The sequence below is a fragment of the Lygodium microphyllum genome, chromosome 8, assembly GCF_053477565.2.
Source record: "Lygodium microphyllum isolate KBCC chromosome 8, Lygodium_microphyllum_v1.1.10, whole genome shotgun sequence".
Taxonomy (NCBI): Eukaryota; Viridiplantae; Streptophyta; class Polypodiopsida; order Schizaeales; family Lygodiaceae; genus Lygodium; species Lygodium microphyllum.
The window spans coordinates 136,955,544-137,243,901 of NC_141142.1; the positions used below are offsets into that span (position 1 = coordinate 136,955,544).

The 288,358-nt window shown below is 41.8% G+C and overlaps 2 protein-coding genes and 1 pseudogene across 17 annotated transcripts; 2 read left to right on the forward strand and 1 right to left on the reverse strand.

Moving 5' to 3' along the window:
* Positions 1-12,652: 12,652 nt before the first annotated feature.
* Positions 12,653-128,144, forward strand: LOC148032910 (pentatricopeptide repeat-containing protein At5g56310-like). 12 transcript variants are annotated; one of them, XM_087683603.1, is made up of 6 exons: positions 12,653-13,141; positions 81,021-81,094; positions 81,244-81,428; positions 97,184-97,259; positions 127,239-127,410; positions 127,561-128,144. In XM_087683603.1, the coding sequence occupies exons 4-6, from the start codon at positions 97,213-97,215 to the stop codon at positions 127,666-127,668; spliced, it is 327 nt and encodes a 108-aa protein (XP_087539729.1). In that variant the 5' UTR covers positions 12,653-13,141; positions 81,021-81,094; positions 81,244-81,428; positions 97,184-97,212; the 3' UTR covers positions 127,669-128,144. The 12 variants fall into 12 exon arrangements, 2 of the variants coding, with proteins under 2 accessions (XP_087539729.1, XP_087539728.1); XR_015691677.1 differs by lacking the exons at positions 127,239-127,410; positions 127,561-128,144 and adding an exon at positions 97,534-99,491; XR_015691683.1 differs by lacking the exons at positions 97,184-97,259; positions 127,239-127,410; positions 127,561-128,144 and adding an exon at positions 97,823-99,491.
* On the reverse strand, positions 40,971-42,397 carry LOC148032911 (uncharacterized; annotated as a pseudogene).
* Positions 128,145-246,772: 118,628 nt separating the features above from the next.
* On the forward strand, positions 246,773-275,764 carry LOC148032912 (pentatricopeptide repeat-containing protein At3g57430, chloroplastic-like). 5 transcript variants are annotated; one of them, XM_087683608.1, is made up of 3 exons: positions 246,773-246,968; positions 272,253-274,733; positions 274,911-275,764. In XM_087683608.1, exons 2-3 carry the CDS (start codon positions 272,343-272,345, stop codon positions 275,151-275,153), a joined length of 2,634 nt encoding a protein of 877 aa, XP_087539734.1. In that variant the 5' UTR covers positions 246,773-246,968; positions 272,253-272,342; the 3' UTR covers positions 275,154-275,764. The 5 variants fall into 5 exon arrangements, with proteins under 5 accessions (XP_087539734.1, XP_087539731.1, XP_087539732.1 ...); XM_087683605.1 differs by having other exon boundaries at positions 246,775-246,968; positions 272,253-275,764; XM_087683606.1 differs by lacking the exon at positions 246,773-246,968 and adding an exon at positions 247,153-247,338 and having other exon boundaries at positions 272,253-275,764.
* Positions 275,765-288,358: the final 12,594 nt, after the last annotated feature.

The window sequence follows — 288,358 nt, forward strand, 5'->3', positions numbered from 1 at the left end:
CTTTTAAAAAAGGTCTGTTGTAAAAATCAAAGGAAGTGTAAGCCTTGGAGTAATAAAATCAAAGGTTCCTTGTGGAAATCAAAGAAAGCGCTGAACTAACTTTGGGACTATGAATTGGATATATTGGATATGATGTGATTGGTATTGTATTTGATTGTACTTAATGTCTTAGCATGCAACAAATAAATGAGGAGAATATACTAAATGAAGGACCATTGGGGACTTCATAATAATTAGTCATGATCACCTTGTGGGGTACTAAATTAAGAACCATCTTGTGGGATGAATCACATCACCTTGTGGGGTGAATGAATAAGAGGTCTCTTGGTGAACCCTAGGGCAAGTGCCAAGTCTGTAGATGCATCCATGCCATAGGAAAAATACGAAGGTGTAGGGGAGCTTGGTAGGGCTATGAGAAATCCCATGTATTTTTGGATGAGAGTGCGATCATGAAACCACCTAACCTTGCAGTGCAAGGTTAGGTTTTAAAGCGAGTATTAAATGGAGTTGTGGAGAATAGGTTGCCACCCAAAGGCTCAGTTCAATATCTATTGCATCAACTTAAGGATATTATATGTTTAGGGGATGGTACATTATAACAAGCACGAGTGGGTGAACAGACATATCAAAAAGAAGATTTCAAGAGTGAGACTCGGTGATGGTGTATAGTTCTAAATTGAGAAAGTTTTGAGGAAAGTTAAATCTTTAGTATTTAGTCCCTTTCCATATAGTCAAAGATGTAGAACAAGGAACTTTTATCTTGGAAGACATGCATGGAGTTTTTATAAAGTTATCAATAGTTTCAAAGTGATAAAAGTAGGTCAATAGATCATTATTAATTTGGTGTTTTGAGGTCTATAAAAGTGGGGGACATCATGTTTGGAATAGATACTCATGCATGTAGCTATGTGAAACAACTAGTCAAAGTATACTCATATTTTATTATGCATGGTGGTAGTACCGCTTATTTTTATTTCTCTCCACTCAAAAGTCTAAATTATATAATATACCTCTCTACATTTGTGATGAACACTTGCCATGCAATAAAGAAGGTGCATACTTCTTGATGGCTGAGGTCATATGTGGAAGTTGTCACTTATGTTGCATAAAGTGGAGTGTGATGAAGAATCAACATTTATTTTGTGTTGGGTGCTAAGGGCACTTCATTAATTATTCCATATCTAGTTTGTAAGAGTGCCCGAGAATCTATTGTGGTATTGGATTTGGTGGAAGAAGGTACATGCCAATGGTTGACCAAAATCACTCTATAGGAATACACATCCCTTTTATGGTGTTAGTGGTAACAATATCTATAGATGGAGGCTTTAATATCTTTCAATAGCAGGATAGGTAGATTAGTGTAGATGTGAGATCCAAGTAAATAGGCAAAGTTTTATGTTTTCCTTTGAATGAGAATGCAAGGGTTTGGAACATATAACTATACTGATGCATGAGGAGTTTTGGTGAGCCATTTGGATCATGGCATGTCTATACTTAAAAAAATCATGATACAAGGAGGTTGCACATTTATTGGTTTATACAAATATTCATGTAATTGGTCAATGCCCATGCAAATGCAAATAATACATCTGGGATTTTGTGACATGTAGAAAATGTTGTTATTCCTAACTAGAAAAGAGCGATATTTGAAAAGTTGATGAAGTACTATGTGGAGCACCATCTAAGAACATGCATTCAAAGAGATGTGTTGGAATGATTTGGAAGCACTATACAAAAATGTCCAAGTGGTCTATTTACATGTCTCAAAGAAGTTGGCAGGGGTGATACAGTTGAAGTTTGATAAGGAAATCTATAGGATCACTAAGACACAAGAAAAGAAAGGTTGGTAGTATTCCAAACAATGATAATACAAGGATAACATTTGAGAAAGAGAAGATCGATGTATTTAGGGGAGATGAATATAACATGTTGGTTTATCAAGATTTGTTGTTAGTAGGATATGAAGCTCATTCTGCAATGCTAGTTTATGTGCAGCTATCTTCTTTCACTTTTTAGCACTCGTTTTTCCTATTATGGATCCATTAGTGATAGATGGTCCTTGAATATTGATGTTGGCCTTTTTGCTATAGGCTCATTGATGGTATTTATGGGTATCGTTGGTATCCTTTTCATGGATCATCTCCACTCCAAAGAGAGTGAATGTTATTGATGGGACTATGGGTGCTCTCATGCTAGCCTTCCACTTGGGATAGTTAGGATACATATGGATTATGCCACATTCAGGGCATCATTGATATGCTTGAGTATCTTTGGGTAGTTCCATTTCTACATGCATCACATCTAGGTCATCTACAATTCTAGCACTCAATGGAATCCTTAAATTGTATTGGACCTCTTCCTCTTTCTTGCCCTAGCATCGTGACACATATGGGTTGGTAATCCATAAAGATTGTGTTCCCATCCTCATTGTGTATGATGTACTAGTTGGTGTACTCCTCTTTTTTCTCCAAGCAAATTTCATGTTACATAATTGTGCACTACTATATTAAGTAGTGTGGTTTAGAAAACTACAAAGTAAAGATAAATCTTCTTTTTATTGTCAATGACAGATAGTAGCCTATTATAACCAACAAATATGCGTCATTAATTAATATTACATCAACTCAAAATAGATAAATCATTGCTCAAACCATTTCAGATATCATCCAAGAGCAATCAAGCATCAATATTCCATTACAGAGGGTTTATTGAAGCATAGACACATCAAATGCTTGCTGAATACAAAGTTTCCAGCATTCTATTTGATGTACATAGCCAATGGCTGAACTTAGGAAGCTCAACCCATTGCCAAGATGAAAGCCATCAATGCTTAGAGAGTGACCAATGCCTTTGCCAAGGTTGTCAATGTGTATATATGTAAAGAAGCTTGAAAACAATTGTTGTTCTTGCAACAGTAAACAGCCAGTTTGCACATATTTGTGCAAAATATCTCAAAATCCATAAAGAATTTGAAAAAACTTTCTTCTACAAACTTGTAGACCAGGTCAAAACAGATAGAAGTCAGCCGTTTCTCCAAAATCCATTTTTGCAGTAAGATATGGCTTCTACAAAAAACGGACTGCTGTAGGAACACACTGATTTGATGACGTGGCTGTTTTGCTCTAAATGCTGGCCTTAATGCACACAATCCACGGCCCCAATACAAGCCAATGAGCCCCCTTTGCAAGCCTCAATAGGCTCTATCAGGTGTAAACTCTAGAAACACTAATACATACCACATGAAGTGCAAGCTATGGTTGTCAATGAGCCTCTACAGGGTTCCTTCTCAAGCTGCAAGTCATAGTCACCTTCTAGCTTCCAAATCCTTCAAGTCTGAGCTCTTGTGTACCAAAAATCGAGCTAACCTGGCTCTGATACCATGTCAAAGTTTTAGAGGGAGAGAGAAAGACATAGACATTGGAAACCCACACAGAGAGTAGAGTACTCTCATGTTCTTCTCTTCATTATTCATAACTCATAGACTAAAGTCTAGTCACACACACTTAGTAGTCTAGTCTACTAACTGACTATGTCACTAACTATGGTTCAGTCTCCGATTCATTTATTGGACACACATAATAAATAACAACAAATATGGCTACGGCTATCAAGGTAGAGTTAGTGTCACTGATCATGAGCTTGAATCTCAACATATATGACCAATAGTCTCAAGCATACATATGATCAAATAGCATTCTTAGATGGCATGTAAGAATAGATTGCATTGACATTCAAAGCATATGCTTGTTGTTCACTATTTATGATAGAAAAGATCCTTCCAATGGCTGAGCAAAATGAACTCTAATTAATCCATACAGCATCCCTGAGTATTAATACATTATCCCAATATTGAATTTTTTGTGAATAAGTATCAATGAAGCGTAAATATTCAAATGCTTGCTATCTGAAAATGTGAATAGTAAGCCTGTCCACATATGATCATCAATGGCTAATGACTTCTTTCCAAAATGATGCCAAAGATGGAGACAAAAGTACTAAAAGGAGTACCTAATAGGTGTGCAAATACTAGGAAGAAGTGATGGAGCAAAATGGCTAATGGCCCCTAAATATATGCAAAAAATTATGGGTTGTTGTCTCAAGCCTTATCTTGCTTCTACTGACCCTCTTAAGTCACTTTGCATTGACAAAAGGAGGGTTTGAGCCAAGTGCTAGAGCAAAATGATTGATGTAGTAAGAGCAAGACATACTCCTAACAATATACCAAAACTTGCAAGCTACTGTTTGGGGCCTTCTCCTAGTAGTATTGACGCCTTTGGGCCACTTGACATTGACCAAAGGTCCTCTGGAAGATGAGGAATAAGTTGGGGAAGGTGGGGAGTGGATTTTTACCTCAAATGATTGAAGACATAGTTGCCATGAAAACTAGGATTAAAGCTCTTTTTCTCTGGCTAAAGTGGAATGGCTAAAGCTCCTCAAACCGCTTTGATACTAATTGAAAGGGTGAGTATGATTGAGAGAGAAGGGCACAAGTGAGAGCAAGAGTAAGACCTATGTGGGAACTTCCAATAGTCACAATGTGTGACCTACATTACCTTTATTATTCTATTATAGTGAAAAACAGGGAATAAAGATAACAGTGATGGGCGACCACCAGCTATAGTGTATAGGTGTGTGAACACTGAGTACAAGGCAAATACAGGTGGCTAGGTATAGGCAGCCTTTAGTCCCCAACGCTTGTAGCAAAACAAAAGCCAACTCATCAAATAAAGAAGCAAAACTCTGATAAGAATAGGAAAGACCATTGAGAACAGTTGCATAAGTGAATTGTTTGTGAAGAAACTATCTAGGGAGTCACCTTGGATAGTTTAAGGTCTTTGATCTTTGTGAAGAAACTATCTAGGGAGTCACATTTATCCATATGTTCACTCTATAAGTGCTTATGTAGACAAGAAAGAGTATCCCAAGTGTCATTGGCTATCTTATATGAGCAAATATGTGGGATCATGGTACATTTAATAGACAATGCAATCAAAGCATAAGCCTCTACATCTCTGCCATTCCATCAAATCTACTTAGGAGTAGGTGGTGGTGGTGCTCTAGGATTAAACTTGCAACATTCTCAACAACACCTACTTTTGGTGCTTATGTTGCACTTGTAGCTTCTAAAACACCACCAAGATGCCTTTGGATTCTATGTACAATGTTCAAAAGCCCCTTTGCAACTAATGCATGATACATTATATAGTCCCATAGCAGATGGATAGTTCCATCCAACTTATCCTTGTTAGCCAATATACATATCATTATTTTCGACCATGGCCATTGACTATACTCAATACAAAAATTACATGTATAGAGAAAAATATACACAAAACCAATATGTGCTATGTAACACTATATAAAGGAAAGCGTAAGGGCTCTTACCTATAGAATTAAGAACTTTAAAAAATTCTACATAAAAGGACAATAGAGCCTGCATAGTACTAGAAATGGTTCAAATGGAGGCCAAAACAAAACCCAAATAAAAAATCTAATGATGCTAAGTTCGTCAAATCTCATCCCAATCTATAGAATCAAGTAAAGGGTATTGATGACTCTACCTAATAGATCAAAGACCCACTCTAATTGTTGGATTTATGGTTACAAGAATGCACACACATAGCTTAGAGAAGAAGCAGCTTGAGAGAGCACAACTCAAAGTGTACTGAGAGGTATTAAAATATGCGGGATGTAGAGCATGGCAGATGCAGAAGCTATGGAGGTTGAAAGAGGAAAAAGAAACTCATGGAGACATTGAACCTAACAAGGACAAATTGTTACACAAGTGAATTAGGTTCCAAGATTGAGACTTGGACTCATAAACACAATCTTGTGTATTGACAGTGACATGACACTTTACTGGAAAGAAAAGAGTACTATCATTGCATTAGAAAAAGAGTGCAAGTACAATGCTTTATAGGAATTGAGTGGTGGTACTTTCTCCTACAGTGCATGTGGGATTCTAGTCCTGAGCCCTCACTGCTCCTCACAAAGGGACTAAAGTAGGTGTGATTGCAAATATATCTACACCCCTCCTCAATCACAACCAGAAGTACAAAGCGTATAGAGGCTTTAGTGAAAGCAATACCTGCAAAGTGTGGGCACATCATAAACATGGCAAAACTCTAAAGGCTGTCGCAAAAAGGCTACCACAAATATGATGGACATCCAGAGGTTGTAGCAGGGGCCTCACAAAGTGTAGAGAGGCTGTAGTACAAGGCTAATTGAGGAGTTTACAAGTTTATGTGTAAGGCATTAGGGCTAGGAAATGCAAAGCTAAAAAAGTCTATCTGAATAGAAGGACTGATGAGGTTTGTCCTTCTCGTGGTGGTCTTCTTCTTCTTCTTCTTCTTCTTCCTTTGTTCCATTTTCTCATTCTTCTTTGACGACAACTAGATAGGCCTTTTGGGACCTTTTTCTGTCATGGCATAACTTCTCAGTATGTCTAGTCCTTTTGCATAAGTCACAGAAGAGCTGATCCCTCTTGCCTTTGTACCTGTTGCCGACATATAATGCATGTTCATCTCTACAGGTGCTTGGTTCTTCCTTAGTTTTTAGCTTCTTTTCCTCCTCTAACAGTGATGCCTGGATATCAACAAGTTCAGGATTTGGCATGTTGATTAAATTTGTTGATACATTATTATATTCATGAGGCAAACTCTTAAGTAGAACACTGATGCAAACATCTTCTTCCATTTTAATGTTGATTTTTGCGAGTTGTGTTAGAAGTCCTTCCATGTAATTTAGATGCGTGGCAAGTGATGTGCCATACTTCATTTCAAGCTTGAAAAACTCAATCAATAGACCATACATTGATGATTTAGACTATGCACCAAACAAAGTGTCAAGTCTCTTCCATGTATCCTGCGAGGTCTCATAGTTATCCATATGGTGGATATAGCTGTCGTCTAGATCCAGTTTGATAATGGCCTGAGCCTTATCATCGTTCTTTTGCCAAGTGACATCAAGATCTGCATCACGAGGCTTCTTTTCTTTTCTAGTGGTAATGGCCTAGAGGCCCTTCTTCACCAGGATGAGTTTGATGCGGGTCTCCCAGGTGTAAACTCGACTCCTTTGAAGCAAGCAGTTGGAGAGTCTTTGCCCATGTTAGAATTGCAGGAACAACAGCAATTCAAGTTCAGACTTATCAGATTTGAGCAGTAGAAGAGTTGGTTGAGATGTGTCAAAAGACACAAGTGCTAAGAGCACTAAATGAGTGTCAATGGACACTATGTTTCTTCCTTGAGTCTTCCAAATCTGCAAAATCCTTCAAGTTCTTTCAAATCCAAATCTTCCCCTTCTTGAGTTGATGCTAGGACAATAGATCGGAGTGGCAGTGGGTTGTTCCAGTGGCAGAGGAGAGAAAATGATGAGATTTTTGAGCTTTAGTGAAGTTTGGCTATGGCTTCCTTGATTAGGGTTTTGACCCAGCCCTAGTTTTTTACTGATTGTGGGAGCTACTGTGGATCATTTTTAAAACTTTTTTAATCAAAATGAAGCTTGAATGATGGGCTATTAATGCCCTATGGTGGTTGTCAACATCGCGACCAGTAGCGACGGCTAATGATGGGTAGCATTGTGAACATGGACCACGAATTTCATCAATGCTGGGCTATGGACTGGCCAATGTCAAGGTGTCAGGTGATAGGACTCTTCTCCCTGAGCAAAGGCACACTTCTCTAGAAGGAAGCTTCCAAAGATACGAGCTCTATGATGAGATATGAAAGCTCCAAGTGCAGCAGGTCTTGTCTGGCTATGGAGGCCATAGAACAAAACCTGAGAAAATTGACAATGCTGAGTAGTGGATGAGGCAATCTCAAGTTCTAAGACGATACAGAGAAGCATCAGTAGTGGGGAAACACCTCTCTAGAAGGAAGCTTGGTAAGATTTGGCCTATGGAGTGAGATATAAGAGTTTCAATCTGATAGGGTGCTGCTGGCTATCACAGCCATGAAGGCAAGCTTAAAGGTGGAGACGGAAATCGAGTCCATAGACTTAGACTGAGCTGAGTAGAGATGGACCATAGGTGAAGATCTAATAAAATGAGCTAAGCCATGCTCAGCTGCGCTTTGATACCATGTTAAAATACGCGGGATCTAAAGCATGGCAGATGCAAAAGCTATGGAGGTTGAAAGAGGAAAAAGAAACTCATGAAGACATTGAACCTGACAAAGGACAAATTGTTACATAAGTGAATTAGGTTCCAAGATCGAGACTTGGACTCGTAAACACGATCTTGTGTATTGACAGTGACATGACACTTTACTAGAAAGAAAACAGTATTATCATTGCATTAGAAAAAGAGTGCAAGTACAATGCTTTATAGGAATTGAGTGGTGGTACTTTCTCCTATTGTGCATATGTGATTCTGGTCATGAGCCCTCACTGCTCCTCACAAAGGGACTAAAGTAGGTGTGATTGCAAATATTTCAACAAGAGGTATAAAGTATGCCCTAAAATTGAATAGGTATATACACAAGGTCGGGAGAAAAAAACTCCTAAAAAGAGAAAAAAGTGATTATGCAGTCCTAAGTTTGTTCATACATATCACTATCGAAATATGGTAACAAAAAAGGACCCAACCTTGTAGGATATCATACAATACTTACTCAACTACTTAGAGGTACAAAGTTTAGTGCATGTGCTTGCAAAACATACTAGAGATCCTAATTTCCCAAGGGAGTAGATCTCCTAGTCCTGAATGAACCCTAGATGCACTGATTATCAAAACTACTTCCATTCCCTTATAGTACAGAAGGTCATAGAGCTCATGAACCTAGAGATCAATTAGAACAAAACAAACAAGTTGGAGAGAGGTAGACACATGGGAGATGTTACTCAGGACCTGCACAAATCCTTGGATAGCTTTAATGTTGTGGCTAATTTTGAACTTATCAAAATGACCCAAGAAGCCATAGAACACAGGCTACAAACCTTAAAGGACCAAGGCAAAAGCACCCTTAGATTCTCTAATTTTTCTTCATCACAAATCTCTATTATATTGCATTCGGGTTTAATGTGAAACCTCCCACTATCTCCTAATATCTCTACCAAATCTATAGACCTACGTAAATATACCTACCAACCTACCAACAAACCCATGTATATACTCTAGTAAGCTGTTAATCTAATAGACTAACTAATCATGCAACCTAAACTTCATAACTTACTACCAAACCACATACAAATTTATGTCATGATTAGGTTACTTGGCCTACCATAAAAGAGTAATTGAAGTTTGCTTTGCTTTTCTTCATGTCACAATAAGTATTACTCTTTGTATTCCATTATTTATTCATGTTCACTTTTATTGATGGATTATTTGCTTGAGTGATTTGATATTTCATTTGACATTGCAAATGATAATATATGATGATAACAAGTTGTGAGATTGGATTATTATCACCATCTTTATTAATTTGATGATTGGGAGACTATTATTTTGATGATCTTGCATGTCACACAAGCAAGGCTCAAAGGATATTTCTTGCACTATTTAAGGATTAAAAGCATGTTGTGATGTAGAGAGTATGTAAAGTAAAATTAGAGCATCGGGCTCACTCCCATACAAGTTGCAAAATATATGTACATAAGGTCTATTATCCAATGTGTAAATTACAAGTTCCGTAAAATTATGCGTAAGTCTATGAATGTTGGGATAGACATGGACACTACATCTAAATACCTTGAATAAGCTATGAAGGCCTATGGACATTGCGATGAGTAAGGCAGGAGAGAAAATGGTCACAAGTGGATGCAATGGAACCTAGTATATTTAAAGTTCAAAAAACAAAAAGAAACTCATTCTTGGTTGTACAAACTTTAGAGAGCCTTCTTTTCTTGTCTTATTATCCTTCTTTCTAACTTCATAGTTTGTGTGTGTATATGTGAGCCTCCGAGAGTAAATTAAAGCATGAGAAAGTGAGAGTGAGGAAGAGAGAAACCACTATAATTATTCTTGATTTTTCTCTTCCCTTTCTCTTATTATTATTATTATTATTATTATTATTATTCTTCTTCTTCTTCTTCTTCTTCTTCTTCTTCTTCTTCTTCTTCATTCATAAAAGCAAGAAGTGACATATTAAGGATGAGTAGATGCAAGAGGAGCTTCCATTATTGATGCATATTGGATCAAGTAAGTATAAAGGCTTCACCTTTGGAAATTGGACTACAATGGAGTAGTGAGAATTTCTTACATCTCTTGTTTGCTTTCATTTATGGAAGAATGAGTGATGTAGGCAAAAGATAGAGAGCAAGAGTAAGAGAAAGAGCCATCTGTATGAGAGGTAGATGAGCTAAGAGTGAGTGAGTTCTTGAAAGGATAAATGTATTTTGTTAATATCCTAATATTAAGCTCACATAGCACACTTTTTTGGTTCCATTCCCAGAACCTATGGAAATCACTCTATATCCTAACTAGTTAAGGACTAGCAACTGGTCATTACTTGGAAAGATTGAGTTGTGATCTACTTTCCTTCCAAAAAGGGACAACTTGAAAACCCCATTCAACTAGAATAGGAAGGCCAAATTAGGAGGAACTTCTTGGATAGAATAGGCAAAGTAGGAAAGACTAGAGAGGAAAGGTAGTAGATCATGAACACACAAACTAATAGAAATTGTAAAAAATCGTAAAGATCTTTGTAACTTACATATGAGCATTTTTCTTGAGCTTTATTTTGGGTTTCTTGTGCATTAGATGCATTATGAGCTTATCAAAATATGGAAGAACCAATGAATTAGAGAATCGTACCTCTCGTGTGAGAAAAAAAGTTAATGACCTCTTGAAAGTGGCCTAAACTCATTCCATCATTGCTTAGCTCATTTCTATCTTTCCAATTGCAATGTATTGAGTGGTCTATTGGGACATATCCCATGGGTAGGTGGGCTTTAAATTGACTTAGTTCATAATATGATTTTGTTAGTCTTGAGAGTGACCTAGATTCAGTATATACTTACTTCATTCTACTTTCATATTTTCACTTCGGTATTTCTAGTGATCTATCAAGACACATCAAATGGCTAAACGGGCTTCAAAATGGGTTTTCACCTTAATATTATGATTTTGAACTATTAAGGATATGGATTTGAAAAGACTTGTTGCAAGCTCAAATATATCTTGAATGTACCTCATGAGTAGAGAATTAATAGATGGTTCCATGAAAATAAAAGCTAAGTGCATGATTGGGCATACATTGAGGTACTGTATTACATTGCATTAATGGTTGGATTGCTTTAATACTTGACTTAGAAGTTATTTCTTAAAGGTAGGAAGCTTCATGCTTGACATTTGCATGCATACAAAAGCTTACTTAGGGGCATGGAAATATTTCTAAATTGTTTTGAGCATCATACATACAATTTAAGCATTTATACAAGCTATAGGAAGCATTGTTGGGTTTAACATTGCACTTGCTTGCATTTAGAGCTCAAATATTGATTATCTTAAAGTGAAAATGTTCTTATGAAGCAACAATTTGGACCCCCTCAAGACCTTAAATGAAAACATACAAGGTTGGAATTGAGCTAGTACATAAAAGAATGGAATTTGATTGCATCTAGCTTGCATGGTTGGTCTTGGTAATTTTTCTTGGACCATTCAGAGACAAATCCAAATCACTTCCATGTATTAATCATGCCCTTTTGTAAGTGGTTGGACCCTTGGACGAAGCCAATTGTCCTATGCGAATGTTTATTTTAATGACAGTAAAGCCTTCCACAAACGAGACTTTCCTTTTTGTAAGTGGTTGGACCCTTGGACCTGCCTTTGCAATGTAGAGGACTACTAGGTTTGCATGGAGAACATGATTACTACTTGGTTATTAGAGGAGGGCAATCAACCACTTATCAAAAGACACTTCAAGTAAAGAGAAAAGAATGCCTTGAGGGTACTTTGAGAATGTCTTATTGAATCTTGACATATGCTATGGGAGAAGTTTGTTATGTTTTCTTTAATCTCAATGGTTGTGCTACCCTTATCTCAGTGATGAGCACACCTTTTTTTAATGCAATGCCAATTTTGGGCAGGTTGTTAGATACCCTCACAACACTCCATATAGCTAGAGCTTGAATTGACGAATCCATCCCTAGGAATGGAACTTGGCTTCTTACGCAACTCACACAAATGCCTCAATAACTACTCTAAATCAATAGCCATATTGTCAAGGAATACATCGACAATAGGTTTTAACATATCTAGTGTTGGCGATGGCATAAACATATAATTCATCAAACCAGAACACTTCAATCTGACTAAATTATCTTGGCCATTGCTAGATGCTTCAAAGATTTTTCTTATGGCATAAATTACTTTGACAAAGCTATCCCACGCACTACCAACACTTGATTTCTCAATGCAATTGGTCAACACACACAATACCTTGCAACTAGTCACTGCCTGAAACATAAGTTTGTGTCTTACTATAACACATCTCTTGATTCCCATGACCTTTGTTGGCACCAATCATTATCACAAGTTAAGTGCAAACCACTTTGAGCCAAAAGAAATTGAACTACTAGGGTGTTTTCCCTCTACTACTTGAATAAATGAAGCATAACGACAAACCATTGGAGACACTCTCTAGGGTCCTTGCTACCATTCTAGTACTAAAAGTCACTCTGGAGAAGAGAAATACACTCCTTATATGATGTTACAAGGACACTGAAGAGGATGTCTTGCCTTGCCCATTTCAGCCCAAGACATAGCAGCATGCCAAAGAAAAAGCCTTTTAGCTCCTTCGAAAGCTGCAGTTTTGGTTTTGAGAACCACTGCCTTAGTAGTTCTTCGATCACCGTGCGGCACTTGAGGACTCACTAGCAACATGTGAAGCCTAGAGAAAAGCTTTGTTGTGAGAGCAAGAAAAGGAAAGAGATGAAAAACAGACTTGGAGACGATTGATGCTGGAAGCTGGAGTTAGTGGTCTCTCTCTCTCGTAATGAGTGCAACGTGGACCTGATATGGCATTAACTTCAGAATACAAGCTTGCCCTTCAGTGCAATGACTTCGACATGGCCGAGATAGACCGCTATTTGAGGAAGGGTCAGCAACATCACAATGAAGCATCAGCAACATCACATGGTCGAGATAGACAGTAGCGTGCAAGGACCGATCAGTCCACCATCATTGTATCAGCATTCTTCTTCAGTTAGTGGAGTTTTTTTCATTCATCTTCTGCTTCCTCTCTTTTCTTCTCTCTTTGTTAGTGTTTCTTTTCCATTGTGCACTCTCACATGTTATCATACTAAGTGATTTCTTGCAAAAGAGCACGTTTTCGTTCCACAGGAGCAGTTTGGATTTTTGAAACACAGATTTTCAGCTTGTGTTTACAACTCATCCAGGTGGTCCATTGCCAATGTGCCGACCTTTTTGATAGTCAGGTGACACCCTCCAGGGCCCAAGCAGTAGCATTCAGGCATTAGGTGGCATCTATTTTTGTGTTTTACAGAAAACACAAATTTACATTTTATAGGTGACCTCTTCTTGGTACTGGGCATAGGTGACAACTCTTTGCTGTAGGCGACAGCTTTCTGTGTAGGTGACAACTTCTTGGTAGCAGGCAACAGCTGTTTCTTTGATAAACATAGATTACTAGGTGATTGTAGGATCAAAGATGTCTTACTAGTTCACTAGCTTTGATGACTGAGAGGATGAGCTTCTTTCCAGACACGCTTTTGAGCGGAGACGTGATTATGGTGATTATAGTCTACGAGAGGAGTCCCCCATTTGCACCCCTCCCCGTTCTATTCATCTTTCATAGAAGGCTCTGTCCTCATTGAAGATGCTGTCCTTGACACATAGAAACATGAAACGGGGAACGGGGATGGGGACGTCACACCTAGGGAACGGGGACGTGGGAATGGAAACGACATTTAAAAAATTAAAAATCATAAAAAAACTTAATATTTCACTCATAATCCATGTGGACTCTAGAGTGTTAAAACTTAAAACCAAGGTATATAATCCACAAGAACAAATCATTTTAAGTTTTAACTTTAAGATATCATGCATCATTCTAAAACTACTCATTAGAAATTGAATTGCAACTTACAAGGCTCAAGAGGTAAGCTATTCAATTATAAATAATAAAATGCATAATATATATGCCATAAATGATAAAACAATGAATAATGAACTAAACTTTAAAGTCTAAGCTGAAAGAACATGCCTATGGTCCCATTGCCAAAAAACTTAAAAGATTACAAATATGAAATTGAAGTCTAATCTTTGAAAGAACATGCTCATTGCCCCAAAAAAGACTACAAATATAAAGTCTAATCTCTAGACTGAAGCAAAATGCAGTATGCCAAAATAGCCCAAAGGGCAACTGCAAGACTCAAGTACAAATATAATATTGACATGGCACAACTGTCAACAGCCCAAGTGTCACACTGTCATCAATGATCATAAAATCATATACAATGTACATGTATCATGTATCATGAGGCTCATGATAAGTAAACTAAATTAAAGATCATGATCATGATCTGAGGTTGCTTTAACTACTCCTGAAGTTCTAGCCTCATCATCATGTGTACCATGAATTGTTGCATCTTCCTCAATATCAGTATGTGCCTCCTCTTCTTGCTACATCTCTCACTCTGTGAATGGATCAGACTTTGTTGTCATACTGTTACATAACATCCTCAAATTAGCACTAACGAATACTAGATTGTTTGCTCTCTCCACACTAAGACGGTTCCTCTTCTTTGAAGTAATGTGAGCGTATGTACTCCACAATTGCTCCAAACAAGAGGAGCTAACTGATTGACTCAAAATACGGATGGTTAGTTGTTGCAACTCAGGACCATGCGAACCATAGTCCTCCCACCACAAAGCTGCCCCGATCTTACAGCGATCCTCCTGTGCATCCCCACAACCAAAAGAACCCCGAAAGGTCCTACAACACGAAAGCCAATCTCTGATCTTTCGTCTAGTGCCATGATCAGGCACTAGACGAGACAATATAAGTCTCCATGCATCCATAACCTCAGTGTCATTCTCCCGACCCTTGCCCTGGAACTCAGGATCTACAACAAATGCAGTTGCATGCATGGGTGAGTTATAGGAGTTCTACCTCGTCACAAGTAAATGGCATATCTCCTCATACGCCTCATCATTTGGTGTCAACTCTTGCAACTTTTCATTTAGCCTATCCATAGCCTCATATACCTTGCTAATGCAAGGTTGTATAGCATCCATAACCCTCAATAAATGTACAATAGGTGATACCATAGCATCTATCCGCTTTACATCATCTCAAAAAGTGGAGTTATTTGCTTTCTCCAAGCATAAGATACCTATAGGAGTATCTGCCAATGTTGATGAGGTAAACTCATCACTAAGAAATAACTGCCTCAAGGCACCACTGCATTCTCTTAACTTGCCTAGCATCAAGAAGTTAAATGAAAATCTGGTATTAGAGTATTTTAAAAGTGTCTTCTTTGACCGCAAAGAGAAGTGATGACGAAGAAATTGGTGATTCAAAACAAAGCTAACCATTTGAGCTCCTTGCTCTATGACATGTGCAATCCATGATAGGTTATCAATATCCTTTAGTAGGTTGTTCAAGCAATGAGCCATACAATATGAAACTGTTACATGCGGATAATATCCTTGGATAATAGCACGTGCTGCCCTATTTGTGGGTTCTCTATTTGCAACAAATCCCACAACATGCTCTGGGCCAATAAGCTCAACACCTGTAACCCACTTTGCTGCAAGTACATCTGCTGACTTTCGTGTCCCCGATGCATCATGTGAAGATATGAAATACATTTTCCCACGAGAATAAGCAACCATACCATGAATGGATCGCTTGCGTGTATCACTCCAACCATCAATAATCAAGGAAACTCCATTTTTAGCCCACATGTCCTTTCTAGTCACTGCTGCTTGCTCAACAAGGCGCTTTTCCTTGTCGAGCAAAGTGGTGCGTAAGGTCTCTAATGATGGAGGTACATACGAAGGGCCATACTCACCAATCTTCTTGCACATTAATTTAAAATACTCTAACATGGCTGCACAAAATTGAATGTGGTTATGATAAAAAAAACGTGCCACTGATGTATCCATCTCTTCCTTTTTCTTGGGATCCCAACTAGCATCAAGTGTGCTCTGTCTACGTGCAACATGTGGCGCTGTTGATACCATCGTGGCATAACGGGACTTGGGGACCTTGAGGAGTACCATTTCACCCTCTTGAAAGTCAAGGGGTCTTCTTTTTGCATCAGCATGGAGCTTCATGTGCTCTTGAGCCCTTTTGAGGTTTACCTTGCATTGTTGAAGTAGAGCTTGCATGCGGTCCAGCTCTTCTTTTTCCAAGGGGTTGAGCTTTTCATTGAAGATTACGGTAGGAAGGGGCACCCGATAACCATACAATGCTTCGAAGGGAGAGACTCCAATGCTTGAATGAGTGGAGTTGTTGTAAGAAAATTCAGCCAAGTGTAGCCATACGTCCCAGGAATTCTGCACATCATAACAAAAATGTCGCAAATAAGTTTCAAGCCACTTATTGACTCTTTCGGTCTGGCTATCCGTTTGGGGATGATAGGCTGTAGACGGAGCCAATTTGGTCCCCATGGAGCTGAAAATGATCTGCCAAAATTGACTCATAAATTTGGTGTCCCGGTCATGTACTATGACTTGGGGCAAGCCATGCAACTTAAAAACATGCTCCATAAACTGAGTGGCAACTTGGGATGTTGTAAACTGGGATTTTGTAGGGATGAAATGGGCTGCTTTAGTGAGTCGGTCAACTACCACGTAAATGCTATCCCAACCCTTCTTGGTTGTAGGTAAACCAGTGATGAAATCCATGGTAATGTGGGTCCATTTTCCTTCGGGAATAGGTAGTGGCTGCAATAAGCTACCCGATTTAAGAGAGTTATCTTTATTTTGTTGGCAAGGCACACATCTAGACACAAAGTCTTTTATATCCCGCCATAGGCCTTTCCAATGGAAGCTTTTTGAAACTTGATCATATGTTTTGAAGAGCCCTAAGTGGCCAGCAATCGGTGAAGAGTGCATCTTTTCAAGGATCCTTTAGGTGAAGGGAGAGGCATGGGGAATCACAATACATCCATGGATTCAAATGAGGCCATTATGGAGCTGATATTGGGAATTATCATCCATGACACCTTGCTGTAATTTCTGGAAAAGAGGGCTGAATTCAACATCAAGCAAGTATGCCTCTTGGAGCTCTTCAATCCAATCATGGTGGAGTTTAGTGATGGATGAGACCTTGCATGCCCACATGCGAGAGAGTGCATCGGCCACTACATTGTCCTTGCCACGGGTGTGGGTAATCTCAAAGTCATAGTTTTGTAGTGTCGCCACCTATCTACGTTGTTTGGGAGTGAGGTTGGGTTGAGTCAAGAAATATTTGAGCACACGGTGGTCACTTTTCACCTTAAATCTGCTGCCATACAAGTAGTGATACCACTTTTTGATAGCATGAATGACTGCCAACATCTCTTGATCATAGACATGCAACTCTCTCTCTTTATCATTCAATTTTCGGCTCTCAAATGCTATTGCCCCGTGTTCTTGCAGCAAAACTGCACCAATACCCCGTCCACTAGCATCACACTGGATGGTAAAATCCTTTGAAAAATCGGGGCATACGAGGATGGGGGCTGAAGTAAGCAAGTCTTTCAGCTGCTGAAAACTGCGGGCAACCAATTCATCCCATAGGAAAGCCTCTTTTTTCAGCTTGTTTGTTAACGGGGCTGCAATTGTGGCATAATGGCGAATAAATCTCCTATAAAAGGAGGAGAGACCAAGAAAACCACGCAAGGAGGTAGTGGTAGTGGGGGTGGGCCACTCCCGGACACATTGCACTTTTTTAGGATCAGCTTGGATGCCTTTTTCAGTAACGATGTGTCCTAAGTACTCAACCTCTGTTTGCATAAAGACACACTTGCTTTCTTTGGCAAAGAGACGGTACTCTCTTAGTACATCAAAAATCTGCCTGACATGCTTCAAGTGCTCATGCATTGACTTGCTGTAAATAAGTATATCATCAAAGAATACCAACACAAACTGGAAAAGCCATGGCTGCAATATCTTGTTCATTAAGCTCTGAAATGTGGCGGGTGCATTTGTGAGCCCAAATGGCATGACAAGGAAATGGTACAAGCCACGGTCAGTCCGAAAGGCTGTTTTGACTTCATTACCAGCCCTCATTCTGATTTGGTGGTAACCGGATCGCAAATCAATCTTAGTGAAGTAGCGTGCACCCTTGAGTTCATCAAGCAAGTCATCAATTCTAGGGATGGGGTATCTATTTTTGACGGTGATCTTATTGAGATCACGGTAGTCATTTGACAACCGGAAAGATCCGTCCTTTTTCTTAACCAATAGGACCGGGGAGGCATAAGGGGAAGAGCTAGGCTCTATGAATCCCATCTCAGTGAGCTCCTTGACTTGCTTTGCTACTTCCTCTCTCTCACATTTAGAGAGTCTATATGGGGGTTTATTGATGGGCTTGGCATGGGGCTCCAAGTCAATTGGGTGATCCACCAATCTTTTAGGGGAAAGGCTGAAATAGGTCCTCATATTCAGCCAAAAGTGCTTTTAGTGCTGCATTTTGCTTCCCCAAGGTGTGTTGGTCATCATTATCCTTATGCAAATGCAAGACAAAGATTTGGGAGCGTTTCTTGAATTCCTTTTTGAGTTGTCTTGTTGTTATAAGCTGAAAATCTGCATTTTCTTTGATTCCCTCCAAGTGTACAAGCTGCCCATGCATTACAAACTCCATATACAGCTGAGAGAAGTCCATAGAGATTTTTCCCAACTGCTGAAGCCAATCACATCCCAATACAACATCCACGGGGCCCTGCTGTGTAATTTTCAGCCAGCATGAGAGAAACTTGTGTGCATACATGGGAGCTCACTTCCTCATTTCCATTGGCCACTTGAACCCGAAGGGGTTGCTGTAATTCAGTGGAAACACATGTTAAACAGCTAAGAGTTGATTTATTTACAAAGCGGTGTGTGCTGCCACTATCTATGAGGATGTCTACACTCTTGCCATCAATGTTACCATGCACCCGTAAGGTGTTCGGACTCCTAGAGCCGGTCCATGCATCCATGGAGATTGAGCAGGCTGATATGGCGGTGAATGAGGGGTACCAAGGGTCATTCCCAAGCATGTCATCAACGGGGCAGCCACCGGGGTCAAAAGGGAACCCGTCCGGTGAGTCATAAAACTGATCGGGATCAATATCCTCCTCATATTCAGCATTTTCAGCAAGTGTCATTATTTGAGAGCTGTCATGCATGTCCTCTTCCAGCTTGTCACCATCTTCCAGCACATATATGCTATTAAACTTGACAGTGGCGTTCTTAAAGGGGCATTTGGATGCATGATCAGTCGTGTACTTATCCCCGCATTTGAAACACAAGCCTTTGGCTTTTCTATCCTTGACAACTTCAGGAGGAATGAATTTTTGACTGTTGGGACTGAAGCCATTCCTGGCCTTATTTTCAGCATACTTTGGGTCACTTTTGGAGGGTGGTGCTATCCCAAAACTGCCATATTTCCTTTCAGCATTAAAAGTGGGGTAAGTAGGAATTTTGGGGCTGCCATTCCCTGCATTATTGCTGCGATAATTATTAGCATATGGGGGTTGCCTAATGGGGTATCTTTGCTGTCCTGCAATGGGCTGCGTGCTCTCATTGTGGCGGTACTTTCGACCATAGTGTTCGGCCAATTCTATGGCTGCAAATAGGGTGGCTGGTTTTTGAGCCATTACATCAGCTGAGAGATGCGCATCCAGCCCATAAATGTATTTATGCAATTTGGCCTCATCACTAACTGCCTCAACATACATGGATAGGTTCATAAACTGGTTGGTGTACTCCCTTACGGTGAGATTTCGCTGATCAAACTGATACCATTGCCTAGCCAAGTGTTCTTTTTCCACTGGGGAGACAAAAACTTGGATCATATGCATCTTGAACTCTTCCCAATCACAAAACTGCCGGTTTTCTCGTTGAACAAATCTCCACCATGTGTGGGCAAAACCTTCCAAGTGAAGGGAGGCAAAAATGATCTTTGCTTCATCGGTACGGGGGTAGATGAGAAAATAGGCTTCCAATTTAGAGGTCTATTCCTCTAGTTCAACTGGGGATGAGGATTGCCCATTGAATTTTATAAACACAATCTTGTCACGCAGCTCATTTGGGCCTGGTTGCCCATGAATGCCATGTGCTACATGCTGCCCATACATGCCTTGCTGTCCAAAATTCCCATGGGGGCCATGCTGTCCGTGCATTACATGAGGACCAAATTGCCCATTAGGACCTTGCTGTCCAAAATGTCCATGCTGCCCATTGCCATATGCATGCTGCCCATTGCCATGTGTATGCTGCCCATGCACTCCGTGCATTCCATGCTGCCCAAGGTTTGCATTGGAGCCATTTCCTTGAGTGTGCAAGTAGCTTTCGTTACAGGGGAGTTGGGGTGCCAATGATAGGCTGGAAGGATTTGTAACGGGGGAGGGAAGGAGGGGCTCATCATGTCGAGTGGAGGGCTCACCCGTCTCATAAGTGCTATGGAGAATGCCATGGGTACCACCAAGACCTTGTGGGCTGTGCCCAGTCTCCAAGGGGGAAGGGCGGTTAGCCTCACGGGGAGGGACATACTTCTTGGGTCAATCTGAGGGGGGGGCAATGGCGGGGATGAGGGCGCCTATGCGCTCTATGAGTAAGTCCATCTTGGCCATCATCTCGGAATGATGCTGATCTTGGCAGGTTTCCATCTCCCTGTGGCATTGCTCCATCTCTCGATGTCGTTCAGCATGACGGGTCTCATGTTGGCATAGGGTTTGGTTGAGCAGAGACAAGTGATCTATCTCGGGGGCACCTTCTTCAAACAAGTCTTCATGATTCTCCTGGGCTGAGCTAGGATCGTTCATTGAGGCACGGGAGTCCCTTATTTCACGCTGAAATTCCTCCTGGGCCTTTGCTTTACCCTTGTGGCCTGCTATCCCAAGTGCAGTCTACCAGACCCCTTGTTACAGAAATGATGATAACTTGAGCTAGGGAACTCCGATTGCCAAACTTTTTGATTCAAATGAAAGCCCTCGATCCCCTTTACGAGGCTATGTAAAAATATCTCTAACAGTAAATGATCAGGGCTTTGCTGTAATCACTTTTTGTGGACAGACTGTGTAGGATTGCTACCTGTCCCACAGTACCTTTGGGCACAAAATTGAGTGTACCTCCCAAACCGTAGGGCGGAATGGGGAGGTTTTTAGCTCAGATTGAAGGGGAAGATGCCCTCTTCCAATCAAGCTATAGAGCTGACGCTCAGTCACACGAGAAGGCTTTGCTGTAATCAGTTTTTCCGGGCTGACTGTGTAGGACTGCTGCCTGTCCCACAGTACCTCTGAGCACAAAACTGAGTGTATCTCCCAAACCGTAGGGCGGAATGGGAAGGTTTTTAGCTCAGATCGAAGGGGAAGATGCCCTCTTCGAATCAAGCTATAGAGCTCGCGCTTAGTCACACAAGAAGGCTTTGCTGTAATCAATTCTTGCGGGCTGACTGTGTAGGACTGGCTGTCTGCAATATCCTGCAAAGGCTCCCTCAAGGAGCATACTTTATCCCAATGGTGAGGGTCTTATCCCAGACATCCAGGGCCTCAATGGTGGCTCTCCCCATTAAGCCATACATTCTTTGCATCCATAGCTCATTGCTGAGAACAATTCCACACTGCATACCCTGCCCTTCTTACATTGCATCCACCATACATTACCAATGCATGTAGGGGTTTGTAGGCTCAAGTGATCAGGGTTCGGGCTATTCCATCAAATGTACCTGCACCTGCAATAATTCTTTAGGCTCCGGATCATCGGGAGGTGGGCAAAGTTCCCCCCGGGCCGGGTTGTGCACCCCTTCAGGGTCTTTGATGGCAAGGGGGGGTCATCCCTCTTTTGTCTTGCCACCTCACCTGGCATCGGGCTTTTCCTCACCCGGAATATACATGGCAGACATTTATTAATTAAACAACCAGCATGAGATGCATTTCAGAAATCAAAATTTTGGGCTTTTCATGAAGTGCATGGAATTGGAATGGGGAATAGGGATAGGGAGCTTACCGGCAGTGACTCACTACCTACTCACCGTTATACAATGGATATATTTTTTTTAAACTTCTTAGTTCAGCCAATTCACAAGAAGCCAAACGGGTTATGGGTAAGCAAAATATAATCACAATGAAGCTTCAGCACGAGAAAAATCCATTTCAGCACTATAAGATCAAAGGGAAATGACTGGTACTAATAATCAGCATGCATTCAAGGTCTGGGCCTCCTATTATCTACTTGGACTCATACATTCTCTCAAACAAATGGATGGGATTCAACAAGAGGCTTAAACGGAGAGAATGAGAGCCAAGAATCAGTTACCTTGAGTCTTTTGGAGAAGAAGGCAACTACTAATGCCACCTTAGTCCTTCATGAGAGCTCCATTTGATCCCGAATGCTCCATGGCTCCAAAATGGGTATGCTCCGTCAAGAAAGGGTAAAGTCAAGCTTGGGGCAGGATGGTTCATGACCTTCCCATGAAGAGTTCTTGCTGAAATTGAGGTCCTACTCCATAGTCATGGCTGCCCACAAGTGTATGCCTTCAAATCTTGCTTGTAATCTTCTTCTTGTTCTTCTTGATGGCTGAAATCTTTAGCAATATTGAAGAGGGACTCTTGGGGACCAAGGAGAGACCAAAATCTTTAGGATTTCTGAGCTTGATGCCAAGGTTCCATGGCTGCCATGGACTGCACCAGACCAGGGTTTCTTGAGTGCAAAAGGGGAGTCCAAGGGTTGAGGAAGATGTCTCTGATGCTACCCAAGAGAGTTGCCAAGGGCCAGGGCTGAAGCTAGGAAAGAGGGGAGGGCTGCCCTGCAGGCCAGGAAGCAGCCCGTTTTTTGCGTCGCAAATTTCGGGCTTCTCCTGGGGGGGCCACAAGCAGGGAAAACCAAGGGTGCTACTGCTCAATGTGCTGTTCCAACTGAGGGGGAGACCTTGGGACAAGCCAATCTTGCTGAGGAAGAGGAGGGGGAGCAAGATTTCTGAGTTTCTTGGGCTGGAGCTTCCATGGCAGCTTGGGGAGAAGAGGAGAGAGAAGGTCTTCTTGAAAAGTAACTGAGTTTTTGGCCTTCTCTAACTGTGCTACCCTCCTTTTTGCCCAAAACCCTAAAAAACTTGCATGAAAATTAGTGACGACTTGTCAAATTTGTCTGCCCGCCTCCAGATTTGTCCATGGTTCTTGGAAAAGCTCTAAGAAAGGCTGCCACAGTCTTCAAGAGGGCTGACAGCCTGCCTGAGTACTCCTGTGTACCTGTGAAAGAGATGTAACTAGAGCTTTCTAACTGTGGGAAACTGTGAGAGCCCTAAATCTATGGGGAAAGAGAAGAATCAAGGACAAAGCTCTGATACCACTTGTAATGAAGGAGACCTAACTGTCCTAACTAAGGGGAAAGAGAGAGAGAAGGACTGCAGAAGAAGAGGGAGAGAGAAAGAGGGAGAGGAGAGATAAATGCAAGAAGAAGAGAGAGAGAGGGAGAGAGGAAGAAGAAGAGGAAGCCATGGAAGCTTGAGAAGGTGAAAAGAGAGTTTCTTGATAATTTCTGTGGTGCCTCAAAATAGCCTCTTACACCTTATATACCTTCAGTGTGACTGGTATGTTCCCATGCCATATTCCCGTGATCCCCGTTCCTTACATCGGTTCGATGTCTTCTACACTAGCCTTATCACATCGAGAACCTGCAAGACACTTTTATGGGAGGAGCTTTTACCACTTGTCTTGGAGCAAGACGAGTGACTTAGAGAGGTTAGGGCCAGTGATTTTGGCTCCACCAAGGCATTTAGTCCAGGTATAGGTGGAGGGAAGAAGAAGAAGAAGACACAAGCTAAGGACAAAAAGTAGGAGAACAAGAAGGATGTGAAGAAGGAGAAGAAGCCTAAGTGCCCACATTATTGTGGGAAGGGTATTCATCTTGAGGAGAAATATTGGCAAAAGTATCCTCATTTGAAGCTAAAGGAGAAGGATTCGAAGGCTTCCCTGTCGATGATGACAGAGTCTCTCTTTGTGCATGTATTTGCTGAGGAGGATACAACTCTTGCTTTTTCCGCTCAGGAGAAGCCTTGGCTCCTTGATAGTGGGGCATCTTCTCACATGACCTACAGACAAATTCGCTTGAGGATTTAAGTGCTAGAGGTGGCACAATCACCATCGGTGAGAGCTCTACCGTTCCTGTTTGAGGAATGGGGACTATTTCTTTGTTGCCAGACAGGTAGTCTTTATCAGCCAAAGTTATCTATGTATCGGATTTAGGTTTTAACCTATTGTTTGTTTATGGTCTTACACGGCTTGGTATTTGCATGGTATTTGCGTAGAATGTGGTGACAGTGGAAGATGCTTGTACATGTGCAATTCTTTGGACAGGATTCAAAGAGGGTGGGCTTTACATGCTCACAGCCTTAGCGGCGAGGTCTTTCGACTAGCTTGGGTTGCTTTGGCATGCTCCTTATGGTCATCTCAATTTTAATGCTATATGACAGACTTCTTAGAAGAAAATGGTGGAGGGACTTCATGACTTCCCTTCTATTCACACTTTGTGCCCTAGCTATTTAAGGGGCAAGCCGCATCCGTACTCATCCCCAGGTTACCATTAGGAGGGCTTCTATCCTGCTTGAAATGGTTCACACTGACCTTTGTGGCCCTATGGGCATGGCCTCTCTTGAGAAGGCCAAGTATCTAATGCTGGTTATAGACGACTTCAGTTGTTATGTGTGGCCTTTTTTTTTGGAGTACAAGAGCGAGACGTGCTCCCATTTCTGCGAGTGAAAAGTGTTTGTGGAGACAAAGACTATTTCCGGAGTTCATTGCATATGAGCAGATCATGGCAGATAGTTTACTTCTAACCTCTTTTCTCGGTTTTACGAGGATCAGGACATTTGGGTGGAGTATACCTATCTAAAGACACCTTTGGAGAATGGTGTGGTGGAGAGTGCAAATCAGATCATGCTAGAGATGGCCCATTCGATGTTGGAGCATTGGGGTCTTCCTCACTCTCTTTGGGGTGAGGTGATGGCTACTCTGGTTTACATCCACAACCGTTCCCCAACTTCTATATTACAAGACATGACTCTCTATGAGGCTTTCTTTGGTCGAAAGCCTTTCGTATCTCACTTGTGTATCTTTGGATATGATGCATTTGTCCATGTGGACAAGAAGAAGAGGAAGACAAACCTTGACTCGAAGTCTAGGAAGCTCATCTTTGTGGGCTACAACACTACCACAAAGGATTATCAAGTCTACGACTCCAAGACACGAAAGCTTGATGTGAGCAAGGATGTGATCTTTGACGAGGCTTTAAGTCTCCTAGGATCCTATTGATGGTTCTATTCCAAATGATTCTTCATTATCGACCGAACCTCCCCCACCCTTAGTTCCTCTCCTTCCTTCCAAGTTTCTTCTAAGCATCCTTTCTTTATCTTCGGCTGCTCCCCCTCCTCCTCCACCTTCTATCCTAGCTTCCCTACCATCTTTGATAGATGTAACTACTACTTCTTCATTGCATACTTCCACCCCTTCGGCCTTCCTTTCAGAGTCTTGAAGCTTGATTTTATGGAGTGTAATTAGACTTGGGACTTGGTTTCACGTCCCTTGAAGTGAAAGGTGATAGGTGTGAAGTGGGCCTATAAGACCAAGTATCTTATAGATTGCTCCTTGGACAAGCACAAAGCTAGGCTTGTTGCTAAGGGTTTTGCTCAAAGGGCAGTTTTGGACTATTTTGAGATTTTTGCACTTGCAGCTAGGATGTCTACTATTTGGCTTCATTTAGCTCTTGCAATCCACTACTGTTGGCTTGTTTATCATATGGACGTAAAGTCTATCTTCTTGAATGGTATCCTTAAAGAGGAGATTTATGTTTCACAACCTCCTGATTTTCTTGTGTAGGGGAAGGAGGACCATGTCTACAAATTTTGGAAGGCTCTCTATGGCCTGAAGCAAGCTCCTCGTGCTTGGTACCAGAGGATCGATTGCTTCTTTCTACAGAGTGGCTTCCATCAATTGGCTCAACACCCCAGCATGTACTTCAAGGTTGAGGGTGACAGATGTTAGCAGATTTGTCAGCTAATGTGTGAGTTTGTGCATGTAGGGGCTGGCCACATTATTTAGGATATTTTAGGCATCTTTTATGGTCTTCATATTGGTCATATTTAGCATTTATTGCTGGCCGATCTGATCATTTTGAGGACATATTTTTGTCCTATTTATTCAGGCTCTTTCTCCTCAGTCAGTCAATCACTCATCATCACTTGTGGATCTTATGTTAGGGAGAGGAGCCAATGTTGGTGCCCATGCAACCAATGACTCATTGTTGTATGTGACTGTCTCGTGTTGGATATATGGATTCCATTTCCCGGGCATACATATGAGTTCTCATCTGTCTCGTGTTCTTCAATGTTCTTTCTTTCCCTTTCTCTTTTGTCTTGTGTTTGAGCAGTTTATTACAACATATATTTATGCTTCCATTATTACTCCACTTCTGACAACAGGTGTGTTTTGCTCGTCCTGCACATGGATGATTTTATCATTACAGGGAGCTCTAATCAGAAGGTTGATCATACTTGGGAGATTTTGCTATAGGAGTGTGACACAATTGATCTTGGGATCCTACATTTCTTCCTTGGCTTGGAGATCTATCAAATAGCATAGGGCATTTTCACTTTGCAGCACAGGTACATTTCCGAGCTTCGCTTGGAGTTTGGTATGGCTGATAATCGGCTTCTTTCTTGCCCCATGGACCTAGAGTCCAAGCTTTTAGCACTCGGAGCTTCCCTTACTGATGCCACCCCTTATAGGTGTCTTGTTGGCTCCCTTATCTAGCTTATTTACACTTAGTCGGATATTTCTTTTGTTGTGGCATTGTTGTCTTCTTTCATGAAGATTCCCACTCAAGAGAATTGGAGAGTGGCTTTGTGCATTCTTTGTTATTTACAGGGGACACGATCCTACGGGATCATGTATGGGAAGGGGATTATTCTCTCTAGTTTGAGTGATTTCGATTGGCAGGTGATGTGGATTCTAGACAACGGTCCACTACAAATTATGCCTTCTTCCTTGGCTTAGGAGTTATCTCGTGGAGCAGTAAGAAGTAGCCTATTGTGGCCCTTTTTTCTACAAAGGCAGAGTATCGTGCATTATGTTCTACAGCTATGGAGGCGGTTTGGCTTCATCGCATGTTGGCGGAGATTGGATTTTCTCAGCTTGGACGTACGGAGCTGTGTGTGGACAACTAGAGTGCTCTAGCTCTAGCAAAGAACCCTATATTTCATACTTGCATGAAGCACATCGAGGTTTAGTATCACTATGTTCGAGAGCGGATCGTGGATTCCAAGTTAGAGGTGGCCTATTGTCCCACGGAGGACAATGCAGCCGATCTCTTCATGAAGCTTTTGCCCCAAGCTTCTATGCTTCATCACATGAGGTTGTTGGGTCTTCAAATACTCCCAGGATCGGAGAGGGGGTGTTAGCATACCTATGTTAGTTATGCTAGTCTGTCATCTCCTGGTTGTGAGTTCTTGTCAGAGTTTGACGGAGATATAGTAGCTCTAGCAGTTTAGGTGCATTTTCTTTATTTGTTGTCTTCCTGTGTGCATTCTTAGGCCAATTACTACTTTCCATAGTTTGCTACCTACACTTGTTGGACATTGTCATTTGGGATTTTTTGGGGCCACCCCTATTTTTTTGGCATTTTATTCTTCAGTGACCAGCATTTATTGCTGATCGGCCAGCATTTATGGCCTCTCTTGGTATACGTCAGCTAGATTTGGGCATTTACGACTATTTACAGCCAATCCCCCTCACTTGGCAGACACACACTCTTTAGTCTTCAATCTTCGCTTTGCAAGTGCACACTTCGACACTCCGACTCTCTGTGCTTGGTGTTGCCATTGTCATCAACCTAATTTGGTGCCCTCACTGACACTTTGAGGTGTGTGCAAGGAACTGATCAGTCCACCATCATTGTATCAGCATTCTTCTTTAGTTAGTGCAGTTCTTTCTTCATCCTCTGTTTCCTTTCTTTCTCTCTCTCTACTTCTCTCAATGTTCATGTTTCTCTTCTGTTACGCACTCTCACTAAGGCCAACCTACTTTAGTTTAGGTTTAGGTTTGTCAGCAGAGGTTTTTATATAGCGGTCTTGACATCGAAAATTGAGGGGATTTGGATTTTGACTTCTGTGGTTGGATACTGAGGCAACTTGGTATAGGCCCTCCCATGATTGTTCTCCTTTTCCCACGACGGTGTTCTCACACATGAATGCCTAATATGGGTTGAGTTCTGCAACATGCCTCCCTTTTTGGTGGAAGAAGTTCCAATGATTGCTGGCACGCATGGCAAAGTTCTGTACACCCCTAGACCTACTACCACTTGGGGATTGCTCAAGTCTACTAACTTTGGATATTGAAGCAACTTGGTATAAGCCCTCCCATGATTGTTCTCCTTTTCCCATGACGGTGTTCTCACACATGAATGCCTAATATGGGTTGAGTTCTGCAACATGCCTCCCTAGTTGGTGGAAGAAGTTCCAATGATTGCCAACACGTATGGCAAAGTTCTGTACACCCCTAGACCTACTACCACTTGGGGATTGCTCAAGTCTACTAGTTGTGCCTGTGTCCTTTGGGACGAGAAACGAGCCACTAGAGTTCCTCCAGCTTCAAATCGATGGGGACATAGTTTTTTCGTACGGCAATCATACATCATACACGGATGGGTATGAAAGTATGATTGGAGTATGATTCGCACTTTGGGGCTGAATCATTTGTTGCCCTAATTTTAATTTTAAAAATAAATAAAACGTACCTAGATCTAGTATTCTATATCAATTGAGTAAGTAAGCTAACAAGGTGAATGAAAACTAGAATTCCATTGTTTCAATAACTTTGGTCTACTAGCAAGGCATCCAATGATCGAGACATAAAATTGATTTGCCAAAAAAAATTGAGATTCTCATTTCCAATTATTTGAGTCTAGACACAATTTAAACATTGATGGTTGCAGTCTACAAGTGAAAGAAATCCAAAAAAGGTGTAGAGTAGAAGCGGAAGCAAAGAGAGAGGGCAGGCACAATAGTCGAGGTGCTCAATAGTATTGAACTGAATAGTGCTGAACAATGAGATAGTGTGAGAATGAGTTGATGGATAGGTGTGTACCAGTGTGGTGCACACAAAGAATAAAAGAATGTATTTATACTTAGGGTACGGTACACTTACACACGCTAGGGTGAGTTCACGTGTGTGAAGTAATATATACATGGGAGATGCGTAAAGGGCCTTTACACCCAACAACCTCCCACTTAAAGGTCCTAAGCGAACCTTTAACCAACTCCCACAAGTCTAATGCAATGCTCATGTTGAGTCTTTGCAAGACTTTTAGTGAGAACATCTGCAGGGTTATCTTGTGATTTGATCTTAGTCAAGGTGACTAGACCATCATCTAGAATCTGTCTGATAAAATGATACCAAACATCAATATGTTTGGTATATGCATGAAACATGGCATTTTGAGCTAGGCATACAGTGCTCTGGCTATCACATCCAAGTACAGGTGTTTTGGTGGGCCGCCCAAAATCCTTGACCAAACGACCAAGCCAAAGAGCTTCGTTTGAAGCTTTAGTGGCTGAAATATATTGAGCCTCAGTGGTAGAGAGTGCTACTATTTTTTGCAATCTAGAGCACCAAGAAACTGCCCCACCAGTCAAGGTAAAGATGTACCCGCTAGTAGACTTACACTTATCCAAGTCACCTGCCATGTCTGCATCACAATACCCTTGTAGATCTAACATACCCTTGCCATAGCAAATACATTTTCTTTGTGTACCCTTAAGGTACCTTAAGATACATTTCACTACTTCCCAATGTGCTTTGCCAGGATTTGACACGAACCTGCTTACAACTCCCACTGCATAAGCAATGTCAAGTCTAGTGGTAACCATAGCATACACGAGTGAACCATAAGCTGAAGCATAAGGAACATCCTTCATATTATTGTTTGCCTTATCATCTTTTGGGCAATTTGCTTTGCTAAGCTTAAGATAAGGTGGAAAAGGTACACTAAGAGACTTAGCATCAGCCATAGAAAAACGATCAAGTACTTTGCCGATATACTTTCTTGTGAGAGAAATAAGAGCCGTTGCTCTCTATCTCGTGTTATTGGCATGCCCAAAATATGTTCAGCTGCACCCAAATCCTTCATGGAAAAGGCTGAATTCAGTTGTCTTTTCAATGCATTAATCTGACTTTTATGCTTACCAGCGATAAGCATATCATTCCCATAAATTAAGTATAATAAGGCTTCCATCATGAGCCTTCTTAATATGTAAGCAGTGATCTGCACTACTCCTTTTAAATCCATGTGAGAGCATGAAGGCATCAAACTTTTTATACCATTGTCTAGGATCCTGTTCCAAATCATACAAGCTTCTCTTAGGCTTACAAAATGCTCCTTTCCTTGTATAACAAAGCCTTCAGGCTGTTTTATGTACAACTCTTGAGTCTTCTTCCTCCAGATCACCATGCAAAAATGTACTTCTAACATCCATCTGATCAAGTTAAAGATCCATAGATGCTACAATGGCAAATAACACTCGAAGAGTGGTCATTTTAACAATATGAGAAAACACTTTTTGAAAATTAGTGCCCTCCTTTTGTGTATAGCCCTTAGCCACAAGTTTGGCTTTGTATTTGGGTTTGCCATCCACACATTTTATTTTATAGACCCATTTGTTAGGAATGGCTTTCCTATCCTTGGGCAATGTAACCAAATCCCAAGTATCATTCTGATACAATGACTTTATTTCTTCCTGCATAGCTAGCTCCCACTTTTTCTTTAATTCATATGATAAGGCCTCTTTATATGTAAGAGGCTCACCTTCATCTGTAAACCAAATTCAGTCCAAAGAATGATCAAATCTTCGTATAGGTCTTTTGACACGTATAGACCTTCTTATCCAATGATCTCTGTTATCAAGTAATGGATCCACATCCAAGGGAATGCCAATGACCTCATTGTTTGGCTATTGAACTGCATGTTCAGGTTGCTGTAATACAATTTCAGGTTGCTGTAATTCATTTTCAGCATGCTGATTTTGGTGCTTAAGTTGATGTTCAGCATTCCCTTGCTACCCATTTTCATCTGTCTTAATAATGATACGCTGATTGTCATAATCAATATCAAAAGGAACTGAATTTTCAGTGGTGGCTGATGGCTGCTCAAGTAACTGATCATACTGAAATTTAACTTTCTTTTTGTTGGTCATTAGATGCGACATTTTTCAGTAGCTTTGATTCATTAAATACCACATCCCAGATTCATTAAATACCACATCCCGGTTGCGTAGCACCTTTTTCATGCTTGGAACCCAAACTCTATAGCCCATTTCACTTTCATCTCCATAACCCATGAAGATATCTCTATGAGATTTCATGTCAAGTTTGGTTGTGCTATCAACAGATACATGTATATAGCATTCGCAGCCAAAGACCCTTAGGTGGTCATATGAAGTACGTTTGCCAGACCAAACCTCTTCAGGGATGTTACTTTCAAGTGCGTGATGTGGAGATCGGTTGCAAATATGCACCGCGGTTTTAAGTGCCTCTCCCCAAAATGATTGCGAGAGATTAGCGGTGGACAACATGCACCGAATCTCTCACATAATGTGCGATTCATTCACTTAGCCACACCATTAGATGATGGATTGTAAGGAGCTGTAAGCTCCCGTTTAATCCCATTGATATCACAAAACTTATTGAATTCTTTAGATACACACTCTCCCCCTTTATTTGTTCTTATGCATTTTAATTTTAAGCTCTTTTTAGCGCTAACCAACAATGCATAAAACTTTTTAACAACATTCAATGCTTCATTTTTTTGCTTAAGCAAGTAAACCCTAGCTTTCTAAAATGGTCATCAATAAAAGACACAGAATAACAGAAACCACTATGAGTTTTTATTGGCATGGTGCATACATTAGAATGGACTAAATCCAAGATACATGCCTTCCTAGAGGCTCCATGAGAGTATGGACTCTTTACATGTTTACCAAGAACACAATCATCACAAAATTCAAGCTTTGAGTTTTTCATATCAACTCTTCTTCCAAGTGAAGAAAGTGCTTGCAAATCCTTTTGGCTCATGTGTTCAAGACGCTTGTGCCATAACTCTATGTGTGACTGTACTTCAGCAGCTGTAACAAACCTTCCAGGAAGTGCCTTACAATAGAGATAATACAGAGTCCTCTTTTTACCACCTCTAGTGACTAGCATAGACCCTTTCTGTATTTTCCACATTCCACCACTAAAAGTAGTGAAGTAACCTTTGCTATCTAGCTGGCCAACAGAAAGCAAGCTCTTCTTGATGCCAGGTACATACCTAACATAATGAATAATCGAATCTTGACCATTTTCTAGAGCCAAGTGTATGGTGCCTATTCCTTCAATGTCACATGCATGACTTGCCAAGCTAGACTTTCCCAAGATTACCTTCTGCATAAGTAGAAAAACACTCCAGAGATGGAGTTATATGAAATGAAGCACCGTTGTCAACAATCCACAATTGTGACAAACCATCATGAGCTGACAACAAAGTATCTATCACATGTGTTTTAGCGATATGAGTATCTTTATCCTCTTCTATTTCCTCAATAAACACACTAGATACCACATTTACTTTTTCTGTCTCTTTAGGGGTAGAGTTGCCATCCTTGGCATTCTTTTTGCCTTTTGCATTAGCTTGCTTCTTGCGTTCTTGCTTCTTTTTAAAGTACTTGCAATCGGGCTTTTTATACGCTTTGTGACCACATTGATAACAAGTTACATCTTGCTGTTTTTCCTTGTTCTTGCTGGGATTTTTGTTTTTATTTGCAACATTAGAACTTTTTTTAGTTCTTCCTCTTACATTGTAGGCTGATCCACTGTTTTCCCCACTTGCCTTGCGTCTAATCTCTTCATTTAGAATAGAACCATGCACACCATCAAATGTCAAGTTGGGGTTATTGCTCAATGACACAACCAATACTTCCCATGAATTAGGCAAGGTCATAAGCAAGAAGATAGCCCTCAATTTAGGATTAAAAGCTGGCAAACCTGCATCCTGTAACTGACTCAAAATACCAGTGAAAGCATTCAAATGCTCTACGGCAGGCTTAGACTTATCAAGCTTCAAGTTGACCAGCTTCCGTATGAGATGTACCTGATTGACAGGAGTTGTATTCTCATAAGTAGCCTTGAGTTTCTCCCAAACTACATAGACAGTATCAAGCCCCTTTATATCAATCAAGATATCATTTGTGATGGCCATTTTTATATAAGTAATGGCATTTTTATTCATTTTAGCCCATTCCTTATCTGACAAAGCAATATGCTTATGTTCTGCTAAAGCATCATCACAATCATTTAGAAAAAGTATACCTTGCATACAATCTTTCCAAAGATCAAAACCATTGCCATCGAATTTACGAATCTCAAAGAGATTCTTTGTGTCAGATGTAGATGTACTGCCAGCCATCTTCAGCAATACACAACTACAATAAGGGGCTGAATGCTTTCAGCCAATAGCAAGGTTGCTGAATTGTAACAGCAAAGTACACACTCTTGTACTTCCAAGGTGTCCAAGAAGCAGATGTTTAGCTGCAATTTCAGTCTCAAGTACTGATTGCAACATATTCATGAATCAAATGTGATACATTTGCATTAAAGACATCTCCCACTTTAGTAATACATCACCATAATACCCAAATGATGTATTTACCACTGTTTCACTGCATAGTGAGTATTCAGCAATACATATACCAAGAGAAATTGCCATTTTTCAACATTTGAAGCATCCAAAGCTCAAAAAACTCCCACTTAGCAGTGAATTTGCTGCAAATTTCACTGTCCAGTCTCAAATCGACTCAAAATACATCACCAATGTGAAAAGCCCCAAAATTTTTGTTGTGAATCTGCTCTAATTGCATCAATACATCTTCCCGAGCATCAAGTACAGGTAAATGTTGCAGAAATTTCATGAATTCTGCAAAAGCCCCGATTTTTTGGGTCCAAGAGTGCACAAATTTTCTAGAAATTGGCTCAGCCAAGCGAAAATTTCACTTGAATCGGAAAATCCCCAAAATTTCCAAGACTCATGCACTCATTGTTTGCAATTTATAGTTCAAAAATCACCGAATCATGTGTCTGACACCAAATCTGGGAAAAGCCCCAAATTTTGAGAAATAGATTTACACAGATTTGTACGTTGTGCTTGTATGTGTGAACACCCGGTAGAGGGGAAAATAAAATGAAGTGAAAATTTCTCAATTTTTAAAGAAAATGGGCTGTTGACCTGTCCGTTTGACGGCCGTGCAGCCACGTCGCGTGCAGATCGTGGGACTTTCAGTTTGTCGCGTCGCCTTGCCGGACCTCGTCGATTGTTCGTTTCGACTGTTGTTGTCGCCCGGCACGCTATAAACCGTCGCCACATGCAGATTCGTCTGCCTACCACGCCGTGAGCTGATCGCGTACTGTCCGCTTGTTTGACCTTACGCTTGTTCACAGCGACTGTCGCCCGTTCGTCGACTGAGTTTGTCCCCTCTGGACCTGTTGCGAAGCTGGTCAGCCCGTCAGTCTGTCCACACGCACTTTCAACAGTACCGTTGCCTCTGCAGCTTGGCTTGATGACTATTTCTGATCACAACTAGTTCCTGTGCACCGATTGTGACTGTTTGTGAATTAATGGCTCTGATACCAGTCTGTAGAGTAGAAGCGGAAGCAGAGAGAGAGGGCATGCACAATAGTGGAGGTGGTCAATAGTACTGAACTGAACAATGCTGAACAGTGAGATAGTGTGAGAGTGAGTCGATGGATAGGTGTGTACCAGTGTGGTGCACACAAAGAATAAAAGAATGTATTTATACTTAGGGTACGGTACACTTACAAGTGGAAGAACAGTAAGAAAAAGCTTACTATTCAACTTTGGGGAAGATAATATCAGGGCTGAAGGCTGAACCGACCCGTTGAGCAGTCCATAAGCCCAGGGCAGGGAGAAGGCAGGTGACAGCAAGGTGATACTTTCATGGTGAAAATCATCAAGTGTTTGTATGCTTTTTGCCAACCAACAGCCTTTTAGGTAAAATTGTGATGTTATTTGTCTTTTCCAGCCGTTTAAAAAAAAAAACTATGTCAAACATAGTTACCTAGAACGGGGAATGGGAATAGGAATGGGACCTCCTGGAATGGGGGGAACGGCACATGACTTAAGTGCCCCTAATATGCCCTGCATGACCCAAATTGCCCCAAACAATGTCCCTCTAAAGGCCCCAATACCACTCAATGCTTGAAATTGACCCAAATGTCCCAAAATTGACTCAATTACCCCCATAGCTCGAAATTGCCTTGAATTGCCCCAATTATCCCAATTTCCCTTGAAATTAGACAATATAAATGGATGAATACCTTGGAATTGAGGATAGGCTGAAATTTGATTGTGATTTGCAAGAGTTGATAATGCATCAAATTTGAACTTTGCATGGACTCCTAATTAGCTTGTGGGTTGTCTTGACACTTTGAATCTTCAACCCGAGAGAGAGAGAGAGAGAGAGAGAGAGAGAGAGAGAGAGAGAGTATATTAACGTCTCTAAAAGGCCAATGTGGCCTATGAGACCAAAGCAATACATACAATGATGGTGTGTTTCTCATCTGGAACGAGAAAAGATGAAAAACATGCCTATAAGACTGAAAAAATGAAATAGTGTCCTATAAAAGGGAAACATGTCAATGATCTAAAAGTGAAAGTAGAAAAAGGAAAACTCTCCATCAATGAGATGTTTGTCTTCTAAGGAGGTGTATCTCTGCATGGCTGAGGCGTCTCGGCATTTGTCTCCTGTGGCGCTCAATGATGGCTTTAATTTGTCTGTGGTGTGGATGTCTAGGCCTTCGTCCGGGTGGACGTGGGCGTCTAGACCGGCTAAGTGCCACTGCTCTATCCAAAGGGACACCTACAGAAGATGAGGTCCAATGATGATGTACTCCTATAGGCTGTGTGGCAGTAGTAGTGGTATCTGCCATACTCTGTTGTGTATCAGTGAAAAAGTCAGTGACTGTTCTCTGTCTATGTGAGCCGAGCTGTGGGGGCCTTCTACTCCGTAGAATTGTTGCTTTGCGCCTCTGGAGCTCCAAGAGGAAGAATCCCAAGCATCTCTAATCCTCAAACTGCATGATCCGTCTCAGGGGTCCAAAACCCTCTCGAAACAGACAGTGGTATCTACCTTGTATATCATAATATACAGTGCATCGGCAGATGTAGTGTTCCTCTGTCTCTGGCTCTGTGTCGCATAGTGGGCATATGCGTTCCTCTGTCTGTATACCCTCCCATCTATCTGTCTCAATCCTTAGGTGGTGGGATGAGGTGCAGATCTGGCCAATAACTGTGCGTAGTCCATGAGGCTGCTGTGTGTCCATGTAATTGGGTCGGGTGATGAAACCATCCTCAGATACTTGAAGGAAGTGGGTCTGGTAGTGTGCCATCCTCGTGCCATGGAGAGAGAGAGACTAGTGTGTGCACATTAGGCAATGGAGATGGGTGAACATGTGGTAGAAGGAGTGTGACCCAAGCAAAAAGAAAAAATCGGAAAAAACATCAATTTTTGGTCAACAGGCCTGGAACGGCCGTTCCAAATTGGGAACGGCAGTGAACGTTCCCTGGCCGTTTCACCTCCTTGGAGGGTTTGGAACGCATACGGCCGTTCCTACAGGCCGCTAGAACAGCCGTTCCCTATTTCTATGATGTCAAGTATAAAACAAGATTTTATACTCTTGTTTTCATACATTTTTCAGATGTTTTCATGGAAAATTAGATGCGTCTGATAAAAACTATGAATGGGGATATGGAAGTGGTTCTCAACAGTAATTTTTCAGCATATCCTAGTGCTTGCTACCTATACAAAAGCAATGGTCACTTTGCTAGAGATTGTTCATCGAAGGCTGGAGACACTCCGGCTGCGCAGGTGGCTGAAGCTTTTAAAATCGAGGTAGATGGTGACAGCTAAGCCAGCAAGACCACTAGGCACGAGATGGAGGATCCCTCAAAGGAGGTCCATCAGAAAGAGCCCGCCCACGATAGGCACAAAGGGAAGGACCCAACTGAGAAACCATCACCTCAACAGACCAAAGTTCCCTTGCAGGCCAATAAGAATTAGAGTGAGCATGCAAGCAAAGTTGATAAGGAGAATGTCGACCCCAAGGCTAATGGTGGGAAGGCTAGCACCAAAAAGACTAGCAAGAGGAGGTTGATCAAACAACTGGCAAGGAACCCCTTGGTGGATTGGGATTACTTTACTCCCTTCAAAAATTATGAGTTGGTTGAACCATCTCCAATGTAGTGAGCAATCCGCACCATCAGCAAAATTGAAATTTTGCTCATGGAATGTCAGAGGTTGTGTGTCGGATGTTAAGAAGCAGCTTATATATAAGCTAATCAGAAGATACAATCCCCACATTATCGCTTTGCAAGAAATTAAGTTGGATATGGAAACTTGCTTTGCATTTGTGGTTCTTGGTTTTGAGACCTTGTATGATGTAGTACATAGGAGCAAAGGGGGCACAATGCTTCTAGTAAACAAAGAACTTAGCCCCACCTTGGCCTTCAGAATAGGCGATGGGACTGTAGTAGCAGCCTTGATTAGGGTTTGGCACGAGGAGTTCCTTATCTGCTCAACAGTGCCTCAATTGCTTTGTGGTGAGGGCCAAGCAGTGCTTTACTCTCCTGAATTTCTCATATAAGGTATTTGCTAAAACCTTGGCTGTGAGAATTAAGAAACTTTTCTCCAAAGTGATTTATCCCAAACAGTTTGGATTTATACATGGACTGATGATGCAGTATTAAATTTGATCTTATCAATGGATTATGCTATGAGCCACTAGTTAGATTTTGTGCTGATCAACATGGAGTGGGACAAAGCATATGACCGAGTCAGCTGGGAGTTTATATTAGTTGTGATGGTAGCCATGAAATTTGGGCCGGTCTATATCGGAATGGTGGCTACCCTTTTTAGTGGTGCTGTGCCTCCATTAATATCAATGGGGTGCTTTCATCCCCCTTCATAGATCCATTAGGCATGGATGTCCCTTGGCACCCCTCCTATTTGCCATGATAATAGACCCATTGCTCAAGAAGATCAACAAATGTATCTAGCATGGCTCCATAAAGGCTCTCCCTCTTCCCGACGGCTCCTAGTCAGTGGTTCAAATTTTTGCAAGTGATAATGCATTGATCGTGGTCGCTGAAGAGCCATCTATCAACAAACTACTACAGGTTTATTGTGACTTCTCTAATCTCTTGACCTCCAAAGTGAATCGAACTCTTTCTCATCTTGGAAAGAGCCCTCCAAGTGGATCATAGACATTGGGTTTAAGGTTTCATGCTAGGGGAGATAGTTAGATACCTAGGCACCCCGATAGGCATAGGGCTATAATGGTTTAGTTTTCCCTTCTCTTTTTCAGGGAAACTCACTATCACCAAAGCTATAATGCATCCAAAACTATTTACATAGCGGCATTACTACCCTTTAGCCACTCCTCTTGGTTGAAGGTGGAAAAGATTCTCAAAGACTTCATATGGTCCTACAGGGACAACAAGCTCCCGTTGGATGGAGCACTTTGATGGAGGACAGAGCCCTTGGAGGGGCTGGGCTGGAATCAATGGCTGGGAGAGTCCAAGTGCGTTGATGATGTCACACAGAAGGCTTTATGGTAGCCAACCTTGGATGATTATTATTTTCCTTTGGATCAATTTTGCTAAAGTACACGGAATTGTTTGGATTAACATTGATCGTTGGCACAACATCCTAGCTTGCTCGTATGCACAGATGAAGATACCTCAATTGGATGCAGCACAAGCTATGTTTTATATTTGCCATTTTTAATGTTATGGTTTCTATCCTTTCAATGCTTCATTTGAGTTGTTTTTAATATTATCGTTTTAATTCTTTAAATGTTATCATTTTACTATTTTGCTTTTCTTTTAATGTTATCATTTTAATGTTGTGCTTCTATTCATTGAGTTGATGGGGCTTCATCGCATGAGCCAATCCATAGGTGCATGATTTGTTTCAACTTCTAGAAGATCATGGGGAACTGCGGTCATTTCTCTCTACCATCTATTATGATAATGGCCTTGATTGGTTGCTTTGCTAAGAATGACCAGAACAAATTCTCTCTTTTTCTCTCTCTAAAAAAAAAACATGTCAATAGAACAAAAATAGGCATAACAATTTTAATAAATAGATTGTCACTTAGCCTCAGGATTGTGGTGACATCTCTTTTTTTTCTGTAAAAGTAATTGTATAAATTACAAAAAAGGTACAAGATTACATGATTATAAGATACAGGATGGCTCTAGGCCAATATGCATAAAATTTGAGACATCATAGTCAAAGTAACAAAGGAAGCAAAGTGATTGGAGAGGGGTAGAAGAAATTGCATCATGCCAAGCAAGCAAATCCTGTCTAGAGAGAATATCTGTTAACTCAATCAAGTCGAGCTGTCAATGAAGAAGTCCTTTTAAGCAGACTATATGACTCTACACTCTTGGTGAAGCATTAAAGATGAATGCATTCGTCATGGTCCATATATGCCAACGACCCCAGAAGCGTAAGAAAGGAAAGAGCACTTTCCTATCAGCCTGCAGGGGGTCCACAAACTTGGGATGTCTAAAGGCCGAGTCCTTTGGAAGCATGGATAGCCCAATCACTTGGAACCAAATGGCCGATAGTAGTGACCAAACCTTCTGTGCCACTAGGCAAGTAAGGAACCGAAGGTGAAGGCTCTAAAATCTCTCTCTTTCGTATCTATACTAGAGTGCACTTGCCAACAAATTTCAGTTATTAGTATACGAATAGACCTAGGATTGCCACTAATAGCTCTCTTTCCCTCTCAAATTGGAACTTGTATTTTAAGTTCAAACTTCTAAGCACCTAGGCTCTAAGCTTGCCCTCCTCCTCCCTTGATGATGTGGGATTTCACAGTCCATGTGTGCTGTCAACAACCATGGACAGTTATCACATGTTATTTTCTTGAAGATCATAGCTTGTAGTAGGGTAATACGAAGATTCAAAGTTCTTGGTGGCATGTTCTCAATGCAGATGTTTAGTCCTCTACATTTGCTTCGATACTTCTCATTCACTTGGTATGTTCATGGAAAATGGTGCTTTGCAAGGTACAATGGCACCCGGTCGAGGATAGATTGTCTACTAATTCTTTCTAGATGGCACTCGGCCGAGGATAGATTGTCTACTAATTCTTTCCAGATGGAAACTCTCGTAGTTTCTCGTCTGCTCTCATGGGAGGACAAATCAAAGGACAAACCTAATTTTAATCACATGGTTCTTTGGTCTCAGCGGGCTGATGCCACTCTCCTACCTTGATGCACGGTCATGTCTTTTCGCACAGTTAGGTGGGTTTCCTGGGTCCCTTGTGACTACTGTGCCCTTTGGGGCAAGGTCTCTAGACTTTTACAAGACTGCCAACTTTTTCTTGTCCTAGATTTTCCCTCTTCTTGGTAGGATTGGAAACTTGCCGGCCGCTTGAGTCTCCAATCTTCCTCAATTAATTAGATATACCACCTCATGAATCAAAGATCATTCATGGTTGACCATTAAAGGTAATGCACTTTGGGGATTGCACAAAACTAAAGTTTGGTGGAAGCTCACAATCATGGAAGGATGGCACAATAGGATATTGTTCAAATGCAAGGTATTCATTTGGCACATGTTGGTGGGGTGGTCTTCCTCTTGCTATTATGCTAGCTTGGGCATACAAAATTGTGGCCAAGCTTGAAGGAAAATTTTCAGTGACAGCTTGATCTTATTCAGCATATTGATACTTTGTCTGTAGAGGATTCAGTATCTTGGCGTTGGGCGGTCTCTTTAGTGAACTTGCCCTGATTTTGCACGCCTTGGTGTTCCTTTCATGTGTTGTTTGTAAAAGAAAGTTGAGTTTATGCACGATGGGGGAATGGCTCTATCCAATGTGACTCCATGGTGTGGCCTATAAGGTGTCTGGCGGGGTGGCTCTATCTCTGCTAGGCTGGTAGTGTCAGTGGGGTCAGCTCTGTAGAAGAAGTCTGTCACTGCTCTCTGTGTGTGTCCTTTTGGATGAGCTGGCCTCTTGTCTTGTAGTAGTGTAGTTCGGCACCTCTCGAGCTCCAGGAGGAAAAGACCTAGGCATCTCTGGTCCTCGTACTCCATGACGCAACGAAGAGGTCCAAATCCATCACGGAAGAGGCAATGGTACCGTCCTCGTATGTCATAGTATACAGTGCATCTGCATATGTAGTGCTCCTCCGTTTCAGGCTCTTGACCACAAAGCTGGCAAGTCCTATCCTCTACTAGGGTATTTGCCCATTTGCATGTGTCCATCTGAAGCCTTTGTGAGGAGGTGCGAATCTGTCCGATAGCAACCGGTACGCTATGGGAGAGATGGGTGTCCATATATGCTGGCCGAATAGTGAAACCATCTTCAGAGAGACATAATAAATGACTCCTGTAGAACTCCATCCTCGATCCTAGAGGGAGTGGTGGATGGATCCATGTCCTTGCTGTCTCAATCCTCAAGATATCAGCTTTGATCACCTGGTTTAGCTCTGATCGGCTGAGAGAAAGTGTAGGGGAGTCAAGGCTATAATCCAAAGGTGGTCAATATCCAAACCATGTAGGCTCATTCAAATAACCATATGTGAAAACCAACAGTTCTTCTCGCCTCTTGCGGCTAGTTGTTTAGATGAGGTTAGTGCCAATCTAGAGTATCTGTGGCATGGAAGTTCCCATAGTCTGTGCCAAAAGGTCACTGCCCTGAAGAGTGCCTCGGTAACTATAGGTGTTTCCCCTAGCTTTGCTCTGACAATGGGATGTGGGGTGGAGGGCTTACTCCTAATCATGCGTGCTATCATCATGATCAATGGCCTTTCCATGCTATCCCAACCATCATAATAATCCCTCTCTACTCCAATTTGATTAGTGAGTGGGCTAAGATGCCTATGGTACAAGCTGCAACCCCATACCTCTGCTCCATATAGTAATGTAGGTGTGACTAGGGTGTCAAACAACCAGAGTTTGGTGTGGGGCTCCTGGAACTGTATGTGAGCACATTGCCTCTCGAGTGTCCCTAGTGCTGCATATCCACGTGCCAGACGTGCCTCTGATGCTTCTCTCAACGAAAAACGTGGGCCAAAGAAGGTGACTCCCAAATAGACATATTCCCTCACATGCTCCAGTATGTCTCTCCCAAATGTGAACTGGTACATAGATCTAGTCACCCATGTTGCTGAAGTATTGAAAACCATGGTTTTGGTCTTTCCAAGGTTCACTATGAGGTCTTTGTCTCTACAGAAGATGTGCAAAGCGTCTAGATGGCACTGCAATCCCTCCGGTGAGTCTGAAATGAGAACAATATCATCTGCATACAGTAATATCGGTATCAGCACCCCTGCCAGGCTGGCTCCAGCTCCTCCTCCTCGGTCTATGTAATCAGACACTTCATCTATGTATAGACCAAATAATGTGGGTGAAAGTGGGCATCCTTGTTTCACTCCTATGGTATTGTCAATCCTCTTTGATAGCCCCCCAGGTGCTCGTACATGACGTGTCACTACCTCATATAATGCATAGACACCCCATCGTATACCCTCTGGTGCTCCAATGTCTTGGAATCTCTGCATGATGCGTGTACGAGGCATTGTATCAAAAGCTTTGCGAAAGTCTACAAAGCAATAATAGATCCTCTTGTCTCGGGCTTGACCCTCCTCAATAATGGCTCTAAGTGTGAGAATGTGGTCCAGCGTGGTATATCCTCGTTTGAAACCTGCCTGTCCTTGTGCTCTCTTGCCTTGCATTTCAGCCCATTCACTGAGTTCATGCTCCAATATAGATCCGTATATCTTGGCCAAAGCATGACCGATCATGATAGTCCTGTAGTTGCTAGAAATCAGGGGATCACCACTTCTAAATAGCGGGATTATAGTATTGTTTGACCAACTCATAGGGAAACCTTCACATACTGCTCTATTGAACATATGTGCTAATATGGGTGCTAATATGTCACAAGCATGTGAGAAATGTTCTGCTACTAGTCCATCCTCATCCTGTGCTCTCCCACTTTGTAATCTATAAATTGCATCTCTAACCATTTTCCATGTGAAGAAAGACCACTGTGTTGGCCTACAAGCTTGTGGGGGCTGCATAGGTGGCTATCTTGGTAGGTCATACAGTTGTCTCCCATAGTGAAGCCAAGCATCTGGTGATGTAATCTGTATGGGGGGTTGTCTTTCATGAAACATCTTCCATGCACTCTTGCTATCTTGCCCCAAAAATAGCTGATATATCTCTGCTTCTGCTTTCACTAAGTAGTCTCGTTTCTTCTTTCGCACAAGGCGTTTGAAGAACGCCTTTGCTTGGCGATGTGTCTGAGTGCCTAGCTCCACTTCTCTCTGTAAGCGAGCTCGGGTGACTCTACACTCATCATCATACCAGCTTTTGGGGAGCAGTAGATTGTGTGGGTCTACCTTGGGGCGAGGTGTGTGGGAATGCATGCCTGGCTGATCCATGTGTGGCCTCTGCTAAATCCCTTCTACATTCTTCCAACGATCTACTCAAATCCAAATCATGTAAATCGGTCTGCAGAGAACCACTGTAGATGTGTGAGGTGTCTTCTGTAAAGTAGTATTTGGGATGTCTAGGGAGGCATGGTGTTTCATGTTTCATATGTACACAAGAGAACACGAATGTCAAAATAGCATGATTTGCTGCTATGCCAATTGGTCTCTTAGATATCTTAAAGTTTTGGATGTTTGGTATCAATGTTGGTGAGCCCATCAAGTAGTCCACAGTACTTGCCTCTCCTTTGTGATTCCAGCATGTCAAATTGTCAGATCCTGGCCATTGTGGCAGACCATTAAAGATGGCTAGTCTGCGTGCACTTCCCAAAGTCAATAGGTGTGTCCCATAGGTACTCACTTCTTTATCCTGTGCTTTCCTGCATAGGCCTATTTCATCTATGTCGATCTCTTTGAACATGGCATTATCATGCATATAAAAGTCACTTTGTCTATCTCCAGTGCGTGCATTGAAATCACCTACTAATAATATGTCCCCAGTGCTAGTACATCTCATGATATCCTCATAAAGTACATCAAAGGGAGATCCATCACGTGTGGCATAGGTAGAATTTGCAAGAGGAAAGTAGCATATTGGGATGAATATAGCCGGTGGTCTTTCTGCATGTATCCTAATCCATAAATATCGTACATCATCATCTCTTTTCATTGCTGTACATGTACTATCCCTTTGAGGTCTTCCCGATATAGTATGGCCACACCTACAAAATCCCTAGTGCTTCCTGGTTTTCTAGCTGCTGGATGAAATGCACTTTCTTGGTGTAGAGAGAGAGAGAGAGAGAGAGAGAGAGAGAGAGAGAGAGAGAGAGAGAGAGAGAGAGAGAGAGAGAGAGAGAGAGAGAGAGAGAGAGAGAGAGAGAGAGAGAGAGAGAGAGAGAGAGAGAGAGAGAGAGAGAGAGAGAGAGAGAGAGAGAGCTCTCTGGTGCCCGTCGCCGTCTCCTGCAGGTCCGTCGACGTCGCCTGCAAGCCCGTCGCCTGCATCTGAAGGCCCGTTACCGTCGCCTGCATTTGGAGTCCCGTCGCCATCGCCTGTATGTGGAGGCCCGTGGCCGTTGTCTGGAGGCCCGTCGTCTGCCGTTGCCTAGACCTAGGCATGCCGTCACCTGCATCTGTGCCTTGCTGCAAAAAACCCTAATTCGATTGTTTTCGCCAACGAAAAGAAGCGACGATAGAGAGACAGAGCGAGAGCAAAAGAGGCAGGCGTGGACACTATTCCTACGCTGGCCCCTAGTGCCTGCCCGCGCGACCTGCACTCTGCTGACCTGGCCTGCCCCGTTTTTCATGTCCTGCATACTGCCTATCGTCAATTGTGCTGCGCCGCAGCGTGGATGCCCTGACCAGTGTATGGCAGATTTGCGAGGTTTAATCGGGTGGTGATACAACATGGCTGGTCTGGATATGGCCTTTATCGACCAAACGGGGGTAGCCCTTGGCCCGGATTCTGATATAGAGGAACCAGAGGATATGGTTCCTTGCACAGAGGAGATGCCTCCTGGTCCTGACGTCCAGCCTGCGGGCAAACGCACCAAGCATACTTCGGAAGAGACAATGGATCATCAGGAACGTTCTTATGCTCAGATTGCCTCTGATTCTGTGGATTTTTAGGATGTTGACTGGGAGCATTTGTTGGAGCTTGCAACACGCTGCTTGGCGATTATGTCCAACATAATCATAAAGCTTTTTCTGACTCGGGAGCTGAAGATGTTCTGGAAGCCACGGTGGACCCGAAAAATGTCTTGCGCTCATTTTCGGTGTTTTATGACTGTGCTGCTATACTCTTCTTCACTGGCAGGATCCCAGTGCTTTTCCATATTCGCCAGTGGCTGCACCATCTACTACAAGGGGAGTGTGTTGAGGAGATTTTTGTTGGGCCTCGAGGCTTCTATGAGGTGCTGTTGAAATCTGAGAAGCATCGTGTTGATCTCCTATCTAAACTGCCATTGTTTTTTGATCGCCATTTGGTCCATGTTGTGCCATGGCGCCCAATGGCAGATTTCCAGCGCCTGCTTCAACGTGAATGCCCGGTGTGGGTTGAAGTGGAAAATTGTCCGGCTGTCTATTGGCCACTGTTAAAGGATGCCATGGCCGTTGTGGGCACTGTTCTGGTCCCCCCGAGCCTAAGGGCCATGAATCGTAACCGTTTGTGTATGTTATGGGACACTGCTAGGAAAAGGCCTGCTTGGTTACGTCTTAATTGCTCTGGCATGCATCCTTTGCACTTTCATTTGAAATGGGGCAACTTTGTAGGCCATTGCTTTTCCTGTGGAAAATTTGGGCATTTTATGGCCGAATGCCCAGAGAAGCAACTGACTTCAGATGCTGAGCATGTTGTGCTGCCCATGGAAGATATGGTGCTTGATGCTCCGTTGCAGGATGCAACCCAGCCACCTAAAGTTTTGGATAAAGGTAAACAACACGTTTTGGGTTTGGATTCCCGTGGCAATGATTGGATAGATGTGCGTGCCAAAAAAGGTAAAAGGTTTGATGCTGGCCTGGCGGATACTGGGCCTAATGCTTCACAAGATTCCATGCGTACTTATATGCGCAGGAAAGAAATGGTGTCTTCAGAGCACAATGCTCATACTACGGTTTCCTTTGCTCCCCATAATCAGTCTACTAGGAAAGTATATACGGACGGTCCAAAGGGCCCACTTGCTAAGTTGGCTTTTGATACTAGAGGTAATGTGATTACTCCATGGGATCGTCGTTATCCCCATTCCATCCCCAAGACAGTGGATGGTCCATCTACCTCTAAAGCCGGCCGTTAGAACTCCTTTGCCGTGTTAGCTGATTTTTTGGATGAGGGAGTCCTTGACATTCTAGCAGAAAAGGTTAAATCGAGGCAAGCTGTGCCTCGTTCCTGATTTTCTTTTTGAATACACATGAAGATAGCCACGTGGAATGTGCGAGGCATTTGTTCTCGCCATAAGCAACATGCCATGTGGACTGTATTGCATGAGAATCAGTGGGATGTCTTGTGTGCTGTTGAGCACAAGAGTCACGGTGAAGCAGAAAAAGTTGTGGATTGCCATGGGTTTCGCTTGTTTTATGCAAGGACACATGCCATGCATTATTCTATTGTGCTTATGATTGTACATGAGAAATACTAGCCTGTTCTTATTAAAAATGATGTACATGGCCGTTTCATGGTGATTGAAGTTTTAGTTGAAGGAGAGATCTTATGGTTGCTGGGTCTCTATGCTCCGAATGACCCTCTATCCCGCTGGGATCTTCGGAATACTTTGCAGACCTCCTTGTCACTTGGCAGACGGGGTTTTTTGATGGGGCATTTTAATATGTGTGTTGATTCTTCACAGTCCACATCAGAGCATTCGGTGATGGACGCTCCGGAAAGTCGTGTGTGGAATGCGTTTGCTCTTGCTGTACTTAAGCAAAATCTTTGGTCTTGGCTACACCCTTCTTCTATAGGGTTTACTTTCCATTCTGCGCAGTATGCAACTACATGGTCACGGTTGGACCGCATGTATATCATGCAGGATGATGATTTTCTTCTTGAGATTGTGGAAATGAAAGTGTTGCAGCAATATGCCTTGTCAGATCATTTCCCTCTACAGCTTGAGATACTTGCTCAACCCATTGCACCTTTTAAGCAATTTCTGGATAGACTCCCTTTGTGTTTCAACTTGTCTTATTTGAAGCATTCAATCTTTCAGGACTATATGCAGCAATTGACTGATAGATTTTTATTGGACTTCGCCTCTGAGGGCAATGCTTCTTTTGAACGATTGCTCTCTAATGTGCAGCGGGTTGCTCTGCAGTATGGGATTCATCATGCCTCTCTTTGTTGGCACCGTCGACAAGCAGCGGAGGACTTATTGGCTTTGGTTCGTTCTCTGCTGGTGGACACTCCAGATGATGTATTTTTGCTGATCTTATTAAAGAGTTTGGCTGATCTTATTAAAGAGTTTCAGTTGAAATCTTATCAGCAGGCCAAATTCCAAAATTTGACTGAGAATTTGCAAGATAGTGGTTGTCGGACTCATAAGTTCTTTCGAGCTCTACATGCATCTCCTGCTCGAGAAAATATGACTAGACTCCAGGATCCAGAAGGTCGAATGGTCATTGATCCTCAGACTATTGTGAATATGTGCAGGAATTATTTTCTAGACCTTCTTGGTTCTTCTTCTTCACCTTCTGACCAAGTTACTCATGCATGCTCAGTTTTCTATGATCTGGTCCGCAATCAGGTTCCACTTGATATGCAAACTACTTTGGAGACAGATATCTTCTTGGTTCTTCTTCTTCACCTTCTGACTAAGTTACTCATGCACGCTCAGTTTTCTATGATCTGGTCCGCAATCAGGTTCCACTTGATATGCAAACTACTTTGGAGACAGATATTTGTGAGGCGGAGGTTATGGATGTTTTGTTACACCTGCCCAAGGATAAAAGTCCCGGTTGGGACGGTCTCACCAACGAATTCTTTGAGATTTTTGCTACCCAATTGGTGAAACCATTGACGACTATGTTTCAGCAGGTTTGGGAAACGGGGTTCATGCCTTCCTCATGGAAAGAAGGTCTTATTAAACTGCTTCCAAAAGTTCCTTCGCCGTCAATGTTGAAACATTGGAGACCAATTTCTTTGATGGGGTCGATGTATAAAATCTTCTCCAAAGTGATGGCGAATCGGCTCCACAAACATCTTCCGGCCATTGTGCATCCTCTTCAATATGGTTTCATTTAGGGCCGAAACATTCTGCATAATATCTTGAATGTGCAAATGGCCATTGACCATGCAAGGCACTCTAATCAGCAAGTGGTATTGATTCAATTGGATTTGGAAAATGCTTTTGATTATTTAGATTGGTCTTTCATTGTAGAACTTATATCTACTATGGGCTTTGGTACTTGGATGTCCCGCTTGATCTACACCATTAGTGCCGCGGCTTCTTCGCGAGTTATGCTGAATGGTGGTGTTACCGAGCCATTTGTCCTTGCACGCTCTGTGAGATAGGGTCGCCCTTTGAGTCCTCTCTTCTCTGCCCTTGTGACTCATCCGGTTCTTTCGATGTTATCTTCTATGGCAGCTTCTACTCAGTTGGCTGGATTGTCTCTTCCTTTTGGACAGCACTTCATTGCTCAATCTTTGGTTGATGACAGCTTTATGATTTTGCGTGTGGACAAGGACAATATTTCCAAAGCATTAGATGTTTGGACGCTCTTTGGTCATGCTTCTGGTCTTCAAATCAATGCTTTCAAATCAGCCATTCTCAGTTGTACGGAGTCCGATTTACAGTCATTGGGCTGGCAGGGACAAGTGGTTCCCCGTGGTTCCATTGTTAGGCATCTTGGGTATCCTTTGGGTGTTGATGTTCGGCCAAAGCAAATACTGGAGTGGATTTCACAGAAATTGGCAGCTAAGTTTCTGTATTGGAAGTCGCAGGCTTGGCCCTTCTGTGAGAGCAGAGGATCGAGATACAGCCAGATTCAGTAGACAGTGTGAGAGTGAGAGAGACAGAGTTGAAGCACGACACCCAAGAGAATAGACTGAATGAGTGTAATCTGAAAGTACAAAGTACAACCCTTAAACCTTAGGGTTGTAGGGGGGTGTTCACACTCGACACACACTAAGTGCCTAAATGTGTGTAACATAAGTACATAAGTACATACGATAATAAGACCATAAGTCTGGGGGAAAAAACCTCTCCTACCGAGAGTAAAAAGTGCCCCAGTGTCCTACTGATCACCGACACTCCCATATGAGCGTAGGCGTAAGTAAGGCGTGAGTAAAATACCCAACAAACTCCCCTGGAGTGAAGAGTGATCAAGAGTACAAGGATCATCCGCCACCAAAGGATATCAAATTTAAAGCATCGTGAAATGCTTCAAATTTGTCACGAGGAAGAGCTTTGGTGAAGATGTCTGCCACATTACTGGTGGTAGGACAATAGACAAGGCTGATATCACCTGCATGTAGCCTCTCTCTGACAAAGTGATAGTGAATCTCAATGTGTTTCGTGCGAGCATGAAACACTGGGTTCCGTGCCACTGCAATGGCACTCTGACTGTCAGTGAACAAAGGAGTAGGCTCAGTAATAGATACATCCAAATCAGCTAGCAAGCGTCTAAGCCATACGCATTCAACTGTGGTGGTGAAAGCTGCCTTGTATTCAGCTTCACATGACGATGTGGCAACAGTGGATTGTTTCTTGCTAAGCCAAGAAATGCAAGAAGTGCCAAGAAAGAAACAATTGCCACTAGTAGAGTGACGTGTATCATAATCACCAGCCCAATCAGAATCACTGTAAGCATGTAAATGCAGTGGTCCCCCCTTGGCATAAAGTAACCCAAGAGAACGAGTACCCTGCAAGTAGCGGAAAACACGCTTGACAGCTTGCCAATGTGACATACGTGGCTGATGCATATACCTGCTCAAGGCTGAAACTGCAAACTGTATGTCCGGCCTAGTATTGCATAGATAGATAAGGCATCCAACTGCAGGAGCATATGTATGTATATCAAACAAATCACTGTCATCATGTAATGACAGTTTCAGTCCAGGTTCCATGGGAGTACAAACTGGCTTGCAATCCTGTAAGCCAAACTTCTCAAGAAGCTGCCCAATATACCTTGACTGTGATAGCCCAATACCTCAAGCAGTATGTATGAATTGGATGCCCAAGTAGTAATGCAAAACTCCCAAGTCAGACATGTCAAAAGTTTGCTGCAAATTTTGTTTGAATGCTGAAATCTGATCAGCATGTGTTCCAGTGAGCAAAAGGTCATCAACATAAAGACATAAAATCAGCATAGATCCCCCTTCTTTACATACGTAAAGGGTAGACTCAGATGAACTGTTTAGAAACCCCTGACCAAGCAAGGAAGCATCTATCTTTTCATACCAAGCTCTAGGAGCTTGTTTTAAACCATATAGTGCCTTTTTGAGCTTGCATACCAAATGTTCTGAGCCTTCAACTGCAAAACCAATGGGCTGCTGTACATAAACTTCCTCCTGAAGTTCCCCATGCAAAAATGCAGTCTTGATATCTAGCTGATGAACTGTCCAACCATAATGTGCAGCCAAAGCAATCATAGACCTAATGGTCGTCATACGGGAAGTAGGAGCAAATGTCTCCTCATAATCAATGCCCTTTTTCTGTGCGTAGCCTTTAGCTACCAGCCGTGCCTTGTATTTATCAATGGATCCATCTGCTTTTCTTTTCAATTTGTAGACCCATTTTGTTCCAATGGCTTTCTTCCCAAATGGCAAGGACACCAAATCCCAAGTGTGATTTTTAGTAATAGAATCTAATTCAGCTTGCATGGCTGCCTTCCAATGCACACTGTGTTGTGCATCCTCATAACATTCAGGCTCTTCATTATCAAAAGTACTTGCTGCCATAATAAACTCCATAGTATGTGCTGAATCATGCAAACGAGTTTGCCTTCTAGTACGACCAGCCATGGGTGCATCCAAAGGACTATCTTGCATAGTCTGCAAATACCATCTAGGTAGCTGTCTAGCATCCTGGCTGTGTGCAAGCTCTTGTTGAATTTCTGTTTCAGCATTATGCTGAGTATTTCGATCAACCAATGGCTGAATTTCTGCACTTTCCATAGGAGCAGCTGGCTGAACATTAGGTTCATTTTGTGAACCTCCAGCTGAATCACCAAAAGTAATGGGCAGCAGCCCTTCAAAAACATCACGGGCAGCCTGATATGTGTCCAAACCAGCCAAGGATAATTCTGATTTTTCATCAAAAACAACATCCCTGCTGACAAAAACCTTCTTAGTAACGGGATCATAGAGTCTGTAGCCTTTGCTCTCATTGCTATATCCCATAAAAATGCACTTAACAGCCTTGTTGTCCAATTTTCTTCTAAGTACCTGTGGAATATGGGCATAGGCAAGACACCCAAAGGTGCGAAAGTGACCAACAGAAGGTTTACGGCTGTTCCACGCCTCAAATGGTGTGATGGTCTTCAAGGCTTTGGTAGGGCATCTGTTCAAAATGTGGCAAGCACACATGACTGCTTCCATCCAAAAACTATGAGGCAAGCTCTTTGCCTTCAGCATACATCTGGCCATCTCCATGAGTGACCGATTTTTCCTCTCAGCTACCCCATTCTGTTGTGGAGTATAAGCTGTAGTATACTGATGTACTATGCCCTTCTGCTGCAAAAAAGAATTCAGCATAGAGGACATGTATTCCCCCCCTCGGTCCGAACGGAGAGTCTTAATGTGGCATCCAGATTGGTTTTCAACAAGTGCACTGAAAGCCAAAAATGCATCATACACTTCTGACTTCTTTTTCAAACAATAGACCCAGCAAAAACGTGTGAAGTCATCAATGAATGTCATAAAATAATAACAACCACCCAATGACATGGTCTGCATAGGCCCACATACATCTGAATGCACCAACTCCAATCTGGTTGTTGCCCTGAAGGCAACATCACGAGGAAATGAGAAACGATGCATTTTCCCCAAAATGCATCCCTCGCATAAGTGCTCAGGAGGTCTCTCCAAGAGAGGTAAGCCATCCAGCATCTGAGTACGCTGTAAAAGCATCAAGCTGCCAAAGTTTACATGCCCTAAACGAGCATGCCATAACTCCGCCTGTATCATAGTAGGAGTAAGAGTGGATGTCAAGTATGCTGATTGATCTACTGAAAGAGCATCCAACCATAGAAACAGGGAACGCCCGTTCCGGGCCTTAGGAACGGATTAACGCGTTCCGGCATGTGTCTACCAGCGAAACGCCAATGGAACGTTCCTGCCCGTTCCCAGCCCCGTTCCTGCCCGTTCCGCACCGTTCCGGGCCGTTCCAGCAACCGTTCCCTGGAACTGCAGCAAGCGTGGACAGACGAACTGGAGGCGACTGCTGTGCGATACGTAACAGGCAATAGCTGCATGCGATGGGGCGACTACACGGCGGACACGGCGACCAGTACGTAAGGGCGAAAGGCGGGCGTCACAGCGCACGACTAACGGGTCCGTTGACCGGTAGATTTTTTCAAAATTTCAATCTTTTTTTTGAAATCTCCTTCACCCATTGACGGGGATTCGCATGCGTGAGCACAAGATCTCTTATCTGTTCAAAATCGGCTCAAAAATTTGGGGCTTTTTTCGAATCTGGGGATCTTAACATAGAATTGGACAATTTGACTGAGAAATTGCAAAGTTTGTGCACATCTACCCGGGAATTTTGGGGCTTTTCACATTTTAGTGAAATTCTTTCAATTTCACTGAAATTAGTGCACGCAGGACTTGGAAAATTTGGGGATTTGTCCAGATTTGGTGTGAGCAAGATGTAACGGTGATATCATGCCACTCTTCTCACTTCCACCATGCAATCTTCCAACTAACTTAATCTATGAGCTCTCTCTCTCTCTCTCTCTCTCTCTCTCTCTCTATCTATCTATATGCCGTTCCCTCTGTTCCCGTCCCTAACTTTAGGCGTTCCCCCCATTCCGGGGAGTCCCGTTCCCGTTCCCGTTCCCCGTTCCTGGTAACTATGCATCCAACTCATATAAACCATGACACAAAGATCCTGTCAAGACCAATGTCATGCATTCTTTTTCTCGAACCATGCAACGGTCATCATCAAAAGTGACCTGCATACCACAACGTGCCAAAGAAGAAATAGAAAGCAAATTCTTCTTTATTCCAGGCACAAACAAAGCATCCTGCAGTCGGAGAATAGAGCCATCAATGGCTGTGAGCTGAATCTCCCCAATACCACGAAGAGGGTATGATGCATTATTGGCACACTGTACCGATTTCCCAACGGGAGGTGCACTAACTGAAGCAAACAAATCTCTGCGAGATGTGATATGTCTAGAAGCACCACAGTCAAAGAACCAAGTGTCAGCATCCTCTGTAGAGCTAAGTGCTCTATCGGCCCAAGAGATATCATAACTGCAAGTGTAAAAACAATAGTCCCGGTCCACAACAAAGGACGCGGACTCACTAGCAGTGGAAGGAGTAGTAGAAACAGACATTCCTGACTCCTTTTTCTTCTCTTTGGCAATGCGCTTTCTACACTCAGTGATATAGTGGCCGGGCTTCTTATAATAATGACATTTTCCTTTCTTTGCTTGCGTCCCCCCTTGTGACTGATTCTGCGATGTGCCCGAAGTGCCAGAACTCTATGGAGCATTTCTCACCTTGCTGTTCTTGCCTTTCTGTCTTGCCACAAAAGCCTGCTTAGAGACTATAGCATCCACACCACTATTTTTCCGTGTTTGCTCCTCCTCTAGAAGCAAGCTAACCAGCTGAATAAAAGAGAGTGGGTGCTCAGCAATCCTCATTGTGAGGTTCAATGCAGTATGAAAAGACAAGTACGAAGGAGGTAGGGAATTCAAGGTGGTGGATATCAACTGTGCATCCGAAAAATACTCATCTACATTCATGAGCTGCTCCTCAAGTCCTGAATCTTGTTTAAGTGATCCTGCATAGAATCACCTTCATGCATCTTCAGAGTTTCCAACTCTTTCTTCAAGAAAGAGATCCGTGTCTCATTTTTTCCTGCAAACATATGCTCCAAAGTCAACCATGCATCTCGTGAAGAAGATGCCGAACGGATATGAGGTATGATGGACCGCTGAACTGCCAGAGCAATCAGCGACAAGGCCTGTGCATCACGGGTATCCCAAGCTTTTTGAGCTGCAGTTCTTGGAGGAAGTGGCTGAGGTGGAGTGGGCTGAGGTCCCTGTTGTCCACGTGCGCCATGGGGAGGAGGAGTAGCGGGAGCTACAACTCCCGGCCGAGTTTCCTCTCCACTGACATAATCCCATAAATTCTTGGCCACTAATACATTTTTCATCATAAATGACCAAAGGGAATAGTTGTTTCCGTCCAGTCCGTCCTCCTTGGATACATACGTAAAAACATCACCTCCTTGATTTGCCATGATGACAAATCTCCAAAGACAAAATGAGCAATGTCAAAGCAGTACGAATTGGAAATCTGCAAATTTCCAGAAATTGCAGCAAATACGTTTCTGCAATTGATGTGCAAGGGCGTACTCTGTCAGAAAACTGTCCTTTACTGCACGCTTCCCAAGGTGCAAACAGTGCAATGCAACACTGTTATGAATAAATCCCCAAAATTTTTGCCAAAATTTCTGTCAAAAACAGTCGTTCTGTGACTGTATCAGCAGTTTAAATGCATCTGTCCTTCAAATACACAAAAGCCCCAAAATTTCTGACCATTCAGTCCAGAAATTTGCATGAAATTTATTTTTCCAGTAGATCTGTGCCAACCGCGTATGAACCGCCGCTTCCAGAATTTTATTCTGGGCTGAAATAATAAAAATTTTGAAAATTTTACCTGGGCGTGTGGCAGAGTACTGACGTGGAGCAGGTCGTTTGACGGGCAGACCAGGCGCGATGTTGACGCGGGCAGGCGGACAGGCGAGCTGCGCGTGGACAGGGCAGGCGACGTGAAGATCAGACGCAGGTCGCGAACTGCTGTCGTGGAAGTAGACAGGTGGCGCAGGCACAGGAAAGGGTCGCGAGCTGGCGTCGTGAGTCGCGAGCTGACGTGGGCTAACGAGTCGCGAGTCTGACGACGCTGATGCTGACGTTGCTGACGAGCAGGGTACTGGTGGAGGCTGATGACGAGCTGTACTGACTGACGACGAGCTGTACTCTGCTGACAGGACTGACGACAGGTTGTACCTGTGCTGACGTGACGTCTGACAAGGTTTGACGTCAGGCAGCGTCAGACCCTGTGCCCTGGAGACACGTTGCGTGGAGCTGTGTGTTAGCGGCCTGGAGCAGGACTGGCGTGTGCTGCAGACTGCAGACTTGCACTCTGCAGGCAGAAGCTGAGTTCAGAGCTGTGCTCTGATACCAAATGTGAGAGCAGAGGATCGAGATACAGCCAGATTCAGTAGACAGTGTGAGAGTGAGAGAGACAGAGTTGAAGCACGACACCCAAGAGAATAGACTGAATGAGTGTAATCTGAAAGTACAAAGTACAACCCTTAAACCTTAGGGTTGTAGGGGGGTGTTCACACCCGACACACACTAAGTGCCTAAATGTGTGTAACATAAGCACATAAGTACATACGATAATAAGACCATAAGTCTGGGGGAAAAAACCTCTCCTACCGAGAGTAAAAAGTGTCCCAGTGTCCTACTGATCACCGACACTCCCATATGAGCGTAGGCGTAAGTAAGGCGTGAGTAAAATACCCAACACCTTCCATGTTCGCCTCAAAGTGGCTCAGACAATTATGTTGCCAATGCTCACATATTTCTTGCCATTGCTGCCTTGGACTACTACTACTTTGAATGCTCTTACTCAGCACATTCGTTTCATGTTATGGAAGAAGGATTCCTTGCATGCAGGCATTTCATGGATTTTTTGGTCGCGTACATATACCCCTAAACGCATGGGTGGTGGGGCTATATTGGATGCCGAAACTTAGATGCTGGCACTTCGTTGGTCTCTTTTTCGGGCCATGTGCGTGGATCATCACCCGTAGGTCGTTATAGCCCGCTATTTCCTTGAGGATCACGGGCTTGTGCGTGGTAATACACAAATTCAGAGCTCCTGGTGGCATGTTCTTAATGCAGACTCTTGGTTTTCTAGTCCTTCCTCATCCGTGCTTGTTCGTTTGGTCTGCTCCTGGAAATTGGTTCTCCAGAAGGCGCGTTGGCATCCAATGGAGGACTGCTTACATACTAACTCTTTTCAACTGGAATTGTTGGCAGTCTCGCGATTACTTTCTTGGGAAGACAAACATGAGCTCAGACCAAAATTTAACGGCATGGCTCGTTTGGGCTTGACTTCAGTTGCAGATGCCACCCTTGCCAGTCGTAATGTTTTGATATCGTTTCGTACAGCTAGGAGGCTTTTCAGAATCCCTCGTGGATACCGTGATTTATGGGAACAGCTTTTGTTAGTGCTCCAAAGTAGGCAGCCCTTTCCTGCTCTTGCTTTGGATCGTCCTTGGTAGGACTGGGATCTTGCAGGTCGGTTGAATTTGGAAAAGGCCTCAGCTAACCAGGTGTATCATCTTCTGATTTAAGATCATCAATGGCTGATTGCTAAAGCTAATATTGTATGGGGATTGCGGAAATCCCGGTCATGGTGGAAGGCAACTGTGATGGAGGGCTGGTTGAATAAGACACCGTTCAAATGCAAGCTCTTTCTTTGGAGGGTGATGATTGGTGGTCTTTTCCTCTTGCTTCAGCCCTTTCCAAGTGTCGAATCTCTAATGGCAATTGTTTCTTTTGCACCACTACTGTGGAATCGGCCCGTCATCGATTTATTTCTTGCCGTCTTGCTAAGAATATCTGGTCACTCTTGTCAGCGGTTTGGCGAGCAGTGGTTGGTTTCTCGCTAAGCCCTTTTGATTGGGTTTTTGTACTGCCAAAATACCCCACACCGGCACAATTGCATATGAAGATCTTGTTTCACTTTCTTCGATACTGGGGATGCTGGCACAATCGGACCTCTCGGAATGCCTTTCTTTTTGATTCGGCATCTAATGTTCTGGGACATATTGTGAGGCTTAAAGGTCTCTTGCATTGGCAGATAGATCTCATTCGGTACTCTGACTTACTCCCTCGGGAGGGCTTGCTTCCCTAGCATATGGCAATTTCCTCTGCGTCTTTGCTATGACTTTTGTAACTTTTGGTTTGTCTGGTACTGAGATGTTACACACGATGGCTTAGAGCCATCGTGTATCTTGTAATCATGTAAACTTGTACATTTTTTTCGTAATTAATACAATTATCTTTTACGAAAAAAAAAAGAGAGAGAGAGAGGGAAACAAAGATCTATTAACGTCTCTAATTGGCTAGAGTAGCCTATGAGACCATAACCAATACAACTGGTATCATCATCTCTCATCAAAGATGAAGAGATAAAATTTATGTGTAGTTCTACATGGTAGATTGGAATGAGAAGTATGGAAAGTGAAAAAGCTGGAAAAAATAAGTTTAAAAAATTAAAAAGAGTGTAGAGTATCTCCCCCTCAGTCTGTGGAATCCACCAAGACTTTGCAAACTACCTCTGACTGAGTTAGCGTGCCAATTTGCCTCTGTAACGAGTAATCATGATGCGAATGTGACGCATATCGGTATGCCTATGTTACCAAGTAGGTACTCTAGGGCGTCATCCTCTGCGTAACGCTGTAGCTCTGTCAATTGTGATGCCGGCTGATGTTGTACCTCGACAACGCCTATCAATAGGAGATGTAGTGTCTGGGGTGGTAGCGGTTGGGGGTTCAACTACGCTAAAGAAGTTTGTAACTGCTCTCTGGAGGGTTAGATGATGTTGGGGTCGCGTCCTATCCCGTAACAATAATGCTCTGTGTCATTGGAGCTCCAACAAGAAAAGACCCAAACATCTTTGGTCCAAAGCCATCTTAGTGGTCCAAAGCCCTCCTTAAAGAGGCAATGATAGTAGTCGCGGATGTCATAGTATACAGTACATCTACAAATGTAGTGCTCCTTTGTTTTTGGCTCCCATCCACAAAGTTGACACATCCTCTCATTGGCTACAATATGGCTCCATCGACTTGTCTCAAACAGTAGCTGATGCGATAAGGTGCGAATTTGACCAATAGCAACTCCGAGTGTGTGGGAAAGTTGAGCATCTAGTATCTCAGCCTCACTATGAAACCGTTATGAGAAAGTTGTAAGAAGTGACATCGGTATTGTGCCATTTTCGTGTCTAATGGGAAAGGGGGACTTGGACCAAGTCCTTTCTGTCTCCACACCGATGAAGTCTGCTTTGATCACACTATTCAGCTCTACACGATTGAGGCTCAAAGTAGGGCAGTCGAGGCTATAATCGAATGGTGGTAGTCTATCTGTACTCATGCCATGTAAGTTCAGCCACATGCTCATATGTGCATACCAACACTATCTATCTTCCTCTGCTGCAAGTTGTCTTGAAGACTCTAGAGTTAGTCTAGGATATCAGTCTTTAGGGAGCTACCGTATCCTTTGGAGGAAAGTAATTGTTTGGAATAATGTGTCACAACTCTATAGAAACAGAATTTGTATATTTTTTCATTAATTTGTCTATATAATGATTTATTAATTTTATTTCCTTTGCACTAATTAGATATAAAGAAAAGTGCATTGGAGCTGGCCACTGATGAGTGGTCACAGGTTTTGGTGGACCCACGCGGTGGGTTAGAGAAAAGATAGTTCACACTTCCACCTATATGGCCCGATTGGGCGCCTGTGACCAGAACTCACGCATATCAGGGTTAGACTCGCACACAGAAAAGATTGATGCCTTGAAGTGTGGGCTAGATCCACCAGAACAGACAGTTACAATCAACAAGATGGCATGATCATGAAATGCTTGTATAATGTGCATGTGTGGGTTGAAAACTTGAAATGCACATTTCTTTGCATAGGAAAGTCACATGAAGATTCTGATACCGTTTTTGCGATGTATACGGAAAAAGCTTTCATATGACACCCATATTGGAGGGGGGGGGGGGGGGTCCCTAAATTTTAGGAGCCTCGAATTAGCCTAAAAATGCTAGTCATAAAAAATAGGGATGTCATTCTAAAAATAGTAAGTTTTGTACTCTGACTGTGCTTATTAAATTTGGTTGTTTCTATTCTTGACAGTATTCAGCCCAAAAAGGAAGGCCATAGAGAAGAGACAAGTGTCAAGACACTTGTCACACAAGTTTCCAAGTGTCCCACCACTTGTCACATCTCATGACATGTGGCTGGATACTTGTCTTGTGCTACTCCACTTTCCCCTTTTGTACTAGCTCTTCCCTCTCCTATAAATAAGAGCTCGTTTTTCTTCATTCAACATCATTTTTCTTTGCTGTAAACTCATGTACAACACCCACAGATAGCCAGAAATTGGCCCCATCCATCCCCATCATCATCCCCCACTTCTCCATTATCAAATTCCTCCATATTCCCTCTTTTATCACTGCTGTTTTACAGGACAGCAAGCCTGTAAATTCATTACAGCATCTCCTTCTCAAGCTCTTTCTTCCATTTTAGCAACAAGAAGCAAGCCCTATCCATGTACTACTGTTCAACGATGGAGAAAGGTTGATTTTCCCTCTTTCTTCTCTCATACTGTAAAGAAATCAGTTCTTATCATTGCATAATAGATAATGCATGTGTGTTTGTACATCTTTGCATGATCTTGTGAGAGTGAGAATTACTTCTCCTCACTCTCAGGTTGATTGTAACTGAGCTCTTTCCTAAGGGACTTGGGTTGAGCAGAAATACATTCCTTCGGGGGGGTTGCCCATCTTCAACCCTCAATCTTGTCTCCATTACTTTTACATTTTCATGGCTATAATTTTGTGAGTAATTTTTATTTTCAGCTTTAAGTGTTCATTCTCTTTTATATTAAATCTAAAAAACAAACGAATATCATAATTGTTAAGCATACTACGTTGTTCAGGGCGATTACAGTGGTATCAGAGCTTTGGCTCGGTCCTCACCCCAACACTGGTAGTGCTTACAATTATAAGTTTGTTTGTTTTTAGCCCTTGCATTGAGTGCTTGAGCATATTTTTAGAGTCTCAATGGATCAGTTGAGTGCTATCCTTCAAGCCATTCAAAGTCTTAGAGAGGAGAATCAGCAAATTCGTGAGCAACTTCTCAAACTAGAAAAAGTTGAGAATCCCAAAGAATTCAAGGAAAGAAGCCCATCTGCTTCAAGGAGACAAAGCCATACCAATGAAAGGAGCCGATCAAGAAGTCTAACTACTTCTAAGAGGCAGTCCCATTCTACTTTAAGACAAAGAAAGAGATCGCGTCGAAGCTTATCCTCTTCTTCAAAGTCATTTGGCGCCTACTCTGATGGACCCTCTTCTAGTGACGAAGAGTCCCACCCTTCTTGTGGAAGACCTCATCATCGTCAAAGGCGTCGACATTCTTCACCCTCGTCTCCATCTTCATCCCCATCAAGCACTTCATCATCTTCAACCTCAAGATCCGGGCATGGACGAAGGCATAAGAAGAAGAAGAAGACTAAGTCACTATCTCAACTTGAAAAGAAGATCAAGTTCAGTATGTATGATGGTTCTCGAAATCCTGATCTTCTTCTGAAGTTTATTCGTCAATTTCAAATTTTGTATGGTCGTGACAAGTATAAAGAAAAAGAAAAGATTAAGTTTGCAGCTTTACATTTAACCGACTTAGCCCATACTTGGTGGACGGGGTTGGAATTTGATCATGCTACCCCAAAATCATGGCGGTCCTTTGTTCGCATGATACAAAGCCAATTTCTTCCTGTTCATTTCAAAAGAGATGTAAAAATGGAATGGGATCGGCTTTGGCAAAGGAAAAATGAGTCACTTGGTGACTATAGCAAGAGATTTTGGGAGCTACTTTTGAAGATCCAACATTTCAAGAAGATCAGCAGTTCGGAAAAGCTTAGGAAGTTTCAAGGAGGTTTGCATTTTAAACTTCGTACTGCTCTTAATCATTATCATTGTTCTAGTCTCAGGGAACTCATTGACCATGCTGAGACATGGGAAATGGAGCACAATGGCAACAAATCATTCCAAAAGAATGATAAGAAGAGAGTAGCTGATGATGAGGAGTATTCAGCCCCAAATGAAGGACAAAAATAGCGGCAAAAGCAGCCATCAAATCAAAAGAAGATGAACCCCTATGCACCTCTTAATGCTCCTCAATTTCGCTCCAATCTATACCCACAAGCAAAGCAACTTTCCGAAGAAGAAAAGCAGCGCTTCATGAAAGAAGGGAAGTGCTTTAAATGTGGACAAACAGGCCACATAGCGAAGCAATGTCCAAACAAGGGACAAAGCAAGGTTTCTGACAACAAGCCTAAGTCGCCAGTGAAAATCAATGCTATCAGTGATGTAGTTGCAAACACAACTCACACTCCAGAGACGCGCAAATTATTAAAAGCTTGGGGACAGTTGCAAGGTAAGCAAGCACTATTCTTGATAGATCTTGGGGCGAATGAAAATATCATTTCCTTGCAATTAGCTAAAGAGCTTGGATTAAAGAATGAAGAGATGGACACTCCGGCAGAAGTTCGCCAAGCTTTAAATGCCGATGAAGGTGACACAGTGAAGACTGTGACACCCTACATTGGCAAGCTCAAGTTTCAAATTCAAGGCTACAGTGACGAAGATACCTTCTGTATCGGAGACCTTGATGGTTGCGATGTGATTCTTGGCATGCCCTGGAATCATAGAGTAGATTCAACCATCTTCTCTCAGAAAAAGAAGGTAGAACTCACCAACAAAGGCAAGAAGTATGAGATCCAAGCTGGAGTTTCTGGAGACACCATACCTATGGTAAGCCATATGCAAGTCTCTAGAGCAATTAAGGATTGTGTTCAATGTTGTTTGCTTTATGTCACTGATGTAAAAGATAATATGAATGCTGAAAACCAAGAGCGACTTCAGCTCTTGGAAAAGTATAAAGATTGTTTTTCGGAAGATCTCCTTATCAGCTTCCCCCAGAAAGGCCAGAAGACCATCATAGTGATATTATTCCGGGCAGTTCTCCTCCTAATATAGCACCATACCGTGTGAGCCGTCCTCAACAAGAAAAAATCAGAAAGCAAGTCGAAGACCTGCTCAACCGTGGGCTAATTAGGTCAAGTAGCTCACCATTTTGTTCACCGGTTGTTCTTGTTCAAAAGAAAGATGGCACATTCAGGATGTGCATTGATTATTGAGCCCTCAACAAAATCACTGTGAAGAATCGGTTTCCTATTCCTAGAATTGACGACATTTTGGATCGTCTAGGAGGCTCAAAGATTTTCAGCCGCATTGATCTAAAGAGTGGTTATCATCAAATTAGGGTAATACCACAAGATGTACACAAAACTGCTTTCCGCACTTCATACGGTCTTTATGAATTCTTGGTGGTTCCTTTTGGATTAACCAATGCACCAGCCACCTTTAATCGAATGATGGAGCGCATCTTTAGAGAGCATCGACAATATGTCGGTACTTTCTTTGATGATATTCTTGTCTTTAGCAAGAATGAAGAGGAGCATCATCAACACCTGGAGATTGTTCTACAATTACTTCAACAAAATCAACTCTTGGTAAATGGTAAAAAGAGTGAATTTTTCATGCATAAAATAAATTACCTTGGGCATGTCATCTCTTTTGAAGGGATTCAGATGGATCCTGAAAAGATCAGGATAATCCAAGAATGGCCTCATCTTCATGATGTACATGAGGTGCGATCATTTCTTGGCTTATGCTCTTATTACCGCCACTTCATCAAGCATTTTGCACATATGGCTTCTCCACTTCATGGCCTTACAAAGAAGAAGATCTCTTTCCAATGGAAGGAAAAAGAGAAGGCAGCCTTCACAAGGCTAAAAACAGCTCTTACTTCTGGACATGTTCTTATCATTCCAGATCTAGTAAAACCATTTGTGGTGGAAGCAGATGCTTGCGGTGATTGTATTGGTGCAGTGCTAAATCAAGAAGGCTATGCCGTAGCCTTTGAAAGCCGCCGTCTAAATGATGTGGAGAAAAGCAATTTGGTCAAATTTACAGCAAGGAGGTTCTCATCTAGATTATTCCATCAAAGACGGTTACCTTCTCATGAACAATCGCCTTTGTGTCACTCTTCCTGTTCGACAAAAGATGCTTAAAGAAAGTCATGAACCCCCTTATGCAGGGCAGCCACTCTAAGTGCAATTGAGCGCTACTTTTATTGGCCAATATTACGAAGAGATACACATAACTTCATTGAAGCTTGTTTGGTATGCCAAAAATCCAAGTATGATAGGCAGAAGATTCCAGGATTGTTGCAACCTCTTTCAGTGCCCAAAGATCCATGGGAATCTATCACAATGGATTTCATCTCAGGTATTCCAAGAACACCTCAAGGTCATGATATGATTTGGGTCATAATTGATAGATTCAGCAAACAATCACATTTTATTCCATGTCATAAAACATTGAAATCCGCACAAGCTGCAAGACTTTTCATTCAATATATCTTCAGATTACATGGTATGCCTTCTGAGATTATTTCAGATAGAGGCTCCAAATTCACAAGTAACTTTTGGCGTGCTTTATTTGAGAATTTGGGAACCACTTTAAAGTTTTTCTCAGCTTTTCATCCTCAAACTGACGGCCAAACAGAGGTGATGAATCTCACTCTTTTGGATATGTTGAAAGCTTATGTTAGTGAACATAAGTCACAATGGGAGAAATATCTTCCATTAGTGGAGTTTGCTTACAACAATACAGTGCACTCATCCACAGGGAAAGCTCCAAATGAAATAGTACAGGGTAAAGTGATTCCTCCTCCAATTATTCGTACTAAAGATAAGATTTTTGCTGCTGATGAGTTTGCTTCAGATTTAAAAACCGCAATGGATCAAGTTCGAGCCACTATCAAAGTTGCCCAAGAGCGACAAAAGAAGCAAGCAGATAAACGAAGAAGACCTTTGGCTTTTGAAAAATGTTAATATGTCTTGCTAAAGTTTGATAAAAGCAGGCTCAAACAAGGTTCCGGTCAAAATTCATCTTTTCCAAAGCTCTCCAGTAGATACTTTGGACCCTTCAAAGTGATTGAGAAAATAAATGAAGTTTCTTATCGACTTGAGCTTCCTGCTCATTGGAAAATACACAATGCTTTTCATGTAAGTTTGCTAAAACCTTACATACGACCAGAACCAAAGGAACCCATTACTGAAGATCCTCCAAAAGTTGAAGAAACAGAGCAACTCTTGGAACCTGAACAGATTTTGTTTCACAAGGATCGAACCACGAGAAGTGGCCTTGTGACACGAAAATTCTTACTAAAATTCAAGAATCTACCCACAACAGATGCACAGTGGCTAGATGAAAAATTCATGAAGGATTACCCAAACATTCTTCAGCCATATCAAGAAGCTTTTCAACTGAGGACAGCTGAATAAAAGCCAGAGGGCTGTCATAACTCTATAGAAACAGAATTTATATCATTTTTCATTAATTTGTCTATATAATGATTTATTAAATTTATTTCCTTTGCACTAATTAGATATAAAGAAAAGTGCATTGGAGCTGGCCACTGATGAGTAGTCACAGGTTCTGGTGGACCCACGCGGTGGATTAGAGAAAAGATAGTTCACACTTCCACCTATATGGCCCGATTGGGCACCTGTGACCAAAACTCACGCATATCAGGGTTAGACTCGCACACAGAAAAGATTGATGCCTTGAAGTGTGGGCTAGATCCACCAGAATAGACAGTTACAATCAACAAGATGGCATGATCATGAAATGCTTGTATAATGTGCATGTGTGGACTGAAAACTTGAAATGCACATTTCTTTGCATAGGAAAGTCACATGAAGATTCTAATACCGTTTTTGCGATGTACATGGAAAAAGTTTTCATATGACACCCATATTGAGGGGGGGGTCCCTAAATTTTAGGAGATCCCTAAATTTTAGGAGGTCCCTAAATTTTAGGAGCCTCGAATTAGCCTAAAAATGCTAGTCATAAAAAATAGGGATGTCATTCTAAAAATAGTAAGTTCTGTACTCTGACTGTGCTTATTAAATTTGGTTGTTTCTATTCTTGACAGTATTCAGCCCAAAAAGGAAGGCCATAGAGAAGAGACAAGTGTCAAGACACTTGTCACACAAGTTTCCAAGTGTCCCACCACTTGTCACATCTCATGACATGTGGCTGGATACTTGTCTTGTGCTACTCCACTTTCCCCTTTTGTACTAGCTCTTCCCTCTCCTATAAATAAGAGCTCGTTTTTCTTCATTCAACATCATTTTTCTTTGCTGTAAACTCATGTACAACACCCACAGATAGCCAGAAATTGGTCCCATCCATCCCCATCATCATCCCCCACTTCTCCATTATCAAATTCCTCCATATTCCCTCTTCTATCACTGCTGTTTTACAGGACAGCAAGCCTGTAAATTCATTACAGCATCTCCTTCTCAAGCTCTTTCTTCCATTTTAGCAACAAGAAGCAAGCCCTATCCATGTACTACTGTTCAACGATGGAGAAAGGTTGATTTTCCCTCTTTCTTATCTCATACTGTAAAGAAATCAGTTCTTATCATTGCATAATAGATAATGCATGTGTGTTTGTACATCTTTGCATGATCTTGTGAGAGTGAGAATTACTTCTCCTCACTCTCAGGTTGATTGTAACTGAGCTCTTTCCTAAGGGACTTGGGTTGAGCAGAAATACATTCCTTCGGGGGGGTTGCCCATCTTCAACCCTCAATCTTGTCTCCATTACTTTTACATTTTCATGGCTATAATTTTGTGAGTAATTTTTATTTTCAGCTTTAAGTGTTCATTCTCTTTTATATTAAATCTTGAAAACAAGCGAATATCATAATTGTTAAGCATACTACGTTGTTCGGGGTGATTACATAATGCCTCAACTACCATGGGTGCAGCACCCAATTCTGCTCGGATTATCTCTTGTGGTACTGAGGCTTTTGCCTTTATCATACGTGCTATCATCATGACCAGCGTTCTTTCCATGTGTTCCTAGCCATCATAATGTTGTGCTTTTGGTCCACCACAATCCATAAGTGGCATCCGTCTAGTATGATAAAGGCTTGGGCTCCAAATGGCTGCTCCATAGAGTAGGTGGGCATAACTAAAGTGTCAAAAAGCCACAATTTGGTACGAGGATCTTGAAACTAAGTGTGCACAATGCTGCTCTAGAGTACCCAAAGCTGCATATGGCCGTGCAAGCCTAGCCTTTGAAGTCTCTTTCCATGAAAACTGTGGCCCTTTGAAAGTGACCTCAAGGTATACATATTGTCTAACCATTTCCATAGGTTGACCATCATACATAAAGTGGTGCTTTGAGCGTGTCACCCAAGCTGCTGAGGTATTAAAGACCATAATTTTAGTCTTTCCAAGATTAACCTTGAGATCTTTATCTTCATAGAACACATGCAATGCATCCAGATTTCGTTGTAGTCCCTTTGGTGAATTTGAGATAAGCACCATATCATCAACATATAACAAAATTGGTATCAATACCCCAGCCAAGCTGGCTTCCATACCACCCTATCTCTGCATGTAATAAAAAATCTTGTCAATGTACAATCCAAACAGCAAAGGAGAGAGGGGACAGCCTTGCTTTACACTCACCGTTTAGACACTATAGCATCCTCTTGGGGGTTTCCTTTTTTAGCCCACCCCACTACACGTACACGCAATGCAGCTCTTTGCTTCCTCCTCTAGTGTTGCGTTCATCATTTCTACTTAGTTCTGAGGCATCCCTTTGTTTCTTTTGACTACCTCAATCCATTGTGCATTTTCGTTCACTGTTTGCTGAACATTTTCTACTTTCTTTTGAGCTCCCTCTACCACATTCACCCATGTGTGCATTTCTTTTTTTAAACTTTCCACCTCTTTCTTTAATTTTGGTGTGTCTGGCATTGCTGTTTGTGCATCCATCATCGGCTTGTATGTCACTAATTCATTCTTACATGACTCTAATTGCCTTTTGAGTTCAGCAATCTCCATGTCCTTGGCTGCTATGCGTGCATTTGTATCAGATTTCAATGCATCCATATTTGCTTTCCAAGCGTCCCTTACCTTGTTCAAGTTATCTATCATATCCATTTGCAAGTTAGCCTTGATTTCTTTATATTTTGCATCATCTCACCCGTTAGAGCATGATTTCCTATTTGCTTCTATAGCATCATTTAGTTCTTTCCTGAATGTCTCCTGCAATTTTCCATACACACATTTTTTGCTTTGTATCCATGTCATTTATGACTTTTTGTTGCATGTTGCCACACACCCTCATGCACGCTTTCCGCGGTTTGCATCTATTTTAGCTTTCAATTCCTTTCCCCATGTTTCATGCATTGCATTCATGTTACCTGTCACCTTGTCAATCATTGGCATACATATTGTTGCAATCTCAGCTCTAATGAGGGATTTCATGTCATCCAAACCATTTGTTGCGATCAGCCTTTGCATCTTTGTCCATCGCTTGGCACTTGTGGGAGTGGCATTTTCATGAGCTCTCCTTCTATTTTGTCTATATTAGAAATTTTGTCCCTAGTGGGGGTCTTGTACCACCCTTTTGATGTAGTGCCGCTTGTGGTTGGCCCGATTGGTTGTGTATCAAGTTCGGTCTCATGTCTATTGGTTTCTTTATCAGTAGTCTTTGCCATCTCGCAGTCTAGGATAGCCACTCAGTGTGCTTGTATTGACCCTGTAGACACTCCTAAACAATTGCTGTCACCAGGTGGTGATACTTTTTACAGTTGCTTTTCTTATTTACTTATATAAATATTTTATTTTTCTTTTCTTTTGTTGCTATTGCTTTTTACCTCCAGAGTTCTCTTGGAATAAGCGGGATCTTTGCATGGCCAGAAGAGGCAGCCATTGGGACAAATTGAACTAATGGTTTGTTTGAGCCTTAGGACCAGTTTCATATTAAATGGGCATTGAAGAATAGAATGCTAGTGGTTTGGGACTGTGTGCTTAGCCACTGGAGATGGTGTAGGACAATGAGCCTGGCCAAGATAGAAGATGCACATGTGAGAATGCTCACGGAATAAAAGTCACTGTAACTGAGCCACATTACACTTTTGATGTGGTCGCAATGATAAAAGTTGCATAGAACAACTTGAAGAATGCAGGGGTCACCATCCCTAAAATTTAGGGAGTTACTATTTTTGGATCCCAGAATTTGTTCGCGTCATTGTCTTCATTTTTACACGAGGATTAATTCTCTGGATTATGCCGAGGTCAAATTTTGCACCGATCATGGAGAATTTTAGACCGGAAGGTTTAAACGGGAAAATTGTTACATGTATGCCATGTGGCACAAATTCCCAAAAGAGAGAGAGAGAGAGCATTAAAAAAAAATGTAATAGGCATAAGGGGCAGATGGGAGAATGAAGTTTTGAGGAGCTAAGGGCAAATTGCTGCAAGAAAACCAGCCATGGAGAGTACTTCTACGTCTCTGACTCAAGTACGGAGGTAGAGCTTGCTCCCTCTGATCACCTCTCTCTCTATTCTCAAAAGAAATGCTTTGCATGATGGATTGATTCCATCGAAGGTACAATTCTGTGTTTTTGTCTGCACACGTTGAATCGTAAGAACAGTGAACTCTGTTCATGCTGAATCAGAACAGTGAACTCTGCACATGCTGAATCGTAAGAACAGTGAACTCTGCACATGCTGAATTGAAAGAACAGTGAACTCTGCTCATGCTGAATAAGAACAATGAACTCTGTTCATGTTGAATCAGAACAGTGAACTCTGCACATGCTGAATTGAAAGAACAGTGAACTCTGTTCATGCTGAATCGTAAGAACAGTGAACTCTGCTCATGCTGAATCAGAACATTGAACTCTGCATATGCTGAATCGTAAGAACAGTGAACTCGGCATATGCCGAATAAGAACAGTGAACTCTGTTCATGCTGAATGAGAATAGTGAACTCTGCACATGCTGAATTGTAAGAACAGTGAACTCTGCTCATGCTGAATAAGAATAGTGAACTCTGCACATGCTGAACAGTAAGAAGAGTGTGCTGGACAGTAAGAATAGTGAATTTTGCACATGCTGGACAGTAAGGGATGTTGATCTGGACATGCTGTACTGTTCCTAGGTAGCAATCTGTTGTAATACAATTTTTGTCCCCATGACAGCAACCATCAGATCACCATCCGGTAAAGAGCTTGCTTTCCTTTTATTTGAATGTGTAATCATGCATGAGAATATTCGCACTAGCAAGCAGATACTAAAGAGTCTAATTAGTCCACGAGGAAGGGGTACACACGGCCAATTGAGACATGCCACCTTGGAACTTATTCCCTTACTGCTACAAAGGAGGACAACCGCACTGTTGCAGGGGCTCCAAAACAATCATCTGTGTAGGTTTCTTCACTATCTTGGGATATTTGCTCGCTTCATTGCCTTCAGCATCTTCGGGGACGTCCTCAATTTGGGACTCCTCATTCGAATTCAATTCATCTTTACCTTCTAACCTAGTCAAGTGCTGATCCAAAAAATCCATGTGGATGCCACAAGAGGTCTCCATTACTCTCTTTGTGTTTTCCTCTATGTTCCTAATAGGCACCCTCTCGTGATCTCTCTTTCACTATTTCTCCCACTATTCATTGCACTCAAAGGGCTTGCAAGACGAGCTCTGGAATAGAAAGCGGTAGCAGTTTGCAAAGGATCTCTCTCTCTCTCTCTCTCTCTCTCTCTCTCTCTCTCTGTCTCTCTCTGTCTCTCTCTCATGGCACTAACGTGAGTGCTGACATGAAGGCGTTGCTGTGCAGGGTCTCTGTGCAAAGAGACAACCACTGTCTTGCAAAGTCGCGTCTCACATAGGGAGACTCTGGCTGCCGTAAAAGCTACAGAGGTATTGGCAATTGCAACCGGTCTATGACTCACACAAAGCGGTAGTTCCTTCAATTAACACCTGGACTTTACATACATACACACGAACAGAGACCTCTCTCCCTCGCTCAACACTAGATTGGCCCCGAAGACCAGCGCCCCTCTCGGTATTTCTTTATCAATTAAAAGATAGAAAATTACAAAAATGGTAATGTTCCAAAATACATAACCTGTGAATAGTTGGTTTTCATCTCTTCTAAGTGAATCCCAGGAAGAATTCCTTTTATTTCCCGTATTAGAGTGTGGTTGTAGTCCATGCTATTGAGTGATGATGTCTGTCAGACCGATGCGTTAGGGCAAGTGCAAGTTCCTCTTGTAGAGCAGATTTATGATGGCCTTGAGGGATTTTTTGAGATTCTCTTTCGCTCTTGTGATGCTCGAGTATGCATAATGTAGCGTATCCCTCTATTTTTGGACAGTTAGTTGATTCATGCCGTCCCATGGAGCCCCATGGAGGAATTTCAGGATATTCTTAGACAGGCATGCCCGGTTGAGGAGAAATTGAGTCTATCTTGCAATTTGGACTACAATAGAGGGAGCAATCGGTTTATTAAGTTCTGGCACTTTCTATTGAGGTTTAGCTTATTAGGTAGCTTGCTTGGGCTACGAACTACGTAGATCACTTGCCTTGGAGAGAATTTGGAAGAGCGGCATCCTAATTGAGAGATAGGCCACGTAGTAAGTGTAGAGTACCCTTGATTAGATAAAAGATTAGTCCATGTCCCATTCATGTTGAATTGTGGTTTTGCCTTAATTATATAGTTGTGCCATTTGAGATAACTTTTTATTCATTAACTTGAAAATTGAGGTTCAAATATATAGATGTTTTGGAACATGTATTCAATATGAATAAAATTAAGAGTCTCCATTAGGTTACTTGACTTGGTCACAATCAAAGGATATAAGGAATAGAGAAATATTTACAGTGAAGGGAGAAGTACTCATGTATATAAAAGGGAAGAAGCCCACAATCCAATTTGTCCTTCAAAGGCTAAAGCAACCTATAACTTATCCACCATTTTTTCAAGGCTTCTAATATCCCTTGAACGACCCTATGGGAAAATAACATGGATATTTCAAGCTTCTTCTTCTCTATCTCAACTAGTTCATTATGTTGTTCCTCTTGAGCCTTAAGAACAACTTCTTGGTGTGTTGTCCTCTCCTTCTCTATTAGCTGAAACCCTTTCATGAGATGCTTTGTTGCTGAATCTAGGCCAATATCGAATCTATGGGTTCTAGACCTTGCATTCTTTTGAACACTAGAGTTTATTGCTATTTGTTTAAATGATGCACTTTCATTAGAGAGTACAGCAGATTGGGATGCTTGGCTCCTTGACTGAGATTGTGGGATACTTATAAAGTCCAAGTGAATAGAAAAAACAAAGTTACAAAGGGATCATTGGTGTTGGAGTGCATTGTGGCATCGAATTAGACTTGTGTCAACAACTAAACTGGTTGGATCAACAATGCTTTCAATACCAAAAACATGTCTATACTTAGCATGTTGGTGGTTATTATGACTCTTACATGGCCACTGACTTATCACTTATTATATTTGGTTTGTTGCACCTACCTATAGTTGGCATAGTTATAGCGCCATTCGATTAGTATGGTCAGTTATGCATTGTTTGACTTAGAAGGCCAGTTTTCTTAATGTTGCATCTTATCTATACTTTGTGTATATTCTATTGTGTGAAAAAGAACAAGAAAAAACAAGCAAGAAAACGTTTTGGCCTCCATCTCTCTTATTGTGTTCTTGAGTGAGGTTCCCCTTGTGTGTATGGTGTGTGTTTGGTACAACATCTCAAGCAAGTCTCCCCACCATACAATTCATGATAGGGAGAACCTAACTTCTTTTTCTTGTTTAGCAATACACATTTTCCAATAACTATTTTTGCCACTTGGAACGTCCCTCTCCCAATCTAAACGCTCTCGAAAAGCATTGTAGAGTCTATTTCATTTGTCATATACATTCTTCTAGTCTATGATGACTCCTTGGTTTCCATAAAGAGTAACTGATCGCAGAGATGAGCGCGAGTGGAAGATTGCACGGAAGCTATGAAAGGGAACAACTGAAAATACTTGACAAAAGCTCAATGGACATAACTCGAGAGAGATGGTGAGAAAATGGTTCTATATTACAAGCTTTAACTGAGTACAAGGAAACTTGGAACTCCTAAAACTTTCAAAAAAAAAAAAAACTTGATTTTTACAATGAGATGGGTTAGCTTTATATAGACTCTTGAGGTTGGGAATTTTTTCCCACTCAAAGGTTTTCCCGCGTAAGGGGATAAGGAAGCATCTTATAGTGCGGTGTGAGATGGGAGGAAAGATGCTTTGAGATAAAATAACTTTACATCATGGGAGTACAAAAGAATATTGTACAGTAATATCTTTTGCTTTTTGGAGTGGTCATGATGACTTTCTAGATAACATATCTGCAATAGTATTTTGAACACTTGGAATATGTTCGAAAGTCACATCAAGGGCATAAAAAAGGAGTGACCACCTAAGCAACCTCTTATTCCCTATTTCATTAGGTGTCTTTTTGGTGAGGTAGCCGGGCACATGCTTTAAGTCAGTGTGAATAGTAAAGAGAACAAATTCAATAAAGAATCTGAATGTTTTAATGGCCTTGATCATTGCTAGAATCTCTCTTTGGTAGGATGGATAATTTCTATGTGTGGTAGAGAAGATTCCTGAGGCATATCTGCATGGATGTAGTTCTGACGATTCTTCCTCGCAAAGACAAGCATCCCAACCAGTGTCAGAAGCATCTGTGTAAAGAAATAATGGTAGACCAGTAGGCAATCGGAGTGGAGGAAGATTCTTTACAATCTTCTTAATATTTTTCATTGCTATAGTGTGTATAGGTTTCCATTTGAATTTTCCTTTTCGAAGCAGAGGGTAAAGTTCTTGGGAATAATGGGCTATGTTTGGAGTAGAGGAATTTATTCAATTTAGACAGCCTAAAAATTGTTGAAGCTATTTTATCGAAGTAAAAATGTCTAGTATCTCTGTGATTTTAGTCAGTACATGCTTTTGAAGCTTTATGTAACCTTGGTTGATTTCTATACCAAGAAATTTCACTGATGTTTGAAACATCACTGATTTTTTGGGTGATAATACTATATCTTCTTCTTCTACTGCCTTTGCAAAATGAGAGAAATGCTCCACATATTCCTGTACAGTGTCTGAAAAGACAAGAATATTATCAATGTAGGTAAGGCAAAAAGAGATTTTTCCAAAGATGGAATTAGTCAATTCTTAAAACTTTGTAGGGGCTATCTTGATTTCAAAGGCTAGCACTATCCATTGGCAATGACCTTGAGGGGCACAAAATGCTGTCTTGTATCAATCTCCTTTTATAGGAAGCTGCCAAAAGCTTGATTTAAGATTAAATTTGTTGAAGATATTAGCCTTTTTCAATCTTTTCAAAAGAAGATCCTTTAAGAGAATACGATGACCATGTCCTATCAGATACTTATTTAATGGCTTATAATTGATCACTAATCTCTTTTTTCCTCTTTTCTGTTCCAATTGCTTATTTACATAAAAAACTTGACATGCCCACAAGGAGTTAGTTGTTTCTATTAGGTCTTTGTCTAGAAGAGACTGCATTTATTCTTCACACAACTGTAAATCTTCATCCTTCATCCCAGAACGAACTGCCTTTGTCGGAACTGCATTCGGTTGGATGGGCAGGGATATTGCAAACCTTTGTCTTTTTTCCTTATAGAACATAGGGTCATCATGCATAAAAGTCTTTATTTGCTCTTGTATTTGAGTTACGGCTTGTTTATGTTTCTTCATTTATTTTGTTTTTGTTTTTGTTTTTTGAGTCGGGTGTCTAATCGGACACAAAGGCGGACCCTGTGCCACTAGCTTATGATTTTTCTACCTCCTTCAGGACCAAGGTCTTTGGAAGACTTCTCCCAATGAGAGGAGCGTGGGTAGGCACCTAGTACCCCGGTTCAGGGGCCCAGGTAGTGCTGGACTCTCACCAGCTAAAAGTGTCGATCCCGGCGGGTTCCCTCAAAGAGATGCCATACCCCAAGGTTTCTTCGTTTCTGTATTTATCCATTGGGCTCTTGAACTATCTTTGACCTGTACATTGGTTTCTGTAATGGAATAAACAAATCTTCTAATCTGTGTGAGTAATGTCATATCACCTTGCTTTCCTTTATAGGTCACTGTAAATTTTCTAGCCCAAAAAGTATAGGGCACCAAGTGCTGCAAGATGTCTGTACCAATCAGTAAGTCATCTCATTTGTTTCATGAGTTGTATCTCTATTGGTACCTTGATTGATCCAAGTTGTAGATAAGCCTGAGTCACATGGATTCGTGTGATTTTTTTATTATTGGACAGTTCTACTATAATAGGAGTTGAAATTTTTATACAACTTTTGGGAAAAAGTTCATAGGGAGCAATTGTTAAGGAAGATCCTGTATCTAACAATGCATCCACAAAAATAGAAAATTGTGGCATATTTTTAATCTGTACACAAACCATGGGAATGGGTCCACCTGTGTCTAAAGCATTAAGCTTGTGGACTCTTGATTGGGATAATCTTACTTGATTGACTAGATTAATAGAATCACATGTAGCTAAAGAGTGTAATTCTTGTAAGATTGTCGAAGTTCCTTGGGCTATTTCCTTTTGACTTAGTAGAATCCTTTTGTAAACTTTACAAAGTGAGTGAAACTCCTTTTGCATTTGCAAAAATGCATTAGACATGTCTTGTCTTGCTTGTTGAGTACCTGAAAAGGCTGAATGTAGCAGTTGAGATGTTGTTCTGGGTTGGTGTAGAGTCTCCAATTTGTGTGGAATGAATAGATTATCTTGTCCTTTAGTCTCTTGGCCAAGTGTACCTGGCTTATGCAAATCAAATGGGTTTGAAAAGAATTATTGTCGAATCTTATTTTTTTGTTTCTTATGTTTTGATGAAAATGTATTTGTTTCTTCAGAGTCTTCGGAGCTAGATGAACTTTCTTTAAGATGCTTACCTTTCATTTTTCTTGAAAAGTCATTCTTTGAAGAGGATGCAAAAGCATTGCTCATGAAATTTTCTTTTTTCGGGAAAGAAAATGGGCTTCATGGGCATTAATTGCTTGAAAGCTTTCAGGGTTTACCTCATCATCATCCAAGTCTTCAATTATGTTGAAGGGTGTTTCTTTCACTGTATCTGAAAAGTTTTCTACTGTATGCAAAGAAGTTGAGCTATATGCTTGAGAAGTAAAAGAGTCTTCAGATTCAGAAGATTCTGTCTTGTGTCTTTTTCTTCTTCTTCTTCACAAGTGTTTGGCTCAGTATCAGAATCACTATCATAGTCACTATTGTAAGAATATTCATTTTTTGAATAGTTGTCATATGAATAACAACTATCATAATCGAAGTGATGCATCATGTTGACCTTGGCTGCATTTGTTTGCTCTTTATTTTTCTTTGGACATTTATTTGCGAAGTGTGAAGAACTTCCGCAAAGAAAACATTTGAAGTCTTTCTCTTTTTATCATTTTTCAGATTCCTTATGTTTCCCATTTTTTGAATAAGATTTTTGGTGATACTCATCTTTTCCTGCTCCTCTAGATCTTCGAGTATATCAATGAGATCGATGGCCATATGAAGATATTTGCTCATAATCTGACTGATATCCATAATGTCAATGATGCTAATGAATTTTTTTTCTTTTGTAGTAGTTGGGATAAGAATCACAATATCATTTATCACATCCAAAATCATCTTCAAATTTAGAGGCTCTTTTGCAAATAGATTGCGAGAACTTTTGGTTGAGCTGTGTCATTTTTTGTTGATGGCATACTTCTTTGATAGTCTGCTCGATAGTTTGGATGATTTGTCCAACGCTATCAGTGAAATCCCTGTTTTCATTATTCATTTTTTATTTACAATAAAAGGGAATCGGCTCTGGAAAAGAACATACTAGATGCTCTTTCATAGAGTTGTCATGCGTTCCAAGACCTTCATACATAAGGTATCGCATATATACATGATACTGTTTGTATAGTCTAGGATCACAAAGTTTGGATTTAAAGAAGGCTTCTCCGGCTTCTAGAATATCATCTAGTTTATTTCCAACTAATTCACCTAGTAATAATTCAAAGAAGATTTGTATAGGGTCTTGATGCTGTACAATGGCTAGCTTGACTTGTGGATGAATGGATATCCACCACTGTTTAAGTCCACCTACAAATCCATGGGTCATTGCATTTAGGATATCTATCCTATTTGTCTGTGGTTTTTCTATCATCTTTTGAAATTTTAGGAGTTTTAGGAAGTTTTAGGAGTTTTAGGAGTTCCAAGTTTCCTTGTACTTAGTTAAAGCTTGTAATACAGAACCATTTTCTCACCATCTCTCTCAAGTTCTGTTCATTGAGCTTTTGTCAAGTATTTTCAGTTGTTCCCTTTCATAGCTTCCGTGCAGTCTTCCGCTCGCGCTCATCTCTGCGATCGACATCCTTCCATTGCTTTGCATTGGTTCAGAACTTGTCATGCAAGTTTTTCTCCTTTCGTTGCTCATCGTATGCCTTTTTGTTCTGAACAAGAGCCACTCAGGATCTCGGGTCCCAATGGTAGGGACAACTTGTTGGCTTCTCCTTCTGAGAATAAGAGGCATTGGGAGCCTTGCCAATACACCTGCCTTATGATCCCTCTTGCGAGATTAAGGAGCTTGTGACTACATGGTCATTCATGATGTAATCATGGTAGTAGGCGCACCATGTTGAGAACTACCAGTCTCATTCTTTGGTTATGATGGAGGAGGAACATGGTCAACATTGGCCACTCCAATAGGAGTGGGCAACTCTGCTCTTTCATTATGACATGGCATGATAGTATATTGGGAGATAGCTGTTGGGTCCACTTCAAGAGAGGGGTTCATTGGTAAAGCATGCATAGTATGCCCAATATAGGGCACACGAATGGAAGGGTTGCTATCTCTATCACGATACTAAAAAATTGTCTAAAGTAGGTGGCCATAAATGAGGGAGTGGAGACTCGCTTTGTTGTGTTTCGAAAACAATCTCCTCATCAGGTGATGGGGAACTATTGTTAGCAATTGGAGACATGATGGGACAAGGGCCCCTTGAAGTGCCTTGATCGGTAAGAAATCGAAAAGGAAATGACATATTTGAGAGTATAAGCCTGTGCATGTCAAGGACAATTTTTGCATAGATATCAACCATGTTGAACCATCTAAAATTCATGTATGATTAAGCATTCTAGTAATCATGAATAGTAGATGCGGATTTGAAGAAGCAAATACTCATTGCGAAGAAAGTAATGCTGAAATTGAAACTTTGATGTAAGGCAGTAGTGCGAGTAGGAATATATTTATGGCGTGATAAATGAACACAAAACAGACAACACTGAAATATGTATATACATGTACAAAAAGCACATGCAGGAAATTTTCTACATCAAGAATCAAGTATGGACCACTTTTATGAAGAAAATGTGGAGTACATAAGTAAAGATAGTTAGAAAAATAAATTGCTCTAAGATCATTTTGTGAAATGCAACACCATTCAAATGTGAATAGCACATCATTGGTGTCATGTTGGCTCCTGTTTTTACCTTCTCTGGCCATGTTGTAGTACTGCTTCATCTCTGAAAGGCAATAGGAAAGGAAAGCATGCAGACTTCAGAGGCCTTGCTTAGAGGCTCTGCAGTCCAAGAAGGGACAACATGCTATAGCCTTGAATTATTACCTTTAGTAGATCAATAACTTTATTGAAAGGACATTAGGAGTTGGCAAAAGCCTCTAGAATAGAGAGAGGTCTCTTTCTTAATTATTTTACTCTAGAGAAGAGGACACTAATGCTCTAGTTGAGAACAGAATTGATAAAACTTTTCAAACATCACATGTCCTATAGAAGACAAGATTAGCATGTTTATATATATTGAAGATAGCATGATGTTAGTGAAAGTTTGGTGTATGACATCAGTGCAATCAAGTATACATTCATGTCATGATGCATGACCACAAAAGAGACAGCATAATGCATGACCACAAAAAAGAACAACACAGAAATATGGTATTACATGCAAAAAAGGCACATGCATGAGTTTGTCTCTGTTTGAAATGAGGTATAGACAGATTTTATGAAGAAAGACCTCCTTTCAAAATGTAATACAAACATTGGAAATGCACACTGAATGGAGGATGAAACACAATTAGAGCTCCAAATGTTCTTGTCAGCTCATAACAAGGATATGACAGACTGATAAAATAAGGCACATTAATAATTTCATGGTCTTGGTCATAAGCTATCACTTTCTACGGCATTTCATCCTTAAACCAACGGCTAGATGAACATCATGACCAAAAAAATAAGGATTCCACTGATGCAGTGCTTTATCATGATTAGTAGAGTACTAACACGTCTGGAGCATGACATTGTTGAATATGCGATTAGGGATACTCCCTTATGCAGTGAAAATTGTGACATATTTCAATTTGTATAATAACCTAGCTTTAGGTGTTTAAGATGAGCTCGAAATGGGGATCAAACTTCTAAAACATGCAAAATTTCAAATGGCAATGCACAAAGGCAGCAAACTTGGGTTTAGTGAATCAAAAAGATCAAAATAACAGTTGGATCTTGAAGTAACTACTCTCTTTTTCAGGACATCAATAATTAATGATATCTAATAACAAGATGAAGTTCATCATGTAGTTGATTTAATGAGTGGTTGAGAACTTTAGTAGATTTGCATTTATTCAATGCATGCGATGTGGTTATCTCCACAGCTCCATTATGTTGATCTATTTATTGCCAATTTATTGCAATGTAAACTTCAAAGCCCTTTAAGCTTGAGATGCAGTGGAGTTGTGGACACTACCTTGTCTAGATGAATGACGACAAATCTTTCAGAAAAAGAATCGTGATTCATGTTGTTTCACATTAGCTGAACAATTTGATATAGTAAATTTGCATTCACGCAACTTCCGTCAAAAGGTCATTGATTCTCAAGAAGTTTTTGACATTTTCCCATGTGAAAAAAGGGGCTCTTCTCTCTTGTTTTTCTCCTGTCTTGTTAATTATCATGATTCATGAACTTTTGCTCAAGAGATACTCCACACCCAAAGGTAAGGGATCATTGATAGCCCGTTGCCCCATCCACACCTAGTTAGGCATACAATCCCTTCCTCGTAGAAGCTTAGGATGTTGTTGGGATTCACAATATGAAAACTATGGTGGAAATTTATCTCAAACTTCTTGTAATTGGTGCAAAGAAAGTTAAGGCTCCACATATCACCAAGCTCACACAAGTTTTAACCTTGTCATCATAAAATCAAGCATTTTGCTAGATTAGGTAGGATAGACAAGCTAGTCAAATCTTAGCCTACATTGCACAAGTTTGTGAGTGACACATCAATAAACACTCATCTATGTGAAAATCCTCCATCCTAGTGTAAAACTTGCCTTAATGGATGTTGAAGATGTTAGAGTGACGCAATGAGGAAGTGAATGACCAAGACAATGAGAGCCTTGAGTTTATCCCAATGTGCCTAAGCCTTTGCCAACTCCATCTTATCACTAGAAGAGAGTTTGGAATCGTCTCGTAGAGAAGGATGATGAATAGCCTCCGTAACAAGCTCCGCCAAATCATAGGACTCCAGAATGGCAAGCATCTTGACCCGCCAGATGCGGTAATTCTTGCCATCAAGCTTTTGATTTGATGGAAGAGCTAGTAAGACGGGCATATTCCGGTCCATGATTGCATGAAGCTTTGCCATCAAGCTTTTGATTTGATGGAAGAGCTAGTAAGACGGGCATATTCCGGTCCATGATTGCATGAAGCTTTGTCTCGGCCTCAGAAGACATCTTCACCTACAATGCCGGCTCAAAACACAAAGAGCAGCCCCTTCTGATTGTGAGAATGCAGCCTGCTAGGGCTCTGGTTTGCTCATCCTGCTCCTTCACCCGCCGAAGGCGATGAAAAGGTAAAATCTGCACTTGAAGTCCCAAACGACAGCCTTCTTCCTTCTCTAACAGCAAAAACCAGTAGCAGCTTTAGCAAATCTTCTCCTTTCTTGCACGCCCATGCTCGCATCAGCCGTGTTCTGATGCGCAATCCTCTTGCCCACACTTGAACACTGAAAACGCAGCCTTGTGTTGCGTTGAAATCTCCTCTTTAGATGGGTCCAGTCCTTCAATGCTCTGATACCATGTCAGAGTGAAGCAACGGAGAAGCGAATGACTAAGACAAAGAGTGAACAGAGAGAGAGAAAGAAACAGTGAAATGCAAAAAATCTGCAATGAAGAATGCTGTATAAGGATGCAGAAATATACATGGGTGCAAAGAGAATATCAGCATATGTCTCCACCTCGAAGATCTCAGTCTTTGTCAACCCCAAGAGAAATCTCCATGGTTTGTAGCCTGAAATTTGTGAAAACAATTGAGGAAGACTGCTGAAATCAGGGCCTATAAATAGGCTAGAAAAAGCACACAAAATAATGCAGGTCAGATGCATTAAGTGTAGCCGACTGCTACACAACGTGGCACTCTTGCACCTGCTGTCACCTGCTAACCAGCTGCTCCTACTGCTCCTGTTTGGGGAATGATCAGCTAACCAGCTCTAATAGAAGACTATTTCTCAACAAGCTTTTTTCTAAAATTCTAAATGGGCCAAAATCATCAAGGTTAATAGAGATTAGTTTTTAACACTTAGATGGTAATCTTTCGTTTTTTCATAGGTAAATATTAGCCTTTATTAAGGTTTTATGATTGCTACTTGAACATAAAGTAAAATGATTACAATCGTTACTCTTTCACACATGTAAGGTCCAGCATTCAATACTCCTACATGGAGAGATCTTTATGGTTTAGTTGGTTTTAAAAATTTATGGAGAGATTTATCTTTTTGATGCTTTTTACTTTCTCAATGATTCAATGATAAAATCTTAATCATTCTAATTATTCTATTGCGATGTCATTGAGAAAGGGATGACCTTGAGGGAGAACGCGTGATGACTGAGGAGGATTGGATGAAGCAGTAAGCATTGGCGACCAAGCATGGTAAGCAAAGTAGTGAAGTTTGTTAAGAGATAATGTTGAGAGAGAGGGGAGGTAATAAGCAAAGTAGCGAAGTTTGTTAAGAGACGATATTGAGAGAGAAAGAGTGATGATGAATGATTGGTTTAATAAAATATTTATCCAAAGTACAGATTCTCTCGGAGAACTTTCAAGTGACTTTAAATTCGGTTGATTCCAAAGGAAATTGGCCCAACCTAGGTCTCTCGATACCAAAACATTGTATGCTTTCCAGAATATAACACAGCAAGGAGCTTGATATTTATACTAGCCATAGTAATATACAAAGCCTATATAGCAAGGCATCTCCTTCAAATCGGTATGTGCTACTATCAAGCTTCAATTTAGTTAGTGTTAGTTAGTGTTTTTTGTAGTATTTGACATAATTATTTTAAGAGCATACAATTTAACTGCATATGTTGAAATTTTTTATGTATGGCATAAGATCGAGTCTTTATTTAATGTATATTTTATCTTAGGTTGTATTCGTAAGTTTTTGCTGCCTTGTCCTTGTAACATGCTTTTAGAACAGAGAAATATTATCTAATTTGATTCCATGTTACACTTAAGCATTTCCTTGTTGATCCCAAGAGCTTACTTACTAAAAACTCTCGTTGGGTAGACCTTGCAACCAATACATTCCATCTGATAATAAGTGGCTTTTGTTGAAGTTTGTGAAAGATGTTTCTAACATCCTTAAGGTTTTCACATTTTGAATAGAAGTTAATAAGAGTATCGCCAATAGATCCATCCAACTCAAAGTCGCTTTTAACAATGAAGTAGTGAATTAACTTATTAAGTATATGTGCATTAAAACTCAAGCATGCCTTGAAAATAACTACCACCATATAAGTATTTGATTTTACTTTTGTGTTTTGCATAAAATAAAATAGCTTGATAATTTTTTTTAAAAAAATTAGTATTTGTACAAATAATATCACTCTATAAAAATACGTTTGATTTAAATTTTTTATTAAATGTGTAATTTATCTCATGTAAGCATTTGCACCGTGTAAACATTCGAGATAACTATCTACAAAAGTAGTTTAACTTTGATTCATAACACAAGATAATGTGGTACGCCTTTTACTCGGATGCTAAGTCACGTTGATTTTTGTACTATTGTAGTAGAGAGGCTAATCTTCATTATAAATGTCTATTGAACTTGAACATGATCTTTTTGGTCTACTTAAAATCTCTAGACTAGTGTGTTGCATTATACAACTTAGAAATTGTCTTAGATTTTTGAAGCAAGAAATTGGATGCTTGACATTGGTTATTTTACATTAAGGTTTAGTAATGATCATAAACTGTTATTGTGTTTTAATAGGTTTGCATTTGCAATGAAGATAATAGATAAACCTTATTAGTAATGCAAAAACAATAGAAATCTTATACATGAAGTTATAAGTGAGTGAAATATTTAAATTTTTTAAATCATACAAACTTGTATTATTGTGAGATACTCTCTTGTAGTTACAAAGTACTACGATATGAACTATGTGCTTTTTAAATTCCTACAAGAGCTTCTTTGAAGTGCAATTGTATAAGCTAGCGAAGGGCTTCTAAGTTTATGAAAAGAGATCGAACTTGTAGAAATCATATTTTGCAAACAAAGATAATCTCATCAATTTGGTAGATAATTCTAAAAAGGAAAAAAAATGTATATGTCATATTTAATTTTAAGATAAAAAACCAAAATAGATTTCTATATGTGATTTTAGAATATGTGCTTATTCATAGTTGTCAGGTATAAAAGGTACGATACAGTACGATATGATAAAATATAGTACTAAATGATACCTCATGATTTTATAAGGTACGGTACGATATTAGTACAAAAAAAGATGGTTTTTTAAAATAACAAAAATTATAAATCATTAAATGATAGAATACATGTTTAAAGTGAAAATAGCCATTTCATTACAAAATAAGATGAATGCATGAGGGTGACCATCACAGTCGCACGGGTTGTGCAAAACATGCGATACAACTACAATCTATTGTATCATGTATATGGATACAATGATAGTAGATACAAAAAAGAGAGAGACCTTTGAATCTATGATGAGGCATCATCATCATCATTATCAGAACCATCTGAGTGCTCATCAAGAGAGTTTGAAGATGACTCCTCGGCATTGGATGATGAGACACACTCATACTCATCCTCATTGATGAGGTTACCATCATCATTAAATGATGGCTCCCTAGGTGGCGGTTGTGTAGGCAAGGGGAGGTTGTCATCATGAGGCACAGGATGTGAGCTCCTAGAGTCCCGCTTTATATATGTCTGCAAGTCACTTGAATCAACCTCCCTCGATGTTGGAGAGCGTCAAATGACCATGCCCCTGCTACCATCTACTCAAGCTCCTCGCCCATGAGCATGCTGACTGCGAGTGTCACGAGTATCTGTTGCTATAAGCTCTTTATAGCGCTCTGCAAAAATCATCTCCTCCTCCTCGTCCACTTCTTGATGTATACTCGGAAGAGTGTTGTCTATCAACTTGAATGTATTGACATTTACGTATACAATGGAGTGATGCACGTAACATCGTAAATGCTTAAGTCTAAATTGTAAAGTATAAACTTCAAAGTTCAAAGTTTAAAACAATGAATTTTAAATTTTATGATTAAGTGTTTAAACTTTATCTGCTTCGGACTAACCATGGTTATCATAGCCCTCATAATGCGTAAGTTAGTGTGGCAATAGACTAGCTGCTCTTATTGTTGTATGCTAAGCCGATTGTGAATCTTTATGTGAATGAGAGAATAGGCACTCCAGTTTCTCTCACATGTATTTGAAGGGCAATCCTGGGCAAGGACCCTCATGGCTAAGGGCTGAAGGATCTCCAATGCGTATCCAAAGTTTTGCCACCAAAATAAAGGCTTCACAAGTGACTCTCTCCTTCAACAAGTGGGAGAAGCAAAAGCCATATGCCCTCTTTGATCTGCATAGCATCCTAGCTCCTCTAGCACTGCATTGTGGTTATCCACAGGGACCACACAAGTCAAATAAGTAAGATGGACCGAACGGAACTCTCTTTCATCCATGACCACTGGCGACTTGTAGCTGGATGTACCAATGCAATAAAACCATGGATGGGCTTATGCATCCATGCATCTCCTCTCTACTATCTCTAAAACATGTGCACGTTGTATCTTTATGATCACTATACAAGCACGTGGCTCCACCAATGTCGCTCTAAAGAAGTGAATGAGAAGGCCCATGGTGGACCCCTCGCAATCACTCATACGTGACACCCTATAAAAGGGAGTCACGACATTGACAACGACATAGACTTTTTGCCAAAACTACTCATTAAGGCACAAGTGTTGCATGGTTTTGGCGTCCTCTGTCTCATGCTCATCCCACTCATTCCATAGAGTAGACACCATTGTCTGGTGACGACGCCTCATTAAGGTGCTTCAACAATAACCACATGTAAGCAAAGCGAGTTGAAAAAGGCTTCTTTAACTCCAGTGTGCTATGCTCATGATACATTGCAAGCACCTTTGTCTTTACCATGAAGAAGATGACACTTGATGTAGCTTTGCGGACCACCCTCTTTACCCACTTGAGCTTTCCAATGTTCTCTATGAGCAAGTCCAAACAATGAGTTGCACATGGAGTCTGTACAATCGTGGGAAACTCGGCCTTAAGCAAACGGCCCATGCGCCAACAATTTGATGCATTGTCGGTAACAACTTGCACCACATTCGAGGGCCCACCTACAATCACAATTTACAAATTACAAGTAAGTATACTAACAATACTTGGACCTTAGAGAGAGAAAGAAAGAGTTGAAACATTCAAGTTTTAACTTTCAAGATTCAAGAATGAAGAGAGATGGGGATTGGGGGCCCGGGGAGAAAGAGAGAATCGAGATGGATATTAGAGAGAAATTAGAATAGGAAGATAGATAGTTATGCATAAATCAAGTATCATAATGAAAAAAAGTGAAACAAAATGTATACCTCAATGATAGCTTGTCGAATGTGGCGGTAGATGAATGCACCTGTCATTTTTCTCCCCCTCTTGCCGGTATCTACAGCCCGCAAAAAGTAAGTGTTGAGTGGACATGAGATGAGTATGTTCATAATGCCTCGATTTTTATGATCACTCTATCGGTCAGTGAGAATGGAGTAACCATATTTTATCCTTGTGGCCTGAATAGGATCAAGGGCTCTATCAATCCTCTCATTCTCTTCATAAATCTTTTTCGTTCTCATGTTGTTTATGTGACACCGGTCCATCCTTCACATGGACCCACATTGGCAATGGCTTTTACTATCTTCTTTCACTGCTCTTGCTTTAGGACATTGAATGCAAGATTGCACTCAATTACCGTGCGTGCAATGTCCGCAAGTGCCTTTCTCTAAGAAAGGCAACCGATCCATGCACATGACCGGGAGCTTGAGAGAGAGAGGATTGTCTCTTTGGCAATGCATGAGCCTCCACTCTTTGTCTTTTACTGGAGCTGGATGCGGATGTGGAGTCCCCACCACCAACGGTAGAGGCCTCTCTTGTATCGGTTGAAGACACACCCACATTCGATGCTTTCTCGTTAGTAGGCATAGGAGTTGGTGTTGATGAGCTACTTCCTCCTCCTCTTGTGGATCTCCCTCTCATCCTGGCGAGAATTTTCTCCGCGATGTTTTGAGGGATCTCCTTGTATGGAGAAACTTGCCTCTTTGTCTTGGAAAGACGTTGGAGAAGCCGACTTGTACCACTTGTATAGTGTCTCCCGCAATACTTGCATCCTTAATGGTGGAAGTTGGACTTCTTTGTGTCCCTCTCCATATGGATAGCATGCAAATTGAAGGCCTTATGCTTTTAGGAGTCATGGTGCCGATGATGGATAAAGAGGCGAGAGAGAGAGAGAGAGAGAGAGAGAGAGAGAGAGAGAGAGAGAGATGCGAGAGTCTGGACTCTTGAAACTTGAAAGTTGAGAGAGAGGGAGAGGCTAGAGGGTTGGGGTAAAGTTGAAAGAGCAAGAGTGAGAGAGAGGGGATGGGAGATGAGAATCGCAAATGCTTTGATAGGGTGCGAGATAGAGGGGATGGGAGATGAGATTTGAGAATGGCGAATGCTTTGATAGGGTGCGGGAAAGAGGGGATGGGAGATGAGAATGACAAATCACAAGTCCATTCAAGATCCAAGAGAGGAAGATGAGAATGGTAAATGGTTGCTGAATTGGTGTGGAAGCATGGAGGAGAGAAGCACCTTTTGTAGATAAGAGAAGGGTCAAAGTTCAAATAGTCAAAGAGGGCTCCCAGCTGGATGGAATCCAAGGAGGGTTGGAAGGGGAGTGCATAGCTGGAAAAGAGGGTGGGATGAGGTATCCAAGGCTTCCCACCCCCCAAAACGTGCAACATAGGCAAGTGGAACGTGTCAGATTAAAGGCAGCAGAACGTGGGACTCGAGATGCAGGACATGTATACGCGGTGGCCAGCAATAGCCCGTTTAAGCGTACGAATCTTGAAGTGAACGATGCGCAGTGGCGATGAAATGTTCGGCGATGGGAATGTTAGGTAGAGAGCAAAATGTGAGCAAGATCTTGTTGGAACCTGACGTGGAGATGAGAGTGAACGTGACGGATAATACACACGGAGAGTAGCAAGTGAGTGAGAGTCAGAGATAGAGATGCACGATGTTCTTGGATACAATGATGAGTGTACCTCTTTAGGTTTATATATATATAAAGAGGGCTCCCAGCTGGATGGAATCCAAGGAGGGTTGGAAGGGGAGTGCATAGCTGGAAAAGAGGGTGGGATGAGGTATCCAAGGCTTCCCACCCCCCAAAACGTGCAACATAGGCAAGTGGAACGTGTCAGATTAAAGGCAGCAGAACGTGGGACTCGAGATGCAGGACATGTATACGCGGTGGCCAGCAATAGCCCGTTTAAGCGTACGAATCTTGAAGTGAACGATGCGCAGTGGCGATGAAATGTTCGGCGATGGGAATGTTAGGTAGAGAGCAAAATGTGAGCAAGATCTTGTTGGAACCTGACGTGGAGATGAGAGTGAACGTGACGGATAATACACACGGAGAGTAGCAAGTGAGTGAGAGTCAGAGATAGAGATGCACGATGTTCTTGGATACAATGATGAGTGTACCTCTTTAGGTTTATATATACATATATATATATATATATACATAATATATATATATATATACATATATATATATATATACATATATATATATATATATATATACATATATATATATATATATATACATATATATATATATATACATATATATATATATATACATATGAAAGTACAAATGTGCTAAGGGTGTGTTCATACCCGTGCACATATAAAAGGCATGATGGCCCTTTATTCCCAACAACCTCCCACCTAAAGGCAATGTGCCTTAAGAGAAGAAAAGAATCAGCTAAGTCTAGGTATGTCCAACTCCCATCATCTGTTGGCAATGAGCAAACCGCTTTGTTGGAAGACCTTTCGTGAGAAGGTCTGCAGGATTATCATCTGTAAGCACTTTGACAAGCTCAATGCTCTTGCTGTCAAGTACATCTCTAATGAAGTGATACTTCACTTGTATGTGCTTTGTGTTTGCATGAAAGACGGGATTCCATGCTAGCATAATAGCACTCTGACTATCACAATGGAGAACAGGTAACTTTTTAATGCCAAGCTCTCCCACCAGACGTGAAAGCCATAAAGCCTCCTTGCATGCCTCAATGGCAGCCACATACTCTGCCTTTGTAGTAGACAATGCAATACACTTTTGTAGCGTGGAGATCCAAGAGATTGCTCCTTCTATGAAGGTAAACACATACCTTGGAGTGGACTTTTTGCAGTTCGCATGACCAGCATAGTCTCTGCATCGGTAAAGCCAACGATAGATGCCTTTTGCTTTCTGAAGCAGATGCACAAATCCTTTGTGCCTTTGAGGTATCTCATAATACCTTTCATTGCTTCCCAATGTTTTTTACCAGGGTTTGCCGTGTATCTGCTAACCACTCCTAGTGCAAAGGCAATGCCAGGACATGTAGCAACCATAGCATACATGAAACTGCCAACAGCTGAAGCATATGGTATCTTGGCAATTTCAGCTTTCTCATCATCAGATGTAGGGCTGTTCTCTGCACTGAGTTTCACATATAAAGGCAATGGAACCCCAATTGTTTTTCCCCCCTCCATATTGAAACGTTGCAAAACCTTGGAGATATACTCTTGCTGAGATAGATAGAGTAATCCTTTTGACCTATCTCTGAGTATTCGCATGCCAAGAATGTGATTTGCATCACCAAGATCCTTCATGTCAAAGCTGCCATGAAGAATTTGCTTCAGTGAGCCCAAGGAATGAGTATCTCTACCAGCAATCAACATGTCATCAACATGTAGAACCAAGATAATCAGGCTGCCATCTACGGTCTTCTTGGTGTACAAGCAGTGATCCACTTGACTTCTATGAAAACCTTGAGACTGCATAAATGTATCGAACTTATGATACCGTTCTCTTGGTGCTTGTTTCAGCCCATACAAACTTCTTTTGAGTTTACATACCATCTTCTCTTTCCCTTGTGCAAAAAACCCTCCAAGTTGCTTCATATATATGTCTTCATGTAGATCACCATGTAAGAATGCAGTCTTTATATCCATCTGTATGAGCTCCATATCTTCAGCTGCAACCAAGCCCAAAATGGTTTTCAATGTAGTCATCTTGACTATAGGAGAGAAGATCTCATCAAAGTCAACTCCATGTTCCTGCTTGCATCCCTTCGCAACCAATCTTGCTTTGTACTTTTAGCGATGAACTAGAAGTGACCATCTTGTAAATCCATTTGCATGGAAGGGTTTTTTGTCCTTTAGGCAATTGCACCAAGTCCCAAGTGCCATTTTTCTCAAGAGATTCCATCTCTGACAACATGGCTTTATACCATTGCTTGTTGTCCTGTCTGTCCATTACTTCTTGGAAGCAAGACGGTTCACCATAGTCAACATGACATTATCAGCCACATTGTTTGCACTAGGAATGAATCTATCAAGTTGTCTAGTAGCCCTAGACGATCTCGCAACCCAATGATCATTGTTTGTTGGTTGTCGAGCCTACAAATTTCCATTTTCAGCTTGTTGTCCTGGCATTTCAGCCTGCAAATCAGCATTAACAGCTTGCTGTCCTGGCTGTTCTTGCACATTCAGTGGCTCATCATTATGGGCAATGGCTGGCTGATCATTTCTAGCATCATTTTTTGCATTTGTAGGTTTATTTACAGTAGGTATTTGCTGCTGTACAACGGGCACATTTTGCTGTCCAAAAGGTATTTTTTCCTAGAATACAACCCTACGGACTTCCTCCGTTCTTTCGGGCTGTTTGTACATGCGATCTTTCTGAAACATAATATCATTGCTGCGTACTACTTTTCTTTTCTCAGGATCTCATAATCTATACCCTATTTCACCTTCATCACCATATCCTAGGAAAATACATTTACGGGACTTTGGCTCAAGTTTGTTGCGTTTTTCCTTACATATGTGCACAAATGCTTCGTAGCCAAACACTTTCAAGCGTGTATACGAAGGTGGCTTGCCTGACCACGCTTCTTGGGAAACTCGCCCCTCCAAAGATCTGTTTGGTGAGCGATTAATCAAGTGTACGGCTATCATAACAGCCTTTGTCCAAAAACCATGGGGTAATGCAATATGAGATAGTATCGTACGAACCTTATTCTATATGGTCCGATTCATACACTTTGCGACTCCATTTTGGGGTGGATTATGAGGGGCAGTGAGGTCCCTCTTTATCCCTTTGCTGTCACAAAATCCCTGAAAGGCCTTGGACACATATTTCCCACCATTGTCAGAGCGAAGACACTTAAGTGTCTTATTAGTCTGATTCTCATTAATGCCAAGAATTTTTTAAACTTGTCAAGCATTTCATCCTTGCTACGAATAGGGTAAACCCATATCTTCCGTGTAGCATCATCGACAAAGGTGACAAAGTATTTCTTTTCCCCTAAAGATAACTTTGGCATCTGACTTACATTGGAATGTACTAACTCTAGAGGAGAAGATTTCAGTGAAAGAAACTTCTTATGAGATGTCTGTGCATATTTACCATAAACACAATGATCACAATGCTCAAAATCAGCATAACGAAGAGAAGGCCAGTAACCCAAACGAGAAAGTATTTTCATTCCAGTTTGACTCATATGTCCCAACCGGCCATGCCATAAAGAAATACTTGGCTACTCAATCACGACAGCAACATGGTTATGCATACTAGATACATGGAGAGGATACAAGATATCACTTTTACAACCTCTGGCAATCACTCTAGATCCCTTATAGATCTTCCATTTTCCATCGCCAAAGGTGATATGAAATCCATCGTCATCTAGCTGCCCTGTGCTAATCAAGCTCTTCTTGAGTTGAGGTACATGTCGTACATGCTGAAATGTGAAGACGGAACCATGCTAAAACTGCAACTGCACACTGCCAATACTTGCAATGTCACAAGCATAGTGTCCCCAAGATGGACGACCCCTTTTATAGTCAGGAAACCACTCACGATGAGGGGTGACATGAAAGGAAGCATGTGAGTCTAGAATCCAAGTATGCATGCCATCATCCATATGTGCAAGTAAAGCATGTGTACTAAAGTGTGAAGAGACAAAGAGTACGTCATTCCCACTGTCGCTGTCATGAGTGACTACATTCACCTCTTCAATTTTGACACTGCTCTTCTTAGACTGACTCTCTTTCTTCTCTTCCTTGCTATCATTTGTCTTCTTGCCCTTTCTTTTCTCTTTCTTCCATTTGTAGCAGTCATGTTTAAAGTGACCCTTCTTGCCACAATGATGGCATTCAACATCCCTACCACGTGATTTACTGCGTCCCTTGCTATCAGATTTGCCTTTTTGCTGTGATCTGCCCCTAGTATGCAAAGCACTAGAAGACTTACCGGATGCATTGTTTTGCTGATTCATTTATTCCATGAGTAGAGCACTCTCTAGATCAGCATATAAAAGGATTGCATTAGAATTGCTCATAGCAGTTCTGAATGTATCCCAACTCTCTGGCAGAGTGCAAAGCAAGAACGCAGTCTTAAATTCTTCATCAATCATGAACTTCAAGGCAACCATCTGGCTGAAAATGGAGTTAAACTCACTCAAGTGAGTAGACATTGCTGTATCCTCTTTCGTACGCAAATCCATAAGCTTTTTCAGCCAATAAACTTTGCTTCCGGCACTCTTCTGTGCATATAGTTCTTCTAGTTGAGTCCAAATAGCATAGGTAGAATCCAAACGTTCAATGTTAAGTAGTGAGGCATCAGAAATTGATAGCTCGATGGTTGAGCGTGCAAGCTCATTTAACTCATCCCAATCTTCCTGTTCCACATTTGCGGGCTTTGCCCCTTTGGTCTTAATCGGCTTTGCCTACTTCTTTTGCAGCAGGATATTATAGCACTATTTTTGCCAGACTGCAAAGTTACATGCTCCTTCAAGCTTCTTAATGTGCATGAGATGACTGCTGTCACTGCCAGTCATGATTATCAGTCCGAATGTGACTAGAAAATTCAGCAAATGCAGGCCCAAACTATCCCACAAGTGACCAAGGTACAACAAGTACCAACCAGCAGTAAATGACCCCGTAAAAGCAGAAATTTCAGACCTGCAAATAAATTTTCAGAAGCACTAGACCTTGTGCTACAGTACTCCACAACTGATTATAGCTATTCCAAGGACAAATACATCACATTACATGAGAAGTCCCAAATTTTAGTTGCAATTTCTGTTGTACATGCACCCATGGGCACAAAATTTGACATGCACGGTCAAAAGCCCCAAAATTTTTGTGCTCAAAGCATCAACCATACATCTGCACTGTCTCTGACATGCATAGAACAGGCCAATTTTGCCAAAATAGAGCAATTTTAGCAAGACCTCAAAATTTTCCAAGTGCTAGGTGTCCAAATTGCATGGAATTAAACCCGCATGTACATAAAATCACCAAATGGCACACAAATTTTTCCCAAACAGCAAAAGCCCCAAATTGCACAAGGTCCAATGTGCATCAATGTGGAGAAATTGGGTAAATTTTGAGCCCAATTCTTGCATGTACATGAAAAGCCCCAAATGTTAGAGCTAAATGTTACAAATCCTGCAATTTCTGTGACAAATATCACTGTTGTGTCTTACTTGCATCAAATTTGGACAAATCCCCAAAATTTTGGCACAAATCTGCCCAAAATTCTGAACTGTGCTTACACGCATGTACGCCCGTCAGTGAGCAAAGGGCTTGCTTGTAGGGAACCTTTGAAAAAATTAAAAAATTTTGCAAAGGAAAAATGACGAATCTCACATGTGGAAAAAACCCTTCTTAGTACGAAGGTAGAAAAAACACGTGTAAGAAGCCCTACAAAGAGTGAACGATGTAAAAGTATACATGGTATAGTAGATCAAATCCCCAAACCGTAGAGACTAAAGCCTTGTGAAATGGTTCAAACTTTGGTCTTGGAAGAACCGCTATAAACATATTTCTTAGAACGCAATGAATGCGGAAGTGTATCAACAAGGCTAAAAGACAATTAACACAAGAGAAGAGGGAGAGAGAAAAGAGAGAACTCAGATATCTGCAGGCAATGAATGCTGAAATGAGGGAGGCAGATGTACAACGGACTGTCAGAATATCTCCTCGAGCCGGGTCTCTCTCACAAACACTTGAAAGACAAGTGATGGAGTGCAGGCTATGAAGTGGCCTTATATAGCACAAAAGAATGCAATAAAACATGTAGGGCGGCTAGCAAAATTGGACTACTAGCTGGCGGTAGCAATAAATTCAGTGGATTGCTACACGCAAATCAGGAAAACCAGCGGTCTCATGCCCTAGCTGCCACGTGGCACTACCCCTTCTCATAATAAGGTAGCGGTACATTGTGACTATTGAAAATTGCCCAAATAACTGACAGGAAAATGCGTAACTCCACCCGAGAGAATTGACTCCACCAACTATATCCTGAGAATGCTAGTCTAGGGGATGACTAATCTCTAGCACTCTCTCTCAGATCCTGGAGGCGTCATACGGCTTAGCAATCTGGAGTGCTATCGGAGAACAATCTAAGGAAGCGTCTTTAACAAATATGCTAGATTATCATTTGATTTGCAGAAAATCACATTAGTAGTCTCATCCAAAATCTTCTCTCGAATGAAATGGTATTGTATCTCAATTTGCTTTGACCTAGTATGAAACACAAGGTTCCGTGCCAAAGCAATGCAACTCTCATTGTTACAATGAAGGGTTGTAGGACTTGTTTGAGGGTAACCAAGCTCTCCTAGTAACCTTGGAAGCTACACTGATTCACATGTGGTAGAAGACACCGCTTTTTATTGCGCCTCTATGGAAGAAAGGGTACCTATGGGTTGCTTCTTGCTACTCCACAAGATAATACTTGCACCCAAAGTAAAGCAATATCATGTTGATCATCTTTGTTGGTCTATATCTCCCGTCTATCGTCTAGCATGTAGGAACCAAAATCTCGAGTACCTGCTCGATAATGAATATTCAGATTGGGGCCCCCCCCTTAGGAACTACAAAATTCCTATAGCAACCTTTTAATAAACCAACTTGGGTTTACTCAGAAACCTGGCCAACAAACCCATAGAAAAGCACAAACCAATCCGAGTGTTAAGAAGCCAAATCAAGGATCCAATCAACAACTTGTTGCGGGAAGTATTCATTGTTGGAGAATCTACATTGGCTGTAGCCTTTCAATTTCGATCCATAGGAGTAGAAATAGCTAATATCCCTTCATCTCAAACATGGCTAAAAGATACTGCACATATTGCTGTTGGGAGATGCAAATCCCCCTAAGAATCAGGTAAATCTCATGAGCTAAAAGGAAATGGAGAAGGTCCATATGTGTCTTCTTGAACACCTCATATAGTGCCTCCTTTGTTTGCTTGACCTTCTGGGCATGGTCATTTGTCAAGATAAGATCATCCACATAAAGCACGAACAATGTGCGCCCTCTAGTTGAGGTATGGATATATAATTGGGCATCGGAAGAGGAATGCCAATACCAGAACTTCCCTTAAAGGAACGAGTATCTTTTCTCATTCCAAGCATGCAGAGCCTGTTAGAGGCCATAAAGAGCCTTCTTCAACTCGTACACTTGTCCATCTGATTAGGAAAATCCAGGAGGCTGCTCAACATAGATCTTCTTCCTCAAATTACCATTAAGAAAGACAGACTTCACATTAAGTTGATAATCTAGCCGTTTCCTATAGCTGGTGAAACCAACCTTTCTTCTTAGAAAGGGTGGTAATTACCTAATTAAGCACTTAATTACAACAATCAACAAATAAACATAAATTAAAATGCACAATTTACCTTAATAGTCTTGGACAAAAGACACCCGGTTGGCCCTAAAACTGGTGCCTCTTTCGGTATTTCTTTAACTTTAATTACTAATGGATTAAGTACAAGTTGAGATTTCACAATCTCCTTTGCTGATCCAAAAGTCGCTTGTTGTATATACAATCAACAAGCAAATTGGGCCAATTGTCTCTTAATTTTCATCCAGGATTTGCACAAATGGAACCACCAACTGGACAAATATTGCCCTAATTCACAATGGATGATCTGACATTTGAAATCCCTATCAATTCCACGAATTTTAGGTTCTCATTTCAGTGTACGATGCCTTTCACTATTGCACGGGTCCCAAAGTGGCTCTAAACTCTAATTTTTGTAAAAAATTGGGGTTTATAGTAGAGATCTCTCTATTGTCCCAGATTTGCTAAAAAAAGTTGAGAAATGCTGAGATCTCTTTAGAATGGGTTGGAAAAGGTGATAGAAAGTTGAGACGAGAGAGAAATTTGATCTTCTTTGCGAGAATACCCTAAATTGTGTCTGCTACCTACTCTAGCTTGCATTTAATGCAGTCACTTACTGCCAGGCATCTCCAAAATGTTGTCATCTGATCAATAATGTTGTTGTGTGCCCTTGGAATGTGACTCCTTGCTATCCCGTGCCTATTGAGGTCCCCAAATGGCTATCTTTTGTAGCAAATTGCTATTCTCTAATTAGAAAATGAACCAATAGCTCTCTCTTTTCCTCTTCCAAGTTGTAAATTGTTTGAATGGCTGAGATCCAGCTCCCAAAAAAGTTTTTTTAGTTAGCATGGGCATTTTTGACAAGTGACAACCTTTTAAACTCATTTTTTACCATTATCCAGTCATTTAATTAATTTTCAGAATTAAATAATCTTGAAGATAAATTTCAGCCCTTTTGACCCTATCCAAAATTAAATGTGTATATCCATAATGAAATTGGCTAGGCTATTCGTAACTTTGAGTGGTCCCCAATCTTTGTTGACCCTTAAAATAACATAAATTTATTAATTAATGCTAGTCCCTAGTGTCACCACTGACACTTATTGGCCAAATTGTCCTGGGTGAAACTATGAGAGAAAAGGGAGAGAGAAAAGAGACATAAGAACATAAAAATTTGTAGGCAATGAAAGCTGAAATTAAGAGGGAGATGTACAAGGGGCTGTCGAAGGATCTTCTTGAGCCAAATCTCTCTTATCAACACTTGAAAGACAAGTAATGTAGGGTAAGTTGCGAAGTAGCCATATATAGCATAAAAGAATGCAGTAAAAATGCAAGGCTTTGCTAGCCAACCAACTAGTGGCAGCAAGTGCCTATACATTGTGATTGCTGAAAATGCCCAAATAAATGATAGGACAATGCCCAAATAACTCCACTAGTGAGAACTGATTGCACCAAATGTATCTTGAGAATGCTAGTCTAGGGAATGACTAATCTCTAACAACATTTCCATGTGTAGACACATACACCAATTAAATCTCTTCTGTATAATGATAGTGTATCTCAATGTGCTTTGTGTGAGCATGAAACATTGGATTTTTTGCAACTGCTGTAGCGTGTTGGTGTAAATGAGAGTGAGAGAGGTCTGCATAATACAAGATGCAGATGCATTGGTAGTGGGAGCAATAAGGTTTAGGAAACATAACAATTGTAAGCGAAAATGATTGAAGTGGCCATGTCTACATAACATGATACCCAACAATTCTAGATAAGAGGATGACCCAAATAAGTGGCCGGGCTGATTAGAAAGTGAGTGATTGTTGAGAACATAGGGCTATTAGACAAAGCTCCTAGTGTTTTTGACTAACTTTTTGACGGGGCTCATAGGAGATAAGTAAGAGCTTCTAGTGATCTTAATTTTGTGATGGGACTTACAAGTAAAAGATAAGCACGATGTCAAAAAATGAGCAATAGAAATCTATTTTGGTTCTTTATCTTAAAATTAGAGATGACATATGCATTGCTTTTTGGTTTTAAGAATTGTCTACCAAATTGATGAGATAATCTTTGTCTATAAAATATGATTTCTACAAGTTCAACATCTTTTCATGAACTTAGAAGCCGTTTGGCGGACTTGTGTAATTGCACTTCAAAGAAACTTGTGTAAAAATTTACACTTATTGCTTTGATTTGATTGTATTAGATAGATATATCTATGTGCATATTTATTAGGAATCATTTTACTGTATTAAGGGAGAGCATATAGTTCATATTGTAGTACTTTGTAACTACAAGAGAATATCTCATAATACTATGGATATTTGTATGGTTAGAGAAATTCAAATATTTCACTCAATTGTAAGTCTATATACAATATTTCTATTTTTTTAGCTTTATTGATAAGGTTTGCCTATTACCTGCATTGCAAATGTAAGGGTGTCAAATTACAACAACAGTTTGTGATCATTAGCAAACCTTTATGAAGGATAACCAATGTCAAGCATTCAATTTCCTGCTTGAAAGATATGAGATACTTTTTAGGCTATGTTATGTAACACAGTGATTTGAACATTTTAACTTAAGAATATCATATTGAAGTCCAATGAACATTTCTAATGGAAGATTAGCTTCTCTACTACAAGAGTGTGAAAACCAATATGACTTAGTAGCTAGACAAATGATACATCACATTATCTTATGTTATGGATTAGAGTCCATTGCTTTTGTAGGTAGTTATTTGATTCGGATGTTTGCATGGTACAGATGCTTACACGAGACAAACCACACTTTTAATGGAATTTTTGAACCAAATGTATCTTCATGGAGTGCTATTGTTTGCGTAAGTGAAGTTGTTCTATTTGATGCAAAACATAAATGCAAAACTAGATGTTTATGTATTGGTAACTGTTTTTAAGGCATACTTGAGTTTCAATGCACATATACATGGTAAGTTGATCCACCACTTCATTGTTGAAAGTGACTGAGTTGGATGGATCTGTTGGTAATACTTTTATTGACTTCTATTTAATATGTGAAAACCTTAAGGATGCTAGAAACATCTTTCACAAACATCAATAGAAGCCAAATATTGTCACTTGGTGTATTGGTTGTAGGATATACCCAACAAGGTTTTAGTGAGGAAGCTCTTGGGATCTACAAAGAAATGCTTAAGTGTGGCATGGAGCAAGATTGGGTAATATTTTTGTGTGCTCTAAAAGCATGTTGCAGGCGCAACTACCATAGCTCAATTGAAGTTGATGTATGATCACATAACAAATGTTGGTTTGGAGAAGGATATAGTTGTCAAAAATGCTCTTCTAGACACTTATGCAAAATGTGGAAGCCTTGAGGATGCAGATGGGGTCTTTAAGTGTGTTGTGGTGACCTGTGGTGCAATGATAGAAGGCTGCACTCATCATGGTCATGGCCAGGATGCCCTTCAGCTTTCAGTCGAACACAGAGCGAAGGTTTGGAGCCAGATAGAGTGGTATCAATCAGCACATTAAAGGCATGCTCTATCTAGTATAGATACCTTCGATCAGGGCAAGCTGATACATTCCCATGCTATTGAAGTTGGGTTTGAGTTGGATCCAGTGGTTGTCAATTCTCTCATTGACATGTATGCCAAATGTGGCTGCCTAGCTGATGCAAAATTTGATAATCTGGAATACTTTATTAACAGGATGTACCCAGCATGAACAAAGAAAAGAGAGTATGCAGCTTTTCCAGTGGTTGCCAGTTCTCGCATTGACATGTATGCCAAATGTGGCTGCCTAGCTGATGCAGACAAAGTCTTTGAGTGCTTGAAGTGTCAAAATTTGATAATCTGGAATACTATGTACCCAGCATGAACAAAGAGAAGAGAGTATGTAGCTTTTCCAGCAGATGATACAGCAGCATGTAGAACAAATCAGGTGACTTTTTTTTGTATTTTAAAGGTATGTACAGAATGTTCAAAGCTGCAGGTAGTTCACACATACATAATTGAAACTGGCCTTGAAACGAATGCTTCGGTTGGTAACACCATTATTGACATGTATGCGATACGTCAAAGGCTTATAGATGCAGTCAATTTGTTTGATAAAATGTCTAAGCATGACAGTGTAACATGGGGAGTGGCCATTTCAGGTTTTATACAGTATAACCACTTTGAAAAGGCTTTTCACCTTTTCCTTCAGATGCTTCAGGACGGGATGCAGCCAGATGAAGGCACATTTCTTAGCATTCTAAAAGCATGCTCTAAAAGACTTAGATACAGGCAACCTTATTCATGCAGGGATTTTGGAATCCAGTTTTGAACTTGATATTTCCATAGGGAATACCCTCATTGACTTGTATTATAACTGTCAAAATCTTGAAGGTGCATGGTTAATGTTTGAGGCTTTACCGAAAAGGGATTTGGTTATGTACAGTGCAATGATAGCAGCATCTACCATTGTTGGTGGTATTCAAAAGTGCTATCAATTTTTAAATCAAATGCAGCAGGAAACTGCAGAACCAAATGAGATCACTTATGTTAGCATCTTGGGTGTATGTGCCAAGATAGCAGCTCTTGATGAAGGCAATATAATCCATGGCCATATATCGAGGGTGACTTTACTGGTGATTTGTATGCTGCAAAATGTCTTATTGACATGTATGCCAAATGTGGCACCTTAGAATCTCTGCAGTGTGTTTGACAGTTGACAATATGCACTCCTATTTGGATTATACCCAATGGATGTAAAGTATCTGATCAATCATGTAATATGATGATGAAATCTGAGATACTGTTGAGCAATCTGTTGTTGAGCTGATGTATTTGATTATATTTACCAGCAATCATAGTGAATTAGCATAAATATGTGACTAAGAGTGTATTTAAAGGCAATTGGGAATAATATGAACCCTCCTGGTGCCCTGTCCTTCCAGGGATAAGATGAAAATGAGTCGATGGACTCTCATCCTGACTCTTCAGGATGCTGTACTAATATCTTGAATCTTGAGCGATTTAGTGGTGTTAACGGGTAAAGTTATTTAAGAAACATTCAGCATTGACTGCAAGAGCAGCAAGATGGGGATCCTTGTAAAATTTGCATCTGGTTGACTGAATATGTTGCAGCTCTTCTTCTCCACAATGGGTGCAGCTACTTGCATATCCAAATGTATGAATGTGGTTGCCTTGTAAAAAGATAATGGAAATGACTTAATGTTTTGGTTTGTTTGTTTGTTTGTTTCTTTGCTTTTTGTGCAAAATGCTGTGACTAATAATGTTACTGAAAAGTAAGGAAGAACAAGAATAGCATAGCTGGAGCTAAACAGTTGCATCACAAGATATCTATTCCTCTCACGGTGGTCCAAGAGGGATTAGAGAGAAGCCATGGAGGGGAATGCGTGGCACCATCAGGGGTAGCTATCCCGTTGTTGAAAGACGGAATGGTATGCTCTGATACCATGCTGAGAAACAGTAGGGTTTATTGGTAGAACACAATGTGTATGGCAAACATTGAGACAAAGAAACTTGAAAACATTGAAGAAGAAGATGAATGTAGAATGAGGAACACTGAGTCATGCTGATACAATGGAGCAGAGCTTGGAGATGACTGCATTGTCCTGGCTGATCAGGTGGCAGCACCTGGAAGGAATGTGCAGTGTGAAGGGAGTGAAATGTAGTCTTTGGGCAGAGGTAAGGATGACGAGGAAAAATGCTGCTTTACAGAGGGAGCGACACACGGTCCTTTGAGCAGTGGAATGTTAGAATAGACAATAGCAGATGAAGGAGAGCGATAGAGGGAGTGAAACACAGTCCTTAGGAGCTATTAAAGATGGTGTTGAAATCTCTTTGGATGAAGGCTGCTATAAAGATGACTGTTGGGAAACCCTTAATAAATGAACAAAACACAAAAACACAGGTATTTGATATAGGACTGATAGAGAGAGTGTAACCTGCTGCAGACAGCACGAAGCTGCTGCAAATGCAGCCTCCATAAAGTGTTTGATGTCTGGGAATTGTCACCTGGTGCTGGAGTAGCAACAGGAGTTGAAAACAAACAATAATGATGAATACGATCTGATGTACTAGTCCAAGGAGGAATGAAACTAGCAAATGCAGCAATGGAAATGATGAAGAACAGGTCGCAAGGTTGTGTGGAGCATAGAAGTGGGAAATGCCCTGAATGCCTCTTGGGAGGACCTCAAAATGCCAAAATGTAAGGTCTCTCTCTCTCTCTCTCTCTCTCTCTTTTTCGTAAAAGGTAATTGTATTAATTACAAAAAAAAAGGTACAAGTTTACATGATTACAAGATACACGATGGCTCTAAGCCAGCGTGTGTCAACTGTCAGTACAAAACCAGGACAGAGTTACACAAGTCATGGCAACTCGCATATGCCCAAAATGGCTTTGTTTAATGTGGCTAACTTAAGCATTAACATTTAACATTTTTCTTTTTTCTTTTTTAATGTTTCATCTTCATTTTTAATGTTATGGTTTCTATCCTTTCAATTCTTCATTTTAGTTGTTTTGAATGTTATCGTTTTAATTATTTAAATGTTATCATTTTTAATGTTTCACTTTGCTTTTAATGTTATTGTTTTAATGTCGTGCTTTTGTTCTTTGAGTTAGCAAGGCTTCATGGCACGATCCAATCCATAGGTGCACGATTTGTTTTAACTTCTAGAAGATCATAGGGAATTGTGATCATTTCTCTTTGCCATCTATTATGATAATGGCCTTGATCGGTTGTTTGGCTAAGAATGACTAGAACAAATTCTCTGTGTGTGTGTGCGTGTGTATGTGTGTGTGTGTGTTCCCATCCCCCCTGTAAGGGCTTTGTAGCTATACCATGGCGTTATTACCGGAAACACCTATATAGGGGTAGTAGTGACTCTGAGCCCTGCTTGGGTTCCACTCTATGTGTGATTCCCTATACCCAATGGTGAACCCTTTTATGTGCGGCATCATGAGGGTGTAGTCCTAGGATGTGCCTATGTTGTATCGTTGCTTTGATTGAATAATACAAGAGTATACCTTGTGTGCTGAGTGAGTAATGAGTACATGTGCGCTGAGTGAGTAACGAGTGCATGTGCATTACACTTGGTATCGGAGCAACTCTTTCTCAGAATGGAGTGTTCACGGAAGCAGGAGAGAAGATCTAGTGCCCCGAAGAGAACGAGTTGTAACGACCCACGTCGCGATGCCCTGCGTCGCGTTGACCTTGACGTGACGCCTTGACACGGTGATCCCAACATCATTCGCCATTTAAAGACGTGACGCGGCTTCCCTGTAGCACGACCACCACCCGAAGGCGAAACGGGGTTCTCTTGCGCCAACAACACCACCGACCACATGGAGGACGACAGAGAGAATGTATCCATCCCAACAATGGAAGATAGGAAGAAGAGTAGAGGGCAAGAATGGAGAGTAGCCCAAGAGGAGAAGATAGCCGGATTGGAGAGGCAGTTGGAGGGCATATCAGGCATACTAGAGTCAATTTGGAGGAATATGCAGATGAAGGAAGAGGAAGAGGAAGAGGAAAGGAGAAGAAAGCTAGCGGTGGAGCAGGGTTATAGAGAATAGGTGTTACTGCGACAAAAAGAGGAGAGAAGACATAAAATGCAAGAGGAGACGGATAGATTAGGTAGAGAGGAAACTTCTAGGAGGGCGCAAGATACAAGAAAAGACAATAAGAAGATAGTAGAAGTAGGAAGTAAGAAGGAGGACAAGAACAAGGACAAGAAGCATAACCATAGAGAAGAGGAAGATAGTGACAGGTCGAAGACGACTATGGAAAATTCAAGATGCCCCAACCCGCCAAGTACAAAGGAGAGAGAGACGGGATGGTCCTGAATTATGTCGGAATCACCGAAGATAGAAAGATGGAGGTGGCAGCCATCTACTTGGAGGAGGACGTGGCTGGTTGGTGCTTGCTGAAACAAGAGCAAGGTCACACCATCTTTTTAAGGTGGGAGAAACTCAAAGATTACTTCATTCCAAAGAGGGAGAAATTCAAAGTTAGAGATGAATGGAGAAACCTTAAGCAAACACAAGGGAAAATGGAGTAAATAAGCAAATATAGGCAGATCATGCTGCAACTACCAAACATGAGAGAGACGGATTGGTCCTGAAGAAGCGGATTGCAGAGGTGGACAGATGGTTGAAGTATGTACGAATCACCGAAGATACAAAGGTGGAGGTGACAACCATCTACTTGGAGGAGGACGTGGCTAGTTGGTACTTGTTGGAACAAGAGCAGGGTCACACCATCTTTTAACGGGAAGAACTCCAGTAGGAACTCAAAGATTACTTCATTTCAAAGAGAGAGAAATTCAAAGTTAGAGATGAATGGAGAAACCTTAAGCAAACACAAGGGAAGATGGAGTAAGTAAGCAAATACAGGTAGATTATGTTGTAACTACCAAACATGGACACTGACACCAAATTACATGGATTTTTATTTGGGATGCAAGAATGGGGTGAAAGAGATGTAGAGAGACAAGAGCTAACCAGCTTAGTAGAGGCCATGAGAATGGCCGAAAGGCTAGTGGACTTGGAAGGTAGGAGAACAACCCAGGGGAACTAGAACCAATTTAACACCAATCTCAATAACAATTCCTGGACCTCAAGACCCAATGCCCCTAGAGGCCCATTCACGGACACGCGGAGCCAAACTTCCAGCATAACACCAGTCGCGTGGCAATCCGCATTAGTGCCAAGAGGAACAATAGGTAGATGGGGGAACAACCACTACAAGCCAACTCCCAATGCATCATATGGCCCCACGGGTTCAAACACATCATGGTGGAGACTCCCAGGCCCAACCACAAGAATCAGATGTTTCAGATGCAGGGGACTACACTATCAAAACAGATGCCCCATGGAAGATATAGCCTCATTAAGTGGGTCGAGGGTGAACGCCACTAGTGCGTATGGAGGAGAGGAACTGCAACCTCTGCGCATCCAAGAAACCCCAAGTAGAAGTGATGAAAGCATGGACCACCCAAGAGTGGGAACAGTTAGTGCACGACCCCAATGCATGGCGGCCCGGGTAGCAACAGTCCATCACCTATATATCAAAGTAGAGTGAGCAAAGGGAATCAAGCTATCGTGGTGGACACAAGGGCCACTCACAACTTTATCACCTCGAAATGCGCATCCAAACATGGATTGAAATTGTCTAAGGCCCCGGAAGGATTAATGATAACATTCGCACAAGGAGAGGCCAAAGAAGTGAAACAGGTCTTTGCAATACAAGTAGAAGTTGGAAAATGGAAAGCAAAACTCAACTTCTTAGTAATCCCCATGGATGATTTTGAAGTTATCCTAGGCTTGGAATTCTATGACAAATAAGTCATTGCAATGTTTGGAAAGGGAGTTAATGAGATGATGCTAGATATGCAAGGAGAAGGCGTCAGAGTACCTTGCGAAAGAATGTAGTTGCCAGGCAAGACACCAATCAAAGTGCAAATGAAGGAGAACAAGCCAAGAGTCTCATGCCAAACAGTGAAGTCAAGTCCAAATCAACCAAGAGTGCCAACCCAAGCAACAGTGGGTCAAGGGAACCCTATTAGGCCACGCATCATGACGTGCAGTGCCAAGCAAGTGGAGAAATCAATCAAGCAAGGAGACATAGTTTACCTATGTATGATTCGACCTATTGAGCAAGAGGATACCAAGGAGCCCAAACATCAGACCAGTAGCACAGAAGTGGCAGAGATACTTGAAGAGTTCAAAGATGTAATGCCAGTAGAGCTACCCAAGGGTCTACCACCCAGGAGGGATGTGGATCATAAAATTGAACTTATTCCAGGATCCACCCCACCGGCCAGAGCACCCTATAAGTTGCGGTAGCATAAGCTATATGCCAAACCATAAAAATGTGAGTTTGCAGTAAAGGAGTAATACTATAGATTCTTGTTAGTTTCGGAGGAAGCTCTTTTTGCTTGAAGATATATTTGTGACTTGGTTCAAAATCAAGTCATAAGCCTAAATAAAGGGATTTGATGGAAGCAAATATTACAGAGGATTGGGATGACCTCCCTAATGAGTTATTTTTGAGCAAATGTGGGAAACTAAGGGCCCATTGACTCGTCTTTGCTAGCATATTTGGAAATCCATATTGATGCCTGTAGATTGGAATTGTAGTAATTTCTTTGCTACTTAGGGTTTCTTCTCTATCCACTTTAAAGAAGTGGAGGCCTATTTTAGCTATGGGTTCATTATATAAAATATTTTCCAAAGTCATTGCCAAGAGATTGCAAAAAGTGGAAACCCCGTCAATATGGATTCATTAAAGGATAGAACATCATGTATAGTATTTTGAATGTTCAAATGGGCATTGATTATGCCAAAGCCTTTGGCCAATGGGTAATTATGATCCGGTTAGATATTGAAAAGGCTTTTAATCATGTCAGTTGGTCCTTTATGCGCCAATTTATGTCTTCCATGGGCTTTGGTCCCCACATGAGTTCTCTTATTGACACTATTAGTCAGGATATAGTGGCACATGTTGCACTTAATGGGGAGTCACATTAGAGATTGCTTTATCTTGTTCTCTTCATCAAGGATGCCCTCTTAGTCCTTTATTGTTTGCATTGGTCACTTACCCCATGCTTTCTTTGCTGGATTGTTTGGGCAAGGATGGAAACATTGTTGGTTTATCTCTTTCTAGTGGCTCTCAACTTTTGGGTCAATCTTTGCCAAACGATTCCTTTATGTTCCTCAAGGTTGATCAAACTAATGTCAATGAAGCAATGGTAATTTGGAGTTTGCTTGTTGGTTTGGCCTCTGGCCTTCATATTAATGCTAAAAAATCAACCTTAATCTCTTGTACAGAGACAGATTTGCAAGAATTGGGTTGGCAGGGAGCTATTATTTCCAAAGGAGATATTACACGACACTTGGGGTATCCCATTAGTGTGGAAGTCCCTCCTTGAGCACTACTTGATTGGATATTCTCTAGAATCCATGATATGTTTATGTATTGGAAATCTCAAGGTTGGCCTCTTTATATGTGGCTCAAAGTCGCACAATCTATCATGATTGGTATAGTCTCTTATTTTCTACCCTTGCTTCCTTGGACTAGGAAGTCTCTCTTGGAATTGGTGTAGCCTATCCGTTTTATGTTATGAAAAAAGAAACGCAATCATTTGGGCCAGGTGTGGATATCATGGCAGCATATTTCTACTTCAAAACAATCGGGTGGAGTTGCTTTATTGGATGTTAATCTTCACATGATAGCTCTACTAGTGACATTCTTGCAAGCCCTTTGCGTGTAAACTCATCCTTGGATTGAAGTTGTAAAATTCTTTATTGAGGAGATTGGTATCTCCCATGGTCTCACAGTTATCCGGCATCTTGATGGCACGTGCTGAATTCTACACTGCCTCTTAAAGTGTTGCATTCTTTTCTTTTGATTCATTTGATTGCCTCTACTTCATCTTGCAATTTAGTGTCATCTAGACATCTGAAAGGAGGCTAATTCATTATAGGCAGAAGTGTTGGCCACATCTAGGTTGCTTCATTGGCCAAACAAATATTTGCGCCGAGATAAATTTAATCGGATGGCTCAATTGGGGCCGCAATCAATCCTATCATTCCTAGGTAGTACCTTCTTTATTCTTTCCGGTGGATACATCAGCACTTTTGGGTGCCTAGAGGATATAGCCAGATTTGGTCGACTTTGGAAGACTTGCTTCAACGGTATATTCCATTGCTTGCTCTTTAGCCTACTTCATCGTGATAGGATTGGATGTTTGTGAAACTGGATTTTTTTTAGAAACTCATGGAATTGAAGAAGCAGCTGCATGAATTAGAAGAACAAGGTTTCATTCGCCCCAACAAATCCCCCTTTGGTACCCTAGTGTTGTTTGTTAAGAAGAAGGATGGGGGACTTAGACTGTGTAGGCCTTTAACAAAATCACCATAAAAAACAAATATCATCTACCAGAAGATGGTAGAGGACAAGCGATGGGTTATTGAGAAAGCAGATAACGTTTGGTGTGCTTGTGATAGCAAAGAGAAGTGGTGGCAGAGACTTCTTGAATTATGGAGATCCAAGATTGCTTATTAGGGGAAGGTTTTTGTGTGGAGGTTGCTTATCGGACCTGCCCCTTCACCTTTGTCGTAGTCCCGTCTCAGCTCAGAGATAAGCATGGCTGGCCTGGATATGGCTTTTATCGACCAAACGGTGGCAGCCCTTGGTCCGGATTCTGATACAGAGGAACCGGAGGATATGGTTCCTTGCACAGAGGAGATGCCTCTTGCTCCTGACTGTCAGCTTGCGGGCAAATGTTCCAAGCATACGCCCGAAGAGACAATGGGTCATCAGGAATGTTCTTATGCTCAGGTGGCCTCTGATTCTGTGGATTCGCAAGAGATTGACTGGGAGCATTTGCTGGAGTTTGCCAATACGTTGCTTGGCGACTATATCCGACATAATCATGAAGCTTTTTCTGACTCGGGAATTGAAGAGGTTCTGGAAGCAACGGTGGATCCGAAAACTGTCATGCGCTCTTTTTCCGTGTTTTATGACCGTGTAGTTATACTCTTCTTCACTGGCAAGATCCCAGTGCTTTCCCATATTCGCCAGTGGCTGCACCATTTACTACAAGGGGAGTGTGTTGAGGAGATTTTTGTTGTGTCTCGAGGCTTTTATGAGGTGCTGTTGAAATCTGAGAAGCATCGGGCCGAGCTTCTGTCCAAACTACCATTGTTCTTTGATCGCCGTTTGGTCCATGTTGTGCCATGGCGCCCTATGGCAGACTTTCAGCGCCTGCTGCAACGTGAATGCCTGGTGTGGGTTGAGGTGGAAAATTGCACGGCTGTCTATTGGCCATTGTTAAAGGATGCCATGGCCGTTGTGGGAACGGTGTTGGTCCCTCCAAGCCTAAGGGCAATGAATAGAAACCGTTTGTGTATGCTATGGGACACTACCAGGAAGAGGCCTGCGTGGCTGCGCCTTAATTGCTCTGGCATGCATCCTTTGCATTTTCGCTTGAAATGGGGCAACTTTGCAGGACACTGCTTTTCATGTGGTAAATTGGGGCATTTTATGGCCGAATGCCCAGAGAGGCAACCGTCTTCAGATAATGTGCATGTTGTGCCGCCTATGGATGACATGGTGCTTGATGCTTCGTCACAGGAGGAAACCCAGCCATCCAGTGTTTTAGATAAAGGTAAACAACAGGTTTTGGGTTTGGATTTCCATAGCAATGACTGGCTAGAGGCACGTTCCAAAAAAGGTAAAAAGTTGGATGCTGGCCTGCCGGATTCTGGGCCTACTGTGTCACAGGATTCCATGCGCACGTATATGCGCAGGAAAGAAATGTTCTCTTCACAGCATGCTACGCGTACTATGGTTCCTTCTACTCCCCGTAATCAGTCTATGAGGAAAGTATATATAGACGGTCCAAAGGGCCCACCTGCTAAGTTGGCATTTGATTCTAGAGGTAATGTGATTAGACCCTGGGATCGTCGTTATCCCCGTTCCATCCCCAAGACGGTGGATATCCCATCTACCTCTAAATTTGGCCGGCATAATTCTTTTGCAGTGTTAGCTGATTTTCTGGATGATGGTATCCTTGATATTCTAGCAGACAAGGTTAAATCAAGGCAAGCGGTGTCTCGTTCCTGATTTTCTTTTTAAAGATATATGAAGATAGCCACGTGGAATGTGCGAGGCATTTATTCTCGTCATAAGCAACATGCCATGTGGACTGTCTTGCATGAGAATCAGTGGGATGTCTTGTGTGCGGTTGAGCACAAGAGTCACGATAAAGCAGGAAATCAGTCTTGCACGAGAGTCACGATAAAGCAACATGCCATGTGGACTGTCTTGCACAAGAATCAGTGGGGTTTCTTGATGGGGGATTTCAATGTGTGTTGACTCTTCACAATCCACTTCAGGGCATTCGGTGATGGATGCTCCGGAAAGTCGGGTATAGAATGCCTTTGCTCTTGCGGTACTTAAGCAAGATCTATGGTCTTGGTTAAAACCTTCATCTCCAGGGTTTACTTTCCATTCCGCATAGTTTGCATCTACATGGTCGCGGTTAGACCGAATGTACATCATGCAGGATGATTTTCTTCCTGAGATGCTGGAAATGAAAGTCTTGCAGGAATACGCCTTGTCGGACCATTTTCCTCTCCTGCTTGAGATACTGGCACAACCCATTGCACCTTTCATGTAGTGGTTGGATAGACTCCCTTTGCGTTTCAACTCGTCTTATTTGAAGCATTCAATCTTTCAGGGCTATATGCAGCAATTGATTGAGAGATTTTTATTGGACTTCGCCTCTGAGAGCACAGCTTTCTTTGAACGACTGCTCTCTAATGTGCAACGGGTTGCTCGGCAGTATGGGATCCATCATGCCTCTCTTTGTTGGCGGCGTCGACATGCAGCGGAGGACTTACTGGCTTTGGTTCGTTTGCTACTGGTGGACACCCCAGATGATGAATTTCTGCTGTCCTTGGCACAACGTTTGGCTGATCTTATTAAAGAATTTCAGTTGAAATCTTATCAGCAGGCCAAATTGCACAATTTGACTGACAATTTGCAAGATAGTGCTTGTCAGACTCATAAGTTCTTTCGCGCCTTGCATGCTTCTCCTGCTCGAGAAAATATGACCAGACTCCAGGATTCAGAAGGTCGCATGTTCACTGATCCGCAGACCATTGTCAATATGTGCAGAAATTATTTTCTGGATCTTCTTGGTTCTTCTCAGTCGCCTTCTGACTAGGTTACGCATGCACGCTCAGTCTTCTATGATCTGGTCCGCCATTAGGTTCCACTTGACATGCAAGCTACTTTGGAGGCAGATATTTGTGAGGAGGAGGTTATGGATGTTTTGTTACACCTGCCTAAGGATAAAAGCCTTGGTTGGGATGGTCTCACCAATGAATTCTTTGAGAGCTCGGCTACCCAACTGGTGAAGCCATTGGCGGCTATGTTTCAGCAGGTTTGGGAAACAGGGGTCATGCCTTCCTCATGGAAAGAAGGCCTTATCAAACTGCTTCCAAAGGTTCCTCCGCCGTCAAGGTTGCAAACATTGGAGACCAATTTCTTTGATGGGTTCGATGTATAAAATCTTTTCCAAAGTGCTCGCGAATCGACTCCACAAGCACCTTCCAGCTATTGTGCATCCTCTTCAATATGGTTTCATTAAGGGCTGCAACATTCTGCATAATATCTTAAATGTGCAAATGGCCATTGACTATGCAAGGCACTCTAGTCAGGAAGTGGTATTGATTCAATTGGATCTGGAAAAGGCGTTTGACTATTTAGACTGGTCTTTCATTGCAGAACTTATGTCTGCTATGGGTTTTGATATTCGGATGTCCCGATTGATCTACACCATTAGTGCTACGGCTTCTTCGTGCGTTATGCTCAATGGTGGGGTTACAGAGCCATTTGTCCTTGCACGCTCGGTGAGACAGGGTTTCCCTTTGAGTCCTCTCTTCTTTGCCCTGGTGACCCACCCGGTTCTTTCAATGTTATCTTCAATGGCAGCTTCTGCTCAGATGGCCGGATTGTCTCTTCCTTTGGGACAGCACTTCATTAGCCAATCTTTGGCTGATGATAGCTTTATGATTTTGCGTGCGGACAAGGACAACATTCGCAAGGCATTAGACGTTTGGACGCTCTTTGGTCATGCTTTTGGTCTTCGCATCAATGCCTTCAAATCAGCCATTCTTAGTTGCACGGAGTCTGATTTACAGTCATTGGGCTGGCAGGGTCAGGTTGTTCCCCGTGGCTCCATTGTCAGGCATCTTGGGTACCCGTTGGGTGTTGATGTTCGGCCAAAGCAACTACTGGAGTGGATTTCACAGAAACTGGCAGGTAAGTTTATGTATTGGAAGTCGCAAGCGTGGCCCTTCCATGTCCGCCTCAAAGTGGCTCAAACAATTATGCTGCCAATGCTCACATATTTCTTGCCATTGCTGCCGTGGACTCCTACTACTTTGAAGGCTCTCACTCGCCCCATTCGTTTCATGTTATGGAAGAAGGATTCATTGCCCGTAGGTATTTCGTGGATTTCGTGGCTACATACATGTACCCCCAAACGCCTGGGTGGTGGAGCTATTTTGGATGTTGAAACTCATATGCTGGCTCTTCGTTGGTCTCTTTTTCGCGCTATGTGCGTGGATCATCACCCGTGGACCATTATAGCCCGTTATTTTCTTGAGGACAGCGGGCTTCGGCATGGTAATACACGACTTTGGGGCTCTTGGTGGCATGTTCTTAATGCAGACTCTCGGTTTTTCAGTCCCTCCTCCTCTCTGTCATTGCATTTGGTCAGCTCCTGGAAAGTGGTGCTCCAAAAGGAGCGTTGGCATCCAGTGGAGGACCGCTTGTATACTAACTCCTTTCAACTAGAATTGTTGGCAGTCTCCAGATTAATTTCATGGGAAGACAAACATGAGCTCAGACCAAAATTTAACCGCATGGCCCGTTTGGGTGTGACTTCAATTGCGGATGCCACCCTTGCCAGTCGTAATGTCTTCGCATCGTTTCGTACTGCTAGGAGACTTTTCAGAATCCCGCGTGGATACCATGATTTATGGGAACAACTTTTGTTAGTGCTTTAGGGCATGCAATGGATCGTCCTTGGCAGGACTGGGACCTTGCAGGCCGGTTGAGTCTGGAAAAGGCCTCTGCTAATCAGGTGTATCATCTTCTGATTAAAGATCATCAATGGCTGGGTGTTAAAGCTAATACTGTATGGGGATTGCGGAAATCACAGTCATGGTGGAAGGCAATTGTGATGGAGGGCTGGTTGAATAAGACTCCTTTCAAATGTAAGGTCTTTCTTTGGCGGGTGATGATTGGTGGTCTTCCTCTTGCCTCGGCCCTTTCCAATCGTTGAATCTCGAATGGCAATTGTTTCTTCTGCACCACTACTGTAGAATCGGCCCGACATCGATTTATTTCTTGCCCTCTTGCCAAGAATATCTGGTCGCTCGTCACAGGTTTGGCGCGCAGTGGTGGGGTCCTCACTAACTCCGTTCGATTGGGTTTTTGTGCGCCCAAAATACCCCACACCGCCACAGTTGCATATGAAGATCTTATTCCACTTTTTCAGATACTGGGGATGCTGGCACAATTAGACCACTCGGAATGCCTTTCTTTTTGATTCGGCCTCTAATGTATCGAGACACATTGCCCCGCTTAAAGGTCTCTTGCATTGGCAGATAGATCTCATTCGGCACTCGGACTTGCTCCCTCAGGAGGACTTACTTCCTTGGCCTATGGCAATTTCCTCTGGGTCTTTGCCATGACTTGTTTAACTTTTTCGTGGCTTAATACTGGGATTTTACACACGTTGGCTTAGAGCCTTCGTGTATCTTGTAATCATGTAAACTTGTACCTTTTTTTCGTAATTAATATAATTACCTTTTATGTGAGAGAGAGAGAGAGAGAGAGAGGCCCAGTTGCTGTAAACCCTAAGTCCAACAGTTGTTAGAGAGGCAGTGTCTTGACTCGCGTTCCCATGGATTTGTACACAGAGAGAGAGAGAGAGAGAGAGAGAGAGAGAGAGGAGGGAAGCATGGCTGGTCTGGATATGGCTTTTATCGACCAAATGGCGGCAGCCCTTGGTCCGGATTCAGATACAGAGGAACCAGAGGATATGGTTCCTTGCATAGAGGAGATGCCTTCTGGTCCTGACTTTCAGCCTGCAGGCAAATGCTCCAAGCATACTTCGGAAGAGACAATGGGTCATCAAGAATGTTCTTATGCTCAGGTTGCCTCTGATTCTGTGGATTCTCAGGATATTGACTGGGAGCATTTGCTGGAGTTTGCCAATACTTTGCTTGGCGATTATGTCGAACATAATCATGAAGCTTTTTCTGACTCTGGATTTGAAGATGTTCTGGAAGCCAGGGTGGACCCGAAAAATTTCTTGCGCTTTTTTTTGGTGTTTTATGATCGTGCTGTTATACTATTCTTCACTGACAGGATCCCAGTGCTTTCCCATATTTGCCAGTGGCTGCACCATTTACTACAAGGGGAGTGTGTTGAGGAGATTTTTGCTGGGCCCCGAGGCTTCTATGAGGTGCTGTTGAAATCGGAGAAGCATCGGGCTGATCTCCTGTCTAAACTGCCATTGTTCTTTGATCGTCGTTTGGTCCATGTTGTGCCATGGCGCCCTATGTCAGATTTCCAGCGCCTGCTTCAACGTGAATGCCCGGTGTGGGTTGAAGTGGAAAATTGCCCGGTTGTCTGTTGGCCTTTGTTAAAGGATGCCATGGCTGTTGTGGGAACTGTTCTGGTCCCCCCGAGCTTAAGGGCCATGAATCGTAACTGTTTGTGTATGTTATGGGACACTGCTAGGAAAAGGCGTGCATGGCTTCGTATTAATTGCTCTGGCATGCATCCTTTGCACTTTCATTTGAAATGGGGCAACTTTGTAGGACACTGCTTTTCATGTGGAAAATTGGGGCATTTTATGGCCGAATGCCCAGAGAAGCAACCGTCTTCAGATGATGAGCATGTTGTGCTACCTATGGAAGACACGGTGCTTGATGCTCCGTCAGAGGATGCAACCCAGCCACCTAAAGTTTTGGATAAAGGTAAACAACCTGTTTCGGGTTTGGATTCCCGTGGCAATGTCTGGGTAGAGGCACGTCCCAGAAAAGGTAAAAAGTTTGATGTTGGCATGGCGGATACTGGGCCTAATGTTTCACAAGATTTCATGCGCACATATGTGCGTAGGAAATAAATGTTGTCTTCAGAGTACGCTGCACGTACTATGGTTCCTTCTGCCCCCCCGTAATCAGTCTACTAGGAAAGTATATACAGACGGTCCAAAGGGCCCACCTGCTAAGCTGGCTTTTGATACTAGAGGAAATGTGATTACACCATGGGATCGTCGTTATCCCCGTTCCATCCCCAAGACAGTGGATATTCCGTCTACCTCTAAAGCTGGCCGTCAGAACTCTTTTGCCGTGTTAGCTGATTTTTTGGATGAGGGTGTCATTGACATTCTAGCAGAAAAGGTTAAATCGAGGCAAGCGGTGCCTCGTTCCTGATTTTCTTTTTTAATACACATGAAGATAGCCACGTGGAATGTGCGCGGCATTTGTTCTCGCCATAAGCAACATGCCATGTGGACTGTATTGCATGAGAATCAGTGGAATGTCTTGTGTCTGGTTGAGCACAAGAGTCATGGTGAAGCAGACAAAGTTGTGGATTGCCATGGGTTTTGCTTGTTTTATGCAGGGACACACGCCGAGCATTATTCTGGTGTTCTTATGATTGTACATGAGAAATATCAACCTGTTCTTATTAAAAATGATGTATATGGCCGCTTTGTGGTAGTTGAAGTTTTATTTGAAGGAGAGATCTTATGGTGCTGGGCCTCTATGCTCCGAATGACCCTTTATCCTGCCGGGATCTTTGGAATACTTTGAAGACCTGCTTGTCACTTGGCAGACGGGGTTTTTATATGGGGGATTTTAATATGTGTGTTGATTCTTCACAGTCCACTTCGGGGCATTCGGTGATGGACACTCCGGAAAGTCGGGTGTGGAATGTGTTTGCGCTTGCTGTACTTAAGCAAGATCTATGGTCTTGGCTATAGCCTTCTTCTACAGGGTTTACTTTCCATTCGGCGTAGTATGCAACTACATGGTCGCGATTGGACAGCAATATGCCTTGTCGGACCATTTCCCTCTCCAGCTTGAGATACTTGCACAACCCATTGCACCTTTTATGCAATTGCTGGATAGACTCCCTTTACGTTTCAACTCGTCTTATTTGAAGCATTCAATCTTTCGGGGCTATATGCAGCAATTGATTGATAGATTTTTATTGGACTTCGCCGCTGAGGGCACTGCTTCCTTTGAACGATTGTTCTCTAATGTGCAGCGGGTTGCTCGGCAGTATGGGATCCACCATGCCTCTCTTTGTCGGGGGTGTCGACACGCAGCGGAGGACTTACTGGCTTTGGTACGTTCTCTGCTGGTGGACACTCCAGATGATGACTTTCTGCTGTCACAGACGATGCATTTGACTGATCTTATTAAAGTGTTTCAATTGAAATCTTATCAGCAAGCCAAATTGCAAAATTTGATTGAGAATTTGCAAGATAGTGCTTGTCAAACTCATAAGTTCTTTCGCACTTTGCATGCCTCTCCTGCTCGAGAAAATATGACTAGACTCCAGAATTTAGAAGGTCGAATGGTCACTGACCCTCAGACTATTGTCAATATGTGGAGGAATTATTTTCTAGATCTTCTTGGTTGTTCTCAGTCACCTTCTGACCAGGTTACGCATGGACGTTCAGTCTTCTATGATTTGGTCCAACATCAGGTTCCACTTGATATGCAAACTACTTTGGAGATAGATATTTGTGAGGAGGAGGTTATGGATGTTTTGTTACGCCTTCCTAAGGATAAAAGTCCCGGTTGGGATGTTCTCACCAATGAATTCTTTGAGAGTTCTACTTCCCAACTGGTGAAGCCATTGACGGCTATGTTTCAGTAGGTTTGGGAAATAGGGTTCATGCCTTCCTTATGGAAAGAAGGTCTTATCAAACTGTTGCCAAAGGTTCCTTCGCCGTCGATGTTGCAACTTTGGAGACCAGTTTCTTTGATGGGTTCCATGTATAAAATCTTTTCCAAAGTGCTGGTGAATCGGCTCCACAAGCATCTTCCGGCTAGTGTGCATCCTCTTCAATATGGTTTCATTAAGGGCCACAACATTCTGCATAATATCTTAAATGTGCAAATGGCTATTGACTATGCAAGGCACTCTAGTCAGGAAGTGGTATTGATTCAATTGGATCTGGAAAAGGCTTTTGACTATTTAGACTGGTCTTTCATTGCAGAACTTATGCCTACTATGGGCTTTGGTACTCGGATGTCCCGCTTGATCTACATCATTAGTGCTGCGGCTTCTTCGCGAGTCATGCTAAATGGTGGTGTTACACAGCCCTTTGTCCTTGCACGCTCTGTGAGACAGGGTTGCCCGTTGAGTCCGCTCTTCTTTGCCCTGGCGACTCATCCGGTTCTTTTGATGTTATCTTCCATGGCAGCTTCTACTCAGTTGGCCGGATTGTCTCTTCCTTTTGGTCAGCACTTCATTGCTCAATCTTTGGCTGATGACAGCTTTATGATTTTGCTTACGGACAAGGACAATATTCGCAAGGCATTAGATGTTTGGACGCTTTTTGGTCTTGCTTCTGGTCTTCGACCCTTTGGGTGTTGATGTTTGGCCAAAACAACTACTACAGTGGATTTTACAGAAACTAGCAGCTAAGTTTCTGTATTGGAAGTCACAAGCTTGGCCCTTTCATGTTCGGCTGAAAGTGGCTTAGACAATTATGCTGCCAATGCTCACATATTTCTTGCCATTGCTGTCTTGGACTCCTACTACTTTGAATGCTCTCACTAGGCCCATCCGTTTCAGTTATGGAAGAAGGATTCATTGCATGCAAGTATTTTGTGGATTTCGTGGTTGCATACATGTACCCCCAAGCGCCTGGGTGGTGGGGCTATTTTGGATGCCGAAACTCATATGCTGGCACTTCGTTGGTCTCTTTTTCGTGCCATGTGTGTGGAGCATCACCCGTGGGCCGTTATAGCCCGTTATTTTCTTGAGGACCACGGGCTTGTGCATGGTAATACACAAATTCGAAGCTTCTGGTGGCATGTTCTTAATGCAGACTCTCGGTTTTCGAGTCCTTCCTCATCTGTGCTTGTCATTTGGTCGGCTCCTGGCAATTGGTTCTCCAGAAGGTGCGTTGGCATCCAGCGGAGGACCGCTTACATACTAACTCTTTTCAATTGGAATTGTTGGCAGCCTCGAGATTACTTTCATGGGAAGGCAAACATGAGCTCAGACCAAAATTCAACCGCATGGCTCGTTTGGGCTTGACTTCAGATGCCACCCTTGCCAGTCGTAATGTCTTGATATCATTTCATACAGTCAGGAGGCTTTTTAAAATCCCTCGTGGATACCGTGATTTATGGGAACAGCTTTTGTTAGTGCTCCAGAGTACACGACCCTTTCCTGCCCTTGCTTTGGATCGTCCTTGGCAGGACTGGGACCTTGCAGGTTGGTTGAATTTGGAAAAGGCCTTAGCTAACCAGGTCTATCATCTTTTGATTAAAGATCATCAATGGTTGGTTAATAAAGCTAATACTGTATGGGGATTGCGGAAATCTCAGTCATGGTGGAAGGCAACTATGATAGAGGGCTGGTTGAACAAGACACCTTTCAAATGCAAGGTCTTTCTTTGGAGGGTGATGATTGGTGGTCTTCCGCTTGCTTCAGCCCTTTCCAAGCATTGAATCTCTAACGGCAATTGTTTCTTTTGCACCACTACTGTGGAATCGGCCCGTTATCGATTTATTTCTTGCCCTCTCGCTAAGAATATCTGGTCGCTCTTGTCAGCGGTTTGGCGAGCAGTGGTTGGTTTCTCGCTAAGCCCTTTTGATTGGGTTTTTGTACAGCAAAATACCCCACACCGGCACAGTCGCATATGAAGATCTTGTTTCACTTTCTTAGATACTGGGGATGCTGGCACAATTGGACCACTCGGAATGCCTTTCTTTTTGATTCGGCCTCTAATGTTTCGGGACATATTGCGAGGCTTAAAAGGCCTCTTGCATTGGCAGATAGATCTCATTCGGCACTCTGATTTACTCCCTTGGGAGGACTTACTTCCCTTGCATATGGTGATTTCCTCTGTTTCTTTGCCATGACTTTTGTAACTCGTTTGTGGTTTGGTACTGAGATGTTACACACGATGGCTTAGAGCCATCGTGTATCTTGTAATCATGTAAACTTGTACCTTTTTTTCGTAATTAATACAATTGCCTTTTACGAAAAGAGAGAGAGAGAGATTTCCATACTTGCAATACATGTTGACCCTTCTTTGCAGAATCTCCTTTGCACTTATTTGCATCAATGAGACAAATCCTCTGGGCTCCTACTCTTGCCAAGGACCCACCACCCTCCAAAGAGCAATAGCCACCATAATAGCCATTTACTTGACCATTGCCACGCACCTGTGACCCTCCAGTGTAATCGACGCTTTGATGTTGCTAGTAAAGTCATCACTCCATGGAACCACAAATATTGAAGTTCTACTTACCACTTTATAGATGTGCCTCCTTCCTTGAGAGTTGACTATGAGAGACCCAATCCCTTTGTAGTACGAGACTTCTCACAAGACGGTGTACTGGAGACATTGGTTGTGAAAGCCCAGGCACATGCAACAAAATCCCATCAACACACTTTATCCTTTGTATTTTTCTAGTCCTGATATTGCGTTGTCTTTTGCTTTGTTGAAACTATTGTATTCCATTTATATATGATGGCATAGAGCCACCCGGTACTTTGTAATCTTGTAATTGTATACTTTTTTTCGTAATTACTCATTACTCATTACTGAGAGAGAGAGAGAGAGAGAGAGAGAGAGAGAGAGAGAGAGAGAGAAGAAAGAAAGAAGAAAGTTATATTAACGTCTACAACAGGCCAAGTTGGCCTATGAGACCAAAATGTTGCATACAAATGTTTGGGAGATTTCAAAAGTCCCAGTGAAGCTAACATTTATGCTATGTTGAACTAAATTGAGTAGGTACAAAATGATATCTGGACTAGATACAATCTAGAGGTACTCCCAGTGCGGTGTGGAACTGCTCCTGGGGTGTTCATCCTAAGATGTCCTGCATGGGTCGGTCTAGCATGGAGAGGCTAAAGCAGCGGGGCAGGGCCCTCCGATGGCTCAATACCTTTGGAAACCCTGCCATGTTTGTATGCGCAGGGTGCCAATGCTTCCGATGATTCCCCAGAATTGGATTGGGAACATCTACTAGAGTTAGCTAACTCATTGCTAGGAGAATATGTTTGGCACAACCATAGTAATCTTCCAAAGTGTAATGAGCAAGACATTGTGGATGCAAAAGTTGACATGCAAAAAGTGCTTCGATCTTTCTTTGCATTTTATGAATGTGGCATCATATTTTTCTTCTAGGGCACGATCCCAGTGATTTCTTGGATTTGTCAATGGTTGGCTTACATCCTCAAGTGTGATTATGTTGGCTTGGCCCTAGGAGCTTCTATGAGGTCATGCTCACATTTGTTGGCAGACTGCCCCTCTTTTGTTGCAGGCAATTGGTGCACGTGGTACCATGGAGACCTATTGACAGATTTTCAAACTCTACTCAAACATGAATGTCTAGTGTGGGTTGAAGTAGAAAATTGCCCTACGGTTTGTTGGCCTTTGTTAAGGGGTGCAATGGCAGTGATTGGTACTGTCTTGGTGCCTCCCAGTATGAGGGCAAGCAACAAGAATTGTGTATGCATGCTATAGGACACCTCGAGGAAAAGACCCAATTGGTTCACCTCAATTGCATTGGTATGCATCCACTATGGTTTAAGCTTAACTAGGGCACCTTTACATGTCACTATTTCACTTGTGGTGGCAAGCTTAGTCATTTCGTAGTTGAGTGTTTGGACAAAAAGAATGCTACTGTTACTTATAATGGGGATATTGAAATGATGATGGAGACACTACTCACTGGGGAATGACCTTTACAGAAGGATGAAGCAACCTGTTATTTCTTCAAACCCGCATGATACAGGATGGGTTGCATAGAAAGGGTATGAAGGTTGAAATCTAGCATCAGATGTGTCCATCATTAGGCACTCAAGATGCCTTCAGTACGTATGTGTAGAAAGGACAAATCTTCTAAGTTGCCATCATTTGATGTGTCCATCATCAGGCACTCAAGATGTCTTCCATACATATGTGTGTATAAATGATAAATGATAAATCTTCTAAGTTGCCACGTACAACTTTCATGGACCCCTCCAATTCAAAGAAAGCTGTGCAGCGGAGATTACATGTTGAGTGCTCTTGAGAGCACCCAGGGGATCCTTGAGCATGCCTTGCTTTTGATCATAGAGGCAAGTTGATCACCTGTGGGATCACAAATATCTACATTTGCTTGCAAAAAATGGAAGCAATCCTTGTGAAAAATCCTCGCACGAGACAAAATACTTTTGTAGTTTTGGCAGATTTTTCGGATGAAGGAATTTTGGAGGCTTTAGCTGAGAAGGTGCAAGCGAGGCACGAGCAGCCTCACCCATGAATCCCTTGATTTCACAAATGCAGATTGCCACTTGGAATGTTTGTGGGATTTGTTCCCACAACAAGCAACATGACATGTCGCATATTTTGTATGAGAACTACTAGGATGTTGGTGTATTTTACATGAGGACCACTAGGATGCTTTGTATGTTATTGAGCACAAAAGCCATGATGATGTTGTGGTCGTGTTTTGGCCTATCATGGATTTCATCTTTTTTATGTTAGTTGCAAGGATAAACACTTTCAGGTGTCCTCATGGTTATACACAAGAAATTCTAGCCAGTGCTTGTTAAGAATGATGTTCATGGATGCTTCTTGGTGATTGAGATTGTGGTTGAAGGCTAAGTCTTATGGCTGGTTGGCCTTTATGCACCCAATGACTCATTACATTGTTAGGCCTTGTGGAATGGTTGAGCTAGGAAGACCGGGTTTGCTTATGGGTGATTTCAACACGAGTGTTGGCCTGTCCCAGTCCACTTCAGAACACTCTTTGATGGATTATCAAGAAAGCAGGGCATGGAAAGCCTTTGCCATGGATGTCTTGAAACAAGGTATTTGGTCTTGGCTTTCTCTATTGGCTAGAAAATTTACCTTTCACTGCCCTCAATACTTGGCCATGTGGTCTCAACTAGAGTGCACTTATGCCATGCATGAAGACTCATTTTTACCAAAAATTTTGGAGATGTGAGTCTTGCAACACTATGTATTATCTAACCATTTCCCTTTGCAACTTGACATGATTAGGCAATCGGTGGATGCTTTTGTCGATTTCCTGGGTAGGTTGCCCCTGAGATTCAACTCTTCCTTTTTAAGTCATGTAGCTTTCAAGGGCTACATGACCCAACTACTGGAGAGATTTTCATGTGATTTTCCACCAGAAGATTGGATTCCTTCGACATATTGATTTCAAATGTCAAGAAGGTGTTAAGAGAATATGACATTTATCATGCTTCGCTTAATAGGCGGTGTTTGCATGCTGTAGAAGACATGTTAGTCTTGGTCCGTCTATTGTTGCTCGACTTGCTGCATGATGATTTTTTAATCTCATTAGTAGCTCGACTGGGTGAACTTATTCAAGGCATTTAGCTATGGTCTTATCAACAAGCTAAGCTAAAGAATCTGATTTATAGTCTTTCAGATAGATCTTGCCAAACTCATAAATTCTTTTTGGCCTTGCATGCATCCCCTATGCGGAAAAATGTGGTGAGATTGCAAGATGTAGAAGATCAAATGGTCATGAATCCCAAATCAATTGTAAGTATGTGTAGGGAATATGATGGTGGAGACTAGGATACATCCCTTTCATTGGGTACTTGGTAAAGCAAAATATCATGGTTCGGCGCAACCTCATATGAACATTTGGTTTCACTCTTTTCAGATTTTGGTGTTATTGGCATATTTGGGCCACTCACAATGCATTCATGTTTGATGCTACCTTAGGCATCCAAGGTCATGTTGTGAAGCTTAAGGGACTTCTTCAATGGCAGCTTGATCTTATATAACATGCTAATATCTTGGCTAGAGATGACTTAGTTTCTTGGCATTGGGCGATTTCGTTTGTAATCCTGCTTTGAATTTTGTACTCTTGTATTTTCTTTTGTACTTTTCTAATGATATTATATAACAACTCATCACACACACACACACACACACACACACACACACACACACACACACACACACACTCACTCACTCACTCACTCACTCACACACATCTATTAACATTCTTTGGAGGCAAGAAAAAGAAAATTAGAAGGAATAAACTCTCTAAACTAGTATGACTCATAAGAGATTTAATTATAGTATTAAGTTTCATTACAAATATAGAGGGTAACTAAATGTCATCACAAGTTATACTTACTATTGGGGAAGTGGGGTGTGAAACTCTTTGATGACTACTTTTTCTCCTTGATAGATTGTCCACGTACCATTTCTTCGCACCTCTTTGAATTTGGCTATTTCTATTGGTCGATTTTTGAGTTGAAATGAGATAAACTCATCCACTATCCACACTTTTGTCCCATGTAGGGACTTAGTTTGCTTCATCACTGCTACCTTCTACGTCATATCCATGTAGCTGGTCCTTTGCTTATATGCCTTTTGGGATAATGTTGATGGGCTCTCCCAAATCTAGGAAAGGGACCACCTTGCTTAACTATGCTCAATAGAACATATGTTACCAAGATGAAAATCTTGTTCCAATTTTGGAGTAAAATTGTATTTATCCTCGCGAGGGGTGAGAAAACCAATCCTTGTTTCTCTCTTATCACTTTCAATCCTCTTATTCTCTTTGATTACTGACATAACCTCCATACAAAAGTGTATTGAATTAAATGAGTTCCCTTTTTGTATTTAGTCGGTGAATTCTTGTATAGACTTTGTTATGGGCTCGCTGTGTGTGTGTGTGAGGAATATCAATGTCTATATAAGGCTAATGTGGCTTATGAGATAAAATCCAGAGTACATCCATGGACCATGTTTAATGTCATCTCATCTCAGTTTGGTAAAGATGTGTCATGCTTGATGAAGAGAAATGGCTCTATCCAATGTGACTCCGTGGCGTGGAACGTAAGGTGTCTGGCGTCTTTGTTAGGTTAGTAGTGTTACTAGGGTCAAGTCTGTGGAAAAAGTCTGTCACTGCTCTTTGTGTGGGTCCCTCTAGGTGAGCTGGTGGTGGCCTCCTGTCTTACAGTAGTGCTATGTGACACCTCTACAGTTCCAAGAGGAAAAGACCTAGGCATCTCTGGTCCTCATACCCCATGATGTGACGAAGAGGTCTAAAACCGTCACGGATGAGGTAGTGGTACCATCCTCATATGTCATATGCATATGTAGTGCAACTTCGTCTTAGGCTCTCGGCCACAAAGCTGGCAAGTCCTATCATGTGTTAGGGTATCTGTCCATCTACCTATCTCCATCTGTAGCCTATGAGAGGAGGTGCAAACTTGTTTGATAGCAACATCTATGCTATGGGAGAGATGGGTGTCCATGTATGCTGGCTGAATAGTGAAACCATCATCAAAGAGACATAATAAGTGGCTCCTTTGGAACTCCATCCTCGATCCTAGAGGGAGTGGTGGATGGGTCCATGTTCTTGCTGTCTTAGTTCTCAAGATATCAGCTCTGATCATGTGATTTAGCTCTGGTTGGCTAAGAGAAAGTGTAGGGAAATCAAGGTTGTAGTCAAAAGGTAGAAGGCAGCGGTCAATATCCAAACCATGTAGGCTCATCCAAATAGTCATCTATGATAATCAATATCTCTTCTCGTCTCTTGCTGCTAGTTGTCTAGATGAAGTTAGTGCCAATCGTGAGTAACTATGTCGTGGAATCTCCCATAATCTGTGCCAAAAGGTCACTTTCCTAAAGAGTGCCTCAATAACTGTGGGTTTTGTCCCTAGCTTTGCTCTAACAATGGAATGTGGAGTGGAGGGCTTACTCCTAATCATACATGATACTTCACAGTGGAAGCACATGGGTGGATAGAGCCATCTTTGTATCAGTTTGTTTGAGATTAAATCAATTTATGCTCTTCTTATATTTGCTGTGTATTCTCTACTCCTTACTCAGATTTAAAACTAAGCTGTATCGCTTTGAACTCTAGTATCACCTTGTTTGAGACTATGAAGTCTCTTTAACTTCTGGGCATCAGTTCTATCTAGCTAAAATTGCGAGCGAAATATGCAAATATGGCTATCTTATGGGTGGGATCCACTTGGATGGGAAAAATTTCCATATATGTCACCTCAATCAATGGCCTTTCCATGCTATCCCAACCATCATAATAATATCTCTCCTCATGTTTGATCGATGAGTGGGCTAAGATACCTATGGTATAAGCTACAACCCCATAGTGTAGGTGTGACTAGGGTGTCAAACAACCATTGTTTGGTGCGAGGCTCCTAGAAGTGCTGCTTATCCTCGTGCCAAACGTTCTTCTGATGCCCCTCTCATAAAAAAACATGGGATAGAGAGGGTGACTCCCAGATAGATATATTCCCTCATATCCTCCACAATGTCTCCCCCAAATGTGAACTGCTACATAGATCTAGTCATGCATATTGCTGAAGTATTGAAGACCATGGTTTTGGTTTTCCCAAGGTTTACTAAGGTCTCTATCTCTACAAAAGATGTGCAAAGCATCTAGGTGGTGCGGCAATCCCTCCAGTGAATATGAAATGAGAACAATATTATCTACGTACAATAATATCGATATCAATACCCTTGCTAGGTTGGCTCGGGCTCCTCCTCCTCCTCGGTCGATGTAATTAGACACTTCATCTATGTATAAAGTATAAACCAAAAAATGTGGGTAAAACCGTGCATTCTTGGTTCACTCCCATGGTAATGTGAATTCTCTCATATAGCCCCCCCAAGTGTGCGTAAAAGACCTATCACGGTCTCATATAATGCATAGATACCCCCTCATATACACTTTGGTACTCTAATATCTTGCAATCTCTACATGATATGTGTGCGAGGCACTATATCAAAAGCTGTTGAGAAATAACAAATGATGTATGCTCCAGGAAGAGATGTCATGAATCCCATATGCACAGTGAGGAAAGTGGAGAAGTTGAAAAGCTATAAAAGCATGTACTTGGTCCATCTTTCAAGAAATGCACCCATACTTTGTACCACACTCTGTGTCATTGTTACGTCCTACTTGAGATTGTGTTTATGAGTCCAAGCATTCACTCTTGGAACCTAATTCACTCAAGTAACAGTTACTATCATTTGTTAATGTTGTAATGATTCTAGTTATCACTTTTCAACCTCCATAGCTACAACCATGCTCAAGATCCATGCATTTTCACATGGTATCAGAGCCATAGTAAGCATAGGCTAACTCTCCTCATTGCTCTCTTAGTCTCTCACAACCTCTGGCAAACTTAGTTCAAACACATAACTTCATCTCTTGCTCCCTTTTTCACTCTATTCCTTTAGTTTGCCATAGCCAGCCTGTATTGATATCTGTTGGAGGACTCAGGGAGAACAAACTAAGCCATATCTTCACTAACATCCTTCTAGGGATCTCTTCCGTGACTCCCTGTGCCGGTTCCTGTTACATACATGTGGACATTGGTCTTGTATTTGAGCAACATTGTAGGAATTCGTCAATTTGCCCAGATTTGCGCTTGACAGTGGTCGTATAGTTCGTGCTGATGAAGGCCGCCGCCATTACTCCTACGACGTTAGGGCTTTTGTAGCCCATGGTCTAGGCTACCTTCAGGCAAAGTCTCGGGTCAGATGGTCCACAGGTTGCGCTGCAAGAAGGAAAAAACTAGTCGGGCTGAGAACCCTAATCACAGTCCACCATAGCCAAAATTGACTAAGCTTCATTTCTCACTTCATTTGCTTATCTTTGCTAGTTGGATGGCTCAAGGGAGCCCTTACAACTCTCATCTACTTAATGCCACTAATTAATCAACAAGGAGGACAAGTCTTTGAGTATTTTTGAAGATTTGAAAGAATCAAGTCAACAATATCTAGCTCAACAAGGGGATTCAACATCAATAGTATCTTTTGATACTCAATCAGTGTCTCTTGGCACTTGTAATGATTTAAAGCCCAATTGATCAAATCCATTTGTAAGTCTTAATTTCTTTGTAAAAGGATAGATACTACCCGAGTGTCCTTGTGGTAAGACCTCATTCTAAGATGACTGAACTGGAACAGATAGCAAAGTTTAATGGTGAAGGCTTTCACGCTTGGAAGGAGAAAACCATGTACCATCTCATGAGGAAAGACCTATGGGATTTCTTTGAAGAAGATGATGCAGATGACAAGAAAGAAGATGCTAAAAAGGAAGATGCTACAGAAGACCAGCCTAAAATAAAGGTATGGTAGAAGATGAACAATAAAGCTCTAGGTATTATTGCATGGGGTCTATCAGATGATGTATAGCTCTTGTCGGACAATCAACTTCCTCGAGCCACACGCCCCACTGTAATAGAGACTGTTCACATTCCAGGATGCAAGGTGTAGGCTCATGGGGAAACTTGTGACTGACGGAACATGCATCTATTCGGCGTGGAAGCTGCAGATGAGGAAGAGAGACTAAGAAGCGTGCAAGTACGTTTTGCCGCTGGCCTGGATGGCGACCTTCAGTCCCCCATGGTAGCCCTCGGCCGGACCATAGGGGTGACAGATGCTCCAAGTGGTACTATCAATGCATCTATTAGCCATGTTGAAAGCCACGACTCTGTACACTGGTAGAAGCGGGCCGCCTGTGCCGGGGGCCACGCAATCACATCCCTCGGCGCTCCCCACTGGGGGGGGGCCCTCGAAAGATAATGCTCAAATGCGGGACGTCGGCGCCAGCCCACCAGTTAATGTCCATCATGCAGCTTGGCCACTATTGTGCGAATAGTGCTAGTCCTTCATCTCCCATCCACTAGGAGATGTGATCTGCCACCTGACTCTTCAATTCCTCCTCAATCTGTGTAGTCGTCCACTTCTCTGAGAAGGATGACTGGAATAAGAAAGCGTAGTTTGGTCCATCCGGTGGTGCTAGTAGGTGGACCTTGCCCCTCCTTGACTTACGAACCACGAAGATCCCCACCTCTAGAGGTAGTGGGAACTCTCCGCGCTCTGCAACTCGCAGGTAAGACCATGGGCCACTGCGAAAAAACTCTTGTGGTGGTAGCTGTGCCTGTCTCGGAAAAGTAAGGCGAGTGACAGGGGCAAATGAGCTGGTGGCTGTGTGGACGGGGGGGGGGGGGGGGGGGGGGGGGGGACTGCTGGTGTGTAGAGGAGGTAGGTGTGTGTGGCTCATCACCTCCTGTGGGCCTTGGCCTAACAGGACCGCCTCCATGATCTGCGCCGAGCCGATGCTCAACGTGGAGTGGAGCCAGTCACGAAGTTGGCCCTAGTTGGGGAATGTCCTACTACCTGACCATAGATTGCTGTTTCCATTAGTTCCAACTCCTTAGCTCGAATGGCTAAGAGCTGCTCCTCAGAGAGGACTACGCGCAAGGTGTTCGACTGGGGGGCACTCGGTGAGTACGCCAGCGTCTGACCAAAGGTTTCCATTGCCCGTCCCTACTGGGAGAACCTACCTATCGCAGTGCTGTGTCGCTGAATGGGGAGTTGCTACAGGGGGAGGGAGCAACTGGAGGGGAAGGGAAGAAAAAAGGGGAGGGGAGGGGGTTGTTTTCAATGGTGGTGGTGTTGCAGACTGATCGCGGGCCAGGCCTCTTGTCAAGGCGGCACTTGGGGGGGGGGGGAGACGGTCAACCCCGGGGGACAGCCAGGCAAGAGGGGGAATAGGTGGCCGTTACACACCTTGGGGGCGAGGGCGCGCAAGCCGAACAGAGAGGCGCGAGCAGTGCTAAGACGGCCATGATCAGTCGGGCAGCGTGCAGGACAGTCGGACAGCAACCACGACCAGTCGGATGGCGCGACTGTCGGACAGTGGGCGAGACGAAACGGAAGGCACGATCGGACGGGTGACAAATCGGATGGCGCGTGTCAGGCGGGGAGACAGCAGCGCGACGTGTAGGGGAACTGTTTTTTTATGTTGGAATCAATTTGTAAAAATGCGGTACCTTAGAATCTGCATGCAGTGTGTTTGACAGATGTCAAAAGCGGGACATAGTTACGTGGAATACAATAATTGCGGGATGTGCCCAGATCAGTAATTCTGATTTAGCCTTTGAGACTTGAGTATTTTGAAATGATGAATGGAGCAGGTTTGAAGCCAGATGAGGTTACATTAACGTCTCTTTTGTCTGCATGCAGCCATGCAGGCCTTCTGGATAAGGCAAATTCTCTTTTTAAATGCATGGAAAACGACTATGGGATTACACCAACAATTGACCACTGCAACTGTATGGCTGACCTCCTTGGACGTGCTGGTAGTCTGGAGGATGCGGAAGACTTCCTTGTCAGTGCACCTTTTGTAGCAAACATTGTAGGCCTGACCTCTTTGCTTAGTCATTGCAAAGCCAATGGCAATGTGTGGCTAGGACATGGCTGCTTTGACCGCTTTATTGAGATGGATGTCAGCAATTCTGCTGGATACGTGCTTATGTCCCATGCTTATTCTCATCTGGTCCTGCAGGAAGATGCATGCGAAATAGAAGAAATAAGAAAAGGTTATTCTGCATGGAAGAAACCAGGGAAGGCTCATATTCAGGTTGGAAACAGAGTGTATGATTTCATAGTTTGAGACCAGATTTTACTAACACCTGGAGAGATAGATGCTAAATTGAAGAGGTTAAACTATTCCATGAAGGAGAAAGGCTATATTCCATCTCTTACTCTGATGCTTCAGATGGCGCAAGGAAATGATGAATCAGGGTAAGCAGGCCAATACTAGGGGGGCCTATGTTTGTAACATATGGAGCCCATCACTTTTTGAATAGTTTTTTAACCATCACTGTGATGGTCTCACACAGCGAAAACATGCACTCCTGTTTGGATTATACCCAAATGGATGTAAAGTAGCTGATCAATCATGTAATATAATGATGAAATCCGAGATACTGCCAAGCAATCTATTGTTGAGCTGATGGATTTGATTATATTCACCAGCAATCATGGTGGATTGGTATAAATATTTGAGTAAGAGCATATCTAAAGCCGATTGGGGATAAGATGAACCCTCCTAGTGCCCTGTCCTGCCAGGGATAAGATGAAATGAGTTGATGGACTCTTCTCCTGATTCTTCAGGATGCTGTACTAATATCTTGATGAAGAACCTCATATTCAGGGATAAGATGATCTAGTACCAGTCCAAGGAGGAATGAAACCAGTAAATGCAGTAATGAGAATGATGAAGAACCGGTCGCAAGATTGTGTGGACCATAGAAGTGGGAAATGCCCCAAATGCCTTTTGGGAGGACTTGAAATGCTGAAACATGAGGAGACAAGCCCTAAAAGTGTTTCCCGAGCCTAAACATTTCTCCTTCAAGGACACGTCTACGACGTGGTGTTTCAGGTTGGGGAAACCTTTTGGCTTCACCCGTTTTCCCACATGCCCAAAATGGTTTTGTTCATTTAACATTTTCTTTTTTCTTTTTTAATGCTTTGTATGCTTCATTTTAGTCATTTTTAATGTTATCGCTTTAACTCTTTAAATGTTATCATTTTAATGTTTCACTTTTCTTTCAATATTATTGTTTCAATGTTGTGCTTTTATTCTTTGAGTCGACATGGCTTCATGGCACGAGCCAATCCATAGGTGCATGATCTATTCTAACTTCTTGAGGATTGTGGCAAATCACCATTATTTCTCTCTACCATCTACCATGATAATGGCCTTGATTGGTTGCACTACAAAGAATGACATCTAGAATGAAATCACCTACTAGTGAGGCACAATGATTAGTTGGACAAATCCATGAACTAAGATATCCACTAGGGTAGGGGTGTGGATAGCAGTGGTAGAGGCATGAGGTTGAAGGTGTGATGGGGGAATGATGAAGAATGAATGAGAGAGTAAGCATGGAGTTATAAAGAGATGAATGCTCATTCTGTTGGAGAGAGAGAGAGAGAGAGAGAGAGAGAGAGGGAGAGAGAGAGGGAGAATGTGTATATGTGTGTGTGTGTGAACACAAGATAGTGAGCAAGAGTGGACAACAATTTCATACTCAAAAGATGCAAGTACTAGAATGATAAAATGAAAGTACAATAGATCTTAAATAAGTTAGACCTATCTCTAACTCAATTGGAGTTATTTTAGCTCTAGAGTCTAGTATCACTACTTTTAAAGTCCTAAACTCACTATACTTTGATACTTTAATAAGTGTCCACACCACAAATTATATTGGGCACTGCCCATAATTGACCAATTCTAACATGCCCTATAGTGCCAATTTGATGATGTACAAGGAGTGAATCAATCACCAAAAGATAGTAAGGTGTTGTCCATGCTGATCTATTTTTTGCGACTATTGCCTTGAACTTGGACTATTTTGAATGGCCTTACCAGACATATTTACTTCATGTTGTGGAAAATGAATTTAGTGCATACTGGTATTTCTTGGATTTCATGGAATCATGTTTGTATCCCAAAAAGCATGGATAGTGGGGCTATTTTGGATATTGAAATTTGAGACACATATAGTTGCTCTCCATTGATCACTTTTTCAAGCAATGTGCATTGATCAATACCCTTGGGTCTTTATTATTCCCTTTTTTCTTGAAGACTAGGGACTTTTGCATAGTCACTTTGTTTTGGTGACCCATTTGGTGTGCTCATGGAAGGTTGTGATTCAGAATGTGAAGTGCCAGCAGATGATGGATTATTTATTAATTTCTTGTGGATAGAATTGTTGGCTATGTCTCACTTGCTCTCTTGGGAAGGGAAACAAGAGGATTGACCCAAGTTTAATTGGATGGCATGTCTGGGTTTGTTCTCTATTACAGATGTGAGTTGATCAGCTCATGGTGTGGTGATGCCTTTTTGCATAGTTAGATGGAATTTTTTGGATCCCTTGAGGATACCATATTGTATGGAGTAAGATCTCAATGCAGTTCTAGGATCAATAGTCCTTTCCCAAACTGAATCCCGATTATCCTTAGCAAGATAAGGACCTTGCGGGTCAACTAAGTTTGGAATGCACATTAGTTAACCATATATATCACCTTACAATTATAGATCACCATTGGTTGGTGAACAAAGCCAATGTTGTTTGAGGACTACGCAAATCTGAAGCGTGGTGAAGCCAACTTCCCACTGCCAAGCCTCCATGTGCCACCAGCCATAAAAAGTATGACACCATCCTTGGCCTCCAACTATCCCATAGGCGACGCCAGAAGGTTCGTCAAAAGGGCTCTGTGATGCTGTGCTCCGCCCAGTGCCTGTTGCATGACAGTGCCTAGTCCATATCCTCTTGCATCAGTACATGTCTACCAATCCTGGTAGTGTATTCTAGGAACCTGGGTGGCTTCTTGGTGACCACAAAGGCCGGCCATAGCCACTCTCCTGGATTCCACTCCAGGTCATCAAGTGGTCTGCCCTCCCAAATCCAAAGGCGCCACTCCCTAAGATCCTTCCAGAAAACATAGGGGTCCAGTCGCCATGTCTTCCCCTGAAGGCTCACTAATTGAATCCTTCTCCACGAGAGGGTGGCAATCCCCTCATCATCCTCCTCTCTGTCAAGGTCTAGACATCCTCCCTCCTGAACGGTGAAGAAAGTCCCCTGTGGTGCGCCACCCACTTTGCCTGCCACCTAAAGGTGGATTCCTTCTAGTGAAAACCTAGCTGGCCATACCTCTAGGGGCTCTATTGGGTCTCGTATCGGGGGAGCAAGCCACTCCGGAGGTATTGCTGCGTCTATCTCTCTTCTCCTCAACTCCACTTCTCTTTGGTAGCTTGATACTCGCTGCAACATCTCCTTGTCCACCATCCTGTACACCTCCCGCCCTGTCCTGATGGTACAAGCCGGGCCGGCCTCCCACCCTGCCCACTGGATGTGGGGGCACTCACCAATATGTGCCCCTTCTCGATCTTTGACCTGGGGGTTCCAAATCACCGGCTGATGGTCTATTTCCTCCTGGCAGCCTAGGGGGCTCTAGATTAGGGCCTTAGGGAGGTCCTGCCACATGCGGAGTAAGCTGCAAAGGAAAGGTGATCTTGGGGGGGGATGATCTGGGCTGACATGAAGATCCATCTCAGGGACGGTCTCCACTCACCACCAAGCCTCGGTCTACAATCCTAAAGGCCCTTCTGCAATAAGACCTTCCAGGTCTGCCCGCCTGGTGTGAGACCGCGGACAACTAGCTTGCCCAAGAGGGCCATACTCTGATACTCTGGGCCTATGATCCTAAGCCCTCCCTCTGACCTATGTCGTATGATGTTCGCCCATCCCACCTTGGCCTTGGAACCATTAGAGCCCGACCAAAGGAAATTCCGAACTAGGCGTAGTGAAGTTGCACTACGCACGATGAGGAGAAGCACAAACACGAAGCAATGTACCAGGCCGTTGCTAGGAGGACCTGGTTAACCACCAAGACTCGTCCGACTAGTGAGAGGTGAACTGTGCTTTAGTAGGTCAGTTTCCTCCGAATAGAATAAAGGACAAGAAGAAATTGCTGGGCAGGAGTGATGTGGAGTCCCACCTGGAACCCTAGGTACTAGACGGTTTGCTCTCTGCTCACCCATCTAAATCCCAAGTGGACGCCCCACTCCGTGCTGGAGTCCGGGTCTGTGAGGAAACCAATTGACTTTTGCCAGTTGATTTTCACTCCTGTTGCAAAGCAGAACACGTCAAGAGCCAGTCTCACTCTCTTCAACATCAACTCATCTGCGTACTCTGCGTATGGGGGAATCCAAGCGTGGGGAAATCCCAACCTCACCATGGTGCCCTCTAGGAAATCCCAGCCCACCTGTCATAAGCTTTCTCGAAATCCAAGAGTAGTACTGCTAGTCTCTGCCCACTATGTTGAGTCCACTGTCTTGTCTCAAAGAAGGTAAATACATTGTCTAGGATGCTCCTATCCTGGACAAAGCATGTATGTGTGTCGTGGATGATATCTGGAAGCACGGGGCGTAGTCGCCTACCAATCATCTTTGCTAGTGCCTGATAGGCTACTGGCAAAAAGGTGATCGGTCTCCAATGGGAGAGCTCCAACTGGTCTCCCCCTTTGGGGAGAAGACTGATAAGGCCTACCGACAAACTCCCTGGCATCTGTCCTGAAGTGAAAATCTCCTGGAAGGCCATCAGTAGGGGGTCCTTCACCACTTCCCAGTAGGTAGTGAAGAATGGCTTAGAGAGGCCATCCTCCCCCGGGCATTTTTGCCCGTCCTGTGTATGGAAAGCCTCCTCTAGTTCCTTCTCTATGAAGGGGACTAGGAGGGAGCATCCGATCTCCTCTGTGATGAGGGATGGGATGTGATCCCATACCTGTTTTCTACATCTTTGTCCTCTAGCTGAAGATGTCTCCTGTTGGAAAAGCCTCGTGTAATAATCGGTGGAAATCTCGATCACCTCATCTAGGCTAGAACGGATCCTCCCATAGAATGGCTTCAGTCTTGTAGGTTAACTTGAAGGGAGTCTATCCTACTGATGTTTTATAGGTTGTTCGGTAGGCCCATAAGGTTGCCATCATTTTGTTATCCCAATCACTGTGCAAGGCAGAGACCACTTTGGTCAGGACGTTTACTAAGATTTTATTAATAGACTCAGTCTAACCATTTTCTTGAGGGTAGTAGGGTGGGGATTTTTTATGGATGATTAAAAAGGTCAACAGGAGGTGAGCGATTACTTCATTAATGAAGTGCGTGCCTTGATCACTAACTAGTTCAATGGGGTAGCCAAAGTGTAAGATCATCAGCTTCCAAAGGAACTTAGTAGTGGTTCAAGCATCGTTTTTCCTCATGGCCCTCACTTTTGCCCACTTTGTGAGATAGTTCGTAGTAACGATGATATACTTGGCCTGCGAGTACTGTGCCACATGATTGATCGGCCCGATGAAGTCAATTTTCCATTTCTTGGATGGTTGTCTTGAAATGATTAAGCTTAGCTCCATTTTTTCCTTATTATGAACTAGGATCTTGGTCAGTTGGCACTCATTGTAGTGCTTTACAAATCATGATGCATCTTGAAAAAGAGTAGGCCACCACAATTGAGACTGCAGCACCTTACGGGTTGTCGTGTCTCCGCTGAAGTGCCCTCCTGCAATCTCGCAATGTGCTTCTGAAAGCGAGTCATGCATCTCATATTTGCACACACATCTACATAGCAAGCCTGTTGAGATATTGTCCATCACACTCAGCTTAGCCTCTTTGTATGGAGTAGTGTGGGCTCATGATACAGAATCCCATATGCACAGTGGTGGAAAGTGCAACCTAGTCTCTTCCTATAAAGTATTGTACTTGCTCATTTTGAATGTAATGTCATAGTACTTTTATACTCTTAGTAAAGTGTCTATGTCATTGTCAATACACAAGATTACATTTATGAGTCCAAGCTTCCATCTTGGAACCTAATTCACTTGTTTGACATTTGGTCTTGATGTCTGTTGCCTTATGAGCTCACTCTTTCTCTTTCAACCTCCATAGCCATGCTCTAGATCCAACATTCTTTACATGGTATCAGATCCCAATTGTAAGCTCAACTCAACTCCTCTCTACTCTCTCAGTCTCTCTCAACCTCAATCCAACTCAATGTTAGCTAATTACTTCATCTTCAAACTTCTACCTTGTGGCATCCATAGCTAGAGCATGTACCTACCATGCTTGGAGCTTCCATATCTCACTCTACAGGAAATATTTCTCAGTGCTTTCTTCTGAAAAATTGTTCTCTTGTTTCCAAATTTTCTCTGTGGCACCTCAATTGCTGACATTGGTGGAGCATATGCCCATCATTGCTAAAAAATGTGATCGCTGCCCTATTTACACCTACACCTGATCGTATTGATGAATCTCCTCCTGTGCACTGCCATGTTGACCATTATCATAGGGCAATGAAAGCCCATCACCTAAGGTATCTCCAGCTCAAATCTTGTCCAAAATGGTTCACTGTGTGAGCCACACAAAGAGAAAAACTAGGCCCCTATCCTACAAACGCAAAAACTCCATAGCCAACTTACTTGAAACTTCATATTTCTTGCATTTTCTCTCTCCTATCACTTAAACCAAACCCTTGCCACTCCAATCCACTAAAAATTGAAGTTTCCAGCAAGCATTTTCCATCAAATCAACAGAGGAGGGAGAAATCCAAGCACCAAAACATCAAACTCAAGTGCTTGAAAGCATAGTATCTATCGATACTTATCAAGTATTATTTGATACTACATTCACTGTGTCTCTTGATACAATTAAATCTTCTGCTACTCAAATATGAGAGTTTTGGTGCTGATTTGCTACTCTAGCATGGGAAAAGACTCTCCAACTATTTGGTTCAAAGGGGTCAAGTTCCACACCCACATCAAGCTCATCTTGATGAAAAAGGGTCTTTGGGCCATTACCAATAGCAAGGAGAAGAAGCCTCGGGATACATACTTTGCAGCTACTTGGCAAAAGAATGATGACAAAGTATAGGCCATTATCAATCTGGAATTGGATGATAGCTACATCCACCATGTGGATACTTGTGAAACCTCTAATGATACATGGAAGAGATTAGATACTTTGTTTGGTGCATAATAATGTCATCTAAGTATGGATTACTGATTGAATTTTTCAGGCTAGATATAAAATCAAACACATCTCTTGCAACTCACTTAAACTACATGGAGTCCTAAACTAGTTGACATTAAGGCCTCCTTGCTAGAAGAAGAAAATAAGGTAAAATTCAAAGAAGAACCAAGCACCTCCAAAGATGAATAAATGTCATAATTCGGTACTAGGTATATAAGGGCAAGAAAGATCAACTAGTATGTGACTTCTACAAAAGGATCGCACACACTAAGAAATTCTATCATGCCAAGAAGAGGTCCCAAAAGGCCTATCTAGTTGTTGTTAAAGAAGAAGAGGACCATGGAGCAAAAGAAGAAGAAGAAGAAGAAGAAGAAGAAGAAGACCACCAGGAGTAAACCTCATCAATCCTTCTATTCTGATAGACTTTTTTATCTAGCCCTAATGCTTCTGACATAAGCTTGTAAACTCCTTATATAACCTTGTACTACAACCTCTATACACTTTATGAGACCCTTGTTATAGCCTTTGGATGTCTAGCATGTTTTTGGTACCCACACTTAGCTTTTTTTGTGTGAGTGACAGTCTCTAGCATTTATCATGTTTGTGGTGTGCCCACACTTTGTAGGTGGTTGCTAACTAAAGCCTCTACACACTTTGCACTTCTCTAGTTGTGATTGAGGAGTGGTATTGAGATATTGGAAATCACACTCAGCTTAGCCTCTTTGTATGGAGCAGTGTGGGCTCAGGATACAGAATCCCATATGCACAATAATGAAAAGTGTAGCCTAGTCTATTCCTATAAAGCATTGTACTTGCTCTCATTTTAAATGCAATGTCATAGTACTTTTGTACTTCCAGTAAAGTACATGTGTCATTGTCAACACACAAGACTATGTTTATGAGTCCAAGCTTCCATCTTAGAACCTAATTCACTTGTGTGACATTTGGTCTTAATGTATGTTACCTCATGAGCTCACTCTTCTTCTTTCAACCTCCATAGCCATGCTCTAGATCTAACATTCTTTACAAAGCCGTCATGTCCCAACCTATCTGATAGGGTTGTATTTAGAGGATGAGTCACTGAAGTCGGGCCTTCTTGATAGGTCTCTCGGGTAGTCCGTGCTCAAGAACTTGGACTATATTGTCTGTCTAGTAAGGAGTCAAGTCCCACTCTAAACAAGTTATTTTCACTGGATAGGTTAAACAGATGCACGTTAGGCAAGTCGCCTGTGATGCCCTATCTAGCGGCTTTTCCTGTGGGTATGTGAGACATATGGTTGGCCATGTAGTGCTTCTTCCCTTTGCATACAACCACCGAGAAGTCGAACTCGAGAAGCAAAATTAACCATCGAGAAATGCATCTCGTAGTGCACGGTTTGTTAACAAGATAAAGCAAGGCTTGATGGTCAATAAAGAAGAAAAAAGGTGTGGCCAAAAGGTAATGCCAAAATTTCTTCACAACAAACACCATAGCTAGCCCTTCCCTCTTAGTGGTGGAGTAGTTCATCTTGGTATTCGTGAGTTGTCTGCTAGCAAAGCTCACTAGATAGTCTAAATTGTGTTCACCTGGTTGGCACAACATAGCTCGCACGGTGGCAAACTTTAAGGCATCAATGTGAACATGGAAGGTTATGGTCTAGTCTGGGGGTCATAGGATTGGTTTTGTGGTTAGAGCCTTCTTCAACTCTTCATATGCATGTTGGCATTCCTTGGTCCATTCAAATACCACTAGCAATTTGTATAGAGGCCTAGCAATTAATGCATAGTTTAACACAAATCATCGATAGTATTGAACTCCCTTGTAGTTGTTGGTGGTGGAAGATCAACGATAACCCTAACTTTTGAGAAGTCAGTGGCAATGCCATTCTTTGACACCATGTGCCCTAGGATGCATCCTTGCTTCACCCAGAACTCGCATTTCAAAGGGTTCAACGAGAGATGATACAGTCTCTCTTTGTGGCAGCATTGACTTTCTTGTAATTGACGCACACTCTAATTTTTCCATTCTCCTTCATCACGATCACTGTGGGTGATACCTAATCCATGTGCTCAATTTCATAAATGAATCTTGCTCTAAGTAGCTTATCGATTTCCTCCTTGACAGTGTGAGTGTGTTTGGGATTCGGTTGCTGCTTGTGTTGTGTTGGATGTCATTGGGATGTTATGAGTCACTACACTCGGATCTACCCCCTTTGGCGCATCAAGAGACCCAGCAAATACATCTATGTATTCTTGTAAGAGAGCAACAAGAGTTGCCTCCTTTTCCTTGGTTAAGTCGTCGGCCATAAAACCAGATCGGTGGGTTGTATCTCCTTCCTTAACTAGATTGGCCTCTTTAACTTTGGTGGGTCCTTCTATAGACTCGCTTACTTGTGTTCGCCTTTTGGCTTCGAGCAAGACTACTACCCTCTTGCATTTCTTAAATCTCCAGAATCATTTTGGTAGGTCTTGCGGCTTCCTCTTTTTTTTAGCTTCTGGATCCCTAGGTCGTTTTCTCTTTTCCTCCTTTGACCTTCATCACCTTAGGTGAACTGGTAGGTCTCCCTTGGTGCGCTTGGTCTTAGGTGGTTGGGGTATCTCAGAATTACTATTCGAGCTTACTTCCGTCTCAGAATCAAACTCTTTGTCTTCGCTAGAAGAGCGAGTCTCTCTTGGAGATCGTAGCTCCGATGGTGATTCCGTCCTGAGTATTGGTGTGGCAAGTGGTTGAAAGAGACTTGCTTCATCATAATCAGTCACTCCTATGTGCTTCAACCAAGTGCGATCGCAGCCCATTTGCATGACTCCTTCCTTGAGTCTGAAGATGCTCTTTTTCTATGGTTTGGAATCCATCCTTATTTATTCAATCTCATCCCCCTCTGTGTCATACTCTATCGTGTTGATCTCTTCTTCGCTCTCGTCACATTGGAGGAACAACAATCTTAATACTCATCACTAGAGTCATCCACATCCCACTGCTTGTCAACTTCTGAGTGCAATTCTACGGCTAAGGCTCAATTGTACGTCAAGTTTAGGTCATGCATCTTGGTCCATCGCCACTTGGGCTCATCCAAGAGATCCTTGAGTGGCTTAAAATTTGGGTTGGATTACAAGCTAATTCATTTGTTAGGTGCTCTAAGATCTTGTGGAGGTCTCATTTGTTGTTCAGGACATGAAACATGATGGAGACACGTCGCTCATGCCAGCTCCTAGCCATCATGCAAATTGGTGTTGTGGGCTTGTCTCTAGGCTTACTGATTATCTTAACGGCCTGCTCGTATCCGTCGTTATCCAAGAATGACACATCAATTGTGGCTAGCACATGCATCCAATCTCACTCATCTCAAGACAAGGGATATACTTTGTCAGTGGTGCATAAGATTTCCTGATCTAAGCATCGCCCTTGAGTATAGTTGAGATGGTGTCTAGGTCAACTAGTGTAGTCCTCCATATATCCATCTCCACTCTCACTGCTTCCATTCAATTGCCTAGGAAGATTAGACCATTAACCTAGTCTTCTATGACACGTGCATTGTACATCCAGGGTCAGCCCAACAGGATATTGTAGTCTATTCCTTTCATGACTATAAAGTCCACAAAGAACCCGATTCTTGTGATCTTCAATGGCCAAATTCTCAACACTCCAAATGGATTCACTTTCATTTCGTTAGCCAATGTGACATTGAACCTAACATCCTCGAAAGGCGGATTACCCCATGCCTGGAGTATTTCATGGCTAAGTACACCAACCTCTGCCCTTGTGTCTACAATCCCTTTCCTCGTGGTATCACCTAGAGCTAGAATAGGCAAGACGGCGTGCATTTTAGTGCCTTTCCAGAAAGCATTAATATGCACAAACTTGGGCACTGAGTGCAACGTTAGGCTTGGTATTTGCATTACTACATCATGGTCTTTTAAGTCAGGGGCAGCTTTCTCCATCAATCCTTCCACCCATTGCCTTAGCTTCTGCCATAGCGTCGGATACTGCCTAAGCAAATCTCCTAAGCTTAGAGTTAGAGGGGTGGTCACTTGCATTGTAAGAAGATTCCTCACCACTTGCTTGTCCCCTAACTTTGCACTTTTTGGCCCATAGCCTTGATTGGTTTGCTAGCCCATGGCCTTCATGCGGCACAATTTGAGGTGCAGACGTGCCTCTCAGTCGTGTGGAAGAGACTGGTATGCTCATGCTAGAGAGATCATTAATCTCATTCTCCAAAATGGGCTCAACATCCTTTAGGTATTCCTAGGCTTCTCTCACCCACTTCTTGACCTTTTCAATGGCTGCGAGTTGGTGCTTTAGGTTGGGATACTCCCCTACCTTGGCACTTCCTTTTTTAGTCTTCTTTGGGACGGATGTTTCAGCTTCATCTTCGGTGACTTTCTTTTCAACAAGCACTATCGTTGCACTATCGGTTTTCAACGTGGCCTTTGCCTCACTTCTCTTCTTTCTTCACCTATGACTTTTATTTTTGATTGAGGCCGCATCCAGGGTTGCTAGGCCTTGGCAATGATATGCCGATTTGCTTCATCTGTGTGCGGGTCATGACATGCAACGGGATGAACGTGGCCTCCCTATCACATGTCTCAATGCCAAAAAACCCCAGTCGAATTGATGGCATAATTTCAAAACTAGAGGATGGCTTCCGCCTAGGGCAATTGGTAAAAAGGTGAGTGATTCCGCACTCAACTTATCTAAGATCGGTCTTATCTCAGTTAGCTTGCTCCCTCTTGAGGCAGTACAAAGAGATGTGTCCTGGGTGACCACAAGTCCAACAAGAAATCAATTCTTTGGTTTGCCCTCCTAAGCCTCTGCCTCTCCCTCTTCCTAACGCCATCACCCACACTGGTCGATAGTCCATAAGGACTAGATTGTGTGAGGTGCCTCCTCCAACAGACCCGAAAGAGTCCTCTTAGTAGTCGATCGAAATTCATATCCATGCACATCACCATCCAGTCTCCCCATGGAAAACCTGGGACTTAGGTTAACATGGGAATCTCAGTTCTACTTCACAGGGGAAGCGTGGACAAGACACCCCTAACAAAAATCTAACGCTCACCTAAGAAAGAGCATTTTCTAATCAATCAAAGGCAAGAGTGAGGTTAACACCACGCTTGGTTCAAAGAGAGTGAAGGACGGGGGAGAGTGTAACTCGATCCCCCTATCCATAAGGTAAAATCTCAGCTTTGGTCCCCTAAAATGGTATTAAACCTAGTAACTAATCCTACCGATATGGGGAGGGTCACGATTTAATCAGCTCTATCTAGTGTTGGAAAGTTATCCGAATTATTGGGTCCACCCAGCCATAGGCATTTGATCATCAGGATCGAAGCCTCCCACTTTCCTCGATTGGGTTTGCTTTAGTTTTTTAATTAGCAAAGCATACTACCACACTGTTTTGACATATTTAAAAAAAATAGCTTCCTTTTATTACTCATTTAAACTAGGTTCATTAAACTTAATCTTTAGCACATAACAAACAATTCAAAAATCAAATACTTTATTTTATAATAATAAGCCGAACCATCACTCCGCAAAGTGGTACAAAATCGTCTTTCAGTAAAAAGACATTGTCTAGCCTAGGATAGACCTTTCAATCTCATAGGATAGGGCTATATGTGATTGCAGTTCGTTTACAGTCAATAGGAAATTTACTAGCTCAAAGCCCCTCTAAGCTTCCCTGAGCCTTAAGAGCCGTCCTACATAGCAGGGGCACTTATCACTCAGCCCTTTACACTCTCACGTGCTCGAGTGATCAAAAACCAAAAATACCTACCTCCCTTGGGAGCATAGGATCCCCACCCGCAGTTGAGTTTTTCCTAGGGAGCATTGGGTTGGGGACCCCAATGTCCTGAACCACCACAATCCACCACAACTCGTCCGGTTGTTACAAGCACGGAATTATAAGAGACATACTTCATCATTCACAAATCCAAAAGCAGACATAACCATAAAACATTTTTAACACACTTATCAATGTATACGATGCATAGAATATATCCCCCTCATCAATTCCCATGTTATTTCCTAAAAAGTAATTGATAATACTAACATGTTTTTGTAAGTTTAAGTATGTTCTAACTAATCGTAATCTATATAACAGTCTTATCCTATGGTCTTTTCTAACATTACTAACTTATCCCTCATTTTATGGTAAGTTGCAAAAAAGCAATAATATAAAATAGAAAAATTAGAAATTTGTAGAGTTAATAGCTTAAAAGTAATCAATTTATTATGTACTAAACTTGATCATCTCCGTTTAGCCATCCATCGTGATTACAGGGTATGACTGCAACCTCGATTTGTTGTGGAATAACTGATCCTTCGAGTTGAATGGATTCGGGGGTAATTTCTGCTTGCGCTTCAGTTTCTATTGAGTTTCCTCAGCAACGACTACTTTCTTGCGTTGGGGAGCTCTTTGAGCATGACCTCCCTCAACATCTCGACGTCTATTGGGAGCCATGGAAGAAGATGGATGGATTTGAGCAACACTTCCACGTAGGAGTAAAGAGACTTCTGCATGGGTTATTCTAACGTAACACTCTATCCCTATTTATATAGTAATCGGGGGGGGGGGGGAGGATAAAGAGAGAACACTTGCTTTTAGCGTTTTCGATGACATCATTGATGATGTCGGAGAGGGCTCCATTTTTTTAACATAGCATGGACGGGCGTCACTCCAAGGCTCACGACTAAGATGGTGACCAAGGCATAAACCTTGGCATATTGGCCTTGGCATACTTGGCAACATGCTATGAAGTCTTCGTTGGTGCCATTGACTGTGCGCGAGAAGCTTCCACTAGCTTTTGTAGGAAAAGTTTCTCGGGAGGCCCACCCATCCTAGCAGTGTCATCACCTAAGTGCACTTAACTGCCAAGTGTCTATCCACTAGGCTAGTTATTTTTATTGTTTTATACTACAAACATAGTTTTAATAAGCTTGTCTCGGGAGGGTTTCCCAAGTCTTCCTTCAATTATCTTCATAGTTTGAGCTAGTTTTAGAAATGTGCAATATTTACCATTTTGTTTTCAACATAAATCAAATTTTGAAATGTATACACACATTGTTTATTAAAATAAACTAAGTAATGGGGACATTACAGATTGCCCTCTTCGTTGTATGAGACGTAGGGGTTCACATAAGGTTCCTCATCATTCTATTCCTCCGCGTAGTGGACTAGAGCATTGCTCGGTGGATGGGTTATGTAGGGTCCATGCGGCCTAGGTATGCCCATGGGATTGATCTCTATCCTAGAGATGGCTGGCTTTGCATAGTTAGGTCCTGGGAGGGCCAATGGGGCTCCTCTCGTGAAGAAATTCAAAGACATATCCCCTAGGTAAGGTTGGTTGTAAGGCTGCGAATATGGGAGTCTCTGTGGCAGTCTATAGTGCATGGCGTCATGGCCGAACCTACCACAGTTGTGGAGCAAGGTCGAGACCTTGAGTCCTGACACTCAGCTGGAAGATGGTTTCCATTACAATACACGCATTGGATGTGTGAGTGCGTAGGACTTCTCATCATCTCCTACAATTTAGCCAAATCTAGCTTCACATTTGCCTTGCGTGCTTTGGTTGGATCTTTCACTAGTGGTCGGATTTCTTTCAAAGGTTCCAAGGGTATAGCTAGCATATCCCTTTGCAGGTTTGAGTTGCTCACCAAGGCCTTGTAAAGCTCTTCACTTTGGATTCCACTTGTGAACACAATGGAGACCACTTGTTTGCTAGGTCTCCCTGCGGGTGGCTGGGATTTTTTTTAAGAGACTCCACACATGGGTGACGTAGTCTTGGATATCCTTCTTGTCCTTCTGCTTGACATTAATCAATCTAACCATGAGGTTGTCAGAGTATCCTGTCTCAGAGAATCTCTTGATGAAAAGACTCTTGATGATGTTAAAGTCATTGCGTTCAACAGTGTCTAAACTAGTGTACCAGATCCGTCCTTTGTCTCCTATGCAAATTTTGAAAGGTTGTGAGTGCTAAGCAAGATCTCTAAGGCCATTAGCCTTGTAGATGTGCTGAACTGCTCTACAAAGCTTTACAGGTCGTTACTTGGCTAGTACTTGTCTAGTTGTTTTGCAACCACAGGGATCCTCGATTGGCTCTTAGAGCCCTGGGTAACTCCTAATCCTGCAAGCAACAATGTTGCTAATCTTGTCACGATTTGCTTTGCCAATGTGCTGTTTATCACTCGTTTCATGAGAAGCTTGTTCAACGTTAAGTCTGCCTCTAGAGCTCTTTCCCTCTCTACGTTTGGTCCTATTGGTTTTTATTCGCTAGGGCCAGCATGCACTAGACCTCTCACATTTTGATGTCCTACCACAATCTCCTAATCTATTGTTGCTAGTTGTATGTTGCTATGCTCTGTAAGGCCTTTCACGCCAGCTTTTTTTCCTCCTCGAGGTCCACTATGATGTCCTCTAGTGGCTTGCCATGGTGATCTAGCTTGGTATCTGTGCCATATTCGTTCACCATTCATTGGATTTCGACTCAAAATTTTCCTAGGTGGAGCTCCTGATTTTCGTAGCTTACACTGGACTCTACCATGTCTACGGTTTCACATTCCACTAAATTATCAATGAGGTTGATCAAATCAAGTAAAATCATACTCCCAATGGTGTTGGTCCCTCGATGCATCTGGTCTTCTGCATTGTTTCTGCCACTTGTTCCTACCAATTGGGGTTGTTTGATCCCCCATCTAGTTTTGAGGGTCATCTCCTATTGGTGGGTTCGTTCTGTTAATTAGGTTTGAGTGTGTTCCTTTTTGTTGACAACCAAACCTCAATTTACGTTTACTCAGTGTATGCGTTGTGTTGTTTTCCTTGCATTGTGCAAAATTATGCTTTCAGTATTTCCAAGCAGGCTTCAAGTGTCAAAGACAATGTGGGTGCAAACATGAGATAATGAATGCACTTTTCGCACTCCAGTCTAAACTCTCGATCGAATAGGGCTTTACACTCGGTAACTGGCTACTCTCTTTGGTCCCTAGAGTCTGTGCTACACTACTTAGCTCAATCAAGGTCTGAGGGTCAGTTTCACGACTCTAATAGGGACTAAAAGCTCACGTGATTGTTAGCGGTCATGTCTAGTCGTCTGGCTATAATTACTAGAGTTAATTTCATCTGTAAGGATTTCAGAGCCTTCCTCGTTTGCAGGAGGTGTTCTGCTTCGCTAGGATGCACTAGATTTGTCAATTTATACTGTTAGAAGTTTAGTCTATCCAATTCTGTAGTGTCTGATCCTTAAAATGGGATGTCTGAGTTAGGATGGTCCGATTCTACCTCGTCTAATTTTCATTTGTCAGATTTAGGCTAGTCTGATTATTATGTGTCCGATTCTTGATTGTCCCATTCAAGTCCGTTTGATTTTCCGGTTGTCCGATTTTCCTGAATCCGATTGCCCAAGTGCCCAATTGTTCGAATTGGATGGGCCACGTGTCTGATCAGACGGGTTGGATGGTGTCTGAGTGATCAAATTTTTCAAAATCAGACTATCCAAATATGATACATCTGATCATCCAAATGGACAAAATCGGACGTCTAATTGTTCAATTTTGGGAATCAGACCATGTGGACCGCATCCGATTCTGGCAGCACACAAACAATGATGACAAAAATTTGATTCAACAATGATTTTGGCCACATCCACATGCAAGGAGCTCTAGAATGCAAGAATGGATATAGAGGGAGGGTTCTATGTACTGACACGCACGAAAAACTCCCGTGGAAGCTGATCGATTTGTTTGTTTGGCCTTGGACTCTCTCTTCTCTTACAAGCTCTCTCTCTCTCTCTCTCTCTCTCTCTCTCTCTCTCTCTCTCTCTCTCTCTCTCTCTCTCTCTCTCTCTCTACTACAAAAGCTAAAAATGAGCCTTGCACCCCCCTTCCTTGGGTCTTAAGCCCTTATCCTAATACCTAAGTGTTGTCCTGTTAGTGCTCATGCCTTGTCAATGGATTGCAAGTCGATTTTTTCCTTGATTTTGCCCTATTTTGGCATGTTTTATAGCAAAAACCCTAAGTCACTTTGCTTCAATTCCTTGCTCCTACCCTACTCCAAATGCAACAAAAATCAAAACCCAAATACCGAAATGATATGTCATACTTATCTACTCATCAAAAACTCAAAATACTTACTTGTTTTCAAGAATAAAAACCCCAAATCTCCTACCTATCTCAAGCACCGGTTCGGGGATGCAACCCTACTTCGATGATCGAATTGAGGTGTGTAAGTGCTCAAGCTTGAATCCATTGGTCCCAACAATGGAACCAAAATGTAGTGGAAGCTCACGCTCAACCGCCCAAGACCCACAGACCGCTCATTGCTTCAAGCATTTCAATCAAGCATAAATGGCTATCCCTTACCTAGCCAATGCACCTTCAATCCTACAGGGTGTAGTGAGCTTACCTTAATGCCTGAATGAGTAGCCTCCTCTCTCAAGCATAGCGGTAGCTCCACGATTCGAGATGCAAGCTTAAGCAACCTCAAGCCTCCTCCTTCAAGTTCTATCATCCATCGCCGCGCACAAGACAAGACAAGAGAAAAACAAGAGAGGAGATGATAAAGAGCTCCTTCTCTAAGATCCCTCACCCTCACACACTCACTTCCTCACACTCCATCTCTCAAGTACACACAAGCAAGCAAGAAGTAGAGAAGAGAAAAATAGAAGAAGAAGAGACCACTTTTTCCATATACCAAAGAATGAGCTCCTCATTCACTTTTCAAGTTTATATACAAAACCTTGAATCGCTTGGGCACCCATCCCCTTTTTTACATGATTGGGTATCTCACCAAGGCCCTCTTTCCCTATTCCCTTCTAGTTGCCTTTTATCCCTTCACCCATGTTTGTTTAGACTTTACAACTTGCACAAGAGGGAGCTACATACTCTTATAAAATGAATTACATTGCACCTATCCTGACTTTCCTTATGAGAGCCCTCGGAGGTTCTCCTTCATCCTTGAGAGAGCATATTTGATCCTTAAGAGGACCTCCTTCATCCTTGACAAGACATCCTTGATTCTTGAGAGAGCCTTGCTAGAATATTCAATGGTCTTCCACGTTTTTTCTAAGGTTGCCTTCTCCTCCTCATTTCTTGCTTGGGCAGAATGAGCTTCTTTATTCACTTTTTGACTTGGGATTCCTTAGTTTTTCTCTGCTTCTATTTTACTACGCGGTTCTTGTCCACATGACATGTCTTGTAACACGCTACACTGACTCGGATTATGCAGGATATGTAGATAGTAGATAGTTGACCTCTGGATATGTCTTTACCTTTGTTGGAGATGCTCTCTCTTGGATGTTAACAAAGAAAAAATGCATATCATTGTCTATTATCAAGGTTGAACCCTTGAGACTTGCAAGGAGACCCTATGGTTAAGTCATCTGGTTATAGAACTTGGTATGAATATGACATACTACAATGCATTTAGATTTTACGAGTGCCATTCAATTGGCCTGTAATCTAAACAACAATGCAAAGGCAAAGTGCATTGAGGTGTGCTATCACTTTATCAGAGAGGTTCTAGAGGACAAGTTCTTTGAGCTTGTTAAGTTTTCTACGGATACGAATCTTGTAAATCTACACACTAAAATTCTCTCAATGAAATGATATGCCTTTCTTACAAAGATGATGGGTGTAGGATGAGATGACATCTTTCCTCATCTAATTACACTTATGTACATGTATTTTTTTATTTTCTTTTCTTTTTTCTCCTCACTCGAGTCACATTTGCCTTTAATCAGGAGGTTATTGAGGGTTAAATGAGATAAATAAACTAAAGGTTTGACTTTTTCTTGATGAATGAGTCTAATGGATGTTCCTTTATGTATATTGTAGATAGCAACCACATAGGTGGTGTTACTTGCATCCACATCACATGTTGTACTTATCAGAGATCCATTAAATGAGAATTAAATTATGTACTTTGCCCAATAGAGACAAGATAAACATGGAACCAAGTATATGGGAAGTGGGTCACCTATGGTTTCAAGTCCTAAATAACCTCAAGAGCCTAGTCGATAGATACAAGACCACCAAGGAGCCTGTAGACAGTTGTGGCCTAAGTAATTATATCAAAGCAACAACAACCATAGATGACTACTAAGAACTTGTAACTCAATTATCAAAACCAATATATTCTTATACAACCCAAAATCTAGTCAAAATATATGAAGAACAAGAGGCAAGAATTGAGTTCACTCCAAAATTAATAGAAGAGACCTTGGGGATTAAAACTGGAAGTGAAAAGTACAAAAAACACCCTATGTGTCTCAAAGATGGGATGAGTCAATCACTAAATTCCTCATCAAGGCATAAAGGGTCCTTTGAAAACCCTGGAGTAAATCTAAATCATATGGAGACTAGACACAACATCATTATTTATGGTAGTGTGCTCATTTAAGTCATTGCTATTAGTTTAGAAGTGCTATTCCATGATACCTTTCTATTGCAATACATGGAGCCACTTGTACCACCAAAGGATTCATCCGAGGACACTACAAAATGAAAAAGAGGTGAAGAGAAGATACAGAAAACCCCAATCCCAATAATTACCATAGCAAGCAAAAGAAGAAGTAAAGAGAAGAGGAGAAACTAAGGTCATCCTTCGAGGACTTCGATGAGAGAGGAATTGAAGAAGAGTGGTTGATAGTTTGTGCTACTAAGAAGATTCACTTAGAGAATCTATTGAGGAATCCATGCATAGCAAGGATCAAATCCTCACCCTAGTAGGTAGTAGAAATCTTGGCTCAAAAATGTGAGAGCAATTCCAGGGAAGAGAAGGTAGCAGAAGAGCCACCACCTATTGATTCATTAATTCTTTGCAACCTGATTGCTAAGGTAGGAAAGATGTAGGTGGAAATCAATGAGCTAACAAAAACTAAATCGACACTTGAAGAAGGAAATCACCTGACAGACACGTCAAAAAATGCACAAGAGTCTCCCAAAGGACAAGATGCAGCTAGTAGAGTGGGAGACCTAGATTTGCTATGTGAAGAGCTATAAAAAGATGTGAAGAGCTTAAAACAAATAAGGCAAAGAATTCTAGGCCAATTGGGAACTCCAAGAAGGCTAGAAGAAACACAAGATGACTACAAGGAGTTCTTGGTAGAGTCAAAGAAACACATACAGGAGCACAAAGGTCAACTGAAGGAGCCCAACTCAGTGCTTAAGGAACTTTAAGAAAAGCATATACATGAGCTTCAAAATCACCTTGAAGAGCTCAAATTGGTGCTTAAGGAGCTTCAAGATCGGAATAATAAGTATGAGACAATATTGCATGAGCTTCAAGACCAACTCAAATAATGAGACTTAGCTATTAAAGACAAAGCGGTAGAAGTGATTGAATTCAGTAAGTAGCTATCACAAGCTAGTCACCAACTCATAGACGTTGCACTCCACTTGGCCTAGGAAAAGGAAAAACTAAATTTACAAGAAAGAAAAAATGTGGAGCATCACCAAATGCAAGGCCAATGGAGTGCCATATATACAAGTTTGTAGGAGACCATTGATGTCAGCTTGATAGGGCTTGTAAGCATGGTGGAGAATGAAATACTAAGATGATATGAAGTGGCCCTAATGAAGCTACCCAATGGCCTAAGAGTAGCCTTATACATACTATTCATGGTGTTCCAATGTCGCTTGCTGGGTATAGCCATATAATGTGCTACAACTCCCACAACAAAGGCTAGAGATAAGGCTTTTAGTCAAAGCTGGGACATGATGTATATCATGAAGCAAAAAAGAAGCACTAGTATCAAATTGTAGTCTTATATCACCTATACCAATGATATCCAATGCAATGCCATCTCCTAGTCTAATAAAACCCATAATTGTATGATAACTATGAAACCAATAGGATAATATGGAATGAAGTCCTTGAATTAAGAAGCCAACATTGAGAGTAACTAAGTGGCATCAAGTGATGAAGCAATATGTACACATCAAAATTATACTTTAAGGCATTTATCTCCTCTATATTCACATTAGACTTAAGCACAATGCTATGATCATCAAAAGATTTAGCACTATCCTACACTTTCCCTTTGCCTTTCTCATTATGTCTATCATTGTGTGTTTTATGGCACCAATGCATGGTCTAATGTGTCTCCGTTGCTCACAATAATGACATGTCAAAGAGGACTTATGGCTACAAGACTTAGTATGTGATTTCTCACAAGACTGAGACTTACCCATGTTGGGGATTGTGAGTCTCTAACTGTAAGTGCATAAAAAGTGTAGGTTAGAGACACACAATCTCCAACTTTTTGATGTTGCAAATAGCACTATCATTGGATGCATTTGAAGTTTGTGTCATTATGTTTGCAAAGGAATGCAAAATACAAGAGTCAAGACTATTGTAATTACATCAAAACACTCCCAAAATTGAGCCAAAAGTGAGAGCATGAAGTAAGGAATAAAATAATATATATCTTTTCACAAAGAGTAGTCATTGGAGTGCTCAAACAAGGTGTTTGCTCTCAAATAAAGTGCTCATAAATGGTTTTCAGTATTTTTTTTCATAAAACTATAGTAAATGACTATACATTTGTGTGGCAAATTATCAGAGTAAAGCTCCCATTGCTAGAAATATCTCGGGTAGTAATCGGGATATATAAAATGCAACTAGTAGTGTATCAACCAAGTACTAAGAATTGTTAAAACATATAGGGTGTCAGATACATAAATGCATATTAAGCATATATCTATCACTGACAATCCATTGACAATGATAGGTATAAGGTATCCAAGCTCAAAAGTAAATCAACCCACAATCATGAATCTTTGTTATGAACACTGTGGCATAAATCAAACAATCATAAAGAGTTTTCCACTAACTCAATGAACCAAGCTTTGTAATGTAAATACAAATGTCTTCCACTATAAGAAAATCTAAAATATTTAAAAGCACAAGGCTCAATGCATCAAGCACATAATATTTGGGAAACCCAAGCCCATTGAGGATATATTTGGGAGCATATACATCTACTATGTCTTCAATTCACAAGTGAAAATCATTGAAGTAAATTGCTAACATTGAAGGACATCCAATGGAGCTCAAAATGAAGATTCAATGATCACCACAAACATATTGAGGTATAAAAATCAATGCCCACCATCAACATAAGTGTATGGAAGACTCAAATAGCTTGTAGGCATATAATACATAAATCTCTATAACTTGTAAGCTTACTCTCCAAATCAAAATAGTTATGTTCTATATAAAACATAGAACTAAAAACTACATAGAATCAACTCTTTGAATACTCATATCTATAGTTCTTGTTGCGCTCTTCGTTTTTAGCTATAGAACACCTCAATTCGATATCGTGTACAAAAGTTATAGCCAAAATATGAAAGTGCTATCGTTGCCATAGCTATCCACGACTTCTGCAATATGCTCCATGTCCACTCAAAATGGATAGAATGGTTGTTTCTCAGATTAGTTAGCACTAAAAAGGCTTAATTTGTGAAAAGTTCCTCAGCTAGCTTAGAACAAGTACTAACGATGTATCAACCGTGAGTATGATAGGCTGTCCATTAGAGTAATCAGCCCTCTTCAAGGTGGGGGCTAAAATCAGCAATTTCTTCAATTTTCAAACAGCTTGAGTATGCTCTTTTTGCCACATAAACCTTTGGCCTTTTCTTAACAGTTGATAAAGATTTTTAGCAACATGAGCGAAGTGTGGGATCCAAATAAGATAGAAAACACACACTCCAAGAAATCTTCTCACCTCCGAAACATTTGTGCATATTTCCTGCATTTTGCTGATAGCATTAATCTTGACTGGAGAAGGCTTTCGACCATATGGGCCACACATATGCCCAACCACAAGAACTTCTTCAACTCCAAAAACAGATTTAAATCTTGAAAGAGTAAGATGGCCTTCTTCCTGGACTTCTTCTAGTTTAGACAAGATTTGAGCGCAATCGTTAATATGATCGAAAACAAACTTGCGGCATTCAAGCTCATTGAGCTCTTCATTCTTCTCATGAATTTCACATCCTTTGATTGGTACATCATCAAGGAAAGGAAGAGTCAGTTGGGGAATATAATCTCTCGATACTTTATGCATGGCATTCATCATGTGAGCCACTGAATTTGTAGCTCCTTGGGATAGAGTACACATGCGGACTAAACCAAGAGGTGTCTTCATTGTGGTAATGTCTCGGCTCTCCAAAGCAAGCTTAAATTGGTCATAGCCCGAATATAAATCACCCATGGAATAAATTTCTCTACCTGTAAAAGCCTCAGCAAATTCATCAACAATTGGCCCCGAACCAACATTTCTAATAGTGACTTTATTGACAGGCTGTAAATCTTGAATGAATCACAAAGATCCATTCTTCTTAGGCACGGTAAACCATCGGTTAGAATACGGAGCTGAAGATGGCTCCAATATTCGCATCTTTATATTTTCATTTAAAAGCTCCAGTAACTTAGGCAAATGAGCCCTTGGTACTGGAATTGGTTTAAGATTCCAAGGGATGTGTGGGATCGTAAAAATCACCATTGGTGCCACAATACTTGGATCCACACAGCCAATTTCATGAGACTGAAATGAAAAAGCTTTTCCATGTTTCTTTAATATCTGCATAAAGGCTTGCTTTTCAGCTTGCAAGAGAAAAGAGTCTTCACCAATTTTTAGCTCCTGTAAGCTTTCAGCTGTAAATTGGTGACCAATATCTTTGGGGTCACGAAGACTTAGCTGTTTGGATGCTCTTTCAGCCAGTCCCTCACTTTCAGGAGGTAGTGGAGTTACCACCTGCTTAACCTTCTTGTCAATTGTCTTGTACTTCATTTCTACTCTTTCCTCATCCCTGTTTGGCTGTCCAAAAGCTTCATGATCAGCAAATTCTTGAATTATGTCATAAATATCCAATGTGCATACCTATATGGACTCATTTTCAGCTTGATTTTCAGCATGACCAGCTGCATGTATTTCAACCAATGTATCATTATGAATCATCCCATAAAATAGTCCTGAAATCTCTTCATTTTTAGCCCAAATATAAACTTGCTTCAGCTCCCGTTCCACATGACATAAATGCTTTCTTTCAGCCCTATTCATGGCTGAAAATTGTTTATAACAGCCCACATTATTGGTCGTAAATACTTGCAAGTCAGCTTTTGGCATAGCCCCCTTTACATGTGGAGGCAAATTTTTATGACATGAAGCACTGCCATAGCCTCCACTTACAACAGTGCAACCCGAAAACCCTTAAATTCTCGGGCATTAGGAGGCACAAGATGATCTCTCAATCGATCTCTATTCCGATGATGATTTACACATACAGTTAGAAATTGAACAGCTTTGTCATTATCCTTACTTCTTATCCGAGCATATGATGAACCATCATCAAGGGCCTTTGTCTCCAAACAAGACTCAGAAATAAAAGGTTGACCAAGAATGATAGGATAGCTACAGGAATCTTGAACAAAGAAATAAAATTCATCTTTTACATTACCAATAGTAACCCGTACATAAGGACATGCCGCATAGAGATCGCTAGAAGAATTATTGGCTGCTTTCATGCACCATCACGGGTCCACATCTATGGGCCATCCGCTATTCTCATAGAGACTTCTTGACATGACGTTAATCTCCGAACCATGGTCTATAAGGGCAATGCATGGAGTCTCTCTTTCTCCAATCTTGACAACGGTTTCGATGGTTGCCCTTGCCCAATGAGTACGGGAGTAGTGACTACTTGGAATAAAATGAGCATCAATCTCTTCTTGCATGTTGTGAAAACGAGCTTCTTTTTTATGCATAGGCTGCTCTTTGGATTGAGAAGATCCCTCCATAACATTCTCTACAATAGCTTCTTCAATTTCACCTTCATAGATGTCTTCATCTTTGGCTTCTATGCTTGCAATCAATTCTTTGATTGCCTCCAATTGAATCCCTTGAGTATTCAGCTTCTCTTCATCCTGGAAATACACATGAAGAGCTTGCAAAAAAGCATGTACAGATTCTTCAGTTTCTTCACCAACATATTGTCTTTTCCATTTAATTACATCAATTATTACATCATGAAATCCTCGTTTTGCAATTCCAAGAATTTCACCCAATGTAAATTCAATTTTGCTTCCAAGAATCCTTTCTTCTAGGATCCGCTTGAGATCCGTCGCAGTCTCTATGTCTGACTGCAACTTGTAGCCAGTATGTTTATCTTTTCTCTTTCCTTCGGTCTTCTTTGCTTGTGGAGCATTTTCCATATAATGCTCTAGCGGTGGTGGTGGATTTTCAGCAGCCTTCTGCTGATCCAGTTTACTTCTTGTCACACGTTTGGTTGGCCCCGAAGAGGAGGGACGAACAACATCTTCATCTCTTCTTCGCTTTTCTTCTACCATAGCTTCTTGATTATTGATTTCAGCCAATCGAGCGAAAGCTGAAAATGAATCAACCGGCTCGGTCCATCCGGTTCTTCCTCAGATGCATTGACTGGGAGTAGTTAAATAATCTTTGGATGCCTTACCTCACTCCATGCGATCTAAGGCCTGTATCCACACTTTAGATTTTACATCAGCTTTACATGCTTTAACAATTTCATTAGTTGGCTCAATTTGTAGCCCATAGGTAGCTGCATCAACAGCTGCATAGGCTGTTCTTGTTGCCAAATCCTCCAGTCTTTTCTTCATGCCACCGTTATCGAAATTTGGCTCAAGAGGAAGCCCCGTTTCGGTCGCATCAATTTTACCATCCTTCCAAAAGACTAATTTTTGCCCCTCAGCTTCACGGAATGCATTGCACTCCCTCTTATCATGTTGTAGGCTATTACACCAGATACCGCATCTTTTGAAGCCTTCTCGTAAGGGTCTTTGGGTAGTTGTCCGTCCTCTTTCTTCCACTTTCACATCAAGCCTTTCCACCTTAGAATTAATCTCCGTTAGATTAAGATGGAGATCCCGCATGCTCTTGATCAGCTTGTCCATAACATCCTTCTTTGGAGGTGGAACAACAGGATTTCTTGGTTGCTCGGCCATAGAGACAAGAGATCGAGATACATGAACAAGCTCTTTTATGGACTCAGATGGTGCAGAGGTAGACCCCCACCTTAGGCGCATCCGCTCTCTCTGAGCAATCATATTAACTGCTTTAGTGACATCACCCCAAGCAGTCTTCAATTCCATCTGAGTCAAGATCTTCAAGCTGATCAGTTAGCTTCTCTTGAAGAAAAGGATCCACAGCTTTCAGAAACAATGCAATCTTATGGCTCTCCATACTCTGCTGATCATCAGGATCTAGCTGAGCAAATTTGCTTTCGAATTTGCGGTGAAGAGCAGTGGCAGTTAGTCCCTTATTGGGCCTTTCAACCCATTCAGTGAAGATTTTCTTCGTCATGAGGCCAGAGTCTTTCAAATTCGCAGTGAAGAGCAGTGGTAGTTAGTCCCTTATTGGGCCTTTCAACCCATTCAGTGAAGATTTTCTTCGTCATGAGGCCAGAGTCTTCAAGAAAGAATTCTTCTCGAAGAGCCTTCTTGAATGCAAACCATCCCACATCTTTTTGAAAAAGACCATGAATCCGATCCTACAGGCCATCCACGGCCAAACGGGCAAAGTATCGGCTCCAAACATGATGAGGGACCCCAAAGAAGACCATCTTGTCAGTATAGAGGCAGATAAAAGAGGACACATTTTGCCCATTAAATTGCTTGAGCTCCTGCCCAACTGCTTCCAAAGCTTTATTGGCAGCACCATCATTCCCCTCTTCATCTTGTCTCCGCTGTTGCTGTAGTTGCATCTGCTGCTGAAATTGCAATTGTTGTTGTTGGTTCTCTTGCATCAGACGAACCAACTGCTGCAAGGCATATCCTCTCGAACTTGATGATTCTCCCATTGTACTTTCTCTTCTGTCGCCGACCTTTCACGTCAAGTTCACCACTGTCGTCGTGTTGGGGGTCGAAGGTCTACCACCGAGGTTTAGAGCAAAAGAGGAGTGAGGGATTCAAGGTTAGGAGAGAGAAAAGAATGGGGTTTGATAAGTCTTGGGTTTTAGAGATGATTCAGTTGGAGAAGAAGACCACAAGTTTTTTTATATATTTAGCATACATGAATGGTATCAAAAACTTTGACTCGATTACGTCAAATGCGTATGAGGTAAATAGACCAATACATGTAGAGATTTTATCTCAGATTTAATCCAAATACATATTTCAAATGCAAGCCCAAACGGTTTCAATTTCATGAATGCCAATGAACAGCAACTCCAAGATACAAGTATTTGAGTGGTAGTCTCCACTACTTCCAAGACATAAACCAAAAACTCTTGAAATGCACTGACAAAGCTTTCAATTCACTTCAGTCCTGTTTTATAACAGTAATTTCCAGCCCATAAACAAGCTCCAAAAATGCACATAAACTCAAGAATAAGCCTCTCTAATCACTCTCAAATGAAGCCCTAATGTTTAGAGGTCAATACCATCACTTGCATCCACAAAGATCACTTGATTTCCCTTCAAGAAGACAAGAACAATGGGCTGCCCTGTTTATGATAGGTTTTAGCAGTCCAAAACAGCCCCATACACCTCCAAGATCTCCCTTTTACTTGCTCCAAAGTCACTCAAGTACTTGGGCACAAGAGGGGCTTTCATGGTCCATCAATACGGTAAGAGAATGGAAGACGACGTACATAAGAGCAGGCTAAATACTTTATCTCTGTTTTCCCCTTTTATGGACTATCATACCACTCATTTTTGTGATACCAAATGGATGGGCAAAAAAGACTCTCACCTTCTTTGTTTGTATCTCCTCTCTTTCTTCAGTTTGCTCTGTGTTTGCATGCTTTGGAGCATGCATCATAGCCTTCAGCTCTCCCTCCATCTGCCACAGGTATGCAGGCCCGAAAATTGCGCCGAAAAATGCGGGCTGTACTTCTCTTCTGCTTCCACACAAAAGTAGACCATATAGGCCACTTACAAGTCACACAAGTCCATTACTTCAGGTCCCATACAAACCAAGTGGACTTTTGGGCACTCTTAATTGATTTCCAAGCAAATACACCTCATGAACCAATGTGACATAACCTGTAAACTGTCAATTACCTCCTGTTGATCAAGTAGATGGTCCCCATAGACTTAATTTTTGTCAATTTACATGCTACAAACTGAAAATTGCATGTCAAGTTACAAAGGAACTTATGAGATTAAATGGTATCTAGGTCAAATGTTGGGAAATAATGACTGAATTATGTATGAAAGTTTCATGAAGTTCTTCTGCTAACATAAGAACTCCATGATTTATGCCATGAACAGAAAACTCTTTGACAACGTTCTAGGTGGAGATCGCAGAGATGGACTCCCAGAGTGGACTCCTGAATTGTTGAAGGAGATTTTAACAACTTGGAGGCCTTGGAGGACTAGCAGGGCATAGGTAGAAACTACCGGGGCATGGCTAGGGAGGAGCAGGAGGCATGGAAGGTCTTTTTGCTTGTAGTTGGAGCACATGATGCCTGGAAAGACACCACCTTCCATAGGAGGGAGAGGTCATTGGACTTCTCTTGGGGATACAGGCGGCTAGGTGGAGTCCTGCTGGAGTGATTGGACAGGTTTTATGTCGGAGAGTGAAGAGGCTCTCGTGGAGGCCAGATTGAGCTCTTGGCAAGCACCACGTTGTCTGATCATTGCACGATTCTCCTGACACTTGACCCCCCAGCATCCGCCCTAGACACACGATCCTGTCGGATCCCTGACTCGATCTATAGAAGGGAGGAGGTGACGAGACAGATAGAGAAGATTTGGACTAGAGAGTGGAACAGGAGGGACTGGATAGTAGAGGAGGTTGCAGAGGTCCTCACCGAGTCGAGCAGAATCTACCAAGAGGTAGCCATGCATGCAGTGTTGGGAGGAGGAGAGAGCTCTCCAACGGGACCTTGCAGCCACGTAGAGATTATTGCAGGAGGCACCAGGGGATCCCACCCTCCACGCACAGGAGGTGCGCGCACAAGCAGCCATTGCTGGCCTAGAGGACAGGCACTTGGAGTTCTCGTTTCGAACCTCAGCAGCCTTCTAGGCATGCAAGGGGGACACGATGTGCAGGGAGTTCTTCCAAGTGCACTAGCCCTACATCGCAGGAGAGCAGATACGCAGCCTTCGAGATGTACAGTTTCTTGTCCTAAGCTTTAGAATAGCCACCCAAGAGAGATGGGACGGAAAGGAGGCATGGATTGGCTATGTGATCGAGCTAGAATGCTTATCAGAGACTCGACTTATAGCCACCCATGCTTTGATTTATAAAAAGGCACATCACAAGTGTTGTTTTGACAAGCACATCAAGCAATGAGAATTCGAACAAGGTGACTTAGTGTTATTGTACTCAATAAAAGGCCACAAACAAAAGATGAAGTTTAGGAGATTGGGACCTTTTCGAGTCCGCACTATCAGTTGAACCAACAATGTAGAGCTCAAGACCCTCGATGGAGAGGGCATACACTACTTCAACGGGAGCCGCATTAAAAAGCACTACCCTCCCATGCATCCATTGAATGAGCCTCCCATGCTAGAGCCCCCTGTGAAAGTTCGAGTCACCACATCTATGCATAACGGTCACTGCCCTAAAGACATAGGTCTTTGACGAATTGATCGATGAAGGAGTCGATTTCAATATTTTAACTCATGACCATTGGACTCAAATTGGCCACCCACAATTGTTGAGGCTTCTCTCGCTCAACCGCCAAGATCCACGGACCGCTTATTCCTTCAAGTGTTTCAAGCAAGCACTAATGGCTACCTCTCACATAGCCGACGCGATATCCCTCTCTACGAGTGTAGTGAGCTTACCTTGATGCTTGATTGAGTTGCTTCCTCTCTCAAGCACTTCGATAGCTCCATAATTTGCAATGCAATCTCAAGCATCCTCAAGCCTCTTCCTGCAAGCTCCATCCTCCATATCCATGCGTGAGACGAGAGAAGAGAATAGAAGAGAGGAAAAGAAGAGAGAAGATGGTGGAGGGCTTCACCTCCAAGATCCCTCATCCTCACACACTCACTCCCTCACTCACACACACCCCCTCCCTCAAGCACTCATGAGCAAGCAAGCAAGAGAAGAGAAGGATAGAAGAAGAAGAGTCCACTTTGCCACACACCAAAGAATGAGAGTTTCCATTAACTTTTTGGCTTATATACATGCCCTCTTTCCCTTACGCGGTCATCCCCTTTTTACATGGTTGGCCGTGGCCTAGGCCCTTTTTCCCTTTGCCCAAACTTCTTAGCTTAGTCCTATGACCCGTCCATGGTTACAAATTGCACGAGAGGGAGATTGGTGCTCTTTTACAATAGTTTTAGGGGTGCCTTGTATTTAAAATGCGCTTTTATCTTTGACTCGTTTTTTAGGTTGCCCTCACGCTTTTAGCTGTTCTCCTTTCTGCCTCTTTCGTTGTGTTTGATTTCCTCCTAGGCCACCTCTTCTAGATCCCGCAACTTGAGCTTTTTCCACTTTCTTCTTGTGCTGAGGTTAACAACAACTATAACCTACCAATGCCAAACTTAGCCCATTTGGGGGTTGATCTTATGCCCTTCTAGGAAGGTGCAAAGTAGTAGTCTCTATCAAGTCTGAAAGCATACCCATGATCTTTTATGTGTTGCCAAACACAAAAGATGCTGGTCGGGAATCACAGCTAGGATGCTCATTTAAAAAACAAGCACATTGTAATGTCGACTACGACTCACATCGTATTCACCTCGTTATCAGCAATGTACAAACAGTCATGGCTTTCATCAAGGGCATCGTGGCTCCATCAAAGCTCATGAGGCTACCAATATAGAAACCCACCACTAAGTTTAAGAAGGGGGATCGAGACTTGTCAAACCCACCAGGCCACACTATCAACATGTCACTAAGATCAAGGCTAAGGCCCCTGAACCATGGTTCAAGTGGGTGCCTAAACATAAAGGACTACTGCCTAGGAGCATGCAATCACAACCTCACAAGACTAGGAACTCATACTCAAGACCTAGCAAGCAAAGAAGCAACTATAGGCACTGACGAATGGTCATGCCATAATGGGTCCCCAAGACCTTATTATAAGCGGGCAAGGCTATTACGAGAGCAATGCGTGGATATGGATGCCTAAAGGTAAGTTGGCGAGCAGGACTACTCGAACACCACCCTCAAACCGAGCTATGTAGAGCCACATGATAGATCAAGCACTAAGACCACAAAAAGTTCAAGCTGCAAAACCTATAGAGTCCAACCCCGTTCACCCAAACCCTCAATGAGTCTCTCGATTGAAACCAACTTGATGACTCCAATACAACTCAGCCCAACATTGTTAGTGCTACCTAAGCCCTATAGACATCTGGTAGCACAAAGTCAGAATCCCAAACAAAGCCTAGCACATGAGAGGCTAAACCGCACACTCTGAAGCAGTCGCAAACACAGACATTTGCTGAGCTATCAACTCTAGTCAAAACCCGAACCCCCAACAGGCCTTAAACCTTCTTACAAATGACATTTGATTCTTACCTTGACCACAAACTTAACTGAAAATATAGGGGATGACTTAATTGGTTGCCTTTAGCATTTGGATACCACATTTACCACACTTGCTAAAAGCTATGACCAATTAGACCTAGGTCTCTTAGATGAGCCTTTAGCAATGGAGGTACACATGTTTCCTTGCTCATGGGAAGGATTGGAATTTGTGTTCATTAAGGTGTCCCAGGCAGCTGAGAAACTCATAGACACTGATATTTCCTGCGAAACAAGCAGGTAAGCAATGCCTCATTACATATTATGCCAAGGGCACGATCCTTGCCCCACCAGCCAAGAAATGGCAAAGCTGAAATAGCTAGTTGCTGATGACTCCTCTTTCTTACACCAATGGTATACTCTCAGACTCCAATGGGAGCAAGAAGGCTACCAAATCATGACCAATGCCGATTAAAGATGTGCAATCAAGACCTCGGAATACGACCCAACTTATGTAGCCCCAACCTCCTATAGGGTGTTAACCACCATGCGCAATCGACCCCTCGAAGAGCACATCATGACTCACCCCTACTTGGATTGCATGTTGACCGAGGAGGAGCCACACGTTACAAGCCGAATGGACTCCACTGATTTCCTCACAGATGTCCTCACTTACCTCACCCATGTAAGCATCCGGCCTGTCGACATGGACCATTATGCTCAAATGGAGTACAAGCCGACCTTCTATGCTTGGCTCATGCGAAGCTAAAACACGTAGGCACGCTAGGAAGGATTCTTGTCATCTCTACCCTTCAACCTTCAACCTCTAATCCTAAGAAGGGTTCTTCTCATCTCTAAGGGGGGAGAGTGTGAGTGATGAATGATAAAAGGTGTAAACATAAAACCTCAATCAATGTTCAAAAATGGAAAAGAATGCATAAAAATCAACTCATGATTGAGTAAAAGTGTTACAAATATTTGTGAAAAGCATGAACTGTCTAAAGAAAAATTCTCTTCCTATATTTAAGCATTTCAGTCTCCATAAGTATTTCTTCCATCTCCTACACACCTTTTGGAAAAAATGATCTAAAGAATACTAATGGTGGGCTATGGCTTCATGACAAGCACCTATAATGGCAGGACAACAGAAGACCAGCAAGTTGTAGTTCTTGGAGGAAGAGTAGGTGAAGTATGGCCTCTCAATGGAAACAAGGGTCTACAACCAATTCAAATTTAGGCACATCCTAAATTTGGAAGACATTGTCATGGGGGAGTTAGCCATCAAGCAAATCGTAAAGCAGTGTAAGATGCAAAAATATGTGGAGAAGGTGGGCCAAGCTATGGACTACGAGAAGTGAGCGGAATTCCTCTTGACTTTCAACAAGAACCACAACACCATCACGGTGCATCAAGAGAATGAAGCCCGCCATGTGGAAATTGAGCTAGCCCTAGAGTTGGTGGAGAGGGCATTGAGCCTGGCCAACAAAGTTGAAAGATGACTAAAAAGGGATGTGTACAGCATGTTGGGAATGGACAAAATGATGGTCCACAGCAACAATGGCATTGGCCTAGCTGACATCCTAGACCCCGAAGTCCAACTATAGGCAAAAATGGTGCACACAGTGTTCTCCAGCCAAAGGTACAATGCACTGATGAGTAGAATCAATGTGCCAATGCTAGAGAGCATTGCTGCCAAGTCTTTCAATGACATGAATCTAAACAGCTTTGTAAGGAAGACAATAGAAACATCAGTGAAGGCATTAGCCATAGGAGGAAGACTTGTGGGGGGGAGAATCCTTGGCCTCCAAAGCTAGAAAGTCGTTTTCAACAAAGGCCTATACCATTGGGTTTGGAGGGTTCTTGATGGCCATCATGAGAGCGGCCTTTGGGGAAACGCAAGAAGATGAGGAAGTTGGCAAGATGCCAAATAGATCCCCTCCACACCAAGAGCAAGAGCAATCCAGCGAGAAGACGGTGAGTGATGAAGAAGGAGAGTGGCAAGCACAATCTAGCCAAGGAGGGGTCAAGAAGTCGAAGAAAAAGGCTCCATAGAAGAAGGCTAAAGAAGAGAGTGGGAAGAAAGAAAAAGCAAATCTGACATGGGCCCAAAGTGAGTCCAAAAGTGACAAAGAAAGAAGAAAGAGAAGAGAAAAGGAGGAAACCAAAAGAATAAAAGAGGAATCCAAGAAAGCGAAAGAGGAGAGGAGGAGGAAAGTAGAGTGAGAGGCCAAAGAGTTAAGGAGGAAGGAAGAAGAAGACATAGCCCTTGCTATCTGCCTCTTAGTGGAGCAGCCTTCAAGGGAAGAAGAGTTGGTAGCCATGAGCCCCCATGAAGAGAAATGCCTCAGCACAAGCTCCCAAGCACCCAAGAATATGCCACCCCCAGTAGCCAAGGGCAAGGGAAAGGATCTAATTGACCCCATCCCACCTGCCCTAGTGCCTGCCACCCCAGTATTTGTGCCCACCCAAGGCTCTTCTACAACAGTGGATGCTAGCAACCTTATGGCCTGGGTGCAGTTTCTGATTGACAGAGAAATAGTTCAAGGTGGAAGTGGAGGAACCCCGGTGACTGGAACAAAAAGACCGGTAGCTATACGGATGCAAAGTTCAGATAGGACCCCAAAAGGCAGAAAGTAGAAGCATCCATGACAACTACTCCCACCTCACTGCCATTGTCTGCAAATTACAATGAATATGTAAAGGAACTCTTGTCACATCTAGAAAGGGTGAAAGAAGAAAAGAAAATGGCTATTGCTGAGCTTGAGGCCAAAAAGGAGGCTATGGCAACCTTCTAGCTAAAAAAATACACCAAGTAGCAAGCTACCAAAAAGAAATAAGTGAGCTAAAAGAAGAGCTCAAGGCTAAAGAAGGAGAAGAAGATAAGTGGCAGAAGGGACTTAAGGAGGAGCATCAAGAGCTGATCGGCCTACAAAGGCAATACAAACTTCTCATAGTGAAGAATGAAGAATTGTTGAATGGATAGGATCCAACAAGCCATGGATCAACTCACATCAGAAGAAGCAACTAAATCCCTAGAAGGGGAGAAGCATAAAAAACAAATGGATGAGCTGATGGGTAGGTTGATGATGGAAATGGAAGAGAAAGGGAGGTTAGAGAGAGAGATTGAATACTTGGAGAAGGAGAAGGAGACAATAACTGAAAAGTGGAAAGTCCAAGAATTGACCCTGGTGACCCTAGCGCAAAGATATAAGGGAGTCTAGATAAGATGCAACAAAGGGTGACGAATGGGTGACAAAGAGTGAGAAAAGGGTACAAGACCTAGCGAGCTGCCTAGCCCTTGCAAAAGGAAATAGAGTGCTAGCAAAGAGTAGGGCAGAGGCCGTGCAGACAATACTAGAAGCCCAACAACGTGCCTTTCTCAGCACTATAATGGATGTGGGGGTGGCAATGAAAAATACAAAGAACATACCTAAGCTTTTGGAGATTGAGGTAGACAGACACTATTTCAGGCAGTAGGTTATTGTGACAAAGCAGCCTAGGTAGCACCTGCAATGCCATGACTTTGGGCATCACGTAGTAGATTGTGCGCATTTTGAAGCCAAGGTGGCTCAACCAACAGGCTCATAGGTGGATGCTGATGGTTTTACATGGGTGTCCTAGCGATAGGCACCCCCACCACCCATTGAGGCATCATAGGCTAGCCCACTCGAGATCCCACAGTCCCCATACCCACCCACTCCTCATGGATCGCCCCCCAACCCTATCCCATAGCCTCCCCCTTCCAAGGCCACTCATCCCCCTCACACTTGCCTCATACTTCCAAATTACCCCACCATCCCTCAATCTTCCTCTTCCCCACCATCTCTCCTGCTGATCAGCCTCCTTGATCCTCACCCAATACATGTGACCTCCCTACCCATTCCCCCTTTCCCCCACAAGGGGGACAAGCCTCACACACCCATATTTTCTCCTCACCAATAGCCTAGCCCCCCCCCCCCTCCCCACACAACCACTAGCTCATCTGGCCCAATTTCGTGTCACACCTTCCCTAGACATGTGCAGCTGCTCCCACATGAGTTTTTCCATAGTGGTCCATGGTCCTACTTAAGAGTTGCGGAGAGCAGGGAGTTTCCACTACCTTTCGAGGGTATCTTTGTGGTCCGCAAGTCAAGGAGTGGCAATTTCCATTTACTAGCACCACCGGATGGACCAAATTATGCTTTTTTCTTTCAAACCTCTAATTCAGGAGGCTGGATGATGACACAGATAGAGGAGGAACTAAGGGGCCAAGTTGCAGACCAAATCTCCCAGTGGATGGGTGAAGGAGGGCTAGCACTATTCTCCCAGTAGTGGCCAGGATGTATGTTGGACATTAACTGGTGTGTTGGAGACGAGGTTCTACATCTGACCATCATTTTTTGAGCCCCTACCCAGTGGAGCTCACCGATGGATGTGATCGAGTGGCCCCTCACACAGGCTTCCCATTTCTACTAGTGCATAGTCACGCCTCTTAGCCTTGGCTGATAGACACCTTGGTGGTACCACCTGGAGCATCTATTACCCCCATGGTTTACCCGATAGCCAGAGCCACCATGGGGCAATGGAGTTTACCCTCCAAGCTTGTGGCAAAAGTGCATTTGCATGCCCCATAACTCTTCTTCTTCATCAACAGCTTCCACACCGATTCAGTCAGCCATAGGCTTCCCTATGAGTTTACACCTAGCATCCTAGAATGTGAAAAGCCTCCACTATAGTAGGGCATGTGGTTCGAGGAAAGTGTAGCCTACCCTTGACAGATAGATCGACATCTTACTTCTTTAGGAGCACAAGCTCACCCCTGCCCAAGCCCATCAGGTAGGGAAGATACTTCTAGGCAGCTCACACACCTACTAGGAGTACTCCACTGATGCCCACGGCAGGAGAGGAGGTGTATGCACCTCTATTGGCCCAAGCCTTATTGCCTCTGTGCGACACACGGGACGATTGTGGCAGGGAGGGTCCTATGGTTCAGATTGGACTTAGGGGACTCATACCTAGGAGTCCTCAATGTCTATGCTCCTATGGAGGTTAGGGCACACAACAGGTTCTGGATGGAGATTGTAGCATGGCACACAGACAGGTTTTGTCGTGGATATGAGCGTCCTAGACAATGTCTTCACTTTCTTCGAGGCGACACAGTGGGCTCAGTGCAATGGTCAGGGATTGGTTGTATTCCTCTTAGACTTCAAGAAGACATATGACAGGGTTGACTGGGACTTCTTAGAGGGCTCTATGGTGAGGTTGGGCTTCTGCTAGGCATGGATCTCTGGGGTTTCTGCACTATATAGATCGGTCGCTAGCAGGGTTCTCATAGGTGGCAGGAGAGGGGAGGACTTTCGGCTGGAGAGATCTATCCCCCCGGTGGTAGGGATGTACTCTTGCCCCGTATCTGTTCTTAATCTTTGCGGAGGCAATGTCCTGCTTCCTCCGCTCACATGTGAGCGGGCTACACGGCCTTCGATTTTCGGTGAGGGAGGAGATGGAGTTGATAGACTCAAAGTATGTAGATAATACTGCCCTTTATGTAGAGGATGATGATCTGATGTTGGAGAGAGTGAGACTAGCTCTAGAGGTATTTTGCACTGGAGCTCGAGCGAAAATCAATTGGCCAAAGTCGATTGGTTTTCTTATAGAACTCGACTCTAACATGGAGTGGGACGCCCACTTGGGGTTCATATGGGTGTGCAAGGGATAGACCGTCCGATACTTAGGGTTCCAGGTGGGGCTCGCATCACTCTTGCCTAGTAGTTTCTTCTAGTTCTCGACTCTATTAGGCAAAAGTTGACCTACTAGAGCACCATCCACCTTTCCTTAGCGGACCAAGCCTTGGTGGTCAACTAGGTCCTCGTAGTGTGACGGCTTGGTACATAGCCTATTGTTGGTGATTCTCCTTGTCTTGTGTGGTTCAGCTTCATCGCCTCTAGTGCGAAATTTTATTTGGACCAGCTCAAATGGTTCTAGGGATTCTCAGGCCAAGGTGGTGTGGGCAATCAACATCTGGCATTGGTCTGAGGGAGGACTTCGGATCATCAACCTAGAGTTCCAGAGCCTGGCCCTTTTGGGCAAGCTAGTGGTTTATGGTCTCATACCAAGAGGGCAGACCTGGAAGGTCCTTTTGCAAGAGGGTCTCCAAGAGTGCAAATTGAGACTTGGTGGTGGTTGGAGCCATCCTTGAGGTGGATCTTCACGACTGCCTAGATCACACCAACCAAATCTTCCTTCCTCCGTAGCCTACTTTGTGTGTGGTAGGGCCTCCACACAAGGCCCTAATTCAAAGGCCCCTAGGATGCCAAGAGGAGATAGAACGCTAGGCACCCAATGGTTTGGAACCCCTAGGTCAGAGATCAGGATAGGATACAAATTGGCGAGTGCCCTCACATCCTATGGACTAGATGGGAGGTTGGCCCTACTCATACCATCAGGATGTGGTGGGAGATGTACATGATGGTAGATCAGGAGGTGTTGGAGTGGGCATCAGGTTGTCAGCGAGGAGTTGAGGTGAGGAGGAGGGAGATTGACTTAGTGATCCCTCAAGAGTGGCTTGACCCCCCGATCCGAGAGTCGGTGGAGCCTAGTGAGGTGTGGGTTGCTAGATTCTCACCGGTAGGTATCCCCTTGCAGGTGGCAAGTAGAGTGGATGGTGCCCCCTCTAGGATTTTCTTCACCATATAGGATGGGGGGCATTTAGTCCTTAATAGAGGGCATCAAGATGAGAAGGTTTTTGTCCTTCCTTGCAAGAGTATTCATGTGGTTGGTCTCTCGGGGAAGACCTAGAGTCTAGAGCTTTATGTGCCCTGGGAGGAGTTCCGGGAGTGGTGCCTCTGGATATGGGTGAGAATGCCACTTGATGAGCTAGAGTGGGACCTTGGGGACTCGGCTATGGCTGGCCACTATGGTTGCTAAGAAGCCACTAAGGTTCTTGGAGTTCACATCCAGGATTGGTAGACATGTACCGATGTAGGAGGACATGGATTGGCACCTTTGCAGAGCAGATACTAGGTAGAGCACAACATCACGAATGCCTTTCATCAGACTTTTTGGTGCCACCTGTGGGACAGCTAGAGGCCAATGAGAGTATCATATTTCCTTTGGCTTTTGGCACATGAGGGTCTAGTGGTGGTGGCTGGCCCAGATGTAGCAAGATGGAGGTTGTAACCGCACTGCCCACATTAGCACTTGAAAACCCCAAAGCACTACCTTTGGTCTTGTGAGGCAGCACAGCTTGTCTGGAGAGGAGCCTATCATATTCTACACCGTGTGGCACCTAGACTTGGATGTATCTCATGGGGAGCTTTTTGCTGGCAGCCAGTCAGCCAAGGCCATCACCTTTCATATGAGGTCGGGATGCAGGATGACACGATTTTTATCATTAAGGCTGGGTCTTGCGTAGTGGTGGTCGCTTGGAGGCTTTACCCAACCCCGCCAAGTACTAGAGCCCATAGTAGACCACTCAGAGATATGGGAGATCATAGAAAGTCTTACAGGATGGCACATCTGGAAGGCACACTGTCAACAGGTTTTTGGCAGGGGGTGCCTTTCAATACATCGACTTTGGCAGAGCTTTGGACATCCATCATCCACTCTCTCTGTGGCCAATATGGGACTAGGTGTAGGGCGAGTCTTGAGCTCGTTTCAAGAGCTCCGTATTGACTTTCTGCGCACTTGGGGCAGCCATGACATGTTCTTTATGATGCAAGTAGGCAGTCCCAAATGACGATACACCCCCCTCCATGGCTTCTTGCCCCCATCCCCCCCAAGCCACCTTGAGAGGCTTGTATACATGATGGATTTGTGATTTACATCAGCTCTAGCTAGTCTATTGAGCATGAGCACTTTGTTGTAATCAGCCTTTTGAGTAATAAATTTAGTCACATTTTACTTGGAAAGAAAATTAAAAAAAGAGTGCTATCAACCAAAGTGGTGGAGGAGGTAATAAGTGTGGGAGGAAGGCTCGACAGTAGATGGAACCAAGACAGGGAGAAGAACCCAACACAATGGGTAATGAAGGCACTTGAATACTGGGAAGACAAAGTCATGGAGGTGCCCCAGACAGTTCAAGCCTATGAGTACCAACCAAAGTGGCAAAGGAGAATCTAGGACGATAACATGGACACTTGGATATCATTTTGCAACACACTACCCTTTGAGAGAAATGACCCCACACATATGCCATATCCAAGAAGGGTAGGGGTGGATTTCAACCTTGACACCCATGGTAGATATGATTTTCCAAAGATATATAACATAAATGCCACCAATCCAAAGGACGCCCTAAAGGAAGATACCTAAAATTGAAGCCCAAAAAAACATGGCTAGGTATACCAAAATGGAATTATCTTATTCTAAAAAATAACAAGAGGACTTTAGAAAACTTTTGTTATTTTTTAGAAGAAGAATGAGAAAATCCACTCTGTTACCCCTACCCTCAATGACATGGCAAGGAGTACTAAGATAACAAATATGTAGGTACAAATTCCTAAATATTTTCAATGTCAAAGCAATCCATGCTGACAAAACCTATCTATTTCAGCCTACAGATCTAGTGTTCTCATTTGGCTATTTTTGAAAGAATTTACCAATTTCCTTGATCTCTCCATCACCACCTCTACAATTTTCTTAGACTCATGATCAAGCTTCTACCAGTGACACCTATGAGGATAGGCTACCACCACTACTCTTTGATATAAATGTAAGTATCTAGCATTTTGTACGCAATTACTAGAAGACATGGTGAATATCATGTTTTCCATGTATATAAATCACTTCTACCTAGAGTCATCATTGTAACTACATGAATTAGTGAAGGAATGTCTTACCATGAATGCTTGGATGACTTATCGCCTTGAGAATAGCATAGCACCATAACTCCTCACCAACTTGAAGGGAGAAGCTTGAGTGGAAGCAAGAGAGATGCAAGCTATGGAGGATGAAGAGAGAGAGAGAGAGAGAGAGAGAGAGAGAGAGAGAGAGAGAGAGAGAGAGAGAGAGAGAGAGAGAGAGAGAGAGACTCAAGATGTGGAAACTTCAATAGTTACAATTTGTGGCTGACCTTCCCTTATTCATTAGTCACTAAAAAAATAAAAAATGAAGTGATAATAATGGGCATCCACCATCTATAGTCTATAGATATGCGAATACTATAAGTGTAGAGAATACACTGGCCGTATAGGCATAAGTACCTTTATCCCCAACAACTTCCCACTCAAAGAAAGATATGCCTTGAGTGAGGAGTAAAAAGAAAAATGAAAAGTACAAATATATATAAAGTACAACAAAATGAGGAACATACGTCATCTCATCCAACACCTACCATCTTCCTAATAAAGGCAAAATGCTCCTTTGAGATTTTGTGAGCAAATCTGCAAGTTTTTGGTCAACTGAGATCTTAACAAGCTCAATGGACTTGTCCTCAAAACGACCTCTGATAAAGTGGCGATGCACCTCAATGTTCTTTGTTTTCAGATAGAAGACTAGATTCTTGGCTAACTGAATAGTACTCATAGAATTTGAATGTAGTATAGGGACCACATCAATAATGCCAAGGTTTGCTACCAAATGGCCTAACCAAAGAGCCTCCTTGCCAGCCTCAATAGCTACAATATACTCTATCTCTATAGTAGTAGATAAGGCCATGCATTTCCACACCCTAGATATCTAAGAAACAACACATTTAGAAAAGGTGAAGACATAGCCAAAGATAGAGACTTCTTACTATATGCATGTCATGTATAATCAAATTCAAAGCATCCCCCATGACTCCTATATCCTGTCCACAATAACATATATACATATCTATAGTCCACACCCTAGATATCTAAGAAACAACACATTTAGAAAAGGTGAAGACATAGCCAAAGATAGAGACTTCTTACTATATGCATGTCATGTATAATCAAATTCAAAGCATCCCCCATGACTCCTATATCCTGTCCACAATAACATATATACATATCTATAGTGCCCTTAAGAACCTCATGATACCCATCACAACATCCCAGTGATGTCTGCTAGGTGTAATCATATAGCGTGCCACAATACCAACTACAAATGCTATGCTAGAACGAGTGGCTATCATGGCATACATTAAACTTTCCACTTCGGATGCATAAGGGATCTTGGCCATCTTAGCCAATTCCCTTAGCCCAATAATGATGTGATAAGCTTGCCTAATTAAGCATACTACGAACTCTCTATTGAATCATCATGTTCATGCGCTCAACCATACCATTATGGGGGGGGGATATATGGGACCATCAAATAATGCTTAATTCCCTTCTCATGACAAAATTCCTCAAAGGCTTTAGATATATATTTTCCCCCATTGTCTGATCATAGGCATTTCGGTCTATACCCAAACTAGTTCTTGACAAGAGCATTTCTAATCATGCAAAGTAACGATGTTGCTTGAAGGAAGATGCATTCGTACATCTCCAATATCAACAATATCCAATGCCAAGTCATTGTCTAATCTGTCAAATCATTTCATGCTATGATAGGAGTGGAACTACTCTCGATGAGGGTTAACATGAAATGAAGCCCCTGAATCAATCAACCAAACACTGAGCATAAGTAGATGAAGCATCAATCAACTATGTAACATCAAGAGAAGAAGATGCAAGTATATAATCATCATCTAAAATCAAGTTGTACTACATTAATTTATTCAATCTTGATGCTAGACTTGCTAGGAACAATGATGTGATTATCACTCTTTTCCTACACTTTGCTCTTTCCCTTTTCCTTGCACTTGTCATTACGCATTTTTTTATGGCATTGCGCTTGAATATGACTTGGCTTCCCCCAATAATGATAAGTCAATGCAAACTTACATCCATGGAACATACTACAAGATTGTCCACGTGACTGGGAATAAGATTTCTGAGAGTCTCTCCCAGGACTGTCATTACTGCTCTTAGCATTACTACCTCTACCTGCCAAAGTATGAGAGCTATAGGAAGCATCAACATTATTTCTGTTAACTTCTTTATTTAATAATGCACCCTCTACATCCTGCAATTTCAGAACATCAGTAGGCATATTTTTATACATAGAAGTACAAAATGTATCCCATGATTCAAGCAATGTAGCCAACAAAGATAATAGTGAAAACTTCTCCTTAAAGTCAATCTAAATTGCCATATTTGTGCCTTCCAATAGTTGTAATTAGTGCCATCCAATTTGCCAACCTTAAAGATAGCATTATCATTTGATCCAGCAAGCCATGATGTCAACAAAAAAAATCACAATAAAAGAATGTATGCTAATCTAAATGTCTCCAAATTAGCCCCAAATCATAGTTAAGGCAAGGTTTAAATGGAAAAGAACATCAAATTGTAGGGTTGTTCACTAACTGCTAGTAATAAACTATCAAGTCAAAAGAATCTGCTCTCATAAAAATGCATAAGCTTGCAATTACAACACTTTCATAATAAATGCAATAGTGAACCCAAGATCAACAATGGATAATTGATCAAGAAAATCCAAGCTCACACTGCTAAGTATATCTTGCAACAAATGAGATACGTAACAAAAAATAGGAGTGAAGATGCATACAACTGATACAAAGATCTATCACAACCTTAATATATCAGTAAAGCATACATCCAATAGGTGTAGACATCGTGCATCTAGTAGGTCTCAAGAGTAATAAAAGAGAATCGCTAAATAAATGCACAAGAAACTAAGCAAGAGTAATGAAACTCAATACATAGCCAAGTAGTGTATATACATCATTAGCATCACTCTAATAGGAATAGGTGCCAAGTCCAAATCATGAGTCAAACCAGCCCACTAAAAGGTAACTGCATGCAAGAAGCATCAAGAGAGCATATATATAACTCAATGAGTCCCATTGTCTCAATGAAAGAAGCTTGAGCTCTCAATTATATGAATCCAAAGATCAATACAAATATCCAAGTGTCAAGTGACTCTCACTAAAATAAAATTGAATGCCAACTAGGCAAGACAAGCTCAATACATCATGTGTATGACATTTGAGTATTCTAGATCCATCAAGTACATAGTCGAAAGCATGAAACCCAATAAAATCTTCAAGCTCCTATGTAATAATCACTGTAGCAACCAAAGCATATAACCACAAATAATATAAATGAATGCTAGCAAACTCAAATTCAAAGCTCAAAAGCTCTCAAGAGCCTATTCGGGTGCATAGCATCAATGGCATGCATCAATACATTTAATGAAGTGACCAAATAGCATCAAAGAGCAATAGGTATATATTTTCTCTATGTAAATGCTTGTTTCCGAGTTTATTATAACAATGAAAGTGATTGTGTAAACTGAGTAATGGAAACTCAAAGTAGCCCATAGTATATCTCAAAACATTATCAAAGCATGTGCCAAATATCTAACATCAAATGAGCATCAATATAAGCAATATAAGAGCCACAATCTCTGAGAATACACTATCCTAGGTTTGTAATAGTAAGTCTGTTTTACATTTTAGCAAATGACAAAGATGTAGAGGCTCAAATCAATACCCAAAGCCAAGGATCCAATGCTAGGAGTAACGCTGCCAAGGTTGCCAAGAGCCCACAATAGCTAGAGATGATGTCCGTGACTATAGTGAAGACAAGGGTTTGGGTTGGCACAAATCATGCTAGTATAGCAAGGCTTCTTGCTACCATGGTTATTATAGATGTGGCATTATGGGCACACTAAGATGCTCAAGGAAGCCCAATGAAGCTATGAACCAAGTCTAAGAAGGCCAGGAAGAAGGGGAGCATCAATGTTTACCTTCAATGGAAAAAGCCATGGTTGCCCTAAATGTGAACTGTAGGTATTCAAATCCGGCCAAAGCAATATCAAGTGAAGCTCCTCACGATACCACTTGAAGGAAGAAGTTTGAATGGAAGCATAAGCAAGCAAAAGCAAGAGAGGTGCAAGCTATGGAGTATATATATTGTCTAACATGCTACCAGCCCAATCTGCATTTGTGTATCCAAAGACCTATACATCCTTACCTGCCTCATAAAAAAGTCCATAATATAAAGTGGACTTCACATACCTCAATATACGTCTAACTGCATCCAAATGAGGCTTTCTAGGCATCTGCATAAACTGACTGACAAGGCCAACAGATAGCTTAAGTCTGGCCTTGTGATAGTCATGTAAATCAAACTCCCTACTATCCTCCTAAACATAGTAGGGTCTTCTATCACATCCGCAACATCAGCACTCAACTTCACATTTTGCTCCAATGGTACTGAAAGGGGCTTACATGCTGTCATACCATACTTGGATAACATATCCAAGCCATACTGCCTTTAGAATAGCCATATACCATCATCACATCTGATCACCTCAATACTTAGAAAGTATCTCAGTTCACTTTCATCTCAAACTTCTTCTTCAAGAAGTCCTTAACTTCAGCAATCCCATTGTCACTGTCACCTGTAATAATCAAGTCATCCACATAGATGACTATGATGACCAACCTTGCATCTCCCTTTCTCACATAAAGTGAGTGATTAGCATCAAAAATACAAAATCCAATATTGACAAGATACTCTCCAATCTTGTCAAACCATGCTCTAGGTGCTTGCTTCAGCCCATAGAGCGCCTTCTTTAACCTGCACACATATGTGGGATGCTCTAAATCCTCATAACCTGTTGGTTGCTCCATATACACTTCTTCTTGCAATTCACCATGCAAGAAGGCATTCTTAACATCCATATGCTGCAAACTCCAACATTTAGCTGCTGCCAAGGCAATCACATATCTAACAGTTGCCATCCTAGCAACTGGACTGAATGTCTCTTCATAATCTATGCCATATGTTTGAGCATAGCCTTTTGCAACCAGCCTAGCTTTATACCTGCTAACTGAACCATTTGCATTATGCTTGACTTTGTAAACCCACTTATAGCCAATAGCTTTCTTACCCTTAGGTAAGGGTACTAAATCCCAAGTCTTATTGGTTTCTAATGCAGCCATCTCCTCATCCATTGCTGCATCCCAATGAGCATGACCAACAGCATCCTCCAAACAAGTGGGCTAAACATCCTCAACTAGTTTTACCATATAAGCATAATGGTGAGCTACATAACCTTCAAAACCAAATCTTTTAATAGGGTATCTAACCCTGCTAAATCTGCGTACCACTGGATCAGTCAATGGAGCCCTTACATTACTATGAGCTCTCTGTACACCTCGTGTCCTGACTGAAGGAATACCAAGCTCATCATCCAAGCTCTTCAAACCACTAGAATCTCCATCCAATCCCAAATGACTGGTAGATGTATCATTACTATCCAGTACTTTCTTTTCTTTCCTTTGTCCTTCCCTGCAACACTTATAGATCCACCTGAAGATGTGGGGCTACTCCTTAGTCTCCCAGAACAAGGGTCACTGTAGGTGTAGTACCAGATGATGTTTCTAGTCCACTAAGACTCCGTGATTCTTGTTTATCTTTCTGCACATAGCTGTCCTGATCATTATCATCATCCAAAACATCACCAGCAGCAGCAGGTGTATACCAACTTTCCATCTCATCAAAGATAACATCCCTTCTCACTCTGAACTCATCTATGACAGGGTTATAATAGCGATACCCTTTCTGCAGTATCCAATAAAAACACATTTTTTTGCCTTTGGATCAAGCTTCTTTCGTAGCTCATATGGCACATGAACGTATGCAACACATCCAGATACCTTCAAGTGCGATACATCAAACTTCTTACCAGTAAAGCATTCTTCAGGAGTCATCCCATGAACTGCAGCTGTGGAAGTTCTATTCATAATGTAAATAGCAATATGGATAGCCTCAAACCAAAAATGTTTGGGCATATTCTTTTTAGTCATTAATGCCCGTGCAACTTCTGCAATATGCATGTTTCTGCAACACCATTTTGCTGTGGGATAAGTAAATTGCCTCTTTATCCCATGAGTCCTCAAGAAGCCACTGAACTCATTAGAGAGGTACTTTTCCCCTCCATCTGATCTCAAGCACTTGTCTTTTAAGCCTATTTCTATTTCAACAACTGCCTTAAAAGATTTGAAGTGCTCAAACACATCACTCTTTTCCTTCATGAAGTATGCCCATAGCTTCCTTGAACAGTCATCAATAAATGTGACAAAGTATTTGTTGCCACCAAGAGATACATTCTGTGTAGGCCCCCAAACATCTGTATGTACTACATCAAGTATGTTTCTGCTTACTTCTCTATCATGCAAGAAGGGTTGTCTCGCCTACTTACCAAATTGGCATGCTTCACAGACTTTATGCAATTCTACAACTCTAAAAGAAGGCAACCCTGTAGCCAATCCTCTAAACTGCATCAATTTTAGCCTTTGCACATTTGCATGTCCAATACGTTTATGCCATATTTCAATATTTGCAACTACTTCTTTTCCTTCAACATACATAGTAGCATCCATTGTAGGAATTCCAATATCTAAAGTGAACATTCAACGACCAACTCTACTTCCTTTTGCGACCAACTTGCACTTATCATTAAAATCTTCTACAAAACAACCTTTTGCATTGAATCGGACTTGCAACCCCTGCTCTACCATTTGGCCAACAGACACTAGATTCTAAATTGATGGCACATGTAATACATCTGTTAGACTCTTTGTCTGGCCATCATACAAGGACAAGGGAACCTTTTCAATGTGTGAAATTGGGTGGCATGAATCATCACCCGTCTGCACATAACCTGGATTTTGTAAGTCTTGCATCTCTCCAAACCATTTAACATGAATGGTCATATGATTAAATAAGTGATAAGTTAGTGGCCATGTGAGTATCATAATGACCACCAACGTGCTAAATGTAGATGTGCGGACCCATCTAGCCAGGCGGTCCATCATCAATGTCCGCACATGTTGAGCTTGCCATCTCAATAGTAAGGAGTGCACAAGTGATTTAATGAGTACAATGGAGTCCTCAAGACCCATCAACATCAATGGCGCGCAACCATTGTGACCTCTTGCGGCCAACCATCACTCCTTTCCTCTTTGAGACAACCAACCAAGCATCAAGTTCTTTAGCACCACCATTCTAAGCCTACTCTTCAATCCTTCTACATCTACACGCCATCCAACACTAAGGAGAGCACAAGTGATTTGACAAGTACAATGGAGTCCTCAAGACCTATCAACATCAATGGCGCACAACCATTGTGACCTCTTGCGGCCAACCATCACTCCTTTCCTCTTTGAGACAACCAACCAAGCATCAAGTTCTTTAGCACCACCATTCTAAGCCTACTCTTCAATCCTTCTACATCTACACGCCATCCTTTCACTATTAGGACCCTTTATCAAACATCCTAGTACCTCTTACTAGTAGCAAGCACTATCATACCTTTGACATAAGTGCCATGGGATTAGCACTTATCTAGGAGGGGGGATAATGTTAGCTAGAAATGAGAGAAGGATTTACAATTTTTAAAAGAAAATGGTTTGTAAATTTTATTTTGTTATTTTTTTGAGAGTCGGTTTCCCTTGTATGCAAATTATATTAATCACATGGCATGTTGAAGTTATAGTTTGTATTAGTAGATTTTCTAATCAAGACTGAGGTCTAGAAGCATAAAAATAGAAAGTACCTTCAATCAAAGGCTTAGATAGTGGAGCATGATGCCCAAGGGGCATGGAAAAACACTAACCCTAAATTCTACATAAAAATAGGATGAACACTAATGAAAGAAGCTATTCATTTGTGTGCAAACTTTGCCTTCTTGCTACTCTATTGTTTTGTGTGTGTGTGTGTGTGTGTGTGTGTGTGTGTGTGTGTGTGTGTGTGTGTGTGTGTGTGTGTGTGTGTGTGTGTGTGTGTGTGTGTGTGTGTGTGTGTGTGTGTGTGTGTGTGTGTGTGTGTGTGTGTGTGTGTGTGTGTGTGTGTGTGTGTGTGTGTGTGTGTGTGTGTAGAGTGAGGATCATGTTATGAGAAGCTCTTTACATCCTTTCCCCTTCTTCTCCATCCCATCTCCTTGATGAATGCAAATGAGGGAAAAAATGTGAGTTTTGAGAGTGCAAGAGAGTGAGGGACATGGTTTCTAAAGCTTTCTCCTTCTCTTCATCTCCTTGTTTTTATCATGGGTATCTCCTCTCGTTCATAGCAACAAGGGAAGAAAGATTGATTGGTGGAGTGTGTGTATCAATTGAGGACAAGCTCACCAATAGAAGGACTACAATGTGGGGAGTATTGGTAAGGGTGTTCTCTAATCATGTGTCATAGATTGTAAGAGTGTGAGTAGGCTAGGTGAGAGATAGCTATGCAATTCAAAGCTCAATATCCTTAATCTAATAAGGATGTATCCAATGGTCCCAAATTGATCTCGTAGAGTGTAATAATTTATAGGCAAAACAATAGACCTACAATGCATCTTTCAAATACTTCTTGCTCTCCTTTGGACTACCTATTATTGTGTTAGTGAGGATTCTACACAAATTTCATTTAAGCTGTCATATTATCCATAGTACATACTTTGAAAGTTAAGTAAGCAAGGGGTAAATAGACAATATAGAACTATTATATTATGAGCCTTTCTCCTTGCATATCAAACCTAAATGGATGAATGAGTATTGTTTCGTATACCTTCTATCCTTCAATTGCTCGTAATCTCTCACCCCTTGATTCTTTTAGCCCAATCTATCCCTCATGCCTAGCCCAATGGATTCAAATCTACAATCGAACTAAACTCTCTAGATGAGACAAAGAACAAAAGATGAAGCAAGATTACTCACCTAGTAGTTATAGTCTTGATGAATCAATGAGCTCCCAAGCTTCATCAATCCTTTGTGGCATATCCTCAAGCTCCCCACCTCTCAAAGCCATGAGTGCACATGCAAGGAATTCAACCACTCTACTCGTTCCTCCAAGTAGAGCAAACAAGCTCTCTCTCTCTCTCTCTCTCTCTCTCTCTCTCTCTCTCTCTCTCTCTCTCTCTCTCTCTCTCTCTCTCTCTCTCTCTCTCTCTCTCTCTCTCTCTCTCTCTCTCTAAATCTCTCACACACTATATGGATGAGAAATAGACACACTATAACTTGAAAATAAGGCTTTCCACAAGTTCTTAAGCTCTCTTGAGTATGTTCTTTCAAGCTACATGCATAGAATCTCACAATGAAGTAGTAGGCATAAAGAGATAAGCTCAATTGATTCGCACATATTGGAATGACCTTTCATTGGTTTTTTCTACTTAAATATGAGTGCACATATCTCACAATAGGGTAAGGCCATTTCATTTTAGGCACCCATGGCCAATTTCATCCTTTACATCTATATTGAATCATTTTCATGTTTCATGAGTCCATATTAATCACCATTGGCTTTAACACATTTATGAATATATGACCAATTTCATCCACTACATCTTTGTTGGGTCATTTTCCCACCCAATGCATCCACATTAACTCCATTGGCTCTTATGCTTTTATGCACACTCTATGTTTTATTTACAATTTTCATGGGAGAGAGCCTAGCACCCAAAAAAATTATATAATAATATTCTAGAGGTCCCAAACATTTTCATTTAATGATCTAGAATGTCTCGAAGCACTTGGGTTCTTAAATTATTTTTAGTTTTTTTGTTATTCTTAGTGTGATTTTCCTACATAACTCTAAGCTACATTATTCTTAATCTTCTACTTCCTATTCCACCTTACTTTTTGATCCTTTTTTGCCTTATTATCCCTAGCTCTCCTTACTATTGAGTGTTAATCCCATGACATGCAGTAGAATGCATGGGACTTGGAGTGGAGTGGTGAAAGATGCAAGAGATTACACTGATGATGAAATATGGGTGCAGTTGGACGGTCCAATACTTGATGTACTTGCAAAAGAAGAGTTATGCACCTATGTGGAGGTTGTCCAAATGGAGGGTAGTTAGGGTTGCGATTGAGAGTTGGTGGGTAATGCGAGGCAAGACAAAGTTTCCTAGGTATGTCCATACTTAAGGACCAAATCAGTTTTATGTTTATTAGTGCAATGTTGTGCAGTGGCACTCACATTGATAGTCTATCAATTTCTTGGATTATCTTGCCCTTAAGGAGCTTGAATGAGTGTGCGGGAAAAAGGGATAGAGGGTTAGAGATAGAGCTTGTCAATAGAAAACAATAGGGATATGTCTGACTTGATGATCTGTAGGTGTAGTCTTTGTACCTACTTCTAGACTATAGTGGAGCCTTTTCTTCCTCCTCCTCCTCCTCCTCCTCCTGCTCCTTCTCCTTCTCCTTCTCCTTCTCCTTCTCCTTCTCCTTCTCCTTCTCCTTCTCCTTCTCCTTCTCCTTCTCCTTCTTCTTCTTCTTCTTCTTCTCCTAAATTGTTCTTTTTTTAAATTCTCTTTTTTCGTCTATTTAGTCTTCTTCCTTGTCCTATGCATGCAAAAGGAGCACTCCATGTAGGCCTTGCTAAAGAGGCTCCTTTCCAAAATTAAAAAGGGCCATTACCAAAGTAGCTATCACTTGAGAACTTGCTAGAAGTTTATTTGGTCTATACCCATTCATTGTGCCTTCAATTGAACTCCCTACATATCTTCTAGAAGCAAACTCCCTTGACCACCAATATCTTACTTACTGTCATACAAATGTACATTCATGATATTCAACATTCCTTAGTGCTTGGCCAGCTTTAAATTAGACATTACTATCAAATATTTTTCCTTGAATTTTTTTTTCTTGAAAGGTGAGAAGGATCGAAGCTTGCTTGGAAGAGCTATGGCGAGAGAGCAAGAGCAAGAAAGAGAGAGAGACCAAATGGAAACTCCAACAGTCACAATGTGTGACCGGGCCTTCCTTTATTCAAACTGTCACTAAAAGAATAAAGAATAAAGTGACGGTGATAGGTGCCCGCCACCTACAATGTGCAGTGGTAGGTATTGTCAATGTAGTAATACACGAGCGGCTAGGCAGAGGCACCTTTACCCCCAAACATCCTTCCACTTAAAGGCAAATCTGCCCCAATGAGGAGTGAAAAAGAAAAACAAAAAGAAAATACAATACAAGGTACACATGTACAACAGGATGAGGAAAAATGACATCTCATCCAATGCCCGTCAATCTCCTAGGAAGGCAAAGCACTCAGTAGTGAGGATTTTCATGAGCAGATTGGGTCGTTAGTGGAGATCTTGACAAGGTTAACAAACTTGTCCTCCACAATCCCACATATGAAGTGATACCTCACCTCAATGTGTTTCATCTTCGCATGGAAGACCGGATTCTTGGCTAGCTGAATAGCACTCATAGAATCTGAATGCAGCGTAGGTATAGAATCAATCCCAAGGTCATGAACCAAACGGCCCAACCATATGGCCTCCTTGCAAGCCTCAGTGGCTGCAACATGCTTGGCATCAGTGGTAGAGAGATCCGTACACTTTTGAACCCTAGACATCCAAGAGATAGCACCTCTAGCATAGGTAAATACATAGCCAGAAGTGGACTTCCTACTATTTGCATGTCCTACATAATTAGAGTCTGTATACCCCACAACTCCTGTATCTTGGCTACCATAGCAAATGCACATATCTGTTGTGCCCTTTAGGTATCTCATGATACCATTCACATCATCCCAAAGCTTCTTGCCAAGTGTAGCCATATAGCGTGCCACAACACCAACTACAAAGGCAATATCTGGACGAGTGGCTATCATGGCATACATCAAACTTTCCACGGCTGATGTATAAGGAATCTTGGCCATCTCGGCTCTTTGCTCATCTGTGTGCGGATAATCGGCTTGTGAAACCTTCACATAAGAAGGTAATGGATAACCAATAGGCTTGATGTCCTGCATGCAGAAATGCTCAATGACTTTATGAATGTACTCCCTCTGTGAGAGGTAGAGTAGTCCCTAATGCCTGTTGCGCTTAATGAGCATACGAAGAATGTGAGAGGCTTGTCCCAAATCCTTCATCTCAAACCTCTTCTTGAGCTGAGATTTAAGAGTATTCGGCTCATCATGAGCTTTCCCTATCATCAGCATATCATCCACATAAAGTACCAAAATAAGCAATGAGCCATCACGGGCTTTCTTCGTGTAAAGACACAAATCCATAGCACTCCTAGTGTAGCCCTATGACTGCATAAAGGCATCAAACTTATGATACCACTCCCTAGGTGCCAGCTTTAAGCCATAAAGACTTTTCTTCAACTTACACACTAGGTACTCCTTGCCAAGTTCTGCAAAACCCTTAGGCTGCTCCATGTAAATCTCATCATGCAAATCCCCATGCAAGAATGTAGTCTTGACATACATATGATACATGTTCAAGTCAAGCTGCGTGACTAAGGATAAAACCAAAGCATAGGGTGGTCATCTTGACCACAAGAGAAAAGATTTCATCAAAGTCAACTCCATGCTCTTGCTTAAAACCCTTAGCAAAAAGCCTTGCCTTATAAGCCATCTTTGGGGGGTGGCCAAGGAAACTTTTTTGCTTGTACACCCATTTGCATGGAAAAGCCTTCTTGTCGTTAGGCAATGCAACCAAATCCCAAGCCATATTCTTATGCAGGGAGTCCATCTCAGACTGCATAGCCCTCTCCTAGGAGTGATTGTCACCCTTGCACATAGCCTCATCATAGGTGAGAGGCTCTCTTGTATCTATAGCTATGATATAATGAATCGAGGGCTCAAAACTATCAGGTGGATGCCTATCTCTAGTAGACCGTCTCACAGCAAGCTCCGTTGCCTATCCAACACCCTGGCCATGTGTACCAATTGCTACTACAAGCTGTCCAACTGGTCGTATAGGAGCACATGGCTCCTCCTGGAATATAACCATGTGTACCTCTACCACCTTCTCAAGCTGCTATGCATCTTGTCTTCATGGAGGACTATATCATGGCTGCAGATGACTTTTCGGGCTTGCGGATCCCAAATATGGTAACCCATCTTGCCTACATCTCCATAGCCAAGGAAAATACATTTTACACTCTTAGGTTCCAACTTAGTCTGGTTGTCCTTAGGCACATGACAGAATGCCTCACATCCAAAGACACGTAGATACACATAAGATGGAGGTTTCTCAGTCCATACCTCCTCTGCAACCTAAAAATCCAAACCACTGGAAGGTGATCTATTGATGACATGCACAGTTGTACTAACTGCATCAGCCCAAAAGCTTTGTGGTAGGCATGTGTGGCTAAGAATACTACGTACATGCTCTTGGATGGTTCTATTCATCCACTCAGCCAAACCATTCTGGGGTGGGGTATAGGGGGCGGTCAACTGATGCTTAATGCCCCTCTCATCACATAGTTGCTCAAAGGCACCTAACACATATTCTCCCCCATTGTCACTCCTAAGGCATTTCAGCATATGCCTAGTCTGGTTCTCAACCAATGTAAGCTATCTCTGAAACACAGCCAAGACATCCGACTTAAGCTTAATGGGGTAAGCCCAAACTTTACGCAAAAAATCATCAATGAACATCACAATACTTTGCACCACCCATAGACTGATGGTCATGGGCCCACATACATTTGAATATACCAATGCCAGGGGTTCACTCATGCATGTCCTACCAGACTTCTTATGTATATTCCTAGTTTGTCGGCCATAAAGACAATGCTCACATGAATCAAAATGTGCATAGTCAAGGGACAGTAAGTATTGCAAACCGAAAAGCATTTTCATTCCCTTCAAGGACATATGGCCCAAATGTGCATGCGAAAGAGATACATGTGGGATGGAACTAACTCACAAAACATGGTAAATAAAGGACCCATCAACTACAAGAGGATAGAGGGTACCAGCCTTGGCACCTCTAGCAAGTACAAGTCTACCACGTGTGATCTTCCAAGCAGAATCCCCAAATGAAATATGAAATCCAACATCATCAAGCTATCATATAGACATAAGACTGCATGTAAGTGCAGATGCATGACGTACATCTTGTAACAGAAAAGTACTGTCAGTAGAGAACTACAGTCGTACATCTCCAATGCCAACAATACCAAGTGACCTGTCATCACCCAAGCAAACCAAACTAGAGACAGTGCGGTAGGAGTGAAACCATTCATGGCATGGTGTAACATGAAATGAAGCACCAGAATCCAAAAGCCAGCACTGCGCACACATAGAGTGAACCTCGGTCAATGACATAGCATCACAAGAATTGGCTGCAAGTATGTACTTCCCATCAGAGTCATTAGTTTGCATGACATTAATCTCCTTGATTTTCACATTGGATTTCACAGGTAGCATGATGCGATTAGAGGACTTTTCATGTACTTTGTCTTTCCCTTTCTCTTTGCACTTCTCATTGCACAACTCATGACACTGTGGGCGTATATAACCCTTCTTGCCACAATGATGACATGTCACATTAGCATTTCTCCCACGAAACTTGTTGCATGACTTACCACGCGACTTAGATCTAGACTTCTGCGAGTCTCTGCCACAACCATTCCCACGATCATTCTTTCCATTACCATCTCTGCCTCTAACAATCAAAGCATGCGACACATAAGAGGCATCCAAGTTCTTATGGTTGATCTCTTCCTACAGAATAGCACTCTCTACATCAAGGAAGTTCAAAATAGTAGCACGAGCACATAAGGCAGTGCAAAATACATCCCATAACTCACTCAGAGTCCCAAGAAAAAGTAATGGAGTAACCTCATCATTAAAGGTAATGCCCTACGAAGTCAAGTGCTTGAGAATCGCATGGAACTGGCTCAAATGAGTAGACGTTGTCATATTCTCCTTCATGCTCAGGTCCATAAGCTACTTCATCCAATACATCTGACTTGCTGGACTTTTCTTGCCATAGAGGTTCTTAATTTTATCCCAAAGTTGCCAAGCACTCTGTGCTTCCTCAACCACATTGTAATGCACATGTTCAGTGAGAGACAAGATGAGGGTGGACTTGAATAACTCATCAAGCTCATCCCATTCTTCATCAGTCATAGTTTCAGGCTACTCGCCATGCATGCTTAGTGGCTTTATTTGTGATTTGTGCACCAATACCTGCCAAACTTGGCTCTTTTAGTAGGCATAATTTGTACAATCAAGCTTAGTGATGTTGAAGATAGCACTATCAGTAGAAGAAGATGCCATATTGCAGTCCAAAACAGTGCAGACATTTCAAAATTGTTTGTTGTTTTCTGTTGTAGACAAACAAAACCAATGCAAAATGACCACAAACTAAGCTGATGATGTTGTGCCCACCAAGTACCATAAAAAATACATAAAATTAGGATGATTTAGCATGGAAATTCCACATCAATCCATGCATACTTGCTTGTTGTAATAAATTACAACCAGGTACAATGAGAGCAAACTATAGGCAAAATGAATGCACCAAGTCAACCACTGATTGTCAAAGCATAACCGGCATCAAGCGGGCATAAATTAGCAAATGACAGTCATATGGACATTTAACAAATAACCAAGCATGTCAAAAGAATCCATCAGTAAGCTAGCACACCCCCTGTGTAATAGGGCAAAGTGTACACAACACTGGTAAGATCTAACACAAAGAGGTGTATGCTCAAGGAGTGCAAAGCCCAAATCAGCCCAAGTACATCCATGAGGACCACTGCATATCAACCATGCAACATCCAAGTGAAGATCCCAGTCTCAAGTATTCGAATGCTCAAGTAGCATAAATTGCCGACTCAATGTCTATCAAGCATATCAAGATGCTCACACTAGCACAAAATCTGTAAATATCAAGCAAAGAAGCTCAACAAGGGCATATGATAGCACCAGTGCCAGAAGATCCAAGATCAAGCATCAATAAGACCTCATGAGCATATAGGCCGTGTAGCATCCATACATAGAATCCATAGAAATCAAGTACATCCAAATTATAACTCTGACAAGCTGAGAAATAGCCAAAGTAAGCTTCGGGAAATCAAATTTCAAGCCAAAGCAAGGCTCAGTAGCATCCAACTCCAAACAATGTAATGGGCATGTAGTAGTGGCATAGGCCAAGTATGTCAAGACTGGTCAGACATAAGCAAAGTACATGCCATAAGTACATCAGAGATGAAGATCCCAATGCTATGCGAAGCAAGCTCAAACTCAACCAATGATTCGAGAGCAAATCCAAGCTCTATGTCGATCCCCTAGAGTCACTACATCAATGTATACATCCAAGACATAGCCCAAATCCAATAGGCATATCCAAACATAAGCAAATAAGCTTTAGCCCTAAATATTCCAGCAGCAAATAAATTTCCAAAATTGAGCAAAAAATGGCTCAATCCAAGCTCAAAACCATAGACAAACCATAGGCATACTTTCCCATATGTATAGGCACCAACCAGGCATAATCGGGTATCAAATGACTATATACCATGAGCATAAAATGCAATGACAAGGGGTTGCCCTATTTTGGGGCTGCCTATGGACTATGTAAAATAGTCAATGACTGAGAAAATTCAGCCCCAAAATCATCTTATATCATAGGCATACATTCTCCTAGCATTTGGATAGCATTCGGGACATAGATGGGCAACCAATGTCAATGCCAAAGTGGTCCAGACATAAAATGCTAATGTAGCACTATTGTGGGCTGCCTGTAAGCTATGTATAAGAGTCCCAAACCTAAACTAAATCACATCAATGCTCAATTCCAAGGCTCGGGATCAAACGCCAAGTATAAACCAAGTGTAAAGTGTCCAAATGAGGTCTTTTCAAGCTGCCAATGAGTGCCAAGGGAGGGCTGAGGTAAAAAATGAACTTTTTGCAGGTCTTCAAGCTAGCCCAAATTGATCTAGGGCATGTGGAAAGACTGGGCAAGGTCAAGGCAAGGTTGGGGGAGTAGTCAAGGACCCCCAAGAGCTCCCTCTTGAAGGACAAAGTCACCAGTAGAGAGTAGGCATCACAAGAAGCAAGAGGACATGGCTGCCCTACTTTAAAAAACCTATGGACTGAAGTAAAATAACAAAAGAGAGATCCAATACCTCTAAATGAATGCCTTGAGGGTGCCCAAATGGGCCGGATAGGTGCTTGGGAAGCCAAGGAGTGATAGGAGCTCGGGAGAGTCGACTATGGCTGCTTGGAAGGAGACCCAATGAGTGTAGGTAATCGATAGGAAGCTAAAGGAGTCACGAACCAAGTCAAAATGCTCAAGCAACCATGCTTTTATACTAGTTGAAAGGTGAGAAGGATCGAAGCTTGCTTGGAAGAGCTATGGCGGGAGAGCAAGAGAGCAAGAAAGAGAGAGAGAGACCAAATGGGAACTCCAACAATCACAACGTGTGACTGGGCCTTCCTTTATTCAAATTGTCACTAAAAGAATAAAGAATAAAGTGACAGTGACGGGCATCCACCACTTACAGTGTGCAGTGGCGGGTACTATCAGTGTAGTAATACATGGGCGGCTAGGCAGAGGCGCCTTTACCCCCAACATTTCTTAATATGTCAATGCATCCGAGAACATCTCCTATTTTGAATAACGCTTGACGCATAGGAATCCATAATCCAATCCTCCTTTAACTTCATTAGTTACTCCAATCAACATGGAAGGAGAAGCCAAGAATTCTGTGTTTTCTAGTGTTTATAATCCACTCTATAACTTTGCAGTTAAGTAATTAAGTGGAGTCTCCTCTGTCCAATATTGTGGCACTATAGAGGGTAATCCAAGCTTCATTATCCATGTTTGATATGCTCTTCTACTATTCAAATTTCCCTTCATAAATTTTTTTGGGCACGTCCAAAACCTTGCTCTCCCAATATCCTTTTTGCTTAGGCTATAAAGGCCCTAGCTCATATGTTGTTAACCCCTTCTATCAAGGTGCAACCAAGGAGTGTGTAGAAGAAGGCAAAAGAAAAGTTGAAAATTACAAAGGCACAAGAAAAGTGGATTAAAAAATAGCTGAGTGTGTACTAATCTCAACCAAGCTAGTCAATAAACAAGCAAAAGAATGTAAATGGTGTATACAAGTGAGAGAAGGCTAGTCTAGGCAAATGCAAAAGGAGAGTGCCCAAAAATTGAGGCCAAGAATATAAAAACTGGAAAGTGGATGGTTAAGCTTATTCTTGTGGTGTGCAATTTTAAGAGCTATCTTCTTGCTAAGAATATAAAAACTGGAAAGTGGATGGTTAAGCTTATTCTTGTGGTGTGCAATTTTAAGAGCTATCTTCTTGCTTATTGCTTGTGAGAGAGAGAGAGAGAGAGAGAGAGAGAGAGAGAGAGAGAGAGAGAGAGAGAGAGAGAGAGAGAGAGAGAGAGAGAGAGAGAGAGAGAGAGAGAGAGAGAGAGAGAGAGAGAGAGAGAGAGTGTGTGTGTGTGTGTGTGTGTGTGTGTGTGTGTGTGTGTGTGTGTGTGTGTGTGTGTGTGTGTGTGTGTGTGTGTGTGTGTGTGTGTGTGTGTGTGTGTGTGTGTGTGTGTGTGTGTGAGGTTGAGTGAGAGACCAATTGGAGAAGCTCTTCTTCTTCTTCTTCACAGAGCTTATGTGGTAATTGAAGCAAAGGAGATGGAGCTCACTAGAGGTGCATTGCAAGGATCAGGGAGCCATCGATGAGTCTTTTACAAATAGACTACAATGAGAAGGTAAATCAATGAGTTTTCTACATTCATTTAAAGAGCTTGCGATGGATATGTGGGAGGTAGCTATTGCCACATTAATGCTCAAAATGATTGAAATAATAAGTGCTCCGTAAGCTAGGCGGTCTAGCTCGTAAGAGCATGACATTTTGATTCTGCTGATAAGACCAATCAATTAGAGAAACTAGAGTATCCTCTCTATGGTATGCAATTGAATAGGAGCTTATACCCCAAAACACCACACAATTAACATAGGACAAGATGATCGAGATGGAATCAATCTATACTTTTGACTTTCATTGTTGTGTGTTGGAATTTATACTAGATTGTAGGTGGGTTTGAATTTATGCAAGAAGGTAGAAGCAATAGGGTGAGGTTCAAAACCTTAGAAAATACTATAAAAGCATTAAACATTTAAGTCTCTAATGGTCAAGACAACAAGAAGCAGGGGGGTTCTACAAGCAAGGGGCTTGAAAGAGTGTGAATTGCTCAAAAGCAAGGTTCTTGCTTTTTCCTAGATCTAGCATTGTATTTTGGAGTTTGCTTTTTGCTTTTGTATAGGGTGTTCAATTTGCACCTTTTGTATTTGCTTTCTATGAAAAGCTTGTGTAGCAAGAGAACTATAAGTGCAAGGGGGACAAGAGAGGAGATCACAGTTGGAATCTTGTAGTGAAGAAGGAGCAAAGGGAGAAGGCCGATCAATTGTGCTCCATCTTCATCTTGAACAAGAAAACTCCCAAGTATGACTCCCATGAACTTTTGATGATTGCATTTGGTTGTTTTCAATACAAAATGCATAAACTTATCGGCATGTTTTCATAAGGCCTTCAAGGCCTTCAAAATTTGAACATGGCCTTACTTGCCTAGGGCCAAATAGGGCCCAAGTCCATTCTCCAGACAAACTAGCAAGTCTAGTAAGGTTTGGCTTGGACTTCAAAGGCTTATGATTAGCCTTGGACTATCGTTTTGGTCAGCTCGATTCATAGACCAATAGGCCATTTAATTTCATGTGGAATTTGGTCAATTTGGCTTCGAATTTGACCAACTGTCGAGAGTTTTTAAGCGTTATTGGTTGTTATGAGACCAACCGAGATCAAAATAAGTCTACCAAAGCTAAAAGGGCCTTAGAAATATTTTTATTTTAAATTAAAAAACAAAGACATAAATTATTAATGAACACAATTCCAAGCCTTTTGGCCTTCTAATTGTGGCTATTCGGTCGATAGTAATGCATGTGCAAGCCTTATCAATAGGCCCATTTGAAGAGCCTACTCAAATGTTGAACATCATTAAATCAAAACACCCCCTTTTCTCTCTCTTTTTAAAATGAAAAAATTAATATTAAAATGGCCCTTCTTGGGCCTTTCCAATGGCGGAATGAGCCCCAAAAGTCCTCTACTAAATCAAAATAGCCTATAGACCCAAATGATTCTCCTCTGTTTTATTCAATAAATAAAAATAATGTAAGCCCACATATTTCTTGAATACAGCAATGATCACTTTTTCAGGCTTTTAAATTTAAGAATTCGGTTGAATAGGCTAGTAATAAGCCTATGATCGAATTAGCCAATCAAAAGACAATCTGCCAAATATTGAGGGTCGACTAAAGTCACGACTAAAGTCAAAGAAATCAACTTAGCTCTACTAAGGGTGACAAGCCTAGACGTGTCTTCATTACTAACAACCTTACTGAGGACGAGGAGACTAATCTTGTGCATCTCTTAAAAGAGTAGGATGTGTTTTCCTTCTCACTAAACTCAAGGAAATAGACCCCAACATTCTAACCCATAATATTCATGCGGACTTGGTGCCTAATGCAATGTCAATTAAGAAAATGTCCTTATGCAATGAATCCAAAACATGCCAATATAGTTAAGGAGGAAATGGACAAGATCCTAAATGCTAGATTTATCTATAAAATCAAGATTTATGGACCTCTACATAAGTTATTGATCATTTTCAAATGGATTGAAGAATGCCACCACTAAAAGAGAAGGATTGGCAATTGTATTTGCTATACAGAAGTTTTGGTATTATTTACTAGTGACACTCTTTACTTTTTTTATGGATCACCAAGCCCTACGATATATTGTTAATAAGCCATGCACTATTGGCTACATAGCTTGATGGTTGCTACTTCTTCTTGAATTTGACTTCTCAGTCATAGTACAGAAGGGAAAGTAACATTACATAGTTGACCATTTGTCCTAAATACCCAATTGAGAGAGAGCAAAAAAAGGCCTTGCATATGATCTATCGAATGCACATTTATTCAGAATGTCCAAAGCAAAAGATCTCTTTAAAGTTGACCTCATGCCCCACTGGGCTAATAACATTGTTGATGTGTTGGAAAATGAAATACCTAACCGACAGTAGAAAAAGCTCAACTTTTCTAACTTATAATCAAAGCGTAATCCTATGGATAGTTGTATTGATTAGGCTAAGATCACCTCCTAATGCATTATGTCTAGAGGCATGAGATGCATGAAGTTTTGGCTAAATTGCATGTAAGAATTGCAAGGGGGTCACTTTGATAGAGACTGCATGGCTCAAAAAATCTCACAATCTTAGCTATGGTGATCGACTCTATTCTGCGATGCTTCAAGGTTTGTGAAGCATTATGACAATTGCCAATGCATGAAAGTTCCACTTTGGCAGGATAAGATGGAGCTAATACTCATGACCACACAACAACCATTTGAAAAGTGGGGGATAGACTTTGTAGGACCTCTAAGTCCCATAGCTCAATATTCTTAAGGTAGATATATTATCATTGCTACTAATTACCTAACCAAGTGGGCTGAGGCTAGGCCCACAAGGAAAAACGATGCTAGAATGACAATAAATTTCTTGTGGGACTAGGTGATCTCATGGTTTGGCTACCCCATTGAGATTGTGAGCAATCAAGGAACATATTTCATCAATGATGTAATTTCACATTGTTGCTATCCACATTCATGATCATACACCAAATGGTCAAGTTTAAGTTACAAACAAAATCTTAATTAATGTCTTAACCAAAACCAGCTTTTCCTCTCAAAGCGATTGGGACAACAAGCTAATGGTAGCGCTTTGGGCTATCATACAACCTATAAGATCAACCCTCTTTAAATTGACTTATGGTTCCAATGCAATTATGCCAATTGAATTCTTTGTCCCTAGCTTAAGAGTGGCTATGCAAGAGTAGTGGAAAGATAAGGAAACTTGGACCAATAATTTAATAGAATTAAAATGATTATCAAAAACTTGATTATGGGTGACGCACACTCTTATCAGCAAAAAAGCACGGCGATAGGCTTGATTTGATAGACAGACCACCAAACAACAAGATTTTGAAAAGGGTGACTTTGTGTTACGCTACTCCATCAAATGTCATAAATAAAAAATAAAATTCCAAGGTCTAGTCCCTTTTCGAGTACATGCGATTAGTAGAACTAGTAATGTGGAGGTTGAAACATTGAGGAGTGAAGGCATAATCTAAGTACCATGTTGACTACAAGAAAATCTTGCAAAGGCACTACCCTAATGACTAGATGGAAATTTGGTAATTGCCACTCATGCCAATAAGTGTGAAAGTAAATCCATATGAAGGATCTCCTTATGTATTATTAGAAAAATTTCAAATCATGTTAACCATCAAGACTTAAAGTCTACCCACAATCTTATATGTATTGCCTAACACCGAAGGACTTATCAATGAAGTATTGTTGAAACACCCATTTAAACGACTAACCAAGTGTGTAGCCGACCTTCCTATGAGAGATAGTCTCTATTGGAACTAGTGGCCAGTATGGCCGTGGATACTAATGAATGGCATAGTCACATGTATTCAATGGCTAGATAACACCTTCACTCTATTTGCATGCAACTATGAATGACTTGACCTAGGCCTCCTCAATGAAAATACCACAAACGATGTAAAGTCTCTACCATGCTCATGGGAGATATATGAATTCACTTCATTAAGACTACCTCAATCATTGAGGAGCTCATTGCAACTCAGGTTTCATGAGAGCAAGCCTTGAAGGAAAGATTAACCACCTCCTTCAAATGTGGTTTTGTAGAGACCACACCCAATGAACTTGCCAACCTCAATCATCTTGCATAGACCAAATCCGCATTCTTTCAGCATTGGTTTACTTTGCAAGTGAAATGGGAAGGAATGGGATGTCAGGTTATGACCAACATAGAGTAATGGCATGCCATTAAGACCTTAGAGTAGTATGATCCTATTTATGTTGCCCCTACTTCATTTTGGGTACTTTTTTCAGCTCGTAAACATCCATTAGAAGATAATATGTTTTTGCATCTATACATGGATCGAGTCCTTAAAGAAGAAGAGCTTCATATTGCTAGTCAAATAGGTTTGAGGGACCTTCTCAATGATTTTGCTCTACATTATCCATATGGGCATTCAATCACAAGATATGGACCATTGCGCCACCGTGCAATAAAATTAACACTTCTACGATGGGTGGTTGCAAAAGTAGTTGAGGGTCTCCTTGTGTATAAGCTAGTGGACTAGCACCTCAAAATCAAATCTTTCCCATGACCCCCTTGCATAATCTTGGAAGTATTGCAATCCATTGAAAGAAAGAGAGACTTGCATAAACTCTACATAAACTTTGCAAATTGATCATTTCCCTAATATGCAAAAATTTATTTGTTTTAGTGTGAAATTAGAGAGTTGTACATATATTTCTCATTTACAAATTCAATGCTTCTAAAAATCTCACCACAAGTGTTGTTAGACTTTGAATATGGCAAGACAAGGAGACAAAGTTATAGGGTAAAGATGACCAAGTCCTAGATACCATTTTCCAAAAGAGAATAGGTAAACTACAAGTTGAGCACAGGAGTTAAGGGATATCACCACTTGTAGTACAAATAGATCCATAACCTAAAAGAGGTGACATAAAAAAATACAAATGCCAAGGAATTAGTAGACCAATGTGGATTGAATGACTATATGAAAAAATTGAGGAAAAAATAAATTATGAGTAATGCACATAATTTCTTATGACCTACGATCCCAATAGGCATAAGTGGGTTGGTCACAGTAAGCATCAACCATGGATAGAAACAAGTGGAGACCCCTCTTAATCCAAAAGTGGTGCCTTGGGCCTACTAGATTAGCAAGAGAAGCATCCAAAGAGAGATGTCTATGCAATGTTAGGGATGGATAAACATAAGGTTTTTGCTAATAATGGCATCAACCTAGAAGACATCCTAGATCCCTCAATTAAAATTCAAGCTAAACTAATGCATCCCCTATTCTCTGGAAACATGTACAACTACATAATGAGCAAGTTCTACGTAGCAATGTCAGAAAGTGTGGTTTCTTGAGCAATAGATAACAAAAAACTCAATGCTTACATCATAAAAACCATCCATGATGCAGCCAAGGCAGTAAGCTCTAGAGCACAAGAGTTTAGTGCCTTGGCTATGGAATAAGGACCCAAGTTAGCAACAAGTAGCAACAAGTAAAGAGTTTGAAAGGAAAAAGGTAGCAACCAAGGCCACTCTAGTAGGGCTCAAGGGTATGCTAAGAATCATTATACAAGAAGCCACTAAGGGATCACATCCACGAGCAAAACTATCAATATAGGAACCTCTAGGCATAGTGATACAAGCAGTGTCATCCACATGTACTAACACACTTTAGTTTGGGCCCTCAAAAGAGCAAGAGGAATAGGAAATTAAGATATTGCAATTGGAGGTAGAGGAGATTGCTAGAAGGCTTACAGCCACATGGCAAAAGCTCCAAACTAAAAAAGCACCTAACAAAAGAGTTGTAACCAAAGCCCCCATGATAATCTCAATGGGAGAATGAGAAGAAACTCAATCAAAGCCCATAAAAGATAATACTCAAGCTTGAGTCATGGCACTAGAGTAACCACACCCGAGTTGAGTAGTAAGAGGTTTCAAGATTTGCAATACTAAAGGCTAGAAACCCAATAGCAACAATGGAAGCCACAATCAATATCACTCAAAAGGAAAGAAGAGGAAATTTGTCATCAAGGTGTCAACCAAGCAAGAGGTTGAAGAGGAGAAAGAACTTGAAAAAGTGAAAGAAGCCTCTAAAAGGGAATAGTGATTAAAAGATCACTAGAGCAACCCTCAAGAGCAAAAGAGTTGGATTTGATGGGCCATAACCTAGATGGTTGTTTAGAGGTAGGCACCAATGCAACAAGGCCTACATCTAGGCCACCAATCATAATGGGCAAGGGTAAGGCTCCATTAGAAACAGCTCCCCCTTCACTAGGAGCCATTACATCACCCATGTCCTATCCCCCATGGTAGAAGACTTAGCTAAAAGCAGGCTAGGAAGTATGGTTTATTAGCTTGCTACATAAGTCATCGCACTCTCCCAAGTGAGATCAAAAGAAGCCATTGACATTAATACTAAATGGTTAGTAGTTGCAGAATCTCATCAAAAAGCACCTAAAAAACCAAGTATGGAAGTTCATTGACTTCTTTACCTATGACTATCCTAAGCCCAACATAAGGTTTTGAAGAGCTAGAAGAGCAAAGGGACAAGCTAGATGAGGGGAGAAAGTCAACCTTAACACCTTTTGAGAAGGAAAAGAGATCCCATGCCACATACCGAGATAACAAAAAATGAGAGAGATCTTAAACTAAATAGAAAATCGGCTATAGTAAGGGAAAGTAATGATAAGGATATAAAGAGTTCTAGGAATAGTGTGGCATTAAAAAAAGAAAATCATGTGTGACTCAAAAGCTAATATGTCCAAGCCATGAAACAAAAAGCCAAGTTAGAAGGAGAATTGGAGGAGATAAAGCAACTCCAAGAACAATGAATAAGGGAGAAGGAGGAAAATCCATGCATAACTTTTGGAGTTGACCCATTAGCTAGTGGAGTTGAAAAATGAGATAGGAAAATCCATGCATAACTATGCCCAACTCCAAAAGTAGCTAGATTATGAAGCACAACAAAGAAACATCCTAGCCCAAACCTAGCAAGAATAGCAAATCACTTTAGAAATCCTTGCTAAATGGTATTGATTATGTCTACTATGTATTCAGAGGTTGTACCCTGGTTGCCATTATTTTTGTAAATGCTAACCTTAGACAAGAGAAAAAGGCTATCAAGTTGTTCTATGTGATGCAAAACACAATTGTGAAACCAGATGCTTATGTGTTGATAGTTGTTTTTAAGGCATGCTTGAGTTTCAGTGCACATATACATGGTAAGTTGATCCATCACTTCATTATTGAAAGTGGCTTGGAGTTGCATGGATCTTTTGGCAATGTTTTGGCAATAATCTTATTTATTGAAAGACTCAAGGATGACAAAACCATAATGTGAAAGAGTCAAGGATGCCAAAACTGAAAGGTGAGAAGGATCGAAGCTTGCACGCGAGCTATGGCGGGAGAGCAAGAGCAAGAAAGAGAGAGACAAGAAATGGGAACTCCAACCGTCACAATGTGTGACCGGGCCTTCCTTTATTCAAACTGTCACTAAAAGAATAAAGAATAAAGTGACGTGACGGGCGCCCGCCACCTACAGTGTGCAGTGGCGGGTACTGTCAGTGTAGTAATACACGGGGCGGCACGGCGGAGGCGCCTTTACCCCCAACAACCTCCCACTTAAAGGCGAATCTGCCCTAGTGAGAGAGAAAAGAAAAAAGAAAAGACAGTACAAATGTACATAGGTACAAGGGATGAGGAAAGGCAACATCTCATCCAATGCCCATCAATCTCCTGAGGAAGGCAAAGCGCTCAGTAGTGAGGCTTTTCATGAGCAGATCTGCAGGATTCTCGTCAGTGGAGATCTTGACAAGGTCAACAGACTTGTCCTCCACAACACCACGTATGAAGTGATACCTCACCTCAATGTGTTTTGTCTTCGCATGGAAGACTGGATTCTTAGCCAACTGAATGGCACTCATAGAATCCGAATGCAGTGTAGGTATAGCATCAATCCCAAGGTCAGAAACTAGACGGCCTAGCCATATGGCCTCCTTGCAAGCCTCAGTGGCTGCAACATACTCGGCCTCAGTGGTAGACAAAGCGGTACACTTCTAAACCCTGGACATCCAAGAGACAGCCCCTCCAGCATAGGTGAATACATAGCCAGAAGTGGACTTCCTACTATCTGCATGTCCTACATAATCGGAGTCAGTGTACCCCACGACCCCTGTATCCTGGCTGCCATAGCAAATACACATATCTTTTGTGCCCTTCAGGTACCTCATGATACCCTTCACGGCATCCCAATGTCTGCCAGGTGTAGCCATATAGCGTGCCACAACACCAATTGCATGCGCAATATCTGGACGAGTGGCTATCATGGCATACATCAAACTGCCCACGGCTGAAGCATAAGGGATCTTGGCCATCTCGGCCCTCTGCTCATCTGTCTGGGGACAATCGGCCTGTGATACCTTCACATAAGAAGGTAATGGACAGCCAATAGGCTTTACGTCCTGCATGCGGAAGCGCTCAAGGACTTTATGAATGTACTCCCACTGTGAGAGATACAAAAGCCCCTGATGCCTATCGCACTTAATGCGCATCCCAAGTATATGTGAGGTCTGTCCCAAATCCTTCATCTCAAAGCTCTTCTTCAACTGAGATTTAAGAGCATCTAGCTCATCATGAGCTTTCCCTGCTATCAGCATATCATCAACGTAGAGTACCAAGATAAGCAAACTGCCATCACGGGCTTTCTTCGTGTAAAGACACGGATCCATAGCACTCCTGCTGTAGCCCTGTGACTGCATAAAGGCATCAAACTTACGATACCATTCCCTAGGTGCCTGCTTCAAGCCATACAAGCTCTTCTTCAACTTGCACACTAGGTGCTCCCTGCCAGGTTCTGCAAAGCCCTTAGGCTGATCCATATAGATCTCATCATGCAAGTCCCCATGTAGAAAAGCCGTCTTGACATCCATCTGATATAGATCTAAGTCAAGCTGTGCAACCAAAGCCAAGACTAAGCGCAGGGTGGTCATCTTAACCACAGGAGAGAAGACCTCATCAAAGTCCACACCATGTTCCTGCTTAAAACCCTTTGCTACCAATCTAGCCTTGTATGCCGGCTTGGGGTGTCCGAGGGTACTTCTCAGCTTGTACACCCACTTGCATGGCAAAGCCTTCTTGCCCTTAGGCAAGGCAACCAAATCCCAAGTCTCATTCTTATGCAGGGAGTCTATCTCAGACTGCATAGCCCTCTCCCAGGAGTGACTATCACCCCTGCGCATAGCCTCATCATAAGTGAAAGGCTCTCCTGCATCTGTAACCAAAACATAATGCATAGAGGGCTGAAATCTGTCAGGTGGACGTCTGTCTCTAGCAGACCGTCTCACCGCAGGCTCTACTGCCTGTCTAACTGCCTGTCCAACACCCTGGCCCTGTGGAGAAACTGCTGCAGGCTGTACTACTGGCTGTGCTGGAGCTCTAGGCTCCTCCTGAAAGATCACTTTGCGGATTTCAACCACCTTCTCAGGCTGCCTGTGCATCTTGTCTTCATGGAAGACGACATCATGGCTGCGTACTATTTTCCACACCTGCGGATCCCATAGGCGATAGCCCATCTCTCCTGACTCACCATAGCCAAGGAATATGCATTTAATGCTCTTTGGATCCAATTTACTCCTCTTGTCCTTGGGCACATGGCAGAATGCCTCACATCCAAAGACACGGAGATGCGCATAAGAGGGTGGCTTACCAGCCCAAACTTCCTCTGCAACCTGGAAATCCAATCCACTGGAAGGCGATCGGTTTATGACATGCACTGCCGTACTAACTGCCTCAGCCCAAAAACTCTGGGGTAGGCCTGCATGGCTAAGCATAGAGCGCACACGCTCTTGAATAGTCCTGTTCATGCGCTCAGCCAAACCATTCAGGGGTGGGGTGTAAGGGGCGGTCAACTGATGCTTAATACCCCTGTCATCACAAAACTGCTCAAAAGCATGCGAGACATATTCTCCCCCATTGTCAGTCCTAAGGCATTTCAGCCTATACCCAGTCTGGTTCTCAACAAGAGCAAGCCAATGCTGAAAGACTGCCAAGACATCGGACTTTTTCTTTATGGGATAAGCCTACACTTTCCTAGAAAAATCATCAATGAAGGTAACAAAGTACTTTGCGCCACCCATAGACATGCAAGGCATAGGCCCACAAACATCGGAATGCACCAATGCCAAGGGCTCACTCATGTGTGGCCTACCCGATTTCTTATGCGTAGACCTATTCTGCTTACCATAAAGACAATGATCACACGAGTCAAAACATGCATAATCCAAAGGCAGAAGATATTGCAAACCAGATAACATTTTCATTCCCTTCAAAGACATGTGCCCTAAACGAGCATGCCAAAGTGATACATGTGGGATAGAACCCACTGCCAAAACATGGTCAACTGAGGACCCAGATACAACAAGAGGATAGAGGCTGCCAGCCTTGGCGCCTCTAGCAAGCACAAGTCTGCCACGAGTAATCTTCCAGGCAGAATCTCCAAAACATACATGAACTCCTGCATCATCCAGCTGTCCTGCAGACATAAGACTGCACGTAAGCACAGGTACATGACGTACATCCCTAAGCAAGAATGAACTGCCAGTGGAAAACTGCAACTGAATATCACCCATGCCCACAATGTCAAGAGACCTGTCGTCTCCAAGTCTGACTGAACCAGATATAGTGCGGTAAGAGTGGAACCACTCACGGTAAGGCGGCACATGGAAGGATGCTCCTGAATCCAATAACCAGCACTGTGCATACATACTAGATGTCTCAATCAAGTGTGAAGCATCAGAAGAACTAGCTGCAAGTATAAACTCATCACCACCATCGGACTCCTCAGTCTGCGTGACATTAATTTCCTCAATCTTGACGCTGGACTTCGCAGGTACTATGCTGCGATCAGAGGACTTCTCCTGCACTTTATCTTTCCCCTTATCCTTGCGCTTCTCATTGCGCAACTCATGACACTGTGGTCTAATATGGCCCTTTTTCCCACAATGATGACAAGTGACATTTGCATTGCGCCCACGCGACTTACTACGCGACTTGCCACGAGATTTAGACCGACCCTTCTGCGAGTCACGGCCACGGTTATTACCACGATCATTCCTATCATTCCTGCCTCTAACTGTCAAAGCATGACTACCACGAGAGGCATCCAAGTTTTTGCAATTCACCTCTTCCTGAAGAAGAGCACTCTCAACATCTGCCAATTTTAGAGTAGCACTAGAGGCACAAAGAGCAGTGCGGAATACATCCCATGACTCATTCAGAGTCCCAAGCAAGAAAAGAGGAGTTACTTCCTCTCCAAAGGTGATATCCTGCGAAGTCAAGTTCTTCAGTATAGCATGGAACTGGCTCAAGTGAGCAGACATAGTCGCATTATCCTTCATGTGCAGATCCATAAGCTGCTTCAACCAGTACATCTGACTCGCCGGACTTTTCTTATCATAAAGATTCTTGATCTTATTCCATAGATCCCATGCACTCTGTGCTTCCTCAAATACATTATAATGTACCAGTTCAGTGAGAGACAATACAATCGTGGACTTGCATAGCTCATCAAGTTCAAGCCAGTCGTCATTGTCCATAGTTTCAGGCTGCTCCCCACTCAACCGAAGTGGCTTAATCTGATACTTCTGCACCAAGACCTGCCAAATTTGACTCTTTCAGTAAGAGTAGTTGGTACCATCCAACTTTGTAATGTTAAAGATGGGACTATCAGTCGAAGAGGACGCCATAATGCAGGCTGGAAATGCACAGACAATGTAAAACTGCTGGCTGTTTTACTGCAGAAAATGCCCAAAAATGACCAAAAACGGGGTCCAAAGGGCGAGCAAAGTGTGCCAAAAGTTGCTGCCCACTTAGTACTAGGTGCGGTACACCAAATCAGGATATTTCAGCATGAAAAGTACACCTCAGTCCACCAATAATTGCTTGCTGTAATAAATTGCAGGTATATAGTCTAGAGAGCAAACTGTCCCAAAATAGGATCCAATGTCAAGCAAACAATGCTAGGTCCAAAGCCGGCATGAAAAAGACATAAGCAAGGCCAATGACAGTGAAAAGAACATGAGCTCAACACCGAAGCATGTCAAAATAACATCTGCCAGTGAAAGGCACACCCCTAGACACTCTAGGCAAAGTGTTCCTGTAACTGCCAAAACCTGACACAAATAGGTGTCTGCTCAAAGAGAAAGATCCAAATATGAGACTTAGCTCATAAGCATCCTATGAACCAAGAGTACATCAATGCATATCCATAAAGATCGGAGTATGATCCCAAAGTCTCAATGCGTATGTAGCTACTCAAGACATAAACTGCTCCAAATACATGTAAGTGCTCCAATAGCATGCAACTGTCAAAGGTCAAGCAAGCATGTAAAATGCTCCCACTGGCACAAAAGGCATACAAAGCGAGCTCAAAAGCTCAAACAACCCAAGAGAAAGCACCAATGATATGTGACCCTGTCAATGCATCAAGCGCATCCAAGAGAGCATGACATACATGAAGCACCGGTCGTATTAACCATGAAGCAATACATAAGCCCAAATAAGCTCTCGGTCAACTCAATGACATCCAAATAGCAACCAAGATCAGTGATCAAGTAAGCCAGGAATGCTCAAATACATCCAAATCCAAGCTCCAAATGTCGGTATGGCATACACAAACCAAATAGCATATGTCACAAACCAAAGCATGTAATGCAAAAGCCTAACTGTCAAGCAGAGACATGAGGCATAGGCGGTCCACGAGCATGCCAAGTCGGTCCAAATGCCAGTGAAGATGGAGCTAATGCGAAGCTCAAAAGCATCCCATAATCTCATACATATGCTCCAAGTCGTCCCCAAATGTCAAAGACATCATGCCAAAGCTCAAAGCATACATCCAGTATCGGTAGGTAAGTGCCAAAGCATGTAAAGTACCTTCAGCCCACTGTTATTCTAGCATGCATTTACTGTTCTAAACAGTAGATTTCAGCCCCGAAGTCAAGCCAAAATCATGGTCAAACCAAATGCATACATCCCCAATACATCCGAGTAGGAAGTAGACCACATACGGGCATCAAATAGCTCCAATGGAATGAGGCATAAGCAACAAATGTCAGTGTCAGGGGTGCTGCCCTGTTTCTAGCACTGTTATGCAGTGAATGACAGTTTCAAAACTGAGAATGATCAGCTCCCAACCTCAATGTCAAGCCAAAGCATCAAAATGACATCCAAAAAAGGCTCAAATGCCCTCCAAATAGGCCAATGATGAGTGCTCCATGAGCAACAAAGCATTCAGCTGTAAAACATAGAGGTAAAAATCTAAAAATGGGCGCCATATTCAGTGTGTTGAGGCCTGTAGTGCTGCTGCCAATCACGTGGAGTTATGATGGTTGGGGGGGGGGGGGGGGGGGGGTTCAATGATGGCCCAAGGTAGGCACATACCAAGCCATGAAGGCCCAATGCAAAGGGGAGGGAAGATATGAGCTATGGAGCTCAAGAAGAGTGGCTGCCCTTTGTTCCTGCCCTGTTTCAAACCGAGAATACACTCAAATGCCTACAAATGCTGAAGCAATACCTCAAGGGCAAGGCCCTGATGAAGCTCAAGAAGGCCGGGATGGAGCTCGGGAAGCCGGGGAGAGTCAGGAGCTCGAGAGGTCGGCTATGGCTGCCGGGATGGAGACCCAATGCGTGAAGCGAGTCAATGCAAAGGTTGGGAAGCACCGAGTCGAGCTCGAGCAAGAGAATGCCAAGCTCTGATACCAGTTGAAAGGTGAGAATGATCGAAGCTTGCACGTGAGCTATGGCGGGAGAGCAAGAGCAAGAAAGAGAGAGACAAGAAATGGGAACTCCAACCGTCACAATGTGTGACCGGGCCTTCCTTTATTCAAACTGTCACTAAAAGAATAAAGAATAAAGTGACGTGACGGGCGCCCGCCACCTGCAGTGTGTAGTGGCGGGTACTGTCAGTGTAGTAATGCACGGGGTGGTACGGCGGAGGTGCCTTTACCCCCAACAAAAACCATCTTTTACAAATTTCCACATAAGCCACATATTGTCACTTGGAATGCTATTGGTTGCAAGGTATGCCTTGGAGGTAAAGGCACTTGTGCCTAGCCATCCATATATTAGTTACATTGATAGTACTTGCACACTTGTACATTGCAGGTGCTAGGTGCCCATCACTGTCACTTCATTCTTTCTTCTTTCAATGATGTCTGATAAGGAAAGACATGTCACACATTGTGATTGTTGGAGTTTCCACATCTTGTGTCTCTCTCTCTCTTACTCTTGCTTCTTCCACCATAGCTCTTGCATCTACTTGTGTGCTTCCACTCTAGACTCACTTCCTTCAACTAGTATTAGAGTCATTGAATCGCCATTGACAAGCTTAACCTGTTGGCATTGCTTCAACTTAGTTTTGAATGCCTACAGGTCAAGGTTTCAAGGATAGTCGGCTTGGAGAGGTATGACTTGGTGTTCTTATCCTTCCTCTTGGTGATCAAAAGGCTTGTTAAGGCTTGCCGTTTTCCCCCAAACACATTGAGCATTACTTTGGGCCCTCTTGTGGGCAGCATAGGCTGCAACCCCTCCATCATTAGTTGGAATATTTACATTTGTTTGGGTAGAACCTACCCTTGGCAGCTTGGTGGGCACCTCTTCTACATCCCTTGTGGCATCTAATACATGGCTGGATCTTGGACAATCATCCTTGGCACCCCAACATTGGTTATTGGATCTTGGCATTGGATTTGAGCTTCCCATTTTAGCCATTGATTATGTATTTACAATAGTTTGTTGTATACTTGCAGATAGCAAGTATTGAGCTTGTCTTTACTTATGTCATGCTCTTGAGGCTTGACATTGATGCCCCAAATGTTAGCTTGATGCTTGGGGATAATTTTGAGCTTGGATCGAGCTCTCATTAGCTCATTTTTTATTATCATATCACTACTATTCATAGTAGAATGCAAGCAATTATTTGGCAAATATTATGCTCATTATGCTTTGAAGTTTCTCGGGTACCACATATTGGATGTATCAACACTTTGGTTGTCATGTATGCCCATGGACATGTTTATGACATGCTCTTAAGCTTAGATTGGAGCTTGGATACTTTGACAATGGTAGTCATTCATTTCATTGGATGCTATTGATGCTACATTTATGGGCTTGAAGATCTTTACTAGGTTTGATGCTTCCAATTTGTGCTATATGTATCTTGGATGTTTGGATGCTATTCACTTTATGTATTGAGCTTGTTGCTCAATTAGCATTTGACTATTGTGTTAGTGGGAACTATTTAGTTTTATGTATTGAACTGCTTACTTGCAATTGGATGTTATATTGCACATTAGATTGAAATTGAGCTTGAGCTCCTTATAGTGAGACTAGGGGATCTTCACTTCATGTCTATGCTCTCTTCATGCTATATGTATGCATTGGACACCTAGTGGGCTGATCTGACATTTGTCTTTGGGTCAGTTCCTACCTTTGTTAGATCATTCTCAGTGATGCATACACCTGACATCGCTATGTATTGAGCTTCTATTACTATTGCTCAATTAGTTGTGCCTTTAGCAAGTCTTTTCTACTACCTGTGAGACCTACTACATGCATGATTGTTATGTCATTGGATGTATTCCACTTTGACACTCTTAAGTTGATAGCTTTGGGTACTGGTCACATATTTGTTGAATGCTAGTTGTCCATGCATACCTTGCATTGCAAGATATCCTAGGCATTTACAGTTTGCAATTTATTAGTGATAGCTCATACTTGGCCTTGATTTCTTCTTGCTATACTTTGTTGACAACATGTTATAATTGTAATTTATTGCAATGTTTATGAGAGCAGACAGTGCGGCCAATGTGTCAAATAGCCATGTCTATGTGCAAGGCACTAGAAAGTGTGCCTAGAGGCAGTTTCTTGATCATGGATGATGTTGCATATCCTCTTGTGAGTTGATCTTTGGCTACTTGAGGCATGGTGAATCTCCTAGCTGATGTAGTGAATGTGACCCCTAAGTAGACACATGAATCCATAACCTCCCCTTGTCTTACTGCGAGGGTGAAGATTGATCTCCTCCTCATCACTGGGGCTAATGTGTGGTAGTTTAGCATCTTGGTTTTCCCAAGATTAACCATCAATCCATGTTGTGTGCAAAATTCATGAAGGGCATGGAGATGTCATTGTTGACCATGGTGTGACTCAGAGTCTAGAACAATATCATTAGCATAAAGCACAATAGAGACTAATGTACTTGTCATCTCCACCCCATCACATCCTCCTCATGTGATGTAGTCTTTTATCTCATCGATGTAGAGTCCAAAGAGTGTAGGGGAGAGGAGACATCCTTGCTTCACTCTAATGTTTCAAGAGACCATGTTTGAAAGTCCTCTTGGACTTCTCACCTGGCCTATCACCCTCTTATATAGTGCATAGATTCCCTAGATCCTGTTCAATGGGATCCCCAATTTTTACAACCTCTATCGTAGTCTATCTTGTGGAACTATATCAAAGCCTTTCCAAAAGTCCACAAAGCAACAATAGAGTCTCTTCTTCCTGGCTTTTTCCTGCTCAATCATGCCCCTCAAGGTGATGATGTGGGTGTAGAGTATCCATTATCTAAATTTACCTTGTAATTATTAGAATCTAGGGAATCTCCAAACTTATGGATAGGCACAATACTTGTGTGTGTGGACCAAGAGAAAGAGGGAGAGAATAATGGGGGAATATAAAGAGAGCCTCTCTTTCTCTCCCTCCTCTCTCTAATAGGAATTCAATATAGCATTTAATGCAGCATCAATCACCATGATTCTGTATAAATAGATCCCTTAGGTTCTCTTTGACTAGTAGCATCAACAAATAGCTTGAGCCTATATATATATATATATATATATATATATATATATATATATATATATATATATATCTCTCTCTCTCTCTCTCTCTCTCTCTCTCTCTCTCTCTCTCTCTCTCTCTCTCTCTCTCTCTCTCTCTCTCTCTCTCTCTCTCTCTCTCTCTCTCTCTCTCTCCAGAATGGACAAGTAATCTTTTGTAATCTCATAAGCTACTAATAAGACATGTATGTTTTTTAGCTCTCTCACTTTCTCACCAACCGTGTGATTTATGAAAACCAGTGGTTTCTATTTTTGAACTAAAGCTTTGCCTAAGCAATGATGGATAAATTCTTTCAATTTCTTGATTGAATACAAACTATTGCAATCCATTGTAGAAGTGGCATAGAGGCTAGGTGACTTTCTCTTCCATGCACCTTAGTTTCACGTGACTATCTTGTTGATCAAGAGAATGGAGCCACATCATGTATATCACTCACGATAAATATCACTTGAAGCTCATGCAATGTGGGATGAATAATTATTAATGTGAATGGCTCATTAAACCCTCCTCCCATAATGTGCTAGAACAATGGTGCAATAGGTGATATGGATGACAAGCCATACACAAGAATGGAGCCTACCACCATTGAAACTCCAAGTGAAGTGTGAAGTACATAAAGTCTTGTGGGGGATGATATATATTTCTATTGTTTGTTTCATAATGACAAATCTCATATGTGGGAGGACTTGTTTGAAGTGTTGAGATGGCAAGCTCAATACATGCATACATTAATGATGCTGGCTAGATGGATATGTATGTCTACATTTAGTATATCAGTGGTCATTATGATCCTCACATGGCCACTAACTTATCACTTATTATATTTAGTTTGTTGCATTTACCTATAGTGTTGGCATAGTTATAGTGCTAGTGAATTAGTATAGTCAATTATGCATTGTCTGACCTGATAGGCCACTTTCGTTTATGTTGTATCTTATCTATACTTTGTATACATTGTGTTGTGTGAGAAAGAAGAAGAAAAAAACGAGCAAGAAAACATTTTGGTCTCCATCTCTCTTCCTGTGTTCTTGAGTGAGCTTCCTCTTGTGTGTTTGGTGCAGTAGCTCAAGGAAATCCCCCCACCATGCAATTCTTGACATAGTATTAGAGCACCACCACTGAGAGAGGTTAGTTTTGAATATTTAATTGAAGGACAAGAAGCAAGGATTTGAGCAAGTAAGCAATGGGTAAGAAGGTCTCCCATTCTTCCACTCTTTCTCTTGGATAATACTTGTGGAGACATCGTAAATAGGTTAGAGTAAAAATTTCAAATTATTGTGAGATTTAATGTGTGACTAGAGCATTGTATATTCTACAAATAAACCATTCAAGGCTTACCCAATGCTTTTATGTCCATCTGAGGCTGTTTTAGGCCCCATTTTAGACTCGCAAGGTTGTGGACAGTAGTTTCAAGGCATACTGTAGTTTTGATTATGTTGGTCGAAACAGATTTCAAATTTTAAGTTTTGATGTGTTTGCCAAGAAGAAAATATAAGTTTTATCTATAAATAAGTTGTAGATTATATATCCTATTGAGAAATCAATGAAAAATGCTACTTTTTGTATTACTATGCACTTGTTGTGAAAGATTGCAGAAGATTTGCTTGCTTTTTTGTATCATTTTTGTGATAATGGCAAAGAACAATGAAAACCCCATCATTAAGAAGCTAGACAATAATAGCTACCCATCATGGAAGTTTTGTGTAACCAACTTCCTTATTGGAAAATGCCTTTACGAGTTTGTTTTAGGTGAAGAAAAGGAGCCAGAGGAGCTGAGTAACCCTACAATTGCAAGTGAATTAAAGACATGGAAAGAATGAAATGCAAAGCATAAAAGGTGATGTATTGACTAAGCAAGAGTTGAATACTTTAACGAAATGAAAAATGTTTGTCAATGAGTATGTTTTGAATGTAAAAAGCATTGTAGATGCTTTGCAGCAATTAATGTAATGCATGATGATGATAATTCAATTTCATCTACATTGGATGGGCTTAATAGTGAGAAGGCTTGAAAATCATTTGTCACTTCTATATATACACGAAAGCCATTTTCACATTTTGATGAGTTGATCTCTCTCATGACCATTGAAGAGATCAATATGCAGGGTCAATCATTTGAAAGAAGTGGTAAATATATCTAAGCATTTTAGTTAAGTTTGGGAAGAGGACATGATAGATCCTGTTCGAGAGGCCATGGTATGGGACGTGTTGGTAATAACCAATAAAATAGGTTAAATCAGTGATTCAATGAAATATAGATTTCAAGAGGCCATTGAAACTTTAGAGGCATGGGGAGCTCTAGAGAAAGAGGTGGATGGCAAATTTGAGGTTTTGATAATTTTGATATTGTTTGTCATTATCACTGTGGAAAAACTAGTCATAGTGTGCAGTCCATTATTATGCTAAGAAATATGATATTCGTAGTGGTAAATCGCAACAAGGAAACTATGCATCATCTTCATGATAAAGTGAATGTAAAAATGAGTATATGTTTGTTATGTAGCATATGATGAATGCTATTACATGAAAGGGGACAAATGATGATATATGGTATGTCGATTTAGGTGCATCTAATCATATAACCAGTCATGCTAAATGGTTTGGAGAGATGCAAGATTTACAAAATCGAGGTCATGTGCGGACAACGAGTAATGATTCATATCACCCGATTTCACACATTGAAAATGTTTTCTTGTCCTCGCATTGATAGCAAAACAAAGAGTCTATCAAATGTATTACATGTGCCATTAGCCATAAAGAATTTAGTGTTTGTTGGCCAAATGGTAGAGCAAGGGTTGCAAGTTCGATTTAATGCAAAAGGTTGTTTTGTAGAAGACTTTAATGATAAGTGCACGTTGGTCTCAAAAGGAAGTAGAGTTGGTCGCATGTTCACTTTAGATTCTGAAATTCTTGCTATGAATATTGCTATGTATGCTAAAGGTTAAATGAGTAGTTGCAGATATTGAAATATGTCATAAATATATTGGACATGTAAATGTGCAAAGACTAAAATTAATGCAATCTAAAGTATTGGTTATAGGGTTGCCTGCTTTTAGAGTTGCAAAGTTTCATAAAGTATGTGAAGCATGTCAATTTGGTAAGTAGACAAGACAACCTTTTTCACATGATAGAGATATGAGCAGAAACATACTTAATGTTATGTGTATAAGTATTTGGGGCCTACACAGAACATATATCTTGGCAATAGCAGATATTTTGTTATATTTATTGATGATTGTTCAAGAAAGCTATGGATATAGTTCATGAAGAAAAAAAGTCATGTATTTTAGCACTTTAAATCTTTCATGGTTGCTGTTGAAATAGAAATGAGCTTGAAAGTTAAGTGCTTAAGATTAGATGGAGGGGGAGAGTACCTCTCTAATGATTTACTGACATTTTGAGATTTCATGGGATAAATAGACAATTTACTTGCAAGTATATCCCACATCAAAATGGGTTTATAGAAAAGAAAAATAGACATATTGCAAAAGTTACACATGCATCATTATTATAACCCTATCACAGGCAAGTTTAGAGTGAGCAGAGATGCTATTTTTGATGAGATGAGTAGTCGGTATGCATCTATTGGTGATGCATTGGATAATGATCATGATCATAATAGTCATGTATAGAAATAAAGGTAAGAATCATGGAGCCTTAATGGACCAGAAACATCATCTGGTACTATATCTACAATTAGCCCTTGGTTTGGGAGACTAAGAAGTAGCCCCACATCTTTAGGTGCATCTACAAGTATTGTGTTGGGGTTAAAGGTGTCTGTACCTAGCTGCTAATGTATTACTACACTAACATTACCCACACCTGCACACTACATGTAGCGGGTACCATCACTATCACTTCATTTTTTATTCTTTTAGTGACATTTGAATAAAGGGAAGGCCGGTCACACATTGTGATTGTTGGAGTTTCCACATCTTGGGTCTCTCTCTTGTTCTCTTGCTCCATTTGCCTTAGCTCACACCTCTCTTGCTTCCACTTGCTCATGCTTCCACTTGGACTTCTCCCTTCAAGTGGTATCAAAGTCTTCTTCTCCATGAGCTCAAGCTCAATCAAGCATTGCTTCCCCTCTCATTCAAGTTACGTGCATCAGGATTTCACCATTGGCATCCATAGCTCCACTTCTTGAGGTTCATATTGAGCTCTCATTACTCTAGGACTTCTCAAGACGTATTGGGGATATCTAAGGGTATCCTTGAGCCTACATTGAGCCTATTTCAAGGAGTATTCAACTCAGTATTCAAGGCTGAAAATACAAAAACCTTTTTTCAGCCATGGCCATTTTCAAGTACTTGTGCTTGGTCAACCACTCCCCAACATTGGACAAAGGCTTTGGCATTGTTTACCACTTCTCACAGCATTGACCATTGGCATTGAGCATTGGTTTTGAGTCATTGAGATTTAGCTATTAACTATGCAAACAATGCATCATGCTGATAAAACAAGGACAACCATATCTTCAATGTTTGGAGCTTGTATATGCTTTTCAAGATGCCCGTATATCTATGTTTTATTGTTGGATTCTTGGGGGATCATATATCATTTGTTTGAGATGCTATTGGACTAATTCAAGCACTCTTTTAGCTAAGTTTTCTCATAGATATAATTGCTATCATAATAGGGCTAAATGCTATTTGTTTAGGAAATGTCATGCTCTTGGCTTATATGATGCTCTCGGGATGCTCGAGAGACAAGGCAATTGGAAGGAGTTAGGGAGAGAATACTGAGTTATAAACTTTTTTTTCATTGGAAAGGGGGTTGCAACCCTCTTCTTGACAAAAAGTATTTTGTTATTCCCCTCCATCATCTCTCTAAGGGGAGTTATGAAATTTTTCATTGCTACCAAGAAGGGATTGTTGGTAACCTCTTCTTGATGATTAAAAATTTCATAAGTCCCCTCCATCATCTCTCTCTTTCTCGTTGAAACAAATTTTATTATCTCCCTCTCTCTCTCTCTCTTGTCATAATACATAGTTATAATAATTGATTATTAATGTTATTCATAATTAGTCCACTATTTATTAAAAATTAGTTGTGGATCAACTAGTTATTATTTATAATCATTAATAGTTAATAAGTATATGTAATAACTTATTACTAATTACAAACTAACTTAATTAACTTAATAATATCTATTTTTTTATAGATTCACTAATTCTTAAGTAAGAAGATACTCTTTATAATGATTAATAACTAATTAATTATTAGTGATACTGATAAATAGTCCACTAATTATTTGCTAAATAGCTATTATTCACAATGATTTATAGCTACTAATATAATAATAATAATAAATATTAACTAATAGTTATCAAATACTTAGCAATAGCTAATTGATTACTAATTATTTCTAACAATTACCAATAACTAGTAATATCTAATTGTTGAGTTATAACTACTAACTATTAGTTATTGCTAATAATTAGTAATAACTATGTATTGATTATAACTATCACCACTAATAACTAATTAACTATTAAATAATTTAAAATAATAATTATTAACAAATAATTATTATTATTCTATTGTTAATAACTAATTATAACTATTTACTAATTATTAATCATTTAAAAATAATTATAACTATTAATTTAATAATAATGATAATAAAAGATAATAATTAATAACAAATAACTCATTAATTATAAACTATTGCTAATTAATTAAATATTTATTAATAATTATTTAAAAATAATAATTATTATTATTAACTAGTAGATATTAGTTAGTCAATAATAGCATATAAATAACTAATTTAATAACTTATCAAATAAATTGATAGTTAATTTAATAATAGTAAATATAATCTAAGTTGATAACTTATTCAATAAGTAATTAATAACTAATAATAATAATAAGTATTAACTAATAATAAATAGCTAGCTAATAATAACTTATTAATTAGGCAATAGGACACCTTTGAATGTTTCGAGTCCTCTCTTATCAATGTGTAACTAGATTAATTTTTATTCTTAAAATTGCACAGGTTGTTATCTTTTATTGGCCTATGTAGCATAATGCAATAGAGGTGTTCTTGATCTTATGAGTCATTTCTTATAGATGGCAAGATGGTCAAAAGCCAAGGAATTTGTAATGGGGATATCTAAAGCTATAGGAGACATAGGGACTAGAATTTTCTTGCCATGGACTATCTCAAAAGGGATTGTTATTTCTTTCTCGATGGCATCATTGCTAGATGTTGAAAAATGTGATATGAATTATTAGTCATCGTGGCTCTTTCTTTCCTTTAAACATCTAGATCATTTTCAACCATCAATGCCCACGTAATTTTTGCAATATGACAACTCTTCCTTTCTACAATCCCATTTTGTTGTGGGATACACTTATATTTATCCCATGAACCTCAAGAAGTCATTGAACTCATTAGAGAGGTATTCTCCCCTTTCATTTGACCTCCAGTACTTAACTTTCAAGCTTATTTTTGTTTCAATGGTAGCCTTGAAATTTTTGAAGTGCTCATTAAACATATCACTCTTTTCCTTCATGAAATACATCCACAACTTCCTTAAACAATAATCAATAATATGACAAATATTCACAGCCACTAAGAGATATGGTTTGTCTAGGCCCCCAAACATCTGTATACACAACATCAAGTGTATTCTTACTCACATCTCTATCATGCAAAAAAGGTTGTCTTGCTTACTTACAAATTGATATGCTTCATACATAAAAAAATTTTGCAACTCTAAAAGCATGCAACCCTCTAACCAATCCTTTGGATTGCATTGATTTTAGCCTTTGCACATTTGTATATCCAATAAGTTTGTGCCATATTTCAATGTTTGCACCCACTCCTTTACCCTTAGTATACATAGCAACATTTATAGTATAAATTCCAACATCTAAAGTGAGCATGTGACCAACTCTACTTTTTTTGAGACCAACTTGTGCTTATCATTAAAATCTTTCACAAAATAATCTTTTGCATTAAATTAAACCTACAAAACTTGTTCTATTATCTAAGCAATAAACACTAAATTCTTTGTAATAGATGGCAGATATACATTTGATGGACTCTTTGTCTAAACATTATGTAAAGATAAGGTAACTTTTCCAATGTGTGAAATGGGTGGTGTGAATCATCATCTACTTGCCCATAACTTGTGTTTGTAGATCTTGTACCTCTCTAAGCCATTCAGCATGGGTGGTCATATGACATACTTGAATAAATATATCATACATCATCATGTATCCCCTATCTTGTAACAATACTCATTATATGCTACATAATAAATGGATGCTCAAATTTGTCTTCATTTTGTCATAAAGATAATACATAATTTTCTTGCTGCAATGTACCACTGTGTATATCACCCTTCTTAGCATAACAATGGATTATAATATGACTTGTTTTGCCACAATAAGACAAACAATACTAGAATTGCTAGAACCTCTATTATTCTATACTTTCTTCTTTAGAGCTCCCTTTGCCTCTAAACTTGCCATGGCCTCTTAAAACTTGCATATTAGCAAGTTGTTGATTTAACCTATTTTAATGGTTGTCACCAACACATCCCATACCATGACCTCTTGATGAGAACATGTTATGTCCCCTTCCTGAAGTGGAGTAGAATGCTTGGATCTGTTTACCACTTTTTTTGGATGATTCACCATGCATATTAATTTCTTTGGTGATCATGAAGGGGTCCAACTCATCAAAATCTAGAAATGACTTCTGTTTATTTACAGAAGTAACTAATGATTTCCAAGAATTTTCATTATTAAGACCATCCAAAGTAGATGATACCAAATTATCATCATCAAGCATTGTATTAATCATTGCCAAAGTATCTACAATGCTCATCACCTTCACAACATACTCATTGATAGACATTTTCCCTTTCTTCAAAGCATTTTGAGCTCAATCTTTTGTGCCTTTGTATTCATAGAAAATGTATATTCAAATGTGGTCCATGTTGCATGTGAACTTTTTGTATTTTTAATATATCCTAGTATAGTGTTACCAATGATTGTAGATAGCCAGTACATCACCCTTTTGCCTTTTGCATTCCATTCTTTCCATGCCTTTAATATGTTTATAGTTGTAAGGTCACTTAGCTTTGGCTTCTCTTTTTCACTTGAAACAAACTCGAATAGGTCTTTTCTAATAAGAAAGTTTGTCACGCAAAACTTCCATAACATGTAGTTGTTCTTGTCTAGTCTCTCAATGATGGGGTTTTCACTGTTATCTACCATTATTACAAAATTGATACAAAGTAACAAGCAAGTCTTCTACAATCTTTCACAAGTGCACAACAACACACAAAGCAACCTTTTTCACTACTGCTCAACAATACATATAATCTGTAACGTGTTTGCAAATAAACTTGTGTTTGCTTCTTGACAAACACCTCAGAACTTATAGATTCAAAATTTGTAACATGTACATCCACTTTTAATTGACACAACTGAAATTGCAGCATACCTTGAAATTGCTTTCTACAACCTTGCAGGTCTAAAATGGACCCTAAATGACCTCAGATGGCCAAAAAAGCATCTCACAAGCCCTAAAGGGCTTATTTTTAGAATATATAGATCTTCACACACACACACACACACACATAGTAGCAATACAAGATTTTTACCCTTCTTTCGATGACTCTATAGGCACTATCTAAGAGAAAAAGTGGGAGAGCTTCTTACCCATTGCTTGCTTTCTCAAATTCTTGCTTCTTTTCCTCCCTCATGACCCGACACTATATGGAGCATTTGCTTTACCAACATTAATATCATGAGTCCCAAACACAATGGGCTGCATATATGCATTGCCAAACTTTCCACTTTGTGCCCCAATATCATGCCAACATTACTATACATTGGATTTTTCATTCCACTTACCATACCTGGACGCATTAGGCCTTGCATACCATGCATAGGTGCTTGCATACCACATACATTTAATCCTTGCATTATCATCGTTGAAGCATTATTAACCATGGCCCATTGCTTGGAAAACCATCGCCAAAGTATCCAAATTGACCCACATTAGCATGCATGCCTTGGTATCCAAAAAACATTGGATTGGCATTTCCAAGTTAGCCTTTCATATGCATCAATGGTCTCATTGGCATCATTTGCTTACGCTCATTACCCACATTTGGAATAGCATGCGGTTGCATTCACTCTTCCTTCGATGCATCTTACTGTCCTAAAGCTCTTGAAGATGATTTCCTCTTCTTACCTTTACTGCTTAGAAGATATGAACATTAGCCAATTCATCAGTTGTAGCCACCCTTTTCTGCTAACAATATACTTGGTAGCAAAGTTTGCATTGAAAACACATATGATACACAAATCATTCTTCAAAAGATCATTGTGGCCACTACCCAGTGGTGAGACAGCAAGCTCAGCATGCGCATGTATTAACGATGGACCGCTTGGCTAGATGGGCCCGCACATCTACACTTAGCACATTAGTGGTGGTTATTATGACTCTTGCATGGCCAAGGACTTGTCACTTATTATATTTGGATTGTTACACCTATGTATAGTTAGCATAGTCATAATGTTAGTTGATTAGTATAGTCTATTATGCACTATTTGACTTAGTATGCCATTTTCCTTTATGTTGTGTCTTATATATACTTTGTGTATATTGTATTGTGTGCAAAAGAATAAAAAAGAAACAACAAGAAAACATTTTGGCCTCCATCTCTCTTTGTGTGTTCTTGAGAGTGAGCTTCGTCTTATGTGTATGGTGTGTGTTTGGCACAACAGCAGCTCAAGCAAGTCCTCCCATCACATGATTTGTGACATAGTATCAAAGTTGCATCATTGATAAAGGCTAGTTTAAGAGGCTACCTTATTACCACCTATGATGATACACTCATTTTCCCAATCTCACCAATGCGATAGCAAACTGTTTTCATTTTCATTTTGTCTTGAAAGTCCACAAAGCTTTTAGAGTAAAACCTATACACTTGCTACACTTGCATGCAATTCATAGTTTAACAATTGTATGGATTCAACACTTTCAAATCATTTAGGCACATCAACTATTCGTTTTTTTCTTGTGCAAAAGTTGACCTATATTATTGTTTCAAATAGAGATGCATGATGTTCATAATGTCGAAGTTGAAATAGATCATCAGTGCAAGAATTCCTACAATCAAAGGATTCCATGCACCTTTGTATTTGTGTGGAATAGTGGGCACCGTAGCATATTCATTACACTACCCACCAAGGCATCTCGTGCAAATCAGTCTGCCCTTGTTGCAATCAAGCTTCAATTCAATTAGTATGTCCTGCAACCATCTAGCACATATCTTTTTAGAGTATACAATTCAAATGTGCATGTAAGAAATTTTTATACATTGCCTAAGATTGACATATTGCTTGATTAATATGTTCCTTGCACTATCACTATTTTTTCTCCTCTTTAAATGCTTCCATTAACCTTTGCAAACTACAATCTCTCAATTGCCGATTGTGTTAGAAGAAAGTACACATAGTAGACATAATCAAGACCTTCTTACCTATCATGGTGTAGTCCTTTCACTGTAGCTTATAATGCAACAGAAAATTGTTGTTGTTTCCATTTCCTCTTGAAATTTCATAAATTGATTTAGAATAAAATAGATACACTTGCATGCAATTCATACATTAAAAATTGCATGGATTCAATGCTTTCTAATCACTTAGGCATAACAAATATTCCTCTTTTTTATGCATAACTTGACATGTATTACTCTTTGAAACAAAGATGCATGTTGTTCATAATGTTGAAGACAAACTAGATCATCAATGTAAGAACTCCTTCTATTGGATTCTAGACACCTTTGTTTTCATGCAAAATACTAGGCATTGTGATATATTGATTACATTGTATACCAAGGCATCTCTTGCAAATTGGTATGTCCTGTTGAGATATCGAGCTCCACTCGTGATATGCCAGGGTGACCGTTGTGCATTTATGTCACCGACTTGTCAGGCAGATGCGGTTGGTACACCGCCCATGAATAATAGCTAGATGACAGCTATCCTTATCTACTCTAGTTCATGGCTCAGTTAGTATGCCACCTTAGTTAGTTGAGTTTGGTTTGAGACCCATATATAGGGTTCTTCTATTTCTATGTACTTGAGTTCTTTTTGGCTTACACAACTAAGAAGAGGAAAACTGTTTTCAGCCTCCACCCTTGTGTGTATTCCCCCATTGTGCAAGCAAGAAAGCTATAAGTGAGACTCCTTCCTTCTCTCCCACAATCTTGACATGGTATCAGAGCCTTGTTCGTGGTAAGGAGCTCAAGAAAGCAAGCCAAGCTCGCGGTGTTCTGGTAAGAGGAGCAGTGTTGCTTTCATTTTCTGTTTTGGGAGAGCAAATCTCTGTAGGTAGCACAGCCGGAAATTGCAAGAGTGCATTGCCTCAAGTTAAGACACCCTTCGCGGTGAAGCAAGAGGGTAGTATATGCTGCGGAAAAGGCCTTTAGCCCTTGGTGACCCTGTTTTTTTTATTTGAGGCCATTTCGGGGCTTGTTTTGGAGGCAGAAGTTTTCTACACGCACTCAGAAAAAGACCCTATTTTATGCTGTGCAACCACTGTTCTACAGGTTGGTGAAAAGTTACTGTAGAAATTTCATCGTATGCTTGTGTACAGAGACATTGGGAGTTACAGAATCATCCTTGTTGCCTGTTGATGCAAAATCGTCACTTGGAAGTGACTGTGTGGTCAAATACCACTTTCGTCAGTTTTGCAGATTTGCCCTTGGTAGGCTGAAGCTGTGTTCTTTGCAGTGACAGAATTTTTTGCAGTGTTCTGTAATGGCGTCTGATTCTCTTTCACAGATTGTCACTGAAAAGCTTGACAAGAACAACTTCCAAGCATATGAATTTCCTTATGGGAAAAGGATATTGGGAATTTGTTGCAGGAAATGAAGAAGAACCACTTCTTCCTGATGTTTCCAATCAACAACAAATGCAGGCATTTAAAGCATGGCATGAGAGAGCTAGGAAAGTTATGTACTGGTTGTCTATCAGTATTTCAGACTTTATGATTGTGCATATTCAGGATGCAAGTACGCCAAAGGAGGCACGGGATACTTTGTCAAAAATGTATAGCACAAATACACAAGCCAGGAAAATGCAGCTCAAGCAAGAGTTGCATAATGTGCAAAGAGAAAGTATGAGCATCAATGACTACCACATGAAGGTGAAGAAGATTGCAGATGCACTTGCTTCCATTGGGTCGCCAGTGGAAGATGATGATTTAGTTTCTGTGACCTTGAATGGTCTAGGAAAGGATTATGCATAGTTTCGAACATCCATTTCCGTCTGTGAAAGATTTCCTGATTTTGAGGAGTTGATTGCTCTTCTAATTTCTGAGGAGCAGAGAAATGGTGGTGCATCTTCTTCAGGAGGAACTTCAAAAGAAGCTGTCTTCTACTCAAATGCTGGAAGAGATAGAGGCAGAGGTAGAGGAGGCCGATCTGGAGGCCGTGGTAGAAATCAGAATATGCAGGAAACTCAAGAAAACCAGTCCTATGGAGGAGGATGTGGTAACTCTAGAGGCAGGGGGAGCCAAAGAGGTCGTGGTGGATGGCAAAGAGGCCAAAATGCAAACAGTAATGTTGAATGCTACTACTATGGTAAAATGGGTCATATGGCTAAAGACTGCTATAAAAAGCAGAATGACATCATGAATGGGAAATTGCAACAAGGGAATTATGCATCTTCTGCTAGACAGGGTGATGACAGAAATGAGCATTTGTTTATGGTGCAGCACATGAACAATTCTGTGACAAGTGCAGAAGAAAGCAACGATGTACGGTATGTTGACTCAGGTGCATCCAACCACATGACAGGTCATGCAGAATGGATGGAGGATGCAAGGAAAATGGAAAAACCAGGATTTGTGGAGACTGGTGATGATACTGCACATCCTATTGTGCAGATTGGAAAAATTCCTTTGTCTATGTAGGATGGAAAAAAGAAATACTTGTCCGATGTATTTCATGTCCCGAATATCACCAAGAATCTGGTTTCTGTTGGTCAAATGGTTGAGCAGGGCTTGCAGGTCAAATTTAATCCTCATGGATGCTTTGTTGAGGATATGAAAAATAAAGGTCGCTTGATAGCAAAAGGAAATAAGAAGGGCAGAATGTTTACCTTGGATGCAGACATGTCTGAATTGAGTGCAGCAATGTTTGCACATGGGATCAGTGTAGTTGCAGATATTAATATCTGGCATAAACGCATTGGTCATGTTAATGTACAGCGACTTAAATCAATGCAGGCCCAAAATATTGTTGCAGGATTGCCTAAATTCAAGGTTGCAGAAATGTATAAGGTATGTGAAGCCTGTCAGTTTGGAAAACAGGCAAGGAAACCATTTCCTAGACATGTTCAAGAGAGTAAGAAGCCATTGGAATTAATCCACTCTGATGTGTGGACTACTAAAGCTACATCTCTTGGAGGCTGTCATTATTTTGTCACTTTTATTGATGACTATAGCAGAAAAGTTTGGGTGTATTTTATGAAAAAGAAAAGTGAAGTTTTTGGGCATTTTAAAACTCTTAAAGCTATGGTTGAAAAAGAAATAGGCCTGCAAATAAAATGCCTAAGGTCAGATGGAGGGGGAGAGTACCTCTCAAATGAGTTTGCAAGGTTCTTGCAGGAGCATGGCATAAAGCAGCAATATTCAAGCAGTCATACCCCACAACAAAATGGAATTGCAGAAAGGAAAAATAGGCATATTGGAGAGGTATCTCGTGCCATGCTCAACGAAAAAGACTTGCCAGATTTTTACTGGGCTGAAGCAGTTGCTACAGCAGTCTACATAATGAACAGGACTCCCACTGCAGCAATACATGGGATGACTCCAGAGGAGAGGTATACTGGTAGGAAACCAGATATTTCTCATTTGAAGATTTTTGGTTGCATTGCCTATGTTCATGTGCCAGATGAGTTGAGATCCAAGTTGGATCCAAAAGCTGAGAAGTGCATCTTTATTGGTTACTCTTTGCAGGCAGAAAGGGTGTAAATGCTATAACCCTTCTACTCGTAAGTTTACAGTGAGCAGAGATGTTGTCTTTGATGAGATGAGTAGCTGGTATAAACCAGTAAATGTGATTGATAATGTAGATGCACAAAATGGTAATGCTGCACAGAATTCACAGCAGCAATCACAAGATATTAGTGGACCTGGAGCATCCTCTAGCAATGGTTCACATTCTTCACCATGGACAGGCAGATTGAGATCAGGAGAATCTTCTCAAAGCAATGCAGATAGTGGTATGCATGTATCACGAAAAGGAAAAGAGAAGGTAGATCAGCCCATGTTTGATGTGAATGCAGGTCACTCTTATGTGGATGGTGAATCCAGTGGCTCAGAACAGAGCATTGATGATGAGTTGGGTATCCCTTCTATTGTTACACCTGGAGTAAGGAAGACCAGGGATGTTTTGAGGGCACCTAGAAGTGACCCTACTTTGCGTAGGTCTACCAGAGCTAGGTATCATGTGGATAGGCTGAAATATGATGGATTTACAGCCATTCACTATGTATATATGGTCAAAGTGATACAGGAACCAGAACCCACTTCTTTTGAGCAAGCCATGGGAAAAGAAAAATGGGAGAAAGCCATGGATGAAGAAATGGATGCCTTGGAAGCAAATGCTACATGGGAATTGGTACCTTTGCCTAAAGGTAAGAATGCAATTGGCTGTAAGTGGGTTTATAAGGTGAAGCACAATGCAGATGGTTCTGTGAATAGATACAAGGCAAGATTAGTAGTCAAGGGGTATGCACAAACATATGGCATTGATTATGAAGAAACATTCAGTCCGGTTGCAAGGATGGCAACCGTAAGAGCAGTCATTGCTATGGCTGCATCAAAGGAATGGTCTTTACATCAGATGGATGTAAAGAATGCCTTCTTGCATGGTGATTTGCAAGAAGAGGTATATATGGAGCAGCCACCAGGTTATGTGCATGCTGTTCATCTTGAGTTTGTTTGCAGGTTGAAGAAAGCATTGTATGGCTTGAAGCAAGCACCTAGAGCATGGTCTGACAAGATAGTACAGTATCTTGTCACTATTGGCTTTCAGATTTCCAAGGCAGATTTCTCACTTTATGTGAGAAAAACAAAGAAAGGTATTATGCTACTTGTCATTTATGTTGATGACTTGATTATGACAGGTTACAGTGATGAAGATATCCTTCATGTGAAAATGCTATTGAAGCAGAAGTTTGAGATGAAGGATTTGGGAGAGCTGCGTTATTTCTTTGGCATTGAGGTGATTAGATCACCAAGTGGGATACGGCTCTTGCAGAGGCAGTATGGATTGGACATGCTATCCAAATATGGGATGACAGGCTGTAAGCCTATTTTAGTTCCTTTGGAGCAGAATGTGAAGCTGAGCGCGCAGATGCAGGTGAGCTTCTAGAAGACCCTACTATGTACAGACGCATAGTAGGAAGTTTGATTTATATGACTATTACCAGGCCAGATTTGAGCTATGCTGTTGGATTGGTAAGTCAGTTTATGCAGGCTCCAAGGAAACCGCATTGGGATGCGGCTAGACGCATACCCAGGTATGTGAAGTCCACATTGCAGTATGGACTACTTTATGAGACTGGGGTTCAGATACAGTTGCATGGATACACTGATGCTGATTGGGCTGGTAGTATTTTTGATAGACGATCTACCAGTGGATATGTGTTCTCTTTTGGGAATGCTGCAGTCACTTGGAGCAGCAAGAAACAACCTATAGTTGCCTTGTCGAGCACAGAGGTTGAGTACAAGGGTGCAGCAATGGATGCATGTGAGGTAGCTTGGTTGCATAAGCTACTTTATGATATGCATCAGCCTACAGATGGGCCAGTTGTCATTTATTGTGACAACATGAGCAGTATACACTTGGCAAATAACCCAGTCTATCATGCTAGAACAAAGCACATTGAGGTGCATTATCACTATGTGCGGGAGAGGGTTTTACTAGGTCTTATTGATCTAGTTTATGTCAGCACAGAGGATCAGGTAGCTGACATATTTACAAAGGCATTGGGCGCAGAGAAGCTGCGCAAGTTCAGAGACCTGCTTGGTGTGCAGGAATTGGGATTGAGCTCGAGGGGGAGTGTTGAGATATCGAGCTGCACTCGTGATATGCCAGGGTGACTGTTGTGCATTTATGTCACCGACTTGTCAGTTGCAAATGCGGTTGGTACACCGCCCATGAATAATAGCTAGATGACAGCTATCCTTATCTACTCTAGTTCGTGGCTCAGTTAGTATGCCACCTTAGTTAGTTGAGTTTGGTTTGAGACCCATATATAGGGTTCTTCTATTTCTATGTACTTGAGTTCTTTTTGGCTTACACAACTAAGAAGAGGAAAACTGTTTTCAGCCTCCACCCTTGTGTGTATTCCCCCATTGTGCAAGCAAGAAAGCTACAAGTGAGACTCCTTCCTTCTCTCCCACAATCTTGACATGTTCTTGCAATCAAGCTTCAATTTACTTATTGTCTTCTCTGCACCTGTCTAGCACAATTATTTTGAGTATACAATACAATTACACATGTAATTTTAAAAAATTGCATAAGATTAAGAGACTATTTGGTTCATATATTCTATACACAATTGTATAATGCAAATCCCCATGCAAGAATGCAGTCTTGATATCCATCTGGTATAAATCCAAGTCAAGCTGTGTGACTAAGGCAAAAACCAAGTGTAGGGTGGTCATCTTTACCACAGAAGAAAAGACCATAAATTCAATTCCATGCTCTTGTCTAAAACCCTTAGCGACAAGTCTTGCCTTATAGGCTGGCTTGGGGTTTCAGGGATACTTTTTAGCTTATACACCTATTTGCATGGCAAAGCCTTCTTGCCCTTAGGAAATGCAACCAAATCCCAAGTCATATTCTTATGCAAGGAGTCAATCTCAGACTGCATAGCGCTCGCCCCAGGAGTGACTATCACCCCTACGCATAGCCTCATCATAGGTGAGAGGCTCTCCTACATCTATAACCAAGTCATAATGCATCGAGGACTCAAATCTATCAAGCAGACATCTATCTCTAGTAGACCATCTCACTACAGGCTCTCCAACATGTCCAACACCCTGCCACGTGTACCAACTACTCCTACAAGTTGTCCAACAGGCTCTGTAGAAGCACGTGGCTCCTCCTGGAATATAACCCTGTGTATCTCTACCACCTTCTCAGACTACCTATGCATCTTGTCTTCATGGAAGACTACATCATGGCTGCGGATGACTTTCCACGCCTGCAGATCCCAGAGGCAGTAACCCATCTCGCCTGCATCTCCATAGCCAAGGAAAATGCATTTGACACTCTTAGGATCTAGCTTACTATGCTTGTCCTTGCGCACATGGCAGAATGCCTCACATCCAAAGACACATAGATGCGCATAAGATAGTCCATACCTCCTTTACAACTTGAAAATCCAAACCACTGGAAGGTGATCTATTTGTGATATGCACAAATGTACTGACTGCCTCAGCCCAAAAGCTCTGTGGTAGGCTTGTATGGCTAAGCATACTGTGTACATGCTCCTGTATGATTCTATTCATCAGCTCAACCAAACCATTCTAGGGTGGGGTATAGGGGGTGGTCAGCTTACACTTAATACCCCTTTGTCACATAGCTGCTCAAAGGCACGTGACACATATTTGCCCCCATTGTCAATCCTAAGGCATTTCAGTCTATACCCATTCTGGTTCTCAACCAATGCAAGCCATCTTTGAAACACAACCAAGACATCAAATTTAAGCTTAATGGGATAAGCCCAAACTTTACACGAAAATTATCAATAAATGTGAAAAATTTACTTTGCACTACCCATAGATTAACAAGGCATGGGTCCACAAACATCCGAATGTACCAATGCCAAGGGCTCACTCATGCATTACTAGACTTTTTATGCATATTCCTAGTTTGTTTGCCATAAAGACAATGCTCACATGAATCAAAACATGCATAGTCAAGGGACAATAAGTACTGCAAACCAGAATGCATTTTCATTCCCTTCAAAGACATATGGCCCAAATGGGCATGCCAAAGAGATACATGTGGGATGGAACCCACAAAGAAAACATGGTCGACAGAAGATCCATCAACTATAAGAGGATAGAGACTGCCAGCCTTGGTAGCTCTAGCAAGCACAAGTTTGCCACGCGTGATTTTCCAAGCAGAATCCCCAAATGAAACATGAAATCCAACATCATCAAGCTGCCCTATAGACATAAGAATGTGTGTAAGCACAGGTACATGACATACATCTTGTAACAAAAAAGTACTGCTAGTAGAGAACTACAGTCGTACATCCCCAATACCAAAGATAGTGCGGTAGGAGTGGAACCCCTCACGGTATGGTGTAACATGAAATGAAGCACCATAATCCAAAAGTCAGCACTGCGCATATATAGAGTGAACCTCGGTCAACTGCATAGCATCACAAGAACTAGCTGCAAGTATGTACTCCCCATTGGAGTCCTCAGTCTGCATGACATTTATCTACTCAATTCTTACACTGGATTTCGTAGGCACAATGCTACAATCAAAGGACTTTTCTTGTACTTGTCTTTTCCCTTCTCTTTGCGCTTCTCATCATTATGCAACTAATTACATTGTCGGAGTATATGACCCTTCTTGCCACAATGGTGACATGTCACGTTAGTATTTCTCCTACGAGACTTGCTACATGACTTACCACACGACTTAGACCTAGACTTCTACGAGTCTTTGCCACAGCCATTCCCACAGTCATTATTTCCATTACCATCTCTGTCTCTAATAGTCAAAGCATGCAACACACGAGAGGCATCCAAGTTTTTACGGTTGATCTCTTCCTACAAAAGAGCACTCTCTACATCAGGCAAGTTCAAAGTAGTACTAGAAGCACGTAAGGCAGTGCAGAATACATCCCATGACTCACTCAGAGTCCCAAGAAAAAACATTGGAGTAACCTCATCATTGAAAGTAATGCCCTGCGAAGTCAAGTTTTTGAGAATAGCATGGAACTGGCTCAAATGAGAAAACATTGTCACATTCTCCTTCATGCGTAGGTCCATAAGCTACTTCAGTCAATACATCTGACTTGCTAGACTTTTCTTGTCATAGAGGTTCTTGATCTTATCCCAAAGCTATCAAGCACTCTGTATTTCCTCAACCACATTATAATGCACCTCTTTAGTGAGAGAGAAGATGAGGGTGGACTTGCATAACTCATCGAGCTCCATCCATTTGGCATCAGTCATATTTTTAGGCTGCTCTCCACTCAACCTTAGTGGATTTATCTGTGATTTTTGCACCAATGCCTACCAAACTTGGCTCTTCCAATATGCATAATTCGTACCATCAAGCTTAGTGATGTTGAAGATAGCACTGTCAATGGAAGAAGATGTCATACGGCAAAACAGTATAGGCTCACATTTGCTTGTTGTTTTCTATTGTAAATAGCCAAAATACCACCAAAAAACAAGGCAAAATGACCACAAACTAATAGCTAATGATGCTGCCCACCAAGTACCATCAAAAGTACATAAAATCAAGATGATTCAGCATGAAAAATACATCACAGTCCATGCATGACTGCTCTTGCTGTAATAAATTGCTGCAAGGTACAATGAGAGCAAACTATAAGCAAAATGAATGCACCAAGTCAACCACTGACTATCAAAGCATAACCACATCAAACGGGCATAAATCCTCATGTGACAGTCATATGAACATCGAGAAAATACCCAAGCATGTCAAATGAATCCGTCAATAAGCCAACACACCCCCTGTGTAATAGGACAAAGTGTACACAACACTAGCAAGACCTAACACAAATAGGTGTATGCTTAGGGAGTGCAAAACCCAAATCAGCCCAAGTACATCTGTGAGGACCATGGCATATCAACCATGCAATATCCAAGTGAAGATCCCAATCTCAAGTATTTGAATGCTCAAGTAGCATAAACCGACCTGCTCTATGTCTGTCAAGAGTATCAAGATGCTCCCACTGGCATGAAAGACATAAATGTCAAGCACGAAAGCTCAAACAAAGCATGTAAGAGTGCACTAGTGACAAGTGTCCAAGATCAAGCATCAAAGAGACATCCCGGGCATGTAGGCCGTGTAGCATCCATACATAGCATACATAGACATCAAGTACATCCAAAGTGTAACTCTGAAAAGCCAAGAAATAGCCAAAATAAGCTCTAGACAAGCAATCAAATGCCAAGCCAAAGCAAGACTTAGTAGCGTCAAACTCTAGACAATGTAACGGGTGGCATACGCCAAGTATGTCAAGATCGGTCAAAAATAAGCAAAGTACATGCCATAAGTACATTAAAGATGGAGATCCAAATGCTATGCAAAGCAAGCTCAAGCTCAACCAATGATTTGAGAGCAAATCCAAGCTCTATGTCGATCCTTGAGAGTCACTACATCAATGTATATCTCCAAAGTATGCCCTGAATCCAAGAGGCATAGGTAAACATGAAGTAATAGGCTTCAGCCCACTGTTGTATAGCAGTGATTTATTGTTGAAAACTGTGATTTTTCAGCCCAAAAATCAGTCCAAGATCATGGCAAAAGAATAGCATGACATCCAGCAAGCATATGGGCATCTCATACGGGCATCAATGATATGGGTAAATAAGTATAGGCATGAAATGTTGGTTGCTGCCCTGTTCTGGACAGATCTTGGGACTGTTACACAGTCTATGGCTAAAGTAAAATCAGCTCAAATGAAAATGCCAAGTACAAATACAAGTGCCATGCCTTCAAGCCAAGTGCTCGAGGCTTCAATAAGCCATTATTAAGGTCTCTGCCAATGTTGGGGGGTCAAGTGAGCCCAAAGAAGGTTGCCAACAGGCTCAACCAAGTAGGGAAGCTTCAAGCTTCAAGGGGGGAGCTCAACAATGGCTGCCCTGTCCTCAAATCCTACTGTGAATGAAGAATGGTTGAAATGAAGATCTCATACCTCATATGAATGTCAGGAAAGACTAAGAAGAGCTTCCAAAGGACCAACTCTTATACCAGTTGAAAGGTGAGAAGAATCGAAGCTTGCACCTGGAGAGCTATGGTGGGAGAGCAAGAGCAAGAAAGAGAGAGACAAGAAATGGGAACTCCTACTATCACAATGTGTGACCGAGCCTTCCTTTATTCAAACTGCCACTAAAAGAATAAAGAATAAAATGACGGTGATGGGTGCCCACCACTTGCAGTGTGTAGTGGCAAGTATTGTCAGTACCCCCAACAATGATTTGATGTAGTACCTTGATGCTCACAACATACTTAATTGTTGTAATGAAATCCATGCTTGAAAATCTAATGCAACGTACCTTGCTTTTTTCCTAAAAACTTTTGGTGCACAATAATCATGGAAACTAATCTTAAAGGACGCATAAATATTAAAATCATTGATAAGCATAGAAAAAAGTAGCCATGAAAAGCCATTTGGAAAAGACAATGAACATTTGCATCTAAGAAATGAAACATGACATCAACACTTCAAGTCTCCAAAGAAGATGAGCTTGGAGGGACCCAATATGCATCTCCACATGTCTTATAAAAAGGGAAGAAGGCCACAATCCAATATGTCCTTCAAAAGCTAAAGAAACCTACAACTTGTCTACGATTTTTTTCAAGGCTTTTAACATCCCTTGAAACTCATGGGCAAATAACATGGATATTTCTAGCTTCTTCTTCTCTACCTCAACCCGTTTGTTATTTTGTTCCTCTTAAGCCTCAAGAATAACTTCTTAGTGTGTTCTCCCCTCTCCTTCTCCATTAACTAGGAGCCTTTCATGAGATCATTTATTGTTAAATCCAAACTAATATCAAATCTATAGGTTCTAGACCTTGCCTTCTTCTGAACACTAGAGTTTGTGACAATTTGTTTAAATGATGCACCTTCATCAAGGATCACAACACATAGGGATGCTTGGCTCCTTGATTGAGAATGTGGGGCACCTATAAAAGTCCCAATAAATAGAAAAAAAAAAGTTATGAAGGTATCACTAGTGTTGGAGTGCATTGTGGCACTGAATTAGACTTACTTGTGTCAACAATAGAACTGGTTGGATCAACAATTCTTTCAATTCCAAAAAGATACTCCAACAACTCAAAAAGATCACTATCAAAATTGATGTGGGAGAACTATGACTTCTTTATCTTGTTCAATACTACACATTTGCCAATAACTATTTTCGCCACTTGGAATGTTCCTCTCCCGCTTTGAAATCTCTCAAAAAGCACTATAGAGTCTCTTCCATTTGTCATATACTTGCTTCTAGTTGACAATGACTCCTTGGTTTACACAAAGAGTAGTGATATCCTTCCATTGCTCTTCACTATTTTTGAGCTTGTATTGCGAGTTCCCCTCCTTCTATTGCTCATCATATGCATTTTTGCTCTTTTGGGATCTCAAGTCCCAATGGTAGCGACAACTTATTGACTTCTCCTTTTGAGAAGGGGAGGTGTTTAGAGCCTTGCCAGCACATCTCCCTTATGACCCCTCTTGCGATATTGAGAAACTTGTGATTGCATGGTTGTTCCTTATGTAATCTTGGTAGTAGGTGCACTATGTTGAGTAATATCAATCTCATTCCTTGGTTGTGATGGAGGAGGAACGGGATCAACATTGGTTGCTCCAATAGGAGTGGGTGACTCCCTTCTTTCATTATGACATGTCATGGAAATATTTTGGGGGATTGTCAGGACCAAAAACGGGCTCGACACTGGCTATAGGCACTAGCCGGACCTCTATAACACTCACAAGACAACCCCACACAGCCTCACAACCAGGAGCATCTAAGGGACACACTGCCCTAATTGCTACTATAGATATCACGTTTGTAATGGAACGTAGTCCAATGATTGCCCTTCCTTACTCCTCAAAGGGAGTTCCTATACATCTTGGTATAATACACCAACATAACACAAACATAGAAGGAAACCCCTCCGACTGAATGCCATGGCCCCACTACAACTCTCCTACACCGAGAGGATTGGCCCCTCGATGTGTTGCTCTAATATAAAGAACATACCAACCATCTCCACTCATATATTTTGAATGATCCAGGGGATTTTATATTTCCTTACTAAGCTTGCCCCAAGAAACCATTCATCTACCCTACTGCTCGGATTTCCTTTCACACTCCACGTAGGTTAATGTTTGGCAAACAATTGCAATGCATCTAGATTTGATATCATGTTATGCTCAATACAAATGTGGATGACCATTGTGCTCAAACATTTTATCATTAGAAACTAGCTAGGTGAAGTGAAAAACCAACCCTTTAATGATTTTCAGACTAATCGTACATGCGGTGTTGATAGAGACTAGCATCAAATTTTTTCGTGCTCTAGCCTCCTTAACTCAAATGATAATCCATCCTATATGTTGTGCATAGACAAATAAATCAGAATTTGAATCATTTTCAGCAACTAACCACTTTCACAAACCCACTTCCCTCCTATCGGGTAGGTTTTGCATTCGTTGGGTAGGTGTAGGGTTCATTTTTATGCAAATTTTCATATAAAAATCGATAAAAACATACTATAACATAAAAACAAGGCTTGACTGAGGCTTTATCCTCATACTCCAGCCTTATTATATGCTCATGAACATGAAGTGTATTTTTTCCTAATTTTTTTAGATGCAAAAAACTAAAATTTTTCCTATTTTCTCTTTTTTTTCCATTTATTTTTTCATAAAATTGTGATATTTCAAAATTATGAGTTCTTACTGATCAAGGACACTCAGCATCATTTCCACATCCATTTTTATCCCATATGACCCTAATACGCTCAACAGAAATCCCAAATTCTATTATTTTTATCAGAATCTCAACTTACGGGTTTTGCGAGTTTTGCAAGAAAATATTATATCATCATATTTTCTGGTTTTCTTTTATATTTCAGAGAGAATGCAACATGGAAAATCAAGAACAACCAAAATCAAACACTTTCTTTTTAATCATTTTCTATAAAATGAAAGAATCGCTCACTTGCATATAAAAACCGCGATTTCGAGGCTCGTATCTCATAAACATGAGGCCGTTGACGCTTCTTCTTTGCTGTTGATGCATTCTCTTAGCCCGATCTACGTCCTCTATCAGTCCAACGTCATCATTTGGTCTGGGTTCTTCATCACAGCCCTCCCTCTTCTCTCTTGAATTGATGCATACAAACAATCGTAAAGAGGAGAGAGTTATAAATATCCTTATCCATGAATTTTTCATGAATAAAACATAATCCTTTTCTATTCAATTTGTAAGTAACCCCTTTATAGTACACCCTTCTATATGTAAAAAATGTATAAAATTTGTATTTTAAAAATACCTTATTTTGAATCCATGTGACGCACACATATATTCATGAGTAACTTACCTGAGATGACTATGTAGGCAAAGACCCCCCCACTTAGTGGCAAATGCACGCTTGTGCTTATCATCAATATGCACTTGCACCTAATTATACCTTGAGAAGCCATCCAAAAAAGTGTAGGCCTCTTTATACCAACTACTCATTTGAGCATATGCTCAGTGTATGGCAATAAGTAATTGTCTCTCTTGGTAGGAGCATAGACTTTCTTTTCCTTTCCTTTGCTCTTGCTCCTATTTCTCTGTCCAGCATTTGCATTTTTCTTTTCAGCCCTGCCTCTTACATTATAAGCTAAGTTGATGCCTTCTCCACTAGACATACGTCTAATTTTTTCATTCAAGATAGAACCCCTCACCCCATCATATGAGAGATTGGGGTTATTACTGAGTGAAACCACCAAGGTCTCCCAAGAGTCAAGTAGTGTCACGATAAAAAAAGATAGCTTGCAACTTATCATCAAAGTTCGAATTTGCATCTTTGAGCTCATTTAGAATCCTTGTAAATGCACTTAAGTGCTTAGCTGCAGGCTTTGACTCATCCAATCGCATATTCAAATGCACCTGATTAATAGGTGTGGTGATCTCATAGGTAGTTTTCAGCCTCTCCCATATTGCGTAACCTGTATCTAAACCCTTAATGTCTATCAAGATGTCATCAGTGACACCCATCTTTATGTAAGCCACAGCTTTTTTATTTACTATGGCCCAATTTGCATCAGACATTAGAGCGAGTTTATCTTCCTCCAAAGCATCCTTACAATCCTTTAGGAACAAAATGCCCTGCATACAATCTTTTCAAAGGTCAAAGCCATGACCATCAAACCATTTGATTTCCATCAAACTTTTGATGTCTGAACTGGAAGAAGTTACATCCATTTTACGACAAACGCAAGAGTAAATGCCCGTGAATTGTAAAAGCACAAGCTGAACCAGTAAACACACTGTTGTTCTTCCTCAACCAGGAATAAATCTCTGTTATTTGTACATGAACCAGCCACCACATCGGCATAAATGCAGAAATCAACCAAATTCTGCACAAACCCCCAAAACTTTAGGTCCAAAATTGCATAATTGTTAGCCAATCTAACCCATCTGAGAAAATATTTTCCAATACATGAAAAGCCCCAAATTTCTAGGATCCAATGTCAAGAAATTTTACTTAAAAGAGCAAAATTTTGACTAATTTGGCAAAATCCCCAAATTAATTGAGGCCACCACACGCAATGTTTGCAATTTCTGATACGAATGTCATTGGCAAGCACAAACGGGATCAAATTCGAGAAAAGACCCAAATTTCTGGGCCATATTTGCACAGATCTATAATTTGTGCTACCACGCGTGAACCCCCGTCAAAGAGAATGGGTTAAGTGAGAAATTAAGAAAATTTCTAATTTCTTAAAACCACCGTTGGGAGGAGGGGTCTGTTGACCCTCCCGACTGCTGATGCAACTGCATGGTCGTTGTTGTGTGCGCGAGTCACTACCCGCTGACGTCCGTCCTGCACCTGGTTGTTGCCTGTTGGCGTGTCCATCTAGCTACATGCGCCTCGTCACTGTCACCAGGTCCACACCCGTTGGGCATGCCGCCTTCTTGGTCGCCACGAACGTGTGCTTGGTCCACACTAGTCACCCCTGTCGCCATGACAGTGCGTGTTGGTCGCTCACTGGGACCCCTGCTAGTCTTCAGCACGACTTATGCTGCACAGGACTTCTGGCTCGAGTTGCTTGCAAGATCTGTCACTTGTGCCTTGGTCTTGAGAAACGTGCAAAACCTTGGGCTGTGATACCAGTTGTTGGAGCTCACTTGAGAGTGACAGAAGTTTGAGGAGTGAGCGTGAGTGTGACGACTAGAGAGAGTGAGAGCAGAGTGAAAGTACGATGCAATATGAGTGTACCAATAATGTGTTGGTACACAAGGAATAAAATGTATTTATATTTAGGGCATGTAAGGGTGCATTCACATGTACAATGTGCGTGTACTATACACGGAGGTTAAACCGAACTTTTTCCCAACAATAGGGAGTAACTCATAGGAGGTTGATTGGACTTGAGAGATCTTGAGATAGGAGTTCAACATGATGGATCTCGAGATCCTATAATTCTTCCTTTGCATGGAGATCTATTAGATGGCATAGGGCATCTTTATATCCTAGCATAGGTACATCTTTGAGTTACTTTTTGAGTATGATATGGCCGATTGTTGGCCTATTTCTTGTCCCATGGGCTAAAAGTCCAAGCTTTTGGCTACTAGAGATCCCTTTTAAATGCTATCGGTTACCTGTGCCTTATTGGTTCGTTGATTTAGCTTACTCACACTTGAGTGGACATTTTCTTTGCGGTGGCATTATTGTTTTCTTTTATGAATACTCCTACTCAGGCTCATTGAAGAGCTGCTTTGCGTGTTCTATGCTATGTACAAGGGACTCGATCCTCTGGGATCGTGGACGGAGAGAGGGCCACTCTTTCTAGATGGAGTGAGTCAATTTGGGCAGGTGGGAGTCCCTATTGGGGCTCGACTGCAATGGATTAGTCAAACCCAATATGGTAGTAGTAAATTTCCGGCTTTTGTCGCCGTGAAACTAAAAAATTTCTCTCCTCAGCATTCTCTCTCATCCTTCGGCCATTTCTCATTCTTCCTCAGCAATTTTCAAAAGATTCAACTATTGGAGGTGGAGATTTTGGTGAATTTCTGGTTTGACAGCCACTCTTAGGAAGCATGCTAAAAAGTTGGAAGGCCTAGATACTTGAATTTCATCAATTGAAATTGGGGCAATTTCAATAGATTCAAGTGGCCATTCAGCCAACAAACATTTGGCATTGAATTTGTCACCCAAGGAGTACAATTGACTTGGATTAGTGGAGGAGATTAAAGAATCTCAGTGTACTTCATTCATTTGCAATGAAAGATAAAATACTGCGAGGAGCACTAGTTTTGGGGCCAACAAGCTGTCCATTGTGTATTTCAGTTTATGTGCTTTAATTACTTGTTGTACTTATTGATTAATTAGGTTATTACCACCCTCTTTGAAGAGAAAGGCTGGTTTCATAGTTCCAATGCCGGGATACCATCAATTTCCTTGACTTGGTGGACCCGAGACACTCGATTGAAGGACAAAAGCTTTGCTCTAGTGCTGAAATTGTGTTCAGTTGAGCATTTGCAGCAAGAATGTCTATTGTGAGATGGGATTAACTAGTGATGATTTCATAATCATTGTTAGTAATTTCTCTGAATTGGATCTTCTACATTAGTCCAATACCCTCATAGACGCACCTTCTTAGTGTGCAAGGGCTAACTGTGTGCTTATATTAGTATTTTGAGACTAGTATTCCTTTTGCTCTTTTGCATTTCATTATGTCCCTTCTCTTCTTTCCGTGTTTCTTCTTTTCTATCGTATGCTGACACTTATATTTTTCTTTAAGAGGGTGTTGTGAGAAGGATTCTTACTTTGCTGGGATTTGACAGCGAGTCCAAGAAGAATCAATTAGCTGAGAAAACCATGGGGATCTAGATTCCAAATAGTCACCTGTAGAGAGATAGTGAAAAAGCATCTCATCAAGAGTGTTGGGTTGGATACAAAGCTACACATAGAGTAAACACAATCGTGTGAGAGAGTGTGTTTAAAAGAGAGACTGCTAAAATACTCAAGTGCTTGAGTGTTGGTGTAAATGAGAGTAGAAGAGGTCTGTGTAATACAAGATGTAGATGCATTGGTAGTGGGAGCAACATGATTTAGGGAACATAAAAATTGTAAGGTGAAATTATTGAAGTGACCATGTCTACACAACATAATATCCAACAACCCTAGACATGGAAATGACTCAAATAAATGGCCAGGCTAATCAAAAAGTGAGTGATTGTTTAGAACATAGGGATATTAGACAGAGCTCCTAGTTTTGTCGATCAACTTTGTGACGGGCTCACAAGCAAGAGATAAGCAAGAGCTCCTAGTGTTCTTGACTAACTTTGTAACGGGGCTCACAAGCAAGACATGAGTATACTGTCCAAGAATCACCAAGAAAAATCTATTTTGGTTCTTTATCTTAAAATTAGAGATAACATATGCATTAATTTTTGTTCTAGAATTGTCTGCCAAATTGATGAGATTATCTTTGTTTGCAAAATATGATTTCTATTAGTTCAACCTCTTTTCATAAACTTAGAAGCCCTTTGGTGGGCTTGTCAATTGTTCAAAGAATCTATTGTAGGAATTTAGACTTGTTGCTTTGATTCGACTTTACTATAGCTATATCTATGTGTATATTTATTAGCAACATTTTTAGTGTAGTAAGGGAGAGTACATAGTTCATACCGTAGTACTTTGTAACTACAAGAGAGTATCTTACAATACTATGGACATTTGTATGGTCAGAGAAATTCAAATATTTCATTCAATTATAAATTTATGTATAAGATTTATATTTTTTTGGCTATACTAATAAGGTTTGCCCATTATCACCATTGCAAAAGCAAGTGTGTTAAAAAGTATAATGGTTTGTGATCATTAGCAAACCTTTATGGAGGACACTCAATGTGAAGCATCCAATTTTTCACTTAGAAGATATGAGATAGTTTTCAAGCCATCTTGTGCAACGCAGTGGTTTGGATGTTTTAAGTAGCTCAAGAAGATCATGTTCAAATCCAGTGAACATTCCTAATAGAATATTAGCTTCTCTACTGCAAGAGTGCGAAAACGAGCATGACTTAGCATTGGGGCAAAAGGTGCATCACATTATATTATGCTATGGATTAGAGTCCACTGCTTTTATAGGTAGTTATCTAATTCGGATGTTTGCACGATGCAGATGCTTACATGAGGCAGACCAGACTTTTAATGGAATTTTTGAACCAAATGTATTTTCATGGAGTGCTATTATTTGTGCAAATGCTAATCTTGGACAAGAGAAAAAAGCTGTGAAGCTGTTCTATTTGATGCAAAACACAAATGTGAAACCAGATGCTTATGTGCTGGTAGCTGTTTTCAAGGCATGCTTGAGTTTCAATGCACATATACATGGTAATTTGATCCACCACTTCATTGTTGAAAGTGGCTTTGAGTTGGATGGAGCTGTTGGCAATACTCTTATTGACTTTTATTCAAAATGTGGAAGCCTCAAGGATGCCAAAAACATCTTTCACAAACTTCAACGGAAGCCAGATATTGTCACATGGAGTCTATTGATTGCAGGGTATGCTCAACAAGGGTTCAATGAGGAAGCTCTTGGGATGCCAAGCCTCGGTTTACAATCCTGAAGGACCTCCTGCAGTAAGACCTTCTAGGTTTGCCCACCTGGTATGAGACCACGGACAACTAACTTGCCCAAGAGGGCCCTACTCTGATATTCTGGGTCTATGATCCCAAGCCCTCCCTCTGATCGATGTCGTATGATGGTCGCCCACACCACCTTGGCCCTGGAGTCTCTAGAACCATCAGACCATGACCAAAGGAAATTCCGCACCAGGCGGCGAAGCTGCCCTGCGCATGATGAGGAGAAACACCAACACGAGGCAATGTACCAGGCCATCGCTAGGAGGACCTGGTTAACCAACAGGGCTCGACTGGCTAGTGAGAGGCGAGCCGTGCTCCAATAGGTCAGTTTCCTCCTAATAGACTCTAGAACAGTAAGAAACTGCTGGGCAGGAATGATATCAAGTCCCACCTGGAACCCTAGGTATTGGACGGTCTGCCCTCTGCTCACCCATCTAAATCCCAAGTGGATAGCTCCAACCGGTCTCCCCCTTTGGGGAGGAGATTGATAAGGCCTGCCGATAGCCTCCCTGGCATCTGTCCTGAGGAGAATATCTCCTGGAAAGTCCTCAGTAGGGGATCCTTCACCACCTCCCAGTATGTAGTGAAGAAGGCCTTAGAGAGGCCATCCTCCCTCGGGCATTTTTGCCCATCCTTTGTATGGAAAGCCTCCTCTAGTTCCTTCTCTGTGAAGGGGACTAGGAGGGCGTGTCATATCTCCTCTGTGACGAGGGACGGGATGTGATTCCATACCTGTTGTCAGCATCTCTTTTCTCTAATTGAAGCTGTCTCCTGCTGGAAGAGGCGTGTGTAATAGTCGGTGGTAATCTCTATCACCTCATTAGGGCTAGAACAGGTCCTCCCATACTGATCCCTATACCTGCGTATCTACTCTCCCGCGGTGTGGGGCTGGTGCACCTGGAAGAACTCCTTGCACATCGTGTCTCCCTTCCGTGCCCAAAAAGCTGCTGAATTGCGGAAAGAGAACTCCGAGCGCCTGTCCTCTAGGCCAGCAATGGCTGCACGCGTGTGCATCTCCTGTGCGTGGAGGATGGGGTCCCCTGGTGCCTCCTGCAACAATCTTTGCGTAGCTGCCAAGTCTCGCCAGAGTGCTTTCTCCTCCTCCCAGCATTGCTGCTCGGCCTATAGGGCTGCCTCTTGGCAAATTCTACTTGACTCAGCTAGGACCTCTGCGACCTCCTCTGCTATCCTGTCCCTCCTTTCCCACTCTCTGGTCCAGTTCTGCTCTATCTGTCTCGACACCTCCTCCCTTCTATAGATGAGTCAGGGATCCGACAGGATTGTGTATCCAGGGCGGATGCTGGGGGATCAAGTGCCAGGAGAACCGGGCAGTGATCGGATAGTGTGGTACCTGCTAACTGCTCAATCTGGCCTCCGCGAGAACCTCCCCACTCTCCCACATAAAACCTGTCCAACCGCTCCAGCAAGGCTCTACCTAGTCGCCTGTATCCCCAAGAAAAGTCCAACGACCTCTCCCTCTTGTGGAAGGCAGGGTCTTTCCAGGCATCCCGTGCTCCGACTGCAAGCAAAAAGACCTCCCATGCCTCTTGCTCCTCCCTAGCCATGCCCTGGTAGTTTCTTCTCCTGCCCTGCTGGTCCTCCAAAGCCTCCAGATTGTTGAAATCTCCTCCAACAATCCAGGAGTCCACCTTAGGGAGTCCATTTACAATTTCCCCCCAAAACCTGTTGCATGGCCTAACCTCCGTAGGGGCATAGACATTGAGGACTCCAACACACGAGTCCCCAATATCCATTCTGATCCATAGAGCCCTTCCTGCCACTATCGTCCCGTGGTCTCGTACACAGGTGGTGAGACTCGGACCAATAGATGTGCATATGCCTCCGCTCCTGCCTTGGGCACCTATGGCTTGCTCCCAATAAGTATGCGAGCTGCCTAGCAGACTAGAAAATCAGGTTTCTTAATCCTCCATAAAAACGGGCAAGATTACAGTTATCTCCTTCCTCTCTCTGCCCTAATCGAGAATCTCTCTCTCTTTCTAAATGAATGTGAATCGAAGAGGCATTGATCAGATTTTGAGAGGGTGCAAAAAATTTTTGCGCCCCCCTGTTCGTCAGTTTTTAAATTAGATTTGAGACTTTTATTAAGCCTAAGGTTAAAAATTTTAAAATAATGAGTTCATCTTTTTGTGTTCACATTGTCCTGTAAGTAGATATTTCGATTTTGGATGGGCAAACGAACTCAATTTTGAGATCCGTCTAGACAGGTGATTTCGCATCATTGAAATCCATCAATTTGGCCTTCGTTGTGCACTTTCTGGCTCCCGGATCATGTAGCTACTTTATAACGCCAAACCTCGCGGGGATTAAATGGGGGGTCGAACGACCTCCGATCGACAAATCGAGACTTGTATTGAATTCCTAATGTCAAAATGCATCTAGGCAAACTCTAGCTCTGGGCCATCTACCACTGTTTGATTTTTCATGAAATTTTGATCTTTGGCACTTCCTAGGCACTTTTTGCTCCAAAAACAATCTCAAATGCTTCAAGCACGGCTCAAAGTCGGCTCCTAAAATCTAGCTCTCATTGGGGACCAACAGGATAGGGTGACTCAACCCGTCGAATCCCACAAACAAATCTACACATACATAACCACAAATAGCATCAAGCTAATACAAAAATTATAAGCAACAAAGCACAAGAACAACTCTCACCGTACCGCCTGATAATATCAAGGCATGAAAATCCACAAGGGATAGGGCTAGCATAATCTGACAGAAATCCAAAGTGAGGCTCTAACCAACTTCTCGAACATGGAGTGACTAAAAATCCTATCACAGAGGGCATCCTAGTGGTGGCCCGAACTACCTACATAACTTAGGACAATTGGACCAAGACCTCCTACTATTAGGCGAGGACTCCTATAGCCTAGTCATCCTAGTTTCTTCTTCCAATATCGTGGAACCAGCTGAAAAGACACTCTCTCAAACTTGTCGAGCATGGTTATAGCAATGTGATAATACATAGAAAGAATGGGATTGCCTACTATGTAAGTCCCATTTAGTTGGTTCAATAACAATTGGGAATCCCCCTTTACTAACAGCAACTGACAGATACCGCCCTTCTTAGCAGTATTCAGGTCCATGATTAAAGCTTTGTATTCCACTATGTTATTGGTAAATCCATCCTCGAGATAAATAGCTAATTTCGTCACGACTCTATGTCGGGGATCTCTAATGACTACCCCTATACTCCCTTTCTTGTTGGGACCCCTGGATGCTCCATGAAAGTACAATGTGTATGTCCACAATGGGTTCACATAGCTAGCCATCGTCACCTCTACTCGTATTTATAATAGTTAAAATTTAGCATGTTCAAAGGATGTATCGAAGGCTCCATCCCACCTTCTTTATTGAATATAACATGGATGCTTGTCAGAATTCGTAAGCAGTGATGACAGAAGACTTTGATTTCCCAGACAAATGATCCGTCCTCTTGCTCAATCACTTTATAGCCTTTACTCCATCAAATAAGCTTTCCCTGATGATATTGCTGCTCCAAATATGGGTGTTCCAAGTAAGGAATAAACCACCCCATCAACCAATATTTTCTCTGGCAGGTTTCTGATTAGTCCCCCCATTGACCTACAAGGTATTTGTTTCATTAATGCATTTAGAGATAATAAGGTTTAATCTTATTAAGATTAACCTTATTTTTAAACTCCACTCCCTTAAGATCAGCCAATAATGCCGTGGACTTTTCTTCCCTATTCTTACGATCTTGTAGGGACCGTCCCGTTTGGGCTCAAGTTTTATTGGAAATAGTTCTCTACGTACATCATAATATTGAACTAACTATCCCTTCTTGAAGGTATATTTCTTTGTTTTTAAATCATGCAACTGCTTCATCCAATGCTTAGCCACTTCTTGGTGCAATAGACTTTGCAATTTGAGCTCATCCAAGTGGGCTAGAGTTGTGAAGCACTCGAAGAGGGAATACTTGTTACCCAAAGAATGATTGATTGAAAATCTTGTGGTCGACAACTCAATCTCAAAGGGTAAAACACTCTCCTCTCCATAGACTAACTTGAATGTGGTGTGGCCATGGCTCGTTTAAATGTCGTGCTATATGCCCACACTGCCACATATAGTTTCTTATCCCAATCCTGCTATTTTTTATAGAATACCCACAAGTTGCTTGTTAGTACTTTCAACTTTCCCATTTGCTTACGGGTTATAAGGAGTTGTTTTATTGTGCTTAATTTTCCATGCTTCAATCAAGCTTTTAATCACCTTGTTTAGGAAATGAGTTCCATGGTCAGATACTAATTCTTTTGGCAGACCAAGTCAGCATATAATCTACTCTAGTAGGAAGCTAGTAGTTTTTTTGTGTCGTTCTTCCTCATCACTTGTGCTTTGAACCATTTGTAAAACAGTCAGCCACCACTATGATATATCTCTTCTATGTGGAAGACGATGGGGTAATAGGGCCCACAAAGTCGATGCCCCACTTCTCAAATGGAAATATAGCCATAATCAGAGTAAGTGGTCGCTTCTTGTTCTCCCTATTGTCATCTTGTTGACAAGTATCGCATCTCTTAACATACTCGAATGCATATTGGAAAATGGACGGCCACCAATATTCGGCTCTTAAAGCTTTCTGGGTAGTTAGCTGTCCAACAAAATGCCCCCCACAAGTGAAGTCATGACACTCTTCCAAAATGAATTGAACCTCACCCGACATCACACATCGATGATAGATATCATCAACCCCTGTTGATATAGTGTTCTTGCAATCAAGGAAAATTTCAAAGCCAATTGTCTAATTTTTCTCTTTTCGGATTTTGATAAACCTGTTCCAGCCTCTCCTATTGATAGATAATGCGTAATAGCAACATACCAAGATGGGATCGAAGCAGTATCAATTTTAAACACTTTCTCAATATCACTTCCTTCCACTAAAGTCTCTTTTAGCTCCCCAAAATCCACGAGGCATTCCACAATGCCCTGCAACTTCGGTGTGTTGAAAATATGTAGAATACTTTGCCCATTTTAGGTGCTTTTAAGATTGGTGCTTTTAGTAGCTCATGTTTCACATAATCAAAAGCTACCTTACAAGGGTCACTCCATTCAAATAGACATCTAAAGGATAATAGATTCGTTAGTGGCGATGTTCTTTCTACCAGGCATTTATGAACCTCTGATAATATCCTATGGATGATATAAAGATGTGTACTTCCTTCGGAGTGTGTGGCAAACTTATGGCAACTATGGCCTTGATCTTTTCACGGTCAGCAGTGATCCCTACTGAACTGACCACATGTCCTAACAATAGCCCATAAGGCACCCCAAAGATGCACTTCTATGGGTTAAGAGTTATGCAAAATTGTTTGCAATGCTCAAAACACTTCCTTAAAGTAACCAACTACCTTTCTCTTATGGTGGCTGTCCCTAGGTCATTGATAAATACTTTCAACTCCTCTAGGGAGATGTCATCAAAGGTCTTGTCTGATGTTTGTTGCCATGAACCAGGTGCATTGCATAAACCAAAGGCCATCACATGGTACACAAAGGTACCAAAGATAGTAATGAAAGTCGTTTTCAGCTTATCTTCTTCTGCAATTGTCATCTAGTTGTATCTCGCAAAGCAATTCATAAACGAATATGTCTCCCTACCTGCTAACTGGTCTAAAATCTCATCAATAAAGGAAAATGGGTAGTAGTCCTTAACTGCCTGCTTATTCAGCTCTCTAAAGTCTACGCAAAGCCGGATTTGATTATTTTTCTTCTTCTTGATAACAACAAGTGAACACTATTTAGTGTGCTGAACAGGGAAGATCAAACCAGCTTGTTGCAATTTCTGTAACTCCTCGAATAGCCCGTCTCTCAATTCAAAAGGGATACACCTTACTTTCTAATGCACAGGACATCTACCTTCCTTTAGAGGAATGGTATGAACAGCCAGGAATACCTCTCAGCTCATCATAACTCCAAGCAAAGATGTCGTGGAACTATTGGGATAAGGGACACATAGTCCTCCCTTTCTTTCGGACTGCGCATGGACCCTAATTTAATTGGCCGTGGATCATTTGGCATACCAAGATCCAGCTCAATCACATCCGCGTCTCTTATCCTATCTTGAGCTTCTATTGGGTCATTCAGAGTTATTTGATAGATGTCCTCTATAGTGGACCCTTCTTTTGATTTATCACTTTATGAAGTCTCACTAGCAAATACATCTTCTAATGTCTCTAATTCCATAGAGGATAGGGGAGCTCTCTTGCTTTGAGGAGACTCAAGGTAAGCGTCTACTACCACACGGTTGGCATCTCTACCAAAAATCAAACGACCAGAAGGTATATCCACTTGACAGTCGAATCGAAGATCCATGGCCTTCCTAACAATACTTGATAGTTTGGCTATCCTACGAACCTAATAACTCTAAAGTCCATAGTGTAATCCACACTCGCAACGGTCACAAGGACTTTGGTAATACAACCTTAAGGTTGTCTCAAACTGTCATCATTTTGTATCTACAATAGCATGATCCACTAGTATTCCATCAACGTAGGTTGCAACCCTTGGGCAGTGTTTTTCAGCATGCTCCCACCAATCATCTCCTACTCATGCTATGCCCAAAGGTTCCACAATATACCCAGTACACATGATTTTTTTCAATTCTTTGTGTACTCCTAGAGACAGCTTAATCAGCTGCAAGAGATTCATGTATGGTTTAACTTCACAAAGAGAGCTTCCCAAATAAATTCATGATAGTTCACTAGAGCTCTCTTCTCTCACTAGACCATTCTCTCACTAGAGCTCTCTTCTCTCACTAGAGCTCTCTTCTCTCACCAAACCATTCTCTCTTTTGGTCATTGAACTGGCTTTGGTGCTTCCTTTTTAGCTTTTGCCTTTCTCCTTTGTAATTCTTTATCCTTCTTGGTGTTAGCTTTACTCCCTACAGGTTGTAAAGGTCCCCCTTTCAGGTTGGGGTTAAGGACTTGCATCCCTTTGTCGTCTTGCTTAGGGTTTCCATTGATAGGTTTTACATTATCTTTGTCGCCTTCTCTACCCTTTTGACCTCTGGTAATGGCCCGCAGATTAGAAGCTTTAGTGCCATTAACCTGTGCAGCCTCAACAACAATGAGGCTAAATCCACTACCACTAGGCAGTTCCTCTACAGTAGCCTTACCTCTTTAAAGTATTTGCTTTGGTCCATCATCTTGCTGAAGGTTGTTTCCTTGCATATGATGGTTAAAAGGACTTGGTTGTCTACTACCTTGATGGAGAGAGCTAATCTTACTCCAACAGGTGGAAGCCAAATAGCCAGACTTTTCACAAATATCACATTTGACATTTAGACAATTTCGAGGGTAGTGTTGGCCGCCACACCATTTACAACTAAATCTTGAGGGTGCACCTATTTAAGGTGTCTACTTCCTATCAGATTCTGTTGTTTTTATAGAAAATTGACATCAACATCTATTTTCCAATATTGTGTGGAAATCATGTTAGTATAGTGCTTCATCATATCCTTAACTTCACCAAGGACATTAGAGGCACTTGTCTCATAGCCATGATCATCTATCTGTCATTCCATTGGCCTAACAATTTGATTGGGCATTAGTTGCTGACTCATAGAAACAACATTAGGGTTTGCTGCTTGGCCTCCAACATTTGGTGGAGTCATCTAACTAGCCATAGGCATAGTCACACTGGGAAGAGCTGGCAATAAAGTCATGTTTTGAACCATGCTTCCTCTCACATTCACGTTAGTCATAGCTATCCCTTGACTTCCATTGCCACTGGTGGTCAATGCCAAATTACTTCCCGAAACTAGACCCATATTAAGATTGGTTCGAGAGGCATAGGTTCCTTGTAGTCAAGATTCTACTTCTTATGCTTGTCTAATGGGAGTGTCCATATTCGGCAAAGTGACACTACTCAATTGCACCTGAATGTTGAAATCCAGGCCATGCAGAAAATATTGTAGTTGGGTAGCTGCTAGGATAGGGATAGAAGCTTGCAATTTGCAAAAGACCTCTTTTAACTTCTTGGCATATGCTCGGATATCCCCATGTGACTCTTGACCTGTCACATTTAGTACATGTAGCCAATATTGACCACCCCTTTCAGGGGCAAACTCCCTTCGAAAGGCTTCAAAAAATAAATCAATAATGGTTATGGTTTCGGCCTCTAGGCCATGATACCATATGGCAGCTCTTCCTTTGAGAGTCATGTTAAAGAACATCATTAAATGCCCTTCATCTTGAATACGATAATTGAACATCAACTTCTGAAATTCGTTAATGTGTAGTTCCACATCTTCTTCAGCTAACCCATTAAAGATGGGTAGGGGAAACCTAAAGTTGGCAAATCCGCCGTTCCAACAAGTATAGCAATAGGTTGTGCCGCCATGTTAACAACTGGATTCGCTACAGGGGTTTGAACAACCGAGACTATAGCTCCACTCGAAGTGGAGGGACTGATTGGAGGGGGGAAAAGAACTAGAGCTTTCTCCCCCTAATGGATCGTGTGCTGAGCTAGGGTTATAAAGACCCCGCCCTTGCAAAGATATTGAGCCACTCCTTTGCGGAGAGTATCTTATGTTTATCTAGCCCCGCCGTTTAGCTCGTTCAGCCCTTTCTTGCTTTTGGAGCTCCGCTTGACGGTCTTGTGAGTCTAGCTCACTAATCTTTGGCATACACTAGAGAATAGGTTCCAATTGACCAAGGCATGGAAACCACCACCTATAGACAGCTCTCGACAAATGCACCGCTTGTCGGGATAAAAAACGGACACTGGTTATAGGCACTAGTTGGGCCTCTATAACACTCACAAGACAACCCCACATGGCCTCCTGGCCAGGAGCATCTAAGGGACACATTGCCCTAATTGCTATTGTAGATATCACATTTGTAATGGAACGTAGTCCAATGATTGCCCTTCCTTACTCCTCAAAGGGAGTTTCCATACATCTTGGTATAATAAACCAACATAACACAAACATAGGAGGCAACCCCTTCGACCGAATGCCATGACCCCACTGCAACTCTCCTACACTGAGAGGATTGGCCCCTCGATGCACTACTCTAACATAAATAACATATGAACCATCTCCACTCTTATATATTTTGAATGATCCAGGAGATTTGATATTTCCTTACCAAGCTTGCCCCAAGAAATTGTTCATCTACCCTATAGCTCGGATTTCCTTCCACACTCCACATAGGTCAATGTTTGGCAAATAATTGCAATGCATCCAGGTTTGATACCATGTTATGCTCAATAGAAATGTGGATGACCATTGTGCTCAAGCAAATTTCTTTGTGCTACTAGCCTCCTTAACTTAAATGATAATCTGTCCTATATGTTGTGCATAGACAAATAAATCAGAATTTGAATCATTTCCAGCAACTAACCAATTTCATAAACCCTGTTCCCTCCTATCGATTAGGTTTTGCATTCGTTGGGTAGGTGTAGGGTTCATTTTTATGTAATTTTCATATAACAATCAATAAAAACACACTATAACATAACATAAAAACAAAGCTTGAGTGAGGCTTGATCCTCATGATTCAGCCTTGTTATACGCTTGCGAACACAAAATGTATTTTTTTCTGATTTTTTATGTACAAAAACTAAAATTTCTCCTTTTTTTTCCATTTATTTGTTCATTAAAATGCGATATTTCAAAATTATGAGTTCTTACTGATCAAGGACACTCAACATAATTTCCTCATCCATTTTTATCCCATATGACCCCAAAACGCTCAACGAAATCCCTAAATTCCATTATTTTTATCAAAATCGCAACTCGCGGGTTTTGCGAGAAATTATTATATCATCATATTTTTTGGTTTTCTTTTATATTTCAGAGAGAATGCAATATGGGAAATCAAGAACAACCAAAATCAAGCACTTTCTTTTCAATCATTTTCCATAAAATGAAAGAACCGCTCACTTACACATAAAAACCGCGATTTCGAGGCTTGTACCTCATAGACATGAGGCCGTTGACGCTTCTTCTTTGCCACTGATGCACTCTCTCAGCCTGATCTATGTCCTTTATCGCTCTAGCATCATCATTTGGTCCAGATTCTTCATCACACCCCTCCCCCTTCTCTCTTGAATTGATGCATATGAACAATCACAAAGAGGAGAGAGAAAGACTAGAAAATCATATTTCTTAATCCTCCATAAAAATAGGCAAGATTACAGCCATCTCCTTCATCTCTTTGCCCTGATCGAGAATCTCTCTCTCTCTCTCTCTCTCTCTCTCTCTCTCTCTCTCTCTCTCGCTCGCTCTCTCTCTCTCTCTCTCTCTCTCTCTCTCTCTCTCGCTCGCTCTCTCTCTCTCTCTTAAACGAATGTGAATCGGAGAGGCACCGATCAGATTTTGAGAGGGTACAAAAAAATTTGCGCCCCCTCCCCTATTCGTCAAATTTTTTATTAGTTTTGAGGCTTTTATTAAGCCTAAAGTTAAAACTTTTAAAATAACTGGTTCATCTTTTTGTGTTCACACTGTCCCACAGCAAGTGGATATTTCGATTTCGATGGGCAAACGGACTCAAATTCGAGATTTGTCTGGACAGTGGCTTTGGAGCATCGAAATCCATCAACTTGGTCTTCGTCGTACACTTTTCAGTCCCCTGGATCCAATACCTTCTTTATTATGCCAAACCTTGGGGGCATTAAGTGGGGGGTCAAACGACCTTCGATCGATGAAGCGAGACTTGCGTTGGATTCCTGACATCGAAATGCATTTAGGAAAATTCTAGCTCATCGGCCATCTGCCACATTTGATTTTTCATAAAAAATTTGGTCTTTGGCGCTTTCCAGACACTTTCTGCTCCAAAAACGGCCTCAAATGCTTCAAGCACGGCTCAAAATCAGCTCCTAAAATCCAGCTCTCAGAGATAACTATTGGGTCCAATTCAAGAGAGGGTTTCATCGGTGGAGTAGGCATAGTATGCTCAATATAGGGTATATACAAATGGAAGGGTTGCCATCTCTACCACCATGCTAAAAAATGTAGCTACTAGGAGGTGTTGGGGCAAAGGTTGAACTCCTTTGAGTGGTTGTGGCAATCGTGTTGGCACCAATTTCTTGATAAGTATTGTCACATGGAGAAGACAATCAAGGAGAAGGGATGAGCCTTGAAGACTGAGACACATATACATCACCTAAAAGCAAGTCACCACAAATGAGGGAGTGGAGATTGGCTCTGTTGTGTTTTAAAAACAATCTCCTCATTAGGTGATGGAGAACTATTTTTAATGATTGGATACATGATGGGACAAGGGCCCCTTGGAGTGACTTGATTCATAGGAAATAAAAAAGGAAATGACTATTTGAGAGTATATGCCTACACATGTCAAGGATAATTTTTGTATACATGTCAACCGTGCTGAACCATCTAAAATCCATGTATGACAAAGCATTCTAGTAATCATGTATAGTAGATGTGGATATGTTGTACATGACCTAGTGCTTAAAGAAGCAAGTACTTGTTTTGCAAGAAAGTAATACTGAAATTGAAATTTTGGTGTATGGAAGTAGTGCAAATAGTAATATATTTGTGGTGTGATAAATGAACATAAAACTAACAACATTGAAAGATGTATGTATAGAACGCATATGTAGGAAATTTTTTGTGTCCAAAATCAAGTATAGACCGCTTTTATGAAGAAAACATTGAGTACATAAATAAAGATAGTAAAAAAAGTAAACTGCTCTAAGATCATTTCATGAGATGCAATACCATTCAAATGCGAATAGCACATCATTGGTGTGAAGTTGGCTCCCACTTTTACCTTCTCTAGCCATGTTGCAATACTGCTTCATCCCTAAGAGGCAATAGGAAAGGAAAGCATGTAGATTTCAAAGGCCCTTCTTAGAGGCTTTGCAGTCCAAGAAGGGACAACGTGCCACAGTGTTCAATAATGACCTTTAGTAGATTAGTAACTTTCTCAAAAGGAGACGGGGAGTTAACAAAAGCCTCCGAAATAGAGAGAGGCATCTTTCTCAATCACTACACTCTAGAGAAGAGGACACCAATGCTCCAATTGAGAATAGAACTCATAAAAACTTTTCAAACATCACATGCCCTATAGAAGACAAGATTAGAGGTTTTCATGTCCTAAAGGTAGCATGTTGTAAGTGAAAGTCTGGTGTATGAGAGCAGTGCAATCAAGTATATATTCGTGGCATGATGCTTCACCACAAAAAGGAACAAGACAACCATATGTTATTACATGCAGAAAAAGCACACGTAGGAATTTATCTATGTCTGGAATAACGTATATATAGCCTTTATGAAGAAAGACTTCCTTTCAAAATGTAATACAAATAGTGGAAATGCATACTAAATAAAGGAGAAAACACAAATAGAGTTCCAAATGTCTTTGTAAGGCAGACTTTGACTAGGGCTCACAACCAAGAGATGACAAACTGATAAAATAAGGCACGTTATTAGTTTCGTGGTCTTGGTCCTAAGCTATCTTTTTCTATGGCATTTCATCCTTAGACCAATAGTTAGATAGACACATGAAAGAAAGAAAAGAAAGGGATTCCATTGATGCAGTGCTTTTGATAAGCATAATATTGATCATTTGTTGAGCATGACATTGTTGAATATGCGATGAGGCATACTCCCTTATGTGGTGAAAATTGTGACATGTTTCAATGTGTATAACAACCTAGCCTTAGATGTTTAAGATGAACTCAAAATGGAGATCAAACCCCTAAAACATACAAAACTTCAAACGGGGCTTGCAAAAGGTGTTGAGAATAGCAAATGATGCTTGCCCATAGAGGCTAGATGTATGCCTAAAGAGGCTAGAAGATAGACAAATAATGTATGCTCTAGGAAGAGATGTTCAAAATCCCATATCCACAGTGAGCAGAGTGGTACTATCCAAAAAGTTATAAAGGCATGTACTCGGTCGACACTCATTACAAGGTAATGGAACTATTAGTTTGAGTCACTGTCAGTGTCATTGTCCATCTTACACAAGAATGTGTTTATGAGTCCAAGCTAATCTATCTTGGAACCTAATTTACTTGTGCAACAGTTAGTCTATCTAAGTCTATGCCATCGTGAGTTGTATATTCATCTTCCATCCTCCATAGCTCCTGCCATGCTCTAGATCCGTGTTTTTTGACAAAAGGCTTCAAACTTGGGTTTAGTGAAAATAAAAGATCAAAACAACAGTTGGATCTTATAGCAGCTACTCTCCTTTTCAAAAAAATAATAATTTACGGTATCTAATAACAAGAAGATGTTCAACATGTACCTAATTTCACATGGGGTTGAGAACATTGCTAGATTTGGATTTGTTTAATGCATGTGACCATGGTTACCCCCATAGCTCTGTGATGTTGATTTGTTTGTTTTGCCAGTTTTATCGTAGTGCAAACTTCAAAGCCCTTTAGGCTTGAGGTGCGGTAGAGTTGTGGATACTACCTCATCCAGATGAACAACAACGAATCTTTCACAAAAAGGATAATGATTCATGCCATTTCACATCAGTTGGGCAGTTTGATTGATTCTCAAGAAGTTCTTGACATTTCCCCAATGATGTGAAAAGAGGGGCTCTTCTCCTTTGTTTTTCTTCTATCTTGTTTATCGTCATGATTCATGAGCTTTTTGCTTGAGAGACGTCCCATACCCAAAGGAAAGGGAGGTTCGAGAGCCCCTTGCCTTGTCCACACCTGGTTAGGTACACAATCCCTTCCTCGCATAAGCTCATGATGTTGCCATGATTCACATTATGAAAACTATTGTGGAAACTTGTCTCAAACTTCTTGTGACTAGTGCAATGGAAGTAAAGGCTACACATATGACCGAGCTGACACGGGGGTTTTAATCCTATCATCATAAGATCCAATATTTTGCTAGATTAGGTAGCATAGATAAGCTAGTCAAATCTTAGCCCGCATTCCACAAGTTTGTAAGCGACACATCGGCAAACAGTCGTCTATGGATGGCGAAGACTATTGCTCAGCAAGCTGTTTTTTCAAAAAAGTACGAAGGGAGCCAAGGTCATGAAGGTTAGTTTCCAAAGCTGACATGGTAATCTTTGGTTGGTTTAATTGTTTGTTTAATTTTTAATAATATGTATATTTTTTTCTTTCACGTCATCTTTCGTTTCGACGCGACGCTTTTTGCTTTCTCAACGATTCAACGATAAAACCATAAACGAAAATCGACATTGTGGTTGCGATGTCCTCCAGAATGAGAAAGGGACGACATTCATTGAGAGAGAGAGAGAGAGAGAGAGAGAGAGAGAGAGAGAGAGCGAGCAACGACGAAGGAGGATTGGATAGAAGCATGGGACGGCAGCAAGCAAGCAAGCAAGCATTGGCGACCAGGCGAAGCGCCGAAGTTTGTTTTGTCGCGATTCACCGGCTTCGTAGATCAGTTGCTCGAACTAATTAGCTCACATAGTGTCGATTAGTTCATATATATAAGTAGTGATTAGTTCGAATATATTGTCGATTAGTTCATAGTAGTAATTAGTTACTAGTTTGTTACTAATTAGCAGTCCATTACTTAGTAATTACGTATTGCTTAGTTGGATGCTTTGTGATATTAGTTCGATTATTTTGTTGATTAATTCATAGTAATGATTAAATTATAGTTTGTTACTAATTCGGAGTTTGTTACTTAGTAATTGCATGCTGTCTAGTTGTTTCGTTTAGATAGTTAGTGATCACTTCATTGGTTTGTTTCATTAGTAACGTTAGTAATTACATATTGTTTTGTTGATTGATTTAGATAATTAGTGATTAGTTTGTTTGATTGTTTAATTAATAGTTCCGTTAATGATTACTTAACTTCATAGTAGTGAATAGTTAATAGATCATTAAATAATTACTAATTATAGTTCATTTTAGTAATTAGATAGTTATTTGTTAATAATTAAGTAAATAGCTCGTTAGTTAATTTTACCCAATTAGATTATTAATTAGTTAGTAATCTAGTTAATTCGATACTGATAGCTAGTGTTCTACTCAATTAATTAATTAGCGAGAGAACATGCCAACTAGTGTTGTAGTTAATTGAACTGCGATAAACCGGCAACAAATAAACCAACATCACGGAGCTGTGGGGGTGACCACGTCACGTGCATTGAACAAATGCAAATCTAGTAATGTTCTCAAACTAGGTACATATTGAATGCCATCTTGTTATTAGATATCGTAAATTATTGATGTTCTGAAAGAAAGAGTAGTTGCTGCAGGATCCAACTGTTATTTGGATCTTTTCAATTCATTAAACCCAAGTTTGATGCCTTTGTGCATTCCCATTTCAAGTTTTGTATGCTTTAGGGGTTTGATCCCCATTTTTGAGCTCATCTTAAACGCCTAAAGCTAGGTTATTATACACATTGAAACATGTCACAATATTCACTGCATGAGGGAGTATGCATGGTCGGATATTCAACAATGTCATGCTCCACAAATGGTCAGTACTCTGCTGATTGTGACAAAAGCACTGCATCAGTGGAATCCCCTCACCGCCCCGACCCCTCGCCCCCCCCCTTTTCCCTTCCCCCAGGTTGTCCATCTAGCCGTCAATCTAAGGATGAAGTGCCATAGAAAAGGATAGCTTAGGATTGGAAGACCATGAAATTATCAACGTGCCTTATTTTATCAGTCCATCTCCGAGTTGTGAGCTCTAGTCAAAGTTTGATAGGGACATTTGGAGCTCAACCCTCTCTGCATGTTGCACCCATTCTACTAGCTTTAAAATCCCTAACCTGGCATCTCCTATCCAAGTGCCTATTCTCCCTTCTTACCCAAAGAGGACGGGCTAGATAGTTTGAACTATTCGCTTTGGATATGTAAGGTGGAATGCATCCTAGGCACCTTCAATCTTTGGGAGCTTGTTACTAGGGTATCCATGGAGGATCCCTGTAAAGGAACATCAATGGATTGTGTAGCCCTATGGAATCGGCTCAACTCTCAAGCACGATTCTTCCTTTTCATGAGTTTATAGTGTGAAGGAAACCGCTAGGGTTTGCACTGAGGACACACAGAGTGTACAACCACGACAGAAACACAAAGAGACAAACACATATACAGAGGGTAAAACTCAAACCCTAAACGCAAAACTCAAAACTCAAACACAGAAACTCAAACACAAACAGAAGAAGGGAGAGAGAGATTACAACTTTGAAGTGAATGAATGTTGTAAATGAATGTAAGAGTATACAGTGTGCTCAAGGGCAGAGCAATGTCAGAGTGTGACATCCACCTAAGACGGGTCCCGAGTCTGTGACCACTAGTCGGAGTGTAGGAGTGCTGAATAGTGAATGGTAGTAGGTTGGACACCAAAATGCAGCAGTTTGGGGGCTGGGAACTGGTAAATGCATCAGTGTACCACCAATCGGAGGCTGGAAACTGTGCATAGTCTGCTGTAAAGTGCACACTGAAATAGTGTCTGAGAGTATCAAGGCCTGCAATGCTGAAAACGCAGGCTGGATGACCCTAGAGATGATGGATAACAGGCTGAACAGCAGTCTGGGTTAGTCTGGAGCAGTTGCCAGTAGCTGAGAGCTGTCGCCTACAGCAATGGACAGGTTGAAGATAATGTGGTTGTAGTCGATGATGGCTGGACTACAGATGGAGACGCGCTGCAGGTTGGAAACTGGGCGCCAATAGCAGTAGAGGGTGTGTGGGCTGGTGTAATCTACAAACAAGGATAATGGTTGAATGGGGGCAGCCTGTCTATTTATAAATATGGAAGGGCGCCCCAAAAATTAGGATTTCCTCTAAATTCTCTCGAACCGCTCCCCATTTTAGGGTTTCCACTGAACTCTCTTGATCCGCTCCCCGTTTTAGGGTTTTACTCTAAAAGAGCATTTTTAGTGTGTTTTGGGGCTGTTTAAGAGGCTAATCATCAAGTAATGCATATTTTAGCTCAACACCCCCTCTTAGGCCCAAAACTGAGTTGAAAGGTTAGGCCAGTCATTGTGATGTTTATGTACCCCAAGGCATCCCATCCCAAAGCAGCCACCAGGGCATCGAACAAAGGGTGCACGTCGGCTGCCTAGTGGCCTACTAAGACTACAGAGGCGATGGTTATCGTACCAAGGGAATCCAAGTAGTCACCCTAGAGAGGACAGGGCATCGGACAAAGGGTGCACGTCGGCTATCCAGTGGCCTACCAAGCCTTACAAAGGCGAATGGAACTATGGAATGTTTTTTTTTTTGAATAAGTGAAGCAAATTTGATGGAATGCGGCCGATTGAGTAAAAGTGACCTAGAAGATGGGAGTAGGGAGGGTACACCCAACACATTACAAAACAATACAAGCTAACCTATCCACTCAGGGTATCGATGACGAGGAAAAATAGGTGATGAGGTATCCATGTGATGAAGAAGGAGGGTGGTGTGGTAACAACAGCCGCCGGTGGAAACAGCTTAGGATCCGTGCAAGTGGTGCTCTGCACAATGAGATGCAAAGTATGCGACATGCTAAAGAATGCCCATGCAGTAGGTGCCACTTGGACAGTGTTTCTCGTGGGGAAATTGTTCACTTGCCCAAGTGCTCTCGTATAAGGATGATGTAATCATGCAATGCAAACGGTAAGGTACAACAGGGGGAAGAAGCTGATGTCGAAGACAAAGTGCTGAAGCCTGTAGAATACCAAGAAGGGTAGGAACCCCCGCTCAACCTGGATGTAGATGCTGAAGAAGAAAGAGGAGCCTGATATCGGTCTTCATATGGTGCCAAGAACCATAAGGAATGAAAGAAGATGAAGTGGATGAAGCACCCTGCTAGAAGAGCAAGGTAGAAGTCACCACCATGATAGCATCGAGAGAGATGCTATACGATCTGCCTCAGGAGGGGAAAATGCCATGCTGGAAGAAGAGCAAGCACTTCTAGGATGATGAAACCATGAAAGGAATGGTGCGCATCCCCACGTCTCTAGCCCAGGGAGGACCAAAGCAATTTGCAAGTTAGCCCTATACTGAAAGACAAAACCTTGCAAAAGAGATGAGAATTTGTAAACACAAAGGTTAGTGGTGAGATGCTCCAAAGCAAAACAGAACAGAAAGAAAATCTAACTCAAAATAAATGCAATGAACGTATATGTATGTGAGTAAATGCAGCGGAAGACAAAAAAATGGAAAAACTAAGAATAATGAATCCTATGGGCCCTACTCTAAGAGTGTAAAAAATGAATGCTAGACTGACCTAGGGTATCCGAAAGGACCTAGAGGCATGTGAATAGAAGAAGGTGGCTACCATCGCGTATGTCCAGTAGCAGGGCTTTGCCAAGGGAATGCCTAACGAGGTGGAGAGGAAGGTGTGATGGATGCATGAAGTGCAACGGGATCGAAACTTGTAGACCAATCAGCTAATCCCTCAGGGGTAGTGAAAGAGATGGGCCGCTGAGGCTATACTCGAGCCACATATCCAACAACAACAACAATGGGTGCTGAAGAAGCAGATGAAGCAGAAGTGGAGGGCGTAGCCCCACTGGACTGTACAGTCACAACAGTTTGCCGAGGCTTTTTAGGTGGAAGACCTTGGGCCTTGGAGCAACACTCCTCGTCCACATGGCCTGCTCTCTGGCAATGTGTGCAAGACTGATTTTTCTTAGGGAGTTGCTGCCAGATAGGTCTAGATTCTTTGGTTCCATCTGAGGAAGAGGAGTCACCCTTTGATTGGCTTGCCTTTGCATCTAGCGAGTTCTTGCGATTAGTGGTTGTCCCTCCCGAAGAAGAGGCAACTAACCCTCTCTACTCTGAATAAGGCTGTGATGAGGATTTTTTGTGGACTTGATCATACAGCCTCGTGTAACGCAAGAACTGGCACTCAAACTCGTAGAAGGTTGGCAATCTAGGTTGGGAGATGATGTGTTGAATGAAATTGAAGTACTTGTTGGGAAAATTATTCAAGAAGAATGTAACCTGATCGTCATCTGACTTTGGAGAGCCAGTAGTGGCGAACTCGGCAAGTAACCGCCTGTATTCAGCCAGCTTGACTTTCAGATTATCCCCTTTCTTAATAGAGAACTCTTGAAGCTCAAAGTCGAGATTGATGTGCCAAGTATGATCACGAGCCGCATAGCGGTCGAGAAGGTGATTCCAACGCTCTGACGCGAGCGAAAAGTGTTGCAACTGAGAGTGAAACTTGGGAAGCAATCCCTGCATCAGCTCGGTATTGGCTATGGCATTGCAGGCTCTCCATTGACAGATGTAATCAAGGTGAGCTAGTCGATGGTCCGGCATAGGCTCTAGACCAATGATGAGGTCCCAAAGACCCTGAGAGTCAAGCACTTGTTGCATGAAATTAGACAAAGTGGTGAAAATTTGACCTGTTAAAACGTATCTTATCCGTGAAGGCATTCTTGGCCGTTGCAACAGGAGTGGTAGTGCTCAGAGATGGATAGTGTGAAAAAGTGTAGTGTGGGTAGGATGGGGGAGTGGAGTACACTTGGGAATGGGCCCCAGAGTGCCCACCAGGCATGTGTGTAGTGTGCAAGGTGGATCCATAGGTAGGGATGGGTTGACTAGGCATGGGCATGGTAGCCACATGAGGAACCCAAGGAGGTGGGACAGGAACATGGTGAGCAGAAGATGGGAATCCCTGCGTAGGTGTAACCCAAGGAGAGTGGGAAGACACACCATAAGCTGAGGATGGAAACCCCTGCGTATGAGTGGTTATGGGAGATGTGAGCTGGAGATAGTGAGGGGGTTGCCCATCACAGTCATCCCAGGAGTTATGGGTGTACTTATGTGCTGAAAGGTGAGAGGCACTGTGTTAAAGGGTGGCATTCCCTCTAACAAAGTACCATGGTGGAAAGAGGTAGAGAATGGGGTGGAGAAGCAAAAGATGCAAGGAGTGGAGATGGAAGATCCAACCCCTAGGGTGTGTGAAGTAGATGTGGAGTGTAATCCAAGGTTTTGGAAAGATGATGAGAGGTGTGATATAGAAGAGGGTGGGATGGGAGGGAAGTGAGAAGTGTGTGTGATATGCTCAAATGAAACAGAAGCTGTAGATGTACCTAAATTTCGTCTACTTCGTGAGCCCCCTCTATTGAAGTTCACATATGCAAAGCCATCCAGATCTTATACCTCAAAAGAAGAAGCAAGCAAGGGTTTTGATTCATGAAACATAAAAGAATTGTACAAACTTGACATTGGACCTGGTTGAGATGATGAAGATAGATTGCCAGACGTTCCAAATGCCGTATGTCCTCCATGATCGAAGAGGTGGCCAGCCTCACCAACTGGTCCGAATGTGGTAGCAAAATTGGTAGGAGGGGTGTAAACATCACCATACTTGTTGCGATAGTACTTCTCAAAGTCCTCCTCTGTCATGTTAGTGAAATCTGGTGAAGGTGGAGTGTTGTCCTCCTCAACGAGTCCATAATGCCGTCTCAGGGCCTCCAATGATGGAGAAGTCTGATAAGACATCATAGGAACTGGAGAAGAAGGTGTCTGGGACATTGTGATTCAGTTACGAGTCGTATTGTGTGCCTCGCACAAAGACTAGCTCTCCATAATATCCGCAGGATACTCTTTACAAGAGCACCTGCTCTGATACGTTGTGAAGGAAACTGCTAAGGTTTGCACTGAGGACACACAAAGTGTACGATCACGACAGAAACACAAAGAGACGGACATAGACATAGACACAGAGGGCAAAACTCAAACCCTAAACACAAAACTCAATACTCAAACACAAACAAAAGAAGGGAGAGAGAGAACACAGCTCTGAAGTGAATGAATGTTGTAAATGAATGTAAGAGTGTACAGTGTGCTCAAAAGTAGAGCAATGTCGGAGTGTGACGTCCACCGAAAATGGATCCCAAGTCTGTGACCACCAGTCGGAGTGTAGGAGTATTGAATAGTGAATGGCAGCAGGCTGGTCACCAAAACGTAGCAGTCTGGAGGCTGGAAACTGGTAAACGCAGCAGTGTACCACTGATCGAAGGCTGGAAACTGTGCAGATCTGCTGTAAACAGCAGGCTGAAACAGTGTCTGAGAGCGTTAGGGCCTGCAATGTTGAAAACACAGACTGGATGACCCTGGAGATGATGGATAGCAGGCTGAACAGCAGTCTGGGTTAGTCTGGAGCAGTTGCCAGCAACTGAGAGTTGTCGCCTACAGCAATGGACAGACTAAAGATAATGTGGTTGTAGTCGATGATGGTTGGACAACAAATGGAGGCATGCTGCAGGCTGGAAACTGGGCGCCGACAGCAGTAGAGGGAGTGTGGGCTGGTGTAACCTACAAACATGGATAATGGCTGAATGGGGGCAGCCTGTCTATTTATAAATATGGAAGGGCGCCCAAAAATTAGGATTTCCACTAAACTTTCTCGAATTGCTTCCCGTTTAGGGTTTCCATTGAACTCTCTCGAACCGCTTCCCATTTTAGGGTTTTACTCTAAAAGAGCATTTTTAGTGTCTTTTGGGGTTGTTTAAGAGGCTAATCATAAAGTAATGCATATTTTAGCTCAACGTATAGGATTCTGTCCTAGTGCATGTTCACACGTTAAAGACAGCAGCAAAAGTGTGGAAGAGGCTTGTATCTTTGTACCATCAAAAGATGTTTGCCCACACGATCTCTCTTGAGAAGAAACTTTAGATGCTCAATGTTGATGACTCTCCTTCCATGAAGGATCACATCAATAAACTAGAGGATATGAGGGATGAGCTTGTAGTCTTGGAGCATGATGAGCGGTTTAGAGTGATATGAGCTAGTGGATCCAGGTCTATAAAGGCTTTCATAGCAAGTTTACGAGGAACGAAGAAGAAGGAGAAGCCCAAGGTTAAGAAACTGGATGACGAGGAGGAAATGAGGGGTAATAAGAAACCCAAGTGCCCACACTGTGGGAAGGGTAAACATCTAGAGGAGAGGTGTTGGGAGAAGAACCCCCATTTAAAGCCCAAGGAGGGGTCTAAGGATTCGAAGGCTACCCTAGCTACCATTGAGTCCCTCTTTGTACATGTATTCAAGGAGGAGGATATTGGTCTTACTTCTTCCACTACGGAGAAGCCTTGGCTTGTGTACAATGGAGCTTCTTTCCACATGACCTATCGACATAATTGGCTTTAGATCATGAGTTCTAGAGGAGGATTCATCACCATTGGTGATAATTCTTGTGTATCTGCTTGTGGAGTGGGGACCATTCCCCTATTGCTGGATCGATAATATTCTTCTACCAAAGTTCTTTATATACTAGATTTGGGTTTTGACCTATTGTTTGTTCACGGTCTTACATAGCTAGATACCAGTGTTACATTTACATAAGATGTAGTAAGTGTGGAGGATGCTTCTACAAGAGTGGTTCTTTGGATAAGTACACATGAAGGTGGGCTTTATACACTCACAACCCTTGCCACGAGGACTTCCCATGATCTAGGATTGCTTTGGCATGCCTGATGTAGGCACCTCAACTTTGATGCTATCGAGCGAGCGTCTTGGAAGAAGATGGTGGAGGGACTTTCCGATTTCCCTCCCATTTACAATCTATGCCCTAGCTGTTTAAGGGGCAAGTAGCATGGATAGCCCCATCCATAGGTTGCCTCTCATAGAACTTCTACAATGCTAGCGTTGATCCACACTGACCTATACGGTCCTATGGATACGTCTCCATTGGGAAGGCCAAGTATTTGATGTTGATAATTGATGACCTCAGTTGTTATGTGTGGCCTTATTTTTGGGGGTACAAAAGAAAGGCATACTCCAACTTTTGCGATTGGAAGGTTTTTGCAAAAACGCAAATGTCTTTTAAGGTTCGAGGCATTTGAGTAGATCATGGTGACAAGTTTTGTTTCAACCTCTTTTCCAAGTGTTGCAAGAATAACATCATTTGAATGGAGTACTTCTATTTGAACACATCATTTGAGAATGGTGTGGTGGAGCTTACCAACCGGACCATGTCGATCAATGTTGAAGGTGGTGGCTATTGCGGTTAACATCCGCAAGCGATCTCCTACCTTTGCATTACAGGATATGACTTCCTATGAGACTTTCTTTGAAAAGAAGCCTTCCATTTTCCATTTTCGCATTTTTGATGCTTTTGTCCATGTGGACAAGAAGAAGAGAGGGAGCAAACTTGAATTGAAGTCAAAGAAGCTTGTATTTGTGGGTTGTGACACGATCGTAAAGAGCTATCGGCTCTATAACCCAAATAAAAGAGATGCACTGCACTCGGGGGTTGTCTCCTGTTCTTATCAAATACTTCCATGCCATGGGTTGGGATGAAGCACTTTTCGCACCATTGTTGAGCACTAGCATGGCATGAGGCCCGCTGCAGCTATATGCAGTAAATACTAGATGCGCGCGCACTTGAGAGAGCACCTGTCATTGAGCACGCACTGTTTCTTGCACACACCATTTGGGATGTTCATCACAAAGTTAGGAATCTCTGGTTGAGAGTGTAAGGTGGTTGGGAGAGTTAGAGGGTCGTGAAGGACGCCGCCAATTGTGAGATGGGTTGTTTTTATTTGGTCAACATCTTGAGGACCATCATTTTCTTGAGTGATTGTGAGAATTTGGGTGAAGCGGAGTATAACATATTTTCTTGCTGAGAGTTGAGAGGTGAAGATAAGGATTTAAATAATCAAGGAATTTTGTTTGCATTTTGCATGACGCACAAGCACATCTAGATAGGCTAGGCACAAATTTTTCAGTGCATCCATAATTTTGTGTGTAGCATCGATTGAGTGGTTGCATAGCAAGAATTCCAATTTGCATATCTTCTCAAATCATGTATGAATGGGCAGGAAGTACTCTTTCAAAGCATATTTTGTTGCTAGGACACATTGCATAAAAAACAGGTTCATATGAAGAGAAGGGTGTTGAAGCAAATAGAAGAGTACAAAGAGATTGAAGCTAAAATACATTCCATCAAAAGAAGATTAAAGGCATTTCTTGGAGGTTTCGAAGAAGACGATGGTATAGAGAAGGCCTACACTTGAGATACTGAATTTGTCAAACTTACCAAAAAGGATCAACATTGCAAGGGTTGGTTGTCAACGATTCAAAATCTGGGGTTCTTAAAAGAGTTTAAGATGGTCATTATGATCACAACAGAGCTTCCAAATGTATCCGCATGTTTGGAGGAAAGCTGATCGAATTGATATGCTTATAGTTTTGATCGCACGACAGGAAACAAAGAAGTCACAGAGTGATGATTTTTTTCAAGAAAAATAGATGTTTTACTATTGCAGGTAAGACCGATATGATGTAGGGATAACGTAGGAAGGTTAGGCAGGTTTCTTTGGTCAAAATATGGTGGCAGTCCATTGAAAGGAAGGCAGCTTGACATTTTGACTCTAATATTGGTGCCAAATTCTGATAGGAAAACAAACATCACCATCCAAAAAGAGCCCTTAATCTGACTGAGGAAAGTAGGGAAGCCGCAGAATTTGATGAAGATATGTTTTCTGAGAATAGCAAGACAGGTTTTAGATTCGTAAAAACAAATGCAGCCCTGCAAATTTGATACGAAAAGCCTGATGAAGTCGTAGTTTGTGTGGTGGGGATTTGACGAAGACATTATGGCAAAGACTATGAAGATGAGAATTGGATGAGATGGCAATCAGGAAACGACGACTGCAACATACGCAGAGTAACGACATTATAGACAAAGGGCGGCTGCCATAAATGAAGCATGATGGCATCAGGTCAGCCGGATTAATCAGGCTGACTAGATTGCGGGCAGTTACAATTTACCTGCAGAGTTTTGCTCTATCAAACATCTACAGAAAAGGTATCGACAATTGAGAGAAAAGGCAGTAATTGTTCAGTCCATCTTCCAAGGCAGACAATATAGCATCTCGACCTGCTTGACGTTCGAAAACGTGATGAAGACACCTTTTATGGCCACTGGATGATGATAGGGCGGGTGACAACATACGCAGTGTTGACTGCTGATGACGGGCTAATATGGCGGTGCTGATGCAGAGACCTGATCGAAGACACATGCAATAACAGAAAAGATGACGGATTTGGATGGCGACCATGTTCATGAGGACAGGGAGCCTTTATGAAAGTACATTTGACATGGCGGTTTGGCTAATTAACGAACCATAATGGCGATCTATAGATGAATTCCGCAGGTGGTTTGCATGTGGTGGCATTGCATTAGACGGCGTACTTAACGCAGATTTGGCGGCGTCCTGAAACGCAAATTCGACGGCGTGAGGATGGCGAGTGAGGAGAATGAAAAGTCAAAAAAAGCTTTATGAAAAGCTTCTCAAAGCCTTAAAGCTTATGAGTTATCTTCGTTTAAAACGTTTTAGATTTTAAAGCTTAAACGAACGTTTTAGATTTTAAAGCTTGTTTGGAAAGCATAAAAGCCTTCGCCTTGTAGAAAAGCAAAAAGCCCAAAAACCAACGTGAGAGAGAATGAGGAAACTATATAAGGGGAGGAGATTGAAGAGTTAGGGGCCTTCCCCCTTGATTACAATTGTATTTTGTGAGAGAGGAGCGTGGAGGGTCACATGCTAGAGTGAGCTCTTGTCATGCCAATTTGGAAGTTGAAGAATTTGGATTTGGTGCTGAGCGTCGGCTCAAGGTTGTTAAGGTACAAGAATATATTTCACTTGGTTTGTTTTCAAATTGTTGGTATTTTCGTTGTGTTGTGGTTGTGTGATGCTCTACCGAATTTGGGTTTTAATTGTTTTAAGCTACAAGAGGCGTTGTTTATTGTTTTGTTTTTCGTGTGTGGTTCGTGTGGTGTCTGTCAAAACATTTAAATTTTTGTATTGTGTTGTGTATCCGGCAAAGTCAAATTTCCCCAACCGGCCCTTAACGTCTCATTATCGGGTTGTGAGTGAGGTTTGCCCTCGATCACCGCTCTCGTAACAACGTTTTTTTTGGGTTATTGAGCTATTAGAAGGGGAGCCTTCCTCATCAAATGAGGGGGATTTCCCTTCACCCAATGAGGGGGGGTTCCCTATCCTAGATAGATGGATTGCAAGTATTAGAGGTTACTCAGCCTCCTTCCTAGAAGGATGAGCCTATCATCATTCCGTGGTGGTATTGACAACTTATGCATGACTCAAGTGTTTCTCACTTTCGTGCTACCCCTACAAGCCCACGTAAATCAACTAGATTGTAGGCCCAATGGGATAGTTCACTTTGTGTGAACTATACTCTTATGTCACAAATTCTTTAGGGTCATGAGCCTACTACCATTGATGAGGCTCTTGCATAGGATATTTGGCATTGCGCTATGTAGGAGGAGTTTGATTCTATTGAGTGTAACGAGACTTGGAAGTTGGTTCCATGTCCACGAAAGTGTAAGGTGGTTGGTGTGAAGTGGGCCTATAAGACTAAGTACCTTTTTTTTTGGAATCTTACTAGGCCTGAAGCTATCGTGTAGCTCCTTCAAAAGTCGCATAGGAACTTCTTTTTGATTCCCTCTTTGAACCATTCGAGGGAGGTTGTTGGCTGTGCTTTGATCCTACTCGTCTGTATTCTCCTCCCCAACCTAGTAGTGTAGCCAAAGAATGGCACATCGCAAGGTCTGTCACTAAATGGATCCCTCCACACCCATTCTTCTAGATCCCACTATAATCTTTGTAAAGATCTCCTATGGTAAGCCCAATATCTCCATCCATTACCCCGATAGGTGGTTGGGTCTGGGTCAATGTGCCACTTTCTCTGGAAGTGAGCAACTACTTTGATCCTCTGTCTAGAGCATCGAGTGAATACTACGTGGTCAAGGTCCTCTTGATGGAGATGGCTATCCTTCTCAATCGTAAAATTGCCTGTCTTTCCTCTCCCCTTTGTAGGGCAGCAAATGATGCTCTGGCAGATCTCTCCTTCTCTAGAAGGCCCTCTCTCCTCTTCTTGACCTCCTCCTTGAACAAGTTAGTAGCCGCTCTGTCCAACTAAGAAGAGTTCGGATCTTCTCAACCATGTGACTGTCTCTCTGAGATGATCCTCATCAAACAAGTGCTCTGGAATCTTGACACTAGAGTGAGGTTCTCCAACTCTCTCAAAGAGAAGTAGTTGAATTGGTGAGTGGGCCGAGAGAGTTGTGCGAGGTATGATGCCCATTAGGTCACCCTTGTCGCTGTGAGAGTGCGCAACGGAAGAAGAACACGAACACGGAGGAGAGGAGAGAGAAAGCAGAGAATGAAGGAAGAAAATCTGCACTGACTGAAATGAATGCTGAATACACTTAAATGGACTGATCAGTCCCTGCATGCAGCCCGAAGTGTCAGTAAGTGAATCAGATCAGGCTGATGACGATGGCAGCACCAAAGACGGAGGGGAAGGACGTCGGAGTGTGCACCTGCTGAAGAGAGATGATCAGCCAAGTGTGGGAGGCTGGCTATATATAGCCAAAAGAGCCTAAAACTGGCCGACCTGCCCCAGGGGCCCTAAAAATGGGCCGACTGCATTTAATGCAGTCCGGCTGCATTAAATGCAGTCGCAAAATGCTAACGTGGCACATCTGGGGCCAAAAAATCCCGAAACAGGGGGACAATGCCTGGCAGGTGTGGGCAGCCTGGGAAATGCAGAAACTGCCCTAAAAATGCACACTGGACCCCGACAAATAAAGGGAATGCATAGAAATGCAAACTGACAGCCAGTCAAGACTGTGACTAGCCTCCTCCATCATAACACATGACAGACACGTCAGAGCTCCTAATGTCCTCGTCTGACTCAGACTGAGGCTCACAGGCAGGAGATGACAAGGCATGACAAACATGACTGCTAACAGTCGCAAGCCCTATTGTCTACATAAAATTGGTCAATCCTAGAGAAAGTGTTGATTCCTATTCTTGTCTCTCATGGAGAATTGGAGTGAGCCTGTGGGCCTACCAAACTCTACTATGAACCATGGGTCCTAGCCTCCAATTTGAAATAGTAACTTCTTGCAAGTAGCTTGCTCTCCTCCTCTAATAGTTTCCATGTATGTGCCTCTCTTGTCCTCAAGAGCCTCCACCATATTAAAACCACCCCCTACTATCCAATGATCCACGTGTGGTAGGGTAGTCCAAAACTATCTCCTATCTTGTTGGCCATTCGGGGGCATAAATGACCAACATACCAATAAGTGACTCCTCCACTCTCACTAAGACCCACACAGCTTTCCTTGGAATCACAATACCCTTGACTGGGTCCATTGCTTCCCAACACATATGCATACTCCAGCTTGTATCTTTGTATCTCCCATGGTTGCTACCTGATAATTGTGACTTTGACTTGGCAACAACTTCCTGCAATATTTGGATGTCCTCTCTGCCGAGAGATGATGCTCTTGCAATATGAGGAAATCAACTACTCCTACTAATGCTCTATGTAAGTCTTGCATCATGCGGCTCCGGCCTTGCCTGAAGTGTTGTCCTCTGATTAATGTGTTGCCAATCTCGGAAAGATATGGCATGAAGTACTTATCCAGGCTGAGAAAAGAGATAGTGATGGCAGTGCCATCTCCGAGCGATGAGTAGACTTGACTCTCGATCCATTTGTTGAAGTATGCCACTAAAGATCTGATGTCAAGCGGGCTGCTAACAAGCATTGCCTCCATCTGCATGAGCAAGCTTAATTGGAGCCTAAAACACCCCTTCCCGAGGGGTACCACTCATGTGGCCCTGAGACTGGGGTGCCGATAAGAGCTGACTGGATGGAGTCCTTGAGAATGTGGATGGGCAGGAGATCTCCAATCAATTTGTAGGCCAGAGAAGACGCCTCAAGGGCCGTCACTTTGTCTCCGCCTGCTCTATGTTTGGAGAGAAGCGAATTGGTGGGAAGGCATTGGCCAAGTGTGTGGGGGGGGGGGGGGGGTTTGCATCAGAGCCCCCTGGTGGTGGTGAGGGATTGGGTGCTATCTTGAGCGACATGTTATCTCCATGCCACTGTGGTGCTGGTTTTGATTGGATGACTGGTGCCAAAGAGCTTTTCTTTGGTGATTCTGGCACTTTGGGGGGGATGTGCAGAAGTGGGGGAGATGGATGCGGCTTGAGTGAGGAACTAGACATGGTTGCACAAGTTAGGCTTGTACAGGTGAAGGTGATGGGCTGTTGTTGTGTTGGGAGGTGACTGTGGTGGTTGCGGAGGGGAAGATGACAGGATATGGTGACAGGAGTGAATTCATGGTGGGCGATGGGCAGGTCAGGCAGTGCAGGTTGTAGGGTTGTTGAGTCAGTTGAAGTAGGTGCAAATAGTTGGCATTTTCCATGTGTCATGTCAGGCTCCTTCAGACGTCAATGATGTTCATTGACTTGTCAGGCAGGGGGCATGCTTGAGGCAAGGAGGCTGTTTCAAGCAAGGGGGCTCCTTGCATGTCAAAGATAGATGATAAATCTTAGAGGGCACGATGCTAAGGATGGGATTTCCAGAGCAGTGGGTCGGGGTAATAGCGGCTCTCTAATCCTCAGCACATAGTTAGGTTATGATCAGTGGGGCACGAGGATACAAATTTAGCATTCAGAGATCAGTTAGACAAGGCTGCCCACTAGCTCCCTTCTTGTTCTTGTTTCTAGTAGAGGCCATGAGCTCTTTCTTGAGAGACAAATCTACAAAACAGAGGCATTAGGTTACCTATCCTCAAGTTTGAGGAGCTTCTAGATGTGGAGTTTACGGATGACACAACAGTCTATCTAGACAGGGATGAGAGTAACTTTAGGTCCTTTGTAATTGCCGTGGAGATATTTTGTAGAGTAGCAGGTGGCTTAATTAATTGGCACAAGTCCTATGGATTTTGGGTATGTGACACCAAGCAGCCAGGTTGGCGACAACACGAGGATTCTACATGGATTCCCTACTGGGCTGTAGTGAGATATCTTGGTTGCCATGTGGGGATTGACATTATCTCAGAACAACAGCTGTCTGGCACCCCTTCTCTTGAGCATAAGACAGAAGCTTGTTTGTTGGAGCTCAGCGCGACTCTCACTAGTAGGGAGAGTAGTGGTCGCCAACCAGGTCCTTCTTGCGACTATGTGGTACATCACTTCTTGTTGGGCATTCTCTAGGTCGTGCATCAACCAAGTGTAGCACCTTATCAAGAACTTTATTTAGTTCGGAGGAGACGGGAGCCTAGCTAGGGCAAAGGTTACTTGGGGAAGTTGAAGTAGGCATGAATAGTCGGTGTTTTCCATGTGTCATGTCAAGCTCCTTCGATCATCAACAATGTTTGTTGACTTGTTAGGCAGGGGACCCACTTAAGGCAAGGGGGCCGCTTCAAGTAGGGGGGTTGCTTGTGTGTCAGAGATAGATGATAAATCCTAGTAACTTGTGTAAAACCAAGTACCTATCGAATGGTTCCTTGGATAAGTGTAAGGCTCGCCTTGTTGCTAAGGGATTTGCACAAAAGATAGGGTTGGATTACTTTGAGACTTTTGCATCTATTGATTGTCTACTATTCGAGCTATCTTGGCTCTTGTAGCCCATTACCATTGGCTTGTCTTTCAAATGGATGTGAAGTTTTCCTTTCCAAACAACGTCCTAGAGGAGGAGATTTATGTTCCATAGCCTCCTGGTTTTCTTGTGCAGGGGAAGAAGGACCATGTTCACAGGTTGCGAAAAGCCCTCTATGGCCTGAAGCAAGCTCCTCGAGCTTGGTATAAGAGGATTGATTGCTTCTTCTTACATAGTGGTTTCCATCTATAAAATCATGACCCCAACCTTTATTATAAGGTTGAGGGTGATAGTGTATGCTTGTCAACTTGTATGTGGATGACTAGATTATCATAGGTGTTGGAGCTCAGTTGAGAGTGATACAAGTTCTTCGAGGAGTGAGTGTGACGGCTAGAGAGAGTGAGAGCAGAGTGAAAGTACGATGCGATATGAGTGTACCAACAATGTGTTGGTACACAAAGAATAAAATGTATTTATACTTAAGGCACGTAAGGGTGCATTCACATATACAACGTGCGTGTACTATACAAGGAGGTTAATCCGAGCCTTTATCCCAACAACGTCCCACTTAAAGGTTCGATGTGAACCTCTAACCAACTCCCACTAGTCATATGCAATGCTCGTGCTGAGCTTTGCTTAGACTTTTAGTGAGAACATCTGCAGGGTTGTCTTGTGTTTTGATCTTGGTCAATGTGATTTGATCCTCTTCCTGAATCTATCTGATGAAGCGATATCGCACATCTATATGCTTTGTGTGTGAATATAGCCAGAGTGCTGTGTATCATCTGGCTATCACATCCCAAAACTGGAGTACCCATAGACATGCCGATGTCGTGCCGCTATGCGCACACTGTGAAAAAAAAATAAAAATCTAGAGTGTGACTTCCTTTTAGATTTAGAGAGCCAATGCCACTTTAGGCATTAGTAGTAGTGTCCATGGTTCAAAATATTAGATTTTTTTAGACAAGTTTTTAGTCGATTTTTGATATTCTAGATATTATCTCTTGTAAAAATCCATAAAACTATAGATAAATTCTAGATTAGGAGGACATGTAAAAGAAATCATGTAGCTTTCAGCCATTTTGAGAGGATTTTGTGTAAAAAAAGAGATTAGCGAAATCGCGCGACTCGCAATCGTTGTTTTTAGGTAGTGAACAGGACTCCGAAAGTGGGAGATGAAGAAGGAGTGATTTGGCAGGATTCTGGTCAGGTGTCCTGGTATTTAACCCCCCTTTTGGAGCCATTGGAAGCATCAGATTGGCGATTTGAGCAGCATAGAGGAAGGTATTATTTTGTACACGTTTTTATCTATTAGAGTTATATTTTCTCAAAATGCTGAAAGAAACTGATAGGCTTCATCTCTGTTAGTATTCTTCTATATTTTCTAATTCTTTTTGGGAGTATTCTTTTACATCTTCAATCTCTTCGAACCCCTTCTCTTCCGTCTACTCCTCTCCTTGAATCTACCTACACCTTGCTGTCTCTTATCTTCAAGAACTTGGCTTGAAACCTTTAACCCTTTTCTTATCTCTACCATCTTCGAAGTCAAAGCTTTTGAACCCCCATACATTCTTCTCTTGCCAAACCCCTGTGGTGACCTTCAACCCTACGCGCTGCAACACCGAGATCCTCCGCAAGTCTGATCAACCATATAGCTTCCTTAGAAGCTTCAGTAGCTGATATGTATTCAGCTTCAGTGGTACTCAGTGCAACAATGTTCTACAACCTGGAACACCAAGAAACAACCCCACCAGCAATTGTAAAGACATACCCGCTGGTGGACCTACGAGTGTCCAAGTCACCTGCCATGTTTGCATCACAATAATCCTGCAAACTAAGTGTACCCTGCCCATAGCAAATACACTTTCTTTGTGTACCCTTGAGGTATCTAAGAATACACTTGATAGCCTCCCAATGTGTTTTGCCAGGATTTGACATAAATTTGCTAACAACTCCCACTGCATGAGCAATGTCTGGACGAGTAGCAACCATAGCATACATAAGAGAGCCACAAGCTGATGCATAATGGACTCCTTTCATAGCATTTGCTTCCACGTCATCTTTTGGGATGTTGGCTTTGCTAAGATTAAGGTAAGGAGGTAAGGGTACCCCAAAAGGCTTAGCTTCATCCATGTTAAATTTGTCCAGTACTTTCTGCATTCTATCTCTACGAATCCTCATGCCCAAAATATGTGCTGTATTCCCCAAATCTTTCACAAAGAAGGCTGATTTCAGCTGATTTTTGAGAGCATCCAAGCTAGTCTTTCTTTTCCCAGCTAGCAACATATCATCCACATACAAAACAAGTATGATGGGACTGCCATATGTATCCTTTTTCATGTACAAGCAATGATCTGCATGGTTGCATGTAAACTCATGAGATAGCATAAAAGTGTCAAAATTTTTATACCACTGCCATGGTGCTTGCTTCAGTCCATACAGGCTGCATTTTAGTTTACACACCATCTGCTCTTTTCCAAGAACTATAAATCCCTCAGGCTGTTTCATGTAGATTTCCTCATTAATGCCACCATGCAAGAAAGCTGTTTTTACATTCATTTGATACAAATCTAAGTCCAATACAACAGTGAGAGAAAAAAGTAAACGTAGAGTGGTCATCTTCACAATAGGTGAGAAGACCTCTTGGAAGTCAATCCCTTCCTTCTATGCATACCTTTTGGCAACCAGTCTTGCCTTGTACTTGGGTTTCCCGTCAGCCGTCTTTACTTTGTACACCCATTTTTTTGGAAGTGGCTTCCTTCCCTTGGGCAATGACACAAGATCCCAAGTATCATTTCCATATAGAGATTTAATCTCTTCATACATAGCTAGCTCCCACTTATTGCTAAACTCACATGACTTGGCCTCTTCATATGTAAACGGCTCACCCTCATCTATAAGCATCAAAAAATGCAAGAAGGGGTCAAACCTATGTGGTTGCCTTCTTACGCGTGTAGACCTGTGTACCCAATGATCAACATTTTTAGGAATTGGGTCTACATCTGGAGGTATATTATTTTCAAAATTTATTGACTGCTGGAAGTCATTTTCAGCATGTTGTTCATGCTGTACAACACCTTTATTTTCATTACCAGCACCTGTATTTTCATAATCAACAAGTCTATCTTGTTGTCCATTACCTCCTTGTGCTCTTATTTGCTGTCCATCATCATTTGGCTCAAAAATAACCGGCTGATCATCAGTTTCAGCCTGTGGTACAACACCATGAGGCTCATTTTCTGAAGTAAGAGGTGGTTGCAAACTCTGAAATTTCACATTTTTCATATCTTCATTAGAGGTTAAAGCACCTTTCAGCAAATTTGCCTCATTAAACACAACATTACGGCTGTGAATAATTTTCTTGGACTGAGGTAACCACACCTTGTAGCCAAATTCACCCTCATCACCATAGCCCATGAAAATGCCTTTGGTAGATTTTGGGTGAAGTTTGTTTCTTAACTCATCCCTAACATGTACAAAAGCATTATAGCCAAATATGTGTAAATGGTCATATGAGGCCGATTTGCTAGACCAAATCTCCTCAAGGATGCCATTATTTAAGGACCGATTTGGAGAGCAGTTGCAAATGTGAACCACGGTTTTGAGTGCCTCTCCCCAAAATTCATGAGGGAGATTAGCAGTGGACATCATGCATGGCACTCTTTCACATAAAGTCCTATTATATCTTTCAGCCACTCCGTTTGGAGGAGGGCTGTAAGGGGCTATAAGCTCCCTCTTAATTCCATGCAAGTCACAAAAGGACTTGAATTTGGTTGATGTGAACTCACCCCCATTATCAGTTCTCAAGCATTTCAGCTTTCTACTTGTCTGAGTGGTCACAAATGTATGAAAAGTTTTAAAAACAGCAAACACTTCACTTTTCTTTTTCAACAGGTATATCCAAATCTTCTTGGAACAATCATCAATAAATGAGACAAAACATGCAGCACCACCCAACGATTTCACGTGCATACTACATATGTTAGAATGCACTAAGTCCAAGATATTTGACTTACGAGAGACACCAGAGTACAATGAATTTTTTATTTGCTTTCCAAACTGACACTCATTACAAAAGTCAAGTTTAGAGCCTTTTCCATCAACCCTCTTCAGAGAGATAATGATATCAAGTCCTTTTTGGCTCATATGGCCTAATCTCTTATGCCATAACTCCAAGTGGCTGTAAATTTCAGCAACTGCAAGAAACTTGCCATTCAAGGCTTTACAGTGCAAACAATACAAAGTGCCCTTCTTGGTTCCTTTTGCAATCAACATGGAACCCTTTTTCACTTTCCACAAACCACCACCAAACATTGTGGTGTAGCCATGCAAGTCAAGCTGACTAATAGATAGTAAACTCTTTTTAATGCCTTTGACATCTTTCAATACAAGCTCTTGCCCATTGTCTAAAGACAAGTGTACAATGCCAATCCCATCAATGTTGCAAGCATGGTTATTTCCAAGATACACCTTTCCATAACTGCTTGCATTGAACATAGCAAAATACTCCAAGCAAGGGGTTACATGGAAAGAGGCACTAGAGTCTACAATCCAAGTCTGAGTGACACCATCATCAACTGACAAAAGTGCCTCAATCACATCAGCCTTGGTAATCTGCATATCGTGCATATGATATACAAGGGCATCATAATCAATTGCACATAATACATCAGCCTTTGTATCGGAAAGCTCAGCTATGACCACACTAGAGGCCACATTGGCCTTTTTCCTTGCCTTTGGTTGCCTCAGATGCATCTGTCTTATCCTCCTTCTTTTTCTTATCTCCTGCATTTTTCTTTCTCTCTTGTTCCTTATTGTAATACCTGCAATCAGGTTTTTTGTAGCCCTTTCGACCATAGTGATAGCAAGTAATGTCACTCTTTTCCTTTCCTTTGCTCTTGCTCCTATTTCTCTGTCCAGCATTTGCATTTTTCTTTTCAGCCCTGCCTCTTACATTATAAGCTAAGTTGCTGCCTTCTCCACTAGACATACGTCTAATTTCTTCATTCAAGATAGAACCCCTCACCCCATCATATGAGGGATTGGGGTTATTGCTGAGTGAAACCACCAAGGTCTCCCAAGAGTCAGGCACTGTCATGATAAAAAAGATTGCCCTCAACTTATCATCAAAGTTTGAATTTGCATCTTTGAGCTGATTTAGAATCCCTGTAAATGCACTCAAGTGCTCAGCTACAGGCTTTGACTCATCGAGTCGCATATTCACCAACTTACACATTAAATGCACCTGATTAACAGGTGTGGTGATCTCATAGGTAGTTTACAGCTTCTCCCATATTGCATAACATGTATCTAAACCCTTAATGTCTGTCAAGATGTCATCAGTGACACCCATCTTTATGTAAGCTAGAGCTTTTTTATTTACTCTGGCCCAATTTACATCAGACATTAGAGTGGGTTTATCTTCCTCCAAAGCATCCTCACAATCCTTTAGGAACAAAATGCCCTGCATACAATCTTTTCAAAGATCAAAGCCATGACCATTGAACCATTTAATTTCCATCAAACTCTTGATGTCTGAACTGGAAGAAGTTGCATCCATTTTACCACAAACGCAAGAGTAAATGACCCTGAACTATAAAAGCACAAGCTGAACCAGTAAACACACTGTTGTTCTTCCTCAACCAGGAATAAATCTATGCTATTTGTACATGAACCAGCCACCACATGGGCAAAAATGCAGAAATTAACCAAATTCTGCACAAACCCCCGAAATTTCAGATCCAAAATTGCATAAATGTCAGCCAATCTGACCTAGCTGAGAAAAATTTTGCCAATACATGAAAAGCCCCAAATTTCTAGGATCCAATGTCAAGAAATTTTACTTAAAAGAGCAAAATTTTGACTAATTTGGCAAAATCCCTACATTAATTGAGGTCACCACACGCAATGTTTGCAATTTCTAATACGAATGTCACTGGCAAGCACAAACGGCATCAAATTTGAGAAAAGCCCCAAATTTCTTGGCCAAATATTTCCACAGATCTATAATCTGTGCTACCACGCGTGAACCCCCGTCAAAGAGAATGGGTTAAGTGAGAAATTAAGGAAATTTCTAATTTCTTAAAAAACATTGTCAAGGAGGGGGGGGGGGGGGTCTGTTGACCCTCTCGATTGACGCAGTTGCATGGTCGTTGCTGCGTGCGCGAGTCACTACCCGCTGGTGTCCGTCCTGCACCTGGTCGTTGCCCACTCTGGTGTGTCCATCTAGCTGCGTGCACCTCATCACTGTCACCAGGTGGTCCACGCCTGTTGGACATGCCGCCTTGTTGGTTGCCACGAATGCGTGCCTGATCCACACTAGTCACCCCTGTCGCCATGACAGTGCCTGTTGGTCGCTTGTTGGGACCCCTGCTAGTCTTCAGCACGACTTATGTTGCACAGGACTTCTGGCTCGAGCTGCTTGCAAGATCTGTCAATTGTGCCTTGGTCTCGAGAAACGTGCAGAACCTTGGGCTGTGATACTAGTTGTTGGAGCTCAGCTAAGAGTGATAGAAGTTCGAGGAGTGAGCGTGAGTGTGACGACTGGAGAGAGTGAGAGCAGAGTGAAAGTACGATGCAATATGAGTGCAACAACAATGTGTTGATACACAAGGAATAAAATGTATTTATACTTAGGGCACGTAAGGGTGCATTCACATGTACAATGTGCGTGTACTATACATGGAGGTTAAACCGGGCCTTTACCCCAACAATAGGGAGTGACTCATAGGAGGTTGATTGGACTTGAGAGATCTTGAGATAGGAGTTCAGCATGATGGATCTCGAGATCCTATAATTCTTCCTTTGCATGGAGATCTATTAGATGGCATAGGGCATCATTATATCCTAGCATAGGTACATCTTTGAGTTACTTTTTAAGTTTGATATGGCCGATTGTTGGCCTATTTCTTGTCCCATGGGTTGAAAGTCCAAGCTTTTGGCTACTAGAGATCCCTTTTAAATGCTACGGATCATGGACAGAGAGAGGGCCACTCTTTCTAGATGGAGTGAGTCAGTTTGGGCAGGTGAGAGTCCCTATTGGGGCTCGACTGCAGTGGATCAGTCAAACCCAATATGGTAGTAGTAGATTTCAGCCTTTTGTCACCATGAAACTCAAAAATTTCTCTCCTCAGTATTCTCTCTCATCCTTCAGCCATTTCTTATCCTTCCTCAGCAATTTTCAAGAGATTCAACCATTGGAGGTGGAGATTTTGGTGAATTTCTGGTTTGACAACCACTCTTAGGAAGCATGCTAAAAAGTTTGAAGGCCTAGAGACTTGAATTTCATCAATTGAATCTCAACAGATTCAAGTGGCCATTCAGCCAACAAACATTTGGCGTTGAATTTGTCACCCAAGGAGTGCAATTGACTTGGATTAGTGGAGGAGATTAAAGAATCTCAATGTACTTTATTCATTTAAAATACTGCGAGGAGCACTAGTTTTGGGGCCAACAAGCTGTCCATTGTGTATTTCAGTTTATGTGCTTTAATTACTTGTTGTACTTATTGATTAATTAGGTTATTACCACCCTCTCTGAAGAGAAAGGTTGGTTTCATAGTTCCAATGCCGGGATACCATCAATTTCCTTGACTTGGTGGACCCGAGGCACTCGATTGAAGGTCAAAAGCTTTGCTCTAGTGCTGAAATTGTGTTCAGTTGAGCATTTGTAGCAAGAATGTCTTCTTATAGTGAGATGGGATTAACTAGTGATGATTCCATATTCATTCTTAGTCATTTCTCTAAATTGGATCTTCTACATTAGTCCAATACCCTCATAGATGCACCTTCTTAGTGTGCAAGGGCTAACTGTGTGCTTGTATTAGTATTTTGAGATTAGTATTCCTTTTGCTCTTTTGCATTTCATCTTGTCCCTTCTCTTATTTTCGTGTTTCTTCTTTCCTACCGTATGCTTACACTTATATTCTTCTTTAAGAGGTGTTGTGAGAAGGATTCTTACTTTGGTGGGATTTAACAGCGAGTCCAAGAAGAATCAACTAGTTGAGAAAACCATGGGGATCTAGATTCCAAATAGTCACCTGTAGAGAGATAGTGAAAAAGCATCTCATCAAGAGTGCTGGGTTGGGTACAAAGCTACACATAGAGTAAACACAATTGTGTGAGAGAGTGCATTTGAAAGAGAGACTGCTAAAATACTATAGTGCTTGAGTGTTGGTGTAAATGAGTAGAAGAGGTTTGTGTAATACAAGATATAGATGCATTGGTAGTGGGAGCAACAGGGTTTAGGGAACATAAAAATTGTAAGGTGAAATTATTGAAGTGACCATGTCTACACAACATAATATCTAACAACCCTAGGCAGGGGAATGACTTAAATAAATGGCCAGGCTAATCAAAAAGTGAGTGATTGTTTAGAACATAGGGATATTAGACAAAGCTCCTAGTTTTGTTGACTAACTTTGTGATGGGCTCACAAGCAAGAGATAAGCAAGAGCTCCTAGTGTTCTTGACTAACTTTGTAACGGGGCTCACAAGAAAGACATGAGTATACTGTCCAAGAATCACCAAGAAAAATCTATTTTGGTTCTTTATCTTAAAATTAGAGATAACATATGCATTAATTTTTACTTTCTAGAATTGTCTACCAAATTGATGAGATTATATTTGTTTGCAAAATATGATTTCTATAAGTTCAACCTCTTTTCATAAACTTAGAAGCCCTTTGGTGGGCTTGTCAATTGTTCAAAGAAGCTATTGTAGGAATTTACACTTGTTGCTTTGATTCGACTATACTATAGCTATATCTGTGTGTATATTTATTAGCAACATTTTTACTGTAGTAAGGGAGAGCACATAGTTCATACCGTAGTACTTTGTAACTACAAGAGAGTATTTTACAATACTATAGACATTTGTATGGTCAGAGAAATTTAAATATTTTATTCAATTATAAATTTATGTATAAGATTTATATTTTTTTGGCTATACTAATACGGTTTGCCCATTATCACCATTGCAAATGCAGGTGTGTTAAAAAGTATAATGGTTTGTGATCATTAGCAAACCTTTATGGAGGACAGTCAATGTGAAGCATCCAATTTTTCACTTAGATGATATGAGACAGTTTTCAAGCCATCTTGTGCAATGCAGTGGTTTGGACGTTTTAAGTAGCTTAAGAAGATCATGTTCAAATCCAGTGAACATTTCTAATAGAAGGTTAGCTTCTCTACTGCAAGAGTGCGAAAACGATCATAACTTAGCATTGGGGCAAAAGGTGCATCACATTATCTTGTGTTATGGATTAGAGTCCACTGCTTTTATAGGTAGTTATCTAATTCGGATGTTTGCACGGTACGGATGCTTACGTGAGGCAAACCACACTTTTAATGGAATTTTTGAACCAAATGTATTTTCATGGAGTGCTATTATTTGTGCAAATGCTAATCTTGGACAAGAGAAAAAAGCTGTGAAGCTGTTCTATTTGATGCAAAACACAAATGTGAAACTAGATGCTTATGTGTTGGTAGCTGTTTTCAAGGCATGCTTGAGTTTCAATGCACATATACATGGTAAATTGATCCACCACTTCATTGTTGAAAGTGGCTTTGAGTTGGATGGAGCTGTTGGCAGTACTCTTATTGACTTTTATTCAAAATGTGGAAGCCTCAAGGATGCCAAAAACATCTTTCACAAACTTCAACAGAAGCCAGATATTGTCACATGGAGTGTATTGATTGCAGGGTATGCTCAACAAGGGTTCAATGAGGAAGCTCTTGGGATGTACAAAGAAATGCTTAAGTGTGGTATGGAGCCAGATCGGGTAATATTTTTGTGTGCTCTAAAAGCATGTTGTAGCACAACTACCGTAGCTCAATTGAAGTTGATTCATGATCACATAACAAATGTTGGTTTGGAGAAGAATACAGTTATTGGAAATGCTCTTATAGACACTTATGCAAAATGTGGAAGCCTTGAGGATGCAAATGGGGTATTTAAGTGTTTGCAAAAGCGTGATGTGGTAACTTGGGGTGCAATGATAGAAGGCTGCACTCACCATGGTCATGGCCAGGATGCCCTTCAGCTTGTCAGCCGAATGCAAAGTGAAGGTTTGGAGCCAGATAGAGTGGTATCAATTAGCACATTAAAGGCATGTTCTATTATTGATGCCTTAGATCAGGGCAAGCTGGTACATTCCTATGCTATTGAAGTTGGGTTTGAGTTGGATCCAGTGGTTATCAGTTCTCTCATTGACATGTATGGAAAATGTGGCTACCTAGCTGATGCACACAAAGTCTTTGAGTGCTCGAAGTGTCAAAATTTGATAATCTGGAATACTTTATTAACAGGATGTGCCCAGCATGAACAAAGAGAACAGAGCATGCAGCTTTTCCAGCAGATGATACAGCAGCATATAGAACCAAATCAGGTGACTTTTGTTTGTATTTTAAAGGTATGTACAGATTATTCAAAGCTGCAGGTAGTTCACACATACATAATTGAAACTGGCCTTGAAATGAATGGTTTGGTTGGTAACACCATTATTGACATGTATACGAAATGTCAAAGCCTTATGGATGCAGTCAATTTGTTTGATAAAATGTCTAAGCGCGACAGTGTAACATGGGGAGTGATCATTTCAGGCTTTGTACAGTATAACTGCTTTGAAAAGGCTTTTCAGCTTTTCCTTCAGATGCTTCAGGCCGGAGGGGTGCAGCCAGATGAAGCCACATTTCTTAGCATTCTAAAAGGATGCTCTAACATAGAAGACTTAAAGACAGGGAACCTTATTCATGCAGGGATCTTGGAATCCAGTTTTGAATTTGATATTTCCATAGGGAATACCCTCATCGACTTGTATAACAAATGTCAAAATCTTGAAGATGCATGGTCAGTGTTTGAGGCTTTACCAAAAAGGGATTTGGTTACATACAATGCAATGATAGCAGCATCTACCTTTGTTGGTGATATTCAAAAGTGCTATCAACTTTTCAATCAAATGCAGCAGGAAACTGCAAAACCAAATGAGATCACTTATGTTAGCATCTTGGGTGCATGTGCGAAGATAGCAGCTCTTGATGAAGGCAAGATAATCCATGGCCATATTATTGAGAGCGACTTTAGTGGTGATTTATATGTTGTAAATAGTCTGATTGACATGTATGCCAAATGCGGTACCTTAGAATCTGCATGCAGTGTGTTTGACAGATGTCAAAAGCGGGACATAGTTACGTGGAATACAATAATTGCGGGATGTGCCCAGCTCAGTAATTCTGATTTAGCCTTTGAGTATTTTGAAATGATGAATGGATCAGGTTTGAAGCCAGATGAGGTTACATTAACGTCTCTTTTGTCTGCATGCAGCCATGCAGGCCTTCTGGATAAGGCAAATTCTCTTTTTAAATGCATGGAAAAAGACTATGGGATTACACCAACAATTGACCACTGCAACTGTATGGCTGACCTCCTTGGACGTGCTGGTAGTCTGGAGGATGCGGAAGACTTCCTTGTCAGTGCACCTTTTGTAGCAAACATTGTAGGCCTGACCTCTTTGCTTAGTCATTGCAAAGCCAATGGCAATGTGTGGCTAGGACATGGCTGCTTTGACCGCTTTATTGAGATGGATGTCAGCAATGCTGCTGGATATGTGCTAATGTCCCATGCTTATTCTCATCTGGGCCTGCAGGAAGATGCATGCGAAATAGAAGAAATGAGAAAAGGTTATTCTGCATGGAAGAAACCAGGGAAGGCTCATATTCAGGTTGGAAACAGAGTGCATGATTTCATAGTTGGAGACCAGATTTTACTAACACCTGGAGAGGTAGATGATAAATTGAAGAGGTTAAACTATTCCATGAAGGAGAAAAGCTATATTCCATCTCTTACTCTGATGCTTCAGATGGCGCAAGGAAATGATGAATCAGGGTAAGCAGGCCAATACTAGGGAGGCCTATGTTTGTAGCGTATGGAGCCCATCCCTTTTTGAATAGTTTTTTAACCATCACTGTGATGGTCTCACACAGCGAAAACATGCACTCCTGTTTGGATTATACCCAAATGGATGTAAAGTGGCTGATCAATCATGTAATATAATGATGAAATCCGAGATACTGCCAAGCAATCTATTGTTGAGCTGATGGATTTGATTATATTCACCAGCAATCATGGTGGATTGGTATAAATATTTGAGTAAGAGCATATCTAAAGCCGATTGGGGATAAGATGAACCCTCCTAGTGCCCTGTCCTGCCAGGGATAAGATGAAATGAGTTGATGGATTCTTCTCCTGATTCTTCAGGATGCTGTACTAATATCTTGAATCTTGAATGATTTTAGTGGTGTTAATGGGTAAAGTTATTTAAGAAACATTCAGAATTGACTGCAAGAGCAGCAAGATGTGGATCCTTGTTGTAAAATTTGCATCTGATTGACTGAATATGTTGCAGCTCTTCTTCTCCACCATGGGTGCAACCACTTGCATATTCAAATGTATGGGCATGGTTGCCTTGTAAAAAGAGCATGGAAATGATTTAACTTTTTGGTTGGTTTGTTTGTTTACCATGGGTGCAACCACTTGCATATTCAAATGTATGGGCATGGTTGCCTTGTAAAAAGAGCATGGAAATGATTTAACTTTTTGGTTGGTTTGTTTGTTTGTTTCTTTGCTTTTTACGCAAAAAGGTGTGACTGATACTGTTACTCAAAAGTAAAGAAGAACAAGAATAGCAGAGCTGGAGCTAAAGAGTTACATTGCAAGTTATTTATTCCTCTCAAGGTGGTCCAAGATGAATGAGAGAGAGAAGACAAGGAGGGGAATGTGTAGTACCATTACGGGTAGCTATCCCATTGTTGAAAGATGGAACAGTATGCTCTGATACCATGTTGAGAGATAGTAGGGTTTGCTGGAAGAACGCAGTGTGTATGGCAAACACTAAGACAAAGAAACTCGGAAACATTGAAGAAGAAGATGAATGAAGAATGAGGAATACTGAGTCATGCTGAATGAACCATGTTGATACAATGGAGTAGAGCTTGGAGATGACTACATTGCCCTGGCTTATCAGGTGGCAGCACCTGGAAGGAATGTGCACTGTGAAGGGAGTGAAATGCAGTCAGAGTAGACTAGAAGATGAAGGGCAGTGATAGAGGAAGCAAACACAGTCCTTAGGAGCTATCAAAGATGAAGGATATACTGAAATCTCATTGGGATGAATACTGCTATCAAGATGATTGTTGGGCAATCCTTCAGAAGTGAAGAAAACATAAAAATGCAGGTATTTGATGTAGGGCTGATAGAGAGAATGTAACCTACTGTAAGACAGCCTGAATGTCCTGCAAATGCAGCATCCATAAAGTGGCTGATGTTTGGGAATTGTCACCTGGTGCCGGAGTGGCAGTAGGAGCTGGAAACACACAAGAATGATAAGATTATCTAGTACCAATCCAAGGAGGAATGAAACCAGCAAATACAGTAATGAAAATGATGAAGAACAGGTCGCAAGATTGTGTGGACCATAGAAGTGGGAAATGCCCCAAATACCTTTTGGGAGGACTTGAAATGCTAAAACATAAGGAGACAAGCCCTAAATGTGTTTCCCTAGCCTAAACATTTCTCCTTCGAGGACACATCTATGACGTGGTGTTTCAGGTTAGGGAAACCTTTTGGCTTCACCCGTTTTCCCACATGCCCAAAATGGTTTTGTTTAATGTGGCTAACTTAAGCATTAACATTTAACATTTTCTTTTTTCTTTTTTAATGTTTTGTATGCTTCATTTTAGTCATTTTTAATGTTATCGCTTTAACTCTTTAAATGTTATCATTTTAATGTTTCACTTTTCTTTCAATATTATTGTTTCAATGTTGTGCTTTTATTCTTTGAGTCGACATGGTTTCATGGCACGAGCCAATCCATAGGTGCATGATCTATCCTAACTTCTTGAGGATTGTGGCAAATCACCATTATTTCTCTCTACCATCTACCATGATAATGGCCTTGATTGGTTGCACTACAAAGAATGACCAAAACAATCTCTCTCTTTTTTTTTTCTTCGTAAAAGGTAATTGTATTAATTACGAAGAAGGTACAAGTTTTCATGATTACAAGATACACGATGGGTCTACCCCATCGTGTGTAAAGAGGACACTATCTCTTTACAAGAAGCAGATGACCTAAGAGTTACAAAGTCATGGCAAGGACGCAGAGGAAATTGCCATATGCCAGGGACGTAAGTCCTCCCGAGAGAGCATGTCAGAGTGCTGGAGAAGATCTATCTGCCAGTACAGGAGACCCTTAAGCCTAGCAATATGCCACTGAACACTATAGGCAGAATAAAAAAGAAAAGCATTCCGAATGGTCCAGTTATGCCAACAGCCCCAATATTGCAAAAAGTGAAACATGATCTTCATATGTGGCTGTGTCGGTGTGGGGTATTTGGGTTGCACAAAAACCCAATCAAACGGGCGTAGCGATAAACCAACCACCGCTCGCCAAATGGCTGACAAGAATGACTAGATTTTCTTAGCGATGGGGCAAGAAATAAATCGGTGACGGGCGGATTCCACACTGATGGTGCAAAAGAAACAGTTGCCCTTGGAGATTCGGCGCTTGGAAAGGGCTGAAGCAAGCGGAAGATCACCAATCATCATCCTCCAAAGAAAGACCTTATATTTGAAGGGTGTCTTGTTCAACCAGCCGTCCATCACAGTTGCCCTCCACCATGACCGGGATTTACGCAATCCCCATAGAGTATTAGCTTTAGTAACCAGCCATGGATGATCTTTAATCAGAAGATGATACACCTGGTTAGCTGAAGCCTTTTCTAAGTTCAGCCGGCCTGCCAAGTTCCAGTCCTGCCAGGGACGATCCGAAGCAAGGGCAGGAAAGGGGTGTCTGCTCTGGAGCACCATCAAAAGGTGTTCCCATAAATGCCTGTATCCACGAGTGATCCTGAAAAGCCTCCTGGCTATACGAAAGGATATCAAGACATTGCGACTGGCAAGGGTGGCATCCGCGACTGAAGTTAATCCCAAACGTGCCATGCGGTTGAATTTTGGTCGAAGCTCATGTTTACCTTCCCACGAAAGCAACCGCGAGACTGCCAATAATTCCAATCGAAAAGAATTAGTACCCAGGCGATTCTCTACTGGATGCCACTGAGCCTTCCGAAGGACCAGTCTCCAGGAACATACCAAATGGGAAAGCAGAGATGAAGAAGGACTGGAGAATCGAGAATCGGCATTAAGAACATGCCACCAAGAACTCCAGATTTGGGTATTACCATGCAGAAGCCCATGGTCCTTTAGAAAATAACGGGCTATAACGACCCACGGATGATGATCCGAGCACATGGCGCGGAAAAGAGACCAACAGAGTGCCAGCATATGAGTTTGGGCATCTAAAATAGCCCCTCCACCCATGCGTTTGGGGGTGCACGCATGCGACTAAGAAATCCAGGAAATGCCTACACGTAGGGAATCCTTCTTCCATAACATGAAACGAATAGACTGAGTAAGAGCATTCAGTGTAGTAGCAGTCCAGGGCAGCAATGACAAGAAGTATGTGAGCATTGGCAACATAATTGTCTGGGCTACTTTGAGGCGAACATGGAAGGGCCAGGCCCGAGACTTCCAATACAGAAACTTAGCCGACAGTTTCTGTGAAATCCACTGTAGCAGCTGCTTTGGGGGAACGTCAACGCCCAAAGGGTACCCAAGATGCCTGACAATGGAGCCACGGGGAATAACCATACCCTGCCAGTCTAATGACTGCACATCCGACTCCGAGCAGCTGAGAATGGCTGATTTCAAAGCATTGATGCGAAGACCGGAAGCCTGACCAAAGAGAGCCCAAACATCTAATGCTTTGCGAAGGTTATCCTTGTCTGCACGCAGAATCATAAAGCTGTCATCAGCCAAGGATTGACTAATGAAGTGCTATCCAAAAGGAAGCGACAATCCAGCCAACTGAGTAGAAGCTGCCATATGAGATAACATCGAAAGAACTGGATGAGTCGCAAGGGCAAAGAAGAGAGGACTCAAAGGGCACCCCTGTCTGACAGAGCGGGCAAGGACAAATGGCTCGGTAACGCCTCCATTCAGCATGACTCGCGAAGACGCCGCAGCACTGATGGTGTAAATTAGACGAGACATTCGAGTGCCAAAGCCCATAATAGACATAAGTTCTGCAATGAAAGACCAGTCCAGATAATCAAAAGCCTTTTCCAGGTCCAATTGAATCAGTACGACCTCCTGATTAGAATGTTTTGCATAATCAATCGCCAGTTGCGCATTTAATACATTGTGCAGAATGTTTCGGCCCTTAATGAATCCATATTGGAGAGGATGCACAATGGCAGGAAGATGCTTATGGAGCCGATTCGCCATTACTTTGGAAAAGATTTTATACATAGAACCCATCAAAGAAATTGGGCGCCAATGTTTCAACATAGACGGCGAAGGAACTTTTGGAAGTAGTTTAATAGGTTCTTCTTTCCAGGAGGAAGGCATGATCTCCGTTTCCCACACTTGCTGAAACAGAGCCGTCAATGGTTTCGCCAGTTGGGTAGCAAAAACCTCAAAGAACTCATTGGTGAGACCATCCCAGCCAGGACTTTTATCCTTGGGCAAGTGTAACAGAACATCCATAACCTCCGCCCCACAAATATTGTTGAGGTTCAGCAATCACACTCATTGATAGCCTCTTTGTATGGAGCTTCAGGGCCAAGGACATGCAGGCTAACCTATCCCATATGCACAGTGGTGCTTACTGCAGTTTCCTACTTTCCTATAAAGCATTGTACTTGCTTTCTTTTCTTAAAGCAATGATAGTACTCTTTTCTTTTCAGTGAAGTGTCAATGTCATTGTCCACATACACAAGATTGTGTTTATGAGTCCAAGTCTCAATCTTGGAACCTAATTCACTTGTGTAACAAACAGTGTCTTTGTCTTCTCCATCATGAGTCCACACTTCTCCTTCCATCCACCATAACTCAGTGCCATGTCCTAGATCCCGCATCTTTCACATGGTATCAGAGCACAGACGGGCATGGCACTGCTCCTCCAACTCCAGTTCACTCTCATCTAGCTCAGTTTGAGCTTAGTCTAGCTCAGGCCAAGTCTAGGACCTCATCTCCTACTCTTTCTTCTCACTGCCCTGCTTGGCAGCCATAGCTACACAGCACATACCCTGCTTTGAACACTTATATCTCCTCATAGAGACCATATCTCTTCACGATTCCTTCTGGGGGAATCTTCCCCAACACAAGGTCCTCCTCCCTGGCACCTCACACCTAAGCATTGTACACCCTGGAGTTCAGCATTGTCAATCTTCTCAACTTCTACTTTGGGTGTCCTCCATAGCCAACAGGACCCAGCTCACTTGGAGCTTCTTGATCTCCCTCCACAGGCAAAATTTCAACACGATTTCTTCTGGAGAAATGTTCCTTGGCTCAGGGCGCTGCCTCCTGTCACTTTAAACACCAACATTAGTGACCTACAGCTCCAGCATTGCGGAAATTCGCCATCGCTGTCCTGATCTGCGCCGTCCCTGTTCAAGCCCTCTGCGTGCGCTGTGCTGTCCGCGATCTGGACGATTTCCGTGGGGCTTTGATAGCCCTTGACATAAGCTTCCTAGATATAAATTTTTTTGAAAATGATCAACTACAAGTCCTGCAATCTGAAAAAAACCAGGCCCCTGTCTCAGAAACCCTAATTCCACCATAGCCAAAATCTCTCAAGCTCTTTTTTTCTCTCATTTTCTCACTCCTGACACTTTACCAAGCTAAAGCTCACTCTAATCCACTGTCCTAGTACCAAATCAATGAGGGGAAGGACCGGAGAAGATTGAAGAACGACCGAACAAGAAGAATCAAGCTCAACATCAACACTGACATAGTGTGTTTTCACACTGTCACTACCTGTGTCTCTTGACACATTGTAATCTGCTCTTCCATTGATAAAATCTCAGAATTCTGGAGTTGATTTGCTGCTAATCTTGCAACCTCAACATGGGAAAAGACTCTCCAAATGCTCGATTCAAAGGAGTCGGGTTTCACACTTGGCAAACCCGCATCAAGCTCATTCTGATGAAGAAGGGTCTTTGGGCCATCACAAATGGCAAAGAGAAGAAACCTCGAGATGCGGACCTTGCAGTTACTTGGCAGAAGAATGATGACAAGGCACAAGCCATCATCAAACTGGAATTGGATGACAGCTACATCCATCATGTGGATGCTTGTGACACGTCCCATGACACTTGGGATAAATTGGATACCTTATTTGGTGCACAGTCAAAGTCATCTAAGTATGGTCTATTAATTGAATTTTTCCGACTTGATATGAAGCCTCATACATCCCTGGCATCCCATCTGAACTACATGGAAAGCCTGCTTACTCAACTTGCAGGAATAAAGCTAAAAATGGATGAAGATGTTTGTATTGGTGTCTTGTTAAAAAGTTTTCCTCCTGCTTATGATAATGTATCAACCACTCTAACCAATATGCCTGATCCTCAACTTGTTGACATTAAAGCCTCTCTGCTAGAGGAAGAAAAGAAACTCAAAAGCGAAGAAGAGCCTAGCACTTCAAAGGATGAACAAATGTTATATGTAAACAACAGATACAAAGGTAAAAAGGAACCGCTCTTCTGTGACTTCTGCAAAAGGACCAGACACACTGAGAAGTTCTGTCATGCTAGAAAGAGGTCCCAAAAGGTCTATCTTGCAACTGTGAAAGAAGAAGAAGACCGTGGACCAAAAGATGAAGAAGAAGATGAAGATGAAGACCACCAGGATCGGAAGGACAAGACTCATCAGTCCTTCTACTCTCATTACTGTGATAGACTGTTTTAAAAGCCTTGTACTTCCTTGCCCTAATGCTTCCTGCCATAAGCTTTGTAAACTCCTCATGTAACTTGGCATTACAGTCCTTGTACACTTTGTGAGGCCCCTGTTACAGCCTCTGGATGTCCATCATGTTTTGGTGCCCACACTTAGCCTTTTCTGCGACAGCCTCTGGTGTCTACCATGTTTGTGGTGTGCCCACACTTTGCACGTGGTTCTCATTACATCCTCTACACACTTTGTGTCTTTCTAGTTGTGATTGAGGAGGGGTGTTGAGATTCAGCAATCACACTCATTGACAGCCTCTTTGTATGGAGCTTCAGGGCCAAGGACATGCAGGCTAACCTATCCCATATGCACAGTGGTGCCTACTGCAGTTTCCTACTTTCCTATAAAGCATTGTACTTGCTTCCTTTTCTTAAAGCAATGATAGTACTCTTTTCTTTTCAGTGAAGTGTCAATGTCATTGTCCACATACACAAGATTGTGTTTATGAGTCCAAGTCTCAATCTTGCAACCTAATTCACTTGTGTAACAAACAGTGTCTTTGTCTTCTCCATCATGAGTCCACACTTCTCCTTCCATCCACCATAACTCACTGCCATGTCCTAGATCCCGCATCTTTCACAAATATCTGTCTCCATGGTAGCTTGCATGTCCTGCGGAACCTGATTGTGGACCAGATCATAAAAAATTGAACAGGCATGAGTAATTTGGCCTGAAGGGGGAGAAGTGGAACCAAGAAGGTCGATGAAATAATTTCTACACATATTCACAATAGTCTGCGGATCAAGGACCATTTGACCTTCTGCATCCTGGAGTCTAGTCATATTCTCTCGTGCAGGAGAGGCATGGAGAGCTCGAAAGAACTTACGAGTCTGACAAGCACTATCTTGCAAAGTGTCCGTCAGATGTTGCAATTTGGCCTGCTGATAAGATTTCAACTGAAACTCTTTAATAAGATCGGCCATACGCATTGCCAATGACAGCAGAAATTCATCATCTGGAGTGTCCACTAGCAGTGAACGAACCAAAGCCAACAGGTCCTCCACTGCTTGTTGACGCCGGCGACAAAGAGATGCATGATGGATCCCATACGGCCGAGCAACCCGCTGCACATTAGAGAGCAATCGTTCAAACGAAGCAGTGCCCTGAGAGGAGAAGTCCAATAAGAATCTATCAATCAATTGCTGCATATAGCCCTGAAAGATTGCATGCTTCAAATAAGACGAGTTGAAACGCAACGGAAGTCTCTCCAAAAATTGCTTATAAGGTGCAATGGGTTGTGCAAGTAGCTCAAGCTATAGAGGGAAATGGTCTGACAAGGCATATTGCTGCAACACTTTCATTTCGAGCATCTCAGGAAATCATCATCATTCTGCATGATGTATATGCGGTCCAACCGCGACCATGTTGTTGCATACTGGGCAGAATGGTAAGTAAACCCTGTAGAAGAAGGGTGTAGCCAAGACTAGAGATCTTGCTTAAGAACGGCAAGAGCCAACTCATGCCACATACGACTTTTCGGCGCGTCCATTACCGAATGCTCCGATGTGGACTGCGAAGAATCGACATACATATTGAAATCCCCCATCAAAAAACCGCGTCTGCCAAGAGACAAGGAAGTCTGCAAGGTATGCCAAAGCTCCCGGCGAGATAAAGGATCATTCGGAGCATAGAGCCCAAGTAACCATAAGATCTCTCCTTCGAATAAAATTTCAATCACCAGAAAGCGGCCATGTACATCATTTTTAATAAGAGCAGGCTGATTTTTTTCATGGACAATCATAAGCACACCAGAATAATGCATGGCATGTGTCCCTGCATAAAACAAACGAAAGCCATGGCAATCCACAACTTTTCCTGCTTCTCCGTGACTCTTGTGCTCAACAGCACACAAAACATCCCACTGATTCTCATGCAAGACAGTCCACATGGCATGTTGCTTGTGGCAAGAACAAATTCCTCATACATTCCATGTGGCTATTTTCATGTATATTCAAAAAGAAAATCAGGTACGAGGCACGGCTTGCCTCGATTTGACCTTTTCTGCAAGAATGTCCAGGACTCCGTTATCTAAAAAATCAGCTAACACGGCAAAAGAGTTCGGACGACCAGATTTGGAGGTAGACGGCATATCCGCTATCTCTCTCTTTTTTTTTTTCTTTTCGTAAAAGGTAATTGTATTAATTACGAAAAAAATACAAGATTACTTGATTACAAGATACATGATGACACTAAGATATCATGTGAAGAGGTTCCAGTACTATGAGTTACAAAGTCATGGCAAAGACGCGGAGGAAATTGCCATATGCTAGGGACGTAAGTCCTCCCTAAAGAGCATGTCAGAATGCTGGAGAAGATCTAGCTGCCAATACAAGAGGCCCTTAAGCCTAGCAATATGCTGCTGAACATTATAGGCGGAATAAAAAAGAAAAGCATTCCGAATGGTCCAGTTATGCCAACAGCCCCAATATCGAAGAAAGTGATACACGAGCTTCATATGTGGCTGTGCCGGAGTGGGGTATTTGGGCTACCCAAAAACCCAATCAAAGGGGCGTAGCGAGAAACCAACCACCGATCGCCAAACGGCTGACAAGAATAACTAGACTTTCTTAGCGATGGGGCAAGAAATAAATCGGTGCCGGGCGGATTCCACAGTAGTGGTGTAAAAGAAACAGTTGCCGTTGGAGATTCGTCGCTTGGAAAGAGCTGAAGCAAGCGGAAGACCACCAATCATCACCCTCCAAAGAAAGACCTTATATTTGAAGGGTGTCTTGTTCAACCAGCCCTCCATCACAGTTGCCCTCCACCATGACCGGGATTTACGCAATCCCCATAGAGTATTCGCTTTAGTAACCAGCCATTGATGATCTTTAATCAGAAGATGATACACTTGGTTAGCGGAAGCTTTGCTTAAATTCAGCCAGCCTTCGAAGTCCCAATCCTGCCACGGATGATCCGAAGCAAGGGCAGGAAAGGGTTGTCTGCTCTGGAGCACCATCAAAAGCTGTTCCCATAAATGCTTGTATCCAGGAGGGATCCTGAAAAGCCTCCTAGCTGTACGAAACGATATTAGCACATTGCGACTGGCAAGGGTGGTATCCGCGACTGAAGTTAGGCCCAAACGTGCCATCCGGTTGAATTGTGGTCTAAGCTCGTGTCTACCTTCCCATGAAAGTAACCGCGAGACTGCCAGCAATTCCAATTGAAAAGAATTAGTAGCTAAGCAATCCTCTGCTGGATGCCACTGAGCCTTCCGGAGGACCAGTTTCCAGGAACATACCAAATGGGTAAGCAGCGATGAAGAAGAACTGGAGAACCGCGAATCAACATTAAGAACATGCCACCAAGAACTCCGGATTTGGGTATTGCCATACAGAAGCCCATGATCCTCAAGGAAATAACGGGCTATAACGACCCACGGATGATGATCCGAGCACATGCCGCGGAAAAGTGACCAACGGAGTGCCAGCATGTGAGTTTGGGCATCTAAAATAGCCCCTCCACCCATGCGTTTGGGGGTGCACGCATGCGACCAAGAAATCCAGGAAATACCTGCATGCAAGGAATCCTTCTTCCATAGCATGAAACGAATAGACTGAGTAAGAGCATTCAGAGTCGTAGTAGTCCAGGGCAGCAATGGCAAGAAATATGTGAGCATTGGCAACATAATTGTCTGGGCTACTTTGAGGCAAACATGGAAGGGCCAGGCCTGAGACTTCCAATACAGAAACTTAGCCGCCAGTTTCTGAGAAATCCACTGCAGAAGCTGCTTTGGGGGAACATCAACACCCAAAGGGTACCCAAGATGCCTGACAATGGAGCCACGAGGAACAACCATACCCTGCCAGTCCAAGGACTGCAAATCCGACTCCGTGCAACTGAGAATGGCTGATTTCAACACATTGATGCGAAGGCCGGACGCCTGACCAAAGAGAGCCCAAACATCCAATGCTTTTCGAAGGTTATCCTTGTCCGCACGCAAAATCATAAAGCTGTTATCAGCCAAGGATTGACTAATGAAGTGCTGTCCAGAAGGAAGCGACAATCCAGCCAACTGAGTAGAAGCTGCCATATGAGATAACATCGAAAGAACTGGATGAGTCACAAGGGCAAAGAAGAGAGGGCTCAAAGGGCACCCCTGTCTGACAGAGCGGGCAAGGACAAATGGCTCAGTAACGCCTCCATTCAGCATGACTCGCGAAGACGCCGCAGCACTGATGGTGTAGATTAGACGAGACATCCGAGCACCAAAGCCCATAGCAGACATAAGTTCAGCAACGAAAGACCAGTCCAGATAGTCAAAAGCCTTTTCCAGGTCCAATTGAATTAGTACGACCTCCTGATTAGAATGCCTTGCATAATCAATCGCCAGTTGCGCATTTAGTACATTGTGCAGAATGTTTCGGCCCTTAATGAAACCATATTGGAGAGGGTGCACAATGGCAGGGAGATGCTTATGGAGCCGATTCGCCATTACTTTGGAAAAGATTTTATACATAGAACCCATCAAAGAAATTGGGCGCCAATGTTTCAACGTAGACGGTGAAGGAACCTTTGGAAGCAGTTTAATAAGTCCTTCTTTCCATGAGGAAGGCATGATCCCTGTTTCCCACACCTGCTGAAACAAAGCCTTCAAAGGTTTCGCCAGTTGGGTAGCAAAAGCCTCAAAGAACTCATTGGTGAGACCATCCCAACCCGGACTTTTATCCTTGGGCAAGTGTAACAAAACGTCCATAACCTCTGTCTCACAAATATCTAACTCCATAGTAGCTTGCATGTCCTGCGGAACCTAATTGCAGACCAGGTCATAAAAAACCGAACGGGCCTGAGTAGTTTGGGCTGAAGGTGGAGAAATGGAACCAAGAAGGTCGAGGAAATAATTCCTACACATATGCACAATAGTCTGCAGATCAAGGACCAGGTGGCCTTCTGCATCCTCGAGTCTGGTCATATTCTCTCGAGTAGGAGAGGCATGGAGAGCTCGAAAGAACTTATGAGTCTGACATGCACTATCTTGCAAAGTCTCCGTCAGATGTTGCAATTTGGCTTGCTGATACGATTTCAACTGAAACTCTTTAATAAGATCAGCCACCCGCATTGCCAGTGCTAGTAGAAATGCATCATTTGGAGTGTCCACCAGCAGAGAATGAACCAAAGCCAGCAGGTCCTCCGCTGCTTGTCGACGCCGCCGACAAAGAGAGGCATGATGGATCCCATACTGCCGAGCAACCCGCTGCACATTAGAGAGCAATCGTTCAAACGAAGCAGTGCCCTGAGAGGAGAATTCCAATAAGAATCTATCAATCAATTGCTGCATATAGCCCTGAAAGATTGCATGCTTCAAGTAAGACGAGTTGAAACGCAAAGGGAGTCTCTCCAGAAATTGCTTAAAAGGTGCAATGGGTTGTGCAAGCAGCTCAAGTTGCAGAGGGAAATGGTCCAACAAGGCATATTGCTGCAACACTTTCATTTCGAGCATCTCAGGAAGAAAATTATCATTCTGCATGATGTATATGCGGTCCAACCGCGACCATGTTGTTGTATATTGGGCAGAATGGAAAGTAAACCTTGTAGAAGACGGGTGTAGTGTCAAGAATCTCATGGTGGGGGGAGTTGCTCAAGATGCTGCGTCGAACACACACAGAATGCGCAAGGAGAAGCTCACTCAAGAGATAAGAGAGATGGAGGCCAAAAACGTTTTCTTGCTGGTTTCTTCTTCTTCTTCCTCTTCTTCCACTCTCTTTACAATGTACACAAAGTATAGATAAGATACAACATAAAGGAAAGTGGCCTACTAAGTCAAACAATGCATAACCGACTACACTAGTCAACTGGCGCTATAACTATGCCAGCTGTAAATAGGTGTATTAACTTGAATATAATAAGTAATGAGTCAGTGACCATGTGAGAGTCATAATGACCACCGACGTGCTAAGTGTAGACGTGTGGACCCATCTAACGAGGCGGTCCATCATCAATGTCCACATGTGTTGAGCTTGTCATCTCAACACTCCTCCTCAAGCTCAACTGCATCTCTGCAACTCCAAGTAAGCTTCAAAACTTTTGAAGCTTCTCTGTACCCAATGCCTTCGTGAAGATGTCAGCTATCTGATCCTGTGTGCTAACATACACCAAGTCAATCTCACCTGCTAGTACCTTCTCTCTCACAAAGTGGTAGTGTACCTCAATATGTTTTGTCCTGGTATGGAACACAGGGTTCCTAGCCAACTGTATACTGCTCATGTTGTCACAATAAATGACAAATGGACCTTCCACCTGCACATCCAA

Coding starts and splice junctions, on each gene's coding strand:
- LOC148032910 (XM_087683602.1), top strand. CDS start 97,213: ATGGAATTTTTGAACCAAATGTATCTTCATGGAGTGCTATTGTTTGC. Junction 97,260..127,238: donor CATGGAGTGCTATTGTTTGC/GTAAGTGAAGTT, acceptor GTCTGCATGCAG/CCATGCAGGCCTTCTGGATA.
- LOC148032912 (XM_087683605.1), top strand. CDS start 272,343: ATGAGACAGTTTTCAAGCCATCTTGTGCAATGCAGTGGTTTGGACGTT.